The 288,358-nt window shown below is 50.9% G+C and overlaps 2 protein-coding genes across 3 annotated transcripts in view; one reads left to right on the forward strand and one right to left on the reverse strand.

Moving 5' to 3' along the window:
• Positions 1-446: 446 nt before the first annotated feature.
• On the forward strand, positions 447-154,234 carry ACP2 (acid phosphatase 2, lysosomal). Of its 2 annotated transcripts, none has more exons than XM_078684468.1 (11): positions 447-689; positions 20,483-20,578; positions 23,054-23,140; positions 45,133-45,285; positions 49,158-49,256; positions 71,053-71,142; positions 71,275-71,407; positions 92,341-92,429; positions 105,116-105,222; positions 105,325-105,500; positions 151,870-154,234. In XM_078684468.1, the coding sequence occupies exons 1-11, from the start codon at positions 552-554 to the stop codon at positions 151,998-152,000; spliced, it is 1,299 nt and encodes a 432-aa protein (XP_078540594.1). In that variant the 5' UTR covers positions 447-551; the 3' UTR covers positions 152,001-154,234. The 2 variants fall into 2 exon arrangements, with proteins under 2 accessions (XP_078540594.1, XP_078540595.1); XM_078684469.1 differs by having other exon boundaries at positions 456-689; positions 151,873-154,234.
• Positions 154,235-202,708: 48,474 nt separating this feature from the next.
• The window catches only part of DDB2 (damage specific DNA binding protein 2), a 137,268-nt gene continuing 51,618 nt past the window's right edge, over positions 202,709-288,358 (reverse strand). The window contains exons 6-11 of the mRNA XM_078684470.1: positions 278,289-278,388; positions 255,509-255,686; positions 255,145-255,290; positions 237,015-237,179; positions 232,589-232,634; positions 202,709-203,281 (exon numbers count right to left, since the gene is read on the reverse strand). Coding sequence (XP_078540596.1) covers positions 203,019-203,281; positions 232,589-232,634; positions 237,015-237,179; positions 255,145-255,290; positions 255,509-255,686; positions 278,289-278,388 — 898 coding nt within the window. The 3' untranslated portion in view covers positions 202,709-203,018. The remainder of the gene's footprint in view (positions 203,282-232,588; positions 232,635-237,014; positions 237,180-255,144; positions 255,291-255,508; positions 255,687-278,288; positions 278,389-288,358) is intronic.

Genomic DNA, 288,358 nt, shown 5'->3' on the forward strand with positions numbered 1-288,358 from the left:
GGCCCCTGTGCTCTGGGGCCCTCTGTCCCCTGCTGGGGCCCCTGTGCTCTGGGGCCCTCTGTCCCCTGTGCTCCGGGGCCCTCGGTCCCCTGCTGGGGCCCCTGTGCTCTGGGGCCCTCTGTCCCCCTGCTGGGGCCCCTGTGCTCTGGGGCCCTCTGTCCCCTGTGCTCCGGGGCCCTCGGTCCCCTGCTGGGGCCCCTGTGCTCTGGGGCCCTCTGTCCCCTGCTGGGGCCCCTGTGCTCTGGGGCCTGGGCCTCTGCTTCCTTCCGGTCCCACCGACGCCGCGGTCTCGCGCTGGTTCCGGTTCCTCCAGCTGACCCCGCACGCGACACCGCCCACTTCCGGTCCAGTGAGAGGTTTATTAGCCTTTACTTCCGCCTGTGACGCGCGCAGGACTCCCGTGGTTCTCCGTCACTTCCGGTCTGTGTGACGCCGCTAGTCGTCCCCATGACTTCCGCCCCACTTCCGGTGTGCGTCAGAGCCTCGGTCCCCCGGGCGCCGCTCCCTCGCGCGCTGGTTCCGGGCTCTGGTGGTTCCGGGGCCGGCGCAGGATGACAGCGGCCGACGCGGACGGAGCCTCCGGGCCGGAGCGGGGCCTCCCCGGGCTCCGAGGCCTCCTGCTCCGGGCGCTGCTGCTGCTGAGCCTCGCGGGGGCCGGGGGGGCCCGGGAGCTGCGAAGGGTGACGCTGGTGAGGAGGAGAGGGGGGGGTGAGGGGCTGGGGGGGCCGAGGGGGGGGTGAGGACTGGAGGAGTGACCCCTAAAGGGAGAGGAGGGGAACCACAGACAGAGGGAGGGAGGGGGAGCAGACCCCACAGACAGAGGGAGAGGGCAACAGACCCCACAGACAGAGGGAGGGGGCAACAGACCCCACAGACAGAGGGAGGGGGCAACAGACCCCACAGACAGAGGGAGGGGGCAACAGACCCCACAGACAGAGGGAGGGGGCAACAGACCCCACAGACAGAGGGAGGGGGCAACAGACCCCACAGACAGAGGGAGGGGGCAACAGACCCCACAGACAGAGGGAGGGGGCAGCAGACCCCACAGACAGAGGGAGGGAGGGGGAGCAGACCCCACAGACAGAGGGAGGGGGCAGCAGACCCCACAGACAGAGGGAGGGAGGGGACAACAGACCCCACAGACAGAGGGATGGAGGGGACAACAGACCCCACAGACAGAGGGAGGGGGCAGCAGACCCCACAGACAGAGGGAGGGAGGGGGAGCAGACCCCACAGACAGAGGGAGGGGGCAGCAGACCCCACAGACAGAGGGAGGGAGGGGGAGCAGACCCCACAGACAGAGGGAGGGGGCAGCAGACCCCACAGACAGAGGGAGGGGGCAACAGATCCCACAGACAGAGGGAGGGGACAGCAGACCCCACATACAGAGGGAGGGGGCAACAGACCCCACATACAGAGGGAGGGGACAGCAGACCCCACATACAGAGGGAGGGGGCAACAGACCCCACAGACAGAGGGAGGGGACATCAGACCCCACAGACAGAGGGAGGGGACATCAGACCCCACAGAGGGAGGGGACATCAGACCCCACAGAGGGAGGGAGGGGACATCAGACCCCACAGAGGGAGGGAGGGGACAACAGACCCCACAGACAGAGGGAGGGGACATCAGACCCCACAGACAGACAGAGGGAGGGGACATCAGACCCCACAGACAGAGGGAGGGAGGGGACAGCAGACCCCACATACAGAGGGAGGGAGGGGGCAGCAGTCCCCACAGACAGAGGGAGGGGGTAGCAGACCCCACAGACAGAGGGAGGGGACATCAGACCCCACAGACAGAGGGAGGGGGCAGCAGACCCCACAGACAGAGGGAGGGGGAGCAGACCCCACAGACAGAGGGAGGGGGCAGCAGACCCCACAGACAGAGGGAGGGAGGGGGAGCAGACCCCACAGACAGAGGGAGGGGGCAGCAGACCCCACAGACAGAGGGAGGGGGCAGCAGACCCCACAGACAGAGGGAGGGGGCAGCAGACCCCACAGACAGAGGGAGGGGGCAACAGACCCCCCAGACAGAGGGAGGGGGCAACAGACCCCACAGACAGAGGGAGGGAGGGGGAGCAGACCCCACAGACAGAGGGAGGGGGCAACAGACCCCACAGACAGAGGGAGGGGGCAACAGACCCCACAGACAGAGGGAGGGGGCAGCAGACCCCACAGACAGAGGGAGGGAGGGGGAGCAGACCCCACAGACAGAGGGAGGGGGCAGCAGACCCCACAGACAGAGGGAGGGGGCAGCAGACCCCACAGACAGAGGGAGGGGGCAACAGACCCCCCAGACAGAGGGAGGGGGCAACAGACCCCACAGACAGAGGGAGGGAGGGGGAGCAGACCCCACAGACAGAGGGAGGGGGCAGCAGACCCCACAGACAGAGGGAGGGAGGGGGAGCAGACCCCACAGACAGAGGGAGGGAGGGGGAGCAGACCCCACAGACAGAGGGAGGGGGCAGCAGACCCCACAGACAGAGGGAGGGAGGGGGAGCAGACCCCACAGACAGAGGGAGGGGGCAACAGACCCCACAGACAGAGGGAGGGGGCAACAGACCCCACAGACAGAGGGAGGGGGCAACAGACCCCACAGACAGAGGGAGGGGGCAGCAGACCCCACAGACAGAGGGAGGGGGCAACAGACCCCACAGACAGAGTGAGGGGGCAACAGACCCCACAGACAGAGGGAGGGGGCAGCAGACCCCACAGACAGAGGGAGGGAGGGGGAGCAGACCCCACAGACAGAGGGAGGGGGCAGCAGACCCCACAGACAGAGGGAGGGGGCAGCAGACCCCACAGACAGAGGGAGGGGGCAACAGACCCCCCAGACAGAGGGAGGGGGCAACAGACCCCACAGACAGAGGGAGGGAGGGGGAGCAGACCCCACAGACAGAGGGAGGGGGCAGCAGACCCCACAGACAGAGGGAGGGAGGGGGAGCAGACCCCACAGACAGAGGGAGGGAGGGGGAGCAGACCCCACAGACAGAGGGAGGGGGCAGCAGACCCCACAGACAGAGGGAGGGAGGGGGAGCAGACCCCACAGACAGAGGGAGGGGGCAGCAGACCCCACAGACAGAGGGAGGGGGCAACAGACCCCCCAGACAGAGGGAGGGGGCAACATACCCCACAGACAGAGGGAGGGGGAGCAGACCCCACAGACAGAGGGAGGGGGCCGCAGACCCCACAGACAGAGGGAGGGAGGGGGAGCAGACCCCACAGACAGAGGGAGGGAGGGGGAGCAGACCCCACAGACAGAGGGAGGGGGCAGCAGACCCCACAGACAGAGGGAAGGAGGGGGCAACAGACCCCCCAGACAGAGGGAGTGGGCAGCAGACCCCACAGACAGAGGGAGGGGGCAGCAGACCCCACAGACAGAGGGAGGGAGGGGGAGCAGACCCCACAGACAGAGGGAGGGGGCAGCAGACCCCACAGACAGAGGGAGGGGGCAGCAGACCCCACAGACAGAGGGAGGGAGGGGGAGCAGACCCCACAGACAGAGGGAGGGGGCAGCAGACCCCACAGACAGAGGGAGGGGGCAGCAGACCCCACAGACAGAGGGAGGGGGCAACAGACCCCCCAGACAGAGGGAGGGGGCAACAGACCCCACAGACAGAGGGAGGGAGGGGGAGCAGACCCCACAGACAGAGGGAGGGGGCAGCAGACCCCACAGACAGAGGGAGGGAGGGGGAGCAGACCCCACAGACAGAGGGAGGGGGCAGCAGACCCCACAGACAGAGGGAAGGAGGGGGCAACAGACCCCCCAGACAGAGGGAGGGGGCAGCAGACCCCACAGACAGAGGGAGGGGGCAGCAGACCCCACAGACAGAGGGAGGGAGGGGGAGCAGACCCCACAGACAGAGGGAGGGGGCAACAGACCCCACAGACAGAGGGAGGGAGGGGGAGCAGACCCCACAGACAGAGGGAGGGGGCAGCAGACCCCACAGACAGAGGGAGGGAGGGGGAGCAGACCCCACAGACAGAGGGAGGGGGCAGCAGACCCCACAGACAGAGGGAGGGAGGGGGAGCAGACCCCACAGACAGAGGGAGGGGGCAGCAGACCCCACAGACAGAGGGAAGGAGGGGGCAACAGACCCCCCAGACAGAGGGAGGGGGCAGCAGACCCCACAGACAGAGGGAGGGGGCAGCAGACCCCACAGACAGAGGGAGGGAGGGGGAGCAGACCCCACAGACAGAGGGAGGGGGCAGCAGACCCCACAGACAGAGGGAGGGGGCAACAGATCCCACAGACAGAGGGAGGGGACAGCAGACCCCACATACAGAGGGAGGGGGCAACAGACCCCACAGACAGAGGGAGGGGACAGCAGACCCCACATACAGAGGGAGGGGGCAACAGACCCCACAGACAGAGGGAGGGGACATCAGACCCCACAGACAGAGGGAGGGGACATCAGACCCCACAGAGGGAGGGGACATCAGACCCCACAGAGGGAGGGAGGGGACATCAGACCCCACAGAGGGAGGGAGGGGACATCAGACCCCACAGACAGAGGGAGGGGGCAACAGACCCCACAGACAGAGGGAGGGAGGGGGAGCAGACCCCACAGACAGAGGGAGGGGGCAGCAGACCCCACAGACAGAGGGAGGGGGCAGCAGACCCCACAGACAGAGGGAGGGAGGGGGAGCAGACCCCACAGACAGAGGGAGGGGGCAGCAGACCCCACAGACAGAGGGAGGGGGCAACAGATCCCACAGACAGAGGGAGGGGACAGCAGACCCCACATACAGAGGGAGGGGGCAACAGACCCCACATACAGAGGGAGGGGACAGCAGACCCCACATACAGAGGGAGGGGGCAACAGACCCCACAGACAGAGGGAGGGGACATCAGACCCCACAGACAGAGGGAGGGGACATCAGACCCCACAGAGGGAGGGGACATCAGACCCCACAGAGGGAGGGAGGGGACATCAGACCCCACAGAGGGAGGGAGGGGACATCAGACCCCACAGACAGAGGGAGGGGACATCAGACCCCACAGACAGACAGAGGGAGGGGACATCAGACCCCACAGACAGAGGGAGGGAGGGGACAGCAGACCCCACATACAGAGGGAGGGAGGGGGCAGCAGTCCCCACAGACAGAGGGAGGGGGTAGCAGACCCCACAGACAGAGGGAGGGGACAAAATACCCCACAGACAGAGGGAGGAGACAACAGACCCCACAGACAGAGGGAGGGGACACAGACCCCACAGACCGAGGGAGCGAGGGGGCAGCAGACCCCACAGAGGGAGGGGGCAACAGACCTCACAGGCAGAGGGAGAGAGGGGGAGCAGACCCCACAGACAGAGGGAGGGGGCAACAGACCCCACAGACAGAAGGAGGAAGGGGCAACAGACCCCACAGACCGAGGGAGGGGGCAACAGACCCCACAGAAAGAGGGAGGGGACAACAGATCCCACAGACAGAGGGAGGGGACAGCAGACCCCACAGACAGAGGGAGGGGGCAACAGACCCCACAGACAGAGGGAGGGGGCAACAGACCCCACAGACAGAGGGAGGGAGGGGACATCAGACCCCACAGACAGAGGGAGGGAGGGGACAACAGACCCCACAGACAGAGGGATGGAGGGGACAACAGACCCCACAGACAGAGGGAGGGGGCAGCAGACCCCACAGACAGAGGGAGGGGGCAGCAGACCCCACAGACAGAGGGAGGGGGCAGCAGACCCCACAGACAGAGGGAGGGGGCAGCAGACCCCACAGACAGAGGGAGGAGGCAGCAGACCCCACAGACAGAGGGAGGGGGCAGCGGACCCCACAGACAGAGGGAGGGGCCAGCGGACCCCACAGACAGAGGGAGGGGGCAGCGGACCCCACAGACAGAGGGAGGGGGCAGCAGACCCCACAGACAGAGGGAGGGGGTAGCGGACCCCACAGACAGACAGAGGGGCAGCAGACCCCACAGACAGAGGGAGTGGGCAGCAGACCCTACAGAGAGAGGGGCAGCAGACCCCACAGACAAAGGGAGGGGGCAGCAGACCCCACAGACAGAGGGAGGGGGTAGCGGACCCCACAGACAGACAGAGGGGCAGCAGACCCCACAGACAGAGGGAGGGGGCAGCAGACCCCACAGAGAGAGGGGCAGCAGACCCCACAGACAAAGGGAGGGAGCAGCAGACCCCACAGACTGAGGGAGGGGGCAGCAGACCCCACAGACTGAGGGAGGGGGCAGCAGACCCCACAGACAGAGGGAGGGAGCAGCAGACCCCACAGACAGAGGGAGTGGCAGCAGACCCCACAGACAGAGGGAGAGGGCAACAGACCCCACAGACAGAGGGAGGGGGCAACAGACCCCACAGACAGAGGGAGGGGGCAACAGACCCCACAGACAGAGGGAGGGGGCAGCAGACCCCACAGACTGAGGGGCAGCAGACCCCACAGACAAAGGGAGGGGGCAGCAGACCCCACAGACAGAGAGAGGGGGTAGCAGACCCCACAGACAGAGGGAGGGACGGGGCTGCAGAACCCACAGACAGAGGGAGGCGGAGCCAGACCCCACAGGCAGGGGGAGGGAGGGGGCAACAGACCCCACTGACTGAGGGAAGGGGCAACAGACCCCACAGACAGAGGGAGGGGGCAACAGACCCCACAGACAGAGGGAGGGGGCAACAGACCCCACTGACAGAGGGAGGGGCAGCAGACCCCACAGACAGAGGGAAGGAGGGGGCAACAGACCCCCCAGACAGAGGGAGGGGGCAGCAGACCCCACAGACAGAGGGAGGGGGCAGCAGACCCCACAGACAGAGGGAGGGAGGGGGAGCAGACCCCACAGACAGAGGGAGGGAGGGGGAGCAGACCCCACAGACAGAGGGAGGGGGCAATAGACCCCACAGACAGAGGGAGGGGACAGCAGACCCCACAGACAGAGGGAGGGGCAGCAGACCCCACAGACAGAGGGAAGGAGGGGGCAACAGACCCCACAGACAGAGGGAGGGGGCAGCAGACCCCACAGACAGAGGGAGGGGGCAACAGACCCCCCAGACAGAGGGAGGGGCAGCAGACCCCACAGACAGAGGGAAGGAGGGGGCAACAGACCCCCCAGACAGAAGGAGGGGGCAGCAGACCCCACAGACAGAGGGAGGGGGCAATAGACCCCACAGACAGATGGAGGGAGGGGGAGCAGACCCCACAGACAGAGGGAGGGGGAACAGACCCCACAGACAGAGGGAGGGGGCAACAGACCCCACAGACAGAGGGAGGGGGCAACAGACCCCACTGACAGAGGGAGGGAGGGGGAACAGACCCCACAGACAGAGGGAGGGAGGGGGAGCAGACCCCACAGACAGAGGGAGGGGACAGCAGACCCCACAGACAGAGGGAGGGAGGGGACAGCAGACCCCACAGACAGAGGGAGGGAGGGGGAGCAGACCCCACAGACAGAGGGAGGGGGCAATAGACCCCACAGACAGAGGGAGGGGACAGCAGACCCCACAGACAGAGGGAGGGGACAGCAGACCCCACAGACAGAAGGAGGGAGGGGGAGAAGACCCCACAGACAGAAGGAGGGAGGGGGAGCAGACCCCACAGACAGAGGGAGGGAGGGGGAGCAGACCCCACAGACAGAGGGAGGGAGGGGGAGCAGACCCCACAGACAGAGGGAGGGGGCAATAGACCCCACAGACAGAGGGAGGGGACAGCAGACCCCACAGACAGAGGGAGGGGCAGCAGACCCCACAGACAGAGGGAAGGAGGGGGCAACAGACCCCCCAGACAGAGGGAGGGGGCAGCAGACCCCACAGACAGAGGGAGGGGGCAACAGACCCCCAGACAGAGGGAGGGGACAGCAGACCCCACAGACAGAAGGAGGGGGCAGCAGACCCCACAGACAGAGGGAGGGAGGGGGAGCAGACCCCACAGACAGAGGGAGGGGGCAGCAGACCTCACAGACAGAGGGAGGGGACAACAGACCCCACAGACAGAGGGAGGGAGGGGGCAACAGACCCCACAGACAGAGGGAGGGGGCAGCAGACCTCACAGACAGAGGGAGGGGACAACAGACCCCACAGACAGAGGGAGGGGGCAACAGACCCCACAGACAGAGGGAGGGGGCAACAGACCCCACTGACAGAGGGAGGGGCAGCAGACCCCACAGACAGAGGGAGGGAGGGGGAGCAGACCCCACAGACAGAGGGAGGGGGAACAGACCCCACAGACAGAGGGAGGGGGCAACAGACCCCACTGACAGAGGGAGGGGCAGCAGACCCCACAGACAGAGGGAAGGAGGGGGCAACAGACCCCCCAGACAGAGGGAGGGGGCAGCAGACCCCACAGACAGAGGGAGGGGGCAGCAGACCCCACAGACAGAGGGAGGGAGGGGGAGCAGACCCCACAGACAGAGGGAGGGGGAACAGACCCCACAGACAGAGGGAGGGGGCAACAGACCCCACAGACAGAGGGAGGGGGCAACAGACCCCACTGACAGAGGGAGGGGCAGCAGACCCCACAGACAGAGGGAAGGAGGGGGCAGCAGACCCCCCAGACAGAGGGAGGGGGCAGCAGACCCCACAGACAGAGGGAGGGGGCAGCAGACCCCACAGACAGAGGGAGGGAGGGGGAGCAGACCCCACAGACAGAGGGAGGGAGGGGGAGCAGACCCCACAGACAGAGGGAGGGGGCAATAGATCCCACAGACAGAGGGAGGGGACAGCAGACCCCACAGACAGAGGGAGGGGCAGCAGACCCCACAGACAGAGGGAAGGAGGGGGCAACAGACCCCATAGACAGAGGGAGGGGGCAGCAGACCCCACAGACAGAGGGAGGGGGCAACAGACCCCCCAGACAGGAGGGGGCAGCAGACCCCACAGACAGAGGGAGGGGGCAATAGACCCCACAGACAGATGGAGGGAGGGGGAGCAGACCCCACAGACAGAGGGAGGGGGCAACAGACCCCACAGACAGAGGGAGGGGGCAACAGACCCCACAGACAGAGGGAGGGGGCAACAGACCCCACTGACAGAGGGAGGGAGGGGGAGCAGACCCCACAGACAGAGGGAGGGAGGGGGAGCAGACCCCACAGACAGAGGGAGGGGACAGCAGACCCCACAGACAGAGGGAGGGGACAGCAGACCCCACAGACAGAGGGAGGGAGGGGGAGCAGACCCCACAGACAGAGGGAGGGGGCAATAGACCCCGCAGACAGAGGGAGGGAGGGGGAGCAGACCCCACAGACAGAGGGAGGGGGCAATAGACCCCACAGACAGAGGGAGGGGACAGCAGACCCCACAGACAGAGGGAGGGGACAGCAGACCCCACAGACAGAAGGAGGGAGGGGGAGCAGACCCCACAGACAGAAGGAGGGAGGGGGAGCAGACCCCACAGACAGAGGGAGGGAGGGGGAGCAGACCCCACAGACAGAGGGAGGGGGCAATAGACCCCACAGACAGAGGGAGGGGACAGCAGACCCCACAGACAGAGGGAGGGGCAGCAGACCCCACAGACAGAGGGAAGGAGGGGGCAACAGACCCCCCAGACAGAGGGAGGGGGCAGCAGACCCCCCAGACAGAGGGAGGGGGCAGCAGACCCCCCAGACAGAGGGAGGGGGCAGCAGACCCCACAGACAGAGGGAGGGGGCAATAGACCCCACAGACAGATGGAGGGAGGGGGAGCAGACCCCACAGACAGATGGAGGGAGGGGGAGCAGACCCCACAGACAGAGGGAGGGGGCAACAGACCCCACAGACAGAGGGAGGGGGCAACAGACCCCACTGACAGAGGGAGGGGCAGCAGACCCCACAGACAGAGGGAAGGAGGGGGCAACAGACCCCCCCAGACAGAGGGAGGGGGCAGCAGACCCCACAGACAGAGGGAGGGGGCAACAGACCCCCCAGACAGAGGGAGGGGACATCAGACCCCACAGACAGAGGGAGGGAGGGGGGAGCAGACCCCACAGACAGAGGGAGGGAGGGGGAGCAGACCCCACAGACAGAGGGAGGGAGGGGGAGCAGACCCCACAGACAGAGGGAGGGGACAGCAGACCCCACAGACAGAGGGAGGGGGCAGCAGACCCCACAGACAGAGGGAGGGAGGGGTAGCAGACCCCACAGACAGAGGGAGGGGGCAATAGACCCCACAGACAGAGGGAGGGAGGGGGAGCAGACCCCACAGACAGAGGGAGGGGGCAATAGACCCCACAGACAGAGGGAGGGGACAGCAGACCCCACAGACAGAAGGAGGGGACAGCAGACCCCAGAGACAGAAGGAGGGAGGGGGAGCAGACCCCACAGACAGAGGGAGGGAGAGGGAGCAGACCCCACAGACAGAGGGAGGGAGGGGGAGCAGACCCCACAGACAGAGGGAGGGGGCAATAGACCCCACAGACAGAGGGAGGGGACAGCAGACCCCACAGACAGAGGGAGGGGCAGCAGACCCCACAGACAGAGGGAAGGAGGGGGCAACAGACCCCCCAGACAGAGGGAGGGGGCAGCAGACCCCACAGACAGAGGGAGGGGGCAACAGACCCCCCAGACAGAGGGAGGGGACAGCAGACCCCACAGACAGAAGGAGGGGGCAGCAGACCCCACAGACAGAGGGAGGGGGCAATAGACCCCACAGACAGATGGAGGGAGGGGGAGCAGACCCCACAGACAGAGGGAGGGGGAACAGACCCCACAGACAGAGGGAGGGGGCAACAGACCCCACAGACAGAGGGAGGGGGCAACAGACCCCACTGACAGAGGGAGGGGCAGCAGATCCCACTGACAGAGGGAAGGAGGGGGCAACAGACCCCCCAGACAGAGGGAGGGGGCAGCAGACCCCCCAGACAGAGGGAGGGGGCAACAGACCCCCCAGACAGAGGGAGGGGACATCAGACCCCACAGACAGAGGGAGGGAGGGGGGAGCAGACCCCACAGACAGAGGGAGGGGGCAGCAGACCCCACAGAGGGAGGGGACAACAGATCCCACAGACAGAGGGAGGGGACAGCATACCCCACATACAGAGGGAGGGGGCAACAGACCCCACAGACAGAGGGAGGGGACATCAGACCCCACAGAGGGAGGGAGGGGACATCAGACCCCACAGAGGGAGGGAGGGGACATCAGACCCCACAGAGGGAGGGAGGGGACATCAGACCCCACAGACAGGGAGGGGACATCAGACCCCACAGACAGACAGAGGGAGGGGACATCAGACCCCACAGACAGAGGGAGGGAGGGGACAGCAGACCCCACATACAGAGGGAGGGAGGGGGCAGCAGTCCCCACAGACAGAGGGAGGGGGTAGCAGACCCCACAGACAGAGGGAGGGGACAAAATACCCCACAGACAGAGGGAGAGGACAACAGACCCCACAGACAGAGGGAGGGGACACAGACTCCACAGACAGAGGGAGCGAGGGGGCAGCAGACCCCACAGACAGAGGGAGGGGGTAGCGGACCCCACAGACAGAAGGAGGGAGGGGGCAACAGACCCCACAGACCGAGGGAGGGGGCAACAGACCCCACAGACCGAGGGAGGGGGCAACAGACCCCACAGAAAGAGGGAGGGGGCAACAGATCCCACAGACAGAGGGAGGGGACAGCAGACCCCACAGACAGAGGGAGGGGGCAACAGACCCCACAGACAGAGGGAGGGGGCAACAGACCCCACAGACAGAGGGAGGGGACATCAGACCCCACAGACAGAGGGAGGGAGGGGACAACAGACCCCACAGACAGAGGGATGGAGGGGACAACAGACCCCACAGACAGAGGGAGGGGGCAGCAGACCCCACAGACAGAGGGAGGGGGCAGCAGACCCCACAGACAGAGGGAGGGGGCAGCAGACCCCACAGACAGAGGGAGGGGGCAGCAGACCCCACAGACAGAGGGAGGGGGCAGCGGACCCCACAGACAGAGGGAGGGGCCAGCGGACCCCACAGACAGAGGGAGGGGGTAGCGGACCCCACAGACAGAGGGAGGGGGCAGCAGACCCCACAGACATAGGGAGGGGGTAGCGGACCCCACAGACAGACAGAGGGGCAGCAGACCCCACAGACGAAGGGAGGGGGCAGCAGACCCCACAGACAGAGGGAGGGGGTAGCGGACCCCACAGACAGACAGAGGGGCAGCAGACCCCACAGACAGAGGGAGGGGGCAGCAGACCCCACAGAGAGAGGGGCAGCAGACCCCACAGACAAAGGGAGGGAGCAGCAGACCCCACAGACTGAGGGAGGGGGCAGCAGACCCCACAGACAGAGGGAGGGGGCAGTAGACCCCACAGACAGAGGGAGGGTGCAGCAGACCCCACAGACAGAGGGAGTGGCAGCAGACCCCACAGACAGAGGGAGAGGGCAACAGACCCCACAGACAGAGGGAGAGGGCAACAGACCCCACAGACAGAGGGAGGGGGCAACAGACCCCACAGACAGAGGGAGGGGGCAACAGACCCCACAGACAGAGGGAGGGGGCAGCAGACCCCACAGACTGAGGGGCAGCAGACCCCACAGACAAAGGGAGGGGGCAGCAGACCCCACAGACAGAGAGAGGGGGCAGCAGACCCCACAGACAGAGGGAGGGACGGGGCTGCAGAACCCACAGACAGAGGGAGGCGGAGCCAGACCCCACAGGCAGGGGGAGGGAGGGGGCAACAGACCCCACAGACTGAGGGAAGGGGCAACAGACCCCACAGACAGAGGGAGGGGGCAACAGATCCCACAGACAGAGGGAGGGGACAACAGACCCCACTGACAGAGGGAGGGAGGGGGGCAACAGACCCCACAGACAGAGGGAGGGGTGCAGCAGACCCCACAGACAGAGGGAGGGGTGCAGCAGACCCCACAGCCAGAGGGAGGGGTGCAGCAGACCCCACAGCCAGAGGGAGTGGGCAGCAGATCCCACAGACAGAGGGAGGGGCAACAGATCCCACAAACAGGTGGGCAAGGATTCCCAATACATAGAGGGGTAGGAGATCCCAATGAATGATGTCAGAGATCCCACAAACTGAGGGATGAGACCCTAGGAGAGGGTGGAGATGAGACTATCCCAGAAAGATTCATGAGACAAGATGCTCCTGCCTTCACAGAGAAGTCTCCCCAGAGAAATAGACCCCCCCCGCTCCCCTCCACCGAGATAGTGGTGAGCATATCCCACAAACAGATGGCTACAACCCTAACAGATCCCACAAACAGATGGGTACAACCCTAGCAGATCCCACAAACAGATGGGTACAACCCTAACAGATCCCACAAACAGATGGTACAGCGCTAGCAGATCCCACAAACAGATGGGTACAACCCTAGCAGATCCCACAAACTGATGGGTACAACGCTAGCAGATCCCACAAACAGAGGGTACAACCCTAGCAGATCCCACAAACAGATTGGTACAACCCTAGCAGATCCCACAAACAGATGGGTACAACCCTAGCAGATCCCACAAACAGATGGATACAACCCTAGCAGATCCCACAAACAGATGGGTACAACCCTAGCAGATCCCACAAACAGATGGGTACAACCCTAGTAGATCCCACAAACAGATGGGTACAACCCTAACAGATCCCACAAACAGATGGATACTACCCTAGCAGATCCCACAAACAGATGGATACTACCCTAGCATATCCCACAAACAGATGGGTACAACCCTACCAGATCCCACAAACAGATGGGTACAACCCTAGCAGATCCCACAAACAGATGGGTACAACCCAAACAGAACCCACAAACAGATGGTACAGCGCTAGCAGATCCCACAAACAGATGGGTACAACCCTTGCAGATCCCGCAAACAGATTGGTATAACCCTAGCAGATCCCGCAAACGGATGGGTACAACCCTAACAGAACCCACAAACAGATGGTACAGCGCAAGCAGATCCCACAAACAGATGGTACAACGCTAGCAGATCCCGCAAACAGATGGGTACAACCCTAGCAGATCCCGCAAACAGATGGGTACAACCCTAACAGATCCCACAAACAGATGGGTACAACCCTAACAGATCCCACAAACAGATGGGTACAACCCTAGAAGATCCCACAAACAGATGGGTACAACCCTAGAAGGATAGCTTGGAGATGAGACCCCGCCAGAGAAAGCCACGAGACAAGATGCCCCAGTGAGACTAGACCCCCATACCCAAGAGATGGGGAGGAGGAGACCCTAGAAGGAGAGTGAGAAGAAGAGATAGCCAGAGAGAGTGGCAAGAGGAGACTCTGGGATCAGGGATGTAGCTGGCTAGTTTTCAGATTGCTTGGGTGTGACGTATCACTGGCCTCAATGTATGTACGAGTGACATTCTACTGCCAAATGCATGCGACATCACAGTGAGTGACACTTCAACACGAGTAAGCCCGAGTTATAAAGTCCATGTTAAGAGATAAATATCCGAAATGACTTCCTTTGGAGAATGATAAGCTCTAAAACGCCCTCCCAACTCCTGCAAAACCACACCAATAAAAGGTCACTAACATAATGTATTATTTAGAACTCCCCAATTCTCTAAAACTCTATAAAGGTTTAGGGTCCGTTGGTACATTTTCCCCTATCAAAACGTGTACCGGGACTGCTGTATTATTCTGAACTGCCAAGCAGAATCTATGGCTGTGAGTCCAACAAGAACCGCATATCCCCATAAGATAGTTCGTTCTATGGAAATAGGATATATTATACATATTAATGTTTGATATGACACTGCATCAATCCACTGATAACTTGTCTATATCTAACAGCTGTCCAGAGATGTCGTTTGAGTTCTTGGATTCTTTGCTCAGTTAAACAATGCATAAATGGACAACTGCACGAGCCAATGGGACAGACCAGATCGAATGTCTTGTAATCCTGCAGAGCTGCTCTGCTGCTTGAGGAGGAACATGCAAGTCAAAAATGGAAATGAACAGAAAGTGGATGATATATATATGAAATCAGTATGATTATATATGTTATGGGTTCATAGAGCAGGCCTCTTTGAGTCGTAGACCTAAAGCTGTTGAAGACCTGATGTGGGTGACCTTTAGATCATCCTATACAAGTTTGACGTGTATTCTCTTCAGAGTTGAGGTTCAGGCTCATGATGCCTATTTTTTGGTACTTTGTGATGTGGGTTAGGCTGGATCTTCTGTTGCTTAGAGGGCAAAGGTGAGAGATGGACGTAATAAAGAATGTAGGGAGAAATTAACTTACCTGGCACTATTTGCTTCAAATAATTTTGATTCAATACAGCAGAGAACAGTTTGGATAATCTAGGTTATGTTAGCGATTCCAACTCTTCAGGTGGTTAAAGACTTCAGTTGTCTGTTTTCTCCAGTAGAACATTTAAGGGGGCAAATCCATGGGAATGGAGGTAAGGATTGCCTCTTGCCATGCAGGGGGAGCCCTTGCAGGCATGGTTGGAAGTAAGAAGGCTAGAAATGTTTGTACACTAGGTTAATCAAATGAAAATTAAGAACTTTATTTAGTATATAAAAACAACTGTCTCAGGAACGCTATTAGTGGCAGTGGTAAGAACTACCAGAAGTGGCACTGATAAGGTGTTTTTGTTGTAAATTTGAGCTATGCTTGGAAATTGCTGTTTCGCATGATTAGCGGAGTTGTTGTCTCTGCCGTATGAAGCTCTGCATTTAGTGGTGTCTAATGAAAGTGACCAATGTCCTTGATCTGAACATGTCCGAGCCAGTATTGGTAAAGCTTTCAGCTAAGGGTAAGACCGGATTAGTGGGCGTCACTAGTACTAAAATAAGAATGACTGGTGACTTCGGAAGTTGGTGTTGCTTCTTCTTGCAGCTATTGACGCTGCAATTATTCAATATATTCGGAAAGTTGCCATCATATTTCCAATCTGTTACCAGCATTGGCAATATCCGTTAGTCTTGACTATAACTGAAAGAGACTCTTTAGTCATTGATGAATTCAGGTACTCAGCACATCATCAAACATGCACTTTGTTAAATTTACAACAGCTGTGGACGAGCACACCGCAACTCGCACAGGCTTTTAAGAAATATATTTCGAAAGCATGATGTGGTCGTGGACTGTCATTTGCAGATTGAACGTTTCCATTGAAATGGATACAAACTCTCCCACTGACCTGCAGTTTTACTGCTAAAACAATATACTATGCAAACATAATGGGTGGAAATCAGGCTACAGCAAATAATAACATTTTACACAATCACCAAGTAAAGTGTTCTGATTTGTTTTGATCCTATTAAAATTGGTTTCCTAACTACTGATATCTGTTTTAAATATGTGTATAGTTCATTTAAAGCTTCTTAAATGTTGTGTGTTCCAAAAAACGGACATCCTACAGTCTTTCATATGACACTGCCTGTACCCCAGCACAATTGTCTGAAAGTTCACTTTCTTTTCTTTGACTGCAAATTTAGAAAGACATCAAGGGAAGAACATTCCGTGTCAGGGGAAGATCGAAGTCAACAGAATACTCACTGGGAGGGCCCACAAATAATTGGACAAATATTAGCGAAGACCCAAGATGAGGCAGTTCGGCAGCGCACACTACATGAGGCCCCAGCATCCAATTTAGGGCCTTTAGCTCTCCGGGCCGGGAGCCCCAACACAGGATGGTGAACTATCCTCAAAGATATCAGGACGAGCAGCAAGAAGAACAAATAGAGGCGGGATCGCCAAAAGGGGCGATAGGCAGACACCAGGCAGGAGATGTCCATAACAACTCACCAAACCTGAATTTTCAGAGGCACACCCCCTGGGGCAATGGACAGACACGGCGCACCTCCAAGCATAATAGTCAATCAGTAATCCATGCGGTGATGCTCACGCCCAGATATACAGCCAACGACTCCTTCGACATTCTGAACAGATCCAACATCGTCCGCCTCTTTGGCCATATTGAATCCTTGTTTCAAAAGACAATGGTCCCTCGGCAGTAGGGGATTCTGAGAAGCAATAAACATAGATCAAGAATCGGTTCTATATTGTATGTCCAGCCAGACAGTGTTTTATAACCTACAGTTGTGTAGTCAGTAATCTATGCAGTATCAAGTGGGACACAGCCTGTGTCCTACTACCACATATAGACAAGTGTGACATACATAAAGGGTGGGGATTAGGCAAGAGGAAGCAGTCTGCCTACAATTCACATTTAGCAGACTAATAATTCATGAATACACTATTGTGACTTTTTATATAATATAGTCTAAACCATATGGTAAGTCACAATAGTGTATTCAGACTTCTTTGGGGTTGGTAGCTGGCCACAGACAGACCAGATGGAGCCCTAAAACCCCAAACACCAGCACCTCCATTTTGTTTGCATGTAGCTTTAAGAAATAATCTTTCATCCAGATGCTAATGCTGGACATACAGTGTTTGAATTTGTCAGCCTCAAAAGGCAGATTGCCTGAGATAGACACACGTAAGTTTGTGCGTCATCCACATAAGATACAACTTGGAAGGCGAAGGATCTCACTAACTCCGCAAGAAGGGAGACATACAGATCAGAAAACAAAATACGACTAAAGGGCTGATCCCTGTGGCACCCCACACAGAAGGCTAAATGCTCTACCCTTGAATCCCCAACCGCGGACAGTTTGCACCCTATCTATAAGAAAGGAGTGAAGAAGATTAAGGGCGGAACCACTCTCGCCAGCATACTGTAATTATTGGGCCATGCCCAAGGGCGAGGCAGTCTCAAATGCTCATGATGAGTCAAACACCACAAGGATAGCTGTCCTGCCGGGATCTACTTGGCGCCTGATATTATCTGCTGCCACAATGAGCGCAGTCTCTGTACTGTGTCCACTCCTAGACCCATTCTGTGAAGGATCCAGGAGGTCATGAGTGTTGATCAATTTAACCAATTCCTGGTTCAAGTATTTCTCAAATATTTTGGCCGGTGAGGGCAGCAAAGAGATGGGTCAAAAACATTCAAATCTTCAGGTTCAGCACTGGTTTTCTTTTGTAAATGGATCTCTTCCATCATTTAGTAAAGATTCCAATTTCCAGAATGTAATTGAGAACTCTGTAGATATTCTGTAGTACGGTCTGAAGCCAGTTGCAAAATTTTGGGTGGACAGGGGTCAGCAGGGGATCCTGATTTAAATGCGCATCAACAATTCCTTTGTTCACTAAGAAGAAGGAGGAGGAAATGCAGAAGGCAAGGAGAAACAGGAAGAGGTAGTTAAAAACAGCCAGAATTTCCTTAAAAGGTGAGGAATTAAATTCAGAATACATAGTAAGAATTTTATCTTGGAAGTGAGCTGCTAATTTGTCACAAAACGGTTGTAAAGTGTCAATGGTAATTGAACAGAAGGATTGGAAAGCTCCTTAACCACTTTAAAAATGTCCCTTGGCTTGCTGACACACCTCCAACTGTGTTTCCACCTGGACTCTCTAGAACTACTGGCCTCCAGTGGGCTTTAAAAGCTTTCTTCTGCCACCTACAACACAATGTAATCCTCATCAGAACAGACAATATGATAGACGAGCTGGATCTGCAAGTCCTAGTCCTGTACTTCTGTTGGGGTTTGCCTACTTCGAACTCCTCATCACCTGGTTCCCACATCCACAGTCCATGGGCAAAGCACTAAATATGAATTGGTCAGGGATTTTTCCCTACGCTTTTCATCCTCTCCCACTCCTTCCATTCATGGTCTGGAAGCTTCAGCAAATGACCCTCACTTTCATCCTGGAGGCTCTCGCATGAGCCAAGCAACCCTGGTGCACCACACTTCCCGACTTGTCCCTAATTCTTCATGAGTTGCTGCCCTAATGGCCAGATCTTCTAACCCAGAACCAGGGCACCATCAGGCACCCCAGACAGCTCAATCTTGGGATTTGGCTCCTGAAGTCTAAGAGTTGGACTACCTGAATCTGTCTCCGGAGTTTGTGTCCACCCTTAACCTGTGCGGGCGTTCTACGGAGTGGGAGGGGCTGCGTCGGCCAACGGTTGTGCGCAGCACCCAGAAAGTAGTGACGCGAGCACGGAAGGGGTTAAAGAGACCTGCAGACCCACCAGGCAGGCCTATTACACTACCAATTGCTGTCTTTTCTACATCCATTGACCCATTGAAGCCTACAGTCCAAGACCTAGTTTATTACCAGCTTCATCTGCAAACGTCAGGCCATGTCTACACATCTATCCATCTCCACTTAGCTGCACTTGCATCATACCTTCTAAATTGGATTTTTTTTTCCATTTTTCAGGGTCTCAATCATTAAATCCTTTAACCCCTTCCGTGCGGCCGCGATTCCCCCCGTGTGCGGCAAACGCACGAACAGGGCGGGGCCGTGACGAACCCCAGCCGTCATCAGCACACGAGTACCGTGGAGCGTGACGGCTGGGGTACGTCACCAGCATGGAAGGGGTTAAAGAGAGGCTTAAATCGGTTATTCCACCTAGGGTACCCCTATCCCCTATCTGTAACCTAAACATTGTCCTAACTCGTCTCATGGTCCCTCCTTTCAAGGGCCTTCATTTGTGCCTTCTCCAGTTTCTCTCTTAAAAGGTGGCCTTCCTAGTTGCCATAACATATCTCAGGAGAGTGAGTGGGCTTCAAGCTCTTACTCTCCAGCAACCTTTTTCCAGATGCCCAAAGAGTTATCCTTAGGACTAATTCAAAGTTTCTAATCTAAGCTGAAATCTTCATCCCACCATAATCAATATATATCTGTGGTAACATTCCCATAGCTAATTTACGTAAAGCAGCTACTTGGGGTACTCCCCACACACTCACTATGCACTGCTGTGTGGATATTGTAGCACGCCAACAAGGGACAGTTGGCCAGGCTGTCTTACATACACTTCTCCAAGCCTCTCTAACATCCTCCACCGAGCTACAGCTTGGGTGGCGGCACTGCTTTACAGTCTATGCGGAGCACGTGTATCTACAGCTAGACATCCCATGAACTGAGAATGTTACTTACCTGTAAGCATGTGTATGCGGTATGTGGTGCCGTAGAATCACATGCAGCCACCCTCCTCCCTGGAAGCTAGGGGCTGTTGAAGATGCCTTTTTCTTATTCCTTTGGCATGGTTATCCTGTCATGCTTTTCTATGATCCATCGTCATCCTTACCTGCCATGTTAAAAATAATGGAGCCGATGCGCATGAACATTACCAGTCATAGGAGGAGTCACTATACCTTCTTCAAAGAACAAAACGTGCTCACGTCCGAGCCAAACACTAGATGGCAGGAGTATGCAGAGCATGTGAATCTACAGCGCAGCATACCACAAACAGAGGATTACAGGGTAAGCAACAATTTTCGTTTCTATCTAGTTGGAAAGTTTTCCTTGCTCCTATGACTACTTAGCCTACTTGAAGTTTTCAGGTAGCTAAGCACATGTTCTTGGTTTTCATCAAGTGCTTTAAACAAAATGCAATAATTGATTAGCTACTTCTAAGTGATTTGTTTTTTCTTCATTTTCGGTCTAGACCCCCATAACCTCCTCCGGTTGTGTCTTTGCTCCCAACAAATTCAGTCCAGAACAGTTATTCTCTTCTTCTTAAGTGCAGAAGTTCTTCTAACGTTGCATCTCTGATTTGCTTTGCTTTTAGTTGTATCGCCATGGAGACCGGTCACCTATCAAAGGATACCCTACAGATCCCTATAATGAGGACACGTGGCCGCAGGGCTTTGGACAGCTGACCCAGGTGAGTGCAAGATCTGCACTATGGTGTTGGTTGTTGGTTCAGCAGCTGTTTGTGAAAAAGAGGTGTGTACTCAGTCCCCTATCCGTGTGCTCTGTCCTTTTGTGTGTAGGACAACCACAGTCCAGTTGGCGTTGATGGTCTTTGATGCTCTGTTGTAAATGACGACCTGTACATATTCACTCAATGTCGCTGGTGCTCTGGTGGCTTCTGAAAAGCGTACACAGGTTCACTCTGTCCTTGGTGCTTTGGTGGCCTCTGAAAGCCCTGTGTATGTGGGTGCTCTGGCAAGGCATGAAAGAGCTGCCTATGTGTACTTGGTGTGCCATTGGGACCTGAAAGGCCTGTACACGGTGCAGCTCTGGTAGATCATGAAAGGCCTGTACATGTCGTAGCTCTGGTAGAGCATGAAAGGCCTGTACACGTTGGAGCTCTGGTAGATCATGAAAGGCCTGTACACGTTGGTGGTCTGATAAGGCTTGTACACGTTGTAGCTCTGGTAGCGCATGAAAGGCCTGTACACGTTGGTGTTCTGATAAGGCCTGTACACGTTGGAGCTCTGGTGGAGCATGAAAAGCCTGTACACGTTGGAGCTCTGGTAAAGCATGAAAGGCCTGTGCACGTTGGAGCTCTGGTGGAGCATGAAGGCCTGTGCACGTTGGAGCTCTGGTAAAGCATGAAAGGCCTGTGCACGTTGGAGCTCTGGTAAAGCATGAAAGGCCTGTACACGTTGGAGCTCTGGTGGAGCATGAAGGCCTGTGCACGTTGGAGCCCTGGTAAAGCATGAAAGGCCTGTGCACGTTGGAGCTCTGGTGGAGCATGAAGGCCTGTGCACGTTGGAGCTCTGGTAAAGCATGAAAGGCCTGTACACGTTGGAGCTCTGGTAGAGCCTGAAAGGCCTGTACACGTTGGAGCTCCGGTGGAGCATGAAAGGCCTGTACACATTGGAGCTATGGTAGAGCATGAAAGGCCTGTGCACATTGGAGCTCTGATATAGCATGAGGCCTGTACACGTTGGTGGTCTTATAGAGCATGAAGGGCCTGTAGACATTGGGTGTCTGGTAGAGCATGTAATGCCTGTACACGTTGGTTGTCTGATAAAGCCTGTACACATTCGTGGTCTGATAAGGCCTGTACACGTTGGTGGTCTGATGGTGCCTGAAAGGCCTGTACACGTTGGTGGTCTGATGAAGCCTGTACACGTTGGTGGTCTTGCAGAGCATGAAAGGTCTGTACACATTGGTGGTCTGATAGTGCTTGAAAGACCTATACACGTTGATGGTCTGATGAAGCCTGTACACATTGGTGGTCTTGTAGAGCATGAAAGGTCTGTACACATTCGTGGTCTGATAAGGCCTGTACACGTTGGTGGTCTGATAGTGCCTGAAAGGCCTGTACACGTTGGAGCTCTGGTGAAGCATGAAAGGCGTGTTCACGTTGGAGGTCTGATAAGGCCTGTAGACGTTGGTGTTCTGGTAGAGCATGAAGGGCCTGTAGACATTGGGTGTCAGGTAGAGCAAGAAAGGCCTGTACACGTTGGTGGTCTGATAAGGCCTGTACACGTTGGTGGTTTGATAGTGCCTGAAAGGCCTGTACACGTTGGTGGTCTGATAGTGCCTGAAAGGCCTGTACATGTTGGTGGTCTGATAGTGCCTGAAAGGCCTGTACAGGTTGATGGTCTGATAAGGCCTGTACACGTTGGTGGTCTGATAGTGCCTGAAAGGCCTGTACACGTTGGTGGTCTGATAGTGCCTGAAAGACCTATACACGTTGATGGTCTGATAAGGCCTGTACACGTTGGTGGTCTGATAGTGCCTGAAAGGCCTGTACACGTTGGTGGTCTGATAGTGCCTGAAACGCCTGTACAGGTTGAGGGTCTGATAAGGCCTGTACACGTTGGTGGTCTGATAGTGCCTGAAAGGCCTGTACACGTTGGTGGTCTGATAGTGCCTGAAAGGCCTGTACACGTTGGTGGTCTGATAGTGCCTGAAAGGCCTGTACACGTTGGTGGTCTGATAAGGCCTGTACAAGTTGGTGGTCTTGCAGAGCATGAAAGGTCTGTACACGTTGGTGGTCTGATAGTGCCTGAAAGGCCTGTAAAGGTTGGTGGTCTGATGAAGCCTGTACACGTTGGTCTTGCAGAGCATGAAAGGTCTGTACACGTTGGTGGTCTGATAGTGCCTGAAAGGCCTGTACAGGTTGGTGGCCTGTTGAAGCCTGTACACGTTGGTGGTCTTGCAGAGCATGAAAGGTCTGTACATGTTGGTGGTCTGATAGTGCGTGAAAGGCCTGTACACGTTGGTGGTCCTGTATTGCATGAAGGGCCTGTACATGTTCGCTCTGTGTACTTGATACATGATGGTGGTCTGATTGGGCCTGACCAGCCTGTACGCACCGCCCCCCCCCCCCCCCCCTCCCCCTCGTTTTGTTTGCTGTTGTTGCTCCAGCCTCCACTCATCTCGTTCACACTGTTCACAGGTGGGCATGAAGCAGCACTGGGATTTGGGTCAAGCGCTACGGAGCCGGTATCGTGGATTCCTGAATGATTCCTATGACAGAAGAGAGGTGAGGCTGCCATTTTACCTGCTCTAAATGCTCTGCCTAGACATCGAGCCTGTGGTTACTGACCCGGACATTGTTTTACAGCTCTTCACTCCCCTGCGTCTCTGTCCCTCCACTTTCTTCTTCTTATCTTAAGCTTTCTTTTCTCCAGTTTCCTGCTCTCCTCTTCTTTCTATTGAGAGATTTAAAACTATACAGGACGGCTTTAGTGCGAATAATGTAGAAAGAACTGCTTCTATTGGCTATACAGACGGCACTCTGGTGAAGAATGGCCTTTATTGCTTCCAGTTTGTTAAGTCTGTCCTGACTCTACCTCTGGGCCATCCTGGTGGCACTCTGGGGAAGACTGGCCTCTATTGCTTCCAGTTTGTTGACAGTCTGTCCTGACCCTACCTCTCAATCAATTAATCAATCATAGCATTTGTAAAGCGCACTACCTACCCGTGAGGGTCTCAAGGCGCTAGGGGGGGAATGCTGCTACTGTTCGAAGAGCCAGGTCTTGAGGAGTCTCCTGAAGGATAGAAGATCTTCGGTCTGCCGTAGGCAGATGAATGAATGAATGAATGGCAGATGGGGAGGGTGTTCCACGTCTTGGCGGCGAGGTGGGAGAATGATCTGCCGGCGGCGGTCACTCTTCGGATGCGGGAGATGGTGGCGAGGGCGTGATCTGCGGAGCGGAGCTGGCGGGCTGGGATGTAGAGGCTGAGTCGTCTGTTGAGGTTTGCTGGTCCGGTGCAGTGGAGTGCCATGTGTGAAGATCCTGTGAAGCATGCGGAGGGTGTTGAAGCAGGGGGAGGAGATGGCGTTAACCTGCTTTGTCATGAAGAGTGTGGAGTCGAGGATGACCCCTAGGTTTCGTGCTTGGTTGGTGGGTGTAGGAGGTGCTCCTAGTGCCGTCGGCCACCAGGAGTTGTTCCAGGCCGAGGGGGTGGAGCCGAGGATGAGGACCTCCGTCTTGTCCGAGTTCAGCTTCAGTCGGCTGTTCCTCATCCAGTCGGCGACAGCCTTCATTCCTTCGTGGAGGTTGGTTTTGGCAGTGTGGGGGTCCTTGGTGAGCGAGAGGATCAGGTGGGTGTAGTCGGCGTAGGAGATGATGTGAGGTTGTGCTGTCGAGCGACATGGGCGAGTGGTGCCATGTAGACGTTGAACAACGTTGGGCTGAGAGATGAGCCTGGGGGAATGCCTCAGATGATCTCTGTGGCTTCGAAGCGGAAGGGGGGGGAGGCGGACGCTCTGGGTTCTCCCAGAGAAGAAGGAGGTGGTCCAGTCCAGGGCCTTCTCTTGGATTCTGGCGTCGTGCTCTTAGTGTGCAGTGGCAGACTGTGTCAAAAGCGGCTGACAGGTGCAGGAGGATGAGGGCCGCTATTTCTCCGTTGTCGAGCATGATCCTGATGTCGTCGGTGGCGGCGATGAGGGAAGTTTCGGTGCTGTGGTTGCTGCGGAACCCTGACTGGGATGGGTTCAGGATGTTGTTCTCTTCGAGGAAGCTGGTCAGTTGTTTGTTGACGGCCTTTTCGATGACCTTTGCCGAGAACAGGAGCAGGGAGATGGGTTGGAAGTTCTTGATGTACTTGGGATCCGCCTTGGGTTTCTTTAGTAAGGCGTTGATCTCTGCGTGCTTCCAGCTCTCCGGGAAGGTCGCTGTCTCGAAGGAGATGTTGATGGTTTTCCGGAGGTAGGGTGCGTTGGTGCAGCTGGCTTTGTTGAAAATGTGGTGTGGGCAGGGGTCTTCCGGGGATCCGGAGTGGACGGTGTTCATGATCTTGATGGTGTCGTCGTCATTGATGTTGGTCCAGGCGAGCAGGCGGTTGGTGCGGGTGGTGGTCGTGGTAGCGGCGGTGTCGGTTGTTGCCGAGGTGGTGACGGCAATGAAGCTGTCGTGGATGTCTGCAATCTTGCGATGGAAGAAAGTGGCCAACGAGTCGCACAGGTCTTGTGATGGTGGGATGTCATTGGTGTTGGAGCTGGGGTTTGAGAGTTCTTTCACGATGCTGAAGAGCTCTTTGCTGTTGTGTGCGTTGTTGTCTAGGCGGTCTCTCAAGGCGGTCCTTTTGGCGGATCTGATGAGTTGGTGGTGTCGGCGGGTGGCGTTCCTGTGGACTGTGTAGCTGTCCGGTGTTCTTTCGCGGGTCCAGTTTTTTTCTAGTTTTCTGCAGGTTTGCTTGGAGGCCTGGAGGTCTTCGGTGAACCAGCTGGCTCTCTTTCTGGTGTAAGTGTTGGGTGGTTTCTTGAGCGGGGCGAGGGTGTTGGTGCAGTCGTTGATCCATTGTTTGAGGTTGCGGGCTGCGGCGTCGGGGTTGGTTGGGTCTGCGGGTGGGCTCTGGGCGAGGGCGGTGGTTAGATGGTCCTTGGTGATCTTGCCCCAGCTGCGGCGAGGCGGTGTATGGTGGGTTTCCGGAAGGTGAAGTGGATGCAGCGGTGGTCGGTCCAGTGGAGTTAGGTGGTGCGGTCTAAGAAGACATGGGTGCTCGCTGAGAAGATGGGGTCAATCGTGTGGCCGGCGGAGTGTGTGGGTGCTGTGACGAGTTGTCTAAGTCTGAGGTTGTTGATCAGGGTGGAAGAGTTGGTGTTGTTGTTGTTCTCGAGGTGGAAGTTCAGGTCCCCGAGGAGGATGTATTCCGTGGAGGCGAGGGCGTGTGTGCTGGCGAGGTCGGTGATGGAGTCGCTGAACTGCGGTCGGGGTCCGGGGGGGTCTGTAGATGAGGGTGCCTCTGAGGGTGGTGTTGGGGTTGGTGTGGATCTGGAAGTGCAGGTCTTCGGCGGTGCAGAGGGTGTCGTTGGCGTGTGTCGAGATTTTGAGAGTGTTTCTGTGGACGATGGCAATTCCTCCTCCTATTCCGTTGGTGCGGTCCTTGCGGGTGATCTTGTAGCCTTCCGGGATGGCTATAGCGATGTCTGGTGCCGAGGAGGGAGTCAGCCAGTTCTCCGTCAGAAGGTGACGTCGGGGGCTTGGTGTCGAGTAGGTCTCAGAGTTCTACGGCGTGTTTGTGGGCAGAGAGGGTGTTGAGCAGGATACATCTGAAGCAGTTGGTTTCCATGTTGGGCGGGTTGGCGGGCCGGATGCTGGTGAAGTTGCAGTTCCGGCAGGAGAAGGGTCCTTGTGTGCGTTTCGGGGTGGCCTGGCAGCAGGTGCGAGATCGTTCAGCGTTGAGTGCGTGGGGTTGTAGCGAAGGCGGGCATCGTGGTGTTTGCGAGGGCCAGGGTTCCTGGCGCTGGGCGCGGTCCAGGCACGGATGGGTGCAGACGGACTTGCCTTAGGCGCGCCCGCTGGGCGCGTCCAGCATATATGGGGAGGTGGGAGAGAGGAGCAGCTGGGAGGCGGGAGCAGCGAATGGGCAGTGGGCAGTCGGGGGCACAGCAGCTGGGGAAATGAGTGGTACAGAAAGCAAAATGGGGCACAAAAGAGGGGAAAACAGTGGCACAGAAGCGAAAACGGGGCATTAAAGAGGGGGAAAACAGTGGCACAGAAGCAATAACTGGGCACAAAAGAGTGGGGAAACTCTGGCAAAGGCTGGCCTTTATTGCTTCCAGTTTAAGTCTGTCCTGACTCTGCCTCTGGCCATCCTGGTGGCAGTCTGGAAAAGACTGTCCTTTATTGCTTCCATTTGTTAACAGTTTGTCCTGACTCTACCTCTGGGCTGTCCTGGTGGCACTCTGGCGAAGACTGGCCTTTTTAGGTCTCGGCTTAGAGACGTGCGAAGCGCGTTCTCGCCAGAGAACTATGGCAATCGTTTCAGCCAACAAAGGGAGACAAGAGCTGGCCACGCGCCCAGCATTGTGAATGGGAGAGGGAGCGACAAGAGCTGGCCACGCGCGGATTTGGTCGCGCGCACGCGTCTCCGCCGCACGCCGATGACTGCTCTCTTCCTCCGCAGCCTTTGTCTGGCTACATCTCCCGCACCTGATGTGCCGCACCGGGACGGAGGCACGAGGCAGCGCTTCAAGCGCCCCCTAATTGGATACGGTATATTTGAAGATACATCCTCCCCTATAAATGTATTTATTTATGCGATTTTATATAGCGCGGACTTTACCCGAAGGTGTCAGAGCGCTTCACAATACAACAACACAGCCCTCTCCCTCTGGCCGAAAGAACACGCCTCCCTGACTCTTTTACTTACCCCATGCCAAAAAATGCACTAAATAAATAAAATAAAAAATAAATTAATAATAATAATTCTCATCCCAGGGACACCCAGCCCACCACGCCCCACACCCCCTGCTCCTCCCCGGCACAGGGCACTGCAATGGTCAGAGCGCAGCCCATTGTATACATCCTACGCCCGCCCCTCTAACCATTACAACCAGTTAGGTGGGGGAGATCCGTTCAGAGCTCCACCCCGGGGAGGGTCCGAGGGCGGTCCCTACCCCCAGGCGCCCCCAGCCTCCACCACCTCTGACTGTCTGCCTGTGCTGCACGTCCCACCGCTACATACCGTTGAGTACTGAGAGGGCAGTACTGCATGGGGGGCTATTCATACACAGAATGTAAAGCGGCGGCTACAACAGCACCTGCTGCTTGTTCCTCACCCCCGGCCAAAACCTTCATGTGCCCCTTGCTCTCTGCGCGCAGTGACACAGGCGCCCATCCAAGGGCAAACACTGCAATCTGACCAGCAGAGCCTCGGGTCGTCGCATTCAGTGAGCCCCCACTGACAGCTGACGCCTGAGAGCTGCCCCCACTGTCCAAACACCAGCTGACACTCTGAACCACTGCTGACACCTCCACACCTTTCAACATTACAAACCCTGACTTCGCCATCACACCTACTATCAGATGACACTTCTAAACCACCCCTGACTCCTTTTAATATCCCAAATCTTGACTTCTCCATTACCCATGACATCCGACCACTAGTGACGCATTTGCGTTTCTCCACAGAAGGTAGCTGTATCTCTGTAGTCCTGGACGGCTCCCCCACTACTTGTTGTCTCTAGGGTTGTTGGCCACTCATCAGATGACTTTGCTGACCTACCACTTACTTCCCTTCCTCTCTAGCTTTGTTATTTTTTATTTTTGCAGATTTATATAGCGCGAACTCGACCCGAAGGTATTGGAGCGCTTTACATGAGCACCAGTCACGTTACACAAGGACACATTTGTTGTCAGTGAAGAGGCGTTCATGTATGAATCGGATTGAATTTGTTTTTCTGCAGGAATGCTGCAGCACAAAGCAATAGTAGTGGTTTGTGTTTTTGAGGTGGTGAATGTGTTCTTGTTTACGAATGAGCAAGCGTTGTTACTTTTCCCCTTAAACAAGTATTAGTTGGTGGTGGGGGTCTCTCCACGGCAGTGTTGGTTTATGATTTTCTTGCTCTTTCAGTTCCTTAACCAGGGGTATATAAGCTGGGGAGTTCCACCATTTTACATGAACACACTGACATAGGAGGAAGTCTCACAATTTTTTATTTATTTTTTATTTTTTAATTGCAGTTTTTATTTTTATAGTACAGTCTTGTCCCAAAGGCATTAGAGCACTTTACAATAGAGCATGGAGTGAGTACTGGTTAAAAATATCATAAAAGCAACCAATTAGGACCAGCAAAACAAGTGTGGTAAATAAATAAATAATACCTCTATTTTTGACTAGATATACAATAACAGATAGCTCAATAAATAAGAGTCAAGATTCGAGGTAGCTGGAGTTTGCAGGTTTAATACAGCATAAAGGACAGGAACAGGACAACCTGCACGGGGATAGGATGGCAGGGCCCGGCAGCTGCCGGGGCAGGATCTGGGATGAGCGCGCTAACTTTTAATAACAGTGCACAAGTATATATAGTTAAACAAAATACATAGCATTCAGTACAGTAGGCGTAGCAGTGGGCGGGGTTTGTAGCAGTCGCGAAAGATAAGGCATAAAGTAGGTGTAACAAGAGGCGTATACAGGGCGTATACATAGACATGTGATGTAAACGTAACAGAATATGTCATAAATGAGGCGGAAACATGGAGGGGGCTACCTAAGGAGCCGGGACCTCTAACCTAGTGGTGCGCGCAAGCTGGCAATGACGTGTTACTAGGGAGAAGCTGGGGGCTATGACTTCTGCGCTAGAAGGAGAGACTAAAGTCTGGAGAGTCAAAGCGACATGTACCTAAACACTATCTAGTATCTGATGTTTAGAGAACATGTTGATAGAATCCAAAAGTTATCAGGGTAAAGGCTAACAGACACTAAGACTGGTGCATGCATTATTCTACATGTAGTGCGTGTTGAGGAATATTAAATGATCATTAATACAGTATTTCTCTTACATGGAGACGTAAAGGCTAGACCATGACGGAAACTATTGATGCGATTCAGTAGCTTAGGAATGCAGGGAAGGAGAGCTGGACTGATAACTAGAATCATAACATACTCTTGGCAGACTGGCAGGCAGAGCCAGGCCGAGCCGGGCATTGTGAGGCAGGAAGTAAGTGAAGGGTCAGGGATACAGGTGGGGGCTGTATCGCTCCTCAGCGAGGGTTCAGGAGACAGGAGCTGAATCTGAGTCCGGGCCCTTTTGAGGCCTAGAAATGGGGACTTTACAATGAAATAACGTGCACACTGTGAAACGTGGCAACATAACTTTACATAGGCCTAATACTCGTAGCTTTCACGAGAACTAGAAACTGGCATACTAGAGTTGGACACAACTGTAATTGCGTCTTCAATCAATCATAAGGGAATACATATGCATATTAATCATGCACATACAACATAGGATGGGGAACACGTAGGGACACAGAACATGGCAAAATTTACTTTTCCACATTCCCTCCTTGTCACTACGTTTTCCATCAGGAAACATCAATATTCATGATACCATCTATCATTTCATACAGTATCATTTGCTCGTCTCGAATTGTCTTGGAACGGGCCTTGGGACTAGGAATACAAGAGGTAGCACAAATGCCGCAAATCGCAGGGCCACATTGTATACAGAGGCAGCAACTGAATATGATCGCTACTGCAATACCTAGAAATGACAATACTTTCCATCCCCAGGCAGATAAGATACTCCAGAGCCAACCGGACCATGTCCAGGTGCCTGGATTCTGGTGTAACTGATGGGCAATTTTATGTAGTCTGGTTATAGCTGAATAAACAGACGGCGCGTTATTAGGAATGAAAATGCAGCAACTAGATCCGATGACTCTACATGCTCCTCCTCTATCGGCCAGTATGACGTCAAGAACGAGACGATTTTGGAGCACGACAAATCTCATAGCAGATTGCTCTTCCGTTAAGTTACCTAGGGCAGAGGCAGTCTCATTCACTACTGCTTCAAGGGTTCTAGTCAATCTACGTATTAACTTACTATTCTGGATAGGGCCTATAAAGAAGAAGAAACCTTTATTGAAATCTGTATACTGTTCTAGAGCAGTTTCAGTTTGATCGACAATCGGGGACTCGATCTCCCTTCTATGTCTAATGTGTACTAGATGTGTGTTTCTATGATAATCGGATGGGGCTAGGAAAACTGGTGGCAGTAGGAAGGCAATGTAACATGTTCCATCCCAATCGAGGGGCAGACGAACATATGCGGTCTGACCACAAACAAAATAAGAATGACGTGAAGCTTTAAAAATAGATTTCCCACTGTCACTATACTTGACAATAGTAGTACAATCACTATGTCCTACATGTGCGGAACCATTCTTTCTGACACATAATTCGCCTTTGACTGGTAGTACTGAAATAGCAGGTAAGTCTGGAGTAGGATCAGACTGAACATTCAGGACCATAAAATTCGAAGAATAATTACCCAAATTATAAACTTCATTTTCTAGATCTAACCCTGTTCTGTGGGGAAGACCTTGCTTGTCTGGAAAACATGTACTGTTCAGAAGGGACATATCATTTGAAGATGACGTTAACATGGACCATGCTCCACATGAACCATTATGTGAAAATGGATAAGGAAACAGTGGCAGAACTCCCTTCGGTGTCTGGAAAGGGAGGAGTCTACCACACACCCAACAATTAGTGGCATTGCTGGTCTGGTGTGAATAATGTAACATACGGATAAATGTATTGTTGCGCATAGCAAGACGATAGGATAGTTCATGAGGAGGCAGATCACTAAACGTGTGCTCTACTGTAGCATTAGAAAACTTATTTACATGAGAAATTGGAAAACATAAATAAAATGCATAACTTGTGCAGGTAATAATTAAACTCAAAAACAATATAAAACTTAGAAAAACGATACATCGGATTGAGTTTTGACTAACTCTCTCACTATGGGGGTCTATCTCATACATGTCAGAAACCTGTCTAACCGTTTCACCCGAGGGGGACTTAGACAATTAAACTGGCTGACTTATTTTACTAGACCGGAGCTTCTTTTTATACTCCTGCTGCGGAGTTTTCTCTAACAGGGGAGGATTTGAGGCAAAGTCATTAGCGGGACAGTCCTTGATAATAGGGCAATGTTCAGATTTGGAAGTGTCTATAGAAGTGTCATTGAGCTGTTTAGGGCTTAGTCCGTGAAATTTCTTAACATGAGACAGATGCACCCATCCTTTTCTGCCTTCCAACTTCACGGCCGTGCGGGTGGTCAGAAGGACTAACTTCGGCTCCTTCCAGCGAGGCTCCAGCGGACTTGAACGATCAAAATTCCGGACAAGCACTAGACTTCCTGGAACGATTTCATGCGGTTTCACCTCGGTATTGTCTGGAAATGCGGCGGCAACCTGTGAACGACAAGAGTGGAGGGCAGACATCAAGGAAGCTAGGTAATCTGTCAGCATATTACTGGAAACATCTGTAATACTTCGGGGTCTGGGTGTACCCCACATGTTCGGGGGGCGGCCGAATACGACCTCATAAGGGGACAGACCTGATCTGGAATGTGCGACCATGCGCATATAAAACAAAGCAACTGGCAGGGCAACTAACCAGTCTACACCTTTCTCTTGACAGACTTTGGCAATACGGGTTTTCAAGGTCTGGTTATGTCTCTCTACGAGACCGGCTGCTTCTGGATGGCGTACACAATGGAACTTCCACTGGTACCCTAACAACAGGGAAACGTGCTTCATTAGTTCAGATGAGAATGGCTGGCCGTTATCAGAATACACGACCCTAGGGAGTCCAAAGCGGGGGAAGAATTCACGAACCAACTGCTTGGCAGTGGTCGCGGCTGTATAATCTGGGACTGGATATGCCTCTGTCCACCTGGACAAAGCGCATACAACTACAAGGACATACTTGAAACCTCGACATCGCTCCATCTGAATATAATCCATCTGGAGGACTTCAAAAGGGTGGTCAGGGGGCTGGAATCCACCTTGTTCCACCGGGACACTTTTACCTGGATTGAACTGGCAACATATCATACAGGTACGGACTTTCTGCTTGGCTGCAGCTCGTAAATGCTTGTTAAACCAAATGTTCTGGATACTGTCTAACATGGCTTTTTCTCCTAAGTGTGCTGGACTATGTGCGGTATTGATAATGACTTGAACCATTGAGTCGGGGAGAAACCATGTGGCTTTTCCCTTCGTCAACCATCCCTGATCTGTCTGGACCCCTCCTTGTTCGGACCATTTCTTGATTTCTTCAGGAGTAGCATGTAACTGGATATCTATGACATCTTGAGTAGGGTCCTTAACTGTCATACAAGTAGTCTGTTCTAGAGTGGATGTCGGTGTCTTGTTAACTGGTATGTCTGGTGTCTGAGCTGTAAGCTTGGCTCTTCGATCTGCTAGATCATTACCTTGGGAAATAATGTCAGTAACTTTCGTGTGTGCTTTGCACTTCATGATAGCGATAGCTGTCGGTAAATGTATTGCATCTAACAGAGCTTGAATAAGGAAACCATGCTGAATCTTGGTTCCATGAGAAGTCATGAAACCTCTCTCCTGCCAGAGCACTCCAAAGTCGTGTACAACTCCGAATGCGTAGCGTGCATCTGTGTAAATATTAACTTTCAGGTTCTTGGCGTGTATGCAGGCTTGGGTCAGAGCGACTAGCTCTGCTGCTTGAGCAGACAGGGTGTCAATACGGTGTGTTTCAATAACTTCAGTGTCAGTAGTCACTGCATACGCGGCTACTAAACCGAAAAGGTACTGGCTATCTGGATGAATTGGAACACTGAAAAATGCGTTCTTGAGGTCGATTACAGTAAAAAATACAGCTTCAGAATCAATGGCTGTCAATAGAGATGAGATATCTGGAACTACTGGATACTGGGGAATGATACATTTATTGAGTTCTCGAAGGTCAATCACTAATCGATATACTGGGGGTGCATTTGGATCAGTACGTTTCATGACTGGAATGATAGGAGAATTACATACATTGGAGTCAGTTTCTACAACTACTCCTTGAGCCATAAGCTCGTCAATAATTTTGGATAAGGCTGCTACAGCCTCAGGTGGCAATCTGTACTGTCTAATGCGTGGTAACACTATACCTTGCTTGAGAGTCACACGATGGGGTGTGATTTTCATAAAACCAACATCAGTTGGACCTTGCGCCCATAGATGCTGCGGAACATTAGACAATCTTGGATCAAAATCTCGTCAAACATAGTGACCCTTGAAGTCACGTAAAAACAAACGTATTCCCTCTGGGGAGCAGCAAATAACTGCACCTAATTCTTTCAGTGTCTTAATACCTAACAAATTTTCTGGACATGACTTCGTAAGTAATAGCTCAGTAGTTCGGGACAATGGACCTACTTCTAGAGTAACTGGTTTGGAAATCTCGTTTACAATAGGCTTTCCTGAAAATCCAAGGGAAACATTTCTAGAGCCTGAGAGCGGAGCCCCTGGAACCTCGTCATGACTGATAGTAGTCCTACTTGCCCCTGTATCAATCAAAAACTTTCTGTCTTTCCCTAATACTTGACTATGTACATAAGGACCTTCTTGATCTACAGGAATCTCGATGAGAGGCAAACCTACCTCCCTCTCTAGGCTGTTTCATGAATACGCTTGATACTCTGGATACTCGGACTGTGCATACTGGTACATCTGCTGTGTAACATGCTGTGTTGCAGCGATAGGCTGCGGTGCTGTAACTGTCTGTTGTGCATTCTGTGGCTGAGAAGTCTGTGAAACTTGTTCTTGTCTAGGCGGACGTGGTCTTTCTTTAGTTTTACCAGTGGCTATATTGTGTTTCAGAACTGCACACTCGTTTATAAAATGACCTGGCTGTTTACAATAATTGCATGTCCCTTTAACGGGAGCTGCAGGATGACTGGCTTGATTCGGACCCCTCTTCTGACTGTCTTGAGGAACAGATTGTGCAACTAGTACTTTCATTTTCGTGTCTTTCATACGTCTTCTCTCGTGTTCTTGCTCTTCTCTGATTCTATTCTGGTGATACTGGAGCATCTGGAGCATCTGGGACGGGGTACTAGCTTGCCATGTACTTTCGACTTTCAAAACTCGATTTTTAACTTGTGGACTTGAATTCTCTACTAATTTAGTAACAAAAAGATGAGGGTATGACTCGCTACTCGTCTTCAAACCACTGTTAATTATAAAACATTTCTCAAATCTAGAATAAAAATCACTAGTGTCTTCGTCTTGTTTCTGTTTACAGGCTGAGATTGCATCCCAGTCTTCCTTTTTAGTGGCTAATAATCTAGGCAAAACTTGTATTAATAATTCTGGTAATTCTTTACATTTGTCTCCAAGACCGGTACCTGGTACTCGTATCTTATCTTCAGCTTCTAGAGCTGTCCAATCAATCTTTTTCTCTCCCACCTCCCAATCCTTTTCCTTGAGTTTTTCATATACCCCTGCGGGCAACAGGACTTTTAACATTTTAATAATATCTGGATACGTGTATTCTCCCATACGGAGCATGTCTTTTAATTCTCGGTGGAACCCTGCTGGATCTTTGTCGTGACAGGGAATTAATTTCTTCATCTCTAAGAGTTCCATCTTGGTAACTGGGGTGTAAACAAATACTCGTTGCATTTCACCACCCGCTGTCCTAACTGGGTGTACTTCTCGTAACGGATGCTGTCTGTCTATGTAAAACGGTTTACTTTCCGGGGGTGAGACATGAACAAAATGCGGGTTCAGAAACGTTCTATATTTGTGGCGCTGTTCTAGAATGACACTAATTAAATCGGTACCTAAACCTTTCCATCTATACTGGAGTAACTCGTTCAGGACATCATGTAACGGACCTGGATCAGAATGTTGACCCTCATACAGAGTAATGAGGTGCTGGATCATATACATACCCACCAGTCGCTGCTCGGCTGGGGGCAGTTTCAGAAACATTTGTGCCACTATTTCGTCTGGAAAAGTGGTAGAATCAGTAATCCATCGGACTGCTGATCGGGCTAGTTCTTGTTCATGCATGGTACTTAATTCACTATAACCGATTCGTGATTTCAGAATTTGATCGGTAGCTTGAAATACTTGTTCTAGAGAACCTTGTTTTGGTGCTGGAAGATGAAAAGCTTTCTTGTGTTCTAGGCGTAAATGTCGGTCTGGAAATCTAGATTTACCTACATACGCTATTCTGGCGGGATTCTCGTCGTCTACCTCTTCAGTAGAAGAGTCGTTTTCCTTCTCGCTTACTTGTGCTGCTTTGCGTTTCTCGTGTAACCTTATTATTTCCTTACGAATTTTCTTGTACATACTTTCTATACAACTGAGTGTCCTATGTCTTCCCTCGGCTATATTATCACTCCACCTTGTCAGGACTTTCATTTCGGTCGGATCTTTAGTCGGGGAATCTTGTTCCCTAATTAAACAATTGATCAGAAACTTTAATAACATGAACTGGATTTCAGCTTTCCTGAGAGACATGACTTCAGCAATACTTTCTGGATCTTGTCCTGTACGAATGAAACGATACATTCTGTCTAGATCTTCTTTCATATTCGGTAGGGTGACCAAATACTCGGTCACCCGTCTTACACGCAATGAATATATAACCATATTATCATCGCCTGGGACTGGATCATAACGGCATTCGGTAAGAGCTCGCTTGATATCTGCAACGGACTGATATTTGGGCGTACGCTGTAACGCACGTTCATGTAACTCGACTAATGTTACACGTTTGTGTGGCGGCGGGGTACCAGGAGGACCTCCCCCCGCGGCCCCTAAACTGGAATCGTCGACGGATACTCTTTGTGCTGGCAGAGTGACTGATGTAGCGGGAACTTGTACTACGGGCTGGACCGGGGGTACCGTAACAGGTGCTGTAACAGGTGCCCCGGTGGCTGGAGGACCATGAATTACATTATTTACAGGAGCTGGTGGAACAGGATTTGCATATTCTGGGACTGTGTCGTCCAAATAGGACGAGAGAAAAATATCAGCTGCGGTCGGTTTGTGACGTAGCTTGGTCGGAACTAATGGCGGCGGGAAATTACTGGATGCCTCCGGGGTTGCTTTTGGCAAGCCCTCAGCAAGAAGAGGATACATACCCTTAATGAGGGCATTTCTCTGTCTGTCTGACTGTTCGGTTTTAACTCGTTCACCTATTTCGATCAATTCCCTTTCTTGGGCTCTTTCTAAGGATTCTCTACTTAATTCTGACTTTCTGATTTCTTTTTCGGTTCTTTTATGAGATTCTTTGCGCCATAACTCGATGGCATCTTTTTGTGACTGTCTGGCTTTCTTTTTCCATAATACTTCTTCTACTCGCATGATGCACTCGGCATCCCATGTACCCGATACGGGCCATCTATACTTTTCTTCTAACTGTTTGGTGTACTCCACCCATAAATCTAGATACAATATGGCACTTATGCCATGCTTTTGATACATAAAATGACCTGGACTGTCCCTAGGCGGGACAGGAACTGCTTCTTCTAACAGACCTTTTCTAGTTCTTAACTGACGTAACTTTGAGAACAGAGGCATGACTGAACTGGAGTCTAGACACAATACAATACACAATGAACACAATAATTACTGAAGAACACCACTTTCATACCACGACATTGAAATACATGAATGACATTTAAGATAACTGTTCGGACAAAATACTACCTGGAATACTGAAAACAGAATACATGAATTTCTCGAGAACAGAACAGACTAGAACAGAAACTAGATGCACTGCTAAAACAGTACGAAACTTACCGGTCTCATAAAGAGACACGTCAGGACCCGCATCCACCTAAGTGGACACTTCGTGTTGGATCTGTGTACCCAAACCCACGGACCAGAGACAATGCAATTGACCCTGTCTAGATACTACCCCAGCAACGGTACTCACCGGGCAGCAAGAACGGAAGGCCTCGGACTGGACTGGACTGTTACGACGACGGACGGACGAACTTCGGACTTCTGTTACGGGTGGGCCTCCGGATACCTCGGACCTTGGACTCTCGGCTTGGGCTCTGGTCGGGACTCGCCGCGTTCCTCCACCGCCTCGTCTGGATGCTGGACCGCAACCTCCGTCTCCTCCGTGGGCCTGAGGGATACTTGAAGCAGAAATATCTGCACGTGCACGGTATGGTTCCGTCACGGCTGCAGAGGATCAGGGGCTTGCGTGGCTTCACCGGCGCGTGGGGAAAGGGCAAGTCCCTATTCGGGCGCCATTATGTGGTAAATAAATAAATAATACCTCTATTTTTGACTAGATATACAATAACAGATAGCTCAATAAATAAGAGTCAAGATTCGAGGTAGCTGGAGTTTGCAGGTTTAATACAGCATAAAGGACAGGAACAGGACAACCTGCACGGGGATAGGATGGCAGGGCCCGGCAGCTGCCGGGGCAGGATCTGGGATGAGCGCGCTAACTTTTAATAACAGTGCACAAGTATATATAGTTAAACAAAATACATAGCATTCAGTACAGTAGGCGTAGCAGTGGGCGGGGTTTGTAGCAGTCGCGAAAGATAAGGCATAAAGTAGGTGTAACAAGAGGCGTATACAGGGCGTATACATAGACATGTGATGTAAACGTAACAGAATATGTCATAAATGAGGCGGAAACATGGAGGGGGCTACCTAAGGAGCCGGGACCTCTAACCTAGTGGTGCGCGCAAGCTGGCAATGACGTGTTACTAGGGAGAAGCTGGGGGCTATGACTTCTGCGCTAGAAGGAGAGACTAAAGTCTGGAGAGTCAAAGCGACATGTACCTAAACACTATCTAGTATCTGATGTTTAGAGAACATGTTGATAGAATCCAAAAGTTATCAGGGTAAAGGCTAACAGACTCTAAGACTGGTGCATGCATTATTCTACATGTAGTGCGTGTTGAGGAATATTAAATGATCATTAATACAGTATTTCTCTTACATGGAGACGTAAAGGCTAGACCATGACGGAAACTATTGATGCGATTCAGTAGCTTAGGAATGCAGGGAAGGAGAGCTGGACTGATAACTAGAATCATAACATACTCTTGGCAGACTGGCAGGCAGAGCCAGGCCGAGCCGGGCATTGTGAGGCAGGAAGTAAGTGAAGGGTCAGGGATACAGGTGGGGGCTGTATCGCTCCTCAGCGAGGGTTCAGGAGACAGGAGCTGAATCTGAGTCCGGGCCCTTTTGAGGCCTAGAAACGGGGACTTTACAATGAAATAACGTGCACACTGTGAAACGTGGCAACATAACTTTACATAGGCCTAATACTCGTAGCTTTCACGAGAACTAGAAACTGGCATACTAGAGTTGGACACAACTGTAATTGCGTCTTCAATCAATCATAAGGGAATACATATGCATATTAATCATGCACATACAACATAGGATGGGGAACACGTAGGGACACAGAACATGGCAAAATTTACTTTTCCACACAAGGAACAAACAATTCATGCATCAGGTACGTTACAGGGCAAGAAGTAGTTACTAAACCATCATAGTAAATCAGCAGTAAGTAACCACGAGTGCGGCGAGAGCACATATTTCGTAACTGAAAAGGCAAGTAAACTCAACATTGGAGCAGCGAGTAACAAGCCCCACTTTAATCAAAAGGACTTTCAAATAGGAGGATTTCGAGTTCTCTTTTAAATGTGAGTAAAAAAGAGAATGTGCTAAGGGTTGGTGGGAGAGAGTTCCAAAGCTTTGTCCCATCATTAGATATTGCCTGTCTCACATAGTGTTCTTGCCTTAAAAGTCAGTAGTTCGAACAGGAGGAACTCTGGTATTCCCTGATCCTCGTTGAGTGCCACAGATTTTCAATTTTTGATCCAGGTGGAAGTGGGTGGAGTTATGGAGTATATTAAGAGTAATGCATGCAGTCTTAAGTTGGGCTCTTGCATCAGTGGGGAGCCGTGGCATGAAAACGAGGAGCCTGCATCTATGATTTTTGTCCCTCAGTACTGTTAAGCACAAACCACTCTGCTTGATTGAACTCTTTTCTGATTTTCCTTTGATCATGCTTCAGTTTTCCAGCTACTTGTCTCGTTGTCCATTTGTTGCGCTTGTGTTCAACTTATGTAAGACTTAGGATTTCCCTGGGCAGTTGTTAATTCGTGGGAGGTTGAATGATTTCTTCACTGACCACACAGAGACAAAGCAACCTACGTTTGCATAAAAAGATAATTGAGGCCACACTCTCAGCCCATGTTAGCAGTTTTAAAAATATTTTTTGCTCAATTCATGATTCTGTGTTGTCTTCTAGATATCCACAATACATACTGGATGGGAGTATGGAGTTGCCTGTCTCATGGTGATGGTTGATCTCTCATCAGTGTTTGGTGTGGTCAACCATGGGGTCCTACCATTTATTCCATTCAAAAGGGGGCAATGGCTTGGATTAGTTCAGAGACTTCCTTTTAGAATTTATAGAACATGAAACCTTCTGATTGCTCCTCTGTATTTTGAGGGGATCTCAGGGTCTGATGCTTTCTTTTTGGACGCTCACTGACAACAACTTTAAAGATGATTACACATGCTTAAAGCTGGAGCATGTGCTGTCAGTGGCTAAAGCATGGTGTGAAGACCTCCCATCAGTGCACCAGTCACTTTCGATCACTTCTTTTGTGGATGTGTTCTAAGCATATCTCAGAAAGGGGCATGTGCAGAAGTTACAGGACAAAGTCACATGATCTCACCTTGGCTTGTAATGTTGTTCTTCATGGTGGTGATGGTTATAGGCTGTAGGTATTATAGGAATATGTCATCAGATGACATATCCCTGAATAGTAATTGGCATAGCTTTACAATGGTAATCCCAACTGCTGCTCATCTGTCAGTGAATCTTTTATGTGTTCAGCTCGTATGTTTTTACTTCCATAATAGTTAGGAAGGCAGGACAACATAGCTTCCAAGCCCTGCTATGTTGGTGGTATTTACAAATGCAAGTGCTTGTGGGCTGTCCAGGCTGCAGCAATGTTTTGGGTTGTGTTTGATGAGTGCGTAGAGAATCTGGGACATGTGAAGGTGTTTTGGGAAACACTTCCAGTTGTCTTAAAAAACCCTGTGTTGTTTTAATGTAGATCTTAACACCCATGGAGATAAGCAAGCAAGGTATGCAGTTGCAAGTGAAGGTGAATAAGCGGGTGCCTGTTGATAATTGAGAATGGCACAGTGGTGGTGTAAGTGTGCTGTTGATTGCAACACGTTGCCAGTGGGATGTTCTGTGATGGATCTTCTGTCTAACAGAATGTAAGGTAGGTGTCTGAGCCTGCTGGGCCTGAAGAAGAGTGCCTCTTTTCAGAGATCTCAGAGTAGTTCCCTTCCACTTCTCCGGCACTCTTTTTCCAGGGTGATAATTAGATTGAACAGAGCCTGCTGCAAGACAGAATAGGTGGATGGTCCAGTTAGGCACCTGTGTGCTAGCTTTCGGAGATTGCTATACTACCCAGAGAGGACATACTCCGATTGAGAAACCTCTCAAACCCCTGAGGTGCGGGGATACTTCCCAATACCTTTTTGTGTCGATACTAGCTTTCGGAGACCCATGTGCTAGCTGGCAGAGACCCACTGGGTGATTTTGCTGCTTTTTGGAGAGGCTCTCCCCATCGCCTCAGCTGATTTTGTACCAAGGTTGATTTTGCACCTAAATGTTTTTTTTGCTGCTAAATGTTTTCCCCACTAAAAAGTCTCTGAACTCCTTTTCACAATGCATATAAATGTGTTTTTGCGCAGGGAAGTGTTTTCACATTCCTGCCGTTTTTGCAACGCAATGTTCTTTGTACCTAAATGTGATTTTGCTCCTAAGTGTAATCCCACAAAGCTGCTTACTTTGCAAGAAGGCTGAGTTGTAAGCCCAATTGCACTTCGTGATCCTACTCCTAAAAGTTTTTAGGTCTCGGCTTAGAGACGCTCGAAGCGCGTTCTCACCAGAGAACTATAGCAATCGTTTCAGCCGACAAAGGGAGACAAGAGCTGGCCACGCGCCCAGCATTGTGAATGGGAGAGGGAGCGACAAGAGCTGGCCACGCAGGGATTTGGTCGCGCGCACGCTCACGGCGACGGCGTATCCGCCGCGCCGATAACTGCTCTTTTCCTCAGCAGCCTTTGCCTGGCTACATCTCCTGCACCTGATGTGCCGCACCGGGACGGCGGCGCGAGGCAGCGCTTCAAAACCGCTGCCGAGCGCGTTACCCTATTGTCAAGGATGGTGTAATGAGCCGAGAGTGCCAGAAGTCGAAGCATCCTGGCATTTCAGCTCAGTGAAGTCCTGCTAATGATGTCTGCGCCGGGGGCAAGCGGAGCTTTAATGATGCATCCTGAGGGCGACTCAACGACCTGATTAAATAAACATCTCGTCTGCGATCCTCGGTTTCATAACATAAACTGTTTGTCATTTGGAAAAATCAATATATCCACTGTGCTCTAATTGGCACGATGCATGCTAACTGCTCAAGACGTGGTCGTGCAAATGAATACACGTGATGAAATACCTTCATTTATTAAAGATATGATTATACACTGTGGGGTTTGTTAATTTAGTGTGTGCTTCTTTAATAACATAATGTTTTTAATAATGCTTATTTCAACAATGTTGCAAGTTCAGGGACTTGTACGATCACTCACATAGACAAACGCACGGGCTGCAGGCTCATTTTCTTTCGTTGTGCACCATGCGAAAAGTATTTTTATTTTACCGATGTTAAAATGTAGCTCTTCTCCCAGATGGGCGAGCGGCGCTCTCTTGGTGTGAAAACGAAAGCAGTTTGCGAAGGCAGCACAAGCCTACAAAGTACTTTTAATTGCTATATTTTAGTGAAAAAAGCAGACGTAGCGTGTCACCATGAAACCGCTATTACGGGTGTCTTGGGTCACCGTCATGGAGACACGGTAGTTAGCTAAAAACAGCAGAGCAGCGCTGCTGGCCCTTTAAAAAGGCAGCCATGAAGCAGAAGGCTGTCGGTGCAGCGTGGATGTAGTTCCTCTCGTCACTCTGTGGAGAAGTGTGGCTCAATGGTTAGAGCAGGCAGACCTTGATGCAGAGCTCTGGCCAGGAACCAGGGTTCAATTCCCGCCTCGGCGGGTCTCCGACTCATTAATTCCCCTGACTGGATATTCTCGCCTCAGTACCTGTTCTGATCATGGGTCCCACGCTGCAACTCTGGGCAATATCTTGCTTAGTCTGCACAACGGCCCCAAAAGCGCTGGGATGCCTGGCTGCACCTGGGGGGTGCCCAGGAGTGGACATTTCCCAGGAAAGCCAGGAAGGGTTCCTAAGCGGTATACGGACAGCGCCGGGACACCTCCGGTGGAGGTAGCTGTGCGCTTTACAAATTCCGACATTTACATTTACTCTGGCAACCACACACACACACAGCCACACACACAGCCACACACAAACAGCCACACACACACACACAGCCACACACACACAGCCACACACACACACAGCCACACACACACAGCCACACACACACAGCCACACACACACAGCCACACACAGCCACACACACACAGTCACACACACACAGCCACACACAGACAGGCACACACACACATAGCCACACACGCACAAACAACCACACACACACATACACACAGCCACAACCACACACAGCCACATACACACAGCCACATACACACAGCCACACACACACACCCAGCCACACACACACCCAGCCACACACACACACAACCACACACACACACAGCCACACACACACACCCAGCCACACACACACCCAGCCACACACACACACAACCACACACACACACAACCACACACACACACAACCACACACACAACCAACCACACACACACACACAACCACACACACAACCAACCACACACACAACCTCACCGTCAGTGCACGCTTTCATCAGACACACACCACCAGCCGTCAGTGCACACTTTACCCAGGTACACACACCACCAACCGTCAGTACACGCTTCCACCAGGCACACACACCACCAGCCGGCAGTGCACACTTCCACCAGGCACACACACCACCAGCCATCAGTGCACAATTTCTACAGGCACACACACCACCAGCCATCAGTGCACACATCAATTGTTAATGCATCCACAAATAACTATTGTAGCAATCGCAGTATGGCGCACTTTACTTTCAAACATATTCATCTAAAGCGCAGCATGCCACCACTGCTACAAAAATAAATAAATAAATTTTTGGCCTACAATTTATAGACTTTTGGTGCAATTGGTGTTGCAATATTAAGGAATGCCAATAGCTCAAACTTAATTAACCCGAGACCTATTGCATTGTAAATGCTTGTTGCTTCCAGTTTAACAGTCGGTTTTGACTGTACCTCTTCGCCGTCTCGCATTAGATTGCTCACTGTTCACCCAGATCACCCTATCTACAGATGTTTTAGGATGATATCAGCATTTTTGCCAGAGTTTGCCATATTTTATAATTATTATGGTCATCAGGCTTTTTACAAGCTCACGAACAAGTGAAGTCTTTCTAGATGAAAAACACTACAAGTAGATATTTCTCTCCCCCCTCGCTCTCTTACCCCATCTCTCTCCCCCTCTCTCTTTCACTTTCTCTTTCCCTCTCTCTCTTACCCTCTCTCTCTTTTCCTTCTCCTTCCCTCTCTTTCTCTCTCCCCCTCTCTCTTTCACCATCTCTCTCCCTCTCTGTCTCTCTTTCCTTCTCTCTCTTTCCCTTCTCCTTCCCTTTCTCCCCTGCTCTTTCCCTCTCTCCCCCTATCGTTCTTTCTTCTATTTCTTTTTCTCTTGTTCTTATTTTTTTTAGCTCTTGCAGTCCCATGCTACAGTAATCCATGTCTTGCCCATCAAAAGCTTTGTCTGTACATATGTGCAAAAGTGAGGTTCGATCAAGTATAGTTTACATTCTTGCTTTGGGGCGGGGCAGTTTGGCACTATTTAGAGAAATCAGAATTAGCTTACACAAAAGTACTAAACATACATAGTGAAGACAATATGTATCTGCGCTTCCACAGGAGGTTCACATTCTGGGGTTTCTGGTAAGCTCACATTCTAGGAGTTTAAGCAAGGGATAGTAGAATGATTCTAAAGTAGTGTTTAAATAGTAGGTTTTTCAGTCTGTTCTCTTTTTAAAGATGCTTGCTGGAATAGTTTTGATGTCTTGGTATGAGGAGAAACGAAATCTTGGGGTGCTTCCTAAGACAATTGTGTCAGTGTTTTTGATTTCGAGGCGAATGTTTGAGCTCTGCAGTCAGCGATGATTACCGGATATCTAAGCTTTCTGATGGTGGAAGGCGGGGTGCTCTCATGTAGTTATGAGTGATGCATGCCAGTTGGAACAGGCTCGTTGCTGCAGTGGAAGCAACTCCACGGAATAAGAATAGGCGAGATGTGGTCAAAGCTTTTGCTGTGGGTTCGGTGCAAGACTATATGGGGCCTAATCCAACTGGTGGCTCATTGCTGGCCCCCAAGTGTCTTTGTTTAGGGAGTTGAGCTGGAAAAAGAAGCAACTTACCAAATATGTGACTTGGGCGTCCTGAGCCATATCTGCATTAAAAAAAGTCTCTTGATTGTTTACTTGGGTATCTGGGGTAAAAGTCACTGCTGATAGCTGTAAGTTAATGCCATTTCTACCTTCTACTCTCTTTCACCACTATCTCTCCTGCATCAGTAACTCAATCTTTCTCCTTGCTGCTCTACCTGTCTCAATCATTGTTTGCCTTTTTATCCTCCATTAGATCCATGTGCGGAGTACAGACTCGGACCGCACTCTCATGAGTGCTGAGTGTAACCTGGCCGGACTGTACCCACCAGGAGAGAGCCAGACCTTCAGTGTGAACATGTCGTGGCAGCCGATCCCTGTTCACACAGTGCCTGAAGATGAAGACCGGGTGAGCCTGACATAGTGTCCACCAGGGCTGCCATAAGCTTTTAGTGGGGGCGAGGGGCATAACATTTGCTGTGACTCCCTCCGACCTTTTGGCACATCAAAATGCCAAGAAATCTGAATTGTTTTCCAATATAATTTGTAACCCCATCCTTTGCTATCCCTGTAGCTTTCCTCTCTTATGATTGTTTCTTTCTTGGTGCACGGTCACTTCTCCCTGCCCTCCTCTGTCTACACTCTCTAGATTCCCTGCTCTTGCACAACTCCCATTCACGTTACTCTGTATTGCTGTCAAGTACACCAGTGTTGTACTTTACCACTTCAGCCATGCCTTGCTAGTCTGGAGCTTGCAGTTCGCCAGTATCCTCCTTGACCTCTTCAGGCACGCCTTGCTAGTCTGGAGCTTGCAATTGGATCGTGCCCTCCTTGGCTCCTTCAGCCATGCCTTGCTTGCTAGTCTAGAGCTTGCAGTTGGCTCCTGTCCCCGTTGGCCCCTTCAGCCATGCCTTGCTTGTCTGGAGCTTGCAGTTGGCTCCTGTCCCCGTTGGCCTCTTCAGTCATGCCTTGCTAGCCTGGAGCTTGCAGTTGGCTCCTGTCCTCCTTTGCCCCTTCAGCCATGCCTGGCTTGTCTGGAGCTTGCAGTTGGCTTGTGTCCCCGTTGGCCCCTTCAGCCATGCCTTGCTTGTCTGGAGCTTGCAGTTGGCTTGTTTCCTCCTTGGCCCCTTCAGCCATGCCTTGCTTGCTAGTCTAGAGCTTGCAGTTGGCTCCTGTCCCCGTTGGCCCCTTCAGCCATGCCTTGCTTGTCTGGAGCTTGCAGTTGGCTCCTGTCCCCGTTGGCCCCTTCAGTCATGCCTTGCTAGCCTGGAGCTTGCAGTTGGCTCCTTTCCTCCTTTGCCCCTTCAGCCATGCCTGGCTTGTCTGGAGCTTGCAGTTGGCTTGTGTCCCCGTTGGCCCCTTCAGCCATGCCTTGCTTGTCTGGAGCTTGCAGTTGGCTCCTGTCCCCGTTGGCCCCTTCAGCCATGCCTTGCTTGTCTGGAGCTTGCAGTTGGCTTGTGTCCCCGTTGGCCCCTTCAGCCATGCCTGGCTTGTCTGGAGCTTGCAGTTGGCTTGTGTCCCCGTTGGCCCCTTCAGCCAGGCCTTGCTTGTCTGGAGCTTGCAGTTGGCTACTGTCCCCGTTGGCCCCTTCAGCCATGCCTTGCTTGTCTGGAGCTTGCAGTTGGCTCCTGTCCCCGTTGGCCCCTTCAGTCATGCCTTGCTAGCCTGGAGCTTGCAGTTGGCTCCTGTCCTCCTTTGCCCCTTCAGCCATGCCTGGCTTGTCTGGAGCTTGCAGTTGGCTTGTGTCCCCGTTGGCCCCTTCAGCCATGCCTTGCTTGTCTGGAGCTTGCAGTTGGCTTGTTTCCTCCTTGGCCCCTTCAGCCATGCCTTGCTTGCTAGTCTAGAGCTTGCAGTTGGCTCCTGTCCCCGTTGGCCCCTTCAGCCATGCCTTGCTTGTCTGGAGCTTGCAGTTGGCTCCTGTCCCCGTTGGCCCCTTCAGTCATGCCTTGCTAGCCTGGAGCTTGCAGTTGGCTCCTTTCCTCCTTTGCCCCTTCAGCCATGCCTGGCTTGTCTGGAGCTTGCAGTTGGCCTGTGTCCCCGTTGGCCCCTTCAGCCATGCCTTGCTTGTCTGGAGCTTGCAGTTGGCTCCTGTCCCCGTTGGCCCCTTCAGCCATGCCTTGCTTGTCTGGAGCTTGCAGTTGGCTTGTGTCCCCGTTGGCCCCTTCAGCCATGCCTGGCTTGTCTGGAGCTTGCAGTTGGCTTGTGTCCCCGTTGGCCCCTTCAGCCAGGCCTTGCTTGTCTGGAGCTTGCAGTTGGCTCCTGTCCCCGTTGGCCCCTTCAGTCATGCCTTGCTAGCCTGGAGCTTGCAGTTGGCTCCTGTCCTCCTTTGCCCCTTCAGCCATGCCTGGCTTGTCTGGAGCTTGCAGTTGGCTTGTGTCCCCGTTGGCCCCTTCAGCCATGCCTTGCTTGTCTGGAGCTTGCAGTTGGCTCCTGTCCCCGTTGGCCCCTTCAGCCATGCCTTGCTTGTCTGGAGCTTGCAGTTGGCTTGTGTCCCCGTTGGCCCCTTCAGTCATGCCTTGCTAGCCTGGAGCTTGCAGTTGGCTCCTGTCCCCGTTGGCCCCTCCAGCCATGCCTTGCTTGCTAGTCTAGAGCTTGCAGTTGGCTTGTGTCCCCGTTGGCCCCTTCAGCCATGCCTTGCTTGTCTGGAGCTTGCAGTTGGCTCCTGTCCCCGTTGGCCCCTTCAGCCATGCCTTGCTTGTCTGGAGCTTGCAGTTGGCTTGTGTCCCCGTTGTCCCCTTCAGCCATGCCTGGCTTGTCTGGAGCTTGCAGTTGGCTTGTGTCCCCGTTGGCCCCTTCAGCCATGCCTTGCTTGTCTGGAGCTTGCAGTTGGCTCCTGTCCCCGTTGGCCCCTTCAGCCATGCCTTGCTTGTCTGGAGCTTGCAGTTCGATCTGCTCACAATTAAGGGCTTAAGTTTCCCTATAATTCAATGGATTGTTGGCTAAAAAGTTAGGAGGGTGTCAATACGTAGATGGGAGACACTTGCACCATCTTCTCACCTCTTGGGCACACCATGTCTTCCTTCATGTTTTTACCCATTCCCTGGTCCACACCCTACCACCTGATGATGGCATCCCTTAAACACGCGCCTCAGTTGAGGTCAGATTTATAATCGAGACACATGAATTTTTACAGTCTTGACTTTATAAAATATTCTTTGATTTTTCTCTGCACTCTCAACATTCATACCCATATTCCCCTCACCTCCCCCTCCCCCACCCCCCCAGCTCTTGGACCACATGCAAGAAAAAAAACTCTGTCCTCACTTGGATACTTCTGTTTAGTTTTTTTAATTTCAAAGTATTCATATATTCAAATGTAATACGCTTAACTCGCTGAGCTCCAAACCAAAACCTATCTATTTCACACTGAAAGAATACGTTTGCAGACAGACCTTGTTGTCTTTTTTCATTTATTTATTGTGCATGAGCGATTCCTCTTTTACTGCATAGTTGCCCAGAATCTAAGTGCAAGTAAAGCTCAGTCACGCACATCATCTCCGCTCACAAGGTGCGGGTGAACTTGAGGGTAGCGATGGAGCTGCTTGCAGCCTTACACGGGCTCACACCTGGTGTTAGCTGAGACTGCCACCCACGGGGGCACCCGCGTCCAGAAGCGTCAGTATGATTGTCACAGAGATGCACAACACCTCCCAGCCATGTACGGTGGCTGGAGCATCAGGTGCAAGAGAGATGGAATCAGAGCGACATTCACTCACCCGCTGGTGCATTATTGCAGTGCCACCGATGCCCGTTAGTGGATGACTCGCAGACCTGTCTCCTATTCACCTCTGTCGCTGGCACGCAACTGTCACGTTTCTCTCTCTGCTCCTACGACTGAACAGTCTTTCTCCTTGCAGCATGGTTCTTCAGTGGTTTCTCCAACTTGCTGCAGCACTGCTCTGCTCTGCTCCCTCGTTCCAACATTGCTCGTATCCTTGGTGTCTCCTTCCCCCTGCACCGGTGGTCACTTCTTTCTGTACTAGGACTGCTCTTAGTCACGTGCCCCTGTTTCTTCACCACTGATTCATTCCAGTGCCACTGGCACTGCTTTTTCACAGACCCCTTCTCCTTCAGCACTGCTTCCTTCCTCGTCCAGCAGCCCTGCTCTTGGTTACACGCTTCCTACCAGCTGTTACCAGAGGCATAGCTTTGTCACATGCCTCCTCCCTTACTACAACCTTTCTAGCACTGCTCACTGCCTTGCGCTGCAGCACTCCCACCCTTTAACCTACGCTGGTTGCCTTTACTTTCTGGTCAGTAACATTTCTTCTTTTTCTGCAGCTGCTGAAGTTTCCCTTACTTCCCTGTCCACGATATGAGGAGTTACAGAAGGAAACTCGTCAATCAGCTGAATACGTGAACAAAACGAAAGAGAACCTGGTAAGATTACTGGTGGGGTGAGGAAGGGTCTGTGGAGGACGCAAGAATGGATAGGAATGTCTGTTGGAGGATGCAAGAGGAACTCATGAAGATCAGAGAGGTGGATGTGAGAAAGAGGCCTCTAAGAATATAGAGTAGCTAACAGGGTGTCGAAGGAGCAGGGGAGCGGAGGAAGAACGCAGCTGAAGATCTGTAGAAGGAAGGCGGGAGTTGTGTAGGTGGACATAAGACACTGGTAAGAAGAAGGGGAGGATTGCAGGAAAGTAGTGGGGCTGAAGGATGGGAGTTTGAGGTCTCATGGAAAGCAGAACAAGCTTTGCCATCATCTTTTGGCTTTCCTAGTGCTGAAAAAACCAACTCACCCTGGAGGGTGTCCTGGTACTGAAACAGCAGCTAGGTGAAGAGCCAGACCTTCAGCCTCTTGCGCAGTTCACTCACTGTCACTCTCCCTCACACACTGGCATGCACGCGCTCTTTCATGCACACGCTCTTTCATGCACACGCTCTTTCATGCACACGCTCTTTCATGCACACGCTCTTTCATGCCAGCTCATCCGCAATCAGGCACACAACTTCTATTTAAAAGCTCAGTTGCTAGTGAAAGTCAAGTTCCAGTTTCTGGTGCTCCTTTAGGGTCACGCCTGGGAGAGCATGCGTTGGCACGTGAGCTCTCGATTGCGTGACGCTGCTGTTTACAAAAAAGGCTTGGGGCCTGCTCGTTTCTTACCAGTTGTTGGCTCCTGTGTCACTCTTCTTTGCATTCTCCTTAATTGGCCAGTTCTGGCTAAACGTAACTTCCGATACATTCTGTGGAGCAGGGACCAAGCACCGATTCATTCAAGTTAATCAGTGCCCGTCCGCTGCTCCCTAATGTGATTGAGGTGCTATTCCCCGCCCCCACTCTCCCTGTCTGCTGCTCCCTCCAAATCGCTTTTTTTACCTGTTTATTTTCCTTGTTTCACTCCATGAGAGTGCTTGTGTTTGAAATCACTCTCCTCCACTCCGGATTCTTGCTTGTCCCGTCCCCTATTCACCCTCGTTCCTCTGTTGCTTGCTCCCTCCTGCACCCCCGGGACCGCTTGCCCCGACCCTCTCCCACCGTCATGGGGTGTTGCTTGCTCCTTCCCTCACTTCCCTTGCTACTCGTTGCTGTGCTTGCCTTCTCCTCTATCCCTCGTGTTTCTTCTTTAGTCTTTCTTCTGTTAATTGTTGCACAGACCACCCACCATCCATGTTACTCCTTACCTTCTACAGTGTGTACTTACCGTTTTGTTATCAAAAATTAAAAACCTTACCCCTGGGCTTTTTCCATTATGTGTTCATACACTATTTGCACCCAACCCTCTAACACTTTATTTCAGTTCAGTGTAATACGGCCAGCAGCAACTGTTTTGACTTCTGTACACTACCTGTGTCGGTTTATAGTGCCTGTCCGTTATGTGTCCACTCTTCTATTGAGCTACTCTTATGTGTTCTTTTCTGGACTATGTCCTTTTTATCACCTATATTTCTTTGTGTGCGCCAAGTTCCCTGGACTACTTTATTATTCTAGCGGAAACAGCACATTATATTCAAGCTTCTATGTACAGTTCTAGCGCCTCCTCTTAACCCAGATAACAAAGCACTCCTTTTCCAATCTCTGAAAGATCACAAACAATGGCACTGATTTATTTCATGAACAACTCGAAGGTACAACTGGTTCTGTAGTAGGGAATCTCTGTGTATAGTCATAATCTAGTGAATAGTCCCGCCCATGTGCGTGGACCCCGGCAATCAAAAATAATCTCTAAAGTTGTCAGAAAATTGCAGAACTGCAAAGACACTTAAGAGAAAATTTAAAGACAAATAATGCAGCCTATATTCACAGGCTACACTGTCCAGTACTTCAACTAGAAAATTCCACCAAAAATCCACAAACAGCAAAGCCTGTCCAGATTCCCCTTGCTTTAACAGCAAACACCCTCAGAAATGATAGAGAGGAAGGCATGGACAGACAAGCCCCATAGGCTGCCATTATGTGGCTTAAATAGGATACTGTGCCTTTAAGAGAACCTTCCAGAACTTTCTCCCAGTATCCCAGAATGCATAGCAGGTCCAACTTACTTTCAGTTCTTTTTTCCGGCTCCTGCTTACAGGACCCTGTGCATTGAGCTCTCCCTTTTTCAAGGGTTTATTGGATTTTTTTGCACTTTTTGGATTTAAAAGTGTTCTCATTTGATTCTTGGTGTTTCCTTTTCACTTCTGTGTGTTTGTTCAGGCTTTTAGGGATCTAAAATGCCTGCTTTATTCGACAAGTGCCCAGCATGTGGAAGGAAGAAGGCCAAGACTGATCCACACGACGTCTGCATTCTTTGCCTTCCTGATGAACATGTCCCAGAAGATTGTGACATCTGCCAGGCCTTTTCTACAAGGACCCTGAGGGAAAGGCAGACGATTAGGCTCCAAGGCCTGGAAGAGAGGCGACTGCAGGCTGCAGGTGGGCCTGGGCAGGCTGGGAAGGCTCCCTCTGCCCCTGCTGAGGCCTCTGGGGGGCTCCCCAGAGGCAGGAAGATCAGCAAAAGGTCCCAGTCTCCGTCGACGTCGATTAGCATCGACGACGACGTCGAGAGGGATGACGACGGTGTGTTCCCCTTCTCCCCGGGGCTCCGGGTAGAGACAGCGTGGGAGATCGACGTCGAGAGGCCTGGCTAGGCCGCCGTCAAAGTCAGCGCCGACGGCATCGTCGACGTCGTCAAAGTCGAGGCATCGCCGTCGACGAAGACACCGGCGCTCGCCGTCGAAGCGACACCGCCGGTCGCCGTCGACCAGTTCGACGTCGAGGGGATCCTCGGCGTCGAGGACCGTGAGGAAGCGGTCATCGAGGAGGAAGAGTCGACGCTCGCCGTCGAGGTCGGACCGCTCGTCGTCGAGGGGGCGACGATCGTCGATGAGGAAGAAACACTCGACGTCGAGGAGACGGCGTTCGACGCCAGAGTCGAGGGATCGCCGTTCCACGCCTGAAAAACGACGCTCGACGTCGAGCAGGAAGAGATCAGCGTCACCGAGGATCTCAACCTCCTCTAAGAGGCGCAGGAGGGATTCTGGCGCCAAAAGTCACGCTGGATCTGGTGAAGGGCGTCGGAGACGTCGCTCACGCTCTGGAGGGTCTGGATCACGGGCCCCTCCCTCGAAGAAGTCATCGGTCCCTCCTCATAGGCCACCGAGGTCGGTGTCGCTGCCTCTGCTTCCGACACCTCCTAAGGGTACGCCGACCCCGAAGCCCCAGGATAGGCCACGGAAGACGCCTCCACGGAAACCGGTGGAGCGCCCACATGCTGGGAGGTCGCGCTCCCGCTCCAGGAGAAGGGAACGTTCGCGTCACAGGTCTTCTACACGATCTAGACAGCGCCACAGGAGACACAGGTCTCGTTCACGGACCCGGTCGTCTGGGACCAGGGACTACTCCCCGACCTTGTCAGATTCGCCGGACACGAGGGTTTCACCGGTCGACGATCTGGTGTCCTTCCAGGACGTGCTGTTACGGGGTGCGGCGAAATTGGGCATTACTTTGACGGTGCCCACTCCAAAGACTTCGGTCATCTTCGAGACGCTCCATCAGAAGCATCTGTCTCGGCCGTTGCTACCACTGGTGCCGGGCCTGGAAGAACCGGCCCTGGATCTTTTCCTCACTCCAGCGGTGACTAAGGCGGCACCTTCCAGACTGCAGAAGAAGTACCGGGCTCCGGATTCGGACCCGGCCTTTCTAAGGCTGGAGCCCCCTCCAGACTCGGTGATTGTGACGGCGGCGCGCAAACAGCATGCCACCACGTCTTCCTCCACAGTTCCACCAGATAAGGAATCTAGGTGGTTGGATTCATCTGGGAGGAGAGTTTGTGGGACCTCGGCGACCTCCATGAAGGCAGCTAGTGCCACTGCCTTGTTGGGTCGGTATGACAGAGCCCTCTGGGAATCCCTTCAACAATTCGTGGAGCTCCTTCCGCGGGACAAGCGGGAGGACTTCCAGGAGGTGCTTAACGAAGGAATGTTGGTGGCGAATCAGGTCATCAGCGCTGCAGCCGACTCTTCTCTTCTGGCGGCGCATGGTTTCTGCCGCGGAATAAACCAGCGACGACATGCATGGCTCCGCCTTACGTCTCTGAAACCGGACGCTCAGCAAAGGGTTGCCAATCTACCATTCTCTGGCGAAACCCTGTTCGGGAAGCACGCTGATGATGAAATGGCCCGCATGAAGGCGGAAGCTGAAATGCTCACAGCGGTGGGTTTGGAGAAACCCAAGGAGACCAAGAAGACGTACCGTCCGTTCCAACGCCGGTTCGGTGGTCAAGGCAGAGGCGTGGCCAGTCTTCTGGACAACAGCAGCAACAACAACAGCAGCAGTTCAGAAGGCCTTTCCAGAAACGCCAGAGGGGCAGAGGCGGCCATCAGTCGGCACCAGCGACTAAGGGCCAGGCCGGGTCTAGGCCCTGAGCACTTACTTCCCCGACAACTGTTACCCGCTCCGGTGGGGGGAAGCATTCAATCTTTTCTGGCAGAGTGGAGAAAAATTACTCAGGACAAGTGGGTGCTGAATATTGTTTGCAATGGATACAGTCTTCGGTTCATCAGCCCTCCTCCATCGATTCCTCCGGTCGGCTCGCAGTATCAGCTGCGCGAGCTCCAGGCGGAGGCCGATATCCTGTTAAGGAAAAGGGCGATCGAAGTCGTACCTCTGTCTCAAAGAGGAAGAGGTCCGTACTCCCGGTTCTTTCTGGTTCGAAAAAAGGACAAGAACGAGTTCAGGCCCATTCTGGATTTGCGACAGGCAAACAAGTGGATTCGCAGAGAAAAGTTTCGCATGCTGTCGTTGCATCAGATTTATCCTCAGCTGCAACGGGGAGACTGGCTGTGTGCCATCGACCTCCAGGATGCTTACTTCCATGTGCCCATTGCACACAAACACAGGAAGTTCCTGCGGTTCCAAATCGGCGCCAATCACTATCAATACACAGTACTGCCTTTCGGACTGAAGTCTGCGCCGAGAACATTCTCAAAGTGCATGGCGGTAGTGGCGGCACACCTAAGGAAGAACAAGGTGTTTGTCTACCCGTACCTGGACGACTGGTTGATCACGGCCTCCTCCTTCACGGAAGCGCAAGCACACTTCCAGAAGACGTGCGTTCTCTTGAACAAGCTGGGGTTGCACATCAACATGTCCAAGTCGGTTTCGACTCCAGTCCAGTGCATTCAGTACTTGGGAGCCTCCATCGATACGCTGTCAGCAAGCGTGTCTCCTTCGGAGGAGCGACGATTATCACTGCTTCGGAAGGCTCGGGCTCTCATGGCCGCTCCATCCACGACGGTGAGGACGGTGTCTTCTCTACTGGGATCGATGGCCTCCTGTATCTTCCTGACGCCACATGCACGGCTGCACATGAGACCGTTGCAAGAGTGCTTGGAGGATCAGTGGGATCAGAGGAGAGGATCTTGGGATGACAAGATATGTCTATCTCTGCATGCTCTTCAGTCTCTGAAGTGGTGGTGTTCAGCGGAGAACCTCCTCAGAGGGGTTCCCTTCCACAAGGACATTCCCACTCAGGTTGTCGTGACGGATGCTTCTCTCCAGGGCTGGGGAGCGCATTCCGGAGACCTACAGTTTCAAGGGATGTGGTCCCCGACGGAGTCCACGTACCACATCAATTTCCTGGAACTCAGAGCTGTTCACTTGGCGCTGAAGGCTTTTCACCCGTCCTTCCAGACCGACTCTCTACTTGTGCAAACGGACAATACGACCACGATGTATTACCTCAACAAGCAGGGAGGATCGAGGTCACGCACCCTGTCGCAGGAGGCGCAGGCGATCTGGCGTTGACTTCTGGCTCGAGGACTGACGATAACGGCTACCCATCTGCCAGGTGTGCAGAATGTTCAGGCAGACGCACTGAGCAGACTGATTCAGGAAAACCACGAATGGGTCATAAACGGCGAAGTGCTAGGAGAAGTCTTCGCAAGATCTGTTCGCCACCGCCGAAAACAGCAAATGCCGAGGCTTCGCCTCCAGGTACTACCAGCCGGGGACGCTGGGGAACGCGTTATGGATCGACTGGTCGAACAGCTTTCTGTACGCTTTTCCACCCATTCCCCTGATTCCGACGGTTCTCATCAAGCTGTCCCAGTCCAGGGCGCGGATGATACTGATTGCCCCGGAATGGCCCAGACAGTGGTGGGTCACGGACCTGCTTCACCGGTCTCTCCTTCCTCACATTCGGCTGCCGTGCAGGCCGGACCTTCTCACGAAGTTCGGGGGGCTGATGTTGCACCCCAACCTCTCGTCTTTGAGTTTGGCAGCATGGCTCCTGAGTTAGTGCAATATGGTCATCTGAATCTCCCTGCAGATTGTATGGACATACTGAAGGAGTCTAAGAGACCTTCCACTAGGACTTCCTATGCTTATAAGTGGAAGAGATTTTGTATCTGGTGCAGGTCTAAGAACTATGATCCTACGACTTGTAAGGAAGATGTCATCCTTCCGTATCTTCTACATTTGGCGCAGTCTGGCCTTAATGTCCATTATATTATGGTTCATCTTGCTGCATTGACTGCCTACAGGAAATGCCCTTCGCAGACTTCCTTCTTCCAGATCCCTGTGATCAAAGATTTCTTGGAAGGCTTGAAGAAAGTGTTCCCTCCTGTCAGGCTTCCTTCGCCTTCATGGGAATTGAATGTGGTGCTATCCAGGTTGATGAAGGAGCCTTTTGAACCTATTCATAAGGCTTCGTTACAGCACCTGTCCTGGAAGGTGGCGTTCCTCGTGGCCATTACATCGGCCCGCAGGGTGAGTGAAATTCAGGCGTTGTGTTGCCAAGAACCTTATACTGTATTTCATGCTGCTAAGGTTGTGATGCGTACTCACCCTAAGTTTCTTCCCAAGGTTATTTCTGATTTTCATGTCAATCAGACCATAACTTTGCCTACGTTTTTTCAGAATCCTTCATCTCCAGCGGAAAGGTAGTTACATTCCCTGGATGTTAGGAGGGTCTTGAAATTTTATCTGGATAAGACCAAAGATATTCGTAGGTCTGACCAATTGTTTATCAATTATGGATCTGTCAGGACGGGTCTTGCGACCTCTAAGCAGTCTATCTCTAGGTGGATTGTGTCCTGCATACAGTTATGTTACCAAAAAGCTAATAAGACCTTAGGAGGTAAGCCTAAGGCTCATTCCACCAGGGGCAAAGCTGCCACGACAGCTTTGCTCCGTAATGTTCCGATTGCAGAAATCTGCAAGGCGGCCACTTGGAAGTCGGTTCATACCTTTGCTAAGCATTACTGCCTGGACACGGATGCCAGGGCAGACGCTCAGGTTGGGCAGGCTTCGCTGCGGAATCTGTTCGCACAATAGTGGCGTTAACTCTTCTTTCTCCACCGCCGCTTTGGTGTGGGGATGGGCTTGCCATTCTATTCACTAGATTATGACTATACACAGAGATCCCCTACTACAGAAGGAGTAGTTTCTGTCCTGTAACTCCAGTTCTGTAGTAGGGGTATCTCTGTTATAGTCATAAGCGCCCTCCCGCCTCCCCGGTGGCGAGAAATGTTCATTTAAGGAATGCGACAGGTCTGGCGTGTTACGCCTTCAAAAAGAACTGAAAGTAAGTTGGACCTGCTATGCATTCTGGGATACTGGGAGAAAGTTCTGGAAGGTTCTCTTAAAGGCACAGTATCCTATTTAAGCCACATAATGGCAGCCTATGGGGCTTGTCTGTCCAGGCCTTCCTCTCTATCATTTCTGAGGGTGTTTGCTGTTAAAGCAAGGGAAATCTGGACAGGCTTTGCTGTTTGTGGATTTTTGGTGGAATTTTCTAGTTGAAGTACTGGACAGTGTAGCCTGTGGATATAGGCTGCATTATTTGTCTTTAAATTTTCTGTTGAGTGTCTTTGCAGTTCTGCAATTTTCTGACAACTTAAGAGATTATTTTTGATTGCCGGGGTCCACGCACATGGGCGGGACTATTCACTAGATTATGACTATACACAGAGATACCCCTACTACAGAACTGGAGTTACAGGACAGAAACTACTACTTCACACTTATTGGGAGCTTTTCAGGTATCACGTGCGCTTTAAAGGCTAACAGTATTTTTCGAAATGCTCGCTTCTGTCATTATTTTTAAATATTTTGCACATCACTGCCAAGTGAAACGTGTCCAAATGGCCATCTGTGCTTGTTCTCGATGTCTATAAGTCTTGTAATGAGCTCTCTTCAGTGAGGTACAGACAGTTTCACTGCTCTGCCTTGAAGTCTAAAGCGCCAGACAATGGCCCTGGCACTCCATTCAGCAGACACTTGACATTCAGCGCCTCTAGGCACCTTTTTGACACATTTGACAAAGTCACGCGCTCTTCAAGTAATCCCTATGTTCTCTCAGATCGATGACTTACCTGAAATTAGCAGAAGATGTTACCTGCTCCATCTGTTACTGTGGCAAATGTGTGTACATAAATATTATGTGAAAGATGATTCTCTTTGCAAAGCCTGTTGCCCTCCACCCCTTCCCCGTATTAGTGGGTCATTCCTGTGACTCCCCCTCCAAGCCGCCCACCCAGCCCAACCAACCGCCTCCTTCCATTCTTCTCTACAGTCTGCGCTACATACCTGTCTCGCTCGTTGCGCGTGACTTTTCTGCTAGTTGTCCCCACAAGATTGTAACAGAAATGTTGAAACCTTGTGCGTAGATGAAAAAGTACATTTAAACCACTACTGAATGCGCTGTTAAAAAAAAATACTAGAATTTAACACGTTTATTTGCAGATACATTTAAACATTGGATTTCTAACATTTTGTGAGTTTAAAAAAAATGCATTTTTATTTTCAAAGTAAGTTTGCTTTTTGCAGTCTGTATCCATCAACGCAATGACTTTAACATTCTGTACTGCACACATTACCTAATACATGTTTAGTTCTTCCATGCCTAATTAAAAAGATGGGAAAAAAACCATTATCTTAATGCTAATGGTAAATTGTAAAAATTACACACACTATGAAAAATGACATAAAACACTTTATAACATTTACTGAAGCAAGACCTATTTGCTTTGCCAATGCTTGGTTTTATTACACTAGTATTGAATAACAGGATAGTATTTACTATTAGTAAAATGAAAAATGGGCAGATGATGATGGTGGAGCCCCTAGCCTGTGTGGTCTTGGGACTGATGTTGCTACCTCTGAGGCCAGGAGTCGCAAAGGCAGTGCCAGGGGGTTTAAAAGCCGAGCTAGTGGTCGCAGCTGCAGCCCCGCAGTGTCTTCTATGGAGAACACTGTCCATAATCCAACCACTTCGGATGTGAATCAGGGGTTATAAAGATGAGTTTGTACAAATACAGATTGCCTGGGTTCTTACTGCTACCAAAATGAGCTTTTTTTTATCCTGCTGAGAAACTCTTTGCTGTTCTCAATGCAGATCTAGTGCTGATCAAAATTAGGGAGCTGCTGTTCTACGAATATTCGATATTGTTTAGCAATGTTTTTTTCAAATAGAACTTGGAAATTCATGAGCTCTGGCGGAACCAAGTCCTAGGGAGGCTTTAGCCACGTATAGAGTGCCCGGACCGAAAGATCCCGCGCGTGCGCTGGAAGGATCCTGAGTAAAAGGAAACAAATAGAACCTGGAAATTCATGAGCTTTGGCAAAACCAAGTCCTAGGGAGGCTTTAGCCACGTATAGAGTGCCCGGACTGAAACATCCTGCGCATGCACTGGAAGGAGCCTGAGTAAAAGGAAACAACGAGTAAATATACACATCCTTCTGATTCACGGCCTTATGAGACCTTTCAGTCTATCGAGATGCCTCCTCGTTCTTCCAGGTTAAGCGGGTAAATCTAAGGGAACAACATTCCTCTGTCCTGTTGTTTGACATCGCCAGCGGCAGTACCTGGAATGATTCAGCAGGAAGCCTGGGCTTCCATTCCCATCTGCACAGATGTGTGGGAACAGGAGGTTTATGAACACATCATCCTCAACAGGGCAGCCTTGAGTGGATGCGTGGCTGAAAGGAATTGGATCATTTTTTAGGATGGGTGACGACCCACCTCAAGGGATACAATGCTGTCAGGCTGATGCCTCAAGGTAGCTTAATTACCCTGACCTCAAACCCTGGTAGCTATAGTACAGAGCAGACCGGCGTACCTTAAGGCAATGAGTACATTATTTATGCAGTCACAAAAGAATAATAAGGTCAGAATGCAAAACAATAGAATTCCTAAACCGAATTAGCAGAGTACCGTAACATTTTATTAACAAAATGACACCAAAATGACAAATTAAATACGGGGATTTAAATATTAGAATTTTGAAAGTTTTTAGTAGAAATGGTGCTAAAATATTAAAGTGCCATTGGTAGTCAATGGTCGCGGTAGACTGAGATCCTGACGCAATCTGAGGCTGACTGCAATGGAGCACAGGTCTGATACACCAACCATTTATGTCCTGGTGACAGATTTTACCTTCTAGCTTAGTCTTTAAGTCTCAAACCACTGGAGTACACTTCCAAGGACCTCAGAAGAGCCACTTAGAGGCTCACAAGGGGTCAGGGAGAGGCCACCAGCATTGTCCGGTCCATGTGCAGATGCCCCTGGTCAGCTGGGTACTTCCAGGTAAAGCAGCTTGTTGTCTCTCTGTGGCCACACAGGAGGTCAGCCAACTGATTTTCAGCAGTTCCATAAACTTTCCCAAACTTGGTGGCTAGAGGTACCACTTTCATTCCTGGCAGTAGCTGGTGAGTGGGAATGACTCCTTGGCACACCAATGGGATAAAAGTTCCCATGGGTAGCCCTAACCACCTCTTCAGCAGTTTTTGTTTGCCTTACTGCAAATAGGGTCGACAATCCATATGTCACTGCATTTTCAAGATGGCTGATGTCTTCAGTCACACTAAACTTTGGTCACGGAAGTCTGTTGTGGGGGGTAAGCGCATTACTGTGGTAATTGTAATGTCACCAGCGCTTCTCGCATTGACTGGGGTAGCCGCCCCGTCAACTTCGCTACCCTATAAACTTCCTGAAGTTTCGGTGCTAGCAGATCAACATACTTCCCATAGAATTCTATGGGCAACCCATCGAGCCCTGGGGTTTTGTTGCAGGCCATCTGTTTAATGGCCCACCGGATCTCACCTATCTCTGTCTCTGCCTATTTCTTTCGCCTGTTCCTGCTCTAGTTGCGGTGAGCCCATTCCTTCCAGGAAACCCTCAATGGCAGGGTCGCCGGCCACCAGTCTACTCTTGTATAGGTCTGCATAGTAGCTCGTGAAACACTGCAGGATCTCATTTTGGGTGTGCACCTCTTCTCCGTCTTCCGTTTTGAGAGTCAGAATGGGGGAGCCCCTTTTCAGGGGGTTGGCGAGCCAGGCCAGCAAAGTATCCGTCTTGTCTCCTTCCGCGTGGGCCCTCACCGCGTAAGCCTTGTAGTCAAAGCTACGCAAGCGCTCCGCTTCCGTAGCCACCGCTTCTTTCGTCGTGCTAACCTCCGTTTGTAGCTCGGGAAGCCCCGGCCGCAATAACTCCACCTGGCGCAGCTTATCCTCAGCGGTGGTCAAATCACTTAATAGAACCTTCCGCACTCCCGCATGTTTCCCTATACAGAGTCCCCGCACAACAACCTTAAAGGCGTCCCACTCCGTAGCCCTCGAGCCAGCATTTTCTGTGAAGTAATGGGTAATCCCCTCCTCGAGTGCCGCGTGAAAGAGCGTGTCGTGTAACATTTCGGGGCGCAATCTCCACGTGGGGACGGAGGAAACTCCGACCATCCATTGCATAGTAGCCAGTAGCGGGTTATGATCGGATAGCGTTCTAGCTAGATACTCAGTCCGCACGATAGCTGGCAGTAACGCTGGTGCGCACAGTATCGCATCCAACCTCACGTGCAGCTCATGCATGCCAGAGAAAAATGAGTAATCCCTGTCTCTTGGGTGGTGCGCTCGCCAAACGTCCACCAGTCCCCAGCCCGTCTGCCAGTCGAGCCTACACTTGGTCAAGCGATGTGTCAGAGAATCGGGCAAGGGGGGTGTGATCTATCCAGTGGCACGTCCGCTACAGAGTTGAAGTCTCCCCCCATCAGCAATGGACCCGTGAGATAGTGAGCCAGCGACCCAGACACCCTCGCCAGAAAGCCCAACTGATCGGCGTTCGGTGCATAGATACTACAAAGCGCAATATCCCTGCCCCTCAACCGACCCTCTATAGCCACAAAGCGGCCCTCAGGGTCTATCATTTGCCTAGTCAACTGGAAGGGGATACCCGCCCTAATCCAAATCAGCGCCCCTGTAGCAAAAGCTGAGTATGTGGTACTGTATATCTGACCCCTCCATCTGTGTTGTAGCGCTACACTTTCCTCTTTCGTTAAATATTTTTCCTGGAGTAGTGCAATGTGTACCCCCCGACAAACTAAATATGCGTGAATCTTGTGGCGTCGTGTCATTGTGTGGAGCCCTCTCACATTCCAGGTCATACATCGTAGATTGGTTGAATCACCCATTCTCCCATTGCTCCGCGCACAAATGTAATCTCCGCTCCGCGCTTGCATCGGTGATTGCTCCTCCCCAACTTCCCCCCGCACACTCACCCCCCCCACCCTCCCAAGAACAGGACCTAGCATCTCCCATCTAGTCCCCATCCAAACCTGAACTACTAACAAAATACTACGAAATCCTACAGCAGTTACTGTAGGCATGCCTTAAGGGCATTGAGGGGGGACTACGCACCAATGTGGATCCGCCTTTTTCTATCAGATCCCCCAGCGCAACCTGGCTCTCTATGATTAGGACCTTCAGGCACCCTCCTATCCTCCAAACCCCGCACCACCACAATCCCCAAACAGGCTACATCCAGGAGTGCATACCAGCCCCAAGTTCTCCCCCTGAGCCTCCCCCAGGTCTGTTCATCCCTCTTTCAGCATTCCCTCCTCTGTTTCCGGAGTCACCTTCGGCAGGCGTTCGCTGTTCGTTTCGGAATGTTCTGAATCATATCGGTTACCTTCCTTCTCCGAGTCCGTGCCCTCCAGTGAAGGGGGCCCTTGCGCCCCCGACAGTGTGGACACCACCTCCAGCACATCTCTCCTCTCGGCCGCCGTCTGGGACGATGAAGGCTTCCTCAGCCCTCTTCGCCTGCTCCTATGTCGTCGCAATTTCCGCGGCGGGAGTCCCTCTGAAGCCATCAGCGCGTCATTCCCAGCACCATCCTTCTCCGCCTTATTCAATTCCAGCCAGGCAGCGGCATCTTCCGGGGTATCAAAGAACCACGTTTTACCGTCCACTATGACTCTAAGCTTTGCCGAGAACAAGAGGGAGTACTGGATGCCCTCACTGCGTAATTCCCTCTTGATGGCCAGAAAGGAGGTCCGCTGTCGCTGGGTCTCATAGGTGTAGTCTGGGAAGATGTTAACCCTGCTGTTGTTCACATGGAATGGGCCGTCCGCGCGCGCCATCTGTAATAGAAAATCCCGGTCACGGAAGTGCAATAGCCGGGCCACCACCGGCCACGGCGGTCTCCCCTGCTGAGGCGGCCGTGCCGGCACCCGGTTGGCCCTTTCCAAGGTGTAGAAGGTGGACAGGCCCTCCGGCGCTACCACTGTCTTTAGCCAATCTTCGAGGTACTGTACCATGTCCGATCCTTCAATTTTTTCCGGCAAACCTACCACCCGGATGTTGTTCCGCCGATTGCGTCCCTCAGCATCTTCCGCTCTTCTTTCCAGGGCGTTGATCCGTTCCATCACGTTTGCCATAGTAGCCCCGAGGTCTTTCTGCGCCGGTTCAACGGTTAGGAGTGTGCTTTCCACCAGTTTGACCCTATCCACCAATTTGCCATGGTCAGTTTTCAACAGCAAAGAGAGGTACCTCTCTGACAATGAGCTTAAGTGCTCTGGTCAGCACATTTTGCCCCAACCTGTTACTGGATAATGAATATCCTTGTAGAAGACCCCTCACTCACCAACCTAGTTGGTGACATGCTTCATCATCGGGGTCCCACCCCATAGGCCGAGTGCCTATAGGGTGTGCTGCGACACCTGATTACAGTGGAGCTGGTTTTATTTCTCAACACCTGGATGTCACGATTGTGGTGTTGACCACTAACGCTTGTGTTAAATGTGGTATAGTCATTTTGTCTACCCCAGTATGTGACCCCTTCCTGTTCTTTGTCTTCCTGTCTTTCCACAGGTTTTTTCAAAAAAGAAAAACGCACCTTTTTTCACGAGATCGCAATTTGCGGTCTCCTACTTGAACTAGGGCAGGACGCTCCTTAGCGTGGGCGGACCACCCAGTTCAAATCACCACGGTCCTGACGAAAACCCTTGAATTTATGTATGGGTTGAAACATGTAGACCTCCTTAAACAATAGTTTGTATAGATTCACATTCACATAGCACACTTTAGCTATTTTTATATATTTTAATACTACTTATGACACCAAAGCCTACCTAATTAGGCAAAGGTGCCACACTTTAATTTTAATGAGGGTTCAAGCACTCAAGAATAAAATACTTGCAGTGAGTAGTGTTGGCCCTTTTTAATACAGATTTGTTGATAGTCTTGAACACATAAAAGAAATAAAACCAGCTCCACTGTAATCAGGTGTCGCAGCACACCCTATAGGCACTCGGCCTATGGGGTGGGACCCCGATGATGAAGCATGTCACCAACTAGGTTGGTGAGTGAGGGGTCTTCTACAAGGATATTCATTATCCAGTAACAGGTTGGGGCAAAATGTGCTGACCAGAGCACTTAAGCTCATTGTCAGAGAGGTACCTCTCTCTGCCTACGAGGGGTTACTCCTCCTTTGTTTTTGCAAATTAATTGGGGGACCAGGAGTTCCCACCTCACATAGTGCCTGTAATTATTTTCCCTCTCTCTCTCTTTTGTTATGAACAGTTTTCAACAGCCCCAGTCCAGTGGCCACCTGCGATATGTCCTGCTGGAGCGCCGTGCGTGAATCAGCGATGTCCGCCAGGATTTTGTCCAGCTGCTGCTGTAGTCCGTGGTCACGCACCGAATCGGGCGCCGCTCCTTCTTCATGGTCAGTAGGTTCCCCTTTCGTGGATGACTGCGCTCCGCCTCTGCCTCCTTTCAGTTTCCCCATGATCCAGCGTTACCAAAGCACTCGATTCCAGCGTCGCCCCAATGGGTGGTTCCAGGACACGTCGCGCGGGTCAGCAACCAGCGTCCGCAGGCCTCTGGCTCCCTCGGTCCTCCCCGGAATAGGAGTCCACCGTAGGTGTGGCAGGGCTCGCACAGGCTCCGCACAACCCCACATGAAAGCTCGGGCTCAGTGATAGAGTGCAGCGCCAGTGGTGGCCGGGGCCGCACTCGTTATCCGCCACCGCTTTTAATCACTGGCGGCGGTCCCGGGAGGTATGCCCAGCAGCAGCTACCCCGTTCTCCACCTTGATGGGCCCATCTGATGGTTCTCCAAGTGTCCAGGCAACTGAGGCAAGGTCTGTCGCAGGTCCAGGGCCCAGGGTCTCAACCTCCGCACACAGTCAATGCGTTGGTCCCCCGCCGGCCATCCCACAGAACAACAACAACCTCCTCGCTTGGCGTCTTTCCTATTATGTCGCAACCTTTCCAGCCTTCACAGTAGACCGGTTCGGGCCGCTCCGCAGTTCGCCCCCGGCAGATCTTCGTAGTACTCTCAGGCGGGCGCTCTCAGCTCCCTGTGAGGCCGCTCCGCAGTACCCGAGGGGTGGCAGCCCATCGTTCCGGCCCCAGCAGGGGGTACCAAGGTTGTGCGGAGCTTGGGTACGTGGTTGCTATCCGCTGTTGGCCGCCCCACTCGCCGCTCTCCTCGGGCCCTAGCCGCAGTAGACCATGTACCAGTGGTATATTACACTCCTCAGGGTACCAGAGCGTCCCCAAAGCTGCGCCTGTTCCTCCGCCGGTCCCAGGACATCAACCCAAGTACGCCTCGCGTTGTCAGACCTCAAGCGCCTTATCTGCGTTACAGTTCTGTGGGCGCGGTGGGTCCCAAGGCAGCCTCTCCAGCAGCTCTGTGTCCTTCCATATAATGCAGCGGGGCCTCTCCAGGGGACAGCCTTTATTCCACCATCGGGGGGAGGGTCACGACATCAACTGGCAACAGGCGCGGCCGCCGCCCTTGTTCCCGCACGGCGATCTCCGTTCCCTAGCTCCTCCACTCGAGTTCCTCACATCCAGAGCAGTCCTCGTATCCCCGCCGCACTGCGATTAGGCAGCGCCACTCTGAGCTGGGTCAGTGCTCCACCTCCGGGTATCCGCGCTCAGCGCTCTCCCTCTGTCGTGCGATCGTTGTGTTTCAGGCCACCATGTCACCAGGAGGGGGGGGTGTAAAAAGCGGGGCACCAGCAGCTCCGCCCGCACACCGCAGGGCAGCCCGCCACAGCGGGTCTCCGGCCGCGCCCCTGGATCTCCACTCAATATGGGGAAGTCTTCCAACGCCGTTCTCGGCGCTCACCTTCTCCGCCGCTCCCGGCCGCCTAGCAGCGCTGTTTCTTCACCGGGTCGCCGCGGGCGCCATCTTAGGTGCGCCCCTCGCGGCGCCCCGGCCGTCTGTAATCGGGTCTTGGCAGGTCCGCAGGCCGGAATCGCCCTCCGGTTTTCGGGCTAAAGTGAGGGTCGCCCCTTCCTCCACCGCTATGCGGGAGGTGGGGGCCCAAGCTCCGGTGAAATCAGGATAAATGGGGGCTCGGTTGCAGAGCTCCCCTTTTAGGCAGCCACCATCGCCGGCTGCAAGCCACGCCCCTCCTTGTTTGATACTGCCTTATTGCACTGTTCTTGATATTAATTAGGGGAAGAGACCGTATTCTGAATAAAACTTTCTCTTTTCTTTGTCTTTTAACTCTATTTTATCTCACCACTTTTTTCCGTTCTTGCACTGCACTGATTCCCATATGATTCTATCTCACTCATGGTCAGCACAGTGATTGTGGGCTGGACCCATTGAATATCTTACAGATTGGGTGCGGAAATGGTCTCAATGATCAAGAGACAGACCGCCCCAAAAACTTTGGATGACCAAATGAGATTATTGATCATTGCATGACATTTGATGGGAATCCAAGAATCACATAGATACCTCTTTTGAGTCTCACCAACAATCACTTGTGGCTCTGTTTGTTGTTCACTGTTATGTTCTCAGTTTACAGGCTTTATAGGAATTTTGTATCTTTGACTTATTCGGTAACAGTTTTGCCTGTTCTATAGTCTAACAATTTGGCTTTTGCATTAGTCCCCTGGTTTTCTATAAGTGTTGTGATTTGATGTTTGGGGATACGAACTTGGGCAGGTCTTAAAATATCCCTTGGACCCTATTCTTCTCGGTGGTGTTATGGTACCCCCACTTTTTGCCTGGTGTTTTGCTGGTTTTCGACTTAGTTGGATTGGGACCCAGCTATTCAGGGCCCCAGTCTATCTGCTTTCTCTATAAAATGGATTCCCTGTACATTAGGTACACTCCAGATTGGTTACTGGGTTACCCTTGTGAGTCCCTAGTATATGATACCTTAGGAACCAAGGGCATAGGTACCCCAGAGGCCTACCAGGGGCTGAAGCATGTATTATGCCACCCCTGGGCAGCCTTGCAAAATGACACCACAGGTCTGCACTTGCAGCCTGGGTAAGGTGGTGTAAGCACCCCTTACTGGGATATAGTATACCTATATCCACCATGTAAAACAGACACATATTAACCTATAAGTTACTCCTATGGCAGGCCTTGACAATCCTGAAGGCAGAGTGTTTGGTTTTGTGTGAGAGGGTGCCCTAGCACGAGCTGAGCCCCACTGCAGCTTTCGGAATCCCTTCCTTATAGCTGTTCTGAGATATGACCATACCATATACTCTTAAGTGCATTATAATCCTCGCGGTTAATGCTAACTTTGGTTTGGCTTTATCAAAACATGTCGTGTTTGGTGTCAAACACTTTGGAATTCTAACCCCCCCCTCACCCTCCCGCCACTTCTGGCGTCTAGAGTAGAATTCCACCCTTCTAGAGAGAGAAGACATGTACACACTGGTACACCCAGTAAATGTTTTAAAGAGCCTCAGCATCACAAAATGGATGCTGCTGCCACAGACACGAGTCTGACCTCCTGCTGCTGGACGAAACTCCGGCAGGGGAGGCTTGGACAATAGGTTTCCTGTCCAGGGAGGTGCCAGCACCTGTCCAGGGAGGTGCCAGCACCTCCCCAGACAGCCTCTTTGTGTATTGGGGAAGGGAGGGCTGCATTCAGTGAATGCTTTTCAGACACTGCCTGGGGCACACAAGGTGCTCCATGCATTTCCCAGTTCATACCGGTTGCTGGGGCACTCAGCCCCAGCTCTGGCGCGAAACTGGACAAAGGGGAAGGGGTGTAACCACCCCCTCCCCAGGTCCTCCAATTGGTGGGGCCATAGAGTTAGTCCATCCCCTAAACTTTGTATAAGTATAGGAACCCAGTCCATAGGACTTTGAATTACCCTGGACGAAACTCTGAAGACGAAATCTTGGACCTCCGACATTCCATATCGACTGGAATACGGAAGACATCTCCCTTGGGGTCAAGGAGTGACCTCCCTGTTCAAACAGGCACCAAAGAAGCATCTTGTCGGTCTGCATTTTCGAAGCTCCCGCCAGATCCCGAAGAATCTGCGACACAGGACACGGACTTCCAGATATCTCCGAGGCTGACACGAGTCCCCAGCAAAGCTGAGACCTGTAACTATCACGAGAGAGTTGGGACCGGAACTCCTGGACATCTTGCAAGTTTGCAAGTGCACCTACTTCCCGAAGTTGTGCATTGGACTATTTGTTGCCCTTGCCCCGAGCACCTTTTGCACCGAAGCTGAGAGGCCTACACTCTGAGTGTTCCGTGGGCCTGTTTTCTTCACCGCAGCTCAAGGCTCCTTCGCGATCTCTAGTCTGTTGGCTAGTGGGTCACCACAAAGGACAATTCTTTGTTTCTTGACCTTCCCTGGTTGCTCCAGACGTGCTCTGACTCCCCTCCAAAGGGTGAGTCCCTCAGACCTTGCTGATCTGCACCGAAGCCAATCTTGTCATCTTGCGTGGGTTGTTGTTGCCAAGGCTTGTTGGGTCCAATCCGGATTCCGACGCTGCAGCACTCGACATCCTTCGTGGGACAGCTCGAATCCAGTTCCTGGTCGTCGTCGACGCCTCCTGGTCCTCGTGGCTGAAGAGACACGCTTCACCTACTTCACCTTAAAGCACCCGACATCCGCTGGCATCTTCCTGTCGCCATCCTGGTCACTGGCTAGTGACACAGGCTCTGTCCCCTCTGCTTTCAGGTCCTTCAGATCTCCGATCCACCCTTGGATCCATCCGGACCCTTTTCCTCTGGTCGCCTGCAGCACTTCTTCGCAGCTCTCCATTGGAATCGACGGCGAAACCCAACACGAAAAGACACCAATGCACCCGGCTTCCCTGGGTGAGGTAACACAAGTGCTCCTGTGGGTCTTGACTCTCGACGTGCCCAAGTCTAAAGGGGTTTCACCGCAGTCCACTCCTAAGTGTCCTTAACCTTTAAAATTGTAACTTAAACTTTCTCCATAGAAGTCAATGGTGATTCGCGGTTGTGTTTAGACACTGCATGCGCCCCGTGGGCCTCCTGCGTCTTTACCTTGGGTGGTTCCTGGTTGCCCCACCGGTTCTACAGGCCCTAGGCCTCACTTCTATCCCTCACGTGGTTCTTGTACCATTTTTTTTGTACATGGTTTGTGAGGCCCCACGGGCAAAACAATTACTGTGCTAGTTTACTGTGTGCTATTTAAGTTCTGGTATTATACTTTTGCCTCTAGCCTCATAAAGAGACTAGAGGGGTTGTGTTTGGAATAAATACATATATATTTGATATATACCTTGTGTGGTGTACTTTCATTTGATCATTCATGAGATTATAGGCTGGTAAAACAAGCTGCTTTACATTCCTTCTAGACTTAGCCTGAAGGCTGCTCTCCACAGCTACCACTAGGGTAGCTTTCAATAAAGGTTGTCTTAAACCTACCATCAGTAAGGGTCGTTTGGACTGGTGCAAGGTGCCCACTAGAATAGTGGACATCATATGCCAGGCCAACTTCTCACAGCCGGGTCCTACGGGCCCTCTGTGTGCTGCTGTGGGAAGTGATGGCAGTGCGCAGCAGGTTTAGGAGAAGGCCGGGTCCTACGGGCCCGCACTGCTCTGCTGTGAGAAGCGATGGCAGTGCGCAGCTGAGTTAGGAGAAGGCCGGGTCCTTCGGGCCCTCTGTGCGCTGCTGTGGGTAACGATGTCAGTGCGCAGCAGGGTTAGGAGAAGGCCGGGTCCTACGGGCCCGCACTGCTCTGCTGTGAGAAGCGATGGCAGTGCGCAGCGGGGTTAGGAGAAGGCCATGTCCTACGGGCCCTCACTGCGCTGCCATGGGTAACGATGTCAGTGCGCAGCGGGGTTAGGAGAAGGCCGTGACCTACGGGGCATCTGCGTACCGCTGTGAGAGGCGATGGCAGTGCGCAGCGGGGTTAGGAGAAGGCCATGTCCTACGGCCCTCACTGCGCTGCTGTAAGAAGCGATGGCAGTGTTCAGGGGATTAGGAGAAGGCCGGGCCCTCACTGCTCTGCTGTGAGAAGCGATGGCTGTGCGCAGTGGGGTTCGGAGAAAGCTATGTCCTATGGGCCCTCACTGCGCTGCTGTGAGAAGAGATGGCAGTGTTCAGCGGGGTTAGGAGAAGGCTGGGTCCTACGGGCCCTCACTGCGCTGCTGTGAGAAGCGATGGCAGTGTTCAGGGGGGGTTAGGAGAAGGCCGGGTCCTACGGGCCCTCTGTGCACTGCTGTGGGTAACGAAGGCAGCATGCAGTGGGATTAGGAGAAGGCCATGTCCTACAGGCCCTCACTGCGCTGCTGTTGGTAACGATGGCAGCGCTCAGCAGGAGTTGGTCATCCACAGTGGATTGGGTGCACAGTCTGTCCGCTGGCCAGAATTTCAAGCCAACACCTGCTTAACACAGCCAACATCCTACGTAGTTTAGGTTCACTCCTCACTGAGAGAAGTACGATTTTTGCATCCTTAATAACCATTGCCCCCTTTGATCAATCTACATCAACTGGAAGGCTGGATATTTTTGGAGATGTTAGAAGGTAGTCCCAAAATCTCTTAAAAAAATGTAATACTCTCCTTTAAAATAGGATTCCCCATAGATGTTCTTGGTTTGTTGTGAATCCATTAAACACCATTCTCGCAATGTAAGGCAACATATGAACGCCTTGTGGGAGAGGGGTTTGTATTTGTATTTAGGGAGTATGGGCAAAGCAATAATACAATATCTTTACATCTTATAGTATGTTCTTTTGTCCTGTCCGCGTTTTCTGTTTTTTCAATAGTCTTGCCATGTCCGATGTCTGTCTCTGCAGCAACTGGTATCTGTTAGTGCACTAGCAACGTGCAAACTTCACCTCCCTTCTCCCCCCTTTAATTAACAAGGTACTGAAAGCCCAGAGTAAGAAAGTGTTTCTGGGCACTGAGGAACCTTCGCTTTGTGAACAGAAAGTGAGTTCTCAGGGACAGCATCTGAAAGAGTTGGAACTTAGCCTCCGAAAGTGTCCACTCATCACAGGCCCACAGACTACAGATCCTTCCATTCGGAGTGCCTTTTTGGTCCTTGCTGTCGTTCTTTTCTTCTCTGTAGTGGTCACTCTGCCAATCATGTACCTTCTTTCTTCAATCAGAAGTCAAAACCCCCACAACCCTTCCAACAAACACAAAATGAAGTAATCGCTCCTTTCAAGAATGTCGGACTCTAGCTCCCTTTGACCATTTCCCTTTTTCTGGCAGAGCTTCTTGGCGATGGTGGCGAACAAGACTGGGATCAAGGAGATATCATTGGAATCGGTCTGGTCCGTTTACGATACTCTCTTCTGCGAGGTCAGTGATCCCTCCCGTAGTGAAAGTGTCTCTTCTCCCACTGTCATTCTGTGCTCCTGCTTAAAACCATGCGCACCCACATGGCACTCCACAGAGTAATCACATTTGTTGGGGATTTGAATCTCGTTTTAGAGTCGCCATAACCTGAGCCTGCCCTCCTGGGCCACCACCGAAGTCATGAAACGCCTGGAGGACCTGAAGAACTTCAGCTTCAGGTTTCTTTTTGGGATTCACAAGACTGTGGAGAAATCTCGTCTGCAAGGGGGTGAGTCAGGCATTCCAACAGGGAAACCAGCACTTGCAGCGTGTGGAATGTGGGCATGGACATGGGATGGGAGGGGAAGCATAGATACCTGGAGTGAGAGTCAGGCACACCTGCAGGAAGCATGTCAGATAGAGAGCTGCCTGGCACGGCTGAAGGATGTGAGTGAGTGAGTGATGTGTGCGGGGTGAGGCCATGCTGACAGAGACACAGCTTCAGTAGACTTCTCTAGATAGAGCGCTGCCTGGCACGGCTGAGATGGGAGTGAGTGAGTGAGTGAGTGTTGTGTGCGGGATGAGGCCATGCCTACAGAGAGGCACCTTCAGCAGACATCTCTAGATAGAGAGCTGTCTGGCACGGCTGAGGGATGTGAGTGAGTGATGTGTGCGGGGTGCGGCCATGCCTACAGAGAGGCACCTTCAGTAGACCTCTGCCACACTGATGTGTGCGGGGTGAGGCCATGGATAGAGAGAGAGGGAGAGAGAGAGTGAGAGTGAGAGTGAGAGAGAGAGAGAGAGAGAGAGAGAGAGAGAGAGAGAAAGAAAGAGAGAAAGAAAGAGAGAAAGAGAAATAAAAAGAAAGACAGAAAATACCTGCAGGGATAGAGTTCGGGACATCTGCATGGAGGCTGGATTAGGTTAACCTACACGATCTTTAGTTAGTTGGGCCAGGAGGACAAGGTTCGAACAACAGGACCAAAGACTGTGAAATTGAGTTAAGGGCTATAATTGGGGTGAAAGTATACGTGGCTTGGGTGATGGATGGATGAGAGGTTGGGGCTGATAGACTAAAGGGTTACATGGACGTAGGAGGTTGTCAGAAATAGAAGAGAGGGGTGGGAGATCGAGGGGGCTCGTAGGTGAGCACTGTTAAACCACCTCTTACAACTACCCCCTACAGAGGAGGTATGGAGATGCAGAAGGTTAATGGAGGCAAACTGTGAGCGATTGGAGGCAGTAAGTGGAAGGAGAAGGATAGGTGGCCAAGGATAAGGGCATGCAGTGGGTGCACAATTCTATTTCAATGCCTAATTGAGTCCGTGGAATGTTTGATCCGTAGATGAGGACAGGCGCCTCTTGTCTGGGATAGAACTGCTAGCTGATGGAGAGAGTCTAGAATAGCCTGGCATGCACCTCCCTAATGTGTGTCATTTGTATGCCAGGCAGTTCCTTGGCTGTAAGGTTCACCTTCTGATTGCTGCGCGGGTTGTAGATGTTGAATAACACGCTGTGCTTTACGTGTTCCATTGTGTTAGTGCCATATCATGTAAGTGATATTACTTCCTGCAGAATGATCTGCGTGATTATGAACTGCGTAGAACATAAAGACTACATTGAGTAAATACAAAAGAATACATTCTGTGACGAGGTTGCCAAACATGCAGAAAGTTTTTGTGATCAGGTGTTTGAGCCAATAAAATCACTCTCGTGTGGGCGATGAATCGCCCAGTGATTCAGCTGAGGCCAGTGGTTTCAGTGGTTGCATGGTTGGATTCAGAGCTTGGGAAAGCAGGGAACAGCCACTAATAATAAAAGCTTTATTTGCCTGATTACTTCAAACCATTGCAACTATAAAACAGCAGAATTAGAATTTTCCAAGTTAAAACCATGAATTTGTACCAAAGTTTACAGTTGGTTTTGCACCAAGGCTTCAGATACCTCGTTCAGACCATGCATAACAAAGAGCATTTAAAAACAGTTTAACGTTGTTAAAAGGTTTCATTAAGTCTGAGGCTGCGGGAATAAGAGGTCCATAGTCAATGGCAATGTGCAGAACCCGCAGTGTGTGAAATATCTCCCTGAGGAGCACGTGCGGGCAATGTGCACAGTCAGTTGTGTGCAAAAATAGTGCTCTCGTTGTCAACATCGAAGGACGCTAATGGTCATTGCCCAGCTGGGTTGTGCCAAGCCAGCAGCTTATGGAATGGATCTCCAAACAGCCGAAGCGGGCAATGTGCAAAGTCAGCAGCGGGTGAAGTAGTCCTCTGGGCAACAAAAGCGGTGGTGGCTGATGATTGCTTGTCGAAGGTGGGGGCCAGGTTGGGCAGTTAAATACTGGTCTTTAATATGTTTCCCACTTTGCCCATAAATTGTAGGAGGCGGCAGGCTAACTGAATGTCTCCCCCTTTGAAGCATGCTTTCACTGCCTGCCTATATGTTCTTTTTCCCTTGATCTTTAGGGTGGGTTTTAACAGAAGTCTGCGTTCGTTCTTTAGTCTCCCGCATATGTACAATAAATGTAGCACATCCTCTTCTCCTTACCCACACAGTCGTCAGTTAGTTGTTGTCTGTGGTCATTTCCATGCATGCAAGTGGAGCAGTGATGGAAGAATACCTAGTCGAAGGTGAAACTTGCTCCTAAGTAAGATTGATGGGAGGCCTTAAAGTGACTCAGCAGAACGAACCAACTGTGTGTCCTTTCTTTTAGTACAGCTTTTTCCCTCCACTACAGACACCATTTTCTTAAACTGTTTTATTGACAATTTGCTTGAAGCTCTAATAGTTCCCAGCTGCCTCCCAAAGTTCCCATAGAGCCAGTCGTTCTATTGAGGCTTGCAAATAGATCTTGTCCTTCCAAAGAGGGGCATTCGGAGTCCCAGGCCCGCCTCCCTTGATTTTGTACCAGCATTTGACGAAGAAGCCTTTCTATGCTATTTGTTGCATCTGCAGGCCAAATGTAGTCTTATTTGCACCAGCGTGGTATATTTAGGTAAACTGAATATTATTCTCTGGGCACTTGCTTCCGTACCGTCCAGTGTACGTCCATCCCGTTGGTGATAGTTTGAACGAGCTTCGCTTGGATCACCTGGAGCAGAGGCGAGAGGCTTGGGCCGGTAGTTTTGAGTTTTATGTTTTTTTATGCAACTGCCATTGTGTTACCTCTTCTTGCAATCACCTTTTTTGTGTGCCACAAACATTTGCTATCCATTATAATGCCCAGATATTTATATTTTTTGGCCACTTCTAGCGGGAGACCTCCCAGATGCCAACCGCGTCACTTTGGATTTGTCTAGGTTAATGTGTAGTTCGTTGTCACCAGAGAAGTTTTGCGTGGCGTCTAATAAGTGTTGGAGGCCAATGCGGTGAATCGTGCTCTTCCATCACTCAATTTACCATGCCAGATTTACTGAGTCCTTCACACTTCCTTTTCCTTTTGTTGGTCATTGTTGTAGCCGTTTGCCTTTCCTTCCCATATCTCGTGTTGCCCCTGTAGGCTTGAGTTAATTGTCCCTCCTAAGAATCAGCCAGACATCTGGTCATTTCGTTCCTGACTCTGTGCAAGGTGCGGGATGTGTTTAACAGGCTCAGCAGGCTGGCGAGTCAGTATATCTCTGTTAGCTGGAGTCAGTAGTGGCTTGTTGGTCCTGCAAGTCTGGGTGAGTGGGCCCCCAGTGGGACAAGTCGCACTGGCCTATCACCTGCCGCCTCCGCCCAACAGGATTGCCCCCTCCCAGCTTTAGCCTTCCCCACGTGCCTCTGCTGCTTCTATAAGAGCTGTGGACGGCAGACCGTATCAGAGAGGTGAGGGGGCAACTCAACCTTTGGGTGAGCTGTGAACCTAGTGCTGCGGGCTGTGGCTGAGTGCTGGCGGTACAAGACCAGCAGAAGAGGTGAGGCACGTTTGCTGGCCGCTGGCTCTTGGTTCCGACCAGAGCGGAGCTGTGCAGGGCAGGAAGTGTAATGGGGTGTGGTAACAGGCGGGCCACCGTCTGGGCTCCCAACCACTCACCTCCTCCAGAGGTCCAGTTTCGCGCCAGAGCGGGAGCCAACGGGACTATACACAGGGGCACCAAATGTGCCCCTCATGCAGACTGAGTGTTGCTGGCAAGTGCACTCACCCTGCCCCAATACACTAAATCCTGTATCAGAGGTGGTCACACCTCTCTGTGACAGGACGCCTATTATTCTGCCTTCCCCTGCTTGAGCTTGGCTCAGCAGCAGGAGGGCAGAATCATGTCTCTGGTTGGCAGCAACCAGTTTGTGCTGTCCGGGACAAGAAGGCTGGTACCGGGAACACTGAGAGCCTAACAGGGGGCTCTTTCAGTGCTTGGAATCATACCTCCCACACCGCTTACAGTGTGGGGGCATGATTCCAACATGTTTGATACCACGCATGATAGGATTCGTTGCAGCCGGTTTCGAGATGGTCATCGTGTAATTACGCGGTGCCCCTCTATATGCTATATGGCGGCTTCACTGACAACCCGGGAGAATGGACTCTGTGGGCTGCAGGGGTGTCCTGCTCATGCAGTGGCACCCTCTCACTTAGAACAGAGAAACCTGCCTTCAGGAATGCAAAGGCCTGCTATAGGGGTGACTTACAGGTTTTAAGTGCAGTGACCCTAGATATAGGAAACCTATATCTTTAGTAAGTGGTGCATGCACCATCTTACACAGGCTGCAATGACAGGCCTGTATATCCATTTTGAATGGTCTCTCATGGATGGCATAAAGCATGCTTCAGCCCATGGGAGACCTCTGGGGTACCTATGCCCTGGGTACATGGGTACCATATACTAGGGGCTTATATGGATACCCCAGTATCCAATCTGGCATGTACCTAAGTGCTTAACACAACACTTTAGGGAGAAAGCAGATAGACTGGGGCCCTGATTAGCAGGATACCAGTCAGACTAGTCAAGGACAGCTTAGCACCAGGCAAAAAGTGGGGGTAACCATAGAAGCAGATCCTACTTTTCTATGAGCCGGCAGTCCAAAAAAACAGACTGCCAGACCACCGCTGCCTACAAACTATGGTCGGCACTGATGAAAGCCTTTAAGCTGACTACTCTTCCTTCTTCGGCCGCAAAGATCCTGCACATGCCTCGGCCCCCTCCAAAGTTGGCAAGGTCCTCGACACTGACACTGAAGTCTTCTTGGCACCAAAGCCTATGTCTGTGCAGAAACCGACATAGGTGCGACCATCATCTGCGTCATTGAAGGCTACCCAAACACCAAGAGTGCATTCAAAGGCAGACGCACCGTTGGCAGCCAGCTCCGAGGATTCAGCGCAACCTGTCCAACATCAGCAGGAGGAGTTAGATGGTCGCCAAAAGTGTCTGATCCTTTACCTACAGTGCCACCAAAGCCACAGAAGACTTGCCCAAGGAAGAGGAAATTGACTTTCGATGAGCAGGTTGCTTTGGAGCCTCCCCACCATCACCCAAGCAGAAGAGACAGTAGTCCCCTCCCTGCTCATCTTCATCCTCCTCCTTCACCCCTCCTTGATATTCACCAGAGGGACACCGCACTGGTCGTGAGAAGAAGGCAGCCCAGTCCACTCGGCTGATTGCACAAAAGCACCCCGTGACCCAGAGCCTAGGGATGACTCCTGGAACGTTTATCCTCTGGGTGATACGGACCTGGACATCAATCAATCAAGGATTTATAGAGCGCACTACATACCTGTGTGGGTCTCAAGGCGCTGGGGAGGGTGCCTGCAACTAGCGGTCGAAGAGCCAGGTCTTGAGTAGTCTCCTGAAGGTCTGTGGGTCGTCTGTCTCCCGAAGGTGTACAGGGAGGGCGTTCCAGGTCTTGGCGGCTAGGTGGGAGAAGGATATTCCCCCGAAGGAAGTTCTGTGGATGCGTGGGACGGTGGCCAGTGAGAGGTCGGCTGAGCGAAGTTCTCTGTTGGGTACGCAGAATGCCAGTCGGCTGTTGAGGTATTCAGGGCCGGTGTTGTGGAGTGCTTTGTGTGCATGGGTCAGGAGTTTGAAGGTGATTCTTTTGTTGACGGGGAGCCAGTGCAGGTCACTCAGGTGGGGGGTGATGGGGTCTCGGTGTGGGACGTCGAGGACCAAGCGTGCCGAGGCGATATGGATTCTTTGAAGTCTGCTGATGAGCTTGGCTGGGGCTCCGGCGTAGAGGGCGTTGCCGTAGTCGAGTCTGCTGCTGATGAGGGCGTGGGTGACGGTTTTCCGTGTGCCTGTAGGGATCCATCTGAAGATCTTTCGGAGCATGCGGAGGGTGTAGAAGCAGGTTGAGGAGACTGCGTTGATTTGGTTGGCCATGGTGAGTTTCGAGTCGAGGATGCCTCCCAGGTTGCGTGCGTGGTTGGTTGGTGTTGGGACGGCGCCCAGGGAAGTGTGCCACCAGGAGTCGTCCCAGGCGGAGGGGTTGGGTCCGAGGAGGAGGATCTCTGTCTTGTCCGTGTTCAGTTTGAGCCAGCTGTTTTCCATCCAGTTGGCGACGGCCCTCATACCCTGGTGGAGGTTGGCTTAGGCGGTGAGGGGGTTTTTGGTGAGGGAGAGGATCAGCTGGGTGTCGTCGGCATACGAGATCAAGTTGAGGTCGTGGAGTCTGCGATGCGTGCGAGTGGAGCCATGTAGATGTTGAAAAGTGTCAGGCTGAGGGATGGAACGGGGGAGGCGGACTCGTTGGGATCTGTCGGAGAGGAAGGAGGTGATCCATTCCAGGGTCTTGTCGCGGATCCCTCCGCCGTGGAGGCGTGTGCGTAGTGTGCGATGACAGACCGTGTCGAAGGCAGCGGAGAGGTCCAGGAGGATGAGGGCTGCTGTCTCGCCGTTGTCGAGTAGGACTCTGACGTCGTCTGTGGTGGCGATGAGGGCGGTCTCGGTGCTGTGGTTCTTGCGGAAGCCTGACTGGGAAGGGTCGAGGATCTTGTTCTCTTCCAGGTACCGGGTGAGCTGGGTGTTGACGATCCTTTCGATGACCTTCGCCGGGAACGGGAGCAGGGAGATGGGCCGGAAGTTCTTGAGGTCGCTCGGTCCGCCTTGGGTTTCTTCAGTAGGGCGTTGATATCGGCGTGTTTCCAGCACGCAGGGAAGATTGCGGTCTCGAATGAGAAGTTGATGATGTAATGGAGCTGTCGGCCTTGTTGGCGATTTGGTGGGGCAGAGGGTCGAATGGTGCGCCGGAGTGGACATCCAGCTAAGACTAACCCAACCTGCCCCCCCGCCCGCCCCGTCTCACACCCCTCTACTACCTGGCTATGGAACTCTTCACCCTCTTACCCTCTCATATGCGCTTGATGGAATCTCAACTCGAGTTCAGGAGGATCTTGAGGACCTGGCTTTTTAGTCCAGGCTGGCCCCTCTGTTGGGTTTGAACCTCACCTGCATCTACTGCTAAGCGCCGGGACCCCTCTGTATGAGGTAGCTGTTGCACTCTACAAAAATGCCACTATTAATATATTACCTACCACAAAGTCGTACACTGGACCGCCAAATATCAAAGCTGATCTGCAAATTTTCCAGGAAGACTGAGTCGCTGAGTCGAAACATTATCCAAGACCCAACGCACCCTTCAGTTCCTTTCCATGATTACGGGGGTGTTCAAGGCCACCTCTGAGACCTTTAAACATCCGCCCCCCCAAAGGCAAGGGTGGTTGTGCCTAGGTTTGATTAAGAAAAAATATATACCCTCTGACCCTCCCTACATCCGTGGCTCTGGACTCTCTAGTAGTCCACACTGCACATAAACGCATGAATTCCTAGGCTACAGAAGACACTCTGCATCCTGACAAGGAGAGTAAGAAGCTGCAAGCAGTGGGCAAGAGGGACGCTGTACATGCAGCCCAACATTGGAGGATTGCCAACTCAGTTGGCCTACTCTCTCAGCCCAACATTGGAGGATTGCCAGCTCCGTTGGCCTACTCTCTCAGCCCAACATTGGAGGATTGCCAGCTCCGTTGGCCTACTTTCTCAGCCCAACGTTGGAGGATTGCCAGCTCCGTTGGCCTACTCTCTCAGCCCAACATTGGAGGATTGCCAGCTCCGTTGGCCTACTCTCTCAGCCCAACATTGGAGGATTGCCAGCTCCGTTGGCCTACTCCCTCAGCCCAACATTGGAGGATTGCCAGCTCCGTTGGCCTACTCTCTCAGCCCAACATTGGAGGATTGCCAACTCAGTTGGCCTACTCTCTCAGCCCAACATTGGAGGATTGCCAGCTCCGTTGGCCTACTTTCTCAGCCCAACATTGGAGGATTGCCAGCTCCGTTGGCCTACTCTCTCAGCCCAACATTGGAGGATTGCCAGCTCCGTTGGCCTACTCTCTCAGCCCAACATTGGAGGATTGCCAGCTCCGTTGGCCTACTCCCTCAGCCCAACATTGGAGGATTGCCAGCTCCGTTGGCCTACTCTCTCAGCCCAACATTGGAGGATTGCCAGCTCCGTTGGCCTACTCTCCCTGTATGACAGGGCGCATCCGGGTGGGATTGAGATCTTCCTTATAACCCTTCCTGAGAAGTAAAGGCAGTGTGGACAAGAGTAGGCAACATGGGGAAAATCCTATCGAATGTTACTACCCACCGTGCCCTAGGCGCCACTGATGCTGTGCTCAGAGGGCACATCAGTATCTTGGTCAGACGTCGTTCCTGGGTCTCTGTCTCTGGCTTTAAACCAGATAGATGTACAGCAGCATCTGCTAAACCTGCTGTTTGATGGTGAACATCACTTCAGACCGCAGGTGTACCAGATGCTGGAAAAACTTAAAGACATGGACAGAGCCAAGGTTATGGGGCCGTTCAGACCTCTATGCAATGGGAGTCCATTCGGAGGTTACAGCAGTAAGACCACCTCCTCAGATCAGAGGCAACAACTACCTTACCACCTTACCACCAGCAGTCAGTGCTGTGGTCCCACAGAGGCAACAACACCACAGGTAGGTGCAAAAGGGGCCCAGGCAATCGTGTCCCCTCTTTAAAGCACAATACGTGTCCGAGGAAGACTCTCAACGATGGCCTTGCGGTTGCTGAGGTCCCACATCGGTAGGTCTGTCTTGGCGGTGTTGTTGTCTGGGCTGGACACTGAACAAGCCTTCGCTGCTGCAAGGGCTCTGGCACCCCAGGTATTGGTGTAGGGAGACTACTGGGGGGCCCTGGCGTCTCCACATGTGGTGGAGAGACAGCTGTGACCTATTCCTGGATGGCTGCTGGGTACCGGGTCGAGGCAGGCGGTGCCCGCAGGCTACAAGGAAGTCGCTCCACCGCCAACCAACCAGCATCTCCCTTGAAGTGAATTACTGGCAGCCCTCTGAGGCCTTTGGAGGATGCATAGCTGCAGGACAAGTCAGGTCTTTGCAATTGTCTGGGCAGGAGCAGGCAGCCAGGGTTTGGTGGCAAGTGCACAGCTAGACCACAGTTTCTTGTGTTCTTTAGCTCTTCTTTGTCCTTCTTCTTTAGTCAGGTGAATCTGTGTTCGTGGTGTCAGGGGACCACCTAAATACTGATTTTAGGGGTGTTAAGAGGAGTAATGGTAGTAGTCAATGGGCTACTTTCCCCTGGGTTCACTACCCCCACTATATGACCACTGTGGGAAGTGAGCGTAACCCTGTCCCAGAGTTCTCAATATCATCAAAATCCGGATGGTGGAACCCTTCTTTCCTGGCGCACATTCAGGCAGCCCACCTTAGGGGTGTGACTAGCCTGGTGGTGCAACACACCTAATTGCATAGCTAAGTTCCCACCTGTCCTGGTGACAAATCGGCCTCAGGGCAGGGGGTGGCATCTCTTAGGTCTGAGGGAAGCCGGAGTCGCTTATCATAGGTGGCAAGGCTTGAAGCCCCTGCCTTGATATGCTAAATCACCATCCATCCTTCTGTTCAGGCCGTGCCAACACTGCAACACAGGGGTCTCCACATCAACTTCCTGGACCTCCTGGCCATCCAGCTAGCTCTCAAGGCCTTGTTTCAAGAGAGTCAGCACCAAGTATTCCTCATAAAGACCGATCGCATGACCGCTATGTTCTATCTCCAAAAGCAGGGTGGCACCCACCCACCACATTTGTCATCACTGGCGCCGAGCGCTTGGCATTGGGGAGTTCCCCATTGAATACACCTCCGGGCAGAGTCCCTTCTGGGAGGTAATAACACCTTTGCAGGCCTTCTCAGCAGGATGTAGCAACAAGGCCGCAAGTTGGAACGCTACCCACAAGTCCTACTCCAGTGCTTCTGCTGTTGGTGAGGAGGGTCCTGGATCCTCAAGCCCAATCTCTTTGCCACCTCCCAAAACGCAAAATGCCGAGACCTCCGCTCCAGATTTCCACACCCAGTATCCATGGGTCCTTGGATTGGTCAGGGATCTTTGCATAAGCTTTTCCTCCTCTCTCACTCCCTCTGTGTGGTCTGGAAGCTTCAGCAAATATCCTTTACTCTCACCCTGTTGGCTCCTACTTGGGCCTGACAATCTAGTTTCTCAACCATCCTGGAGATATTCCTTGTTCTCCACGAGAAGCTCCCCAAGAAGCCGATCCTTCTCACGCAGAACCAAGGCAGAATCAGAAACTCCAATCCCAGGCAGATCAATCTAGCAATCTGGCTCATGGAGTCCTAGAGTTTGCTCATCCTAATCCTCCTCAAGGATGCACAGCCATCCTGAAGAAAGCACGTAGGCCCACTATGCGAACCTGTTATGCTTTGTCAGTTGCTGCATTTTTAAGCACCTGGACGATCTAAAACCTGCAGCTCAAGATACTATCTGTCACCTTTTCCACTTGCAAAAATCAAGCCTAGCTTACATTTCCATACAACTTCATTTAGCTGCCATTGCAGCCTGCATGCAGAACAGGGAACACTCCTTATTCAAAATCCATATCATTTGGCTTTCATGGAAGCACTCAAACGGGCTATCCCTCCCAGAGTTCACCTGGCTCCTGTCTGGAACCTTAAAGTTGTCCATACCAGGCTCATGGGCCCTCCTATTATTATTATTTTTTTTTTTTAAAACCTTTATGTATAACATTTTTCAATTATACAAGCGGAAAACAAAACATATAAGCACGAAATGAGGTGGTGAGGGGCATATAGAAGGGAAAGGACCAGGGTGATCGCAGCGCCAGAGGCGAGCAAAACAAAAAGCATGGGCGCAAAGAGCAACCGCTCTACAAAAGAGGCTAGAACGATGCATTGCAGCCAAAACCTCTAACATGTAGAGAACTGACATACAATGGGTCATCGATACACAGATCAATCAAGTCCGGGGGAATTCCAACAACGAATTCACTAAAGGGTAACTGTTCCTATGGAGGGATGCTGGCCTAATAGGCTGCAGAAGGTGTTGATAGAGGAACATATGGAAAGTAACTTATCTCAAGTAGATAAGTGTCAGGTTGGATGGAATGGCTAGCGGTGACATTCGTCAAATTTGAAGAGTTGCCCTCACACACCCGTTAAGGTGTCATGCTTCATCATAGGGCGTTTTTGCTCCTTGTGGGGTTGGCGCTGCAGCCCCCCATGGGCCCTGCGAGAGGGCTCTTTAACAGAGATATTTTAAGAGGAACGCCGTAGTGGTGAGAGCGCGTGCCTGGGGTTAGTGTGATAGTGAGTTAAAACTATCGTAATGGTACCCCTAATAGTATTTATTCTTGGATCCGTTCGGTATGGTTAAATACAAGAAAGAACTGTCAGACCTTCCACCAATGAGGAGAGTAAGTTCAATTAACGAAAAGTGGAGTGTAAAAAGTCATGGGGTTGACATGTTTCATGCCCTAGTGGTCCTTACCGGATCTTTGGTGACCGACAAAGTGTAAAATGTGAATAGGAAAATGGGGTCAAAGAAAAATATACACCCTGTTGCATGAACCTTAGTCAAGTTTGTGGTTGTGTTGTCTAGGAACAGTTGTTCAAAACCACTTCAGAGTATTGATCAAACCTAAAGAAGCAGATAAAAATACATAAAATAGAAAAAACGATAACCGGTGAACACATTAAAAAATAAAAACCAGAGAGGCAGTAGAACTGCTCACAGCTGGATGTGTTATGGCAAAATGAGGAAGCTTAGAATGTTAATGCTCCTAATTCCTTCAGTTAATCGACCTGGCAGAGTATCAAAGTTACTTAGCATGGCTAGCAGTTAACATTGCCTCTCGTGTGGTTGAAGGTGCCATGGCTTGGCATAAATATGGAAAAAGTTAGAAAAATGTATTGCTTACCCCAATAAGTGCACGGGATACCTCAACGGGGGAAGCAAGCGTCTCTATTGATTACCTTAAGTAAGGAACAAAGCTGCAACCTCGACAACATAAGGGAAATCATCTCTCCAGGATAAACACTGGAGACATCGTCTCACTCATAGATAAGTGTTGCGGGGCAAGGATTCCATACTTATCTTGACCCTTGGAGGTGTGTGGCATTCATACCTACCCTCGTCTTCTGGCTGCCGGAGAATGAACAGTGGCCATGGCCGATCTAAAAGGGGAAGCTGGGTAGTAGAAACAAATAGTGGCACCCGACCCGGAGCGAAAGGCGGAATTGATATGAATGAAGATGTCGCGGGGGGCGACTGTGGAATGTTCCTACAAACTTACGCGGCCATCTTAAGAGGGTAACCTTGTAGCTCAGGGTAACGAAAGTAAGTATGTAGATTGGGATGTTCCACTGATGTTTCAAAGAAGTAACAATAGTACTACTTTAGTTACTATGCAGGGCTGAGAAAGTTCATCAACCAACTCATTCATTTGGTCAAGAGGCAAGATCCTATGGGTTTGAGGTATTGTCGTATGCTGACGACAGACAAATCATGGTCTCCCTAACTCAATCGGTGAATGATTCTGCCCTCAAGTTTAGATCCTGTATGGAGGCAGTTTCTCGCTGGATGGTCAAAAACATCCTTAAACTCAACAGAGAAAAGACCGAGGTTCTGATCTTCGGGTGTGGTCAGGACATCTGGTCAAAAGACTGGTGGCCGGACTCCCTCGGAGACTGCCCTCTCCCTTCCCACTTCGCCAGGAACCTGGGGGTCCTGATTGATACCACTCTCTCCTTTGACCGGCAGGTCAGTAGGACTGTGTCCACCTGCTGTGGTGTCATCAGGATCCTCGGAAAGATTGGATCCTATCTTTCTCCTGATGCGAGGAAGCAGGCCACTGTGGCTCTAATCTCTTCGAGATTAGATTACTGTAACGCGCTGTATGGGGCCATGAACAAGAGTCTTGTTCACCGCCTACAGATGGTCCAGAACGCTGCAGCCAGATTGGTTCTCAATCTCCCTAGGCTCTCCTCAGCTTCCCTGGCCAGGAAAGTCCTACACTGGCTGCCCGTTCAGTCTAGAATCTCCTTTAAGCTTCTTTGCTTAGCCCATGGGGCTTTTTATTGTTCGGGATCAGAGGGCATCAGGTCTCTCCTAGTTCCCTTCCTCCCCAGTAGAGCCCTTCGGTCATCTACAAAAAATCTTCTTTTAGTTCCTAGATTTGCCAAAGCAAGATGGGGAGGCAGGGCCTTTTCCACCTTGGTACCTAAGCTCTGGAATTCCCTTCCTTCCGACCTGATAGGACAACCATCTTTGGCATGCTTCCGTAAGGATTTTAAAACCTGGCTTTTCCGAGAGGCCTACTCATAGTTATGTACCCGGTGATCTGAGACCTGTTACTTGATATCTGCCTTGTCTGGCGCCTTAATGCCCTTGGGCTAAGTTGCACGTTATAAATCCCCATTCATTCATTCAAGAGGTAGATGTTCGAAAGCAAATACTCTACGGGGATGAAAAACAAAAAACGGAAGAGGGTGTGTTCAGGAGGCCGGACACCTGGTATGTCCTGTTATGCGATGTGGTGAACAAAGATTCTTGGGTATCTAAACTGATAAGTATCTAGGTCAATTTATGGTACATATGAAGTGTGATCTCTCGATCGCCGATACCTGTGGGGCAAAATGTATGAGAAACTCGATGAGGATCAGGACATCAGTTGAAATCATGTTGGTCCACTGATTGGCTAGTGCTCACGTAAACAGACCCTACAGACAGCATCATATCTTGAGAGGTGTATATTCCTCCAGCCTAATGTGAGGGCTGTCATGGGGGACTAAACGCTGGTCTACCCGTAAGGGTAGGGGGGAAGCTGGGGTCAGGTTACATGACAACCTGGGACCACGATATGTCGTCATTGAGGCCTTGTGTGTGTGTGTCCTCAATCGAAACACCCACTGTTGTTCATGTGCAAAGAGGGTGCTGACTTTCCAAGCGTTGGTTTCTATTGCAGTCCAACGAAGACTGTTGGTCTTGTGATTGAAGTCAAGAGAATGAGAGCACATCTTGGTGTTGGTTTTTCTGCAGCATATCATGCTGCGGTGTTCACTGATCCGCATCTTTACTGGCCTCGTAGTCATCTAAATGTGTATATTGTTGTACCATTTTTAGCAAAATGTATTTTTTAAAGGTTTTCATATGAATAAATGTAATAATAAATAGGTATTTTTCCCATGGAAAGCAACTTTTGTGTAATTATCGATTTTCTGGTGTTGTTGGCACTGACCCAATGAGTGTGTTGGAGTGTTGTTGAATACTGAGGCATGATTGGACTTATCGTATGATTAAGAGAATACGCCAAAGGGAGTTTTTCTCAGACTTAAGCGTCTCTTTGGTGTCCTGTCCCTTTGGGTTGTTGGACCCCTCTCGTTTTTATTGAGTTCTCGTAGTCATCCCTACATAGCGCAGGTGACAAGGACATGTAATCAAGTAAACGCCATTGTTTGGGTCACAGTTGGTGTGTTGTCTTTACTCCCATGGTTTTTGTAGACCCATGTCTGCCCCCATGTCTGCCCTCTTCGTGGTTTCTGTTAGGAGACACACGGTACACGATCCACACAGGTAATGTCCCTCTATTAGTGGAAGGCCCCAAAGGGGGGGTCTGAGCTTTTTGTGGTGCAGATGGACGTGTATGTACAAGAAAATCCTTCAAGTTTTGTGTGCATTTGTATGCGAAAAGGGGGGCTGGCCCGGCCTTAAGGACCCTGTGTTGAGGATGGCCCAGTGTTTATTGACAATTTTCTGTATTTTATTTGAGGTTGAGGTGAAAGTGGTCACACATGTAAGTTTGTCAGTAGGTGGACTGTTTCTACTCTCTAGAAGACTGCCTCCATGGTTGTTTTTGGCTCTCTTGGGTGCCTGTTGTATAACTCTGTGTGGATAATGATGATCCCTAAGATTGGATCTGAGAGTAGATACCTGCTTCAAGTATTCTCTAATGGTGTTACAGTTCCGGCGGAGGAACTAGCCAAGTGGTAAATTGTCCCTAAGGGATTTGGTATAGTGGCTCTCCTAGAGTAACAAGCTGTTCCTATCGGTGGGTTTCTTGTAGTTGGTGGTGCGTAAATGCCCATCCTTTATGGAGATGAAGAGGTCGAGGAATGCCACAAATTCACCAGAAATGGTTCTGGTGAAGTTTAGATAGGGATTCAATGTGTTCATCCAATTGCAGAAGTCCCTGCTGGTCTAAAGGTCCCCATGCCAGAAGAGCAAGATGTCGTCTTTCTCAACGCCAGATGAACATATTGCTGTTGAAAGGGTTGTCATAGTTCTGAATGCAAGTGCTTTCAAAAGCTGACATTTAGAGACATGCCAGACTGGGCACAAAAGTGCTTCCCATGGAAGTGCTGTGCATTTGATGGAAGAGTTGTCCTTTAAATTTGAAGAAATTCTCTTTAAGGGCCAAGGTGGCCCACTCGATAATAAAGGATATACAAACAAAGAAAGGGGTCAGAGCTTAAAAATCCAGCACCAGACATCACTACTCTTAATGGCCTAATAATTCCTCACTATGCCTCGGTGCATCGGGTCTAGGATGTGACCCATATACTTCACAAAAGGGTGGTATAAAACCACCACTACCAAAAGCACAAAATTAACCCTGCACCCGAGAAGAACAAGTACTTTATGTGTGAATATAATAGTGAAAATGTTCAGTCGATACAGAATTCCTTTGAGCCCTGAAGAAGTCCCATGAGGGATGAAACGCATTGGCAAGCAATTTTGTTGTGCATTTTAAGGAATGAAGTGTTTCAATAAAAGGGTAATATTTGCTACAATCAAAAAATACGACCGTCTGTTGTTTTCATTTGGGAAGCTGTATACTGTTGTGTTGTTCTGTTGTAGAAATATGATGCACTATTATATTCACACATAAAGTACTCGTTCCTCTCGGGTGCAGGGTTAATTTTGTGCTTTTGATAATAAAGGAGGTGGGAGTATTGGATGTCCATGGGTTCTCGGTCATGAGGATAGTTTTCAGGACTTCCACGGTTGCGTCTTGGGGAATGTTTGTATACATGGCTTCGACATCCAAAGTCACTAAAAGGTCGATTTTTTCAAGTTCTGGGAAAGCCTGTATAAGATTCAACACATCGGTGGTATCCTTCAAGTACGTAGGAGTTTCATTACGATCGGTCCTAAGAAATAATCACAGATCATGCTGAGCGGTTCCAGGTGCAAGTTGACGCCAGAGACAATAGATCGTCCTGGTGGAGGGTTGACACCCTTGTGGATTCTTGGGAGGGTGTAAAAGTAAGGAACTCGAGGTTGATCATTGTACAGGACCGTTGTCTCATGTTTGGTAATCCATCCTTTGGTCTCTGCCTCAGTGACAAGTCCCTTGATTTTGATGCTTTAACGTCCTGTGGGATCCATGTCAATAGGGAGGTAGTAGCGGGTATTTGAGAGTTGACGTAGACATTAGTTGTCTTAAGTACAGACTTCCTGGAGGACTATAGTGCCACCCTTGTCCGCTGGTTTTATAACAATGGTATGGTCCTATGGGATCCCCTTCTGTAGATCTTTTTCAAGTTTGAACATGTTGGAAGGGGGAACCCTCTCGTGAGTTCCACTTCCCTGGCATTGTAGATGATGTAGAAAAAATACTAGGCCATCCTCAACACAAGATCCCTTACGGCCGGGCCAACCCCCCCCCCCCCCCCCCGCCCCCCCCCCCTTCGCATACAAATGCACACAAAACCTGAAGGATTTTCTTGTACATACACATCCATCTGCACCACAAGAAACCCAGGCCACCCTTTGGGGCCTTCCATGTGTAGAGGGACAATACCCGTGTGGATCGTGTATTGCGTGTCCCCTAACGAAGAGCACAGACATGGGTCTTCAAAAACCAAAGGAGCAAAGACGACACACCAACTGTGACACGAAAAATGGTGTTTACATGATAACATGTCCTTGCCATTTCCGCTATGTAGGGATGACTAGACCAGTAAAGATACGGATCAGTGAACACCGCAGCATGATACGCTGCAGAAAAACCAACACCAAGATGTGGTCTCATTTTCTTGACTTAAATCACACACCCAACAGTCTTCATTGGACCGTAATAGAAACCAACAGCACTTTGAAACTCAGCACCCTCTATGCACGTGAACAACGGTATGTGTCTCGATTGAGGACACACACACACAAGTCCTCAATGACGACATACTGTGGTCCAAAGTTGTCATGTAACCGGACACCAGCTTCCCCCCCCTTACGGGTAGATCAGCATTTGGTCCCCCACGACACTCCTCACATTAGGCTGGAGATTATATACCTCTCAACATATTAGGCTGTCTTTAGGGTCTGTTTACGTGAGCACTAGCCAATCAGTGGGCCAACATGATTTCAACTGGGGTCCTGATCCTCATTGAGTTCCTTATACATTTTGTCACACAGGTATCGGCGATCGAGGGATCACACTTCATACGTCCCGTCCATTCACCTAGATACTTAGATACCCAAGAACCTTTGTTCACCACATCCCATAACAGGACATACCAGTCGTCCGGCCTCCTTAATATACCCTCTTCCGTTTTTTGTTTTTCAGCCCCCTAGAGTATTTGCTTTTAAACATCTACCTCTTGACCAAATGAACGAGTTTGTTGATGAACTTTAAATGGTACATTTATGTTTTTTTTCTCAGCCCGCGAAGTAACAAACATAGTACTTCTGAGAAACGTCAGAGCTAACATCCCAAACTACATACTTACTTTCCTTACCCTGAGCTATGCGGCTACCCTCTTAAGAATGGCCGCGTCAGTTTGCAGGATCTTTCCACAGTTGTTCTACTTCTTCATTCACATCACTTCTGCCTTTCGCTCCGGGTCGGGTGCAGCATTTGTTTCTACTACCCAGCATCCCCTTTTAGACCAGCCACGGCCACTGTTCATTCTCCGCGCTTCCACAAGGGTAGGTACTACTGCCACACACCTCTATGGGTCAATGTACTGAATCCTTGCCCCGCAACACTTTCCTATGAGTGAGACACTGTCTTCAGTGTTTCTCCTAGAGCGATGATTTCCCTTGTGTTGCCAAGGTCATAGTTTTGTTCCCTTGGCGACTCCTGCTCGTTTTTTCTATTATATGTATTTCTATCTGCTTCTTTAGGTTGGATCAATACTTTGAAATGGTTTTGAACAACTGTTCCTAGATAACACAACCACAAACCAGACTACGGTTCATGTAACAGGCTGTATATGTTTCTTTGAACCCTGTTTATCTATTCACATTCTACACTTTCTGTCGGTCCTGATGGAACACCAAAGATCCAGTAAGGACCACTAGGGCGGAAACATGTCAACCCCATGACTTTTTACACTCCTCACTTTTCGTGAATTGAACTTACCCTCCTCATTGGTGGAAGGTCTGACAGTTCTTTCCTGTATTTAACCATACCGAACGGATCCAAGAATGAATACTATTAGGGGTACCATTACGATAGTTTTAACTCACCATCACACTAACCCCAGGCACGCGCTCTCACCACTACAGCGTTCTTCTTAAAAGATCTCTGCTAAAGAGCCCTCTCGCAGGGCCCATGGGGGCTGCAGCGCCAACCCCACAAGGAGCAGAAACGCCCTACGATGAAGCATGACACCTTAACGGGTGTGTGAGGGCAACTCTTCAAATTACTTATCTACTTGAGATAAATTACTTTCCATGTTTCCCTTTATCAATACCTTCCGCAGCCTTTTAGGCCAGCATCCCTCCATAGAAACAGTTACCTTTTAGTGGATTCTTGAGCTAATTTGAAACTGGCCCCTCGGAGGAAAAGGTGAGTAACTTGCCCCTGGGGGTAGTATACAGATGAGCACAGTCTTCTCCCAACAAAAGCACCAAAGGATCCCTTGGAAGGGTTACTGAACATATCCGGTAATCAACATAAGCTCCTCTGCCTAAAAATGCCTAGCATGTACGCATTCCCACCACATGTGCAAGTAAGTACACCTAGAGCCACAGCCCCACCAGCAAAGATTGGAGGTGCCAACCATAGCGTGCAGCCTGACCGGGGCAAAGTACCATCTTGTGAGTGGTTTATAAGAATTATTCTTGTGTTGTAGGCAAAGAGAGGTTTTGGCTGCTCGCCCAACAGCTTTTTTTATTTATATGTATAGAGTTTTATACATGACCCAAGAGGGTGTCCCAGCGCTTTACAAATGATCAGGGACAAAAGCAAGGGAGACGAGTAATACCTGCTGCATACTTTCAGCAGGGAGGGATGTTCCCTTAGTCCTCTTTCCACCATGACGGTTATGAAAGTTTGTAGAGAGCCCGTACAGGCGGGTAATGCCTTTCTTAGTAGACCCTTGTACAGAAAGGTGCTCCAAGGTAGTCTCTGGTCTACTATCTTTTGTGTTTTACAAGGGGTGAGTTAACCTAGCGTAATAATAGTTTGAGGCGGAATTCCTCGGAGGAAGTCAATTAGAAACGCTGTCTCCAGGTTTTTCTATCTAAGGCGACTCCATCATTATATAGGTCGTCCAGTACGGCGGACACCCCCCTTCCACAAAGCAGGCATTAATAGTGCGTGGTACAAAATATCTGAATTATGTACTATGGGAAATGGTTCGAAGGGATAAGTAGTGGCCGCTGGACTGCCGTTGACCCTATCCCTGTTCCGTAGAAGGGTTGCGGTAGCATATAGAGGTGATTGGTACAATGGAGAACGATCACGAGGTCTCAGCCACAGGATGTGTTGTAGGAGAAGGGCCGAGCCTTTCTGCTCCAGGAGCACCAAAGGCTTTGTGTAAGGGGGTTGGGGGCTATGCCTTTCCAGGGCATATTGCATTGGGCTGCGTGTATGTAGTTTTCCATGTCATGGAAGCCTACATGAGCCCTACTTCTGAATCACTACATTTATGCCCTTTACAATTCCTCTCCTGGAAGGTTGTTTTCTTTGTCAATATTACATCCTTAAGGCATGTTAGCGAGTTACAGGTCCTCATCCTGGAGGGAGGAGCCTTTCTTTCAATTTCATAATGACAGAATACCCTCAGAACTAACCCTAGGTTTTATCCATAGGTGGTATCTGCCTTTCACCTCAACCAGACCATAGAGCTGCCGGTCTTCTTCCCTCAGCCAGACATGGCTACCCACCCCTGGTGTTCAGTGTGTCCTCATTTGCTACCGTACCTTTGACGATGAATTGACAAATGCGTCCAAACCCACAAAATTAAGACTAGAAGAACTTTGCCTTCCTCGCCTAGGCCACTTTCCACACTTAAGGAGCCACTGTGGCTTTCCTAGGAAGTGTCCCCAAAGCTGATACTTAGTCTGCCTCGCGGTGCACTCCAAACACGTTTACCAAGCATTCATGTGTGGATGTCTTAGTTGGCAAGACTGTTCTAAGTACTTAGTTTAGATCTTCTACAACATCCACTGCCTAACCTCAGGTTTGGGAAACACTGCCTTCCAGTCTCTGCAGAGCACGTGTATCCACAGCCACACATGCAGTGTAAGTAGGGTACTTACACGGTAAGCCTCTTTTCGTAGCCTGTAATGCTGTTGATTCAGATATGCCCACCCACCGCCCGGGAGCCTTTGGTTGTTGTGGTTGATCACTTAAATTCCTTACTTAAACTCTTTGTATGTACATTGATGCATGGTTACCAGTGTCCGATCATCTGCTCCGTTTCTGTGCTTACCTCCTGTGTGAACAACAATCTAATATAGCCTGTACCCATGTGCATCGGCAGCTAAGGGAGAAGTCACTACACCTCGTGACTCGAAAGACTTCGTTGAAGATAAACAGCTTGCAAACATTTGGACCCAACAGTAGATGGCAGGAGTATGCAGAGCATGTGAATCTACAGCACTGCACGCTAAAAACAGATGTGTACAGGCTAAGTAACATGCCGTCTTCATGTAATTATTCTCCATGCTTCATCCTGAGGTCACTGGGTCATCGTAGTGCTGTAAATGAAAAATAAAAATTGTGTTCTTTCAATAGGCCTTCTGCTGGATCAAATACTGAAGAATTTCACTGAGGTGGCCAAAAGCACGAAAGAGGAGCATTTGAAAGTCATCATGTATTCTGCAGTAAGTACCTGCACGTCATTCATTTTATGGATACATTTTCTTTTATTGTTATTGTAGAGAAAATGGGGGCAGTCGTTGGTGCCTACAACCTTGAGGTCAGCAGATATAATCAAACCACGTTAAGCAATGCTTCCATCTCAACACCCCCCACCACCACCCAACTCCCTACCAACCACATACATTCAATCAACAAGATGACCGCTGAACAGTGATCTGTGTCTGACTGGTAACTGCCTTTTGATTACTAGTCTAAACCCAGCCATGAGGTTCATTGGATAGTCCATGTAACCCTAGCCGCCAGGGAGACTGAAACCCCTAGTAGTCCCAAAGTGCTACAAAGAGATGGTTGCCGACGGACACTTCAAGATATGCAATACTTGCAAATTTCAAGGGCCGGTGAGCTCTCTGAACTCAGAGGTAAGTAGTTCAAGGAACTGGCCGCCACCTTTGAAAGCTCCTTTGCCAGAGGGTTTCATCGACATGGTCAGTTTTTCCATGCACATCAGTCCCCAGACCCCGTGTGCCCAGGCCGTATGTTCTCAGAGCTTCTCTACCCATCAATGATAGAATTGTTTGGGTTGATGTGCATAATTCTAGCACTATTTGTTGCCCTCTGAATGCAGCGGGTACGTTAACCAGTAAAACCTACGCTCTGAAACTTTGGATCTTATTGTCCACGATCTTTTCCCGATCATCCAACACCTCCTTTCAATATTGTGTCAATCTGGGTCAATGCCAGAGAAGCCGAACTGATCTTCCCATGTCCCTACATCCCCTCCAACATTGATCTGACCAGTGTGTAGTTATTTTTGTCGTAATTTCTTGGCTGGCTGTGGAGCACGCCATTGTGCATGTTTTGTGAAATATATACACACATTCTTTATCGTACAGCGTACAGCCTAAGTCTTTGTCCGATCTTAAATGTCCATGGTATGTAGGCTGTACGGGAGCTGCGTTTAAGTGTCGGCATAATTCTGATAAAATACGCTTCTCACTGTTTTTGAAGAGCACCCACCTCTAGCTGCTGTTTTTATTGCTCTGTTTGATACCCAGTGTAGAGTAGGGGTCTGTCTTGGGCAGGGTCCAATCTATTTTTTGAGATGCTCAAAGGTACGCCTTACCTTTTGGCTCATCATATCTCCTATGCATTCACAGCGTGCTTGTCGCTAAGCACATTACTAGTTGCCTTAAGGGGCCAGTGTAAACTCTGGATGGGAAATAAATGGGTCAATTGGAAGGGAAACGTGAAACCGGATTTCTCAGATCCTGAATCTCATACTGATGTTGTGGTTTTGTTCACAGGGAAGGAGTAAAAGTGCCAGAGTCTATGTACGCTGCTCAGCCATTGTACCTTCCAGATGTGTCCCTGCGATCTGCTCTTCCATGAAGCACCAGTGTTCTTCTATTACTTCCTCAGGCCACTCAACCCTAGGACATAGTTGGGCTTGGTGGTATCGTGATGCATTAGGAGCTTCCAGTGCCCAGTCTCTTGAGTATGTCGATATGAAAGTGCAAGCGACATGAACGGCTTCTTACCTTCCCACACCGCGGAGTCTATTTATTTTTGTTGTGTTGGCATTAGAGCTTGGGGGAGGGCTGCAGTGGGAGTTATTAAAACACCTCGTTTTCCAGGGAGATGAGTCCTTTTAATGACTGCTCTTCTACCTAGCATAGGGCAGACCGCACCCCAAGATCCTCGTGCACCTCTTGTTTGTTTATTTTTATTTTATTTTTATTTTAGCGATTTATAGAGCGCCTGGTGACCCGGAGGCATCCCCGCGCTATGAAATCAAAGGAGACCTGAGGGGAGGGTAGGGGGAACTATTTAGGAAAAAGGAGGGTCTTCAGTCTTTTACGAAAGAGGAGGTGACAGGATTCCAGACGCAGGCTACGGGGAAGTGAATTCCATCCTGAGGATGCTTTGACAGCAAAGCGTCGCCCGCCGGAGCGTACCTTCCTGAATCTAGGGACGGTGGCCAAGCGTTCATTGTCCGAGCGCAGGAGTCTAGGAGCTTTATAGGGGGTGACCATGTCTTTCAGGACATCTGGGCCTGTACCGTTGATGAGTTTGTGGGCAGTGCACAAGGCCTTGAATTCTACCCTCTGGCGCACGGGGAGCCAGTGTAAGGCCTTAAGGGCAGGCCTAGCCGAAGCTCTGGGGGGGAGATTCATAATGAGCCGCGCCGCCGCATTTTGGGTCCGCTGGAGTTTCGCCAAGGTGGATTCGGGGGCACCGAGGTAGACGGCGTTACTATAGTCCAGACGGGCCAAAATGAGACCTTGAACCAATAGTTTCCTGGATGGCGGAGGAAGAAGAGGGAGGATCTTGCGGATGGATCGCATAAGTCCAAAGCAGATTCCAGATGTTTTGGCTGCCTGGGTCTTCATGGTTAGTTCAGGTTCAAGCCAGACTCCTAGTGTCTTAATTTCATTTTTCGGGGTAGGCGCCTCCCCGAAAACGTCTGGCCAGACCGACGGGGGAATGGTTGTCCCTTTCTTGTCCATGAGCATGATTTCGGTTTTTGCTCCATTGAGCTTAAGAGAGGACTCGCTCATCCAGATGTAAATGTCCTGGAGACAATTCAGAAGGTTGTCTGGATGGTTGGCAAGGTGAGATAGTGAGATGACCAGTTGCGTGTCATCCGCGTAGCTCACTATTTTTATCCCGTAAGGGGTAACGACGTCCTCGAGGGGGGCCATGTAAACGTTAAACAGGGTGGGACTAAGCGAAGACCCCTGGGGGACTCCGCTAGAAAGTGGTAGCGGGGTAGAATGTGAGTTGCCGTCCCAAACCTGGAAAGAGCGGCCTGATAGAAAAGAGTCTATCCAAGCGAGTGCTGTGCCCGCGATTCCACCATGGAGGCGAGAGCGGTTCCTAGTTGGATCCATAATTACGTACTTTGCTTGGCGGACCAGAGTATTGCAAATGGTGCCTGAAGTGTTTCTGGTTATGATTTTGGGATCGAGAGATTAGGAATTTGGGACTTCTGCAGGGTCAAGTTGAATCTGGAGACTTCACCAGAATTATGCATCTCCTGAGACTGTGGGGACTCCATCAGGATCTGCTTTCGAGGCCTGGGTGATCGATTCAGTCCCCTCTTTCTACAGCGCTGGCGTCATGGGAACTCCCACTCTGTTTGTGTTTCCTGTGGAGGATCCTCAATGTCTCGAGGCCCAGGATAACGCACACCTCTGTGGGCGACCGTATTTGGGGCACGATTTTGCCATTTAAAAATATTTGATGTCCCACCCACGCTGAAAACCTGTGACTGGTTTAAAATCCCTACCTCGTTGCAAGGTAATTGATAAGAGGTCTTGAAATAGAGAGATCTAATTTCCTTGGTATTCAGTGAGTCCCTTTTCACATTTGACTTGGAGAATGTCTTCCTCGGTGGTGAAGTGATGTTTACATGCAAGGATGCCTAAGCTCTGAAGCTTGTAGCATCAGTGTGTCTGACTATTGTATTCAAACAATTAGAGCCTCACCTAAATGCAACTGCATCCGTATAAAAGACCAACAAGATAGGAATACTTATTATTAATACTCCCCGGAATATGTCCAATAACATAAGTTCTTAGGTCTGGATGCGTTCTTCACCAATATAAAATCACACAGGACTACATACAATTCACCCAGGAAAAAGTGTGAAGAATAGAGAGAGTACCTCACTGTAGAACAACCCGAGGGGGTTCCCGGTTAACAATTGCCGGTATACCCACTTCTCATCATTGGCCACTCTCTCTATGTGAAAAGACAAACATGCACTAAAAAGGAAAATAGTGCGGACGTGAGAATAGTGATGGAAAACACATATAGTGACAAACGTATCAACACTGACACCCACTTGTAGTGTACAGAAACATATAAATACACCCCTAACCAACCACAAAAAGTAAATTGTGTGGTAGGGCTTTGCTTGCTTTACCGTTTTATTCTGACGCAGCAAACCCCACTAGTTAAAAAATGGTTACTTGTATACCATCATGATTTATGTCCTCAAGCCGACATGTTTCATCGCTCCTAGTTTTAGCGATTTCATCAGGGCATAAGAGGGGCTGTCTATTCTCAGTCTTTTCAGAAAAGTGTGGACCTTGAGTGCGCTATGTCAGCACGTACCAGCACCACTCATTAGGACACAGTGCCAAATGTTCACGTGTCCAAAAAGTGACCAGAGATAGTCGCAGCCACTGTTGCCGAGTCCCTCCGGCGCTTCCGACGGTCTGACTATTGTACCCTGTAGATTTTTAGGCCACTGGTTCTGTGTTCAGTGAGTTTAAAAAAAATATATCGGAGCAATTTATAATGTCCTCTGTGTGCGTCCATAGATCCATTTGTTCTTCCTTGGTTCCTGTTTTAGCGTTTCTGTTTCCTCTTTTTACATCCCCGACATCCTCCAGAGTTGTGACCCAGTTACTGATTTCTGTAAGATCCTCTGTGACATTTTTTTGTCTGAAGGTCTCGCTACACTGCTTGTATGTCCACTCTGAGCGTGCCAATCAGGGCTTCTTGTTAATATATCCATGATATTTGTGTCTCTTTTTTTTACTTTCCCCGATGCCATTACAGCAACAAGCATGGCAATTCACCACCAGCAGGATGGGATTTCCGATTTCTGGGCCTGCACACTCCTCTCCATCTCACTTATATGTCGCGTGGGGGAACGACTAATCCCTGTTGACTGCCCCTCAGCGGGTTTATTTCGTGCCGAGATTTCTGCAGGGACTCCGCAGCATTGCCTCTCGGGCATAAAATCCCTGTGGGCTGGATCACGCTCTTCTCAGCGTAAAGTAAAGTAAAGTCCACATTTGTAAAGCGCACAATCACCCGTAAGGGTCTCTAGGCGCTGGGGGGCCGTCGGGAAGATTAAGCGAGCTATTGCCCAGAGTCACATGGTGCTGGGCTGACCTGCCGCCGGAGCCGGGGATCGAACCGTGGTCCCCAGATTCCAGCGTCAGTCGCCCTGGCCGCGGCGCCACACCTCTTCCACTGCGTGAGGCAACTGCTTCTAATTCGATAGCAAGGGAGGTAATTAACCATCCTTTCGCTGTCTGATAGCAGCGTGGGCTATTTCAGGTATACTTCCTTGCCACATGCTACATATCTGACACCCTTTTGCTGGACTCCTGCGCTTTGAGCTGCTTTTACAGCTGCTTGTGACTTCTGGGACCCTACCCCAGCAGTCGCCAAGGAAACACAGTGTAGCGCTTCTCTTTGCTTATATTGAGCTTGTGCCACCTCCCAAAAGTCCTACCTTTCCAGGCCTCCTCGTCGAGGCCCAGGTCACCAACTCCCCTGTGTCCCAGTTTGGTGTCCAACTGCAGTGAGATGCAGATGTTCCGTTCTTCAATCCACCAGGTATGCAGGGCCGTCTGGATCCGTCGTCCACTCTCGGGACTTTAGATGCCCAAGCTGCCGTCAAGGAGACCCTGCTTGGTCGCCTCTTCAGCACTGCTGGCCGGCTGCTACCTCTTCGGGCCTTTTCTTTGAGTGCCAATCTTTGATATGGTGTATCAGATCCTGATGAGACAGGCCTGCTCGGCTGCCTGTTCCTCTGCACCTCGGGTTGGGAGTAAAGTTGTCCAACAGTGGCTTCACTCAGATGGCGCAGCTCGGCTCTGCTCTCCATAGTCTCCACAGGACCCCGTCCGGAGACCTGTGAGTCTCCCCACTGCTCAAAAGACCCCCGTCAGCAGCAGATAGCCATTTTGCAGTCCGGCTGCCTTGCAATCTGCCAGGTATGCGGTGCCTAGGGCTCTGCCTTACCCCTACTAGACGTAAGATGCCTGCCAATGCAGTCTTCGCAGTGCGCATCGGGCATTGGGGCACACCCCACCCCCGCAGATGGTTTTAGATAGCCTTGTTGGCTGGTGGTGAGAGGGAGGACTCGAAAAGAGTCTTACCAATGCGCCATCTTGGCCGCGTCCCACTCTTCATCTATTTTACACACAGTTCTAAGTCGCTGCACGTCATAGTTCTTTCAAGATCCAGATCAAGCCCCTGTGCTTCAGCCACTTCACTCTCCGTGTTAAGTAATTGCACAAGGGGCCTATGAAACCCAAAAGAGGCAGGGCAGCACATAATGTGTTGGAACTCAACAGTTTTCCTAACCCTGAAGGCGTTCTAAAAACACGTAAAGGAAAGGACAGTATTAATCCAAATAGACAATACACAACTATGTCCTACTTTAACAAGCAAAGGAGAACAAGGTTGCCCAAGGTATGCAGACTAGCCCAAGACGTATGGAAATGGGTTACGAGAAAGGGATCTTAGTAGTGCCAATACACTTACCAAGAAAGCTCAGCACAGAAGTAGACAGGAAAGCACCATACATGAGTGGGAGTTGAAAGAAGTAATAGTAAAGGGCAACTTCCACCTGTAGGGCATGCCACGCGTGCACCTGTCCTCCACTCACAAAAAGCAAAATTCCAAAGCTTCGCATCCAAGTTTCATCACCCAAGATCTCTAGTCTAGGGTATAAAGGTCACAGAGGTTTCCCAACTCTTTTCTCCAAAATACGCTTGACCTCTTAACGACACAGAGGGGACAAGCGGGCCACCCAATCCCAGCCCCCTGAACCCGCCAGACTGGCTCCAGAAGACTTTGTGTTTGGACACCTATACCTACCAGCGAAGTCTGTTCAAATATTAAAGGAAGCTAGGTGACCGTTGACAAGATGACGTTACACTAACAAGTGGAACAGGTTCAAACACTGTGGCAAAGGAGGAACAAGGTTTTTCAATGCAATAGGTCTCGCTTTTGCGACAGTTTAAGCTATTGTCATTGTAAATGACAATGCGTTTTATTTGTGTATTTTTAAATCAACACATATATAAACGGCATTGTCATTTCTAATGCTAATAGCTCAAACTTTTTCAAATGCAAGACCACTTTAATGGGAGCCGCGCCTCTTTATTTAGACGCTACTCGCCGTATTCAGGTTATAGTGAGCAGCGTCTAAAGAAAGAGTGTGGCAAACATTAAAGTGAACGCTCGGTATGGGGCGCTTTCACCCAAAAAGAAAAAATAAATAATTAAAGAAAGGGTCTGTAGAGCGGACCGCACTGTAAATTAAATAAGCACGGCGCTAAAGAGAAAGTGGCCCGGGCTGTAAATTAAATAAATAAGTGCAGCCGCTAAAATGAAAGCGAACCGTACGTAAATTAAATAAATAAACACGGCCAGTATAGTTCAAGCCCACCGTGCTGTAAATTAAATACATCACTAATAACATTTTAAAAGCGGGCGGTATGTTGTGATGTGGGTAAAATAGTCAAAGATATTTAGAGAAAATAGTGCTCACAAACTACATGAAGCAAACCGTGTAACAACACAAGTAAAAAGTCCTGTCCTCTTGGGAGGTTACAAATGCAGTCAAGGCGGTACCAAGGAGGGGCTACTAAGCCTATTCATGAATCCAATGCAATGATTTCGAAGGACAGTAACAGGAGCCAATTGAAAAGATGGGCGGGAAATGGGTGGAGCTTCTATTCCATATCTCAATACAGCTTGTGACTCCAGAAAAGATTCATGCTTCAAAACGGAAAGGCTACTTACTGCTAGGAGGTGTTTTGCAGCTTGAAAAAGTTTCTAGATTTGAATACGATCCCCTCATCTCCACCAGGTGAGGGGTTTGTGCAAAGACTTTCAAGACAGCAGAAACGAAGAAAGTAATGAACACACTTAGGTCACCAAGGGATAAAACAAAAGACTATGGGATGGCGACTACGTCGAAGGAATGGGAGGGCTTGCATCTGATCTCGTACACGGAGGGACATCGCAGGGTCGGTAGCACCAGTAGGTCTGGCTTTAAAGGACGGCTGCATGGTAATGTGAAGCAATACTAGTAGGTAGCCAGGGGATAGATATGTGTAGAGTAACATTGCTGTAGGTTGAATAGTCAGGTGACAGTAGCACGTTCCCGTCAGGTCTAAAAAAGGATGCAGGTTAATGACTGCCCTCTTTGCACCTGTGACGCTGCCAGAGAAAAACACCATAAAATATCTACTTACCGAAGACCGTCTAATAGCTTTACAATATAATGTGTGTGTGTCACAGAAAGTTCAAGCTCAGCAGCTGGATAAATGAACAATTTATCCCGGATGCGTGGAGGGCAGGCCATTTTTGGTAGTAGCACACAACGTCGGCCCAAACAAAACGTACTCCTGCGCCCAAGATGTGGGTGGAGACAGAGCCCCTCTCTAGTGATGTCATATTATTGTCTGGTGACCCCCACGCTGTCAAGCCAGACCATAATGAGACTACAGATGGTCAGTTGCAGACCCAAGCAATAGATTGCGGAATAATGCACAGCGTGTGAACACAGAAAATGATTCAAGCTGCAAAACTACTCCTATGGGCGAGTAACCTTTTTGTTGCTTTTGGCATTTTTATGTTTGCCAAACCAGCCGCTCTTGTGCAAATCACTTGCGATGTTTACAACATAGGTTTCCTCCAAAAACCTTTGTGATGCGACAGTGGGACTTAGATTTGCTTCTCACTTCCCTAATGTGTAGTCCTTTCGAGACATTGCACACTTCTTCATTACACCTCTTGACCTTAAAAACTGTCTTTATGGTCACAATAACGTCAGCTCGTGGTGTGAGTGAGCTTCATGCTCTCTTGGTCCTGCCGCCTCATACTTCCTTCTTCTGGACAAACTGGTGTTGAGGACCTGAGCTGCATTCCTGCCAAAGGAAGTTTCCTTCCCAGTGTAAGAATTGGCTTTTGTAGTTTGGTTTGCCCTGTTCCCATCATGCACTGGGACAGGAACAGACTAATTTGCATACAGCCAGGTTCTGAAACTGGGATGGTGCAATGAGCTAAAAAACGGTGTTGGATCTAGCCCTGATCTTTTGACTGGGTGAGAGTATTCTGCTTAATTCAGAGACTCTGTCCCTCACCACCCCTTGTTGTAAATATTTTTGTCCACCCTAAGCGTGGAAGGGTATACTCAGACATGAGTCCCTTGCTCATTGCACCATCAGGATTCAAGCAAGCCGGGCCGAAGACGGCTGTAATGCCAGAAACCGGTCCCCGGAAGCTTGTTTCCTTCCCAGTGTAAGAATTGGCTTTTGTAGTTTGGTTTGCCCTGTTCCCATCATGCACTGGGACAGGAACAGACTAATTTGCATACAGCCAGGTTCTGAAACTGGGATGGTGCAATGAGCTAAAAAACGGTGTTGGATCTAGCCCTGATCTTTTGACTGGGTGAGAGTATTCTGCTTAATTCAGAGACTCTGTCCCTCACCACCCCTTGTTGTAAATATTTTTGTCCACCCTAAGCGTGGAAGGGTATACTCAGACATGAGTCCCTTGCTCATTGCACCATCAGGATTCAAGCAAGCCGGGCCGAAGACGGCTGTAATGCCAGAAACCGGTCCCCGGAAGCTTGTTTCCTTCCCAGTGTAAGAATTGGCTTTTGTAGTTTGGTTTGCCCTGTTCCCATCATGCACTGGGACAGGAACAGACTAATTTGCATACAGCCAGGTTCTGAAACTGGGATGGTGCAATGAGCTAAAAAACGGTGTTGGATCTAGCCCTGATCTTTTGACTGGGTGAGAGTATTCTGCTTAATTCAGAGACTCTGTCCCTCACCACCCCTTGTTGTAAATATTTTTGTCCACCCTAAGCGTGGAAGGGTATACTCAGACATGAGTCCCTTGCTCATTGCACCATCAGGATTCAAGCAAGCCGGGCCGAAGACGGCTGTAATGCCAGAAACCGGTCCCCGGAAGCTTGTTTCCTTCCCAGTGTAAGAATTGGCTTTTGTAGTTTGGTTTGCCCTGTTCCCATCATGCACTGGGACAGGAACAGACTAATTTGCATACAGCCAGGTTCTGAAACTGGGATGGTGCAATGAGCTAAAAAACGGTGTTGGATCTAGCCCTGATCTTTTGACTGGGTGAGAGTATTCTGCTTAATTCAGAGACTCTGTCCCTCACCACCCCTTGTTGTAAATATTTTTGTCCACCCTAAGCGTGGAAGGGTATACTCAGACATGAGTCCCTTGCTCATTGCACCATCAGGATTCAAGCAAGCCCGGCCGAAGATGGCTGTAATGCCAGAAACCGGTCCCCGGAAGCTTGTTTCCTTCCCAGTGTAAGAATTGGCTTTTGTAGTTTGGTTTGCCCTGTTCCCATCATGCACTGGGACAGGAACAGACTAATTTGCATACAGCCAGGTTCTGAAACTGGGATGGTGCAATGAGCTAAAAAACGGTGTTGGATCTAGCCCTGATCTTTTGACTGGGTGAGAGTATTCTGCTTAATTCAGAGACTCTGTCCCTCACCACCCCTTGTTGTAAATATTTTTGTCCACCCTAAGCGTGGAAGGGTATACTCAGACATGAGTCCCTTGCTCATTGCACCATCAGGATTCAAGCAAGCCCGGCCGAAGATGGCTGTAATGCCAGAAACCGGTCCCCGGAAGCTTGTTTCCTTCCCAGTGTAAGAATTGGCTTTTGTAGTTTGGTTTGCCCTGTTCCCATCATGCACTGGGACAGGAACAGACTAATTTGCATACAGCCAGGTTCTGAAACTGGGATGGTGCAATGAGCTAAAAAACGGTGTTGGATCTAGCCCTGATCTTTTGACTGGGTGAGAGTATTCTGCTTAATTCAGAGACTCTGTCCCTCACCATCCCTTGTTGTAAATATCATTATCCTTCTGGCATTCTTTGCTCTGTCTCACCGCTCGAAACAAGAGCGACTTCATGGAATAGATCAGTTTCTACATTTATGGTACCTGAGATCACCGTCGTTGATGATCAGGTTATTCTAGGATTCCCGGGAGCAAAGATAGGTCGGCCACCTCAGGAAGGATAGTCCTCTATCAAGAGCCGATACGCTTTGGGTAGGAAGCAGCCCCCAGAAGGTCTGAGGGCTCGTTCCTCCCATACCAAGGCTGCTACTACTGCGCTTGCATGTGAAGTTCCTGTATTGGATATCTGCCAGCCTGCTCCATGGGCACCAGTGCACCCATTGGCACTGCCACCAGTGCACCCATTGGCACTGCATGGCTGCCTTAAAAGTCTGGTCCATTGGATGGAAGGGGTCGACTTTTTCCACCTGAAAAGTTCCCAACTGCACATTCAAGTTTGTCAAGGGTGCGGACAAGCCTGTGAAAGAAATGGTGTTAGCGTGCCCCAGCAGTCGCCTAGGAGACACAGTGTAGCGCTTCTCTTTGCTTATATCGAGCAGGTGCCACATCCCACTGAGAGGCGCGTCTGTTCATTACTACTACCTGCCAGCAAGCAGGAGCGCTGTATTTTTTTTGCAAAGTGATGACTCTGCGGTTAGACGAAGTGTACACCAGAAAGTAACTTGTTTTTCACTGCCATCCTGAAATCCACAATTCGTGCTCACTGTGAAATGACTGTGACGTAGGGTTCGGGTGGAGTAAAGTCATGTACTTCATAGCCTCCTTTCAGGAAGTTACAGCTGTGTCTCATGATGTCTGCACTTCACAGGTGTCTCACTAGAGCCCTCAAACGTCGGCTGGAGCAGTCCCTGTAGGGGCGATGTGACCCCTGTCAGTAGTGAGAGGCTCTGTGCCCCGCACTCCACGTTACTGGGCGTAAGAATACTGGGTCCACTTAACAGACACTGAAGCACAGCCACTAAATTTAAGGCACTGTCTCTTGCCTTTAGAGCCTCAAGAGATAGAGGTCCAGGATACTTGAAACAGAGACTTCAGAAATACCATCAGAACAGGACCCTGCGATCTGACGCTCAGATGCTTCTCCACACTCCTCGCTCTTCTAAAGCCAGGGTTTGCGGGCGAGCCTTCGCAGTAAGAACAGCTGCTCTCTGGCATGTTAGGCCTCATCACCGGCATAAAGCAGAATCGGAATCCACTTTTAGGAAGGCTTTGAAAACAGGGCTGTTTGACTTGCCCTAGCCGTCCCTCTTTCCCCTGTCTGACATTTAGCGCCGGGACATCGCCGTTGGTGGTAGCGGAGCGCTCTGTAAATGTTTTGGTGTGGTGTGGTGTGGGAAAAGCGTTTGACAGAGGCCCTGAGCTAGGGATGGGCTCGACATGGCTGCCCCCTGGTACCATTCAGAGGCTCAGGGGGGCCTGCGACGATCCCCCGAGCAAGGCTTGAAGCTTGTCTTGATGTTGAATCCCCTCCCAACCCCTCCTCGTCACACAGTGACCCCCCCGTAGCCTCCTGAATACATATACCACTTCCTCGGTGCAGGTGGTAAACCTGAGTGGAAACACCCGCAGAATTAGGCAAACCTGTGGGAATGGCCCGATAATTCCGGGTCCTTCAGGTTTATTCCCTAGTCCATGTATCTAAATTTGTTATGAATGGATTTAGAAATGAAAATACTTTGGAATCCGTAATTCTAACCCTGGTGTCTCACTGCCACCAATCTGGCTCGCTGTTAATCAGAGGCATTTTATACTTCGTATAATTGGTAATAAATCAGCATTTCACATTTGCATAGTAGGTCTCTGTACTTCTCAGCTATTTCATAATATGCCCCGAGTGACTGCACTTTAGAGCCGTCTCACATTAAATGCCGTGTGTGTTCTGATTGGTCCTGTGAAAGTCTGTGTGAAAAGCTGGTTTCGGTTTGAGCCAGTTAGGTTTGTAAATATTTGTATATGTTGTATTGTTTTTGCCTACGCCTCGTGGCGTGTGCTTCGGTACCTCTAAGATCTCTTCACCCTTTTCCTAGCACGACACCACCGTGGTTGCACTGCAGGCGGCTCTGAATGTCTACAATGGGATCCAGACACCCTACGCTGCCTGCCACATCATGGAGCTTTACCAGGAGGATTCTGGGTAAGTCATGAGGACCTGTGCATGGGATAGATCTAGGGATGTGCCCGGATGGGTTATCCGTTCATACCAGGCTCTTATACGCAGTCTCTCCTTTGTACGCAGTAACTTCTCTGTGGAGATGTACTTCAGAAACGACAGTGCAAAGGACCCCTTCCCACTCGTGTTGCCAGGTTGCTCTCTCTCCTGTCCCTTGCACGAATTTCTTCGTCTCACAACAGCAGTTATCTCAGAGGACCGGGAACGAGAATGTCGAACCCCGAGTAGCCCTTCAGATACTGGTGAGAAGGTTTACATTATTTCAGTTTATTTTATTACAAGAATGCAAGTTCCACTGCAGAGAACTGTAATCTAAAACACATTATTAAGTCAAAGAAGTAAAAATATATATAGATAGAAAGCTAAAAATACAGTCTGTGTACGAGCAAATGGAGTAGGTTAAAGAAAATGATCTGACATTGTGGATCAGCACTGCAAATGCTAATAGGCATCCACTTATCACCCATCTGACTAATTCTTGCTGGACATATCCATCCACAAAAATATGCACAAAGTCAAAAAGCATGGGCAAGATAAGTCAGAAAAATTAACAGCTGCCTAAATTCGTTGGGCATATGCATGGAATAAAAACACTATCTTGCTGTGGTAGTGTACATTTGAAGTTTCAGCTGTCGCCATGTTTAAAAGCAATGTGCAGGCCATCTTGGGATTTTAGAGAGTAGACATCAGGTTTTTCAAAGAGTTGGCGTAGGGAAAATAGTCTAAATTGTAAGGTTGCTGCCTTTTTCTAAGTTAGCAGAACATTTTCCTTTGGGGGATGGATTACTCAGACGAGGGAAGACACCCAAAGCACAGAAAACTAGGGTCGAACACAAACTCCCAAAGGGAATTACGCCGCCCTCGAAGACAGAGGCAAGTGCGAACAAGAAGAGAAAATCTCCAGTCTCCAACACCGAGAGATCCCTTGAGGTCAAAAAGAAAAAGAAACGGCTCGAAGCCGAAATGGTGCACTCCTCCAGAAACTTCACTCACAAGCCCCAGCCAACAAGACACAATACCTACCAATACTACTAAGCATCCTTGATTAGGGCAAGGAAGCCTTCAAAGAACCGGCCTCAAGCTAGGGGGTGACACCAAGGGTCGAAAAGAAGTACAAACCCCAAGTATATCCAGGCAAATACAGTGCTTGACTCCATTATTGTGCCCAGGGCCAGGAGAAAAGCAAATGCCCTCTCTAACAGTCGACCAGCTCCAGAGAAGGAAAACCAACAGATGGATATGGGAAGCAAGAAATGGAGAAGGAGGCAGCAATGTAATGGCGCATCGCAAACTCAGATGCCCTGTTGAACAGGTACGGACACCAGCAATGGAATTACATCGAAGAGCTCATCAACAAGCTCCCGGAAGAGGACAAGAAAAGGGCAAAAATTATTGTCCTAGAAGCCAAACACATAGCAAACACGTGCTTTAAATTAGCACTCGATGCAGCAGACACTGCTAGCAGACAAAAGTGCACAGACACCACACTAAGAAGGCATGCCTGGCTTAGAATATCCGGCTTTAAACTAGAGGTGCAAACCTCCCTCATTAACAGACCGTTTACAGGAAATGCACTGTTTGGAAAGGAAGTAGATGAATCTCTTCAGCAGATTAAAAGAGACAACAAAACTCCAAGAGCCGTGGAGGCCCTGCAACAAAGAGGTACCTTAAGAAGAGGAGGGTTTAACGGAAGGAAGCCCACAGGAAGTGGAGCCTTTGTTCTGGGGCAGCTGGTGTCTCATCAACATCAGGGCCAAGAGAATTGTCAACAAGCAAATTAACAAGCAGGAAACCAAAACCGGCAACAACAGCCAAAGCAGTCCTTTCGAGGAAGAGGGAATGGCTCACATTGACACCTGCACAGAAAAAGACCCCCACACAACACCTGTGGGAGGCAGGATATCACAATACCTACAACAGTGATGAAAGATCACCACAGACTATTGAATATTACATTTGGTAAAATACGTGTATTGTATAGACTTGACAGAAACGTTACCAGCAAACCTCCCAAGGATAAAAAAGTTCCTCTAATCAGAGCTCATACAGTTACATTCAGAAATCAAGGAGCTTCTTCAAAACAACCAATAGAAATTGTACCAAGGCAAGACCTTTTCAAGGTAAAGGACTCTCCGTGTTCCTAATTCTCGCTACGGCCAATACTGGACCTAAGGTTCATAAACAAATTCATTCCGACGCAGCACTTTAAAATGGCTACACTCCAAGATATAATACCGCAAATTCAAAGGGGAGATTACATGGCAACAATAGATCTCCAGGATGCCTATTTACACATCCCCATGAACAAAATCACAGAAAATATCTCCGGTTCCTACACAAGGGAACACACTACAAGTCCAAAGTACTCCCTTTCGGAATAAAATCAGCACCACATGTCTTCACCTTCGCAGACACAAAACCAAAATGTCTCAGCCAGGTTCAGACAGCAATGCACATGCTCCAATCATTAGTATTCTCAATAAATCACAAGTAATCCTCCACAAAGCCGGAAAAAGAAAAAACATTCTTAGGTGCAAGACTAGACTCAAGAGTATACAAGCCATCAAACAAGAAACTTTCCTCCACCAGAAGGGTCAGTCTCTGACAGTGAGGAGAGTCATTAAGCTCATGGGCATGATGGCGTCATACATCTCACTCATACCTCATGCCCACCTCCATACGCGCCCCTTCAAGGAATGGCTTACCAACAACTGGTCTCAAGCCACAGGGAGTTGGGAGGATCTAGTGTTTTTTTTTTTTTAGAGTTTTATATAGCGCGAACTAGACCCGAACCGAATCAGGTATCCGAGCACTTAACATATTTTTCCAGTTACGTTACATGAGGACACACTTTCATTTTAGGCACGGGGAGATTAAGTGATTTGCCCAGAATCACAGGAGATTTTGGCGTTGTTACCGAAACTCGAACCCAGATCCCCAGGTCCGAGGTCGAGCGCCTTAGCCGTTAGGCCAACTCCTCTCTCCGACAGAGGCCAACTCCTCTCCCTCACAGACTGCAAGCAGAGATACAATGGTGGGCATCCAGCAACATAACACAGGGCAGACCTTTCAAGAACACAACTCCTTCTGTGACAATCACTACAGACGCATTCAACGGATGGGGAGCGCACTTCCAAGATATGAGGCCAGTGGAACGACCTCAATTCCATAAAACGCATCAATTACCTGGAAATGAAAACAGTATTCTTAGCATTGAAAGCGTTCCAGAAACACATTCGCGCAAAGACTGTCTTGATTCAAACGGACAACACCACCACAATGTTTTACCTCAACAAACAGGGAGGTACAAAATGATTACCGCTAAACAAACTAGCACAACAGATCTGGCAATGGGCAATTTCTCAAGGAATCAATCTGCAAACAATGCACCTACCGGGAATGTACAACACAAAAGCAGATCTACTGAGCAGGCAGAACAACTCCTCCCACGAGTGGTAATCCGCACTCAAACTATACCCATGAAAACAGATACTACGATTACCATGATAATCAATATAGGGTTCCTTTTTTTAATCGATTTAACGCCTTCCACTCTCAGGGAGACCTTGAGGCAGTGGATTGACTCTGTGCAAAGACCCCGCTCCCCGTTAGTTAAAATTCCTCTGAATCACGAAGTGGGATAGCATACAGGGAACAGATGAAGGTAGCTCCGGTTTTTTTAACTGCTGCATGGGACTTATCTAATCCATTTATAGATGATATAGCCAGGACAACTGATGTGGCTGAGCCTTATCCAGGGCAACTAGTGGCAGATAACGTTCCCCTGAATCGAAGTGGCCCAGATATAGTATACCCCGTAATAACCTGCGAACCTATTCAAGTGTCAAAAATTATCCAGAGAGATGACACTAAAATAATTACAATCGCAGGGGATAGCACTGAAGCCAGTCCTGTGGCTCCCCCAGAAAAAGCCTTAGCTGCATGTGTGATGTCCCCTACCGAATCGCTGTCCTCTAGATTCAATGTAATCTCTTGGAACATCGCTGGGTTGGTAGGCAAAATTAGCGACCCGACCTGGGTAGCCTTCATAAGATCTTTTGCAGTGGTATGTCTTCAAGAGACATGGCTGGTTGGGAATAATGCATCCATAGAAGGGTATAAAAGCTTCTTTGTATCTGCGGAGCCGTCACGTAGCGGTAGAGCCAAAGGGGGATTGGCTGTGTTCATTGATCTAGCACTAATATGCACAGTCAAAAGGTACTCCTTCTGTAACACTGATATCCAAGTGCTGCTGGTCAAGAAAGGGAAAGACTCACTGACCCTGATTAACTTTTATAGCGCTGTAAATTACAATGGCGAGTGTAGACTTGCGGATTTGGGTAATTTCCTTAGTAACAATATGGAGAGCCTCCCACATCATATACTTATTGTAGGGGATTTCAACGCACACCCCTGTGGGAACCCAGGGGATACTGTAACAGGTTCACTGGGTTGCCACAGACAGAGAGGTTTTCATTTTGATCACACACGGCGGGGTAACCTGTTGAATGACCTCCTGAATGAATTCAATTTAACCCCGGCCATGTCCGTGGTGGCTGACCTCACCCTCCATATTGTACCCACCTATAAAGGCAACTCAGGGGGATCCTACATTGACCATATACTTCTTTCTGGTGACCTTGGTACCTCTATCTTGGACTTTAAAATTCAGGAGAACCAACACAGCGATCACAATCCAGTCTGTATCCAACTGGGTGGTGTGATATTTGAATCGCGTAAGAAGAGGTTAGATGGTGGCGTCTTAAAATGTATTGATGGCAAACGACGTTTAAAGTGGGCAATGGTAAACTCGAGCCACTTGTACGAATTAATTAACAACATGTGTGGCCCTGAGTTGTCTCTCTGTGTGTCTTCGGCACCACCACCCCAGGAGATCCTGTCTGCTTTTGATGGTATCGTTTCTAAAGTTGGGGCAATGTTAACCGTGCCCTCTACGGGGCCGGCTCGCAGTGGCCCGAAATGGTTTGATCACTCTTGCTCTAAGGCAAGTCGTGACTTAAAGGCGGCCCTAAAGGCCAGGCCCAGAGACGTGGCAGTAATTAGGGCATCACACACATTATAATAAGGCCCTAGTTAAACGCAAATCAGAAGTAAAGGCCTCCATCTGGGAAAACCTGTTAGATCCCAAAATCCTTGGAAACAGTGCAAAGTTTTGGGAAATCATAAATAAACCTATATTTGAATTAACAGGTAACTCCGCTGTAGGCACTAACATACCAGAAGAAGAGTGGGTCTCTCATTTTAGCTCTATTTTTAACAGCAATTTACCACAAGTAGAATTTAAAAATGTTTTTTTAGAAGATAATCCCCTGTGCTTTTCCATTAGCGAGGTTGAAAAGGGAATCAAGGGCTTAAGAAGTAATAAAGCTCCAGGGCCCGACAGCTTGCCCCCGGACCTTTTTAAATCACATGTATCACTATGGGCGCCTGTTCTTACTGCTGTGCTCAATGCAGCCGCTGCATCTGGATGTCCTAGGTCGTGGGGGGTCTCCACGATAGTTCCCGTGTTCAAGAAAGGGGACCGTAATAGCACGTCCCTTTAATTGATTCCGTGGTCAAAGTAGCGGGGAGGGGGTAATCTTGAACAGATTAACAACTTGGGCGGAAGAGCATAATATAATTTCCCCGATCCAATACGGCTTTAGGCCAGGCCACTCCACGATCTCAGTGTCTGAATTTGTATATGGTCCTGGGAAAATATACTTTGGCACGTCAGGGCACAATACACATGGCTTTTATGGACCTCTCATCAGCCTTCGACTGCGTCAACCGGGCTAAGCTTTGGGAGGCCATGGGTCACATGGGCGTGGAGCAAAATCTAGTTAACTTGATGGCAGATCTACACCAGGACACGAGAGCCAATGTACATTACTCCCAAGAGCTAAAGGTAACAAGGGATTTTGGGGTGCACCGGGGAGTCCGACAGGGCTGTATTTTAGCTCCGTTTCTTTTTAATTTATACATTAACAATTTGGAGGAGATTACCCTTATGTTGGGCGCAAAGGCCTACCCGTTTTACTCTATGGGGACGATGCCGTTTTGTTGGCAAGGACCGCAAAAGGGCTTCAATCGTTACTTGACACCTTTTACAGCCTCATGAAATCCCGAGATCTTGCCATTAACAACACAAAATCCTTTGTAATGAACGTAGGGAAGGGCCACAAAAAGATGTTCTCATTTCATGTTAATGGGGAGAAGATCCCAACCACAAAAACCTTTTCATACCTGGGTGTCCTGTTTGATAACCAGTTGAATTGGGGCCCTGCAGTACAGAGGAAAAGGGGGGAGTTAACTCGGGCTAACGCGGCCATCTTTAGCTTTGCTAGGAAAATGGGCAACCGCCCAATTGCTGCATTGCTAAAAATTTACCAGGCAAAGAGTGTGGCGTTAGCCTGTTATGGGAGCGAGCTCTGGGGTCACACGGCAATTAATGACCTGGCGGTAGTAGAAAATAATTTCCTGAAACAGCTGCTGGGGTCTCAAGGGGAACGGCCAGTTTTATAGTGCATGAAGAACTAGGCGTTCCCTTCATAAGTGATACTATAGCCCTACGACCTCTAATCTGCTGGCTAAATTGTTGGCTAAACAAAGACCTGCCACTTAATCACCAACTTCTGAGAGAAGCCTTATCTTGGGACAATATGCACAAAATCCCGTGGCTCAAATACTTGAAAGACTGCTTCTCAGAATTGGGGCGACCTGAGCTTTTTACAAGACCTGATTCTATCAGCAGATCTGATGTCACATATGTGAGGAAAACTTTTTCCCTTTCTCGGTATCTGCATTGAGAGGAGGTGGAACTGAACAAAAGCAGTGTTCGTAAATATGTTGTAATAAAATCTACACCCAGTATGGAACCGTACTTGTCTTGGCCAATGTCCGGCTTCGACAGATTCTTGCTAACAAGGTTCCGTTTGGACTTTTTTCATTTACTGCTTGCCGTCCCCAAAGGGAGCCACCAAGGACAAGTGTTACCGTCCTGCGGCTGCGACAACGTGTCTCCGCAGGACTTGGTGCACTTTCTATTCATTTGTCCTTACTATGACACAACTCGGAGGCTTTACTTAAAGCCCCTGCTCAAAAATATGAACTTTACACTGGTTAGACCCGCACTTTATTTACAGCTTCTAACCCACGATTGCACTTTATTTGTAACTGTTTTTTTAAAACTAGCACTAAAATTTAGAAACAGCATGGAGGGATAAATGTTTTAAATTGTTTTTACACTGTATTGTACTTGATGAATTGTGTTTTTTTAATTCTGGAAGAGGCTTTTAGATCGATTTAACCTTTTTCTTTTTAAATTCTGTCTATTGAACTGTGCTTTTATGGTTATTTGTATGAATAACCGAATAAAGATCTTTTGAATTTGAATTTGAATTTGAACTCCTCCCACGAGTGGGAATTGAAGCACAATACATCTTCAAACTCTGGGGGACCCAGAGATAGTCCTGTTTGCTACAATACAGAACAGAAAATGCCAGTTCTTTACCTTGAAGATTCTTAACCACCTGTCGAGGGAATGTCCAGTCACTGGATTGGTCAGGGACATTTGCATAAACTTTTCCACCAGTACCCCTAGTTAAAAAAGTACTGGAAAAGGCAAGAAACCCGGGGACAAACCTAATTATCATTGCCCCACAATGGCCAAAACAGACATGGTACTCAAGTACTGTCGAAAGGACGAATAATCAAACTCAGAGCCGACAAGGACCTACTAACAATGCAGCAGGGCCAAATCTCCCCCCCCGGAGCCAGGGGCGCTAGGCCTAGCGGCCGGCCACCAGAGTACGTAGAGTTTGGTCACCTAAACTTGCCTTAAAACAATGAAAATCGTAAAGGAAGCAAGAAAACAAATGGCAATACAATGCTATGCTGCAAAATGGAATCTGTACTCCACTTAGTGCACCGCAAACAATCAAAATAACTCAATCAACACACAAGAAACAGTGATCATATACCTAGGAAACAGTGATCACATACCTAACTCACCTCCTAGACAGTCACATCAACTACTCAAGCATAAAGGTACACTCCCAGCCATCGTAGCTTACACCAGGGGAAAGTCATGCAAAGGTTTCTTTAGAAGACCTGTCATTAAAAGGTTCCTAGAGGGGTCTAAAAGAATTGTTCCCCCTAAGACAGCTCCAGCCCCCATGTGGAGTTTAAATACAGTCCTCAAAAAACTTATGACTGAACCATTTGAGCCCATGATTAAGGCAGACCTCAAGCATATCACTTTAAAGACAGCATTTCTAATTGCCATTACATCCTTAAGAAGAGTGAGCTACAAGCGTTAACCATACGAGAACCATACATGAAAATCCATAAAGACAAAGTTATCCTGAAAAACGAACCCATAATTCTTACCAAAAGTTGTGTCCAAATATCACTTGAATCAAAGTATTCTCCTACCAGTCTTCTTCAAAGACTGGTAAGCGAAAGGGGGAAAGGAGTCTCTATACCTTGGATGTAAGGAGGGCTCTACTGTACTAGCTACAGAGAACAGAACAAGTTTGCAAGAGCAAGCAGCTGTTTGTTGCCTGCTCACATACTAACACGGGGGCGCCCGTCACAAAAGCAACAATTTCATGATGGATAGTCCAAACCATCCAACTATGCTATGCCACTGCAGGGAAAAGCCAAAATGTACAACCGAGAGCTCACTCAACTAGAAGGAATGGATCAACTCTTGCGTTCATGGCCAATGTGCCCATAGACTCTATATGTGCAGCAGCAACATGGGCCTCCCCACACACCTTCACCAAACATTATTGTGTGGACATACAGTTGAATAAGGAAGCACAAATAGGACAAAAAGTTGTTTGACACCTGTTCGCAAAGTCTTCCTCTTACCACAGCCTCCCCAAGACGGGAGAAACCGCTACTTAATCTGAAGCACAGCATGTGAATCCAGAAAAGGATTCATGCTGAAAAATAAAAACGTTACTTACCAGTAGGAGTAGTTTTGCAGCTTGAAGAGTTTGTGGAATTCACATGCGACCCACCCACCTCCCCTATAAAGAATACAAATAGGTGGGGACACATATATAACAATTCTCTAAAGTACCATCTAAAGAACTAAATTACTAAAACACAGAAAAAAAGAATCCACAGATGGCTACCACGCACAACAACCTCCAGGACGCCCTCTGACGTCAAGCAGGGGACATACCTGGCACCAAATGGTGGTCGACGACGCCCAGAAGAGAAAAAAAACTGAACAAAAACAAAGACTATTCCAATCCCAACCACTAGATGGCGGAATAATGCACAGCATGTGAATCCAGGAACCTCTTCAAGCTGCAAAACTACTGCTACTGGTAAGTAACCATTTCATTGCTAAACACTAACTTCCCTTTCTGTAGTAGGGGATCTCTGTGTATAGTCATAATCTAGTGAATAGTCCCGCCCATGTGTGTGGGCCCCGGAGCAATCAAAAACAATCTCTTAAGTTGTCCTCAGTGCAGTCCTGCATAGACACTTAAGAGAAAATTAAAGACAATAATGCAGCCTATACCTGCAAGGCTACACTGTCCAGTACTTCAACTAGAAATGCAAAGGATATTCCACCAACATCACATTTAACACAGTTTGCTAAGTTTCACCCATAGGGAGACTTCCCCTTCACAAAATCCTTGCAATGATAGAGAGGAAGGGATGGACAGACATGCCCCCATAGGCTGCCATTATGTGTCTGGAAAAGGGATACCGTGCCTTTAAGGAACTCTCCAGAGACCCTCGGTATCCCATGATGCACAGCAAACTCCTTTTACTTTCAGTTCTTTTTTCCGGCTCCTGCTAGCGGGACCCTGGAGCATTGAGCTCTCCCTTTTTGGGTGTTTTTCAATTTTTTGGCACTTTTAAAGTGTTTGGAGTGTTTCACTCGACTTCTGACTGCTTCTTCTACCTGTTTCCGGGGTTTTGGCTAGTTTTCCCTACTCTTTTGTCCAATATGCCAGCCTTGTTCAACAAGTGCCCTGAGTGTGCCAGGAAGAAGGCAAAGTCAGACCCTCACAGGGTGTGTATCCTCTGTCTCCCATCCTCTCATGTCCCTGAAGACTGTGAGATTTGCCGACAATTCTCCAGGAGGACCCTGAAGGACAGAGAAAAGATCCGGCTCCAAGGACTGGAGTTCAGAAGACAGCAGGACCAAGGTGGGTCTGGGCATGGAGGGACTTCGTCCTCTGCCCGTGCTTCGGCCTCTGGGGCTCCCCAGTCAAGACCAGGCCAGGAAACGGCACAGATCTCCATCAACGTCGATAGCCTCGGCGTCGAGGGGGTTAACCACCATCTGCTCCCCGTCGTCCCAGGGCTCTGGGTCGAAGTGACGTCGCCGTTTGACGTCGAGGGGACCGATGTCGAGACCTCGGACGAGGTCGATGTCGAGGACTGCGTCGACACACCATCGACGTCGCGAACAACGGCGCTCGCCGTCGAGGCGACACCGCCGTTCGTCGTCAACGTCGAGGAGGAGAGACTCGACGTCGAGGGATGTGTCGACGTCGAGACGTTAGACTTTGAAAAAGAGGTCAACGTCGAGGAAAGAGAAGTCGAGGTCCAGGGGGCGTTCAAGGGGCAGGACTGTGTCCCAGGACTCGGTAGTCACCCTGTCCTCTGCATCCACGAGCCCACGGTCGCGGCGGCACCCACGCTCGTCTAAGAAGAGATCGGCCTCTAGAACATCAGGGCCTGCACAGAGGAAGAAGAGAAGAGTGGTGCGGTCTTCGGACTCTGATTACTCTCAGACCTACTCGCCTTTTAGGCACAGGACGCCTACGCCTCCTCCGTTGCCTAAGGATCCTCCTCCGTTGCCTAAGGATCCTCCTCCTCGTAATCCTACTCCTCCTCCTCCACCGCCTCATCTTCCTCCTCCTCCTCCTCCACGGTCTGTATCATTGCCGCGCCTTCCATCGCCGCCTACGGGGCCTCCACAACCTAGGCTTCCGGTTCGGCCTCCGTGGCTTACCCCTCCAGTACGGCCAGTGGATAGCCCTAGGCGGTCACGGTCCAGGAGGAGACACCGTACAAGGAGTGACCGTCGCTCTTCAACATGGTCCAGACACCGTCACCGGAGGGACAGGTCCAGGTCCCGTCACACAGACTCTTCCAGTGCCCGCGACTACTCACCCACCTTATCGCATTCACAACTTACGAGGGTGTCACCGGTGGATGACATCGGGTCATTCCAAGAGGTGTTGTTGAGAGGGGCGGCGAAGCTGGGAATTACGCTGACGGTCCCCACACCTTCTACGTCAGTGCTTTTCGAGACCCTGCACAAGAGGCAGTTGTCTCGGCCCTTGTTGCCCTTGGTGCCAGGGCTGGAGGAGCCGGCTATGGAGCTGGCTATGGAGCTCTTCCTGACTCCGGCGTCGAGAAAATCTGCTCCTTCCCGGCTGCAGAAAAAATACAGACCCCCAGACTCCGATCCGGCGTTCCTTTGATCGGACCCGGTGCCGGATTCGGTGATTGTCACGGCGGCTAGAAAGCAGCACGCTACTGCCCCGTCCTCTACGGTGCCTCCGGACAAGGAGAGCCGTATGATGGATTCAGCGGGAAGAAAGTTGTGTGATACGACAGCGACGTCAATGAAAGCCGCTAGTTTCACGGCTCTCCTGGGTCGGTATGACCGGTCTTTATGGGACTCCCTACAACAGTTTCTGGAGCACCTTCCTAGGGACAAGAGGGAGGACTTTCAGGAAATCATCAATGAGGGCATGATGGTATCCAACCAGGTGATCAGCTCGGCTGCAGATTCCTCTCCTGGCGGCTCATGGATACTGCCACTGGATTAATCTGAGACGTCATGCCTGGTTGCGCCTGACTTCGCTAAACCTGGAGGCACAGCAGAGCGTCGCCAACCTGCCGTTCTCTGGTGCTATGCTATTTGGAAAGCATGCGGATGAGGAGATGGCCCGCAAGAAGGCGGAGGCTGAAACCCTGACGGCCGTCGGGTTAGAAAAGCCGCGAGAGAAGAAGACGACCTTCCGCCCCTTCCAGAGAAGTTTTGTTGCGCAGGGAAGAGGGCAAGGTCGTCAAGCTGGGCAGCAGCAACACCAGCAGCAGCAGCATGTTGCGAAGTCCTGAGAGCACTCCTGTTGTTTCCTTCAAAGCTGCAAACTCCCAACTCCCTCAGGATCAAGTCAAAACAGTCAGGAAATTTACACTGACTGAATTAACTTTCCCCGAAGGGAAAGGGGAAGTGGACCGAGAAAACAAACATACAACAAATAAAGAAATGTTGTCTTCAGTAATTGTTTTCTCTTGATTGTGCTCCAGGCCGTCAGCAGTTTACTTGACACATGCTACTGGTTCCACGTAGTCTTTTCTGAGGTTTAAAAATGTACCATCAATAACTCTCCAAATTCACTCCGTTATACAGTGATGATTAAAGAACACAATTACTGACCATAAACTCTTGCGGCCTTTGTTCACACACTTTTTAGCTCAGAAAGCTCAGAATTACTCAGCGTCATTCTCTAGACCCTTTAAAAATAAGATTAAAGTCAAAACATAGACTCTCTTAAATAATGCGTTAGTTTTTAAACCGGTTAGTGAACTTAACGAAATTCCTCATGCAAACACTCGTACCTGAAGTCTTCTGCAATCTCTTCTACACATGGGTATCTGCAGTGGACGATAAGAAGGAAAAAACAGCTCTCCCCCACTGCTACTTTACTGATTGCCCAACGTTATCATCAAGCAATCAATTTAACAGTTTGCTATTGTTCATAGATTAAACACTCTCTATTTGCATTAAAACTTCTTATATCCTATTAAACAATTGTTTCCTTGGTCTTACCAAGGTTTACTTCTTAAATAAGAAACAAGTCTCAATGTCTCTTAATTTTCCTATTAATTCCTAGTGCTCAACTTTAATTCACAAAAGTCTTGCCTTGCCAAGGTTTGTTGTCCTGACAAGACTGTGTGTCTTTAAATCCTCTAACTTTAGACTTCTGCCCTTATAAAAGTCAATTACTTGCAGAGAAGTTATTTTAAATAGTTCTAGACCTAAATAACTAAATTGAAGAACGAGTAAATCTTACTGTCCCTTTTCAAATTTCAGTGAGGTCTGCAGTCTCGAACTGCCAGCAGGCACCAAGGAAGAGAAACGTGTTTTCCCCGCTAATGAGACGGTGAAGGAGCGGAGCTTCGTTTCCAAGAAGCCTCCGCGCTGACTCACGTTGACGGGACCGCCTCGTACTGCCTGCCGGTGCCGGGAAAAGGAAATGCGCAAACCCAGCTGGATTGCCGGAATAGAGAACGGAGCTTCGTTTCAAGAGAAGCCTCCGCGTCGTTTCACGTTGACAGGGGCTTGAAGCGCCCGCAGACGCACAAGAAGGAAATGCGAAGGCACAGCCAGTCGGGTCCGCTGAGGGAAGAACGGGGCTTCCTTGTTAGGAAATAAAAGGCAGCATAAACAATGAAGAGCGGGAAGTAACTGGCTGATGGGTCAAAAGTTCAGGGGCTAATCAGAATTCAGACAGGACTTCTAGGAATCTATGACAGCTGAGCGCAGTCAGAAGCGCTCGTCAGGGAAAGACAACTCGAGACGAAGCATTGACGGTTGGAAAATGCTTCTATTTATAGATGATCTCCCGTCACGAGAGACAGCCACGCGGAGTTGCGCGAGCCCTGCCCTCAAGGGGCTTACAATCTAACCTCTCAACACTGAAGCCTATGAACTACCTTAATAATCATCAAGCATTGTCAAAACCAATTCCAACCCTCTTACTGAAATAACATGAAGGTATTAACCTAAATTTGAAACTAAATATTAAATACCTTTTAATCAGTTTTCACAATGCTTAGACTGCCCATAAACAACCTGATTTATGCAAGACGACCTGTAACACCCCTAACAGTTCCTCCCCCCAAAGGTCGTCTTACAGGACGAGGTTTATCAGGATGTAAAGCATGAAAAGACCTGACAATTCTAGGAGCATGAACATTCCTTTCAGGCTCCCAAGATCGTTCAGAAGGATCATACCCCTTCCAATCGACCAAGTAAAACAAGGTACCCCGAATTCTCTTTGAATCTAAAATTGCTTTAACCTCATACTCAACGTGATCCCCTATAACCACAGGTGGGGGTGGATTATCAGGTCGAGTAGATGGTTCAAAAGGTTTCAAAAGAGATACATGAAATACAGGATGAATAGTATATTCATCAGGCAAAATCAACCTTAAAGACACGGGATTCAGAATTTTTTCAATTTGAAAAGGCCCAATAAATCTAGGTTTCAACTTTCTGGGACCCTCCAACTGAATATTCCTCGTAGACAGCCAAACCCACTGACCTTCTTTGTAAATAGGTGAAGACCTGCGATGAGAATCAGCAGTTCTTTTCATAGTTATTTTACTTTTAATCCACTGTTTCCTAGCCTTTTCCTGAATACTCAACAATGCTGTCAATCTATCAGACACAGCAGGCATGAATTGCTGATCCTCAGGTAAAAGAATAGGAAGAGATCTGGGATGCTGACCAGTGAGAAAATAAAAAGGAGAACAACCCAAAGCAGAATGAGTGGTATTATTATAGGAAAATTCAGCCCAGGGCAAAACTTCATCCCAATGACCAGAGGAATTAGCTAATAAACATCGTAAACCCTGTTCAACATGCTGATTAACTCTTTCAGTTTGACCATCAGTTTGTGGGTGAAAGGAAGAAGACAAGGCCAACTCAATTCCCAGTTGTTTGCACAATTGCGACCAGAATTTTGATATAAACTGAGGGCCTCTGTCAGAAATTATCTTAGATGGAAGACCATGAAGCTTAACAATGTTTGATAAAAACACAGTACTAAATTCAACAGCTGTGGGAATTTTATGTAATGGAATAAAATGTCCTATTATTGACAACAAATCAACTACCACCAAAACAGTAGTAAAACCATTAGATTTAGGTAGATCAGTAATAAAATCTAAACTGATAGTATGCCAAGGCTGAGGAGGAATAGTCATTGGACGAAGTAAACCCATAGGAACTGCATGTGAAGATTTTTGTCTTGAACAAACTGGACAGGTTTTAACAAATAATTGAATTGCAAGAATCATTTTTTCCCACCAAAAATGACGCTGACATAGATCTAACGTCTTATTAATGCCAGGATGAGCAGAAATTGCCAAGTCATGGTTCCAATGCATAACTTCATCTTGTAATTTTTTAGTGGGAACAAATATTTTATTATCATGAAAAAACAGTTCTTCTCTGACTGAATTACCTTTGTGAGATAACCATTCTTGAATATTAAATTTCTTTAATTCTACTTTAACAGACTCTAAAAAACCTTCAGAATGAATTTCCGCAGCTATTTTTTCTTTAGGTAAAATACTTGGTGGTTCATTTACAAAATTTGAATCTTTTTCACAAACTAATCGTGACAGAGTATCAGACAGCAACTGTTTATTTCCTGACCGATAGGTTATCAAAAAATCAAATTCACTAAAAAACTGTAACCACCTCATCTGTCTAGGAGTGAAAGCCTTCACAGTGGAGTAAAACTGTAAGTTTTTGTGATCAGAAAATACTGTGATAGTATGTTTAGCACCTAAAAGATGATGTCGCCATTCCTGAAACACATCTTTAATAGCTAAAAGTTCCCGTTCAGCGATAGTATAATTCTGCTCAGCTAATAGCAGCTTCCTAGAAAAGAAAGCAATTGGGTGTAAATGACCAGAATTCGAATCCTTTTGAAGCAACACTCCACCAATAGCAGTCTGGGAAGCATCTGCCTCAACGAAAAAAGGCCTATCTGGATCAGGATGAACCAATATTGGAGCTGAAGTAAAAGCCTTTTTCAATAAAGAAAAGGCTTGATCTGCTTCTTCAGTCCAAGAAAATGTCCTCCCTTTTTTCAATAACTGAGTAATAGGAGTAACGATTTCAGAAAATTTAGAAATAAATCGTCTATAAAAATTAGCAAAACTCAAAATTCTCTGTGTATCCTTAATAGAAACTGGAATTGGCCAGGTTATAATTGCTTCAACTTTTTTAGGGTCCATATGGATACCTTCTGGAGATAAACAATAGCCCAGAAATTCCACCTTGGAAGCATTAAATACACATTTTTCGAATTTAGCAAACAGGGAATGATCTCTCAACCTCTGTAAAACAGCTTGAACGTGTTGCACATGTTCCTCAGAATTTTTTGAATAAATTAAGATGTCATCAATATAAACTATACAACAGACATCCAATAAATCATGTAAAACCTCATTAATAAAATATTGAAAGGCTGCAGGGGCGTTGCAGAGACCAAATGGCATGACAGTATATTCAAAAAGACCAAATTTCGTACGAAAAGCGGTCTTCCACTCATCACCCTCCTTAACTCTAATCAGGTGATAAGCACCTCTAAGATCGAGTTTGGTGTAAATGCTGGAGCCCTTGATTTGATTAAGAAGTACAGGAATTAATGGTAACGGATATCTGTTTTTAATTGTTGCCTTGTTAACAGCTCTGTAATCGATACAAGCTCTCAAATCTCCCGACTTCTTGGCTACAAAGAAGAGTGGAGACGAGACGGGAGAAGTGGAGTGCCGAATAAAACCTAACTCTAAGAGCTCATCTAAATATTTTCTCAAATAATCATTTTCAGGCTCCGTTAAAGCATATATCCTGCTGCAAGGTAGAACAGCTCCTGGAACCAGATCTATTCTACAATCATAGACTCTATGAGGTGGGAGTTTAGTTGCTTCAACTGGATCAAAAACCTTAGCAAAATTCTTATACTCAATAGGGACACTACTAATTTCCGCATTAAGAGTAGCACAAAAAAGCGGCATCACCGGATCTCTAGTTTCCTGATAGCAGTGTAATTTGCAAAATGAAGACTCAAGAGTAACAGTTCTTTTAATCCAATCTATCCTGGGATTATGTAATTCCAACCAAGGAATGCCCAAAATGACTCCAAAGGTCGGCGCATCAATTAGATCAAAAACTACCTTTTCCGTATGACCATTGTCTGCCACTAAAGTCAATGGTTCGGTGTTAAATCTAATCATTCCAGAAGATAAAACCGAACCATCAACAGCCCTCACGGGCTCTGGTTCTTTCTTGGCAATGAATTTTAAATTCAATTTCTCAGCAAAACCAATATCAAAGAAATTTCCAGTGGCCCCAGAATCCAATAAAACAGGAATACTATGTCTCTGAAGTGTAGTTAGAATAAAAACCATTCGAATAGTGAAATGTTTAGGAATATGTGTAGTAATATTAGTAACAAACTGAGAGATCTTAGACAAAGAATTTCTCAAGGAAACGACCTCGGCTTTCCTCGAGAATTTTAGTTTTCCGACGGTTTTACCACAGAAGTTTCAATTGCTAAGACTTTTTTCTTAGTAGGTTTAACAGTACAATCTTTAGCAAAATGTCCAGACTTGCCACAATACAAACACAAATTACCCTTTCGCCTACGTTCTTTTTCTTCAGGAGTTAGTGGCCCCTTAAACCCACCCGATAGAACAGGTTCAGCTAAAGTACTCTTCACTTCTAATTCTTTTTTCTCCACTCTAAAAGAACTTCTAAACTCACTTCTAGACTTTTCGTTTTTACGCTCACCCAACCTGTGATCGAGCTTAACCACCAGATCCTGAAATTCTTTAAAATCCTCAGGTAAATTAACTATATGTGCCAGAGAATCCTTCAATTCATCTCTTAAACCTCTATAAAATAAAGAAATTCTTTTTTCTTCTGGCCAATGAGTTTCAGTCAGAAGCCTATTGAAAGTAGTTATATAGGAAATGAGATCCTTTGTTCCTTGACGAAGACTCAACAATTCATTATCAGATGCCTGAACCAAGGTATGTTTTGCAAATAAATTGGACATGGCTATCTTAAAATTTTGCAAATTATGAAGTAACGGATCATTATTATCTACCAAAGGCATTGCCCAATTTGCAGCTACCCCTCCAAGATAGGAAATGATAAATGCTACCTTGGAAGTATCTGAAGAAAAAATTTGGGGTTTACACATGAAATGCAATTGACACTGACTAAAGAAGGTTGCAAACCTACTGTTATCTCCAGTGAACCTTTCTGGATTTGCCAATGGAACAGGTGTAGGCGTAACTACAGTGACCTGAACTGGTTGCCCTTCTAACTGATCTCCCGAAGAATGCGGCTGACGAACGTCAGCTCCAAATCTAGTCGGCGCTAGTACTGGTCTTTTCTCCTTAGAAGGATCCCTCCAGACTGAAAATTCTGCTTTAGTTTTTTCCAATTCCTGACGAAGCGATTGATTCTCCAATCGCAAATTCTCCATCTCCCCAGTCAATTTTTGCACTAATTGCGACAACTGTGAAACTTCCATGAGGGTGAGTTTGCAGGCTCAGAAGGAAACGTTTTAAAATAATAGGCTTCGTCTTCTGTTGCGAAGTCCTGAGAGCACTCCTGTTGTTTCCTTCAAAGCTGCAAACTCCCAACTCCCTCAGGATCAAGTCAACACAGTCAGGAAATTTACACTGACTGAATTAACTTTCCCCGAAGGGAAAGGGGAAGTGGACCGAGAAAACAAACATACAACAAATAAAGAAATGTTGTCTTCAGTAATTGTTTTCTCTTGATTGTGCTCCAGGCCGTCAGCAGTTTACTTGACACATGCTACTGGTTCCACGTAGTCTTTTCTGAGGTTTAAAAATGTACCATCAATAACTCTCCAAATTCACTCCGTTATACAGTGATGATTAAAGAACACAATTACTGACCATAAACTCTTGCGGCCTTTGTTCACACACTTTTTAGCTCAGAAAGCTCAGAATTACTCAGCGTCATTCTCTAGACCCTTTAAAAATAAGATTAAAGTCAAAACATAGACTCTCTTAAATAATGCGTTAGTTTTTAAACCGGTTAGTGAACTTAACGAAATTCCTCATGCAAACACTCGTACCTGAAGTCTTCTGCAATCTCTTCTACACATGGGTATCTGCAGTGGACGATAAGAAGGAAAAAACAGCTCTCCCCCACTGCTACTTTACTGATTGCCCAACGTTATCATCAAGCAATCAATTTAACAGTTTGCTATTGTTCATAGATTAAACACTCTCTATTTGCATTAAAACTTCTTATATCCTATTAAACAATTGTTTCCTTGGTCTTACCAAGGTTTACTTCTTAAATAAGAAACAAGTCTCAATGTCTCTTAATTTTCCTATTAATTCCTAGTGCTCAACTTTAATTCACAAAAGTCTTGCCTTGCCAAGGTTTGTTGTCCTGACAAGACTGTGTGTCTTTAAATCCTCTAACTTTAGACTTCTGCCCTTATAAAAGTCAATTACTTGCAGAGAAGTTATTTTAAATAGTTCTAGACCTAAATAACTAAATTGAAGAACGAGTAAATCTTACTGTCCCTTTTCAAATGTCAGTGAGGTCTGTAGTCTCGAACTGCCAGCAGGCACCAAGGAAGAGAAACGTGTTTTCCCCGCTAATGAGACGGTGAAGGAGCGGAGCTTCGTTTCCAAGAAGCCTCCGCGCTGACTCACGTTGACGGGACCGCCTCGTACTGCCTGCCGGTGCCGGGAAAAGGAAATGCGCAAACCCAGCTGGATTGCCGGAATAGAGAACGGAGCTTCGTTTCAAGAGAAGCCTCCGCGTCGTTTCACGTTGACAGGGGCTTGAAGCGCCCGCAGACGCACAAGAAGGAAATGCGAAGGCACAGCCAGTCGGGTCCGCTGAGGGAAGAACGGGGCTTCCTTGTTAGGAAATAAAAGGCAGCATAAACAATGAAGAGCGGGAAGTAACTGGCTGATGGGTCAAAAGTTCAGGGGCTAATCAGAATTCAGACAGGACTTCTAGGAATCTATGACTGCTGAGCGCAGTCAGAAGCGCTCGTCAGGGAAAGACAACTCGAGACGAAGCATTGACGGTTGGAAAATGCTTCTATTTATAGATGATCTCCCGTCACGAGAGACAGCCACGCGGAGTTGCGCGAGCCCTGCCCTCAAGGGGCTTACAATCTAACCTCTCAACACTGAAGCCTATGAACTACCTTAATAATCATCAAGCATTGTCAAAACCAATTCCAACCCTCTTACTGAAATAACATGAAGGTATTAACCTAAATTTGAAACTAAATATTAAATACCTTTTAATCAGTTTTCACAATGCTTAGACTGCCCATAAACAACCTGATTTATGCAAGACGACCTGTAACACCCCTAACACAGCATCAGCGGCGGCCATTCCAGAAATGCCAGAGGGGTACAGGCGGCCAGCAGTCCTCCTCGACGCCTAAAGGCTCGGCCGGGTCTAGGCCCGGAGGTGCTACTTCCCCCACGTCCGTTCTCCCGCTCCGGTGGGGGGAAGCATACAAAATTACTTGGCAGAGTGAAGAAAAATTACTCAGGACAAGTGGGTGCTCAATATTGTTTACAAGGATAGTCTAAGTTCCATCAGTCCGCCTCCAGCGATTCCACCTGTTTGCTCACAGTTCCAACTGCGCAAGCTTCAGGTGGAGGCGGATACCCTGTTATAAAAAAGGGTGATAGAAGAGGTCCCTTTGTCTCAAAGGGGAAATGGTCTTTACTCTCGGTTCTTCCTCGTGCGCAAGAAGGACAAGAACGAGTTCAGGCCCATTCTGGATTTGGGACAAGCAAACAAATGGATTCGCAGGGAAAAGTTTTGCATGCTGTCTTTGCACCAGATTTATCCTCAGCTGCAAAGAGGAGACTGGCTTTGCGCAATAGATCTGAAGGATGCGTACTTCCATGTGCCCATTGCACGGAAACATCGGAAGTTCCTGCAATTTCTAGTCGCACCAATCACTATCAGTACACCGTACTACTGTTTGGACTGAAGTTTGCACCCAGGACGTTTTCAAAATGCATGGCAGTGGTGGCAGCGCACCTGAGAAAGAACAAGTGTTTGTCTACCCGTACCTGGACGACTGGTTGATCAAAGCCTCCACCTTCCAGGAAGCGCAACTGCACTTCAACAGGACGGTTGTTCTATTGAGCCAGCTGGGGTTACACATAAACATGTCCAAGTCTGTTCCGACGCCTGTCCAGTGCCTTCAGTACTTGGGAGCCTCCATCGATACTCTTTCAGCAAGTGTGTCTCCTTCGGAGGAGAGACCCTTATCGATCCTTCGGAAGGCTCAGACTCTAACAGCTGTTCCATCTACAACAGCCAGGACAGTGTCTTCTCTACTGGGGTCGATGGCCTCTTACATCTTCCTCAGGCCACACGCAAGCCTACATATGAGGCCGTTGCAGGAATGTCTGGAGGATCAGTGTGACCAGAAGCGGGGGAGCTGGGACGACAGGATCAAGCTGTCCCTCCACACTCAACAGTCCCTGAGATGGTGGTGCTCCGCAGAGAATCTTCTCAAGGGGGTTCCATTCCACAAGGACATTCCCATTCAGACTGTCGTCAAGGATGCTTCTCTCCACGGCTGGGGAGCGCATTCAGACCATCTACAGATCCAGGGAACGTGGTCCCCGGCGGAATCCACGTATCACATCAATTTCCTTGAACTCAGAGCTGTTCACTTGGCACTGAAGGCCTTTCATCCGTCCTTCCAGACCAACTCCTTGCTTGTGCAGACGGACAATACGACCGAAATGTATTACCTCAACAAGCAGGGGGGCTCGAGATCGCGCACTCTGTCACAGGAAGCACAGGCGATCTGGCACTGGCTACTAGCCAGAGGACTGACGATAACTGCTACCCACCTGCAGAATGCTCAGGCGGATGCACTCAGCAGGCTGGTGCAAGAAAACCACAAGTGGGTTCTAAACAACGAAGAGACATCTGCGACAGGTGGGGCACTCTTGACGTAGATCTGTTCGCCACCGCCGAAAACAGAAAATGCCGAGACTTCGCCTCCAGGTACTACCAGCCGGGGACGCTGGGGAATGCGCTATGGATCAACTGGTCGAACAGCTTTCTGTACGCTTTTCCACCCATTCTCCTGATTGCGGCGGTGCTCATCAAGCTGTCTCAGTCCAGAGCACGAATGATCCTCATTGCTCCGGAGTGGCCCTGACAGTGGTGGTTCACGGACATGCTTCACCGGTCTCTCCTACCCCACATGCGGCTGCCGTGTCGGCCGGACCTTCTCACGAAGTTCGGGGGGCAGATGGTGTACCCCAACCTCTCATCGTTGAGTTTGGTGGCATGGCTCCTGAGATAGTGCAATATGGACACCTGAATCTGCCTGAGGATTGCATGAACATTCTCAAGGAGGCTAAGCGGCCTTCCACTAGGACGTCATATGCATACAAGTGGAAGAGGTTCTGCATCTGGTGCACGTCTAAGAACTATGATCCGACGACCTGCAAGGAAGATGTTGTCCTTCCATATCTCTTGCATTTGGCTCAGTCCGGCCTTAATTTTCAATCTATTAAGGTTCACCTTGCAGCGTTAACTGCGTACAGGAAATGTCCTTCACAGACTTCCTTCTTCCAGGTCCCTGTGATTAAGGATTTTTTGGAAGGATTGAAGAAAGTGTTTCCTCCTGTTCGGAGTCCTTCACCTTCCTGGGAGTTGAATGTGGTGCTGTCCAGATTGTTGAAGGAGCCTTTTGAACCCATTCATAAGGCTTCACTGCAGCACTTATCGTGGAAGGTGGCCTTCCTCGTGGCCATTACATCGGCCCGAAGGATGAGTGAGATTCAGGCATTATGTTGGCATGAACCTTATACTGTTTTTCATGCTGCTAAGGTTGTGATGCGTACTCACCCTAAGTTCCTTCCTAAGGTGATCTCTGATTTTCATGTTAATCAGACTTTACCTACGTTTTTCCAGAATCCTTTCACTCCAGCGGAAAGATCTCTTCATTCCCTGGATGTGAGAAGGGTATTGAAATGCTATCTGGATGAGACCAAGGACATTCGTAGGTCAGACCAACTGTTTGTCAACTATGGGTCGGTCAGGACTGGTCTTGCTACCTCGAAGCAATCCATCTCTAGGTGGATTGTGTCCTGTATCCAGTTATGTTACCAGAAGGCTAATAAGACCTTAGGAGGTTCATTCCACCAGGGGCAAAGCGGCTACCACAGCTTTGCTACGTAATGTTCCCATTGCAGAGATCTGCAGGGCTGCCACATGGAAGTCGGTCCATACCTTTGCTAAGCATTACTGTCTGGACACTGATGCCAGAGCAGATGCTCAGGTGTGGGGCAGGCTTCGTTAAGAAATCTGTTTGCACAGTAGTGGTGTTGTCTTTTTCTCCACCGCCGTTTAGATTGTTGGATGGGCTTGCCATTCTATTCACTAGATTATGACTATACACAGAGATCCCCTACTACAGAAGGAGTAGTTTCTGTCCTGGTACTCCCGTTCTGTAGTAGGGGTGTGTCTGTTATAGTCATAAGCGCCCGCCCTCCTCCCCGGTGGAGAAAATGGTACTGTACTGTATGCTACAGGCCTTTCTTTATACACCTTCAAAAAGAACTGAAAGAATAATGAGTTTGCTGTGCATCATGGGATACTGAGGGTCTCTGGAGAGTTCCTTAAAGGCACGGTATCCCTTTTCCAGACACATAATGGCAGCCTATGGGGGCTTGTCTGTCCATCCCTTCCTCTCTATCATTCCAAGGATTTTGTGAAGGGGAAGTTTCCCTATGGGTGAAACTTAGCAGACTGTGTTAAATGTGATGTTGGTGGAATATCCTTTGCATTTCTAGTCGAAGTACTGGACAGTGTAGCCTTGCAGCTACAGGCTGCATTATTGTCTTTAATTTTCTCTTAAGTGTCTATGCAGGACTGCACTGAGGACAATTTAAGAGATTATTTTTGCTCCGGGGTCCACGCACATGGGCGGGACTATTCACTAGATTATGACTATAACAGAGATACCCCTACTACAGAACTGGAGTTACAGGTAAGGAACTACTCCTTACATTTGGTGAATTAGTCCATCTCATTTTCAATGCTTCCAAAACAGCCGGTCTTGCTCACTTTTTTTTAAGTTATATGTTCCGGCTTAGTCATTTCCTTATAGACAATCTTTGGAGTAATACCAGCTTTTATTCATTCCCTTTTTTTCCAGTGTGGTAAGAGGTTTCCCGCTGCTGTTATTCCTCATTTGAAGTATTCTGATGCTCTTTTTGTTTCTTCGCAAAGGATGTTGTCTTTGCCAGCCCACTGGAAATACCAGCTCTCCAGCTGTGCTATGCTCACATGCTTTGAATCTTTTGAATCCTCTTGCTTTCAAGAATTGGACCTTGATTGGTCAGTGTAATTCTGACCAGTCTGGTTTACCCTTGTGCCACCGGTGTTTCACCACCTCTGGTGCCCCTTGGAATAGGCACTAGATATTTGCTTGGCTCTGCCGGCTCTGGCTTCCGTGGACATAGACCAGTTGATGAGTCCATTAGTGGCCCATTTTCAAAGTTGTCCCTTGGGCCTGTAGCTGCTTCACAGTGACCACTATGAGCCACTCGTTCCAAGGGAAACAAGTGCATCACCACATGCAGTTAGCACACCTGGCTCAAATGACACGGATGCAGGTTACCTGGTTACTTTCTCTGGATCGGCTGAGACAGAGGATCATGCCTGTCCTTAGGAGTTGGTGAATTTGGGGCGTTGAACAAACACCGTCTGCAGAGATAGTATCTGTTCTGGATTCTGTGGCTTTTGAACTTCCAAAGGACATCATTACCCTGTTACCCCTCTTTTAAAAATTGCAATTTGCCGCTAGCACACGCTGACTGTTTTAGTCTGTCACTTGTAACTGTGGAGCTGTGTTCAATGCTCCAGGGGAAGTGAGTGAATACAAGGGATTAGGGATCATGCGGAGTTTGGTGCCGGGTCACCGTTCTAGTACCTGAACCTGACGCTCAGCTAAGTGCTCAGTTACGCCAGATGGCGCGACCAAGCTTAGGTCATTAGAAAGGTACGACCTGAGCAGGATCGCGCTAAGAGGCTTGCTGCCTCCCTCATTCCGCTTTTAAAAACTGTATTGCAGCTACTACGAGTTTTTACTGTTTCTTACTCTGTTACCCCGCTTTTAAAAATTACAATTTGCTGCTAGCACACGCTGACTGTTACATTCTGTCACTTGCAACTGTGGAGCTGTGTTCAGTGCTCCAGGGGAAGTGAGGGAATCCAAGGGATTAGGGATCACTCTGAGTTTGGCCCCGGGTCAGCGTTCTAGTTGCTGAACCCGACACTCAGCTGACAGCTCAAATAAGCCAGATGGCGAGCCAAAGGCAAGCCAGTCTGCGCCCGTCCGGGACCAGGGGCCAGAACCCCTGCATCTGAGCCCCCAGAAATTTTCCGTTATTCTAGCTCTGTGCTGAAGCAGCTAAGTAAAACTCCTGGTCCCAGCTGTATGCATACCATGTCCCTGGACGAGTATCAGGACAGGTGCCGATTCTGCGGTTTCAGATTTATCCCACGGGTCTCCCATGCGGCTACAAGGGGCCCCGCCTATCAGCTCCTTTTGCATAGTGGCAGATCCCTGCCTAAACGCACGGCCGAGATTTTCACACTGCTAAAAGATCTGGGGCCGGAGGTTTTGTTCCTCAAGGAGACTTGGTTAAACCCCTGCTCAGAACCTGACACGGTCCAGGTACTTACCCCGAGATACTTAATTCCCAACATTCTGTCTTTTCAGAGAAAAGACAGAATGTTTGGGATGGGCGGGATTGCCATAATATATAAAGATCACCTGGTCTGTAGACTACTAGATAGTCCTATTTTAGATTGTAAGAATGTTCATTTTACAATTGAATTTACCCCCTTACTGTCATTCTCAGGCATTCTTATCTACCGCCCCCCCGGGCCGTTGGGCCAATTTGATAAATCCCTGATGGAGACGGTTATAACCTTGGCTAGCTCCTCGGCTAACTTTACTCTGCTGGGAGACTTCGATTTGCACTTTGATTTTTTATTTTATTTATTATTTTTTCTTTTTTTTTTAAGACCTTTATTGTACAGATGGTAAATATCTTACATGTTACATTCAGCGGCTCTCAGGGGCCAGCCTGGCAGAAAACAATCAGGTAAGCCGATGACTAGATGACACAGCCATTTAGCCGACAACCCGGGGGTCCGGCGGCGAGTCTCATGTGAATGTATGGGCAGCCATCCAATGTGCAGTTATTTTAGCATTAGATCTTGTATTTTTGTCTTACTTTGTAGAGATTTGGTTTGCAGTGATCACCCAGCATTAGTGCCATGATAGCAATCCCCCAATTCCCGGCATATAGCCTGATAATCAGTTGTAGGCAACCAATAGCGGGGGGGATCTGTAACAGATGGCTTACCAGATCCGTGACCATAATGCTGACTATGAAACGGCAAGGTGTATAATGGTATAGCTCACTGAGGCATACTAGCAGGTGCTTATGTGCGGCAGGGTTAGTCTGCAGCCGTTTCAGGCAGGTCTCAAGTGTCTGGTGGTATGGTGTCTGCGTGATCTCCCAGCGGTGGCGTTGGGAGGTCGCAAAAAACGCAGCGATATCTGGTAGGCTGTGCAGCAGGTCCTTTGCTAACATGGGCGAGGGTGTGTGCAAAGTCGTATCTCTCGCAATGCGTAAGTGTCACCGTGGCTCTGCAGGGTATGTGTAACTGGAGATCAATAAGGTATCGCTCCCTAATAATAATTCGCTGCATCTAGCGTCTTCCTTTGTGTGAAAAAACGGGTCCGGTCAGGGAACACGACCAGCTAACAAACCATTCCCTGTGCCTATAACTTGGCAGGGAAAAACCGGGGGGGGTAGGGCCAGTAAGGAAAGGGTAAGGGGGAGAGTTCCGTCACAGGGCCTCATGCGCGGCGGTGGTTGCGGAGCAGGGCCTAGCAGGGCTGCTTGCCACGTGAAGTGAGAAATGAGGGGGGGAGGGCGATTCGCTTTTGTCAGCGCTGGAGCTAACTGCGCTCTGCCTTTGGGGTGTGGTCAGAATGTTGGGTAGCATAGCGCGGGGCGTCAGTGTCGCCCGTAGATGTGTCGGCTGCTCCCCTATCAGGAGGGGGGAGGTATCTCCCTGTCAGCAACCGCAGTCGGCGCAGGTCAGTCGAGGCAAAGGCAGCGGCTGGCGTGTGGTATTGTGTGAGCGTTCGGTGCAGTGTGTGGTATAGTAAGTGCCTATAGTCATCAGTGTACATCTTAAAGTCCAGTGAGGCGGGAGTGCGGGGGAGAGGGGAGCAGGGCCTTGTCAGCTTCCGTTGCTGATAGGTGATGCAATGCGCCGGTGCAAGTTTGTCTCGGGTAATCCCCCGCTCCTGGCAGGCGCGTCGGAACGCCTTGAGGAAGTCGTCCCAGAGCTGAGCAATAGGGAACTTACGTAGTCCCGCTGTTTCCTCGCGGAGAAGCACCGTGCCTTCCGCTCGCGCCCAGTTGGTAAAGGAGGCGCACCAGTGCTGTGCGTGAGGGGGGGTCGCTGCCTTCCAATGCTTGGTAAGCAGACGTTTGGCTGTTATAAGCCCCATGTCCCAGAAACGCATCCGCACTTTAAGTTTAGTGCGTTTGTATAGCCCCAAGATGCACGTTTCCCACGTGTGCGGTACCTGCTCGCCAGTACTGCACGTGAGTAGCGTTACAACCTCATTCCAGTACATGTGTACGTCAGGACAATGCCACAGCATATGCAAGAGGTCTGCTCCATTCAGAGAGCAGCGCGGACAAGCGGCATCAGTGGTTGTGAAGTACCTGTTTATCTTGTCAGGTGTCAGATAAGCTCGGTGCAAGATGTAGAATTGAATTATTCTAAAACGGGGGTTGCGTGGGATGTATGTCGGTCCGGCTAATATCATCGCCCATTCGTTATCAGTCCATGCCTGTCCCCTGTCCATCGCCCATTTGTCCCACAGCGGCAATGTAGACGGTTGCGAGTGCATTAGGAGGGCCTGCGCTAACCAATGTATGACGTGCGTGCCATTTCCCATGACGTGGAGATACTGCATGAAGCTGTGCATCGGCAGTTCGTCAGTCATGTCGCCCCAAGACTGGGTGAGTGTGCGTAAGAGGGACGCATGCAGTAGGAACTGGCCAGCTGGGATTCCCGTGCTAGCGGCCAGGTCTGCAAAGGTAAGTAGTGTTCCGTCAGCATATAGATCTCCCAGAGTGTCCACCCCCGCCTGTGTCCAGCTAATTAGTCGAGTCACAGTGGGTGCATCCACTGGTCCTGGAGTACCCAGAATAGGTAGTATCGGGGCGTATGGCGTCGTCGCCCGGGTGAGCCGTAAACAACGCAGGAAGCATCTGCGCGCCACCGCTAGGTGTAATTGTAAGGGGCAGGGAGTCCGGGTTATCCGGTGGAACAGCGTGCAGATTTGTGCCTGGGTCCAGGCAGCAGTGTCCGATGCAGTATCTTCGAGGTGCTTGCCGCTGAGCCACCCCGTCACCCATTGCAACTGTGCCCCGAGGTAGTATAGTTCCATGTTAGGGACCGCCACGCCCCCCTGCTCAGTTGGCATGTAGAGCTTGGTCAGCGCTACGCGGGGCCGGCCCGTATTATACCAGATGAGACTGCGTAGCAGTGTTTCCAGGTCACAAAATATTTTATTTGGTACATAAGTGGGTATATTGGCGAAGTAGTACAGCAGTCTGGGCAGCACTATCATTTTAGTAAGTGCTATGCGGCTCGGGACGTTTAGAGGTAGGGTGTTCCAGAATTTGATCTGCGCCCGAATCGAGGCAATGGCCCGTAGGAGATTCCCCTCAAGGATATCCGTCGGATTCCGATATATTCGGATCCCCAGGTAGCGGAATGTGGTGGGATGCCATTGCAATCTACCTCCGCCTAGGCGCACGTCGCATTCGGGCGTGTCTGGACTAAAGGAAAAAAAAAACATTTGGACCAATTAACTCGCAATCCAGACATTTCTTCAAAGGTCCGGAAGACGTCGGCTAGGGAGTCAGGGATGTTAGTTATGTCTCTGACGTACAGCAGCAGGTCGTCTGCGTATAGCGATACTGCGTGTAGGCCATCTATTAGCGGGATCCCCCATTCAAGCCCTTGAGTCCTGAGGATTGTGGCCAGTGGTTCCATGGCCAAGGAGAACAATAGAGGCGACAGGGGGCAACCCTGTCTGGTGCCTCTCCGCACCCGGATAGTGTCCGAAAGCAGCGTGCCTGTGCGAACTCGGACCGTCGGTTTGTCGTATAGCATGCCCACCATGGCTTCATAGCCTCCTCCCAGTTGGTACTTTTCCATAACCGCTCCCAGGTATGGCCACTCAACTGAGTCAAAGGCCTTCTCTAGGTCCAGTATCAGGCAACCTGCTCTGGGCCACTGGTGGATAGCGTATTCCTGTATACGGAAAAGGCGGCGGATATTGTGGGAGGTGTGGCGTGTCGGAACAAAACCGTTTTGATCCTGGTGCACCAGGCGGGGCACATAGGGGGCCAGTCTCCGGGCTAGTGTGGAGGCCAGTATCTTAGCCCATCTGCGTGCAGTCCTTGTCGGGTTTTGGGATAGAGATCAGGTTTGCTTCATTCAACGATGCAGGTAAGAGTGCATCTTCCGCTGCTGCGGCTTACACGCTCAGAAGCCGCGGAATGAGTATATCCGCGCCTGCCTTATAAAAATCGGCCGGAAGCCCATCCGGGCCAGGGGATTTGCCGTTAGATAGATGAAAAATTGCTTCGCGGATCTCGTCAGGGTCAAGCGAGGCTCCTAGTTCGTCCTGTTGTGTGGTAGTCAGTTGTGGCATGGGCAGAGGGGAGAGGTAATCTGCAATGTCCGAGCATGTGCGCAGCAGTCGGGAGCGGTATAATGCATCATAATGATGAGTAAATGCATCATGAATCTGTTGTTGTGAGTACAATAGGCCCCTCCCTTCCGCGTGTATTGCCACCACTGGGGATGAGCGGGATTCCTGTGAGATCAGCCAGGCCAGTAACTTGCCAGGTCTATCACTTAGGTGGTGTGTCCTCGCCGAGTGTGCTGCGTAGTTAATGTCTCGGAGTCGCTCCAGCAGGCTCGCATGCTCTGCGCGCGCCCCCTGCAGCGAATCAGCGCTACCGTCAACTGCCTCCCCTTCCCTATCCAGTAGGCCAGATTCTATCCGGGTCAGTTCACTTTCTAGTTGTCGTCTCATGTGGCCTTGCGTCCTCAGGCAGTGTCCGCGGGCCACTACCTTGAAGGCGTCCCATTCCACCTGGGGGGAGGAAGCCGTGCCCGCGTTGTTTTCAAAGTACTGGGAGGTGTGTGTAAGGAGGGATTCGCGGAAAGCCGCATCAAGCAGGAGCGCTGGTTGCAGTCGCCAGGTGGGAATGGGGGGGCGCGGGCGGTCCCAAGCCATAGATAAAAAGTGTGGGTTATGGTCTGAATGCGTGCGGCCCATGTATAATGTGTCGGTCACTAGGGGTAGGAGTGCAGGAGACGCCATAAATATATCCAGGCGGACATGTAATTCGTGGGCGCCTGAGTAGTACGAGTAGACCCGCTTCCCAGGGTTACGCGATCTTCAAACGTCATGAAGATCCCACCGTTCGGCCCATTCTAGCAGTGCCTTCGTGGCACCACGCGTTGGAGTGCCTGCGGGGGGTGGGAATGAGTGGTCCATTGTTATGTCTAATGTGCAGTTGTAATCTCCCCCCAGTAGCCACGGGACCGCGTGCCCCAGGACGCCATCGTCGCGGAGAGGTGAGTCAGGAATTCTCCCTGGTCAGTGTTCGGGGCATACAGCGATGCCAGCACTATCTGCTGGCCATCCAGTCTTCCTTGCACTGCAACAAACCTGCCCTCCTGGTCTAGTGCAGTGTCAGTGACTGTCCAGGGGATCCCAGGGCGGACCCATATCAGCGCGCCGCGGGCATATGAGGAGTAGGTGGTAGCGTAAAGTTGCCCGCGCCACTTGCGGTGTAGTGCTAGTACCTCTGTCTTATTCAAGTGCGTTTCCTGAAGCAGTGCGATGCCTATCTTGTGTCTTTTTAGGTAGGAGTAGATCTGATAACGCCTAGCGGGTGTGTGCATTCCCCTGATGTTCCAGGTGCATATTCGTATCTCAGACATATCGCTCCTATGTGTAATTTCTTCCAGCCCCCCCGCACGTTAGACTCCCAATCAGTACCTCCCGCCAAGCCCAAAGTCTCGTCCCCAGCACTAGTCCGCTCCAGGGTCTCAGTATGGAGTGTGACGATCTCCAGTGGTATAGAAGGGTAGGCAAAGGGGGGGAACATAAGGCCTCAACATGGCAATATAACCTGAAATGCCAAATGGTCGGCTGCACAACATGTCGCCGTCCAAACTCTCAAGTGAGCTTGTAAACTATACAGTTCTAGGGGTTATCTTATGGCGTATTGTATAACAATTGCAGTGTAGTTCAATGGGAGCGCAGCAACCATCCCGGGTAGAGTAGGGAGGCCATCGCTGTCCGGCAGCTGCCCGGGTTTTGGCTCTCAGGGTGAAGCCGGCAGTACTCTCAAGTGGCAAGTGGTTGGGGCTGCGTCTCCAGGAGGAGATCTCTTTCCCCAGATGGCTCGGGGAGCGCCAGCCGGCGCATGCAGCATCGCAGAAAAGGCGACCCCTACGCAGCAGTGCGCAGTTTGATCGTGCATGTGTGGTGATCACAGTACCTGGTTGAAGTTCGGGGTCTCAAGGAAAGCGGGGTCCAGCAGCCTGCAGCCGTGCAGGTCTTCGCCCGCGAAGGGGGTCCATGGAGCACTCGTGCAGTCCTGGTCGCTCCAGTGCGCAAAGGCGGGAAACCGCTCGGGCCCGCTCAGCCAAACAGGTCGACAGTTTGTGGGGTGACGTCTGGCAGTTCGTCCGTACGTTGGGAGTCTGGTAATCCATAGATCGCTTCATCGTCGCTCTGGAGGGGCGTCGGGCTAGTGTTCGGGACAAGGGATGGAGCCGGAGAGCTGCTGATTTCCGCCACGCTGCGGAGAGCATCTCGTTGTCCTTGTATCTTCTCGTGTGCAGATGGGGAGTGGGCCGGTGATCCTCGCGCTCCGGGAGGAGTGGGAGCTCTGTGTTGGCGGCGTCTCCGAGCCCCTCGTGTGCGTTCCATGGTGGCAGTCCCTTGCGCTCGTCTAGGTACGGCAGGCATGTTCTCGTCAAGCCAGGCCTCAACTTCATCAGGGTGCACAAAGAAGTTCGTCCTATCTTTCGCCACCACCCGTAGTTTGGCAGGGAAGAGCAGCGAGTATTGAAGTCCAGCTTGTCGCAATCTTCTCTTCACCTCTAAGAAAGAGTGTCGCTGTCTCTGCACTTGCACCGTGTAGTCCGGAAAGAACATTACTGTAGTGTTGTCAATTCGGATCTCACCCAGCTTCCTGGCTTCCCTTAATATCGTATCGCGGTCTCTGTAGTTCAGGACTCGTAGGATGATAGGTCTGGGGTTCGAGCCAGCTCAGAGGGGTTTTGTGGGTACTCGGTGTGCACGTTCTACCACGAAGTTGGGCGATAGTGCGCCCTCCGGCAGTAGGTCACGTAGCCAGTCCTCCACTCTCTGTGTAGGGTCCATCCCCTCCCATTTCTCCGGGATGCCCACCAAGCGGATGTTGTTTCTTCTCGCCCGTCCTTCAGCATCCTCTGCTCGTTCTTCCAGGAATTCCACCCGGTTGAGGAGATCCTGTATGTGTCTGTCAGACTGGGTCACCGTAGGCACCAGCGTTGCCACCGTGCCTTCCAGCGTCGTGGTGCGTTCCTGCAGTTTCTTGTGGTCAGCTCTGAGGTGAGTCAGGTCGATTGCCACACTGTCTATTCTTGTTTCTAAGGAGGTGCGTGTCTGCTGGAGGGACTCTTCCATTCTTTCCATAGCTGCCAGGACCGAATCCAGTTTCGACGCCACGTGGTCGGCATCCATCTTGGAAGATGTTTTCGTCGTTTTTCCTTTCACCGATGTGCTCCCCGTTCTGGTGCGTGTCATAACCCCTCCAGACATGGGGCAGGCGGCGTGTACAGGTAGTGCCAGGGGCGCAGGTCGCGTCCTTCTGAGGAAGTACCGGGGAGCAGATGAGCCTCTTGGTCGCGATAGTTCAGGTGTATAGGGCGCTATCTATAGCTCCAGGCCTTCCGTGCAGCAACTGAGGGCCAAGGTGTGTGCCAGTGGTTCTCAGGGGTGGAGGGAGGGGAGAAGCTGCTTCCCACCCAGTCGTCCAGCAGACTCCACGAGCCGTTCCTGTGCGGTCAGCAGCCAGTAAGTGTTTATTGCCGCGTCGGGCGCGGCTGCTAATGAGTGCAGGCCCCGTAATCACTCCAGCGCCCCCAGTGTCCGCCCGGCAATCAGGCGTTCTGGGCCCGTTAACTCCGTCCCTGAGGGTATTCCCAGATACAGCCTGAGTCCCCCCTGGGCCGCCTCCGCAGTTAGGGCAATTTACAGGGCAAAGGTGTTCCAGGCATACAGGGGCTCAGCCGGCAGCTACAATTGTCCGTGCCTCGCCAGTGTCCCTCGCAGCCCTCAGTGTGTGGGTGTCCCCAGCTCAGTAACTCACTGTGTCGAGGTCTCGCGGGCTCCTGGGGTCTCTAGCCACTGATGGCGGCGGGAGGCAGCGTGTAGTCAGGGAGCTGATGAAGGAGGAAGGCTCCATTCATTTCTCGGCGCCACCGCACCAGTCACGCACCTCGGCGCTGGCTGTGTCCAGGGTCGGGCTCTCGCCCCCACGCCTCCGCGCCCTCGCAGGACTGCCTCTGCCAGATGTGATCCGCTGCAGGCCCCGGCCGTCGTCGGCCCGTCGTCGCGTTGTCCAAGGCTCTCCGGGGGCTCGGGGTAGGAAGGCTCCGGTCGCAGCAGGGCTAGGGTCGATGTGCCTGCGCCCGCCGTGTCCCCCAGCAACCGGGTCGTCTCCGGCAGGTCGCAGTGTCGCAGTGTGTGGCCCGGTAGGCCGCAAGGAGCCGCGGCCTCGCGTACTCGTGTTGCCCAGCAGGGTCGCAGGCAGTCCGGGTGAGACAGCGCCGCTGGCCTCGGTGCGGAGCCCCGCGACCGATCTTCTCAAAAGTCGGCCTGGGCGCAGTCAAGGATTGCGGGCAGCTCCGCCAGCAGTCTCAGGCCAAACAGGATGGTCTGGGTCGGAGAAATGTCCCGGGGTAGGGGAGCTCAGGCAGGAGCTCTACCCGGGCACGTCTACCACCATTGCGCACCAAGCCACGCCCCCCTTCGATTTGCACTTTGATGATCCTCCAGCATCATCAGCGAGCGAACTAACGCAAGACCTGACAGCATGTCAACTACACCAGAAGGTCTCCCAAGCGACTCATATCAAGGGTCACCTCCTGGATCCTATCTTCTCTAACCTGATGGACCTTAGTGCTAAAGTGCCCTCGCCCATACCATGGTCTGACCATTCCCTTATTTCCACAATATGGTCCCCATCTGCACTCACACCCAACGCGAACTCTGGTCTGACCTTGGTCCAAACTCCCGTTGGAAGAGTGGGTTCAGGTAATGAAAAATACCGAACCTAATTCGGAACTTAATCCTAGCACAGATTATCTGAAGTTTACACACTGGATAGAGGATTCACTGAACACAGTGCTTCCAAAGAAACTAATCCAGAAAAAAAAAGTCTGCAACAAGACCGCATGGTTCTCCCCTGCACTGCGGGCGCTAAAAACAAAATGCAAACGCCTAGAGACTTAGCGACCAAAAGGTGATGACCTGCTACAGCGGTTCCCTGAAGGGACTACAGTGTTGTGTTCTGGGGTGCCAACTCATTTACTACTCTAGGAAGGTTAGGAGTGCAGGTGAAGGCACTGTGAGCTCGTCTGAATTAGGGTTCAGAGTACTGATGTGGTATGGTGACTCCGATCCTACATACTGATATTCTGTGATCTCAAGCATAGTTCTGTTCCAAAACAGAATTCCTGCAACACAGCTACTACTGCACAAGTTTGTTGCCTTTATGGATAGTTTGAACCTGGCAGTAAATTTCACAAAATCGTATGTTATTGTAGTAGGCCCTCGGTCCACCAGCTGCCAGACATTTAAGGTGGCTATCCACACCGCGGCAAAAGTCTCCACCTTTCCCTGTTTAGTGGTAACATTTGATCTGAACAAAAACTGGAACCTCTGCTTACCGGGAGCAGGTGTGAGCTTGTTATGGCCCAGGGGCAGTGGCCAGCAGGATGGGTTCCTGGTCGCCACGTATTTTACTCAAGATGTATTAGACCATATGTGTTTCGCAGGGCCTGTATAACAGTGAGGTGTGTGGGGTATGCGATCAATGACAATATTCAAACCGCCGAAAACCAATTTTTATTATGACGTGAAATCAAGCTCTGTGGCTACGCTAGTAACTCAAACTTAACTGCAGATCATGGGGTGTGAGACACTAGTATTGCACTGAATGTACCATGACGATGGAAGAGATAGCTTGACCGCATTGTTTGTAACTGTCTATTCTTTGGTGTATTCTTATAAAATAAAATATATAAAAAAATAAAACCAATTTTTAGGACCCCTGGTGCAGGACCCTAAAAGCAACTAGGCCTTTTCTCTCCATGCTCCGCTTGGAACGAGGTATTTAGCGGACATTGTCGCCCTCAGATCAAGAGCTGGACCAGAGAGGGACTTAAGCTGAACAGACAGATTCTTTCAGACTGCTTGTCCCCTGATCACAAAAAGAGAATTTCCTGGATCGTTCACGTGAAGACAGACTTTGCTAAATTAGGGCGAGCGGATATCTTTTTTAATCCCCATTCGTTGTCTCTGTTTGAGGGGTGAAGTACTTGTTCTTAGAACATGCATGGTAGAGGTGATGAAACCCATGGTGAGAAGACATATGCTTCTGAAAACTGTTCAGGGCCTGAAGCCTTACCTATCCCTGGTACCCAATTTGAGAGAGAGTTTTGTTTTGGCTAGGTTTAGGTTTAACCCGTTACATGCGGTTGGATTCATTGTGGCATCATGTTTCCCTGCGACAACAGGTCTCCGTAGGACACTTTACATTTTGTAATGTTCTGTAAATATTTTAGTGTGCCTAGAAAGCAGTTTATTATTCTGTTGTTGAAGCCCATGAACTTTTCGCAAGTACGTCATGCACTACTCTGTTTATTAAGAATTTATTTTTAAAGCGCCTGGTAACACTAAGGCCAGTGTGTCCCCGTGCTATGATACAGCAAGCAATAGTTAAAAGTAACAAGTACCTCTATCTCCGTCCTCACAGAGGCACCACCACCCTAAAGGAAAGAGATAAGTTTTCAGTTGTTTACGAAACACCACTTCTGAGGTCTCCAACCGCAAAGTATGTGGGAGTCTGTTCCAATGTTGGGCTGCCTGAACACAGAAAGAACGCCCTCCCATCCGGGCTCTTCTGATCTTGGGAACCTTAATCAGCCCCATACCACTGGATCTCAGTTGACACAAAGGGATGTACGGGGTCAGCAGATTGAGAAGATAGGTAGGCCCTTTCCCTTGAACAATGCGATGACTGATCGACAGGGTTTTGAACAACACCCGTTCCTTAATCGGAAGCCAGTGCAGGGTTTCTAGAGCTTTCTTGGATGATGCTCTTTTGGGTAACATCAAGACTAGACGGGCCGCTGCGTTCTGTATACGCTGTAGCCGAGTAATACACCTGCTGTTAGCTTCCAGATACAGGGCATTTCCATAGTCCAGCCTAGATGTAATGAGAGCATGGACAAGGGTTTTCCTAGCTGTAGTGGGCAGCAGGTTGAGGGTCTTCCTCATGCTCCTCAGGATACCAAAGCACTGGCCTGCCACTCGCCTTGAGTGGTACTCAAAGGAGATTTTACTATCTAACCAGATTCCCAAATTTCTGACTTGTTCGCTGGGAGTGGAGTGGGTTGAGGTCCCAGCACCTGCGGCCACCACGCAGATGTCCAGACCGAAGGTGCTTTCCCCACAATCAGCACCTCCGTCTTACTACCGTTTAGTTTTAAACAGTTATCCAGTATTTGGGTGTCTTTCATAGATTCACATGCCTGAATCATTCCCCGTCGTCGAGACGGGAGCCTGCGGTATATAAAATAGTAATGTCCTAGAGACATACATAGAAAAGAATAGGCCTAAGGATCCCACCTTAGTGTCCTATCCACGTCCTTTTGTAAAAAGGACCTAAATAGAGTAGGCCCAAAGGTCCCACCTTAGTGGCCTATCTGTGTCCTTTTGTGAAAAGGACCAAAGTCAAGAAGCCAACCAATCAGCTACCACCTCCTTCTAGAACCTTCCTGTCAGGAGCCCAGGTCTCTCAGATTTTCTACCGCACGTTGTGCTAAGGGAGTCTCCTCTGAGCTCTGCTCAGATTCTGTGTTTATTTTCACTTCATTAAATAACTTTGCTTTTCTACTATGGATTATCTTCAAATACATTCTTTAAAGAAGGTCTGGTAAGGTTAGAGCCTGTGCTTCTTGTTCCAAGAAGTTGCTCTGCTCTGTTTCTCACACTGAAGGTATGTCGCACTCTCTCAAGTAAGTTTTTGAGAGGTCGTGAAGGGCGACTTTTAATATGGTTAAGACCAGAAAGGAGGTTTTTTATTTATTCTCCAGTTACTGTGATGAGGCGTTGCCCTCAACGTCTAGGAGACCTCAAAAGAGAAGAGAATCTCCTCAGACTGATTCCTCAGGGGGACGTCCTGAGAAGGCCCTCAAAAAGACCGCTCAAAGGTCTTCTGGGCGCAGTCCTTCAAAATCTCCTCACTCTGTGGTAAAGGAGAGTAAAGGACTTGCTTTTGGAAAAAAATCACATAAAAAAAAAAAAAGACGACTTCTGAGCCGTCAAAATCACCTCCTCTGATTATGGGACCCTTCAGAAAGGGCGTCTTCTTTACCTCCTGAGGTAAAGACTAGCACCATCATTGCCTATTACAGCCTCTTCGTCTACGATGGCTCGTCTACGATGGCCTCATCTACGACGGCTCATCTACGACGGCTCATCTACGACGGCTCATCTACGGCGGCTCGTCTACGACGTCGTCTACGACGGCGTCGACGATGGCCTCGTCTACGATGGCCTCGTCTACGATGGCCTCGTCTACGATGGCCTCATCTACGATGGCCTCGTCTACGATGGCCTCATCTACGACGACGACGAGAGCGTCGACGAAGACGGACAGCGTCGACGAGAGCGTCGACGACGACGGACAGCGTCGACGACGAGAGCGTCGACGACGGACAGCATCGACGACGGACAGCGTCGACGACGCTATGTCTGCTCGTCTATAACTGCTCGTCTACGACGGCCCGTCTACGGAATCGATGAGGGCCTAGTCTACGATGGCCTCGTCTACGATGGCCTCGCCTATGATGGCCTCGTCTACGATGGCCTCGTCTACAATGGCCTCGTCTATGATGGCCTCGTCTATGATGGCCTCGTCTACGATGGCCTCGTCTACGATGGCCTCGCCTACGATGGCCTCGTCTACGATGGCCTCGCCTATGATGGCCTCGTCTATGATGGCCTCGTCTACGATGGCCTCGCCTACGATGGCCTCGTCTATGATGGCCTCGTCTATGATGGCCTCGTCTATGATGGCCTCGTCTATGATGGCCTCGTCTATGATGGCCTCGTCTATGATGGCCTCGTCTACGATGGCCTCGTCTACGATGGCCTCGTCTACAACGGCCTCGTCTAGGACGGCCTCTTCTATGACGGCCTCATCTACAACGGCTAGTCTACGACGGCGTCGGCCACCTTGTCTACGACGGATCGTCTATGGCGTCGTCTATGACGGCCTCATCTGGGACTGCTTGTCTACGACGGCATAGTCTATGATGGCGATCTACGGAGGAAAAATCCGCCAGTTCTAGAATTTCTTATAATGTGGTAGAGAGGGCTGCTCAACGTTTTAAGATCTTAATGACCTCTCAAGGACAGGCCGGCTTCTTGTATGACTTTAAAGAACCTCTCAAGAAGGCTGTAAGGTCAATACAGATTATCAGTTACCTATAGTCAGAAGGGGTAAGGGTCATGCAGAACACCCCCTCTGTATCGCCAGTTGGATAAGAAGTATAGGGCGCCAGATACAGCTCCGGCGTGTTTAACAGGACATCCTGAGCCGGACTCTGTAGTGACACAGACGGCCCAGAAGAACTCCAGGAATCCTTCGGCCCCTTTGTCGCTTCCTCCTGATAAGGACAAAGAGTGGAAAACATTGGGAACAGGTTTTCCTCAATGTCGGCAATCACGGTAAAGGCCGTGAACGCTCTAGCGCTCTTGGGACGCTATCATGGACAATTGTGGGCACACATAGCCCCGTACCTGTCGGCATCGCCAAATTCATCCAAAGAGGAAGTAAAAAGGATTCTGCTAGATGGTGAAGCATCGGCGTCAGACACTATAGTCTGCGCGATGGATATCGCTATGACAGGATTCCTCAAGTTGGCTGGAGCAGCAGTCTGGCAGCTCCAAGGATGGCTAAAGGCAACCTCTTTCAGTCCTGAGGTGCAAACATAGGTTTTGGACATGCCATATGACAGCCAATTACTAATGGGCACAACAAATTGACGAAGCAGACACTGTGAGTGCTTTGGGCACTCTTCAGTATAAGAACCAGTCCTTTAGTAGAAATAGAGGAAGTGGACAGTCTTCCCACAGAGGGAATTATCAATACAAGTCTTCCTACTCTTCAAGCCAGAGTAGACCACAATACCAACAGCACCAACAACAGCAAAACAAGCAATCCTCTTTTGGGAGGTCGTCCTTTCAAGGTAAAGGACAGCGGAAATGACAAAAATCTACGGCTGCTTCTATGACAGATCTAGATTATGCTGCAGATAGGAGCAATAGGGAGCGTACCTCCATCTCGGAAGGGATAAGGGTTTTATTCCCACTTTTTTTGATCCAGAAAAAAGACAAGAAGTGGAGACCAATCTTGGACCTCAGGGCCCTCAACAAATTCCTAAGAAGCAGTCGTTTTGCATGGTAACGGTCCAGGAGGTCTTGCGACTACTGTATAAGCAGGATTTTAGAGCGTCCGTAGACCTACAGGACGCTTACTTCCATATCCCAATTCACGGGAATCACAAAACGGTACTTGAGATTTGCAGTAGTGGGAAGACACTTGCAGTTTTGCGTTTTGCCCTTCGGGCTCAAGTCTGCACCGCACATATTCATGAAATGTCGTGCCATGGTGGCGGCATATCTCAGACACTGCCATCACCAAGTCTTTCTGTATCTAAATGACTGGCTGGTCAAGGCTTCATCCTTAAAAGATGCGTCCAGGTCATCCATCGCCTGTTTAAAGCTTTTCGATTGCTTGGGAATCACCCTCAATCAGGAAAAATCGGTCCTACAACCTTCTCAGTACATCAGTTTCCTAGGTGCAACCCTGGACACATGGTCGGCAAAAGCTTTCCCATCCAGAGAGTGGATGAACAAGCCTTTTGCACTTGCTGCTATAGTAGCCTCGAAGAAAGCCTTGACAGTCCGCCTCTTCAAATCCCTCCTGGGGATGATGTCAGCGTGTATCCTCCTGATTCCTCACTGTCGACTACGAATGAGGAATCTACAGGAGGTGCTCTCAAAGCAGTGGGTCCAATGCACAGGGTCATTCGAAGGCCACATAAAAGTGAATCCTCAGATGGTCGGAGCCCTTCGATGGTGGATGTCATCTCAAAACCTGTCTCAAGGCTTGTCATTCCTGCTTCGGCTACTCCTCATATTGCCACAACAGGCGCCTCCTTGGAAGGCTGGGGAGCATTTCTGCAAGAGCTATAGATAAGCGGATAGTGGTCTCCTATGGAGAAGAAACTACATATCAATCTGCTCGAATTGCGGGCGGTCTTCCTGGCCCTGCATGTTTTCCTGCCAAGAATCAAATATTCCCTGGTGCTAGTCCGGACAGACAACAACACGACTATGCACTACCTCAACAAACAGGGAGGGACACGCTCGCTGACACTCTCTCGCGAGTCGCAAAAAAGTATGGTATTGGCTCATACTCCACAATGTAACCCTAAGGGCGGAATATGTCCCAGGCGCGGACAATGTGCTCGCCGACACGTTGAGCATGCAGAAAACATCGTCACACAAGGGGGAGCTAGATCAACAACTTATCGACCAGATCTTCTCCAGATGGGACACGCCGCATATCGACCTATTTGCGACGAGAATGGACGCCAAATGCCCACACTTCGCAGGTTGGCATCCCCAGTCAGGGTCTCTAGGGAATGCATTTTCCATCGCATGGCGCAAGCGTCTTTGCGTACGCCTTTCCGCCATTCCCGAGGCTTCCTAGAGTCCTCAGGAATATTTCGATGGAGCCTTGTACTCTACTTTTAATAGCCCAAACTTGGCCGAGGCAACATTAGTTCAGAGCGCCACCGTCTATCCCTGGAGGCGCCGATCCACCTTCGGCAGTATCCATCGCTCCTCACAATGTACAACATCCGGATCTGAAGTCTTTCAGGTTAGCTACCGGGCTCCTGAGTTCCGAGAGTTCCACCATCTGAATATTCCACAAGACTGTAGGGACATTCTTGCCAGAGCAAGGGCAGATGAAACGACCAAAACGTATTCCCTGAAATAGAAGCGCTTTTGTGTTTGGTGTGCAGATCAAAACCTTCGTTTTTTTCTCCTCCTCACCGGAGCAAATCTACCTTATCTATTACATCTGGCACACTAGGGCCTAGCCCACTCCTCCATTAAGCTACACTTAGCAGCTATATCTCGTTATAAAAGAACTTCAACGAGTCTATCTCTCTGGTCAAGCAGGCCGATTCAGCAATTTCTAAAACTCAAAGATCGCTGCATGCTAGGGATCTCAACAATGCTTGAAGTTTTCCATTAGCAAAACGAAAACATTCAGGAAATCCAACCAGCTCTTAGTCGCTTACAGTAGACCTAGGAAAGGTCTACCACTTACCAAGCAGAGCATCTCCAGATGGATTTCTGCAGCCATTGCTTTCTGTCATGACCAAGCTGGACAGCCATTGCATTCCAAAGTGAGAGCGCACTCCACGAGAGCTATGTCCACTTCTATGGCCCTCTTCGCAGGGGCGCCAGTCATTGGCATTTACAGGGCGGCAACATGGAAGTCGCCGCATACATTCACTAGGCACTACTGCCTGGATACGGAGCTGAGGAAGGATGCAGTAGTGGGACAAGAAGTGTTCAGCTATACATATATATATTTCAGTAAGGTGAGCCTTCCTCCGTCCCTCCATCCTTCTCTGGTATGCACATTTCTCTACTAATACTTATTGTGGATGTCTAATGATGGTTCATGCTCGCATGATGTGTATTATCTAAGGAATAGTATATGCTGTGCCATCAGAAATGTGCATAATATATTGCTTGCTACTCTGATTCAGGCATGTGAATCTATGAAAGACACCCAAATACTGGATAAGAAATGCGTTACTTACCTGTTACTGCAGTTATCCAGTATTAGTGTCTTTCATAGATTCACATGCACCCTCCTGCCTCCCCTGGCAGGGCTCACCTTTCTCTCTAATGAGTTTACGCCTAACTAGCTTGGTGCGTACGAAAATCTGAGAGACCTGGGCTCCTGACAGGAAGGTTCTAGAAGGAGGTGGTAGCTGATTGGTTGGCTTCTTGACTTTGGTCCTTTTCACAAAAGGACACAGATAGGCCACTAAGGTGGGACCTTTGGGCCTACTCTATTTAGGTCCTTTTTACAAAAGGACGTGGATAGGACACTAAGGTGGGATCCTTAGGCCTATTCTTTTCTATGTATGTCTCTAGGACATTACTTTTTTATATACCGGAGTCTCCCGTCTCGACGACGGGGAATGATTCAGGCATGTGAATCTATGAAAGACACTAATACTGGATAACTGCAGTTACAGGTAAGTAACGCATTTCTTATCGGCCATCCAGGCAGCTACTTCCTGCAAACAAGCAGAAAAATTACTGGCTGCTGTCTCATCTGATTGTGCGAGAGACACAGCAAGTTGAGTGTCGTCAGCGTAAGATACAACTTGCACCCCAAATCTCTCAGTGATCTCTGCTACTGGCGCCACGTAAAGATTAAAGAGAGTAGGGCTCAAGCTGGACCCTTGTGGCACCCCCTGTTTCAGCCTGATGTCTTTGGACCGGTATGGCCCCTGAGCTACTTGAAAACTGCGATTATGTAGAAATGACTCCAACCACTTCAAAGCTTTACCTGCCACGCCACCATTTTTTAGACACTGCAGCAAGGTGTGATGTGCTACAGTGTCAAAAGCAGCACTTAAGTCTAAAAGAATAAGTGCTGCTGTCTGACCTTCATCCACCAACTTCCGTATGATCTCTGTCGACAGAAGCAGGGCAGATTCAGTAGAATAGGACGCCCGAAAACCCGATTGGGTGGGGTGAAGCAGTTTGTAAGTCTCAATATGGTCTGTCAGTTGTATATTGATGACTTTCTCCGCAATTTTAGCGAAGTAGGGGAGAAGTGAAATAGGACGCAAGTTATCAAGTTGCTCTGCGCTAATGTTAGGTTTTCTTTTGAAGAGGGAGCACCACAGCCTCTTTCCAAGCTTTCGGAACCATGCCTGAACCAAAGGAAAGTTGTAGCAGATGACGAATGTGGGGTTCCAAGATCTCCACGCTTTTTCTCAGTATTTTCGCAGGCGCAGGATCATTAGGGGAGCCCGATTTAATTTTGGCCGCTATTTTGACTAGGAGATCCCGAGGGGGAGTGCTAAAGGAAGTAAGATTCTCAGTCCCTTTAAAATGTATAGGTGTTTATCTGTCTCGCATCCCACTCTGGCCGGCGGCGGAAAGGAGGAATAGATTTTCTCCACCTTATCCGAGAAATATTGCGCTACACGATCACAGGATTCGACTGACCCCTTCACAAGAGCGGCAATACTAGATAAGGAGGATATTTCTTTAAAAACAGAAAACAATTATTTAACTGAATTGTCAGCTCGCTCAATTCTGTCCCTATAATATGAAGTACGATGTTTCCTAATTAAGGCATGATAGCCCTTGAGCTTAATTTTGTAGTCCCTCCTATCTGCAGCGGTAAAGCCTCTCCTCCAACGTCTCTCGAGACGCTTACAAGCCGCTTTTTCCTTCATGAGTTTGGGCCCAAACCAAGGTGCAGATTTAGTTTGCCTCACTGGTCCTTTGTTTGACCAGGGGGCCGTGCTATCCAATGCCTGCGTTATGCGTCTGTCGAGAGCCTCACATGCCGACTCTATCTCCAGACCATCCGGGGGCCCACTCTGGCCAAGAACATTATGAAACTTGTCCAGGGAGAAGTCTGCCCATCTCCTATGCTTGTTTTCGCCATCCCCCTTGGCCCGTACCTTCACCAATTGTGCCTTCATCTTGAAGGAAATCTGAAAGTGATCCGACCAGACCACCGGTACTGGGGAATCAATTATCAGCGACTCCCAGTTAGAAAAAACCTGGTCAAGTAGGTGGCCCAGACAGTGGGTAGGCAACTCTGACTTAAGGGTCAATTGCGGCGCGGCAAGCTCATTACGGAGCTCTAGCGCCTCTGTATTGGCGGGATCATCAAAGTGAAAATTTAAATCCCTCAAGAGTATCAATTTCTCGTACCTCATAGCCGGCTGTACCAAGCAGTCAATCAGACTCGCCGCAAACCTTGTCCCTGAGCCCCGAGGCCTGTAAACTAGGAATCCTTTTAGGACCTGATTATCGAGTCCAGTGATAGAAAAGAAACCAGCTTCACTGTCCCTGATATCTGCTATCTTCAGCGTGCATTGATTTTCATACTTGAAAATTATAGCAATACCACCTCCCCGCCCAGTGGGTCTATCTACCCTATTGATGTTATATCCCAGCGGAAGTGCATCTATCATGTCCGGAACAGAGTCGTCATTGAGCCATGTCTCTGTCAGAAACAGAAACAGTACAGCTGTCCGTCTATTAGTAGGTCGTGAATTTCTATTTATGCTTCCCCAGGGACCTGCAATTGATGAGAGACAGTCTCATCATCTGTTCACCTTTCGTAAGCTTTGACTGCTGATCCAGAGAGAAGGGGGCAGTAGTTACACCCCCTTCTTCCAGAGTTCAATGCCATACTGTGTGCGCAGTTATCCCCAGCCCTCGGTCGGAGTTCCAACAGTTGTTTCGAGCTGTAATGTACCTTAGTAAGAGGACTGGCAGGGGTTCTGGCCCCTAGCCGCGGACGGGCGCAGACAGGCTTGTCTTTGGCGCGTCTTTGGCGCGCCCGCTGCGCGCGGCCGCTGAGGCATGGGTCTTTTGTCCCCGGACGCTCCCTCCAACTAGAGCGCTAACCGCCGTTAGCGGAAGTGCCTGGCTCTACCTACCCCGCCCTCCGCGCAACGGTACTGGCTACCGCGTCGGACCAGGGCGGGAAGGACAGAACGCCGAGCTCAGGCTTCCAGGTAAGTACAGTCTGCCACAAAGTACTCCCCCAATCCTGCCTTTATTTTAAAGAATTCTAAAAGGAACTTGTGCGCTGAACTAGAGTGCACAAGCCGAGTGCAAAGTGAAATAAAATGTTTTTTTTTTAAAAACAGAGCATATACTTGCAGGGTCAACTATTGCAGCGTAATCACAACAGGTCAGGGGGACACCGCCACCGCCCTCCTTCGCTGTTTGCGGCTGCAACCTAACAAACATGTTTTATATGCGGTTTCCTGTTTTTTACGAGCTGCGCTGAGTTTGAGACTCTCCAGACCCATCTGATTATTGCGAATGGGAGACCTTTAACCTATTTTTATTGTTGTTTGGTCATTAATTTTAACCATTTGTATTTTTCCACACGTTTTAAGTCCGTATGATTGTATGTGCTGTGTTATTTTATTCTTTTATAGTTATTTTTACAACCAAATAAAGATTTTATGATGATGAGTCTCATTGATTTGGATAATAATAAACACCTGTTATGAGCACCAGGATGCCCCAACGTTTGAATTTGTGCTTTTCAAATGCATGTGGTATGGTATGCCAGCCCCCGTAACCATCAAAGATAAGTACGAAGGATGTAGATGGCGGGCATGTAGTGCAGCATTCTATGCGAACGCTTTACGTTCTCAGGAGCCTCACTGTCTCCTCTGCTAAAGATTCAAATATATGTTTGTGGTTCTTAAAGAAATATGTGAACCAAATCTCAAGATAGGGAAAAACTGCACAGCATGTGAATCTAGAAAGCCCTCAAGATGCAACTCGTTACTAGTTAGTAACTTTTTTTTTCACGCATCTGCCCTGAATAGTCCTTCACTTCTTTAATGGTGTTTTGCTACTTGGGATCTGCCCCATTGATTCATGTATGCTGTCATTTCCTGACCACTGCTTGAAATGGCACTTGTTTTTCTTCTGTGTTCATCTATTTGACTATTGTTCTGCTGCTCCAGATGATTGACTGAATGCTGAGTAACATCAACCGAGTGTAGTAGTAGATAGGATCCACAGTGCCCCCTCACCAGATGCAATACTGAACTAGTGTCTTTTTGTAATATATTGCAAAACAGATTAATAATTGTTTTTAAAATCCAATCCTCAAATTGTTGAGAATAAATAATTTGATCCAGTTTCTTCTGTTTTTCTCTCTCTCTCCCCTTGTGCTTCCCCCGTCACCTCTCCTGCTTCCCCCGTCACCTCTCCTTCTTCCCGTCACCTCTCCTGCTTCCTTTGTCACCTCTCCTGCTTCCCCCGTCACCTCTCCTGCTTCCTTTGTCACCTCTCCTGCTTCCCCCGTCACCTCTCCTGCTTCCCCGTCACCTCTCCTGCTTCCCCGTCACCTCTCCTGCTTCCCCCGTCACCTCTCCTGCTTCCCCCGTCACCTCTCCTGCTTCCCCCGTCACCTCTCCTGCTTCCCCCGTCACCTCTCCTGCTTCCTTCTCTCCCACAGAAGTAGTAGTTGGACTGGCTATATGTGGTGTCGTCCTTTTCCTGGTCATTGCCGTTCTTCTGGTGCTGGTCTTCCGCCTGCGGTCCCAACCCGATGGCTACCACCAGGTTTCCCACGAGGGGGAAGCCTAAGCACGACCAACATTCTTGACCCTCCTCTACTGAGTGCCGGCGATCAGTCTCTCGTGGTGAGGATGGTCCACTCCCGGCCCAGCTGCGGTTGAGAGGCCTATCTGCACTGGCTGCTCAGCCCTGGAGGCACCACAACTTTTATTTTTACAAGTTTTATGAGGTTTTAACATGTTTTGGGAGATTTTGTGTCTTAAAAGTAGACCTCCACTATGAACATCTACATCTGTGTGACAGATCCATGCTTCACCATTCCTGAACTTTTATTGTCTTTTTTTTACTGTTGTGAAGCCCTGCAAGCAAGTGGGAAGTGGACGGGAGAGATTATGGGAGTATCAGGAAGGAACTGGCAGACGACTGTCCTGTCCACTGTAGTCGTGCATCCAGGGCGTTACCTTTCCAGTTTTTAAATGATTGGTTTCCTTTAACTTAAATGCACTAAGGAGGATTGGTGTAAGGCATAGGATTGCATCAGAAGTTCAGCGCCGGGTACGGCTGGGCTTTATATCTGCGCCAACTAAGTGCTTCAGAACTCTGTGGAGTAAATTAGGCGCATAGTGAATGGCACAAACCTGGCTCTATGCAGTGTAATACATTGAGAGCTCTGCTCTGTGAGGCACATATTGCGTGTCTCCATCCTGCATGAGGGGTACAAAGCTCTGTGAGGTACGGTGATTATGCATAGGCCTTACTCCAACTCATGGAAAATAGAGGTTTCTGAGGCACACCAGTGTATGAATGAGCTCTGGCTCCATTCCATGGGAGAGGTACAGAGCTCTGCTGAGCAGCGTGAGGCACAGAGTGCTTGGCTGAGCCCTGGCTCCATCCCATAGGTGAGGTACAGAGCTCTGCTGAGCAGCATGAGGCACAGCGTGCATTCCTGAGCCCTGGCTCCATCCCATGGGTGAGGTGCAGAGCTCTGCTGAGCAGCGTGAGGCACACATGCTTGGCTGAGCCCTGGCTCCATCCCATGGGAGAGGTACAGAGCTCTGCTGAGCAGCGTGAGGCGCACAGTGCGTGGCTGAGCTCTGGCTCCATCTCATGGGAGAGGTACAGAGCTCTGCTGAGCAGCGTGAGGCACACAGTGCATTCCTGAGCCCTGGCTCCATCCCATGGGAGAGGTACAGAGCTCTGCTGAGCAGCGTGAGGCACACAGTGCGTGGCTGAATCCTGGCTTCATCCCATGGGAGAGGTACAGAGCTCTGCTGAGCAGCGTGAGGCACACAGTGCGTGGCTGAATCCTGGCTTCATCCCATGGGAGAGGTACAGAGCTCTGCTGAGCAGCGTGAGGCACACATGCTTGGCCGAACCCTGCTTCATGCAAAGTGAGGTACCTAGAGTATATCTGACACAGATCTAAGTGCCTCAAGAGAGACACTTTGATACTGAATGTTACTATGTGGAGGTTGATGTGCACTATAAAAGATACCGTTTTACAGCTTGAAGCATTTATCGACCAATCACTCTTTGTATCACAATCATTTATTTTGTGTTGCTTTTATGTGGGGTTACCTCTTGGCGTCTTTATCTCCAGGAGCAGAGGAGGCAGATTCACCCCAGTGGCTCGAATTTCTGCCATGAAATCTTCCCTACATCTAGATTAGACACCGACAGCAATGATTTTATAGAAAAGCTGCTAGCTAAGGATTCTGAAGGACAAGTCAGTGAACCTGAAGTCAGGATCCTACTATGGGGCATTATAAGGCTACATATCTTTTGTAAAACGTCAGTGGTTCAGAGGTACACTCTGTCAGACGCGCAATATTCCCACACTCAGAGTGAACACTGAGCTGTGCAGCTCAGACCTTCCGAAAGGAACATGGCTTTTGTATTCACTGAGGTAGACTCAAGCTTTACTTGGTAATGCATATGTTTTAATTCATTGGTGTTGATTTCATTGCCTCCTGTGGTCTGTCAGCTGTGGTTCAGCATGTGAAGGTCTGAAAAGCGACAGCACTTCTCGCTCTGTCTGCGACAGATGTAGGCAGCCATGGATCCGTTCAAGGCGGGATGCTGTGATGGCAATCTGCTGTCTTTATAATGTGCATTTCCCTGAGCATTGTAGGTTCCGTTTATTTGCACTCTGAGGCCAGAGAAAGACCACAGATCTTTGTAATAAGCCATGGGCCAATGGTGGTAGGTATGTGGGATGGGTAGAGGTTTCACTTTCTATTGGGAAATCTGTGTTTTTACTTGTAATATTGATGAGAGTTGAGTAAAGAAAATACTTACCAACATTTCTGTCTTTCTTTCTTAGAGACTGTGTGTTGCAGTTGTATTTTTGAGTGTTACAAAGTCAGCAGTGATGGCCTAGAATAGCAGTAAACTAGCAGGCATAGGGCTTGTCTTGGAATAAAACATCCAGCCCCAGACTCTTGTATGAAGCGTGATTTCTGAGCTCCCATCAAGGTTGAGTGCTTCTGCTGGCCTCTGAGGATTCCCACCACAAGGCTCTGGACAGAGAAAGATGAGATCACAGGTAGAGTGGTTGAGTAAGAGCACAGCATAGAAGCTCAATGTCTGAACAAGGGGAGTGGCGTTGGGTACAGTTTTTACCATTGCTGCTTAACAGCTACCTTGGTCTTGGGGTAGGGGCCAGAGTATCACATGCTGGGGGGGGGGGGTTACATTTCCATTTCTGTTGACTTTCCATGTCGGACATGTTACACGTGTGTTGAGTGGCCCCTGAACTCAAGGGTGTCCTGCAGGGGACCTGGGAGCTGTTGTCAGTAATGGTGGCTCTCCACACAGGATTCTCACTGGTATTCATAAACCACATAATATATATGTGCCTGTAACCCCACTTCTAAATAAATATTTTCCTATTTTAAAATAATTTCAAGTAAGAACATACATGTTTGAGGCCTGTGTGGTAGCAGATATACATGCTGTGCATACTCCTGCAAACTAGTGTTGGGTTGGGATGTGTAGAAGTTGTTTTTCTTCGAAGAAGTCTTTTGAGTCATGTGGTGGTGTGACGACTCCTCTTGCTGGGAGTGCACATGATTATCGGCTCCATTGTTGGATTGTTTTTTTCCACCTTGGGAGTTAGGGCGAGTGCTTCTTTGCTCTGAATCGACACCGTCGCAGTGCTCTCTTCGGTCTTCATGGATTCCTACCCTCTATCGATACTGTACTTGGAACACGTTTCCTCTACTCTCTCGCGGGTTGTTTGGCTACTTCACTCACGCGTGTTCTGGGTCGATCCTGGCCTTGCCCTTTGGGGCGTACTCCTGTCTCGTCCGCCTCACTCCAACAGTCCTCGACGGTGATGGAATGGACACTAATTTTATACTATACTTGCTGCCCCACAAAGAATCCATGAAGCAACCTCCATCATGGCTGTAATTCGTGCCTATGTCCCAAGCACAACAGAGCTGCTTGTGAAGAATGTCTCGCTTTCCGTTGTAAAAAAGACTCTGACCGTTGAGCTTGTTGACTCAAGATGTTGCACAGGAGCGGCGATGACACGCAGACCTCTTCGGTCCAAGAACCTCGAGGGAGACCATCCACAACTGTCGTCTGCAGATGAAGAGGCACTCTCCCCCGAAGGAAGCTCCCGTTCCAAGCTAGACATAGATATTCTTCCGCCAGCCCAGCAGCCCGTGAGTACAGCCCTCCCTCCACCAAGCTATCAAGCCAAATCATTCTCCACCAAAGGACAGACAGGCACTCTGGAGCGACAGTCCGTCACTTCACTCGGGCCATGGTAGTCACTGACAAACCACTATGGTCGTTCCGCCTAGCTCTGGCTTGGCACCGAAGAAACCTTAGAAGCCGACTGCTTTGGCACTAGCTACACCGACACCGTGCCGACCCATGGCACGGATCACATCTGATTCTGCTGCGACCAAAATCTCAGTGCCAAAGCCAATGTCAGAGCTGAAATTTCAGCATCGACCAGCAAGTCTGGCACAGGCACAGTCGAACGAATCCTCCACAGACAGCAAGAGGATGTTGACGCAAGGCAGAAACACTTGAATATTCACCTCTATATGGGCCAGATTCTTGCCCTCTCTCTGGGGTCTAATGCTGATGCAGCCTCAAAGCGCCAGCTATGCTCTGAGGAAGCCTTGAACTTTCCTGTTGCACCAGAGCAGCGCAAGCAAACAGATAGGGCGACCAGGCCCTTGAGCCCACACACAACCCTCTCTTCACCATCCCCACCTGTTTCTCCCAGGGATCGCCTTGACATCACACATCAAAGGTCTTCCTACTCTGACATAGAAAACTTTGAGGTAGTCATGACTTACACAAACCTTGCCCGGATTCCGTCTGCTCGAGCATTGCTCCCTCTTTTCCAGCCACGACAATAGGTCACGATCAGAACAGTCATGTACCTTATAGGCACGATGGCCTTCTGCATCGCCATAGTACCTGAGGCCAGGCTACACATGTGCTGTTGCAGGAGTGGCTAATGCAACAGTGGTCTGAAGCAGAAGTCATTTGAACTATCTTGTTTTGATCAGATGCCGCACTTGTAGCTCTTTGCAGTAGTGAAATACCAACAGCCTGTTACAGGGGAGACCTTTTCTCAACCCTGTTCTACAGAATACGTTACAATGGACCCTTCCCTTACGGGATGGGGATGCACTTACAGGATCTGACCAGGGCCTCCATATCAACCACTTGGAACCTCTAGTCATCTGTCTAGCTTTGAAGACTTTCCTACCTCACCTGATAGATAAGGTTGGTTCGAGGCATGTGGGCTGCTGAATTCATATCTGTGCATAGATCGCCGCCTAGTGTTGGATCCGGATGATTGCACATTGTTTTCCTGGAAGAGTCTTCGAAGTATCACGAGATAGGTGGCTCCTCCCTCGGTCTACAGTGCGCATGGGCATCCTCTCCATCCTTAGATTGTTTTTTTCCGCCATTGGGTTCGGATGTACCTTCCAGCACTCCAAGTTCGGAATCGAAATAAACTTTTCTAAAAGGCCAAAAGGCCTTCGGTTTCGTCGGTATTGTTTTCGATCGGTACCGAAAAACTTTCTTCAACATTTGTTTTCAATCCGGTCGTCGAAACGGGCCGTTAGGCCTTCTTGACGCCACGTGGGCGGACGGTCGATGGAACGAAGTCCATTCAAATACTGCCCGCAGTGCAACTCAAAGTTCCCGCACACAGATAAGCATCCCGTATGCAACAAATGTTTATCTCCAGATCATAATGAAGATAATTGTCTAGCTTGTGCCCAGTGCCGGTCCAAAAAGACAATCCGGAATCGGCGGGCGGCGAGGCAAGAAATGCAGAGACTCAGGTCGAGGCATCGCCAACAGGCCTTAGCCAAGATCTAAAAACTGGTTCTATAGCCCCGCCATACCGCTCGGCTAAGAACGTACAAAAAGAGCCTTCTGAGACATGTAATCCAAGGCCGGTTCCATCGAAACCGAAACTCATCGACACGACACTCTTCGGACCGGACCGAACGTCGTCGAACCGAAGGTGATAAAGCCAAAGAGCGCCGACCCGAAGGCCACCATTCCAGAAAAACCTTCGAAGCCAAAGGCCGTTGAATCGACCAAATCGAGTTCGACTGTCGAAAAAGGAAAGAAGCCTGTCGACGAAGGGAAAAGGGCTACGCCCAAGGCGGTCGTCAAACCGAAACCTAAGGTAGACCAGACCAAACCGGTCGAGCCGAAGCCCATCGATCCGAAGAAGGGCATCGAGCCAAAGCCGCAGGCTCCCTGGACACCGCTGAAGCCGAAAGAAGTTACCGAACCGACGAAACCGCTCGGTCCGAAAAAAGTGGCGAAACCTGTAAAAGACATCGGACCGATAAAACCTGTCGGAAAGCCTCAAAAACCGATACAGGCACCAAAAGCGGTCGAACCAATTAAAGGCATCAAACCGAAGAAGGTCAAACCTAAAACAACGGCGCCAAGGCAAAACACTGTGGAAGAGGAGATCATCCATCCAGACCCCTCCACAGAAGATCAGTCCAAGCTATATATTTACCCAAATACTGGGAAAGTGACTGTTTATACAAAGAAGAAAAGACCAGTGCCTGTTGAAGACTTTTCTAGAATTCCTCTCAAAAAGAAAAGGGACTGTGCAACCTCTCCTATTCTTTTCCAACCTATCTCTCCAGCTACGCCTACTACTCCATATGCCCCATACTCACCTGCACGCTCTGACCACAACCCAGATGAAGATCAGGATGCAAATGTGGGTTTCGGATATCCACAAAACCCATATATAGACCCCAATTCACAACCATGCGGTGGGGGGGGGGCAGACACTGAGGGGGCTCTACCCATTACAGACCCTACTGTATACCCAGCTAAGCCATCACCCACAGAAGCTACCATAATGTAGACATGCATTCAGATGGTATAGAAGAAGATTTTCTATTTGATACGCTGGCTACATTAAAAAAAAGTGTCAAAACACTCCCCATGTTAAAGGGCATCCTAAAGCACGCAAATGACATATTCAAGGACACTGCTAGGGCACGTGTCATCAACCCAAGAATAGAAAAGAAGTATAGGGCTGCACCAGTAGACCCTACTTACATCAGGGGACAACTGCCTTTAGACTAATTGGTAGTATCCAACGATCGAAAGCGTGCTAATTCACAAACTACTGGAGAGGCTCCTCCTCCTCCTGACAAGGAGTCCAAGATTTTAGAAGCATCAGGCAAGAGAGTAGCAGCTCAAGCAGCAAACTCATGGAGAATAGCCAATACTCAGGCTTTGCTGGCCAGATATGACGGGGCGCACTATGATAGTTTAGAGGGACTTCTCCACCACTTAACCGAGCCTTACAAGGAGCAGGCAGATGAACTTATACAGGAGGGAAAGCTCATCACCAATGCCTCCATTAAGTGTGCTCTAGACGCGGCAGATACAGCTGTCAGATCTATCAACACAAGTGTACTGCTTAGGAGGCACGCATGGCTTCGCATATCTGGAGTATTTAAGAATGAAGTACAGGCCACAATTCTTAACCAGCCTATAAATCCAGATTTTTTGTTTGGTCCAGCAGTTGACTCAATTCTGGACAAAATGAAAAAGGACACTGAGACTGCAAAGTCCATGGGAGCTCTTCAGTCCCAACAACACCGGTGCTCCTTTTGTCGCTCCACTTATAGAGGAGGAGCGCGAGGAAACACATCGCAGCAGTCCTCCACATACAAAACTAATACGCAATCCACATACAATAAGAACACAAACAGGGGTGGACACAGAGGATATAATAACAAGGGGAGAGTTCGTGGAGGCAATGCCAATAGATCCTCCGCTAACACCAAACAGTGACTTCTTGGCACTACCGCCAGACCATATAACACCGGTCGGGGGAAGACTACAATAATTCCTGCCAGTCTGGTTAAACATCACTACAGAAAAGTGGGTCAGGCATATTATCCAACATGGCTATTGCCTAGAACGCACATCAACACCACCCAACATACCACCCGTACACCGTCCAATGTCACAGGAACATATAACATTACTGCAGCAAGAGGTCATCAGTATGCTGCAAAAGGGGGCCATAGAACCAGTCCCACTCCAACATCAAGGAACGGGAGTATACTCACTATACTTCCTCATTCCAAAAAAGGATGGTTCTCTCAGACCAATATTGGACCTCAGGCCCCTCAACCTGTACATTTTATCAGAGCATTTCCACATGCTCACTCTGCAACAAGTCTTACCATTGCTGCGTCATGGAGACTTCCTAGCAAATCTAGACCTCAAAGTTCTCCACCCAGTACCATGTAAATATGCTCTTTATTTTCAATAAAAAATTACAGAAATTAAAAAAAAAAAAAAAAAAAAAAAAGACGCATACTTCCATATACCAATACACCCAGCTCACAGAAAGTATCTGAGGTGTACTATTCAATGACAACACTACCAGTTCAAAGTCCTACCATTCGGTGTTACAACAGCTCCACGGGTGTTCACCAAATGCCTAGCAACAGTGGCGGCACATCTCAGGAGACAACACATTCATGTGTACCCATATCTGGACGATTGGCTAATACACGTGCCATCAGCCCAGCAATGTGCCAGCCACATGTCAAAAACCATTCATCTCCTGCACAGTCTAGGCTTCTCGCTAAACTACCCAAAGTCACACCTGCAACCCTCCTACGTCCAACAGTACCTGGGAGTGACAATAGATACACTAGCAGCAAAGGCATATCCCAACGCAGCACGGATCAACTGTATGCAAATGTTAATCCAAAGGTTCAGACCACAACACTCATTGCCAGCTCGAGTGTTTATGCAACTAATAGGCATGATGGCCTCGTGCATATTCATAGTCCCTCATGCCAGACTACACATGCGTCTGCTCCAAGAATGCCTAGCAAGGCAGTGGAACCAGGCTCAGGGACAATTAAAGGACCTAGTGTTGGTGACCAGTCGGGCATACAACTCTCTGCATTGGTGGAATCCACAAAACCTTTGCAAAGGACGACTGTTCCAGGAGCCTATCCCACAAATAGTGTTAACAGCGGACTCATCCCTGCTAGGCTGGGGAGCCCATGTCCTGCATTACACAGTCCAGGGACTATGGACTATACAACAGAAAAAAATGCACATCAACCTTCTAGAGTTGATGGCGATCTTTCTAGCCCTAAAAGCGTTCAAGAAACACTTATGCAACAAGACTGTGTTGATCCGGACGGACAACATGACAGCTATGTATTATATTCAAAAGCAGGGAGGGACACACTCCCCACAGCTGTCGCACCAGGCTCAAAGCGTGTGGAAATGGGCCATTCAGAAGAACATGTTTCTCATGGCAGAACACCTCCCAGGCAAGGACAATCAAATAGCCGACCTGCTCAGCAGGCACAGTCAACAGATGCACGAATGGGAGATTCACCCCAATGTGCTCCAACCATTCTTCCGGCAGTGGGGACATCCGGAGAAAGAACTGTTTACCACAAACGAAAACGCAAAATGTCAGTACTTTGCCGCCTGGTTCCCACATCCGCAGTCGCAGGGCAATGCGATATGGATGAACTGGTCAGGCAAATTTGCGTACACTTTTCCCCCAGCTCCATTAATACCGTTAGTGGCACGCAAAATGCGCCAACATTCGCTGACGCTAATCCTAGTTGCTCCCACGTGGGCGAGGCAACCATGGTACACAACGTTCCTAGAACTGTCAGTGGTGCCTCATCAAAGACTGCGACTCACACCCAGTCTTCTAACGCAGAACCATGGCGAAATCCAACACCCAGACCCGCAACAGCTGAACCTGGCGATGTAGCTCCTGAGATCCTAGAGTTTGGATACCTCAACTTGCCTCCAGACTGCATGAATATTATCAAAGAGGCAAGAAGACCCACTACCAGGGCATGTTATGCAGCAAAGTGGAAACGTTTCGTCATTTACTGCAGTAACAACAACATAAACCCATTAGGTGCTTCTACCCAAAACATCATTTGCTATCTCTTGACCCTACAACGTTGCAATTTAGCCTACTCATCCATCAGGATACATTTAGCTGCGTTAGCAGCATATCTCCAAAACAGGCAACACCTTGCACAGTTTAGAATGCCAGCAATTAAAGCATTTATGGAAGGACTCAAACGAGTAATTCCACCAAAGCACCCACCTTCACCAGTCTGGAATCTAAACATCGTTTTAACCAGACTTATGGGACCACCTTTTGAACCACTACACTCATGCGAACTACAATTTCTTACTTGGAAGGTGGATTTCCTTATTGCCATTACTTCACTCAGAAGAGTTAGTGAGCTGCAAGCCCTAAATATACAAGAGCCATTCATTCAAGTACATGCAAATAGAGTATTTCTCAGAACAAACCCTAAATTCATGCCAAAAGTGATATCCCATTTTCATATAAATCAAACAATAGAACTGCCAGTGTTCTTTCAAAATCCACAGACAGTAGCTGAAAGGGCCTTGCATACTCTAGATGTCTAGAGAGCTCTGCTATACTATATAGATAGAACTAAGGCATTTCGAAAGACAAAACAGTTGTTTGTTGCTTTCTCACCGCAACACAAAGGCAACCCTATTTCAAAATCAGTTATAGCCAGATGGATCGTTAAGTGCATTCAGATATGTTATTTAAAGGCAAAACGCACCTTAACAGTTCCCCCTAGAGCGCATTCTACACACAAACTAGGGGCATCCATGGCTTTTCTAGGAAATATTCCTTTACACGAAATTTGTACAGCAGCCACATGGTCAACCACACATACATTCACCAAACACTACTGTGTAGATGTACATTCCAAACAGCAAGCTGCTGTAGGACAGGCTGTTCTCAAGACTCTTTTTCAAACTGCTGCAGCTGGCACAGGCGACCACCGCTATGGGAGATACTCCTATACATTCTATGCACAGATATGAATTCAGCAGCCCACATGCCTCGAACGGAATATGCTACTTACCAGTATGCATCTGCTCTTGGCATGGAGGCCTGCTGACATTCATATCGCCCGCCCGCCTCCCCGGTGCCTGTCGCAGATGCAGCATTCACTCTTTGCATGGACATCTCTTACTGTACTATACTCCATCTCTGCCACAATGACGAAAAACAATCTAAGGATGGAGAGGATGCCCATGCGCACTGTAGTTCGAGGGAGGAGCCACCTATCTCGTGATACTTCGAAGACTCTTCCAGGAAAACAATATGCAATCATCCGGACCCAACACTAGGCGGCGATCTATGCACAGATATGAATGTCAGCAGCCCTACATGGCAAGAACAGATGCATACTGGTATGTAGCATATTCCTACTTGTCCAGATGGAAAATTGGACAGCTGTGTATTATCTTTAGAAACCGGGGAGGAGCACACACTCTCCACAACTCTCACGGTTATCCCAGATCATTTGGCAGTGGGATCTCTGGCACAAAATTCATGTGCTTTTGGAGTACCTTCCAGGGATGGACAACGACTTAGCCGACCCCCTCAGCAGGATGCAGCAACAAATTCAAAGAGTGGGAACTCCATCCTTAACCCCTTCGACGCTCATGACGAGCTGGGCTCGTCATGAGGTAGCCTCCTCGCACGCTCATGACGAGCCCAGCTCGTCATGAAACATGGGAATGAGAAAATTTCAGCGTACGGGCGGAATTCCGCCCGCACGCATGCGGTTAAGTCCTCTTCTACTCCTACCAGAGGTGGTGCTACCATGAAATAGACTTGTTTGCAACTGCAGAAAATGTCAAATGCCCAGACTTCTTCTCCAGGTTCCCTCACTCACAGTCCAGCAGCAATGCACTATGGATGAACTGGTCAGCCATTTTTGCCTACGCTTTTCAGCTTCTCTCTCTCTCTTTCCATTTGTAGTTTGGAGGCTTTGACAGACCACTCTCACATGTGCTTGCCTACCCTGGTTCACACCCTGTACAAACTCTCTGGTTCTGCATGAGAGGCTCCCCAACAGAACCATGGAGAAATCAAACACCCCTACCTGGGTCGCTCAACAATGTGATCTGGCTTCTGAATTCCTAGAATTTGGGTACCTTAACCTTCCACATGAATGCATGAGCATTCTTAAGCACGCAAGCTGACCACCTGAGCCTGCTTTGTGGCAAAATTGAAATGATTTGTGTGCTACTGTCACTCAAAACATTGAGCTCTTTGCGGCCACAGTGCAGGACATTGTTTGTTACCTACTATACCTGCAGGTTTCTTATCTAGCCTTCACCACCATACAACTACACTTGGTTGCTGTGGCTGCCTACCTTCAGAATAGACAACACATCTCTCTTCATGATTACAGTCATTAAAGCTTTCATGGAGAGGCTCAAAAGAGTAACTCCTCGAGTTCCACCAGCCCCAGCATTGAATCTTAACATTGTACTTACATGAGTCATTGGCTCTCAGTTTGAGCCCCTCCACTCCTGCCCCAGTCAATTCCTCTCTTGGAATGTAGCATTCCTTTTTGCTGTCACTTCACTCCAGTGTGTCAATGAGCAACAGGCGTTAACCCTGGAAGAACTCTTCTAAGTTTATAGGGATAGGGTTGTCCTTCGCACCAGTCCCAAATTTCTCCCTAAGGTGGTCTCTCCCTTCCACCTTAACCAATCGTTTGAACTTCCTGTGTTTTCCCCACAACCTGCTTCTGATGCAGAACTAGCTCTCCATACTTTGGACGTAAAGCAATCCTTCATGTATTACGTTGACAGAACAAAACCATTTAGAAAGACATCACCTCTTTGTGGCTTTCTCCAGACTCCACAGAGGGAAGACTCTATCCAAGTCTGGCACTGCTAGATGGATCGTCAAATAAATCCAGACATGCTATGCTAAAGCGACTCTGCCCATTCTTCCTAGAGCTCATTCCACTCAGAAGAAAGGAGACTGTGGCCTTCCTGGGGAATGTCCCAATAGTTGACATATGCTAATCAGCTACTTGGTCCACACCACACAGTTTCACAAAGCATTATTGTGTGGATGTGCTAACCCACCTACTATCTAATGTTGGTCAGGAAGTACTCTGTGCACTTTTTCAATCTACTGCAACACTCAAAGGCTAGCCATGGGCTTTTTGGAAAGGAACTGCTTTATAGTCTGTGCACACTGCTGTTGATACACGTGCACAGCATGTGTATCAACAGCCACACATGCCTCGAACATAAAAAGTTACCCCGTAAGCATCTGTGGGTGGCATGTAGTACTGTAGATTCACATGTGCCCACCCTCCTCCCCGGACACCTGTGGCTGTTGTAGTATCCCTTGCTATCTGCTTTTCCTCTTTTGCTTGGGCATCTTTCTATTCGCTTCAAATTCCATTCTCCCCTGCCATTTGAGAAAACAATGGAGCAGATGACCATGCGCATTACCAGCAAGAGGAAGAATCGCACTACCTCGTGACTCGAAAGACTTGTTTGAAGAAAACAACAGTAGACGGCAGGAGTATGCAGAGCATATGAATCTGCGGCACTACATGCCACAAACGGATGCTTACGGGGTAAGTGACATTTTGCTTATTCTTTGTTTCATTTTTAAATAAAGCTAATTTTAAATCAGTCATGGCAAAGTGTGTTAGAATTGAAAACAAACTCACCGGAAAATAGTATGTTGAACGCATGTGAGCTGTAGAACAAATTCTTTGCATAGCCCACCATCTAGTGTTGGTCCGAATGTTTGCACTTTGTTTGTGTTCGCAGAATTCTTTTCCAGTCACAAGGTAGGTGACTCCTCCTTTCGGTGATAGTGTGCATGGGCATCGGCTCCATTATTTATTTTTATTTTTATTTTGAAAGTTTTATATAGCGCGAACAAGATCTTTGCAGATATCAGAGCGCTTTACAAAGCAGGAAATACCAGACAGGAGAATGAAAAACGTGAGGGAGCATAATAGTACAGGTAAATCAATAATGTAAGTAAATAGTCAGGTAAGTTAAACAATAATACAGGTACAGCATATATTCGTAAGGATCTAGCAGAATAATACAGGAAAAACACAGTCGTCGGGATCGAGCTGGGTAATATAGATCGGTGCAGATACTTTACAGATCCAAGTTAAAAGCTCAATTGTATTTGGCCATGAGAAGAGCTTTTACTTCTTTCTTAAAAAGTGTGACTGAGGAGATGAGCCTTGTTTCAGGAGGGAGTTCCAGATCCTGGGTGCCATTCCTGAGAAAGAGCGCTTATACGTTTTTTCCTTCCTGAATCTTCGAGGTTTTAGCAGTAGATTGTTTGTGCCTCTAGTGTATCTAGAGCCGCCAGAGATTTACAGCTTTTGAGTGAGGTATCCGGGAGAGCTCAGGTGTACAGCCTTGTGTGTCATGCAGGCGATTTTCAAATGTATTCTGGCTTCAAAAGGCAGCCAGTTCAGGGCTTTCAAGTCAGGGGAGATATGCGAGTGATTTTTTGACCCAGTGATGAGTCTCGCTGCAGCTTTTAGAGAGGCTCTTAGGGGTGCAGTAGTGGTTAACGGGAGACCGCAGAGGGCGATGCTGCCGTATTCAATTCGCGGGATTACTAGAGCTTGTACTGCAGTTTGGAAGTCTTTGGGTGGTAGGAAGGGTTTGAGTTTCCTCAGGGTATTAATTTGGAAGTTCGCACCCTTAGTAGCCTTGCTGATATGATGCTGCATGTTGAGATTGGAGTCGAGAGTTATGCCTAGTGATTTTGCTGAGTCCACGATGGTGGGTAGGACATTGAGTGCAGTTAGCTGTTTAAGCCACGTTTGAGTGGTAGAGATCTTCGCGGGAGGTGAGATCAAAAGGAACTCTGTTTTCAGAGCATTGAGTTTGAGATGATTATTTGCAAGCCAAGATTGGGTGCTTCTGATCGTTGAGTTCAGGAGTAAAATGTCATTGGGAGATTGTAGTTTGAGATATAATTGGGTATCATCTGCGTACATGTGAAAAAGTACATTGGATGCTTGTAGCAAGGTGGTGAGGGGTTCCATAACTAGGTTGAACAAAGTTGGTGATAGGGAGGATCCTTGGGGGACACCTAACGAAACAGGTATTGGCGAGGACATCAAGTTGTTACTCTTGAATTTCTGCGACCTGTTGTGTAAGAAGGAGGTGAACCACTTGAGAACAGTCCCAGATAGACCCATTCTTGTGTTCAAAAGTTCGAGTAAGTTCTCATGTTTAACAGTGTCGAATGCTGATGAGAGATCAAGAAGGATGAGGAGGCAGGTATCATTTTGATCTAGCATTTGAAGAGCGTCATCAATTATGTGGGTCATAGCAGTTTCAGTGCTGTGTCCTGCTCGGAAGCCTGATTGATGAGCGTTGAGGAGATCAAACTGATCAATGTGTTTAGTCAGCTGTAGTTGTGCGCATTTTTCCAATAGTTTGGCGAGAGTGGGAATATTGGTAATGGGCCGGTAGTTGTTTAGGTCGGATGGGTCGGCAGTAGGTTTCTTTAGTAAAGGTGTGACTTGTCCAACTTTGAGGGAGTCAGGGATGAATCCTTGTTGGAGCGAGCTGTTGATAATTTTAGTCCACAGTGGAAGGAGCCATGGGGTGAAGTCTTTGACAGCGTTGGCCGGGAGGGGATCCGTGAGGTGATTGGACGGTTTCAAGGTGCTGAGCAGTTTGCCTATTTCTTCTTCGGAGTAGGTGTCAAAGGATGACCATGTAGCATTGTTTTTTAGTTCGGTGGGTGTTATGCTGTTGGAAGTGGTGTAGAGGCTTGCGTCAATGCTGAGATCACTCTTTATGTTGTCAGGTTTTTTGGTAAAGAAAGCGGCGAAGTCTTCACAGGAGGGTGCTTTGTCCAAAGTGCTGATAGGTTGGGGTTGTTCCTTGGCTTGTGTTCTGATTAGCTCAAACAGTTTTCTTGGTCGGTTTTTTGCTTGGTCGAGCTGGAGGCTGAAGAAGTTTGCTTTTGAGCGCTTTATTTTCCTGAAATAGGCGTTTCTCTTTTTCTTCAGGGTTTTCAGGTGCAGTGCAGAGGGAGCTGTTCTCCAAGTGCGCTCTGCCATTCGCATGGCTCGTCTATCTTCATTGAGACTCCCGTCGTACCATGGATTGGATATTTTAGCGGAGACTCTTTTTAGCTGCATGGGAGCAGCCTCATTAATTATTGACGTCATGGCGTTGAGATAGTGGTCAGTCAAGGATTGGACATCTGTAGCGCCTGTAGGAGGGAGCAGTAGGTCGCGGCTGTTCGGAGGTAGGGAGTCTGGGTTGAGTTTTTTCAGGTCTCTTTTCCAAATTTTAGGTCTGGAGGATTGAGTCGTGTTGAGTTTGATTTTTTCATTGATAAAGAATGTGACGATGTGATGGTCTGACCAGTCACAGGGTTCGATAGATTCAAGTTGAATAGCGTTCTCTTTGGCGATGATGAGGTCGAGTATAGAACCTTTCTCATGGGTCGGGCTGTTGCATAGTTGTGTGAGGTCCAGGGCTTTGAGGAAATTTTTGAGACTATTTACCACCGCATCATTGTGATCGTTCCAGTGGAGGTTGAAGTCACCAAGGTATATTTGGGTGAGCTGTCGTCCAGCGTTAGTTGAAATCATGTCCATGATTTGTTGGGCGAATGTGAGGTTGTCTCTGGGTGGGTGGTAAATGCCATGAAGAGAGCATATCGGTTTGCCTTCACTGATAATGTCGAGGCAAATGTATTCGAAGGACGTTGAGGAGGGTAGGGAAGGTGCGGAGATTTTTAGAACAGAGAGGTTGTTCCTGTATATGCATGCAATTCCACCACCTATCTTGCCAGACCTGTCAAGCCTAACGATGTGGTAGTTGGGGGGTACCAGAATGTCCATTATAGGTGTAGAAGATTCAGTTAGCCAGGTTTCAGTCAAGATGATTAGGTCAAGGTCTAATGATAGGATGAGATCGGCGATGGCGTGTCTAGAAGCCGATCTACAGTTGAGGAGAGTGCATTTGAGACGGGGTGTGTCAGAGGAGGTAGAGGGTACTAGTGAGAGGGGGACTTTTCTAAGGTTATTCGGGTCGGAGCTTCTGTTGTTTAGTGTGGGGGGTCTATGGTGTTTTAAGTGTATCGTGGGAATGGGGAGGTGCGTGGCGGTTGTGTGGTTTAGGGGAGCTGGGTCGTAGGAGCGGAGGAGAGTGAGAATGTCGAGATCCGAAAGAGGGGTGCGTGTGCGACGGGGGTGGTTGCGGTTGTGGGCGAGATCGCCGTCCAATGTGGGCGGCGGGTGCGGTTGTTGCAATTGTGGGCATGGATCGCGGTCCTGTGGGAAAGTTGTAGCTTCGGTGCGTCATCGGGACGGGTGGGGAGCCAGTTGAGAGGGCGGGTGTTGGTGAGTGGGGTGTGTCTGGGGGGTGTGATGAGTAGCTCTTTGATGGTGTGAATGTCTTCTTTGATGGTGTGAAAGTCTTCTTTGAGCTGGAGGAGGGAGGACATAATCTTGTCCAGCGTAGGATAGGTGTTAGTGCTGGGGGAGGAAGTCATGGGTGAGTGGCTGACCTGTGCATTAGCATGCGGGTGGGGGGGTGGGTTGGTGTTCATGCAGGGCTCCATGGTGCCGGCGTACGTGTTGGTGTTAGGGAGGAGAGAGGGTATGGGGGCGATGGGAGTGGATGAAGAGTGGAGGAGGTTGGTAGCGTAGAGGAGGGCTTTGGTGGCAGGCGGTGAGAGCGGGGTGGAGGTGGAGTGTATGTTGGTGGTGATGGGGGAGCCTGAGGGCTGAGAGTGGGGGGAAGGCGGGAAATGGTGTTGGAGAAGGTCCTGTCGTGGGGAGGGGGAGTTCTAATGGTAGATGTGGAGTGCTCTGTATGATTAATTAGCGTGTGGTAGAGGGGACTCAAGAGTAGGGAGGGACAGAGGGTGTGAATTGTCATTATGCGTGTCATTCTGGTGCTGGTCTAGGTTAGCGGGATTTTGGGTGGGAGCTGTGTTGTCAGGGGAGTGAGTAGAGGGAGTAGCATGTGTGGGGGTCCAGGTGTTGAAATTAGGGGGGCGATTAGTGTGTGAGGGGGAGAGATTTGTGACTGTGATTGAGGGATGTGTGGTGGTAGCAGTAGGTGAGTGGTTGACTGGGGAGGTAGAGGTGAGGTGTGTGTCGTTCTGATGTTGAGCGAGGTTAGGGGGGCTGTGGGTGAGGGCTGAGATGTCAGGAGTGATAGTGCTGGAGGAGATATGGGTGGAGGTCCTGGGCTTGGCAAGGTGCTCTTTGAATTTGGGGAAAAGGTTGTCTAGTAGTTCTAGGTTCTTGTCTGTGGATTGAATTAGGACTATCCCATTATTGTAGATAGTAATGGTAGTCCTGCCAGGGAAGAGTTGGGATGGAGTGATGGAGAGAGTTAGGCCATGAGCCGTTTTCCTGGTGGTGGAGACGGTGAGTAGGGTGAGGAACGCTTTTCTCCATTGAGCTCTACGTGAGGTGTGGAAGATGATATCGATGTTCAGGGATCCATTGACCGGTGAGAAGTAGGTGTCGGCAAAGGGGGTTTCAGGGTTGGACCTCAGGAAGTTGTGTTTAAAGTGTTTAGCGGCTTTTTTGGTGAGTGTGGATGGGTAATTTATTCTATATGTGTGCTTGCCGATGAGATCCATGTTGGGATGGCTGTAGAGGTGGGTATGGGGGGGCGAACGATAATAATACAAATGTGCAAAAGATAACTGTCAACCGTGGGTTGCCTAGCACAAATGTGACACAAGTGAGTGGCCAAAGATACCCAAAATATAAGGGGTAGTACTCGGTGCAGTCCAGAAGTAGCGGTGAGTGGATGCAGTTTACAAATTTAAGTGGCAGCCACTTAAATGGAGGCCAAGTGACATTAGTGAATAACCAAAGATAACCAAAATGTAGGAGGTAGCATCGGTGTAATCCAGTAATAAAAGTGGAAGTGTGCAGCTTACAGGAATGAGCAAAATATATGAGGTAGCGATCAGTGTGCAGCTTACAAGAATGAGCAAAATATATAAGGTAGCGATCAGTGCATAATAGGGATAGCAGTGAGCTGGGTGATCTATATGAGGTAGAGATCAGTGCACTACAGGTGAGGAAGGAGTGACATAGTTATAGGATACAGAAACAGTACAAAATACAGGTAGCAGTACAATACTGCAATAAAAGGCAGACACTTAATCACACATATGAGGTAGCGATCGGTGCATTACAGGTGAGGAAAAAGTGACATGTGTGCAGGGTACGAAAATGCAAAGCGTACAGGTAGAAGTACACAAATGTATAAAATACAAGTAGGCCTATTATACTGCAATAAAAGGCAGATACTTAATCCAATGAAAAGTTGATGAATGAAAGGATACTTTACAATTGAAAAGTGCCGAAGGGCAAGTTACACATGTTTACAAACTAATATAATAAATAAGTATACTGCTGCACTAAGAGGTAGTTGTGCCGTGGGTTGCTATAGGTGTACAAATTGACAGAATATAATACTGCACTAATAGCCACACATTAAGTTAGAGGAAGGAGTGTTTATAGGGCTATGCAAAGTGCGCGGTAAATGAGCTTAGTCTGCAATGGCAAGTTTGCATAATATGAACAGATAGTCAAACTAGTCAAGGTGACTAGTTTGTAAAATGTTTTCTTCTGCCATCGGGTACGGATGTGAATTGCTGCGCCCTGGATCGGTACCGTTTCTCGGGTTCCCTTCGATGCGCAATCCACTACCCTCGACGGTAATGTCTCTTTTGCGTGTCCCATTCTCGCTGTATTGTTTCGACTCGAAGATCTTTGATCAGAAAACCTGTGGAGTACCGTTGCGCCTACCCACGGCAGGCTCGCTAGCAGTCGATGGAACGGACTCCATTTAAGCTCTGTCCCGGGTGTCGCACTAAGTTTCCGTGCACCAACATGCACGAAGTGTGCAACCTCTGTCCCTGGAACACGACGAAAAAGACTGTGATGCGTGTCGATAGTTTAGATCAAAGAAGAAGCTTTGTGACCATCTAGCTCGAAGTCACAAGATACAACACCAAGGCGCTCCGTACTGGACATCTTCGGCGGAAGATTCCGACCGAGATGAAACACAAGCTCAAGTAGCCGAGGAAGAAGAACGAATCTTCGTGTCCGAAGCCGACTCCGACATGGAAGACGAGGAGCAAGTTACAACGGGTCAGCGTACCGTGACTACAGAAACCCCCTTGCCCCAACAACACAAGAAAAAAAAAATGCTTCTTTCTTTTCTCTGCCTGTGAGCTAATGTCGGCACCGAGAAAAAGTTTCGAGCACCCTGCCCACGGACCCGGTGCTGAAACACAAAGAGAAGCCTTCCCGCTCTGGACTGAGTCGGCTCCATATCGGAGCCGAACCGAAATCCTCGGTGCCGAAATCCAAGCATGTCCTGGTCCACGTTCCATCTTTGTCGAAGACTAAATCTTCGGTATCGAAGAGTTTGGATACGAAACTTTCAACCCTGAAAACAACAAGTAAAGATAAAAAGACTCTGCCAAACGAGCCTCGGTCCGAAATTCCACCTTCGGATCTGAAACTGAAAGAACTGGTTATTAACTCGCATACTGGACATATTCATGCTAAACTGCCTGAAAAAAGGAAACTGGGCCAACAGGATGAGCACCACATGCCCCTGAAAAAAAGGAATGTTGGTACTAACCCTTTGCCACCTTATGTTCCACCTACTAATCCTCAATTACTTACAACACCCACTAATTCACCACCACCACCACTATCACCTGACCCACAGGATGATGGGGATGAGGATAGGCCACAAGATGTTGACCCATGGAAGGATTATGATACTGACCCACACACAGATACTGACCAGGACTTATACCATCACCACCTGGCGACAATATTGGCGACATTGAGCTTCTTAACAGGGCTGCTCATTACAGTGGGGTGGAACTACATAAGGAGGCTTTAGAGGAGGACTTCTTGTTTGAGACCCTAAGTTCCTCTAAAAAAAACTACACATACACTGCCAATGCTTAAGGAGATACTTAAACATGCAGTTGAGGTTTTCAAAGATCCTGTAAGGGCAAGAATCATCACGCCCAGGGTTCAAAAGAAATATGAACCAGCACCTACTTACCTGGCCTACATCAAGGGTCAGCTTCCCTTAGACTCTATTGTGGTTTCTAATGCTCACAAGAGAGCTAACTCAAGGACCGCAGGTGAGGCCCCCCACCTCCTGACAAGGAGTCCAAATTAATTGATGACTGGCAAAAGGGTAGCCTCAAAAGCAGCTAATCACTGGCGCATTGCCAATGCTCAGGCTTTGTTGGCCAGATATTGTTCTGTGGCATTTTAGGTTCCGACTGAATTTTCCCAATTCATGCCCTTATATAGGTACAATTCACTTTGCCCTCATATAGGCATAGAAATCAAGCCCTTATTTAGGCATAGCCCATGCTACCCAAATACAGGCATGGCTACTTCATCCTTTCACCAAACGTCACAACGATTTCTTGGAAAACCAGCTTAAGCCGCCAGGGACTTCCCCTTGCTTGAATATTGATTTCTCCAAGAACTCAGTTTTACAATGGACAACTATTCCCCAGGGGTTCATTTATGACGTTCCTATGCCCGACTTTACGTCAAACATGGCATTCCTAAACACCTTCAAGGTATGAATATACCTTCACATATGGCAAAGCACGGTGGTTCTGAGCAGATCGACAGCCTACTTGTCCGACGCAGCTCGCTACAGCAAGTGCCGAAGGAAGCCGACTCTCTATTTGACGCACTGTTCAGGAAGCTGCCCTCTGCTGAGAAATCCAGCTCCAGTGTTTCTGACTCCTCTTGCAGGGTGTTGGGAAATCGAGTCCAGAGAAAGAGATACCAACCTCATTCATTCTGAAGGTATGGAGCTACGACAGTGTCATTATTAAAACAGAGATACTGGTGGCTGCGCATGAGGAAACAGACCAGAAACTATGTTTTGGAATGTGAAATATGCCAAAAGATAAAAGTCTCTACTGTGAAACGTCCTGCGCAGTCGCCCTTGTTAATTTCCGATAAACCAGTAGCTTGCGTATACCTAGATCACTGCGGTCCCTAACAGAGGGATGGTAACTACAAATATATCATGGTCACAGTGGATTCGTGCTCAAGATTCATTTGGATGTGGCCTCAGCGCTCGGCTGACGCTCAAACTGTTATAAAAGATTTGCGAGTCTTTATCGGCACATACGCAGTTGGCACGCTACATTCTGACCAGGGTCCTGCGTTTAGCTCTCGAGTTTACAAGGAGGCCATGGCCAATCTGGGCGTTGCATTGTGGTACTCTAGTCCATTCCATCCGGAGGGAAATTCGGTAGTGGAGAGAAAAAACCAGGACATAAAGCAATCTATAACAGCTAGGGTATTATGCTCGGGTGACGGGTGGGTCAAACATCTAATAAGTGTCCAACGTAGTCTTAATAATCTGCCAAGAAGTTCTCTAGGAGGTATCACTCCTTATGAAGTCCTTTTTGGGACCAGAATGTTAATATCGGATCTCGATTGTCAGACTTTAGTGGTAGAACGAAATCCCTTTGATATCAAAGACCGTATGGTTGTTTTGCAAAACTTAAATGAATTAACAACAAAACAAAGTAACTTGTTCCTGAAGAAAACGACCACTGAAGAGAAACCGACCGTCCCAGCAAGGCCTGTCTGGATTCCTAAGCTTGGGGATGTAGTCAGAGAAAAGATCACGGACAAGAAGGAATTTGGGCCGTCTTACAGACAACCAGTCCCTGTCCTAGCCATCCACGGATCAAGAACAGTGGGCCATATGCATGAACACATTTTCCCATAGACACAGAATGGGCAAAACCCTTTGATGCATGTTGCCTAGTATTACTGCCGCCGCTTGCTGGAAAAAAAAGGAGAACAGGTTCGTGTCAATCGACCTGGTCAAACCCCATCACGTGGCCGATCATAAGCAGTAGGCCAAGTGGACTCCGCCAATGTAGCAGATGCCTGAATCTGGCTACTATCCAAGAGGTTCAAACTGAGAGACTCACCACCTTTGAAGAATCTGCAGTGCAAAATGAAGGACTAAGCAACAAAGCTATGGAACTTGTACCTCTTGAAACCCAAATAACCGTTCGTCAAGAAACGCCTGTCTACAATGAAATAGCATCTGACTATACAAATGTAACTAGTGGTTCCAGCGATTTCCATGAATCCTGATGCAATCCCTACAATTGACAGAACTGCTTCTGGCTATTTCATTAACTTTGAAATGTTTTCCGAGGATCCCAGCGAACCTGAAACGACGCCGGTAAAAAGAACTTTAAAAGAACAAGCAACAGAACTTTTTCATCACCTGGAAAAGACTTACCTGGTTTCACCATGGATTGAACTTTGGATTGTGTTGGGTGTGCTTTTTCTTCTACTTTGGTTGACTCTGGTAATAACATTGGGAATGCTGATAAATGAAAGATATGTTAAAAAGGACACAGCATGTAAGAACATCAACTTACTCCTCAAGACACACAAATCATCTCATCGTGAACAAAGAAACTTGTCATCAGTGAACATCACAGCCGTTCCTATACCTGGGGGTATAGCTTGGGACAGAAGTGATTATGACATTTTTGGCCCGTCTGAGCTGTTTAAGATTCCACACCAGTACAAGATTTCCTTGAATTACTTTGTTTCATCTAGTACCTTTTCTGATGATTGGGACTAAGACTATTAATAATATGATGTCAGACTTAGAAATGTCTGCAATGTTTACAAATCATGAATACTTAGAAGGTTCATCAGATTATGAACAAATGTATTGTTCTAATCACTATGGTCCTCATTTCTTGCACAAATCTGCAAATCCCAGAAGTGTATTACTGCATAATCAATAGGAACAATGTCCTACGCTACCAAAGGGTAGCTCAAAAACATTTTATGGCAAATTTCCATACTTTTCAGGTTGTAATACTTCCAATCCAGAATCATTTTACTTTAGAAATGTTAATAAGACAGGAATGAAAAGTATGTTGACAAATACCAAGCAAATTTACTCTTTTATGCTCAGCTGTCTACATTAGGTTTTGACTTTTGGAAAGACAACATTGAGACGAAAACTGTCTGGGGAACAAAAGACTGGCAAGTGCAGGGGATAGAAGCTTTATTTAGAGCCTGCATCATCCCAGAGCAAATTATGTTTTTGAATGACACTGTCCAACAGACATCTTGTCTTGGGTTAGCCAAGATAAAAGATTTAAACAAGCTGTCCATACCTACACCTACACCTGTTAGTGAAGACACTTTAGAGGGAGAGGTCGACATACATACTATTTTGCATCACAACAGAACAGATCCAGATTGGAAAAAATGGTTAATCTGGCCCACAAACACCTGTCAAGATAGATTCCTGAATAAAACACAGGGGTTCACATTTACTAGGCCGGATTCAAGATATGTTCAGAGACAGCATCCAGGAATAGTAACAACATATAATGTAGGGAAACTATGCCTTGAATGGCTACAAAAATCTACACTTAGGGATGTTAAACAACACTTATCTTTACTTAAAGATGGCGCTGATCTTAGGGAATTCTTGCTAGGACCAAGAACACCGCGTCATAAACGTTTTATATATGCCGGTATCTATTCTATGTATAATGAAGCATGGAAGATTACGCAAGCAGAGACTGCAGAACGAATACGAGAAATTGATCGTATTAACTTAGAGAAAACTCTCTCTGTAGTTGACAATGGGTTAACGACTGTCGTCCAGGATATATTCTTTGGACAGCATAGTATCCTCTGCCATAGACATCATGGAACACGTCTTGGTCATGTTGCAACATGGTCAGTCGCAATTACGTTCTATCATGCTATTAGGCTGGACGTTACAAAACCTTTGTTCAGGCTATGTGCCTTGGCGTTTAATCAATACTACGTCCCTGTTTTCAGAATTCAATCTCACTGATAAACAGATCAAACTGGCACAGAGGGGAACAGACTATACGGTGCTGAGCATTGAAAAACTGGAAATATTGCCATTAACTGTCGCTGAAAAGCCAGCAACAGAATGGATTATACATGGAAAATCACTCTGCCTGTTACAATTTTCCATTTTCAGTATTGCTTAAAACATATACCAGCAGGCAGAGAAATCCAACTCCAGTGTTTCTGACTCCAGCTTTCTTGGGGTGTGGAAAACATGGCGGCCGCGACTTAGAGCGGCTCGCACGCAGGTGATGGTCTCTACCCCTGCAGACTGATTGAGACGCAATATTACCTGCATTTGGAATCTTTTCGTGTTTTGGTGCCCTGGCGCAACCGGCAACTCTGCCTATCCCTTTTCGCTCTCATTTTCATTGGGGGCCGATAAGCGCTCATTTTTCGACCGATTTTCACTCGAAGGCGGCAGGGGAGGACAGGACGCGGATGTGTGGGATCGCGGCTCCAGCTCCAGCCCCGGCGTCATCCGCCCCTCCCACCACCTTGCAGCAGTGGTTCCGTGCAGCCGTGGAGCTGCGGCGAGGACGCCGGGTGGCGGCCCAAGGTTTCTTTAGATTTGGAGGGGGCACAGAAGGTTGTGAGAAAGCTCTCCCGCCGACGGTGACCACAGTAACCACACGTTCACACGCCCAGCCAGGAAAGGGAGAGCTCGAAGCCGTGAAGACGGCTGCCAGAAAGCTGAAACTGAAAGCGGCTGCACTACATGAGGAGTCTGCCCTCGGGGTTAAAACAGCAGGCAAGGACAAAGATAAAGGCAACTCCTACGGTGAAAGTAAGGAGGAGGGTTGGACTGCTAACTTAGAGGGTGGCGGTGGGTTAAAAGCAGCACCGATTTTTGACAGTAAACAGGGTCCGAAATCATCAAAAACCACTAGTTACAGCAAGAAGAAAGAAGCCTTGAAGAAAAAGGGTGGTAAAGGAAAGAGGAAGGGAGCTAGTCCAGGGTGTAAAGATCATTGTGTGAGGGGTCCCCTAGAGCTGAATGACCCGAGTGACAAAAGTGGTGACAAAAGTGGTGGTTTTAGAGAAGGGGCAGCCAAAGATATCATTGGGGAGACAAGCGGCTATATAGGGAAACTTGGGGTACCTGGACAGGGAGATAACCAAGACCCTGTTTCTTACACACAGGCAAGGGGGGAAGACAAAAAGGCATCTGTCTCGAGAATAACTCCCTCGCTCCGTGCCTTTTTTAAGGTGTTGCCTCAGGTTCTAAAGGTCACCCACAGTCCAGACAGCCCTGTTAGACAAGCCCCTGAAATATCCACACGGAAGATGGCAGAGCAGAGGGGTCCAGAGGGAGTCACGCTAGAAGTACCTGCACAAGTACATGCTCCTGAGGTAACCTTGTCACCAATAGAGGCCTCTGGTGAGGTGGTGGAGAGGGATACTAGTGGCGGAGAAGAGGGAAGAATAAGGTATGTGGAAAAGGAGAAAGAGAAGGAGTCGGGGAGGAGCAAGGAGAGCAAGGAGGGGCTACCCTAGAGGATTTGTTAACTGTCATGAGAAGAGAGATAAAGTTGGGTTTTGCAGAATCCAAACAAAATCAGAGCGAGATCAGATCAGCCTGTGACACCCTGGAGCGAAAGGTAGACGGGCTCTCGGAGAGAACAGAGACACTAGAGGGATCGGTAGGGGAGCTAAAAGCTAATTTGGAGACAGCACAAGTTAGGATCCAGTCCCTAAGGAAAGAGGGGGACGAGTTGAGGGAAAGGGTCGAATCTTTAGAGAACTTCTCTAGAAGAAACAACTTACGAATCTTAAAGGTTCCGGAGGCAAAGGGAGGGGGGACCTTAAGACTTACGTAGTATCTCTATTAAAAGGCGCCCTCAACTTAGAAGAAACTGAGGAAGAGTTGGCCAAAGATATTCAGAGAATCCACAGGGACCCATTTCGCCTCAACTCTGGGAGAGTGAAGCCAAGGAAAATTCTTATGAATTTCCTGACATACTCCCTGAAAGAGAAGATTCTCAATCTTGCCCTGAAGGCCAAGCCATTAAAAGCTCCGGACTTTTCATTTGAGGTGCGGTCAGATTTATCAAAGGTCACCTTAGAAAGGCAGTGGGAGTTAGGGCAAAGAATGGACAAGTTCAGGGCAGTGGGGGCATCGGTACAAATGAGGTTCCCTCCCTTTCTAAAAATAATGTACAACAATAAGATGTACAACATTCGCTCCCCTAGGGAAGCAGATGAGTTAATTCTCTCCATCTCTGAACACGCGGGGAGAACGAAGCTCTAGGGACAGGAAATATAACTTATAGTCATTCGGTGGGGGTGAAGTACTAGCCTCTAAAGGAAAATAGTGGAAATAAGGAGTAAAATCCTAAAACATAAAATGTAGCACAAATGTAAGGGAAAATAGTAAAAAAGATAAAAATAAAAAAAATAAAAAACAAAAAGATTAAAAGGGAAGGTATAAGGTATAAGGTTATAGAGAAAAACACAAACCATAATCTAAAAACACATTATACATTAAAAAAAAAAAAAGATACAAAATTAATAAAAACCCCCTTCCTTTCTCTTATTTACTCTTATTTAAAGGGGGATATGGAAGATACCACTTCTAAAATTAAACATAAATAATATGAAAAAGAAGCAGGTAATCAGTCTCACCGTTAGAGGGTAGATGGGGTTAGAGACCAACACACCTACGTAAACCTGGCAAAGTAACACGCCAGGAGAAGTGAGGGGGGGTTTTCTAAGGGTGGGGGGTGGGCAGGCGGGGGTAATGAAAAAACTTCAGATGCCTGTACTCAGTTTCTTCTTTATAAACACAACCTTAAGTTCGTTTACAAACAATATCAATTGACATCAACTAATATCACAATGCCACCTCGAGAGAGATTAAAAACTGTACTAAAGGAAGGGGGATATAAAGAGTCGTGCAGGCTCAGAAGAGGAGAAAAGATATGACAGAAATACACTTTCTATCCTGGAACATCAATGGGCTGCGAGTGAAGGGGAGGAGACATAGAATTTTACAATACTTCAGGGATTCCCCGGCCCAGATAATAGTGTTACAGGAGACACACCTGCTCAAACAGGAAGTAGAAACAATATTGAAAACACAGAAGTGGGTTGATTTGTTTATTTGTACAAATCAGTCCGCCAATATCCGTGGGATTCTCATTCTGTTTAAAAAATCAGCGAAAGCACAAATTTTGGCTTATGAGGAAGATCTTAGTGGTAGGTGGCTGGTTTGTAAAATAACGTTAGATGGTCAACATTATACACTTGTAGGGTATTATGGTCCGAACCAGGACGACCCATCCTATCTCCAAAAAATCCAAGGGGCATTAGTCACATCGAATCATCCTATCATATGGGTGGGGGACTTCAACATCGTCCTAAACCCCAAGCTTGATAAGTCCCCAAACTCCAGAGCGCTGGTACCATCTAAATCAAGACAGGTCATGCTGTCCATAATGTCGTCCCTGGGGTTGGCAGATGTATGGAGAGATAGGGCTGGGAATGCTCTCGGGGTTTCGTATAGGAACCTTAAGTACAAACATGGGTCAAGGATCGATTATGCTCTCTTTAGTTACAGTATTCAAGAGACGGTGAAGGGGCTACGGTATTTACCCCCACACCTCTCAGACCACTCAGAAATAATGTTCTCTTTGACACTCACGCGACAAAATTGTTTTTCGTCATGGTCTTTTGATCGGACGATACTTTTAGATCAGGTGGAGACCGACCTGTTGGCAGAAGAAGTGTCAAACTTCCTGGAAATAAACCTAGACTCTGTGGAAATGAGTATAGTGTGGGAATCCCTTAAAGCTTTTTTAAGAGGGCATATTACAAATCGTGCATCATTTAGAGGCAAAGTTTACAGGGAAAAAATCAGGAACCTAGAAAGGTATCTGGTTAGTCTAGATAGGATCTGTGGGTCCTCTGGGGGTACCTCTGCAGAGCAGGAAGAACGAAATAAATTGAAGCAGGAACTGAATAAAATTCTACAGGAAAGAGTAGAGAAGAGGTGGGAGGCAAGCAAGATTTCGAACTTTGAATATGGAGAGGCGGCGGGTAAGGTTTTAGCTTTGAAAGTCAAAATAGATAAATCTAAAAAGTTTATAAAGGGCATCCGTAAGGAGGGAGACACTACTGTTAGGAACACCAATACCGAGATCGGTAGGGCTTTTCAGGAGTTCTTCCAAAACATATATACTGAAGATATTGAAGACGATCCTCAGGCAAGAAATCTATGGTTAGATAGGGTTCAACTACCTACCCTCTCTGGAGATCAGATCGACCGCCTTGATAGGGAGATATCAGAGGAGGAAGTGAGTAAGGCGATAGGTCAATTAAAGCAGGGGAAGGCGGCAGGGCCAGATGGCCTCCCAGGGGAATTGTACCGGGTTTTGTGTTCAGAGTTAGTAACAACATTGACTCATTTATTTAATAACATCTTTACAAAAGGGTTAGTGCCTCCTGCATCATGGAGCGAAGCAACTATAGTCCTTATACCAAAACCAGGTAAAGATCCAACTGACTGCGGGTCCTATAGCCCGATCTCGCTGCTGAATATAGATTATAAGATCTTCGCTGCAGTTTTATCAGCACCTTTGGCAAGCGAGATCGGCTCTATAATCCATGAGGATCAAAAGGGCTTTATCAGGGGACGTCAGATGGCGGACCTAACCAGGGACTTGGTTGCGGCAATAGACATCGCCACAACTTTTTCCTTACCCTTGGCCACCCTAACATTAGATGCCACAAAGGCCTTTGATAGGGTCAATTGGCTCTATCTGACAGCTGTATTAAGAAAATTCCAACTAGGTGAGAAATTCTGCCGTACTATCCAGCTTCTATACAGAGCTCCTACCGCTAAGTTACTAGTAAATGATACACTCACTGAGCCATTTAAGATTTCACGAGGAACTAGGCAGGGCTGTCCCCTTTCCCCGCTTCTGTTCGATCTTTATATAGAGCCCTTTGCGCAGATAATAAGAGAAGAACAGAGTATTATCCCCTTTGAGTTCAGTGGGTGGGTGAAACACCTGGGCATGTATGCAGACGACATGCTGATATATACGTCAGATCCCATTCAGGCATTTCCAACAGTTGTCAGGAGAGCAGAAGAATTCGGGGAAATCTCGGGGTACCAGATAAACGCGGGGAAAACCGAAATAATGGAGTGGAATATTAACAATTCACAATTGGACACAACCTCCTCAATGCGCTATCTGGGAATTACGATCACCCAGGAAGTTAAGAATATAGCTCAAGTAAATCTGAATCGGATATCCCGAGAATGACGGGCGCTTCTTAAAGCATGGACATTCCTCCCACTGACGATCTATGGGAGGATAAGCCTTATAAAAATGTCAATTATACCGAAGCTTACATTTATATTTAACAGCATCCCATTAGCTTTTGATTCAAAACAAATTAAGAAGTGCCAACAGGATATTAACTCGTTTGTGTGGAATTACAAAGCAACTCGGATAGCATGGAAGAAATTGAGGAGGAGGAGGGAAAAGGGTGGGCTCTCCCTTCCAGACATACAATACTACGCCTGGGCCTTTCAGCTATCATTCTCAAGAATGCTACTGAAGACCCCAACGGACTCAACAGTAGGGAGAATGTTTAAGGCCATGTTAACTGGAACGGGTCTGCCAATGGACGGGTTTTTATTCAAATTTGGAGAACAGAAATTTTTCAAGAAGGTGAGGTTGAAGGTCTTGCAATCGTTGGCCAGAGCCTGGACATTGATTAAGAGGTCAACAAGGCTGGCCTACTATTCAAACTGGGCTCCAATGTGGGGTTCCCCGGGGCTCCCACCGTGTTTGGGTGACAACCTCTCGACGCCATTAAGAGAAGGGGGAATCACGAGATGGGGGGACTTGTTAGCTGGTGGGGCATTAATATCATGGGATAATTTGCTTGAAAAGGTAGGCCCAGGACTATCAAGGTTCAAATACATGCAACTAGTAAGCTGGTCTAGAGAGCTCCTCAAAAAGAACGCCTTGGTGGGGAGGTGTAGCATGTTAGAACAACAACTGGTGGAGAAACCACAGGGAAGCAAAGAGGTGGCACATTGGTACTGGGCAATCTTGGAGGAGGTGGACGGAGACTTCGACCTTCCTGCCGAAAAATGGGCGGAGGATATGCTCCCTCAAGGAGAAGACTGGTGGATAAGATCATTCACACTTTTATATAAAACTGTCAAACCGGCATGGTTAAGGCGAAACCACCTCTTCACACTACACCGAGCCTATTGGTCACCACAAAAGCTGGCAAAATTCCAAGCTGGTAAAGGTTGTAATAAGTGCGGTCTTCAGGGCGCATCGGACGTTCACATGTTTATGGACTGCCCACCAATCAAGACTTTCTGGGCGGAAGTCCTGGATACACTGGGCTCGATACTTAAAGTATCCTTAACCTGTTCATTAACACTGATAATTTCTGGAATGGCTGATAATGTGACTGGTACAGCAAGGCCGTTACTGTTCTATGCAATTTTACTTGCCAGACGTCAGATATGTAAATTTTGGGTGGACTCAAAGGCGCCAATACATGCCAGCTGGCTATCATCTTTAATTGAAACATCAAAAGTAGACCTGGCTAGATCTTGCAGTAGACAAAACCTCTCTTTTTGGAATTTGTTATCTTCTTGGTGTTAGAGTACCGGGGTTTTTTTTTTTGGGGGGGTTTTTTCCCCGGTCCTATGATTATGCCTCCAAACTTCAGAGTCCACTGTGGCGGTTCCGTTAGACGAGAAAAGGACCTCGTGGTAGTCCCTACTTTGATGGAGTCTGTGTCGGGTATGGCTGGTCGCCACTCTTCACAAAATACCTCAGCAAACCCAGATTGGGTCTCCCGCCAGAATATTCTCCAAAGAGGTGGAGACTGTGAGTGCGTGCTATCCCGAGTCGCACGAATAGGTGGTTGGCTATAAAGTCTGTGGGTATGAGGTACAGGCAAATGAGGACAAAAAAAACCAAAAAACCATGGTCAGTCGCAATTACGTTCTATCATGCTATTAGGCTGGACGTTACAAAACCTTTGTTCAGGCTATGTGCCTTGGCGTTTAATCAATACTACGTCCCTGTTTTCAGAATTCAATCTCACTGATAAACAGATCAAACTGGCACAGAGGGGAACAGACTATACGGTGCTGAGCATTGAAAAACTGGAAATATTGCCATTAACTGTTGCTGAAAAGCCAGCAACAGAATGGATTATACATGGAAAATCACTCTGCCTGTTACAATTTTCCATTTTCAGTATTGCTTAAAACATATACCAGCAGGCAGAGAAATCCAACTCCAGTGTTTCTGACTCCCCTTGCGGGGTGTTGGGAAATCGAGTCCAGAGAAAGAGATACCAACCTCCTTCCTTCTAAAGGTAAGGAGCTGATTAGAACCTAGAGAAACCTTTGGTAGATTCTTGGCAAAGAACTAAAACCTATGCTAAACAATACTTACTTCTTCCCTCGTACTAGACCAGTTGAGTATTTTAGTCTATATTATTTATGTATGTATTTTATGGCTTAGAAACCATACCATGCTGTTACAGTATTATTTCAGAATACTATTCTCGCTGTACGCATTATACTTTGCATTTTAACGATTGTAGCAGTTCATATCTCTTGCATGAGAAAGAAGACTGTTCAATAAACCTTTTATTGAAAACGCCCGTCTCTCTATTTCTCTTCTCACTCAGTAAAAACGAAGCATGCACGATTGACTGAGTGAAATACTTATCTATTGTTTCCGCGACTCAGAGATATATTCTTATTCTTGGAAAACAAAGTTGTCATGTTTATGCAGTTGTCAGAAACGAATCCCTTTGTGTGAATTCGAGAAAGTTTCTAACAACCTCTGAGCTAGCTGGCACACACAATCTGAAAGAGACACGTTAGTGATAGATTCCTTACCTTAGAATATACCCAGGGGTCAGACTGGATCCGGAAATTTTTGCGTAGCAATACCCCTGCGCGTCGGTAGGCGTCGTCCGCAGCTCCGCGTCCGTCGTCGGCGTCGTTAGCACCGGAATGACGTCATCGGAGTACTTAGACGCCGCCCACGTGCGCCGACGTCAGTTCTTCTTTTTTCCGCGCCAGCTAGTGCAGATCCGGAGAAGCTCTACCCCTAGTCACTTTTTTGACTAAACTTTTTGATCCTTTCTTTCTTGAGTCTTCGACTCTATTGGTGCCGGTAGGGATGCCCGGGTTCAAGCCCTGTTCGAAATGCGACCGACTGATGTCGGTCACGGACCCTCATCGCCGGTGCCTAAAGTGCTTAGGCCTCGACCACGACGACCGCACCTGCCCCGACTGCCGGGCCCTGACGTTGAAGGCTAGGCGGGAGCGGTCCCGCAAGCGGCTCGAGCTCCAGCAGTCGGCCCCGCGCCATTCCAGGTCCCGGTCCCACGGGAGGTCGAGGGACCGGTCGCGGGGTCGGAGTCCCCGCAGCTCCGGGAGTGGACATCGGTCGTCGGGCTCCAAGTCCTCAGGTAAGAGGCATGAGAGGTTGGAGCGGCATCATCGCTCCTCCGACCCACCCCGACGCTCGAACGATGCGGCCGGGGGTTCGGGCGACACCGCCCACGCGGCTCCAAGAGAGTCACAAGCGTCGCTGCCTGCCCCACACCTTCGGGTCCCTGGGCACGGCGCGACGCCGGAGGAGGTCGAGCGGTACCTCATGGCCATGAGGTCCCTCCCTCCTCAGCCGGGTTCCGCGGCGCCTCCGGGCCCAGCGGTCCCGGCTGGAGGCCCTAGCAGGTCGGGCGCTTCGGCCCCGACGCCGCCGGGTGCTTCGGCCCCGACGCCGCCGGGTGCTTCGGCCCCGGCGCCGCCGGCGACTTCGGTCCCGGCGCCGCAGGACCTCACCGGATCCGGGTCGTCGCCGGTCGACCTCACGACCTCACCGGCGCCGAGAGTGTCGCCCCCGGCGTCCATTGTGGACGCCGTCCCCAATCTTCCCTTCGGTCCGACTCTGGCACCGGAATGGCGCCGTTGGGCGCCGCTTCAGACGGCCTTTGGAGATTTCTATTTCCATGAGGAGGTCCAGTCTGTTGACTTTGAGTTACAGGAGACTGGTGACGGAGGTGATTGGGAGGGGTCTGAGGACCCTCTGACACAGGAGTGTCAGTCTCAAGAGGACTGGACATATGAGCTTGGGGAGGCCAGTGGTATCGACACCTCGCCAGACACTGGATTTGTCTCCCCTCCCACCGTGGCTACGGAGGAGGGGGCTGCTTACAGCGTAGTGTTGACGAGGGCAGCCAAGGCCTTGGGCCTTGAGCTCCCCGTCGCGGCCATGAGGACTAACCTCCTCACTGAGGTTCTTAAACCGCAGGCAAGCTCCAGTGAGCCTCTGCTGCCGTTTAATGAAGCCTTATGTGACGTTCTGGTGGGCACTTGGTCCAAGCCCGCCACAGGTCCGCCTGTGGATAGGAACGTGGCCAGACGCTACCGCCCGGCTCCGGGCGACCCTTGCTTTTTGTCCACCCATCCCACCCCGAGAGCCTGGTTATCCAGGCCTCCACTTCCCAGACCGCATTCCCGACGGCCCCGCCCGATCGGGAATCCAAGAGATATGAACAGTTCGGAAAGAAGGTGTTCTCGTCCCTGAGTTTGGGTCTGCGGTCTGTCAATACCGCGTGTCTCTTGGGCCGCTACACCCACACCCTGTGGGACACGGTTGCGGACGTGCTGCCACAATGCCCAGAGGAGGTCCGGGCTAAACTCGCCCAAGCCCTTGTGGAGGGTCGAGATGCGGCACGATACTCTATCCGGTGTGGGCTGGATACCACGGACTCACTGGGCAGGGCGATGGCAACGACGGTGGCGGTTAGACGCCACGCCTGGTTGAGGTCCGCCAATTTTTTGGCCGATGTCCAGGCCACTCTTCTGGACATGCCGTTCGATGGCCGTCGCCTTTTTGGCGACAAGGCAGACCATGCGCTGGAGCGCTTTAAGGACTCCAGGGCTACGGCCAAGTCCTTAGGCTTCTCGGCCACGCGCCAGCAATCTGGTGCCTTTCGCTCCTTTCGTGGCCACGGAAGGGGTGTCCCCACACGTGCTGCTAGCCACGCACCGCAGAATGTCCAGCAGCGCGGTGGCGGTCGTGGAAACTGCCGTGGCGGCGGTCGGGGTCAGCGGCGAGGTCAGTCCACACCTCCCTCCGCAGCACCTGCCTCAAAACCTTCCTAGTCAGAGTTTTCGGGCCCATGTGACGCCTGTGGGAGGCAGGGTTCGCCATCACCACTCCCACTGGCGCACTGTCACATCGGACAGGTGGGTGCTGCAAATCGTCCGAAGGGGCTACTCCCTCCCCTTCGAGGCGGCCCCTCCAGCCATGCCACCGCAATTCCACCGCGTGTCGGGGGATCACTTGCAACTTCTGCAAGGGGAAGTCACGGCCCTCTTGGCCAAGGGGGCCATCGAGCGTGTTCCTGGGCCAGAAGTAGGGTGTGGATGTTACTCCCACTACTTTCTGGTGCCCAAGAAGGGCAAAGGGGGCCTGCGCCCTATCTTGGACCTGCGGAACGTCAACGGCTTCCTCCGACAAGAGAAGTTCAAGATGCTGACTTTGGCTCAGGTCTTAGCTGCCCTGGACCCCGGAGACTGGATGGTAGCGTTGGACTTGCAGGACGCTTATTTTCACATCCCCTTCCTGCCGGCCCACTGGCGTTACCTGCGGTTCACAGTAGGCCACGAGCACTTTCAGTTTACCATGCTCCCCTTCGGCCTTACCAGCGCCCCACGGGTGTTCACGAAAGTGATGTCGGTGGTCGCAGCTCATCTGCGCAGGTTAGGGGTGTCAGTCTTCCCCTACCTCGACGACTGGTTGTTGAAGGCGGGCTCGCCCCAGACAGTCGTCAGCCACCTCCAGACTACGGCCGACCTCCTGCACTTGCTGGGGTTCTCCATCAATGTGCCGAAGTCACACCTGTGTCCCTCTCAGAAGCTCCTCTTCATCGGAGCGGTTCTAGACTCGGCGCAGTTTCGGGTTTACCCTCCCGAACAGCGGGTTCGGGATATTCAGGCTCTGATTCCAATCTTCCGGCCTTTATCCCGAGTCTTGGTCAGGTTGACGCTGCGGCTTCTGGGACTGATGGCCTCCTGCATCCTTCTGGTGCGTCGCGCCCGGTGGCGGATGCGGGCTCTGCAGTGGGACCTGAAATTTCAGTGGGCCCAGCATCAGGGCAACTTGTCCGATCACGTCTTGATCTCGGAAGGCACTGCGAGACAGTTGCAGTGGTGGCTCACGGACCACGATTGGGTCAGTGGCAGATCCCTCTCCCTACCCCACCCGGAGCACGTAGTTGTGACGGACGCGTCCCTCCAGGGCTGGGGTGGCCACATGGGAGAGGCGGAGATCAGAGGACTCTGGTCTCCGGCGGAGGCCCGGCTCCACATCAACCTGTTGGAGTTTCGGGCGATTCGTCTAGCACTGAAGGCATTCCTCCCCTCTGTCCGGGGGAGTGTAGTGCAGGTATTCACGGACAACACCACCGCCATGTGGTACTGCAACAAACAGGGCGGGGTGGGGTCGTGGACCCTATGCCAGGAGGCTCTGCGCCTCTGGCAGTGGCTGGAACGTCAGAGCGTGACCCTGGTGGTTGAACACCTGGCAGGTTCTCTGAATGCCAGGGCGGACGAACTCAGCCGTCGGTGCATGATGGATCACGAATGGCGTCTGAGCTCGGACGTGGCGCAAGGCCTCTTTCAGCAGTGGGGAGAGCCTTGGTTAGATCTATTCGCCACCGAAGAGAACGCGCAATGTCATCAGTTCTGCGCGTTGGAATTTCCAAGGCGGCACTCGTTCGGAGACGCTTTTCGTCGCGAGTTGAGTTGCGGTCTGTTGTACGCCTTTCCGCCTATACCACTTCTGCCCAGAGTGCTGAAGAAGATCAGGCGCGACCGGGCCCAGGTTATCCTTGTGGCTCTGGACTGGGCACGAAGATACTGGTATCCCGAGCTACTCAGCATGTCAGTCGATTCCCCCGATTCGTCTGCCTCTTCGGGAGGACCTTCTGTTGCAGCAGCAGGGGACGGTCCTCCACCCGAACCTGTCCAGTCTTCACCTACAAGCTTGGAGATTGAGCGGCGACAGTTGAGGCCATTTGACTTGCCTCCCGAAGTCTGTAATGTCATTCTGGCAGCCAGGCGTCCCTCCACAAAGTCGGTATACGCCTGCAGGTGGAACAGATTTGTGGCATGGTGCACAGCAAAGGCTGTGGATCCACTCTCTGCCCCCCTTTCTGAGGTTCTCCTCTTTCTTCTTTCTCTTGCCCAGCAGGGCTCTGCTCTGGGCACTGTCAAGGGCTACCTTTCTGCCCTTTCTGCCTTCTTAAGGCTACCTGATCAGCCTTCTCAGTTCAAGTCCCCTATTGTAAATAGATTTCTTAAAGGCATCACACACATGTTCCCTTAGTGATGCCCCAGTGGGACTTGAACCTTGTGCTTACTTTCCTGATGTGCGCTCCCTTTGAGCCACTTCACAACTGTCCTCTTCGCCTTCTGACTCTGAAGACTGCTTTCCTGGTTGCCATCACCTCTGCCAGGAGAGTGAGTGAGCTCCAGGCCCTTTCTTGTACTCCACCTTTCCTTTCTGTCCATCCGGACAAAGTGGTGTTGCGTACTAAGCCATCTTTCCTGCCCAAGGTTGTCTCAGCCTTCCACATCGGGCAGTCCATCACGTTGCCTACCTTCTTTCCGCCTCCGCATCCCTCTAAAGAGGAAGAGCGGCTCCACCGTCTGGACCCAAAACGTGCGCTCTCATTTTACTTGGATCGCACACGCCAGTTCCGGGTGGATGACCAACTCTTTGTTGGTTACGTGGTCGCTAAGAAGGGGAAAGCGGTGCACAAGCGGACCATCTCCCGGTGGATCATCCTGTGTATCCAGGCATGTTACTCCATGGCTAAGAAGGAGCCCTCTGTTGGATTGAGGGCTCATTCCACTCGGGCCACGGCGACTACTACTGCCCTGGGCCGGGGAGTGCCCTTGCAGGACATTTGCCAGGCAGCTACGTGGGCCTCGCTGCACATGTTTGCAAGACACTACTGCCTGGACAGTCAAGTCCGGAGGGATGGCTTCTTTGGCCGTTCCGTCCTCCAGGACTTTCTGGTGTGATTATTGGTTCGCAGACCCACCACCGGGGTTGGTATTGCTAGGGTATCTATTCTAAGGTAAGGAATCTATCACTAACGTGTCTCTTTCAGATGCACAAGTTACTACTTGTGTAACAATATATCTGTAAGAGACATTAGTTAGTGATAGATTCCTTACCAACCCACCCATCCTCCCCGTTCTGCGAACCGATATCTAGGGTTAAGGTCATCCCCTTTCAGGGCCCTAGTTTCTTGGCACCAGTGTTGGTTCTATCATGGCTCTGCGTATCTGGCGCGGAAAAGGTGTGTATCAGAACTGACGTCAGCGCGCAATGGCGGCGTCTAAGTACTCCGACGACGTCATCCCGGCGCTAACGACGCCGACGACTGACGCGGAGCCGCGGACGACGCCTACCGACGCACAGGGGTATTGCTACGCAAAAATTTCCGGATCCAGTCTGACGCCTGGGGATATTCTAAGGTAAGGAATCTATCACTAACTAATGTCTCTTACAGATATATCGTTGCACAAGTAGTAACTTGTGCATTAAGTTTAGTATATTCAATAGAAACCTACTGACCTAAGTCCTACGTCAAATCTATAGGATATATTATTCCAATGCGCAGAGCCTATTGGGAATATAGGAACTACACTACAATATGATAGAGCTTGTTACGATGAGTTACAAAAACGTATGCAATTTCTGCCTGATGAGCATAAATCTAAGGCAGATGATCTTTTCCATGAGGGCAAACTTATCACCATTACCTCCATCAAGTGCGCCCTAGACCCAGCAGCGCGCAATAAACACCGCTGTACTGCTACGCAGACATGCATGGTTGAGAATTTCAGGGTTCAAACCTGAGGTATAGGCCGCCATTCTGAACCAGCCATTTGACAAGGAACAACTCTTTGGTCCAGCAGTTGACATCTCGCTGGAAAAGATGAAGAAAGACACTGAGGTCGCAAAGTCCATGGGGGTGTTGCAGTTACCTGCAAATAGGGGTTCCTTTTGGTGCTCCTTTTACAGGGGTTGCTTCATAAACATTTTCACAGAAAATCTCTCCTCTTACAAGGGCAAAAACCAATCGCCCCCATCAAGAGGTTATTTATGAGGAGGTTTTAGAGGAAACAATGGTAAGGGAAGAGGCAGAGACAACTCCACACACACTTCCCCCGCAAACAACAAGCAGTGACTTCCTTCTGCTACCACCCGATAATTCCACTTCTATCGGGGGACGTTTCTCTCAATTTCGCCCTGTCTGGAACACAATCACCTCAGATAATGGGTTTTACAAATTATCGAATATGGTTACTGCCTGGAACTTACAGACATACCCCCAAACATTCCTCCAAGAACACGCACAATGTCACAGGAACACCTTACCCTTCTAAAGCAAGAAGTTCTCTCTGTTAGAGAAAGCGGCTAAAGAATCAGTTCCATTAAAATATCAAGGGGCCGGGGTATACTCCCTGTACTTCTTGATTCCCAAGAAGGACGGCTCTCTCAGGCCTATACTAAACCTCGGGGAACTAAATCTATACATTCAGTCTGACCACTTTCACATGGTCACACTTCAGCAAGTGCTCCCGCTCCTTCACAAGGCGAATTTCTGTCCACTCTGGACTTAAAGGACACCTATTTCCATAACCCAATACATCCTGCCCACCGCAGGTACCTCAGGTTCGTAGTAGAAGGACAGCACTACCAGTTCAAAGTGCTCCCATTCGGAATGACTAGCGCACCCAGAGTTTTCACCAAGTGCCTGGCAGTAGTCACAGCTCATCTTCGAAGACAACACATTCACGTCTTCCCATATTTGGACGACTTGCTCATAAAAGCCAGCTCGCAAGAAAGCTGTCTATCTCACACTCACAAAACACTTCAGTCGTTTCACAATCTTGGATTCAAAGTAAACCTGTCCAAGTCCCATCTACAGCCATCCAACACACAGGCGTACCTGGGAACCACAATAGATACACAAAAGGCTTTGGCTTACCCCAATCCGGCCAGAATCCGCAACAGGCAGACTCTACTCAGTCAGTTTCAGCCTCAACACTCATTGCCATCTCGAGTTTTCATGCAGTTACTGTGGATGATGGCGTCTTGCGTTCAAATAGTCCCTTATGCAAGACTACAAACGTGTCACCTTCAGGAGTGGAACCAGGCTCAGGGTCTCTTATCAGATCTAGTGTTGGTGGTTGGCCGCACCCATCGCTCTCTGCAGTGGTGGAACACACAAACCCTTTTAAAAGGGTGGCCCTTGAGAGACCCGGTTCCACAGATAGTGCTAACAGTAGCACATCACTGACAGGTTGGGAAGCTCATCTCCAAACCCACACAATTCAGGGCATGTGGAGCTTACAGCATACAATCATCTAGAGCTGCTAGCAATTTTCTGGCGCTGAAAACGTTTCAAGTTAATCTAGTAGGCAAAACGGTCTTAATTCATACAAACAACATGACAGTAATGTACTATATACAAGAACAGGGTGGTACACACACTCTCTCCAGCTGTCACAGTTAGCACAGACCATCTGGAAATGGGCTATACATCACAAAATGTACCTCCTAGCATAACACCTTCCAGGAGTAAACAAACAGATGGCAGATCTGCTAAGTCGTCAAACACAGCAAATCCACGAATGGGAAATACACCCTCAAGTTCTCCTCTCATTCTTTCAAATGTGGGGCTTCTCACACATAGATCTGTTCGCCACACACTTAAACACAAAATGCCCAAGCTTCACATCCTGGTACCCATACCCGCTCTCAAAAGGCAATGCAATATGGATGAATTGGTCAGGGATATTTGCTTATGCCTTTCCGCCTCTCCCACTCATTTCATGAGTGGTTTGGAAACTTAAACAATCGTCCCTCGCACGAATCTTAGTTGCTTCCACATGGGCTCCTCAACCTTGGTTCACAACCCTATTGGAACTCTCAGTAGTTCCTCATCAAAAACGACATCTTACACCCAATCTCCTCACACAGAGCCATGGAGACCGAAGACATCCAGACCCCAGTCAACGCGATCTGGCGCCTGAAGTCCTCGAGTTTGGCTATCTTAATCTACCGCCAGACTGCATGAATATAATCAAAGAGGCTAAACGTCCTAAGAAGAGCCTGCTATGCAGCAAAGTGGAAGCGGTTTGTAATATACTGTACTAACAATCACATCAACACGCGTGATGCTTCTGTTCAGGACATATGTTATTTATTACATCTGCAGCGTTCAAATTTTGCATACACGTCCATACGCTTACATCTTGCTGCATACCGCCAGAATAGACAACATCTATCTCTCTTTAGAGTGCCTGTTATCAAAGCCTTTATGGAGGGTCTCAAGAGTCATTCCCTCGAGACGTCCACCTGCTCCATTGTGGAATCTCAATATTGTTCTCACCAGACTATTGAGTCCGCCCTTTGAGCCATTGCACAGATGTGAACTGCAATTTCTCGCATGGAAGGTAGCCTTCCTCATAGCTATCACATCACTGAGTGGGTGAGTTTCAGGCACTAACTATAGAAGAACAATTTTTACAAGTACACCAAAACAAAGTGGTTCTTTGTACCCAGGGCTGACAAGGCAGCAAGTTCTGTTATTGATACAGTTCTATACAGCACTGACACGTCACCAAGGTCACTTCACAGCAATGAACAAATACAAACCCTGAAGAATAAAAGTGAGTCGGATCTATCCAGAATCAGTGCGGGTCCCTGAAGCCAGCACTCGTCAGCTCCTCTCCTGGTACAGATGGTTCTAGCTGAATGATGAAGGGAGGAAGTCTCTTTCCAACAGTTTTCTGGCTATAGCAGTTCCCTTCCACTCAGAGCTGAAGGATTTCCATGGCTTCAGTCATGGAAAAAGGCAGGATCGTCTACGTTGGGGGCATAAATATTCAACAAGGATACCCTGAAGAAGCAAGGTACCAGGCCTCTGAAGCTAAATGTCTGGATTGGATGGTGAAAGGGACGCTTTATGTATAAGGATGCAGGTGTCCCGGGAGTAGGAGTTATAGAGGGAGAAGTAGTGGTGTGTGCCCCAAGGGCTAGCGAAAGTGCAGTATGCCATGAGATGTAGGTGCGTCTCCTGCAGAAAGACAATTTTAATTCGATGCCTGTTCAAGTAGGACAGGACCTGTATTCCCTTCCAGGGGTTGTTGATTCCCCGAATGTTCCTGGTAATGAAAGTAAGGTCAAGGGACCCGTTACCTTACTTGGGGGTCATGACCGTGATGAAGGGGTGTCTTAGCGGTACATGTAAGGGCAGCACATGCGATGTCGCAGCAGAGAGTAAGTGGAGAACAAAGAGACAAAACCTTAAATCGAAACATGGAACCCCATCCTCCAGCCACACTGGAACATACGGTACCCAGCGAGACCCATCAAGATGAACCAAAAAAAACAACACAAACCCAACAACCATTAAGTGGTGGTCACCACGAGGGTACAGCAACAGCACGACAGGCAGTGGCCCCAGTATGAAGCCATTAACATGCAACAACAGTGATTATTCAACTGCAATTGTACCTGTACATCATTACAGAGAACACAAATGATGCCTGGTCAGTAAATGACACCGGGGGCCCTGCAGAGATACAGCCAACTTACGATGAACAGGCTGGAGTGGAGCAGTCACACTGGGGAGGAGCGGTCAAGAGTGACAGACTGCGAAAACCCAGCAGATCCAGACTTGTCCGTAGTGGAATGTCTGGGTGAGGGAGACAGCCTGCAGAGATTTGCAGAATGTAGAGAAGTCTGAAGGTGGATTGAAGATGTTGGTTTTCCCCTCATATTCCACATGAAGGCATGCTGGGTAGAGCATTGCATATTGGATGCCTTGCTTTCAGAGTGAGTTCTTGACGTCACTTAATTTACGGCAAGCATCCTGAACCATGGGGGTGAAATCAGGGTCAAGGGAGATGTCAGCGCCCTGGTAGCGAAGTGGTCCCTTCTCGCGGGCTAGGCAGAGGGCAGTATCTCTGTCCCTATAGTGCAATAAGGAATCGAGACGGAGCTCCCTTCCAGGGTGGAGGGCCGAGAGATCAGTGAGCGCGCTCCACCACAAAAGTATGAGAGAAGCTGGAGTGATGAAATAATTCTGCAAGGAATTGCTCAACCGAGGTGTCCAGCCCTCCCATGTTGGTGGTTTCAGCAATGCCAGATATGCAGATATTATTTATCTTGGACCTGGCCTGCAGGTCTACGTTTTGATCTCCACCTACTTCAGGATACGTTCCATCTTATCCAGCCATATCTGCACAGTAGAGCTGCTGTCCTCGAGCCCTGATATTCACTCCTCAGCACCAACTATTCTCGGCAACTGATGGCCTAGGCGCTCCTCCAACCAAATCCATGCAACCAGTAAGAGAGCCCGAATGGGCATCCATTGCCCAGAAGTCAGCTTTAAGCTCTGCCAAGATGGCGGTCATGTCACCAGGAGAAGTGTGGCTCAATGGTTAGAGCGGCAGACCCTGATGCAGAGGTTTGGCCCGGGACCAGGGTTCAATTCCAGCCTCGGCGGATCTTGTGCTCAATTTCCTTTGACCTGATAATTCTCGCCTCGGTGCCTATTCTAATCATGGGTCCCACTCTGCAACTCTAGGCAATAGCTTGCTTAATCTCCACAACGGTCCCAACAGCGCTGGGATGCCTGGCTTCACCTTGGGGGTGCCCAGGGGTGGACATTTCACAGGGAAAAGCCAGGAAGGGTTCCACAGCGGTATGCGTACAGCGCCAAGACACCTCAGGGTATAAGTGCGCTATACAAGTACGAATTAATTTCATTTAATTTCACTTGACATAGAGCCATGTCCTGATCCGCAGTCTCCTCCGCGGAATGAGAAGCGGGGTCCTTGGTAGGTTTCGTGTGGCCGAAGGTCAGCGTGCTTAGGATCCGCGTGGCCCATTGTTAGGAGGAAATAGGCACAGTGGACATGTGCAGACGGGTTGCAGAGTAAGATACAGCGTGACCAGAGGGGGCCTCTGCCGAGCCACCATGCCAGACGCCAACAGCAAAGGGAGGCGGGGGTGGGGGGGCACTGACCCAGCGGCAGGAGTAAAAGAGGGGGTGCCAGAAAGTCAGCCACTGCGGCACCCACCAGCAAATGTCCATGTGAGCTTCACACGAAGGGGGTCAGGTACTGCAGCAAGCTATCGGTGGGCCCCCAGCAGTAAAACTGACTGTCCTGCTGGTCCACAAGTATGGTTGGAGGTCGAAATCAATCCAGGGAGATGGGCCGTAGGACCCAGGTGAATGGGAGCAGCAGGAGATGGCAGGTGAGGGCCTCCGTGGGAAAGGAGGGTAGTGGGACCCAACAGGTGAGGGACACACCATGCGCCAGAACCCAGTATCCTGTAGGGGCACGCATCATATCAATCGGCACGCCACGTGAGGCGAGGCAAGACCAGCATCTTGGCCTAGGTCCCTCCAGGCAGCCACCGTCCCTGCTGACCGCACATCCAGAAGGGCCGGTGGGAGGCCACGGGCATGGTCCTCACAGCTGTAGCAGTCCAGGTGGGTACACCTTCTGGGAAGCGCAGGTCCACCAAAGTCCCTCAAGGCACATCTGCAGCCCACCTGGCTGCCGAGCAGGGATACCGCCCAAGACAGAGGCAGGCCACGACAGGCCGATCACCAGTGCCAAGGCAGGCAAGAACACAGAGGCCAGTGCCAGGCCTCAGCCTCCCGGCCGGCACAAAGCAGAGCAGGCCCAGGGAAGAGGGCGCGGACCCAGTGAGTCGGAGTGAGCTCAGGCTCACCAGCCTCACCAGCCTCACCAGCAGCCCACTGTGCTGCACCATCCCCTGATGAACAGCAACAGCAGCTGGGGCCCCGGGCCCCCAGCGCCGCAGTCAGTAGCAGTATGCACTACAAGAGGTGATGATGGTGGCGATTAATAAACGATGAAGGGCCATTGCCACAGGAGTCTCAAGGATGCGGTCATCTTGGTGTTGGTCATGGCCACTGAGTTCTACCCAATCCACAGGAACCATATGACCAATTCTGGACACACAGCAGCCCTCAGACTACCCTGCGGAGCACTCTCTACCTTGTTCATGAAAAACGTGTAATTGGAACAAAGTGTGGTGATTTCGATGAAAAGTTTGTACCAATCTTCCAGGCAGGGGAAGTGTATTCACTGTGAGGTTTTAGAACTAGTCTGCTTTAGTTCTTTTTCAAATGTCATTTTCAGGATACTCTCTAAACACATTCTTTGTGTACAACAGCAAGTTTCCCAGCAGATAGCAGTGGACCTGGCCCTGGGCAGCAAAATTGAAAGCATGGGCACAATGCAGCGTGGGTTCTCTGCAGCGGTCATCTGACTTTCTGATGCAGCAGTCACAAAAACAGGACAGGTCTTGCCAAGAAACGTCTTAACTTTGAACCACGGAACCTACAGTCCCTCCCCTAACCTCTGTGACGAATGACAGGGCTCAAAAAGAGCCTGTTGAACTAGGATCTCATGGAACTTCGAAAGGGACCCCAGCCCCCCTCCACCCCGCCACTGAGATGCAGCAGTACACTTGAACTATTTGGGAGACTGTCCTCACCCTTCATCTGGGGCCATGCTGTGCCACAGGCATCCAAAATGGATTCCACTGGCCCCAGTACTCGGACTCACATAGCAAACAAACATACTACCATACATGCGCTACACATTGACTGCTACACAAACCCACTTGGCATACACACAGGATGTCAATGCAAGGTTCTGGGCTTTACATCAGAGTAGAACTTTACATAACTTGGGTAAGCAGACCAAACGTACACGTGCTCAGTACCAATCAAGTCCTCCTCGAAGCCCGCACTATTTTTGAATGGCCACCCAGTTGTATTCCCTGAGAAGTGACTGATAAAGGCCACTGGCTGCTTCTACGGTTGTAATCAAGGTGACCCACTTCCGCTCCAACTCCTTCTTTAAACGCATCAGTTCATCCTGGACTCATCGCTCTCAATGACCGAGCAAGTCAACACCGTCTCCTCCTCCTCCAACACCCTCCGCAAGGTCTACAGGTGGATCCCTACTTAAACCAGAAGGACGGTCACCCAGGCACTCGTCAGCAGCAGACTGGACTATGGCAACACCCTCTAGGCAGGAACCACAGCCAAACTCCAGAAAAGACTCCAGAGCATACAGTACGCCTCATCCTCGACATCTCCCGCTACACCCACATCTCTGCCCACCTGAAAGACCTGCACTGGCTCCCAGTCAACAAAAGGATCACCTTTAAGCTCCTCACCCACGCACACAAAGCACTCCACACGCCGGACCAACATACCTCAACAAACGTCTCGCCTTCTACACTCGAACCGCCAGCTTTGCTCCGCCGACCTTGCCCTCTTCCCTCACATCCACAGGACCTCCACCGGCGGTAGATCCTTCTCCTACCTCGCCATCAATACATGGAACACCCTCTCCATCCACCTGCACCAGACCCAGGACCTGCCGACCTTGAGGAGACTCCTCAAAACCTGGCTATTTGAGCGGTAGCTGCACCCCTTTTCCCCCAGCGCCTTGAGACCCTTGCGGGTGATTAGTGCGCTCTACAAATCAATCAATCAATCATGACATTTGTATAGCGCGCTACTCACCCGGTAGGGTCTGAAGGCGCTGGGGGGAGGGGTCCGCTACTGCTCGAAGAGCCAGGTCTTGAGTTGCTTCCTGAAGGAAAGGTGATCCTGGGTCAGTCGAAGGTGGATTGGGAGGGAGTTCCATGTCTTGGCTGCCAAGTAGGAGAAGGATCTTCCCCGGCGGTGGCTTTGCGGATGCGTGGTACGGCGGCGAGTGCGAGACAGGTCGATCGTAGCTGGCGGGTGGGCGTGTAGAAGGTCAGGCGGTTGTTGAGGTACTTAGGGCCTAGGTCGTGGAGGGCCTTGTGTGCGTGGGTGAGGAGCCTGAACGTGATCCTCTTGCTGACGGGGAGCCAGTGCAGGTCACTTAGGTGGCCGGAGATGTGGCTGTGTCGGGGGATGCCCAGGACGAGTCGTGCGGAGGCATTCTGGATGCCCTGGAGTCTTTTCTGAAGTTTGGCTGTGGTTCCGGCGTAGAGGGCGTTTCCGTAGTCCAGTCGGCTGGTGACGAGTGCCTGGGTGACCGTCTTCCTGGTTTCAGTGGGGATCCAACGGAAGATCTTACGGAGCATGCGCAGGGTGTTGAAGCATGAAGATGAGACGGCGTTGACTTGTCTGGTCATCGAGAGGGAGGGGTCCAGGACGAAGCCCAGGTTGCGTGCGTGGTCCGTTGGTTTGGGAGTGGTGCCCAGGGCAGGGGGCCACCAGGAGTCGTCCCAGGCGGAGGGCGATGATCCCAGGATGAGGACTTCCGTCTTGTCTGAGTTCAGTTTCAGGCGGCTGTTCTTCATCCACTCGGCGACGTCTTTCATCCCTTCGTGTAGGCTGGTTCTGGCGGTGGCGGGGTCGTTGGTGAGGGAGAGGATCAGCTGGGTGTCGTCGGCGTAGGAGATGATGTTGAGGTTGTGTTTGCATGCGATGGCTGCGAGAGGGCTCATGCAGACGTTGAAGAGGGTTGGGCTGAGTGATGATCCTTGTGGTACGCCGCAGATGACTTCGGTGGCCTCGGATCTGAACGGGGGGAGGCGGACTTTCTGGGTTCTTCCGGCGAGGAACGAGATGATCCACTCCAGTGCCTTCTCTTGGACTCCGATGTTGCTGAGGCGCTGCACTAGGGTGCGGTGGCAGCCAGTGTCGAACGCTGCAGAGAGGTCCAAGAGGATGAGGGCCGCTGTTTCTCCGTTGTCGAGCAGGGATCTGATGTCGTCAGTGGCTGCGATGAGGGTGGTCTCGGTGCTGTGGTTGGCTTGGAAACCGGACTGTGAGGGGTCGAGGGATCCGTTTGTCTCGAGGAAGGCGGCAGGCTGTCTGTTGGCGGTCTTCTCGATGACTTTGGCAGGAAAAGGGAGGAGCGAGATGGGCCGGTAGTTCTTGAGGTCGGTGGGGTCTGCAGTTGGTTTCTTCAGGAGGGCGCTGAGCTCGGCGTACTTCCAGGTCTCCGGAAGGTGGCGGTGTTGAAGGAGGTGTTGATGACGTCCCGGAGTTGGGGTGCGATGATGGAGTCAGCCTTGTTGAAGAAGTGTTGGGGGCAGGGTTCGGTTGGTGATCCGGAGTGGATGGTGTTCATCGTGCGGGTGGTGTCTTCGGTGCTGACCGGGGTCCAGGCGCGGAGGGTGGTGGTGGTGGGGGGCGTTGGTTCGGTGGTTGGGTGCGTGGTAGGTGCGCCGAAGCTGTTGTGTATATTGGCGATCTTGCGGTGGAAGAACGAGGCGAGTGAGTCGCAGAGGTCTTGCGAGGGGGTGATGTCGTTGTTTCCGGCGCTGGGGCCGGAGAACTCTTTGACGATGGTGAAGAGTTCCTTGCTGTTGTGGGCGTTGTTGTCCAGACGTTCTGTGAATGCTGTCTTCTTGGTGGTGCGGATCAGCTGGTGGTGTTTGCGGGTGGCGTGCTTGAGGGCAGTCATGTTGTCTGTGGTCTGGTCGTGGCGCCAGGCTTTCTCGAGGGTGCGGCAGGTCTTCTTGGAGTTCGTCGGTGAACCAGGAGGCTGTCCTGCTGCTGGGTCTGCTGGGAGGGTTCTTCAGTGGTGCGAGGTCATTTGCGCAGATGACTGATTGATTGATCAGTCCGTCCAAGGAAGGACTGAGCACAGTCCGGTGCTTTCAACTCAGATGCATTACAGAGAGGCGGCTTGAGATCCTCAAAGGTGTCAGGAGATCTCCCAGCCCAGTCACTCTCTCGTGTGGTTTCTCGGATGTTAGGGGCCGTCAAGGGCACACCAATGGCCCCATAGTTGGGCACAAAATTCCTGTTCCTTATCTGATGCTCAAGGCAAATACAGGGAACAGCCTCACCTGGCACTTGCCCATCTTGATGGTCAAGTTTGAAAGGACCCACAGCTTCCCAAGCACTGTCGACCCAGGGGACAGTGGTCTGTTTGTTTGCATCGGGCCCTTGGCACCCTCGTTACAGCACCGTGCGAGGGAGGCTGCATATGTATGGGTGGCCAGGGTTAAGATATGGGGCCTTCCTTAGTAAGGGGTTTCTTTATTCGTGGAGTGACAGGCGCCTGTCTTAGTGCTGCCTGTTGGTGTGGAAAGTCTCATGTATAGGACTGGGGGATCTCTGAAGCACAGATGCTTCACTAGCCCTCAAGAAGCGCAGGATTCAGAGCTTTGCCCCGGTATGGGCGATATGACAACGATCTTCATTCATGGAAATCCTAGTGGTGCATTAAGAGGTCACTGGGTAGCAAGGAAGCACAAACATGATGGCTGAAAAGGCTTGAATCGATCTGAAGTCGTGGGTGTTACTTTGGGCGCATTCCATTCCAGCTCAGTTCTGCTCATGCCCCCGAATGGGAAGTCCAGCGTGAACTGCTGGGCTTTGGCATTTCTGACAGAAACATCGAACCCCAGCAATCGTTGTGTCTCATCAGTGAGGTAAGTACTCTTGGTGCATTCTATTCCATCGTTTTCAGCTTGCGCAAGCCATTTGACAGAGCCAACCACGTGCACCTGTTATAACGAAAGAAGCTTGACTGACAGGAGACGCGGCTACACAAATGTCAACAGCAGTATGAGAATCCGTGTTGCCTAGCCCCAAGGACGGCTAAACTCAACCTGCTTGACCACCTCCACTGTGAAGAGAAGGCCAAGCTACAAGGGCAGCGGGGGTATGCAGTGAGCTCATGACTCATGTCTGGGGATCCCACCGACACCGGGGGAGACTCCCTTACAAGCAGCCCTTGGCAGCTGGGTCGGGCCTCAGCAGTTCAGCAGCAAGACAAGCCCACAGAGGCAGGTCCACTGGGATTGGACGGACAAGGAGGCTCTAGAATAGGTGGTCGAAACTAAGAAAAATGGGAAATCTGAAATCTAGACACTAACTCAAACAAGCATTGGCAAAGCCAATAGGTCTTGCCTTTGTTAGGGGCCTATTTGGTTTTGGCAATGCTTGCTGTTGATACAGTCGCCTCTGCATTGCAAAGCCATTCAATGATGCATCCCCCACACCCTGGAATATTTGTGCAGAGGACAGTGCGGCCCCTTTTTCACTGCCAGGACAGTAAAATGTATACGCCAGGCGGGCATCAGACACATGAGCCGAGGAGGAGGCAGTGGGGGTGACACAGAGGCATAAGCGGCTGGCAGACGGCCCCATTATACTCACAGTAGGGGCAGAACAGCCAGATGGGCAAGGGTGGAAGGTCTCTGCTTCAACTGTCTAAACCAGACCTGTGCACGATGGTTGCATAGCGCAAGGCAATGCCCCAGTGTGAATTTGAGGGTATGGATGCCCCATTAGAATCGGTATTACAGAAAAGGTCAACGTGTGATTGCGGCAACTTCTGAAATGAGGAAATACTCCTCATGTATAAACACCCCGACTGAGGCTGTTTTATAACACACCTCCACGTTTATGCATCATTTGCTCAGGGACGTTCTTGCAAGAGCCTCAGGCTGAGGGCTTTTCTTTTACAACTTAAAAGGAAATGCAAAATATGTGGTTCAACAGAAGCAATTTAAATTAAATCAGAGGAATGGAAACACGATGCCCTTCCACCATCAAGCAAAGTGGACATGGCTGAGTGAAGGGTTTACCGACCCTCCTGGGAGAGGAGACTAAACTGCACACCATTAATGTTACAGCATATTCAGGTTTCCAGGGTGTGCCCACGCTTCGGTCAATTGAATACTACCTTCTTTCCAACACAACAAAAGCGACTTTGGTCTTCAAAAAGTTGAACAACTAGGATCGCTTTACAAAGGCATTTTATGGGTACAAAATAAACAAAAAGGGGTCATTAATACGGAAATGACGTAATTGCGTGTATGTATACAATCATCTCAAACGTAATGTCTAACAAGATTTACAGTGTTGCCGAAAACATGAACAACACATGATAACACACGAAACGAATAAAAGCTTCACCGACAAAGCAGAAAACAAAAAGGGAAGCTTCATGAAACCTGAACAGAAACACCCAAAAAATAAAAAAGTGCACAAATACAGAAAGCCTACAAGTGATAAGGGAAAACTCTGTGGGTCATAGCACCACACGAAGAGGAGGGACATATAAGAACAACTAACGACTTAGAATAAAGGCTTTACAAAGGACATTTGAAGTTACCAATTAAAAGCAATGGGCGGGCAGTAATCCCACAGAGTGAATACAGTATGACTCAAACAGAGCAGATGTGCTGTTCAGGCGAGGAAACTAACAATTCTCACCCAGAGGCGATGGAAGCTAGGCCAGTAAAATGCCTGACCCCCCCCCCCCGCCCCGGTACAGAACACCATTTGTGCTGCACAACTGCAGGCCCACCATGTTTTCAATGACTAAGACTACTCCGGACAAAAACTTGTGTAGAAAACTTTATTTTAAATTGAAAAACATATAAAAACAAGGTAGGATTGGGGGAAAAAAGTCTAAAACTGCAGTACAGCTTCAACCTGTCAGAAAGGACACCAAACAGCGCAGAAGACAGTATGTAGTCCAGTACAGCGCAGAAGACAGTATGTAGTCCAGTACAGCGCAGAAGACAGTACGTAGTCCAGTACAGCGCAGAGGACAGTATGTAGTCCAGTACAGTGCAGAGGACAGTATATAGTCCAGTACAGTGCACAGTAAGTAGGACTGTCTAATGTCCACAGTACAGACACTCTGCTAGTCCTCAGGGTCAGGCTTCTTGTGCTTCTTTCGCTGTTTCGGAGTTTGCTCCTTCGTCTGGGTCTCTGTCGTCTCCTCTAAGCTAGATAGCTTTTTCTTCAGTTTGTCCAACGGCAGGTTCGTGGTTGGCTGGGACCTCCTCTGGCCACCTCTCCTTGCTGGGGGAGTCCTTCCGATCCCCTGCTCTGCCATGGCCTTCATCAACTCCTCCTGTTTCTTTTCGACTGCATCTTCCCGGCTCCAGATCAGGATGTTAACACCTGGGTGCAAGAGGAAAGATATCAGTGGGACTGAGTCACCAAACACCACAACCACAGGCAGCGAAACATCCACGTGCCCCCACATACTACACACACAGGAACTGCGTACATTGGAACCAGAGAAGTTTTCAAGTTTGAATATTTTAAGAATGCATACTCTAGGAGTAATTCTGCCATCAAGCACCTGGGCTCAGACTAGAATCCCCATTTTCAATAGAAATCTGTAATGGCACACTATGGTGTCAACCTGATGCGGGGAGAGGATGTGGTCTAACGGCTGATGCGGACAACCTCAAAACTGGGGAACCGGGATCGCGTCTCAGCAGGGACGCTCAAGATCCTGTGATTCTGGGCAAATCACGTAATCTCCCTGTGCCTAACAAAATGAATGTGTCCGTCTAACGCAACTGGTTCCCATGTAATGCGCTCTGATTCCCGATACCTTGGGGTCGAGTTTGCGCTACATAAAACAAAAAAATAAAAAAACCTGACACCCACAAATTGCCCCACCATAGACAACATATTCAGATTGTATTTACCCTAGCATTTTGTAGCCTTTTGTAGTGTAATTTCTTTGCCTACTAACCATCCACCCCAAAAGGGAGCTAGGATGGGCTGCATGTGAATTTATAACCGAATCAAATTACAAAACTACTTCAGTTCAGACATGTCTTTTGTGGCATGAATCTGTTATAATTTCATGTGTTGTGAATCAGTTTCAAAGCTGATTAGCTGACCAACACCTCCCCATGGAATGACTCCTGGCGGCCTGCAGAACTGGGACCCTCCCCCACCCTCAGAGACCACGCCGTGCGGCCAAGCTCAGAGATCTAAGGTCTTGGTGGATCACTTGACTCAGTTCATAGGTAGTAACCACGGTAAAGCCACTGGAGCAGATGTCCTCTGTGTGGAATTGCAAAGCTGTGCCCTCCTGCCGAGTTAGCTTTTCTCTGACCTGCTCTATGTCTTCTCCCCTAGTGGGCACGACCATCTGCAGCTCCCTTGGAGTCACTACCCCGTTAACAAGTGAATTCACACAAAGCACTGCTCTGTTGAAAAGAGGCAGCCCCAAGTTGTGTGGCTACTCTCAACGAGGGCGGCTTCTGTGACCGTGGAATTGGGGAAGAGGACTGGTTAACCTAAACATTTGTGGACAATTTGTGGCTCACTTAAGGTCTGTCTGGGTTCCTGGGGGTGCTAGAGAACCCGCAGCAAGATGGCTGCACTTTAGTGCAGCTCTGCTGGTAGAGGTCACAGTCCGACATTTATCCGGCACACGACCCAGCATCATGCATGATATCCAGGCGTGAAGGATCGCCCACAGCCTGGCCAGTGAGGTGCCGCAATTCTGGCACGAACAGCGGTGCATTAACGTGGAAAATGACTGGCGAAACCGAGCACAGCGAGTGAGTCTTAGAGGCAATATGGCGGCCGTTGTGCTTCGCTAAAGGGTGGAAGAGAGAGTGCTCTGCCTGACTGGTGAGATGTGTGAAGACACTGAGGACACTGCCACGTGTGTTGTGCCAGTGGACAAGATTGTTATCAACTGGAGGGAAAGATAGTTGGGCTTTTACTAGGTCCAGCGTACCTGCCCTAGACGCAGTGAAACAAAGAAGAGTACGCAGTCCCTAGGTGAAATATTGGTCGCCAAAAGAAACCAAGACTAGTATGTCTGGTAAAGTATATAAAACAGGGGTCAAATAAAGGAGGAGGGGAAATCCTCCTCTCAGAACTAGGGCTCTCACACACCCAGCAAGTTAGGTGACATGCTTCATCAGTGGAGCCTGCTCCTCGTTGGGCCGGCGCTGCAATGCCCAACGGGCACTCTTAAAGGGGCTCTTTATCGGAGATCTTTTGTTCCTTGCCGTATGGGTGCAGTGGGGGTGAGGGGCCTAGTCAGGTGTAGATGTGTGTGATGTGATTTAAAATAGGTTAAGGATTCCTCTGGAAGACTTTATTCTGTTGGGTACCTTACCTAAATAAAATACTGTGGGAGGGGTGGTGTGTTCTGTTATCTATACGGCAGAATACCCACTCTACTCCCAGATGGTCGACATGTTTCTCGCCCAGTAATCGTCAGTATAAGATCGGTGGCGATTCATCAGGACCGTGCATAAAACAAGTTGTGAAAAAATATAAACGCTCTACATAAAAGTGTGGTAAGTGTGCCATGCTACCTGCCACTGTCATTCGCCTAGGGGAAGTCCTCCTAGGGAAGGGAGACCACCTGTAATATAAACAAACAGGGAAAAGTAACGAAAGCACAGCCGTCCTGAGTACCTGTATCACTGCTCATGAGATGTTGTGCATGTTTCATACATGAGAAAATTAAAAAGCACTGTGTACCAGGGGGGTAACCCATCAATCAGTGACCACCTGATGAGCACAACGCTGTTACAAGAAATGAAATGAAAATAATTTTTGCAGAGCGCACGTAGTTGCCCTGAGGCGTCCAAGCGCTAAGAATGAGAGCGGGGGTACAGATGCCAAGAATGATGTGACCAGAGAGAAATCTATTTATTAAACAAAAACGTTTTTAATTGCTTTCGAAAGGAAGTGAGTTCTGGGTTGGACCTTAGATATTGGGGGAGGGCATTCCACATCTTGGCCACATTAAAAGAGAAGGAGTGGCCTCCCGCTCTAGTTCTCTTTATTTTGGGTACAGTGGCCAGAGTGGCATGGGTTGAGCGCAGCTGTCTGGCCGGGTGATAAGGGGTGATCAAGGAGAGATTGATTGCTGGACCCGTGGCCCAGAAGGCCTGGTGAGCGATACATAGGGATTTGAAACTAATTCTCTCCCGGACGGGGAGCCAATGTAGACTTTTTAGCCCGGACTTAATAGACGACCTGCGAGGAATTTGCAGTAACGTCCGGGCAGCACAATTTTGTATTATTTGTAATTTGCGCAGGACAAAGTCAGGTGCTCCCAGATACAGGGCATTCCCGAAGTCCAGACGTGATTGAATCAAGCCCTGTATCACAGTCTGTTTTGCTTTAAACGGTAGCAGGGGGAGAATCTTCCTGATAACTCTAAGGATACTGAAGCAAATGGCAGATAGTCTAGTTGCCTGATGGTCAAATGACAAAGACTTATCTAACCAGATGCCAAGGCTCTTGATGGTATCCTTAGGTACCGGTGGAGGGCCCAGACAAGATGGCCAGACCGCATCGATAGAAACTGGTGCGAGCCGACCCAATAACATGAGCTCAGTCTTGTCCCCATTGAGTTTGAGACAAGACTTGGTCATCCAGTTTTTGACCATCTCCAGAAATCCCGCTAGATCCACCCCATCTGAGGGAACACCCTCCTGAGCCAGAGAGACCACCAGCTGAGTATCGTCCGCATAGGTAATGATCTTAATCCCATATGGACGGACGATCTCAGCCAGTGGTCTCATGTAGACGTTAAATAACGTTGGGCTCAGCGATGAACCCTGCGGGACTCCACAGCCCAGAGATTTACTGGAGGAAGTGGTATTACCTTCATAAATCTGGAAGGCTCTGTTGCTCAGATAAGATTTAAGCCAGTCCAGAGCTCCGCCAGAAACTCCAGTATCCAGGAGACGTTGCAGGAGAATACCGTGGTTAACGGTATCAAATGCAGCGCTCAGATCGAGGAGGATGACTGCCACCGATCCTCCTCGATCTAAGAGTTTCCTGGATTCCTCCGTGACCGCCAGCAGAGCGGTCTCTGTCCCGTGTCTGGGTCAGAAACCCGTTTGTGAAGGGTCAAGCAGCTGATTATTTTCCAGGAAAGCTGTTAAATGGCCATTTATATACTTCTCTAGGATTTTTACAGCCCAGGGAAGCAGGGAGATCGGGCGAAAATTATTGAAGTTTTTTGTATCCAAGTTAGGTTTTTTAACAAGGGCCCGTACCATGGCCTGTTTCCAAGCCACTGGGACAGTGCTTGTAGAAATAGAGGTGTTGAGGACTTTTAGTAAAATAGGGAGAATGGTGTGTATGGCGGAGACCAAGATACGGGGAGGAGCAGGGTCACTGGGTGAACCCGATTTCACCTGCAGCATTAGGGAGGTAAGTAGGTCCGCACTCAACAGTGGGAATTCAACCAATGAGGGTGAGCAGTTGTAATTAACTTCCTGAAGAAGGGGAAGAGATGTCTCCTCCAAAGTGGTCGGGTCTGTGGGCGGAAAAGAGGAATATATAAGGTCAATTTTACAGTAGAAAAAATCCGCCAGGCCCTCACAGCGGAGCTGAGGATTAGGATCAGTAAGTGGCGGCGATGGAAGCTTAGTCAGGCTTTTTACAATCTGATAGATCTCTTTGGCGCTAGAGCCGGCCTCAGCGATTTTATGGGAGTAATATATCGATTGAGCAGTCTTTATATCATTTTTATAGGCTCTAATAGCCTCTCTGTAGATGGTTTTATCCAGCTCAGCATATCCCAAACGCCACTTCCGTTCCAGTCTTTTGCAGTAACACTTTTCCGCCCGGAGCTCAGCCGAGTACCAGGGAGCGGAGACCCTAGATCGTTTTAGGACCGTTTTCTTAACAGGAAGGATGGTATTAAGGGAATTTGTTATCCATTTATTGAATGTATCATTGGCTAATGATGGATCCTGATCAATCTATGGTATTGAGCTTTCAAGCTCAAGTGTCCAATGTTCCAGCGAGAGTTTTGACCAGTTACGTGCTTCACGCACTGCCGGAGGAAGGGCCGAAGTTTTACCAGTCTCCCATATTAAGGGAATTAACGAATGATCTGTCCAGGGAAGAACTATTGAGGAACAGACCTTCAAATTAGGGCAGTTGCTGAACACCGGGTCTAACAGGTGACCCTTAGAATGTGTGGGGGATAAAACAAGCTGAGTCATCTGAAGAGCAGAAAGGTCTCCGAATAATTGTTTTTGCAGTAATATCCGTCATATCATCCAAGTGGATATTCAAGTCGCCCAGTAGCGTATAATTGGAAGGGGAGAAGGCAAGATCTGCTAGTGTCGGGGGCAATGAATCGCAAAACTGTTTGGCTGGACCCGGAGGGCGATAAATGAGCGCTCCAGTAAAAGTCATGTTAGGAGAGAATTCAAGACAGAAAGACAAACTTTCACATTCAGTGAAGGGGTTGGGGAGGCACCGACAGGCATAGCAATCCCTGAAGATGATAGCTAATCCGCCTCACTTTCCATTGGAACGATCATGTCTTGTAATTTGATAGCCATGCCCCAAGGTTTGTACCAACTCCGGTTCCGAATATGGTGTCGGCCACGTTTCTGTGAGAAAGAGTGCGTCTGGCCTGAGCTCCTCAAGTAACAGTGACAGTTCTGTGCAGTGCCTTGGCAGGGACCTACAGTTTAGGAGATACATTTTGAATAGGTGTCGTTTATCTAAAAGGGGCATTGGCTTGAGCTGTGCATGACAATACCCACACTGTGTTGGTATGTCTAGGGGAAAATAGCGATGTGAGCAGGCCATATTCACTTGTGGTCTTAACCCTCTTAAGTCAGAGGAGGTATAGCTCTTACCAGTCCCTGTAGCAAATGCAGGGATTGTGGCCCCTGGCCCCGGCCGGACGCGGACGGGCGCAGACGGGCTCGCAAGAAAAACAGGGAAGCAAATACAACACCATAGATTACAGTAAACTGCACCCGAATGTGTGGGTGTGGGTAAGACTCACCTAAAGCAGTGTGTAGTCTGGCCTCATCTTGTGCAGCGGTTATAACGACACCCAATCAGTGGTGTCACTAAAAATGGAGAAAAGTCGAGTTCATTAAATAAAGGAGGCAGGCAGATACGGCCGTGTAAGGTCTGCAACGATTAGAAGAACACGTGCCTCAGGAGTGGATGCTGTTTCTCACACAAATGAGCCAAAGAGATCATGAAAATGTAGGATATAAAACCTGAGTGGCTGATTGCAAATTTACCCTTGCCGCCATTGGGAGTCGGAGTTCCTCAGGGCTCAGTATTGAGCCCTACTTTATTTAACATCCTCATGACCCCTCTGGCGATTTTGGTGGAGTCCTACGGGGCCCAGATCGTCTCATACGCTGACGACACCCAGCTTCTCTTCACCTGCCGTAAGAGCGATGAATTCGATGGGGAAAGTATCCGTGAGTGCCTTGGGGCTGTTTTTAATTGGTTCCATCTGAACAGCCTCAAGTGCAACTCGGATAAATCAGAGATACTTTTCTTTGGATGTCCTGTGGAACCGGACTGGCATGGTTGGTGGCCTGCCGACAAGTTCCCTCCTGCTCAGGCTTCTAAATGGGCTAAGAACCTGGGAATCAAAATCGACAATGGGCTTACGCTCAAATCCCAGGTGGCAACCCTTACAGGGACTTGCTTCGGCATCCTTCGGATGCTTCGAAAGTTTTTCCCTTTGTTGTCTCAGGAACACCGGAGAATAATTGTACAGGCCCTCATTGGATCCAGATTGGATCATGCCAACATTCTGTATCTGGGTCTCCCAGAATACCTTTTACAGCGTATGCAGGTGACCCAGAATGCTGCAGCACGAGCTATTTTTGGCCTGCATCGTCCAGCCAGTGCCTCAAACCTGCTGCAATCCCTCCATTGGCTTCCAATACGGAAGAGGATAATGTTCAAGGCCTTGACATTAGCCCACAAAGCACTGCACGCCACGGGTGCAAAATACTTACAGAAGAGGCTGGATTTTTACCGGCCGACGCGATCCTTAAGATCGGAGTCCCTAGCACTTGCCGTAGTTCCACGTATTAAGAAGGCACGTCTGGGAGGTCGGTCCTTCAGCTTCCTGGCCCCTCAGTTGTGGAATTCCTTACCCTTGTCCTTACGGTCCACATCCAATCTGCTTGCCTTTAGGAAGGGTCTTAAGACTTGGTTATTCTCTGATTAGAGCTCTGCTATCCTTATCCTCTGTTTTAGCTGCCTTTGTTGTTATGTTTTTCAGTCTCTTTTCTGGGTCGGGAGCACAAAGCGCCGGGACACTCCTTTGGAGTAGCCGTTGCGCTATACAAGACCCATAAATAACATAACATAACATAACATAACATAACATAAATAACATTGAGGTGCCCACTCATAGCCCATTAAGAGGTCCGAAGGGAACGGGAGGCATCAAAACTGCCCGGGGTAAACACGACACAAGCGGTTCACAGGCAGAGCTGAAACCCCGCTAACTGAGCGGGCTCTAAAGGGGGTGTGGAACGGAGACCGCAGTGACGGCGGTTGCACGGGTGAAAAGCTGCATATCAAGGCTCTCCCTGTTTCCGAGTTCATTAACCAATAGTGGCAAAGTGAAGGGAAGTCAGCAGCCACTAAACCATGTTACACGAGCGCCCCCGGCAATGAAGACAATACACATTCAAGCAGAAGTGCTTACCTGTTCCCGGTTGGAACCAGTCTCTCGACCTACCCCTACCGCGGCTCCTCAGGAGGGTTAGGTCAACTCCGTAAGGAGAGTTTAAGTACTGTGAATGCTCGTCGACAAGGCGGTAGTGAAGGAGTGGCCTCGATAAGTGACAGCAAAGAGGGCTGTAAGACATGCCTGAAAAGCTAGAAACGCGGCGGCCATCTTGGAGTGTAGTATAGGCCCCAGCTGCATGATGGTTGGCTATACCAAGGTATACACGTCTGGTGTATCTTAGCCATGTTAAGTCTCCAAAATAATATGTAATGTCTTCTCAACGAAGCGGTGCCAGATAAACATTATTAGTGCAAACATCGGTGGCTAAGTTACTGCAATAATATGTAATGTCTTCGCAACGGAACGGTGGAAGATAAACATTATTAGTTCAAACGTCGGTTGTCAAGTAACTGCACACGGCGGTAACATAGCGGTGGTCAAACACCCTTGAAATAGGTTAATGTAAGGAGTATATATGTATCTACTACCAGCTGTTGTTTACCAAGAGGGCACCCGGTTTATTGTGGGGTTACAATGGTTTTAGGTTGATGCTCAATTCATTAATTTATTCAAAATAGCAATGTGCGGGTGGTACTAATCGTGTGCCAGGCACTCGGTTATAGGGCTCCCAACTTGAATCTGGGACTGGGACAAGTTGAATATGGCAGTCAAAATGTTACTCACAAACGACTTGGTGCCGCTATCGTTCTAGTATAGCACAAAAGTGTGTTACTACGTGTTTAGTCCAGCTAATTGTCTCATAATGTTTATATTAGGCACGATGTAATGCAGCAAAAAGATGTTGTAAAATGTGGATGATTCAGGGGTACAACGAAACCCAAGGGATATCGTCATTGAGACCAATATGTGCAGCATTGAGACGATGGACCCACCTCTGTTCAAGCCTGAACAGAGCGGTTTGTGTAATGGTGGGGTGTGCTTCTAGGATGAGCCACTTGATGCTCTCTGGCGTATGTTTCTTCTCGCTGTAGTGTGTATAAAGTTTGGTTGTGGTTCTCCCACATCTGATGTTACTCTTGTGCTCAGTTATTTTTTTTTTTTAAAGACCAACGGTCTCAAACTTTATATAATTTCACAGATAAGCCAGTAGTTATTCATACAGTGTCATAACAACGGATTATTGCCACAAACAGTACCCAGCAGATAGCACAGGTCGACATATCAGTTATACATGAGTGAAAATAAACAGTTGCTGGTGGAAGTGCATTAGTTCATAAGTGACTGTGCCAGGAAGTGACTCATGGTGCAGTGCCCGCAGTTCGCAGCACTGCGGAAAGGGACCAGCGTGTTCAAAAAGAAAAGTCAACAGTCATTGTGTGAAATGGAGTCCCCTAAGCAATGTAGCAGAGGATAGAGGCAACAGTATACCCTCCGATGTCGCATGGATCGCTGGGTGTCCGCTCCCTAGTCCTGGGCGCATCGAAGCAGCCTCACGTGAGATGCAGACGAGGAGGTGTGGTCGGGCATGATCAAGGGCACAGTATGAACGGCCTCTGTGTCAACCAAAAGAGTTAACTGGGTAGCCTAATACAGGGGGGGGGGGAGAAACATTTCAATAACTGTTGGACTAGCATTCGTGCGTGTGGCAGTGCACCTAGGACCCTAACTGTGTGTGGTGCATCCGATGTGGGTCATGCAGGGGCGGGGACAAGTGAGGAGGCGGCGTCGCCGCGGCTGTAAGGCAAGGGAGGGGGGGGGAGCGAGCGGCAGGGAGGCGAATGTGGCAGGGGACGTCTCCGTCGTGTAAGGCCTCAGTCCTCGGGGGAGGAGGGGGGGAGCGCGCGGAGCGGGGGGAGGACAGGAGGGGGGGAGGGGGGGGGGAAGGGGGGGGGCGACGGCGGGGAGAGGGGCGGCGGAGTCCGTGCCAGGTGTGGACAGCTATCAAGTGGGCCCCCTCTGTGCCGTGTCGAGACGGTACTCTATGCCGGCTTGTGTGCATGCGCGGTGATATGCAATCAGGGCCGTGTCCCAGTCCTGGGCGATCGGGTATTTACGTAGGCCAGCGGTTTCCTCCCTGTGGAGTGACACACTCTCCGCACAGGCCCAGTTGGCAAAAGAGCGACGCCAGTCTGCAGGGCGCGGTGGGTCGGCGCTTTTCCAACGTCGTGTGATAAGACGCTTGGCCGTAATGAGGCCTAAATCCCAAAAGCGCGCCCGTAGCTTGGTTAGCTTGGTCCTCCTGTAGAGTCCCAGTAGGCATACTTCCCACGTCTTGGGAAGGATTTCGCCTGTGGCCGCCGTCAACATGTCCGCGACCGCAGACCAGTACGAGGTAAGATGAGCGCAGCTCCAGAGTGCATGCAGGAAGTCCGAGTCCTGGAGGCCGCATCTGGGACACGCCGACGAAGTGAGTCCGAAGTAGCGATTCAGTTTGTCCGGAGACAGATATGCACGGTGGATGATGTAGTATTGGATAATCTTGAATCGTGCGTTGCGGGGGATGACCCTGGCGCCTGCTAAAATAGCGTTCCATTGGTTGTCCGTCCAGTCTGTGCCACGGTCGGTCATCCACTTTTCCCTCAGTCTCTGAGAGGAAAATTGCGTGTGGCTGTGTAAGGCTTGCGCAAGCCAATGCACAAGGTGGGACCCATCTCCCATCACATGCAGATATTGGATGAGTAGATGAGTGGACGGTTCGCGGCTGAGGTCACCCCACGCTTTCATCAACTCATGGAGGAGCCTGGCGTGTGTCAGAAATTGACCCACCGGCAGTTCTGTGTTCGTGGTCAAGGTCTCGAAGGGCAACAGCTCCCCGTCGCTGTACAGGTCGCCTAGGTCGTCCAAGTCTGCCGCAGTCCAGCTGCGCAGCTCGGTCGAGGACAGTGTGCCTGCGCCCAGGGGTGTCCCCAGCAGAGGTAGGTTCGGGGCATAGGGCACCGAATGTTTGGTGAGCCGGAGGCTCCGCACGAGGCATCGCTTTGCCACCGCTACATGGACCTGCGTGGGGGGCCGGCCCTGTGTCAGTGGGTGGAAGAGTGTGAGCGCCTGTACGGGAGAGAGGATGGTATCGGCTGTGGCCGTGTCCATTAGGTTCTTACCGCTCAGCCAGTAGGCAACCCACTGTAGCTGCGCTGCCAAGTAATAGAGCTCCTGATTGGGAACCGCCAGGCCTCCAGCGTCTGTGGGTGCATACAGGGTCTTCAGTGCTACCCGGGGTCTCCCCTTATTCCAGATGAGGCGTCTGGTAAGGGTGTCCAGTCCTCTAAATATGCGTGCCGGCACATACACTGGCAGATTGGTATAATAATAGAGAAGCCGAGGGAACATTATCATCTTGGTTAGTGCCACTCTGGCTGGTACATTCAGCGGGAGGGAGTTCCAGAACGTGACCTGGGCCGTGAGCGAGGAAATGGCTCTCACCAGATTTCCCTCCAGGAGGTCTATAGGGTCTCGGTATATTAAGATCCCTAGGTACCTAAATACCGTCGGGTGCCATCGGAGCGTCTCCCCCATCATGCGCACCTCACACTGTGGCATCTCGCTATCGAACGCATAGGCCCCTGATTTGGCCCAGTTGACGTGGAGCCCCGACATGTCTCCAAACATCCGAAAGATGTCCGTGATCGCCGCTGGTATGTGCGTGAGGTCTCTGACATATAATAACAAATCGTCGGCATACAGAGACACCGAGTGAATGCCATCCGCCAGCGGGATGCCCCAGGTGCCTCCGGAGGTGCGGAGCATCTCCGCCAACGGCTCCATCGCCAAGGCGAATAAGATGGGGGAGAGGGGGCAGCCCTGTCTGGTACCTCTCCCGATGCGAATCCTGTCCGAGAACAACCGTCCAGTCCGGACCCGGACCTCGGGTGCCTGATAGAGAAGTCCCACCGTCTGGACGTAAGCATCCCCCAGCTCGTACTTCTCGAGGACTCGGAGGAGATATGGCCACTCCACCGAGTCGAACGCCTTTTCCAAATCAAGTACAATGCATCCCGAGCGTGGCCAGGTTAGGGTCGCATAACGTTGGACCCTGAAGAAACGGCGTAGATTGTAGGACGTGCTCCGTGTGGGTACGAAGCCATTCTGATCAGAGTGTACCAGAGTGGGGACCAGTGGTGCAAGCCGCCGGGCCAGGGCCGCTGCAAGAATTTTGTAATCGGTATTGAGGAGCGCCAACGGCCTGTATGAGCCGAGGTCGCTCGCTTCTCTACCTGGTTTCAGCAGGGAGACCACGTTAGCTTCGTTCAGGGACGCCGGGAGTTCAGCGTCTTCCAGCGCCGCCTTGTACACCTTCAGCAGTTCCGGTATTAACACCAGGGAGTAGGCCTTGTAAAACTCCGCCGGGAGCCCGTCGGGGCCCGGCGCCTTGCAGTTGGAGAGGGAGAAAATCACCTCACGTAGCTCCTCAGCAGTGAGCGTGGCTCCCAGTTCTGCCTGTTGGGCAGCGGTAGCGGTCGGGAGTCGCAATGTCGCCAGGTAGTCTGTGATCTCCACCACCGTGGCTCGTAGTCGTGAGCTGTACAGGGATCTGTAATGCGATGTGAACGCATCATGGATCTGTTTCTGGGTATAGACCTCAACACCCTGGGCAGTGCGGATAGATAGGATCGATGCGGATTGCGTGTCCTGCCGTACCAACCATGACAGTAGCCTGCCAGGCTTATCGCCTGCGTTGTGGGTGCGTGCGGAATGTGCTGTGAAGTTGATATTCTTTAGGCGCTCCAGCAAAGCAGCGTGATCTGCCCTGGCCGAGACGAGGTGGGCATCATCGCCCCCCGTTGTCCCCTGTTCTTTATCCAGTAGTGTCTCCTCCGCCTGAATCAGATCTCTCTCCACTTGCCTACGCAAGCCCGCTTGGACATCGAGGCAGCTACCCCGGGTCACCGCCTTAAAGGCGTCCCACTCGGTTCTCGGGGAGGAAGTCGAGTCAATATTGTCCTCGAAGTACTGTAAGATCTTCCCGGAGATTTCCTCTCGGAATGGGGTGTCAAGCAGGAGATCCGGTTGCAGGCGCCACGTTGGTACGGGCGGGCGTGGGCGTTTCCATCCATATACCAGCGTATGCGGGTTATGGTCCGAGTGCGTCCGGCCTAGGTAGTCAGTGTCAGACTGAGGGGGGTGTTCGGTAGCAAAGCACAGACCCCGGAGAAGGTGACGTTTATGGCTGCCAGGGCCTCCAGTAGCGCCAATGTGGGCCCCTGATCGGGCCATCCGTGGGGGTGTGCTGACTGGTCATTATGTGAGACATGTCGGTCCAGCCAGGGCTGGGTTGGGGAGGATTGCTTACGATATCAGATCTGACGTTTGGGGCGTGACGTCAGGTAGGCCCTCTGGGTTCGAGACATCTGGCAGACCGAACATGTATTCGTCGTTTTCGCTCCCGCGTGAGTGCGGGCTGGTGTTGGAAAGCAGGATAGGTGATTGTGACCCGCTGATCGCAGCTCTTATGCGGACGGCTTCCAGTTGTTCATTCTGAATTTGCTCCGGGGTTGGGCCGATTTCCGTTGCCATGGTCGGTGACTCGGCCCTCGAGGTGTGTCGTTGTCTCCGCCTGCGAGCGCCACGATTCCGGCGCTGTTCCCTCGGCACGGGCCCAGGGTTCGTGTCTACTCACGAAACCAGCCATGCCACCGCCGCCTCTGGGGTGTCGAAGAAATGGGTCTTGTCCAGTGCCACCACTCTGAGGCGAGCCGGAAACAACAGCGAGTATTTGAGAGCCAAGCGTCTAAGTCGTTGCTTCACCGCGAGGAAGGATTGACGTCTTCGTTGAACTTGTATGGTATAATCGGGGAAGAACATCACCTTGGCGTTGTCCACTTGTATATTTGACAGTTTCCGCGTTTCGCGAAGGATGGCATCTCGGTCGCGGTAGTTCAACACCCGCATGAGCATCGGCCTCGGGTTGGAGCCTTCCGGGGGTGGGCGGGATGGCACTCTGTGTGCCCGTTCCACTACAAAGTGCGGCGACAGCGTGCCTTCTGGTAGGAGCTCTCTGAGCCAGGTCTCCATGTGTTCCCCCGTCTCTCTCCGTTCCCAACGTTCCGGCAGGCCCACTATGCGCACGTTGTTCCTTCTGGCCCGTCCTTCCGCGTCCTCTGCCCTATCCTCAAGGAACTCCACCCGGTTGAGTAAGTCCTGGACGTGTCTGTCCGTCTGCGCCAGTTTGGGTGTGGTCTCCGCCATCGTGTGTTCCAGGGTCGCGGTGCGGTCGGTCAGTTTCTTGTGGTCTGCCCGAAGAAGTGTCAGATCCACGGCCACCTTGTCGATCCTGTTCTCCAGCGACGTACGGGTCAGCTGCATGGATTCCTCCAGGCGCTCCATGGCTGCCAGCATAGTGTCCAGTTTGGATGCAGTTTGGTCCGCCTCTACGGTTTTCACCATTTTCCCTTTGCCAAGAGACCCTCCTGTGCCAGTCTTTGCCCTGGTCCCCCCTGACATGTGGGAGGTCTTTGCGGCTGGTCAGTCGGGTGGGTACGTCCCCGCAATGCGTGGCGGAGGGACCGGTGTGTGCGAGTCTCCCGGTCAGGTCCACTGTCGTTCTTGTGGCGAATGGTGTGCGGCCGTAGGCGGGGGGGGGGAAGGCCACCCCACCGCAGGGCTCTAGGGTTCCGCGTTATGCAGCCGACTGGGGAGGACGAGGTGGTTGCGCAGTAACTGTCATATGAACTCCCAGGTGTGGCGGTCAGCGCCGTGTCAGACCTGATTGCTGGTCGCCTCCTGTCTGCGCCACGTGGCGGCCCGGCGGGCCGGAACGGTAGGCCTCTCCTGGTGAGTCCGTCCACTGGGTCCGGGAAGATGCACCCCGCCGGCCGATGCCAGGCGCCACCCAGCGTCGCCTGGGGGTCTACGGCGTCTGGCCCAAGCCCGGCAGGGGTGGGGGGTGCGAATTGTAAAACCTTTGTGTCTGCACCGGGCCAGGAGAGCCTCTCAGGGCTGGGCCGACTATCAGTGAGGGCCGATGTGGTGCGGCCTCAGTGTGCGTGTGGCGCGGTCCAGGCCTCTCGGCACCAGGCGGGTCCGGTGATGATCCGTGACGTCTTCTGTGAGGTGGACATGTGCAGAGGCCCGAGAGACAGGGCCGCGCAGTCTCCGGCGGTGGTCTGCCGGGCCCAGGGGTGACGGTGTCTGTGTGGGCCTCGTGGCGGCCCGGCTCGGTGATCCACCGGTGTCTGTCCAGCCGGGGTGGGCGGTTCTGGTGCCAGTAGGTAGGATGGGGCGGTGATACAGACCGCCACGGGCTGTCGCTGTGTGGGTGTTCGCAGCGCCTGGGGTCCCCGTGCGGTTGGGCCGTTGGAAGTGTTCGGTATCGTGTCGCAGGTTCCTTTCCTGGGCCGGGCCGATGTCAGGGCGGCAGGCGGGTCAGGGGGGGTCCAGCGGATTGTGCTGGGCAGCGTATGTGTTAGGCCGGCAGGGCCTTGGGTCGATGGTGCCAAGGTGGGTCTCTAGTCAGTTTCGCGCACTCACCCCCTGGCAGTCACGGAGCTCGGCGGGGCATCCCCAGTGTTGGCAGACGGGGCAGGCTGATCTCGTGGCCCTCCGTGAGCTCAGGCGGCGAGCCTCTCGCTGGTGTCCGAGGCCCCTGCAGAGCTTAGTCGCTGTGGAGTTTCCGATTCATGGGACGTGGTCCGGGTTCCACACTGGATTGCGCACTGTAGGCCACTCGCTGTGCGGCCTACTCCGCAGGGCCGGATCCCCGGCCTCAGGTAGTAGGGGTCGCCGGCCGGAAGTGCGCCTTGGGCGGCCAGCCGTCAGGGTCGTCGCCGGTCGGAGGGTCAGGTGCTCCGATTCGCCTGGAATTCGCACTGGAGGTGGGCCGGGTACCCGGGTACACTCGGTCCGAGTTTGGGCCCGGTTCCGCCAGAAAATGCAGGATAAATGGCCCGTGGTAGGGGAGCTTCACTTGGAGCTCAGCCCGAGCACGTCCTCTCACATCGCGTGCTCGGCCACGCCCCCCTTGTGCTCAGTTATCCTAGTTTTAGCTGGTCTCATGGTCATTCCCACATAGAGTTTCTCACATGGACATATCAGTAGATCGATAGAGCGACTAGAGTTGCAGTTGGTATGCCTTGTCATAACCCATGTGATGGTGTCTGTTAATTTTATTTCCTTCGTTGGTTTAGTTTGTGGGCAGATTGTACAAGATCCACAGGGGTAGTGTCCGGTTACCGGAGGGAGGCCCCACAGATATCTTTGTGTGGTAGTGGTTTTAGTATCAGGTCTGGTGTGTATTAATAGATCTTTTAGGTTGTTGGACCTCCTGAAAGCAACTCGTGGTTGCGCAATTGTCAGTTCCCCTGTCCTAAGGATGCCCCAGTGCTTGTTTATGACTTTCTTAATTATGTTTGACCTGGGTGAAAAAGTAGTTACGCAGGTGATGGTATTGTCAGGAGCATTTTCAAGACATTGCGAGAGAATCTACCGTTCAGCCATTTCCTACGCCTGGGAAGAAATTGCACCTCAGTACAGGACTATAAAAAAGAAGCCAATCTGCTGGCTACTAATCTCAAAAAAAGACAATACCCTGAGAAGACAGTCATGAAATGCATGTAGCGAGCTTGTAACAATAATGGAGATGGGCTCCTTGAAACTAAAGAAAAAGCTCCTGACAATACCATCACCTGCGTAACTACTTTTTCACCCAGGTCAAACCGAATTAAGAAAGTCATAAACAACCACTGGGGCATCCTTAGGACAGGGGAACTGACAATTGCGCAACCACGAGTTGCTTTCAGGAGGTCCAACAACCTAAAAGATCAATTAATACACACCAGACCTGACACTAAAACCACTACCACACAAAGATGTCTGTGGGGCCTCCCTCCGGTAACCGGACACTACCCCTGTGGATCTTGTACAATCTGCCCACAAACTAAACCAACGAAGGAAATAAAATTAACAGACACCATCACATGGGTTATGACAAGGCATACCAACTGCAACTCTAGTCGCTCTATTGATCTACTGATATGTCCATGTGAGAAACTCTATGTGGGAATGACCATGAGACCAGCTAAAACTAGGATAACTGAGCACAAGAGTAACATCAGATGTGGGAGAACCACAACCAAACTTTATACACACTACAGCGAGAAGAAACATACGCCAGAGAGCATCAAGTGGCTCATCCTAGAAGCACACCCCACCATTACACAAACCGCTCTGTTCAGGCTTGAACAGAGGTGGGTCCATCGTCTCAATGCTGCACATATTGGTCTCAATGACGATATCCCTTGGGTTTCGTTGAACCCCTGAATCATCCACATTTTACAACATCTTTTTGCTGCATAAAATCGTGCCTAATATAAACATTATGAGACAATTAGCTGGACTAAACACGTAGTAACACACTTTTGTACTATACTAGAACGATAGCGACACCAAGTCGTTTGTGAGTAACATTTTGACTGCCATATTCAACTTGTCCCAGTCCCAGATTCAAGTTGGGAGCCCTATAACCGAGTGTCTGGCACACGATTAGTACCACCCGCACATTGCTATTTTGAATACATTAATGAATTGAGCATCAACCTAAAGCCATTGTAACCCCACAATAAACCAGGTGCCCTCTTGGTAAACAACAGCTGGTAGTAGACACATATATACTCCTTACATTAACCTATTTCAAGGGTGTTTGACCACCTGTTGGACAGGCCACATGAAGGGCTCGCTCCCTCCCCGCAGGACAGGGCCCGGGCCACCGTCAGCACCATTGCCCGGCCCAGCCGCCATCTTGGACACGGCACCACGCGGCCGTGCGGCCTCAGCCCGACCCCAACCCTGGGCCTGACCAGGCCCCGACATCCCGGCACCACCCTCCACCCAGGAGGTGAACGGCCCACTTGGCAGGTCAATGGGAGTACGAAGTGTCGATGGCTCTCCCCCGCCAGGTGCCGAGCACCCCCAGCCTCCTCGGGCGCTGGCTCCACCCCCCTGCTGGGTGTCTGGACTCCCTCATCCCAGACCTCCCGACCTCCAAGAGCGAGGGTCCGGACATCAAAGAGTGCCAGACCTATAACTGAGGCAGCCCCAGGACAGGAAGGCAGTTGTATCCTGGAGTCGAGAGACCCGAGAAGAACTCATCCGTGACTTGGCCTGCTGGCGCTGCCGCGGCCCTCTGCCTCGTGAAACCATCGTCTTGGCCTGCTGGCGCTGCCGCGGCCCTCTGCCTCGTGAAACCATCGTCTTGGCCTGCTGGCGCTGCCGCGGCCCTCTGCCTCGTGAAACCATCGTCTTGGCCTGCTGGCGCTGCCGCGGCCCTCTGCCTCGTGAAACCATCGTCTTGGCCTGCTGGCGCTGCCGCGGCCCTCTGCCTCGTGAAACCATCGACTTGGCCTGCTGGCGCTGCCGCGGCCCTCTGCTTTATGAGACTATCACCTTGGCCTGCTGGCGCTGCCGCGGCCCGATCCACAGACCCTCCAGCTCGAGGATTGTGAGCTCGCCTTTTACCACTACCTGTACCGATCCGGTACCAAGACTGTCCCGCTACCCCCTTTCCCTACAGAGACTAGAAGTGAGAGGACCCCCGGGTCCAAGTTATCCTGTATCGCTGATATCCTTGCCTTAAGAACCTTATATAAAGCCTTGAACTCGACTTGGTGTGGTGCCTGTTTGTGGGGAGGGAGGGTACTTGTCTGTACGATCGCCGGAGACGGTCCCCCTCGGGGATCTCTCCCTCGGTATCCGGCCGACCCTCAGGGTCCCCGTCTAACATTGGTGGCCAGCGACGGGATCCGAACCTACGCATAATCGTACAGAAAGTCACTCGCCCCACCACACACAACAACCATGTCAATAGAGAGCGGAACAACGGAAAAATTTCAGATGGAAAAATTGGAAGACTACAACCACCGGGAACTGAAGCAATATTGCATAGAACTTGGACTTCCAACCACAGGTCTTAGCACAAAGGAAGACTTCAAACGAGCCCTAGAAGCTTGGGCAGAAACGGGTACGGCCGTACCCCGAACACAAACAACCGAAACGAGCCCCGCACCAACTAAAGAAAGAGCGGATCTCTCCCTGGAAGAGATCCGAGAAAGAGAAAAAACCAGACTCCACGAATTAGAACTTGCCCGACTTCGCTTGGATGGGGAACTCAAGCTGGCAGAACAAAAAATAACCCTGGAACACTTACGGCTCAGGGAAGAGCGGGAAGACAAGCAAAGACAGAGGGAGCTAGAGGAAAAGAGACTAGAGTACGAACATGAGCGCAATCTCAAAGCACTGGCGATTCAGAAACAGAATAAAGACCTCGGGCTCCCCGAACGACCGACCCCGTCTGCCTCGACCGAGCCCAAGGTTCACATCCCCAAAGATGTCATCCGGGAATACCACAAGAACGATGATATCCAGCAGTGGTTTAAAGCCTATGAGGTGGCAATGACCTCCCACCGGATTCCCCGAAGCGATTGGGGAGCCGGATTATGGGGGAGGTTTGTCAACGAAGGGCGGGACGCCCTGCTGCAACTCCCGGACCAGCTAATGACCTCCTACGACCACATGAAGGCCGCCCTCCTCACTCGATACGGGCTCACACCTGAGATGTACCGCCAACGGTTCCGCGACTGCAAACGGATTCCGGGTACAACTTGGGTGGAGTACGTGAACTTTTTTAGCCGAGCCTTCGAGGGGTGGATCAGGGGCAACAAAGTAACCACCTACGAACAACTCTTTGACCTTATCGTATGGGAACACCTGTCGAACAACTGCTTCGTGGAGCTCCGGCAACACCTCCTGGACAGCAAGCTAACCGACCCTCGACAACTCGCCGCCGAAGCCGACCGGTGGGAAAGCACCCGAGTTGGCCGGAGCGCACCCAGCGAAGTATCCAGATCGTATCGCCCCCGAGGGGGAGGAGGAAGTCAGGGTCGGGGGAGAGACCCCGGCCCCTCGTCACCCCCCAGAAACCCCTCGACCCCGGTTGGCCGGGGAAGCCCTGCCGTCCGGGCCGGTTTCCGGGCCAACATTACGTGCCACAGGTGCCAGCGACCCGGCCACTACGCCAGTGATCCCAACTGCCCAAAGAATCCGAACACGACTCCCCGCCAAGTTGCAGCGGCGGCCCTAGGGGAAGAAATAATCCCGGAAGACCAAGAGGAGTACGAGACCGATCCCTCGGAATGGGCACCCGCCGCCATGGCACTGGTCTGCTTAGGGGAGAGAGACATGATTCCGCGGGCCCCCCTTCCCGCCAACACACAGAAGTACGGTCAATGGGTTAACATCAATGGTCGCCGGGCGGAAGCCCTCCGCGACACCGGGGCCAGTGTAACGGCGGTCCGACGCCACCTCGTCACTCCAGACCAAATCTTGCCGAACATTCTTTGCCCTGTTCGATCAGCCGACAACTCCGAAAGCCTATGCCACATGGCCTGCGTCCCCTTCGAGTGGGGAGGAGTAACAGGGATGTTAAAAGTAACTGTCCGCGATGATGCCCCCGTGGACTGCCTCCTAGGAAACGACCTTGAAAGCTCTCCATGGGCAGCTGTCGAACGGAGGGAGCACCTGGGGATGCTTGGCCTCCCCGAATGGGTCTGCGTCACGACCCGGTCCATGACCGCCCGCGCGGTCCCCAGCCCAGAAGAGCCCGAGTGGCCAGAACCTCCTCCCGCGCTCATCCCAGAGGAGGCCGCCCCAGAAGCCATTCCCTTGACCCAAACCGAAGAAGGACCCGACCAGCTTCGGGACGTCCCTGACCTGGCACAATGGCGGCAGGAGGGAGGCCCCACGCAGGAACAATTCCGGGCCGAGCAAAAAACCTGTCCTTCTCTCGAAGGACTCCGGCAGCAAGCCCTGGCCCAGAGCACCGGGGATACCTCGGGGGCCCACTGGATCTACTGGGACCAAGACCTGCTCTACAGCGAGCAGAAAATTGCAGAACTAGGGGCCAGTCGGGTGCTGGTGGTGCCCCTTCGCTTCCGAGACTTCCTCCTGAACTTAGCCCACGATGTCCCCCTTGCCGGACACCTGGGGCAGGATAAAACCTACGACCGCCTGGTGACCCATTTTTTCTGGCCCCACATGCGGAAGGATGTCACCAACCACTGCAAGGCCTGCCCCACCTGCCAGGCCAGCGGAAAAAGTGGCCGAAAAATCAAAGCACCATTACAACCCTTTCCTGTCGTCACCACCCCGTTTGAACGAGTGGGAATAGACATTGTGGGGCCCCTCGACCCTCGAACAGCCCAAGGACACCGGTTCATCCTGGTCCTTGTAGACCACGCCACCCGCTATCCCGAGGCCATCCCTCTTCGGACTGTGACGGCCCCCGTGGTGGGCCGGGCCCTGATGGGGATCTTCTCCCGGGTGGGGTTCCCCCGGGAGGTCGTCAGTGACAGGGGCACGAACTTTATCTCCAGATATATGAAGTCCCTCTGGCAGCAATGCGGGGTCACCTACAAATTCACGACCCCCTATCACCCGCAAGGAAACGGACTGGTCGAGAGATTCAACCGCACCCTCAAGGGGATGATTATGGGTCTAGAAGAACCCCTTCGACGCCAGTGGGACATACTGCTTCCATGCCTCCTGTTTGCCTATCGGGAGGTCCCGCAGAAGTCCCTCGGCTTCAGCCCTTTTGAACTACTGTACGGGCACCCCGTCCGGGGCCCCCTCAGCCTAGTCAAGGAAGGTTGGGAGCAGCCTCCCCAGAAAACTCCAACGGACATCTACCGGTATCTCCTGGCTCTCCGCAACCAGACCCGGCGGTTCCGAGACACCGCCAAAGCCAACCTCGAGGCCAGCCAGGAGGACATGAAGAGGTGGTACGATCAGCACACGTCCTCCATTGAGTTCGAACCTGGACAACAGGTCTGGGTGATGTCCCCGGTTGAGCCCTGTGCCCTCCAAGACAGATGGTCCGGGCCCTTCAAGGTAATCGAACGCAAGGGGCCCGTCACCTATTTAATCGACATGGAGACTGCCCGGAACCCCCTACGGGTCCTCCATGCCAACAGGCTCAAACCCCATTTTGTGCGATCCGAACTCAGCCTCCTGATGGCTACCGATACTGGGACAGAAGAAGACTCCGAACCCCTTCCGGACTTACTGAGGGCCCTCGAGCAGGATGGCTCAGTGGAAGGGGTCCAGCTCTCCGAGGCCCTGTCCCCGGAGCAACGCCAAGACTGCCAAACGCTCCTGAGGCAGTTCGCCTCCCTGTTCTCCCTCACCCCCGGAGTCACCCCCTGGTGCCTCCACGATGTGGACACCGGGGACAGCCCTCCTATTCGACACCGAGCATACCGCGTACCAGACCGGGTACGAGCCTGCATCCAGACCGAGGTGTCCAAGATGCTGACCCTAGGAGTGATCGAACCCTCAGACAGTCCCTGGGCGAGCCCGGTCGTCCTGGTTCCCAAGGCAGCTGCCCCGGGCGTTGCCCCTGAGCTCCGGTTCTGCGTGGACTATCGAGGGCTGAATGCAGTTACCCGGACCGACGCTCATCCCATCCCCCGGGCAGACGAGCTAATTGACCGGATGGGGGCCGCCCGCTACCTGAGCATCTTCGACCTAACAGCGGGTTACTGGCAGATCGGCCTCACCCCTAGGGCCCAAGAACGATCCGCCTTCTCTACCCCAGACGGGCACTACCACTTTAAAGTCATGCCCTTCGGCATGAAAAACGCCCCGGCAACGTTCCAACGGCTGGTAAACCAGGTACTGGCGGGCCTGGAAGACTTCAGCGCCGCCTACCTGGACGACATTGCTGTGTACAGCCACCAGTGGACCGACCACCTCCGCCACCTGCGGGAGGTTCTACACGCCCTCCAGCAAGCCGGGCTCACCATCAAGGCCAGCAAGTGCCAAGTTGGCCAAGGGTCCGTGACCTACCTGGGACACCAAGTGGGAAGCGGGCTGGTGGCCCCTCTCCAACTCAAGATCGCTGCCATCCAGGCCTGGCAACCCCCTACGATCCAAACGGAGGTCCGAGCCTTCCTGGGGCTCACCGGATACTACCGGCGGTTCGTGAAGGACTATGGCAGCATCGTGGGGCCCCTCACGGAGCTCACCTCCAAAAAGAGCCCCAAAACCGTCAACTGGACCCCGGCCTGCCAATCGGCCTTCGAAAAGCTAAAGACCGCCATGTGCACGGCCCCCGTGCTCCAGGCTCCCGACTACAGCCGGGAGTTCATTGTGCAGACGGACGCCTCCGATCATGGTGTGGGGGCCGTCCTCTCCCAACTCAACGCCGAAGGGGTCGACCATCCGGTGGTCTTCATCAGCCGACGCCTCTTGCCCCGAGAACAGCGCTGGAGCACCATTGAGAGAGAGGCCTTCGCCGTTGTCTGGGCACTCAAGAAGCTCCGGCCCTACCTCTTCGGCACCCACTTCCGGGTGCAAACAGACCACCGACCCCTGCAATGGCTGATGCAAATGCGGGGGGAGAACCCGAAGCTGCTACGTTGGTCCATCTCCCTGCAGGGGATGGACTTCACTGTGGAACATCGACCCGGCCAAGACCACGCCAACGCGGATGGCCTGTCCCGCTTTTTCCGCCTCGACGAGGAAAGTCCCCAAGAAGATGGGTGACTCTCCCCGTCTTCAGCTGGGGGGGACGCATGTTGGACAGGCCACATGAAGGGCTCGCTCCCTCCCCGCAGGACAGGGCCCGGGCCACCGTCAGCACCATTGCCCGGCCCAGCCGCCATCTTGGACACGGCACCACGCGGCCGTGCGGCCTCAGCCCGACCCCAACCCTGGGCCTGACCAGGCCCCGACATCCCGGCACCACCCTCCACCCAGGAGGTGAACGGCCCACTTGGCAGGTCAATGGGAGTACGAAGTGTCGATGGCTCTCCCCCGCCAGGTGCCGAGCACCCCCAGCCTCCTCGGGCGCTGGCTCCACCCCCCTGCTGGGTGTCTGGACTCCCTCATCCCAGACCTCCCGACCTCCAAGAGCGAGGGTTCGGACATCAAAGAGTGCCAGACCTATAACTGAGGCAGCCCCAGGACAGGAAGGCAGTTGTATCCTGGAGTCGAGAGACCCGAGAAGAACTCATCCGTGACTTGGCCTGCTGGCGCTGCCGCGGCCCTCTGCCTCGTGAAACCATCGTCTTGGCCTGCTGGCGCTGCCGCGGCCCTCTGCCTCGTGAAACCATCGTCTTGGCCTGCTGGCGCTGCCGCGGCCCTCTGCCTCGTGAAACCATCGTCTTGGCCTGCTGGCGCTGCCGCGGCCCTCTGCCTCGTGAAACCATCGTCTTGGCCTGCTGGCGCTGCCGCGGCCCTCTGCCTCGTGAAACCATCGTCTTGGCCTGCTGGCGCTGCCCCGGCCCTCTGCCTCGTGAAACCATCGACTTGGCCTGCTGGCGCTGCCGCGGCCCTCTGCTTTATGAGACTATCACCTTGGCCTGCTGGCGCTGCCGCGGCCCGATCCACAGACCCTCCAGCTCGAGGATTGTGAGCTCGCCTTTTACCACTACCTGTACCGATCCGGTACCAAGACTGTCCCGCTACCCCCTTTCCCTACAGAGACTAGAAGTGAGAGGACCCCCGGGTCCAAGTTATCCTGTATCGCTGATATCCTTGCCTTAAGAACCTTATATAAAGCCTTGAACTCGACTTGGTGTGGTGCCTGTTTGTGGGGAGGGAGGGTACTTGTCTGTACGATCGCCGGAGACGGTCCCCCTCGGGGATCTCTCCCTCGGTATCCGGCCGACCCTCAGGGTCCCCGTCTAACACCACCGCTATGTTACCGGTGTGCAGTTATTTGACAACCGACGTTTGAACTAATAATGTTTATCTTCCACCGTTCCGTTGCGAAGACATTACATATTATTGCAGTAACTTAGCCACCGATGTTTGCACTAATAATGTTTATCTGGCACCGCTTCGTTGAGAAGACATTACATATTATTTTGGAGACTTAACATGGCTAAGATACACCAGACGTGTATACCTTGGTATAGCCAACCATCATGCAGCTGGGGCCTATACTACACTCCAAGATGGCCGCCACATATTTAGCTATTCACGCATGTCTTACAGCCCTCTTTTCTGTCACTTATCGAGGCCACTCCTCCACTTCCGCCTTGTCGACGAGCATTCACAGTACTTAAGCTCTCCTTACGGAGTTGACCGTACCCTCCTGAGGAGCCGCGGTAGGGGTAGGTCCAGAGACTGGTTCCAACCGGGAACAGGTAAGCACTTCTGCTTGAATGTGTATTGTCTTCATTGCCGGGGGCGCTCGTGTAACATGGTTTAGTGGCTGCTGACTTCCCCTCACTTTGCCACTATTGGTTAATGAACTCGGAAACAGGGAGAGCCTTGATATGCAGCTTTTCACCCGTGCAACCGCCGTCACTGCGGTCTCCGTTCCACACCCCCTTTGAGCCCGCTCAGTTAGCGGGGTTTCAGCTCTGCCTGTGAACCGCTTGTGTCGTGTTTACCCCGGGCAGTTTAGATGCCTCCCGTTCCCTTCGGGCCTCTTAATGGGCTATGAGTGAAGCGCCACAAGGGTAAATTTGCAATCAGCCACTCAGGTTTTATATCCTACATTTTCATGATCTCTTTGGCTCATTTGTGTGAGAAACAGCATCCACTCCTGAGGCACGTGTTCTTCTAATCGTTGCAGACCTTACACGGCCGTATCTGCCTGCCTCCTTTATTTAATGAACTCGACTTTTCTCCATTTTTAGTGACACCACTGATTGGGTGTCGTTATAACCGCTGCACAAGATGAGGCCAGACTACACACTGCTTTAGGTGAGTCTTACCCACACCCACACATTCGGGTGCAGTTTACTGTAATCTATGGTGTTGTATTTGCTTCCCTGTTTTTCTTGTAACAGCGTTGTGCTCATCAGGTGGTCACTGATTGATGGGTTACCCCCCTGGTACACAGTGCTTTTTAATTTTCTCATGTATGAAACATGCACAACATCTCATGAGCAGTGATACAGGTACTCAGGACGGCTGTGCTTTCGTTACTTTTCCCTGTTTGTTTATATTACAGGTGGTCTCCCTTCCCTAGGAGGACTTCCCCTAGGCGAATGACAGTGGCAGGTAGCATGGCACACTTACCACACTTTTATGTAGAGAGTTTATATTTTTTCACAACTTGTTTTATGCACGGTCCTGATGAACCGCCACCGATATTATACTGACGATTACTGGGCGAGAAACATGTCGACCATCTGGGAGTAGAGTGGGTATTCTGCCGTATAGATAACGGAACACACCACCCCTCCCACAGTATTTTATTTAGGTAAGGTACCCAACAGAATAAAGTCTTCCAGAGGAATCCTTAACCTATTTTAAATCACATCACACACATCTACACCTGACTAGGCCTCTCACCCCCACTGCACCCATACGGCAAGGAACAAAAGATCTCCGATAAAGAGCCCCTTTAAGAGTGCCCGTTGGGCATTGCAGCGCCGGCCCGACGAGGAGCAGGCTCATATGATGAAGCATGACACCTAGCTTGCTGGGTGTGTGAGAGCCCTACTTCCGAGAGATGGAATTCCCCTCCTCCTTTATTTGACCCCTGTTTTATATACTTTACCAGACATACTAGTCTTGGTTTCTTTTGGCGACCAATATTTCACCTAGGGACTGCGTACTCTTCTTTGTTTCACAGTGGACAAGATTGGCCAGCCGAGGGAAGGAGAGTGCCGGTTGGCGGGAGAGCAGCGGAGTGGCCTTCTTCTGCGCGTCGGATGCTCTGGATGATTGGCTTGGTTGCTCCTCCGGGCAACGTTGCAGCCGATGGGGTGCTTTGAGACAGAGGACTCAGCGTTGTGCAGGCATTACACTTGGCACTCCACACCGACTATCTGCGCAATAGGTGCTGCGGTTAGTTAGCTGCTGAATTGGGAGGCTGGAACTCGGCTTTGCTGGAGGAAGGTGAGGCGGCAAGACGCTACCTGCACTGCGGATACTGCTTCTGCCACGGATGATCAATGAAGCTGGAATCCGGCTCGGTATGGGGAGTGAACAACAGGCCCTATAACGACATCCCTGGGCCTTGCGCAAAAGTGGTGTGCCGACAGGACTTGAGGTGTGGATGGCACTCTGGTGGGGGACCCTTCATCTCCTATCATGGATTGGTGAACTGTATAGTCTGCACTGGGGAGTAATTGAGGAGTTACCGGACAAGACCAATGTGGAGGTACCAGACACAACCATTGTGGGTGCGAGAAATCCCTAACAGGGGTCCCTAATTTCTGCCCCTTCCTGCCACTTACAGACCGCCAAGCGATTCCTGCGGGAAGGAGAATGCGACTGCACATCGTGCCATGGGGAAAACTGATAAACACCAATCGAGGTTGATGTTAGAAGCCCACCGATCCACATAAACTCAACAGCATTCGCTCTCGGACACTGAGCAGGACCCTGCGATCAGTGGTGGGTCCACCTTAGAGAGCACACTATAGGCAAAGCAACAAAGCCTGCTGTCGATTGATGGCAAGATCGACGCATTAAATCTACGGATGGACCGCAAGGCAGCGAAACTGGACAAGAAGAGCACTCTCATCACGGAATCTGAACACCGCATTTCCACTGCTGAGGACGGCCCGAGTTCATTGCAAACTAAATACTTGATTATGGAAAAACCACTAGCCATTATCCAGGCAAAAAATTACTGGCATTCCTGAGTCTATGAATACTGGTAAACTGGAGCAATGAGTCGAAACCATGCTCAAGGAGATGTTTGGTGCAGAGCATTTCTCCACAGTGCTGTGCACGCCCATAGGTCTCTCGCTAAGTTGCTAAATTACCGAGACCGTGATACAGCACTTTGCCTTGCGTGAGAGGCGGGCGTCACAACATATCAAGGGAACGAGGTGGCACTGGATCCGGATTTCCCAATGCCAGTGCAGACGGCACAGAGGGAGTTTTTACCAGGAAAGAAAAAGTTGCAGACAATGAATGTGCATTATGCAATGATATACCCTGCCAGCATAAGAGCAATCGTGACTCCCAAGGAAGCAATGTCCTTACTCAAAAAGATGGAACGCCCAGACAAGGATCATCAAGTCACTGACAATGATGATACAACAGTATAGAACTATATCTGGAGAACTCTGTTGCTACCTGGAGATCTGAGGACTGCTGGACTGTGAGGTAACAAGGACAAGTGATGTGACAGTTAATTGTTGCTGATCGATTGCACTGTTTTAACCCAACATAGGTTCTCTGGGACTAATACTATGCGATATTTGCTTTAAGCTTTGCTTCACTGGTTTGTTAAAGATGGTTTAATAAGGTTGATATGATTAACACAGCATATTAGAAGGGTGGGGATACTACTTCAAACATCACTTGAACGTTGGGGTAAGCAGAGGTCAGTGTGCTGTTGCCCCGATCGCCGCTGACCTCTTGGGGAGCATTGGCCACTAGCGATTCCTTCGCGGAAGCACCCCGGACATATGTGATTTATCTGGCATGCATTTGCATGCAGTCCCTACATCTTAATTGGAGTATTATTCATGTGTTCAACTGTTTGCATGGGGAATCCTATGCCTGAGTGGGATGCTCAGGTGAGTGGGTTTTGAGTTTGGGGTAAGAAATTATTCTGCCAGAAACATGCTGACTATTGTAAATGTTTCATTGTCACAGTAACACTAATACACTATCTCCTGATTGATAGTGGCTGAAGGTACAACCAACGCCTCATCGATGTCATCGCTATGCCACATGTCACAGATCACATGGAATGTGCAGGGCCTTAATAATCAGAAAAAAACTAGGCAAGTGTTGGCGTATCTAAACCGACATTGTGTCCAGGTGGCACTATTACAAGAGACACATCTCAGACACAGCACAGAATGTGCTGTAGCCACACAATGGCCTGGGGTGAGAGTGGCGTTCTCGTACTCAAGGGGTGTAATGGTTCTAATTTAAAAAAGTTCCTTTCACACTCACCCATTCGGAGATGGATGATCAGGGGCGATAAATCATTATACAGGGATGACTGTATTGCACTTTGGTCAAAATCGTTAATGTGTCCGGGCTTAATATAGACGACCCAGAATTTTACACCACTATATGGGACCGACTACGTAAGCTGCAGTCCTCCACAATCATTTGGGGGGGGAGATTTTAACACCGAGTTAGACCCACATATGGATCGTTTGGCAACAGTGAGAGGGGAGGGTAGTCATCCACAGAAGTACTGAAGGCTGGTATGTGGGTGGGCTACATCATAGATATTTGGAGGGTTCAGACCCTGAGAACAGGGAAGGCACCTACCAGTCATTGGTTCGTAGCTCATGGTCCCGACTGGACTATGAGAGAGGAGAGTGCGTCGACAGTCGATGTCCAGCACCTACTCAAGACACTGTCGGATCATGCGCCGGTTCTGCTGGCTGCAACTATCCCTACACACGACCCACCACAGTTCCAGTGGAGATTACAGGCGTCCCGATTATTGGACCAGGTCTTCAAGGAGGTTGTGAGAGCGGCAATTGTGGACTACTTTCATGCCAACATTGGATCTGTACATAGTGATGGCACAATATGGGAGGCCTTGAAAGTGACAATTAGAGGTGTATGTATAGGTTTACAGGCAGGAGTCCTCAAGTATATCCTTATCCGTCTAAAGAACACAGTATCAGTAATATTGGAACTAGAGAGGACGTATGAAACCGATACAAAACAGGACATACTGGCCAAGATATGGGAAAGAGTCCTAAGGTACAATGAGACAGCAGAACAGGAAGCTCAGCAAAGGTTGCGACGATTGACAACTAGAGCTTATGGCGGAAGGGGAAGGCCAGCCGCAACCTCGCTGGTAAAATTAAGGAACCTTGCGCATGGCTGCATGTAGTCGAGGTGACTACTGAAGAGAAGCAACAGGATGTGACGTGAGAGTACCACGTCGATAGGGGTGCCCAGTTCAAAGGGCCACCCCTAGAGGGCTGAGAACCTGTTTCTCACAGGCCACATGACATCACACTTGCATTGCATAAACCGAGTATCTGTGAGAAAGCCTCTAGCCCATTAGTGATGCTGGTGTGGGGTAAGACATTAAAAGAAACAGTTTAGGGGCAGCAGCTACTCACCCATGCCCGATGCCAGTGTATCTCCCATGGGGTTAAACTGATTCAGCTGTGAAGAGACAGACAGACTGCAGTGAGACTCCAGCGGGAAAAACACATCCACACACATGCTTCAAACAACAGGTGCAGTCAGTAAGCTTCCCTGGCACTGAGAAGAGGTGTAGCAGAGGCAATGCACATGGTTTCCTCGCACACAACATGGGCGGTAATGTAAAAATCTGCTCTACAAACACAAAGCAGGTGCAGTATGGGTAGCAGTGGAAGCAAGAGACACTGACAGCACTGGCAGGGTAGTTGAAGTGTTCCTAGCACACAGTCCAGAGTCAGGAGAAATGTTAGGTCTGGACAACCCGGGCCAGAAGCAAAACAGGAACACAACGGAAAGCACTTCATTTGTATATATATTCTCGCTCATTCATTCATTCATTCACTCACCCCTCACCTAGAGGAGGAATTTAAATGGATTGATAAGCGCACTAAAAACCCTGTCCTTTCCTCACGCATACACTTTCCACACACTTTCCTCACAAACACACATGCTTTCCACACACACGCTTTCCACACACATGCACGCTTTCCTCAAACACTTTCCTCACACACACACGCTATCCGCACACACACACACGCTTTCCGCACAAATGCACGCTTTCCTCACACACACGCTTTTCACACACACACGCACACGCTTTTCTCACACACACACACACACACTTTTCTCACACACACGCTTTTTTCACACACACACGCTTTTTTCACACACACACACACACACTTTTCTCACACACACACACACTTTCCTCACACACACACGCTTTCCACACACCCGCTTTCCTCACACCCGCTTTCCACACACCCGCTTTCCACACACACACACATACATGCTCTCCACACACACATCACACACACGCTCTCCTCACACACACACACCCGCTCTCCTCACACACACACCGCTCTCCTCACACACACACCCGCTCTCCTCACACACACACCCGCTCTCCTCACACACACACCCGCTCTCCTCACACACACACCCGCTCTCCTTACACACACACCCGCTCTCCTCACACACACCCGCTCTCCTCACACACGCTTTCCACACAACGCTTTCCACACACACACACACACATACATGCTCTCCACACACACACACACACACACCCGCTCTCCTCACACACACACCCGCTCACACACACACCCGCTCTCCTCACACACACACCCGCTCTCCTCACACACACACCCGCTCACACACACACCCGCTCTCCTCACACACACACCTGCTCTCCTCACACACACACCCGCTCTCCTCACACACACACCTGCTCTCCTCACACACACACCCGCTCTCCTCACACACACACCCGCTCTCCTCACACACACACCCGCTCTCCTCACACACACACCCGCTCTCCTCACACACGCTTTCCAAACAACGCTTTCCACACACACACACACACACACACATACATGCTCTCCACACACACACACACACACACCCGCTCACACACACACCCGCTCTCCTCACACACACACCCGCTCTCCTCACACACACCCGCTCTCCTCACACACACACCCGCTCTCCTCACGCACAGACCCGCTCTCCTCACGCACACACCCGCTCTCCTCACACACACACCCGCTCTCCTCACACACACACCCGCTCTCCTCACACACACACCCGCTCTCCTCACACACACACCTGCTCTCCTCACACACACCCGCTCTCCTCACACACACACCCGCTCTCCTCACACACACACCCGCTCTCCTCACACACACACCCGCTCTCCTCACACACACACCTGCTCTCCTCACACACACACCCGCTCTCCTCACACACACACCTGCTCTCCTCACACACACACCCGCTCTCCTCACACACACACCTGCTCTCCTCACACACACACCCGCTCTCCTCACACACACACCTGCTCTCCTCACACACACACCCGCTCTCCTCACACACACACCCGCTCTCCTCACGCACACGCTCCCCTCACACACACACCCGCTCTCCTCACACACACACCTGCTCTCCTCACACACACACCCGCTCTCCTCACACACACACCTGCTCTCCTCACACACACACCCGCTCTCCTCACACACACACCCGCTCTCCTCACACACACACCCGCTCTCCTCACGCACACGCTCCCCTCACACACACACCCGCTCTCCTCACACACACACCCGCTCTCCTCACACACGCACCCGCTCTCCTCACACACACACCCGCTCTCCTCACACACACACCTGCTCTCCTCACACACACCCGCTCTCCTCACACACACACCTGCTCTCCTCACACACACACCCGCTCTCCTCACACACACACCTGCTCTCCTCACACACACACCCGCTCTCCTCACACACACACCTGCTCTCCTCACACACACACCTGCTCTCCTCACACACACACCCGCTCTCCTCACACACACACCTGCTCTCCTCACACACACACCTGCTCTCCTCACACACACACCCGCTCTCCTCACACACACACCTGCTCTCCTCACACACACACCCGCTCTCCTCACACACACACCCGCTCTCCTCACACACACACCTGCTCTCCTCACACACACACCCGCTCTCCTCACACACACACCCGCTCTCCTCACGCACACGCTCCCCTCACACACACACACGCTCTCCTCACACACACACCTGCTCTCCTCACACACACACCCGCTCTCCTCACACACACACCCGCTCTCCTCACACACACACCTGCTCTCCTCACACACACACCCGCTCTCCTCACACACACACCCGCTCTCCTCACACACACACCCGCTCTCCTCACACACACACCCGCTCTCCTCACACACGCTTTCCACACAACGCTTTCCACACACACACACACATACATGCTCTCCACACACACACACACACACACCCGCTCACACACACACCCGCTCTCCTCACACACACACCCGCTCTCCTCACACACACACCCGCTCTCCTCACACACACACCCGCTCTCCTCACGCACAGACCCGCTCTCCTCACGCACACACCCGCTCTCCTCACACACACACCCGCTCTCCTCACACACACACCCGCTCTCCTCACACACACACCTGCTCTCCTCACACACACACCCGCTCTCCTCACACACACACCCGCTCTCCTCACGCACACACGCTCCCCTCACACACACACCCGCTCTCCTCACACACGCCACACACACACGCTTTCCACACACACACACACACACACATACATGCTCTCCACACACACACACACACACACCCGCTCACACACACACCCGCTCTCCTCACACACACACCCGCTCTCCTCACACACACACCCGCTCTCCTCACACACACACCCGCTCTCCTCACGCACACACCCGCTCTCCTCACGCACACACCCGCTCTCCTCACACACACACCCGCTCTCCTCACACACACACCTGCTCTCCTCACACACACACCCGCTCTCCTCACACACACACCTGCTCTCCTCACACACACACCCGCTCTCCTCACACACACACCTGCTCTCCTCACACACACACCCGCTCTCCTCACACACACACCTGCTCTCCTCACACACACACCCGCTCACCTCACACACACACCCGCTCTCCTCACACACACACCCGCTCTCCTCACACACACACCCGCTCTCCTCACACACACACCCGCTCTCCTCACGCACAGACCCGCTCTCCTCACGCACACACCCGCTCTCCTCACACACACACCCGCTCTCCTCACACACACACCTGCTCTCCTCACACACACACCCGCTCTCCTCACACACACACCTGCTCTCCTCACACACACACCCGCTCTCCTCACACACACACCTGCTCTCCTCACACACACACCCGCTCTCCTCACACACACACCCGCTCTCCTCACACACGCACCCGCTCTCCTCACACACACACCCGCTCTCCTCACACACACACCCGCTCTCCTTACACACACACCCGCTCTCCTCACACACACCCGCTCTCCTCACACACACACCCGCTCTCCTCACACACACACCCGCTCTCCTCACACACACACCTGCTCTCCTCACACACACACCCGCTCTCCTCACACACACACCCGCTCTCCTCACACACACACCCGCTCTCCTCACACACACACCCGCTCTCCTCACACACACACCCGCTCTCCTCACACACACACCCGCTCTCCTCACACACACACCCGCTCTCCTCACACACACACCTGCTCTCCTCACACACACACCCGCTCTCCTCACGCACACACGCTCCCCTCACACACACACCCGCTCTCCTCACACACGCCACACACACACGCTCTCCTCACACACGCCACACACACACACTTTCCTCCCTCACAGGCAACAGTGGTGTCATCACACACACCATGTACAGTATCTGCAGGGACAGTACCATCCCCCCGTACTCCAAGCAGCACCCCACATCCACCGCAGAGCTCACCGAGATGATGCCGTTCGTGTTGGAATCATGCAGCTGAGACACCATCTCGCCGCTGTTTCCATCAAACACGTCAATAGTTCTTAATTCGCCATCGATGTAGCCAGGAAACTTTGGATCAGGGTAGCGTCCAGCCAAGATCAGCTCATAGCGTGGGTGCCAAGTAGCCTGGAAACAAAGGAAAGACAAGACTTTGGGTGCCATGGACTTCAGCTGACCAAACATGGCCCCCTGTGTCATGCATGCCGTCGGGTATCTGATAAAAGGGACTAGAGCAGCAAGCCACACACCCACTGCCCCCTCTGACGACCGCCAAAGTGAAAGTAAAAGTAAAGGGATGGGCTGCATGTGCTGGGCTTCAACTTACCAGGGGGCGGGGGGGGGGAGCGTGAACTTAGATGTTGGACCAGGATTCAGATGACAAAACAAGATAACAGCAAACAGATTCATGGGGTCAGAGGAAGGAGCATTTTGCACCAGCCCAGCTGGCTGAGGCCTGGTGTATTTTTTGTCACGATGGAGTGTAGGGTGATGGGGCAGGTCTTAGAATTAGAAGCAGGTGAAGGGGTCAGAGGTCGGCATGAGGAGTACATTTTGTAAAGAGAGGCCCTCCTGAAGAGTAAAGTTCAGGAGATAATGGAGGCGACTGGAGTGACAGGTGAGACACCCACATGTGCCAAGCGAGACAATCGCTGACCGTGAGGTAGACTTTTATCCTAGCGATGCCTGGTAACAAAGAGTGCAACCAGTCAGCAATGGCGGAGGAACATTAGTGATCAGCGCATCCACCTGGTCAGCTGTCCCATGAGGTTGAAGTTCACAAGTCTACGAGAGGCTATATACGCACACCGAAGAGTAGCATCCATGAGCAGAGAGCAGCCCAGGGGTGACACCATACTGGCACCATGGCACGGAGTCCTGCCAAGGCGGCTAGTGATGGCAGGCATCAGACTGTACAGATGATGTGAGAGGAGCTTCTAGGATGGCCCTTTAACAGCAGCGCTGCTGGGCTGAGTCGACTCAGTGTGAATGAAGAGACAAGTACACATGGAATAAAATCACCAATCCCAGTGAAGTATATTCCAGGGTATGTGCCATACATGGACACACACTTATATCCTTCTGCCTTTGCAATGTGCATTATCGCTGTGGACAGTGAACCCTACAGGACACAGACTGTTCTGCACAAGAGAGATCTCTTGGGGTGCCATACAGTTCAGACACCCTGGTGATTTTATCGAAATCCTCAGTCTCTTCCTGAATTTCCAGCCAGATAGAAAGCAGGTATCAGATAGGAAGGGAAAATACCTGCGGCCAGGAGCACAGCGGCTAATGCCAACACAGGCTACCAAAACATACCATTGACTAGATACTGAGGCATTGTAACAGCATCTCACCTGGGATGCAGGCTGGCCTGGCACCTGCACAGTGTTTGCAAAGAAGTCGACCATCTGGAATCACTCAGTGACCGAGTGCAAAGTGTCTGATCCGAAACCAGAATTCCAAAGGGACTTAACTTCCGTTGTTCCTCCTGTAATCGATGCTTCCACCCTCATGGATATGGTTTGATGTGCGCTTGTAGGTAACCCTTTCGGACAAGTTCCTAAAAGCTTTCACTTATTTTCAATGCCTAGAGAGGACCTGGGCCCTGAGAAGGCTGGCGGAGATCTTCCAGCTACACTGATCTTAGCAACAGACCCTTGCCCTTGATGTAGGATTGTACAGCTTGGCTCTCTGCGCTCCAGCACTGACATCTTACTGTTGAAATGGGCCACATATCCTGGGAAAAGGGAGGCAGGAGAATGGTAAATTGGGGGTAAAGATGGGGAGTGCACAAGATAAGTAAAGGGTCTCTGTCTTGGCTGGGTAAACATTTGGGCACACAAGCAACAAAGACGCAGAAGAAGCTGAAGTCTTGCATGTGTTGACAGTAAAAACTTTCAATTGTCATGCTTACCGTAGTAAGGCTTGTAGCACCATTGGCTAACATGGGGTTTCACTAGCCCACGTGCTAAGTGCCAACTTCCATATGGGACCACCGAACATGGTACTTCAAGGTATCCCTGCTTTAAACCCAAACTATTGCTGAAGTCGGATTTAAGGTAACTTTTAAGGTAAAGGTGACTTTAGAACGTCCCCACTCTTTTGCCCAAACCTCTGGTAGCCAACAGGTGTCTCCGGCAAAAACAGGCTGCCCCTTTTTAGAATTGTGAAGTGCTCCCAGGAACAGGGAAGAAAGAGAACTGTTGGGGAGAGGAGGCGTGACCTCTTCCAGCAAGATAACTACTGGACAGGGACTACAAATGGCCCAGGTTCAAAGAGGCTACTGTCTAAGTGAAACAGAAAAGGTGATCACACCTTCGCCTGCCCACTCCATTGCGTAGCCAGACACGCTGGCATCTCCTCCTGAGATCTAAAACCCTTTGTAGACCCTTTTTCCAGGAGGAGTGGTCATCATGCTGGATACACTTTCAGGATAGACCCAAAACTTAGTGTTTTTAGTTCTGAATGCAATACTAGGCCCTTCTGTAGGGTGAGTATGACTGTTTGCAGTGAAAGTGGCATGACCTTGCCCTGTGTTAGCTCCACTAGGTTGGAAAGCCATTCTTGCATGACTCACTGTGGTGCGACGAGGATGAGAGTTATGGGTACTTGCTTGAATTTCTTCATCTGTAGGGGGATAAGGGGTGGAAGCAAATGCAAATGTCCCAAACCATTCTATCGATAGGGCATTTCCCAGTTACTCATGGCCTGGGTAGCGGGGTGCAAAGTTTTGCATTATGTCGTCAGACCCATCAGCCTTCCTGCCGTCCTCACTATCCAGGGGCTGCCCCTCATGGTAGAGGCACATTTCTTCTGTTAGTGCCAGAATCCTCGTCTCGACAGGGAGGCTGTCAGTCTGGCCCTGAGGAATGTCTGCATTCAGAGATGTGTTTTCCCCGTTGCTGGAGAACTCCTGGTCCTATAGGGCTTCCGTTACTATCCTTATGCCGTCCTTGCATTGTTAGAATGACTTTGCCTTTACTCGCTCACTGCTCCATCAGCATATGGATTCCTTTTCTCCTTAGATTTACAGCCACTGCGACTAGGCATTTTGTGAACACCCTGGGTGTTTACTGTTTCCCAAAGGTGAACACCCTGAACTGGTACTGTACCTCATCTACACCATCTTGCACTATTGTTCATTGTGCATGGAGGAATGAGTCTTTGAAGTTCACTGTTGCCATATAAGCCCCTCTTTGCAGGCTTGGAATAACTTCCTGCAGGGTTGTCATCTGAAACCTTTGATTTTGAAGCATCTGTTGAGGACCCTGAGTCTAAGTTGGGCTACAGGGACTGGTCTAGCTTTGGGACTTAGTAGACTCCCCGTCCCCTTTGTCTTTCTGGCACTTTTTCTGCTGCCTTTTTCTGACGCAAACTTGTCACCTCTTATCCTAAGTGCAAGAGATCCAAGGCGCGGTGTGTTCTTGGCTTTGGTTTGTTGTTGAGTGGTAGTTTCAAGAGTTCCATCCAGTATCCATACTGGATGGTGCAGGTATCCATTTGCTGGAGGTGATGTTGCTCCATCCTTCGAGGATGCCTTGTCCATGATAGTGATGTTAAATGCAGAAGGCTCCCCTCTCTTAAATCACTTGCCGGTGTGTTCAGCACCTCCAGGTGCTGCACCTCTGCCCGAGCCCTCCCTTGGACGGGCCGATTTTGGGCGCTGGGTACTGCCAGGGTGGAGGAGCTCTGGCCTGTTTGTTGTTCTGTAAAATGAGAATGGGCGTAACCAGGGGGGATCCTTCTCTTAAGGAGATTCCGTGGCATATTCACCTCTGCCGCCTCTACCTCCTGCTTGAAGCGGTACGCCCGTGGCCAGGCATGCCTTCGGAGCGTGGTACCTGTGCAGAGCGGTCTGCTGGCAGCAGTACCCACTGCATCCAGGGATGATTCAGGCAAGGACCACTGACCTTACCCTCCTGCATGAGGGGTTTGGTCCTTTTGTGATACTGCACCGGGAGGTGTCGCAAAAGACTCTCCCATCTCTGTACCTGTTAAGGAAGACACTGGAGTCTGCGACCCTCCATGGGACAGGTCCCACTGCGGCTGGGGCGTTTGCTCTCTTTCATGCTGTTGACGCCATAATGCTATACCTGATGCCAAGAAGGGAAAAGAGAATGGATCCTTTAAACACAGGAGGTTGGACCACTGAAAACAAGAACCAAAGCAAAAGAGCTCGGCCAATGACGCGCTGGCGCCCCCATCACATGGGAGAGGTCGGGTTCGGCTTCCGAGACCCGTGCAGGCCTCTCCTAATACAGCGCTGTGCCGCGGAGGTGATTCCGATACCTGAATGAGGGGTAGGCTCCCTCCAATGTCACGGTGCAAATGTGGGGTAGGCACCCGCTTGTCTTGTCTCTGAAGGAAGGCGGGACGCGGCTTACTCCTGGCTCGCACCCAAGGCGGCGGTGGGGATTCCTCCTTCGGCGGCACTAGGGCCGCGGCGGTGAGTTGGGGAGCAGGGCTTCTGATGCAGGCAACACAGCACTAGACAGCAGGACTACAAGGGGAGCGCAGATAATACCTGGGCTGCGGCAGTGAGTCTGATATATATAAATAGCGCTTCACAGGGGCACAGCGGTTGAGTCCATAACACGTGGTGGGGCACAGAAGCAGCCTCTTCCAGCTGCGCAGCGCTTGGGAATTATAGCGTTTCGAGAATAGACAGCCCCAACAGCAAGCCCCAGGGTAACGCTTCTCACCTCCTGGGGGGGTCCAGTCCCAATACAGCGCTCTTCTCTGCTTCAGGGCCTTTTTAGGTGCAGCCCTCGCCTGGCGCAAGGTCCCACCAGCCTCAGGGACCGAGGCTGGCCCTCCTTCCTCAGAGGCCAGGGGACAGAGCAGCAGGCACTACTGGGCCAGGTCAGTAGTTAGTGGGTACTCATCAAAACAGGGCGGTAGGCTTTCACCATCCTCCTCTGTAGCGTGGCCCTCCTCCTACACAGCAGCCTGAACTCCTGCAGTGGGGCTTCCATTAGCCCTGGGGACAGTAGAGGGGATCTAGATGGGTGCAGGGTCCAGCACACAGGCCCAAGTGGCGGTATCCCCTGGCAGCAGGTCCCCTCACGTTCCTCTCCCAGCTCTGTCTCAGCACACGGTGGCACAGCCCCCTTATTTATATGCCCCTCACCCCACCTACCAGTCAATGCCAGATGCTTCTGGAATTCTCAGGGGATCTAGTTCTAACTGGCTCAAGGGGAGGAGTAGAGCACCCTGGGTGCCAGGCTTTCCCTCCAAATGCTTGGATTGCTGGGTACCGAACATCTAGACCACTAACCTACTGCAGTCAGGTGGCACAACACATAGCCATGGCATCCATTTTAAATGCAGCATTCCATCAGGGTGCATTTCCACAATAGGGGTATTACCGGTGCGCACACCATTGAATTACATTTTCATATTAAACAGGGCATCTCATACCACACATGGCCTATACAGTTTTCCTACCATGGGGGAGACATCCTAAACAGGGGGGTGAAAAGCGAAAAGTTTTGGGGGGAAATGGATCAAGTACAACAGTAGCAGTTTGGTGATCATTTTCAAAAGTGTCTAAAAGAACCATTCAACAAAGATAATCACACAATTTCAAAGGGAAGTGCACGCAGCTCCATTTTAAGAAGATCGCACTCTATATGTTTAATCTATTCATATCAGTCTCCGGGGCTACGTTTAAGGTGCCGCTATCCCACAGTATGTGTTGTTGAGGCGTTTCGACCTCTAGTAATTAATGGGTCTCTTCTGGGACAAGGAACCAGAGAACCTGGCTAGACAAAGTGAGGGGTACAAACAGGGATGGATCCCCAAGTAAATAAAATCTACACGATGATGCACCAGCGGTGACACCACCCCATATCTACATGGGGTTCTTTTCAACGCTTGAAGTTACGAACTTTGCTGTTGCACATTCGCTAAAGCTTCTGTCCCCGGACTCTGCTTCTTCTTTCTCTAGTTTGAAAGTGTAGGTGTCATCAGCCCTCTTATCCGCTGCATTGTAGATGCTGATGTCAGGCGGTGAGGGTCTCAAGGGGCAGGTGTTGACTCCCTCTCCTGGCAAATCAATGTCCAGCTGTTGGGGTGTCTTTTTGTGCCTCGTTGTAGCTGTAAGCCTCTAGACTCTTTACAAAGCGTATGCTTCTGTGTCTCTACCATGGCGTAATATTTCCACCTTTGTCTCTCTCTACCCTTTAGAGCCTTCTACAGGAGTTCAGCGCAGGCATCACAGCGCTCCCAGACATTGTCCATTGAAGACACAAGTTGCAGACCTGGTGGTGGTTGTTCTGCTGAACTTGTGATGGCATTTAGGGCAGAAGATGAATGATGTGGGCTCCATGCACCAAATGTGTTCTCCGGTGCACGCGGTTGATGACCTCATGAGCTATCAGGGTTGATAACCCAAGGGTTTCTGTATAAAACCGTGATTTTACATTGTGTAACTTGGTGCTCAATGTTGGGCGTTCAAGAAAATGTATGCTCTTCAGCCCATCTGGGAGCCATCTCCTGTGCACCCAGACCCTATGGCCAAAAATATAATCGAACAATGGTGACCATGCTGCGGGACTTCCGGAGAGTATGGTCAGTAAGGAGAGATGTAGCAACAAATGGTCAATAATGGCCATGCCCAGTTACCAAAACAAACAAAAAAACTAAGAAAGAGACTATTCTAGACCCAACCACTAGATCGCAGAGTAATGCACAGCATATAAATCCAGAAATATTCACACTGCAAAATCATACGCTCTGCCTGGCCCGATCGTAGGGCATAGTACCAAACTAGTAGTATGCGCCCCAAGGTATTCCACTGACGTCACAACCATTCGTCTCATTTATGCGTGAATGTATTAATGTGAAAAAGCAAGGCCTAAAAGACTTCATGCTCAACACAAACCAACATATGCAAGTCATAAACACAACTCATCTGAATGAAACCAACAGGGCCGTAATTATGAATATGCTACTTACCAGTATGCATCTGTTCTTGGCATGTAGGGCTGCTAACATTCATATCTTAGCATTAGATCGCCGCCTAGTGTTGGGCTCGGATGATCGCACATTGTTGTCCTGGAAGAGTCTTCGAAGTATCCTGAGATAGGTGGCTCCTCCCCTGGACTACAGTGCGCATGGGCATCGGCTCCATCCCCAGATTGTTTTTCGCCATTGTGGCAGAAGATGGAGTGAAAAGTGTAAAGGATGTCCATGCTAATGAATAAATACAATAGTATATCTGCAGCTGCGACAGGCACCGGGGAGGAGGGCGGGCGATATGAATGTTAGCAGCCCTACATGCCAAGAACAGATGCATACTGGTAAGTAGCATATTCAGTTCGAGGCATGTGGGCTGCTAAATTCATATCTTAGCATAGAATACATAGCAGTCCCTCCATCAGCGGCGGTTGCCCGTGCCAGCTGCAGAAACCTGAAAAAGTGTCTTCAGAACAGCCTGTCCTACAGCAGCTTGCTGCTTGGAATGCACATCAACACAGTAGTGTTTTGTAAAGGTATGTGGTGTAACCCACGTGGCTGCTCTGCAAATATCCTCTAAAGGAATGTTCCCTAGGAAAGCCATGGATGCCCCCAGTTTGCGTGTGGAGTGCGCTCTGGGGGGTATTGTTAAGGTGCGCTTGGCTTTTTGATAACATATCTGGATGCACTTAACAATCCATCTGGCTATCCCTGATTTGGAAATCGGGTTGCCTTTGTGTTGTGGTGCGAAGGCAACAAAGAGTTGTTTTGTTTTTCTAAAGGGTTGTGTTCTGTCTATGTAGTACATCAACGCCCTCCGTACATCTAAGGTATGGAGCATTCTTTCCGCCACCGTTTGCGGGTTTTGAAAGAATGCTGGTAAGTCAATAGTTTGGTTTAGATGAAACTGTGACACCACCTTCGGAAGGAATTTGGGGTTAGTGCGTAGCACTACCCTATTTGGATGAATCTGAATGAAAGGCTCTTGGATTGTGAGCGCTTGTAGCTCACTAACACGCCTCAGTGACGTAATAGCTACAAGGAAAGCTACTTTCCACGTAAGGAACTGGAGTTCACACGAGTGCAGTGGCTCAAATGGCGGTCCCATCAGTCTGGTGAGAACGACATTGAGGTTCCACACCGGAGCTGGCGGTGTTCTTGGGGGAATGACTCGTTTCAGACCTTCAAGGAAGGCTTTAATGGCAGGCACTCTGAAGACAGAGAGGTGCTGCCTGTTCTGGAGATAAGCCGCTATGGCGGATAGATGTATCCGAATGGAAGTGTACGCCAGATTGCACTTGTAAAGATGCAACAGATAGCAGATGATGTTGGGGATAGATGCATCTAGCGGGTTGATGTCATTGGCTGTACAGTAAATGACAAAACGCTTCCACTTTGCAGCATAGCATGCTCTAGTAGTTGGTTTCCTCGCCTCCTTGATGATGTTCATGCACTCCGGAGGTAGGTTAAGGTATCCAAACTCTAGGACTTCAGGAGCCAGATCGCCAGGTTGAGCTGTTGCGGATCTGGATGCTGAATGTCTCCATGGTTCTGCATCAAAAGACTGGGCGTGAGGCGCAGTCTTTGATGCGGCACCACTGAGAGTTCGAGGAACGTGGTGTACCAAGCCTGGCGCGCCCACGTTGGAGCAACTAGGATGAGAGTCATCTCGTGCTGCCTTAGCTTTCTTGCGACCAGCGGTATTAGAGGGGCTGGCGGAAAAGCGTACGCAAATTTGCCTGACCAGTTCATCCATATCGCATTCCCCTGCGACTGTGGGTGAGGGAACCTGGCGGCAAAGAGTTGGCATTTTGCGTTCTCTTTTGTGGCAAACAGGTCTATCTCCGGATGACCCCACTGCTGGAAGTACGGGTGGAGAACAGATGGGTGTATCTCCCACTCGTGCATTTGATGGCTGTATCTGCTGAGCAGATCCGCCATCTGATTGTCCTTTCCTGGGAGGTGTTCTGCCATGAGGAAAATGTTCCTCTGAATGGCCCACTTCCACATGCTCTGAGCCAGATGAGACAGCTGTGGCGAGTGGGTGCCTCCCTGCTTTTGAATGTAGTACATCGCGGTCATGTTGTCCGTCCGGACTAGCACGACTTTGTTGCACAGATGTACAATGAAGGACTTGAGCGCCATGAAGATTGCCATCAGTTCCAGATAGTTGATGTGCATCGTCTGTTGCTGCGTTGACCATAGTCCCTGCACTGTGTAAGTAAGCACATGAGCTCCCCATCCCTGGAGAGATGCGTCCGTTGTCAGGATAATCTGCGGCACAGGCTCTTGGAACAGTCGGCCCTTGCAAAGGTTGTGTGGAGTCCACCAATGCAGAGAGTCGTATGCCCGACTGGTAACCAACACTAGGTCTGTCAATTGCCCACGAGCCTGTGTCCACTGATTCGCTAAGCACTCCTGGAGCGGGCGCATATGTAGCCGTGCGTGAGGGACTATGAAGATGCAGGAGGCCATCATGCCTATCAACTGCATGAACACTCTCGCTGGAAGAGAGTGTTGTGGCCTGAACTTTTGGATCAGAGCCTGCATGCTGTCTATCCTGACTTGGTTTGGCTGAGCCTCGGCCGTCAGGGTGTTGATCGTCGCACCTAGGAACTGCCGGACATGCGCCGGCTGAAGATGCGATTTTGGGTAGTTCAGGGAGAAACCCAGATCGTGAAGAAGGTGAATTGTAGTCGACATGTCTGCGGCGCACTGTTGCTCTGACTTGGCTTGCACGAGCCAGTCGTCTAGGTAGGGGTAGACATGGATGTTCTGCCTCCTGAGGTGCGCCGCTACTGTCGCCAGACACTTGGTGAACACCCTCGGGGCTGTTGTGACTCCGAAGGGTAGGACTTTGAACTGGTAGTGCCTGCCTTGAATAGTGAACCTGAGGTATTTCCTGTGTGACGGGTGTAGTGGAATGTGGAAATAAGCATCCTTGAGATCTAAGGTTGCTAAGAAGTCTCCCTGGTTTAGCAAGGGAAGAATCTGTTGCAGTGTAAGCATGTGGAAATGTTCTGATAGTATGTACAGGTTAAGGGGACGTAGATCTAGAATGGGCCTGAGAGATCCGTCCTTCTTTGGAATAAGGAAGTACAGGGAATATACCCCCGTGCCTTCCTCCCCCACCGGCACGAGCTCGATTGCTCCCTTTTGCAGCATCACCACTACTTCCTGCTGCAATAAGAGCAAGTGCTCTGCGGACATAGGCCGTTGCCTTGGCGGGATGTTGGGTGGAGTGGACTTCAACTCTAGGCAATAACCATACTGGACTAGTTGTCGCACCCACCTGTCTGTGGTGATGTTTCTCCAGACGGGCAGGAACTGCTGCAGTCTCCCCCCGACAGGTGTTAGGTGGTCGGGGGGCAGTGACAGAGAGTCACTGTTTGCTTGGAGTAGAGGTGCGGGAGCTGTTGTTTCCTCTGCCGCGACCTCTGTTGCTGTTATTCCTGTAACCTCCCTTGTTCTGTTTAGTGAACGAGGATTGTGCCCCACCTTTTGAGAACTGGGATTGCTGACCCATTTGTCCTCTGGTGACTCCACGTGCACCTGAGCGACGAAAATTGCTGCCACGAAACTGTTGTGACTGTAGGGCCCCCATAGACTTAGCAGTTTCTGTGTCTTTCTTTATTTTCTCTAGGGTGGTGTCAACATCCGGACCAAACAGACTATCAGGATTGACTGGCTGATTAAGAATTGTTGTCTGAATATCCGGTTTAAACCCTGAGATGCGGAGCCACGCTTGTCGTCTCAGCATAACGCTAGTGTTGATAGCTCTAGCAGCTGTGTCCGCAGCGTCAAGTGCACACTTGATGGCTGCGTTTGAGATTAGCTTTCCTTCCTCAATAAGCAGTTTGGTGCCCTCTTGGAACTGTGGAGGCAGGTGTTGTACAATCTGTTCTAGGGTGTCGTAGTGCGCCCTATCGTAACGCGCCAAGAGCGCCTGTGTATTGGCGATGCGCCAAAAGTTTGATGCCTGTGCAGCTACTCTTTTGCCCCCTGCCTCTAGCACTTTGGATTCCTTATCCGGGGGAGGAGCTTCACCCGTAGTCTGGGAGTTGGCACGTTTCCTGGCATTGGCGACCACAAGAGAGTCCAGTGGCAATTGTCCCCGAATGTATGCGGGGTCTGCAGGTGCAGGTCTGTACTTTTTTTCAATGCGAGGGTTGACCACTCTCGCTCTTGTAGGCTCCTTAAATATGTCCCCAGCATGCTTGAGGACTCCTTTAAGCATAGGCAGTGTCTTTACTGTCCTTTCAGAGACTGAAAAAGTGTCGAAAAGGAAGTCTTCCTCAACCGGGTCGGCATGCATGTCCACATCATGATTGGCTGCCGCCCTTTCGAGTAGTGCATGAAAACCTGCTGAATCCTCAGTCGGGGATGCCCGTGCATTAAAAAGCTGCGGGTCCTGCCCCGCACCTTGGGTGTTCTGGTCACCAGTGTCATCATATGAATCCGGTTGTGCATCAGGTTCATTGATTGGGAAATTGTACTGCTCGTCCTCATCATACCCCTCACCCGCAGAGTGTTCTGGGGAGGGAGTAGGGCTCCGTCTCGGAGGAGGCTGGATTGGTTCCGTGAGGCCTGAGGCGTCAAGGGGCACCCTCTTCTTCTTTAGTGGGATGACATAGGGGTCCACTGGCTCCGAAGTGATTTTCCTCTTATAGAGGGTCAGTTTGCCTGTGTCAGCGTCGATGAAATGCTCTGAATCGTCCTCGGATTCGAGTACCTGACGTGGAAGTGGGCCAGTCGGTGAAGAAATCCCCTGTTTCGGTGCCGATTTGGTTGAAAATGCTTTTGGCGCCTCCTTCGGCGGCAAAATAAAGAGAAGTTTCCCAGATGGCTTCGCTGGAGTGTCCTTTCGCGGCTGCGGCGATGGTATCGGAGCCGACGGGGCAAAGGCCTTCTCCCTGATTCTTTTCAGTGATTCGGCTATGGGGGACGCCTCACTCACAGTTTGTGTCGGCGCTGACGAGGATGGTCTGATTTTCCCCTCGGATCCGACGTCCTTGTGGGCCTTGTGCGCTTTGGGCGCGGATCCTGTCTTTACCGCCTCCGATTCCTGTGTTCGGGGCACAGACTTCTTTCCGTGTGCCTGCGTAGCCTCCTTGGAGCCGACTTTGGCGGGTTTGGACGGCGTCGTAGCCGCTGACCCGTGCCGACCATCTTTCTTGGAGGACCCCTCCTCTGGCGTCGGTTTCGATTTCGCAGCATCGGAATCGACGGACTTCTTCGACTTTTGCGGACCGGAGGTCGACGGAGTCGATGGGGTAGCGGGCACCGTCGTTTTCACCGGCACGGTAGCCATCTTAGGGACACTCGAGTCCTTAACTTTCGGTTTCGTTTTCGGGTCGGCCATTTTAGGTGTCGTCGATCCCGATGGTTTCGGTTTCGGTTTCGAAACAGTCTGCCCAGCAAGTAAGTCCGTGGCCGGGCCCGAAGGCTGGGCTGTGGCTTGCGGCAACGGGTCTTGGGTAAGGCCGACAGGCGATCCCGTGTCCCGGTCGGTATCCTCGTAACCTTCGGGGCAGAGCTCGTCCCCTGAGCTATCCGCCGCGGCCCCATAAATCTCATCGTCGTCTCCTACCTCGTCGACGTATTCAAGGCCTTGACCCGCGACTCCGTCGTCGTCTCCCGGATCCGCCTCGACCTCCGTCTCGGGTGGGGAGATTTGGAGATGATGACCCTGGTCCTCTTCGTCTTGGTCGCCGAAGATGTTCTCCGGATCCGGGGCCGCTTGTATAGCTTCCATGCGCATCGCGCGCCGAAGCTTGAGAGTCTTCTTTGAGCGGAACTGTGCACACAACTTGCACTTGCCGTCGTCGTGGTCAGGCGAAAGGCATTTGTTACACACGGGGTGTAGATCGATGTGTGGGTACTTGGACCCACAGAGCGGGCAGTACTTAAACGGGCTCCGCTCCATGTCCGAAAAGGTTTGCAGTCGTGTCGCGATGAGAAGGCCTCAAAGTTCCGAGAGCGAAGAAAACTCCGCTTATTCCGGCTCCAAGAGACGGAAGACTCGAGACCGTGCGCAGACAATACCGACGCAAGAAAATCGAGGCCTTTTGGCCGCTAAAAGTTAGTGTTTCTTGGTTCCGACAGTAAGACGTCAAGACCACATCCGAACCCAATGGCGGAAAAAAACAATCTGGGGATGGAGCCGATGCCCATGCGCACTGTAGTCCAGGGGAGGAGCCACCTATCTCAGGATACTTCGAAGACTCTTCCAGGACAACAATGTGCGATCATCCGAGCCCAACACTAGGCGGCGATCTAATGCTAAGATATGAATTTAGCAGCCCACATGCCTCGAACACACAGTTTTGGTTCTCGGCATCAGAGCTACGTGCTACAAACAGATGCTTATAGAGTAAATAACATTTTCAGTTCGCCTCACGAGTGGCTGTAGACACACATGCTTTGCATGGACTGTAAAGCGGTTTCCTCCCTGCGGTGCTAGCGGGCGGATGAGGCTAATAATTGAAACAAAGTTCTTAGCACCGTAGGGACAAACATAACTTGTTGATGACCTCACATGTCTACATATTCATGCTTGTGAAGGTACCTGAACTAATGGTTCCTGAATATCGCTACGTTAAACTTGCCAATGAGCCTGGGCAGAGTTATAGCTGCATGAAAAGATACTTTCCATGAAAGAAACTGTAACTGACATGAACGGAGAGGCTCTGAAGGTCCCACAAGCCTGGCGAGGACTATATTAAGGTTTCAGGTGGACGCTGGGGATATACTTGGGGGTATCGCCCTTTTTAAACCCTACATGAATGCCCGGACTACAGAAAACCTTGAAAGGGATGAGCGTTCCCTATTCCGAATGCATGGGTCCCCTTCGCTGTGTAGCATGGACATGTGGTAGGGCTAGGCGCCTCTCACAAGATTGCCATACACTCCTCTGGGAGGTGTAGGTATCTGAACTCTACAGCCTCAGGTGCCAGATGCGTGATTGAGCTGCTTGGGGAGTTGGTACCGGATTATGCCTTGCTGTCGAGTGAGAAGATCCAAGCTTCTCGTGGGGAGAGATAGTTATTTCCAGTAGCATTGAATACCAAGTTTGCCTGGCCCTGTGGGTGCCACTGGAATGAGGGTCCTGGAGATTTGCCTCATCTTATTAATCACGTGTGGAATCAGTGGGAGACGTGGAAAATGATAGGTAACTGACCAGTTCATCCACAGTGCATTGCCAAGGACTTTGGGTGTCGATATCTGCAGGAGAAGTTTTGGCATCTTGCGTTTTCTTGAGGGGTGAAAAGGTTGTGGGTTGGGCTCCCCCGATCGGTGGAAGTGCTGATATAGGACTTGTGGGTGGAGTTCCCACACATGCACTTCTTGATGCACTCTGCTTAGCTGGTCCACAAAGTTGTGGTTGACCAGCCGGAATGTGTTCCACAAGAGCTGAATGTTGTGGCGGATTGCCCAGTGCAGATCTGATGTACCACAGCAGACCGCGGCGGGGATGGGTGTCCCCTTGCTTTTGTATGAAATCCATCGCTATCATGGTGGCCATCTTTACCAAGACTACCTTGTCAAGGGCAAGTGGATAGAAAGCGGAGAGTGCAAGGGGCAGCTAGTACCTCCAGGCAGTGGATGCGCCAGCCCCACTGAAGAGGAGGCCATGTGCCTTCGGCAGTCATGCTGTCAAGATGTGCTGCCTACTCATAAGTGAATCTTTGCGGTAATTGTCACCTGTAGAAGAGGGTCTCAGGCCGGCCTGCCAAGCAGCAGATTGTTGCTGTTCTCACACTGCAGAGGGCTACGAATGCTGGCCTTTATCAACATTAGATCTTCCCACTGACCCTCCACGTCTGACCACTACCGGGTGAGGCACTGTTGCAAGGAGTGCATGAGTAATCTGGTGTGCAGTACGATTGCTATGCAAGAAACCTTGATACCGAGGAACTTCATTACAGTGCTTGCAGTTTATGAAAAAAAAGGCAACAGACTTCACACCCAACCCCCAAACGAACAACACTGACTGCAGGCACCCTTCACACCCAACCTCCACACTAACAAGAGCCCTTCATACCCACCCACCACACGGTGGAGACTGAGTGCAGGCCCCCTTCTTATTCTATCCCATAAGGACGACATTGAGCACAGGCCCCCTTCACACCCAACCCACACACCAACAGCACAGAGAGCAAGTACAATACACACACCAAACCTCCACACGAACAACACTGAGAGCAAGCACCCTTCACACCCAACCCCCACACTAACAAGAGCCCTTCATACCCAACCACCACACGGTGGAGACTGAGTGCAGGCCCCCTTCATATTCATTCCCACAAAGACAAAACAAGCACAGAGCGCCTTCACACCCAACCTCCACACGAACAGCACAGACAGCAAGCACCCAACCTCCACACGAACAACACATAACTGCAGGCACCCTTCTCACCCAACCTCCACAAGAACAACACTGAGAGCAAGCACCCTTCACACCCAACCCCCACACTAACAAGAGCCCTTCATACCCAACCACCGCATGGATGACACTGAGTGCAGGCCCCCTTCATATTCATTCCCACAAAGACAAAACGAGCACAGACCCCCTTCACACCCAACCTCCACACGAACAGCACAGACAGCAAGCTCCCAACCTCCACACGAACAACACATAACTGCAGGCACCCTTCTCACCCAACCTCCACAAGAACACTGAGCGCAAGCACCCTTCACACCCAACCCCCACACTAACAAGAACCCTTCATACCCAACCACCGCATGGAGGACACTGAGCGCAAGCCCCCTTAATATTCTACCCCGTAAAGACAACAAAGAGCGCAGGCCTCCTTCACACCTAACCCCCACATGTACAACATGGAAAGCAGCCACCCTTCACACCCAACCCCCACATGTACAACATGGAAAGCAGCCACCATTCACACCCATCCCCCACATGTACAACATGGAAAGCAGCCACCCTTCACACCCAACCCCCACATGTACAACATGGAAAGCAGCCACCATTCACACCCATCCCCCACATGTACAACATGGAAAGCAGCCACCCTTCACACCCAACCCCCACATGTACAACAAATGCCCTACATACCCAAACACCACATGGAGGACACGAAGCGCAGGCCCCCTTCATACCCAACCCCCACACGAACAGCATTGAGTGCAAGCACCCTTCACACCCAACACCCACACAAACAACAGCGATCGTAAGCACTCTTCCTACCCAACCTCCACACGAAAAACACTGAGTGCAGGCACCCTTTACACCCAACCCCCACACTAACAAGAAACGCCCTTTATACCCAACCACCACACTGTGGACACCGAGTGCAAGCCCCCTTCATATTCCACACCATAAGGACAACACTGAGCGCAGGCCCCCTTCACACCCAACCCACACACCAGAACAACACTGTGTGCAGGAACCCTTCATACCGAACCCCCTCAAGAACAACACTGAGAGCAAGCACCCTTACCACTCAACCCTGGCACATACAACATTGTGCGCAGGCACCCTTTACACACAACCCCCACACAAACAGCTCTGAAGCGCAAGCACCCTTCACACACAACCCCCACACATACAACATTGAGTGCAAGCATCTTTCACACCCAACCCCCACACGAACACTGAGTGCAAGCACCCTTCACACTCAACCCCCACACAAACAACGAGTGCAGGCACCCTTCACTCCTTATCCCCCACACGAACACTGAGTGCAAGCACCCTTCTCACCCATCCCCCCACACAAACAACACTGAGAGCAAGCACCCGTCACACACAACACACACAAATACAACACTGAGTGCCAGCACCCTTCACGCACAACCCCCAGAAGTACAACACTGAGTGCAAAAAACCTTCACTCCCAACCCCCACAAGAACACTGACTGCAAGCACCCTTAACACTCATTCCACGCACGAACAACACTGTAGCGGAAGGGGAAGCACCCTTCACACCCAACCCCCACAAGTACAACTGAGCACAAGCACCCTTCATACTTAACCCCCACACGAAGAGCACTAAGTGTAAACACCTTTCATCCCCAACCCTCACACGAACATGTAGGGCAAACATCCTTAATAACCCAACCCCCACACAATACATTGAGTGCCAGCACCCTTCATACCCAACTCCCACCCGAACAGCACTGAGCGCAAGCACCATTCACACCTCAACCCAAACGAACACTGAGTGCAAGCACCCTTCGCACTCAACCCCCACAGGTCACACAGAGTTTCCATGGGGGACAAAAGGGTAGTGGTGGCTTGCACTTATGGGGAATGGTGATGCAAGCAAATGGGTGGTGAGTAAAAAAATAAATAAACATTTACGTACCTGTGACACATAGATTTTGACCACTTCCTCATGGGACATCTTCCTCCTGCAGCGTGAGCCCTTGAGAAGTGCCTTAACCAATCCTGGCTCTGCTCTCATATTGTGAAAGCCGCACCCTGATTGTAGGGAGCAGCCTCACTCGCCGCTCCCAAGGACAATCTAGGCATGCACTTACTCTAGCCCAGTTTTCTTAAGGCCGCTGGGATAGAAGTTTCAAAGTGCGCATGACTGGCTGGCCGTAACAAGATGGCCAAAAAGACACATGAACTTTGAAAGGGGCGGAGGCAGCCCACACTACTCCCTGCTGCTGTCACTCAGCAGCAGCCCTGCCCCCGTCCTGATACGAGTGTCAGGGCAGGGTTATATAAAAAAAAATGGTAATAAACCAACTTTATTACCATTTTATTTTTCAATTCTGGGGTGTTTTAACTGGTGGGGTGACGCTCGTCCGCTCAAACCAAGGAGCTGCCCCTGCATCTCCACAAAGGTGTACAAGTAAAAGGCCTTCGCTCGCGACAACACAACTCGCTGCCATCACTCTCAGGAACAGGAAGGGCACTTAGGTGCTCTCCTGACATCAGGGGGCACAGTCCCATGTCAGTAAGAGCACGAGACTCGCCAGCAGGCTTGACTGGTTGTCAGGTTCACTGTGGGTAAAAACAGGGCGCTTCACAACATGCAATGGCAGCGCGGCACAGATCACAGAGTCAAGCACAACCCTTCCACACCTCTAAGTGCTGCAGGCCTCAAGTACTGAGAGCATGCACGCCACAGACTTACGTCCTCCCAGCAAAGCGCCTACATACCTTTATGGAGGTGAGATGCTGGAAGTGGCGGTGTGGGTGGGCGATGACATGCTGCGGTTTGCTCCAATCACTGCTCGAGTACACGCGGATCTCATTATGCTGGTCGGTGGTGAGAAGTTTAGCTCCATCCACAGGGCTGAAGTAAGCTGGAAAAAAAACATCTGTTATTAAGAGGAAGAGAGAATGAAAGGGTCAAATAAGCAAGAGGTTGGAAAGAGTAAAAGGAGATGGCTGCTGCAGAAGAGAGAGAAAGAGAGAGGAGGAATATAGAGAACAAAGGGAAGTGGAGAATAAAATAAGTGAGAGAAGAGGAAGGGTAGGACGAAGGAGTGAGGAGAATGGTGCTCGAAATGACCTTCACTACCTGAATTCACTGGTTTCTCGTGCGGCAAGTCGTACAAAAAAGACTTTTTGTCTTTCATATTTCTCAAGTCCCAGATTTTGACGGTTTGGTCCACAGACGCTGTGGCCAGCAGCCAATCACAGCGAGGGTTGAACTCTACGTGCGTCACTTTCTTCTTGTGTAACTTTATGTCCCAGATCTGCAGTGTCGTAAGTCAAGAAATGGACATTATAGTTGCATGTGCAGAACCAATGAATAACACGAGTGCAGGAAAAACAAGCAAAATCACAGAACAGGATCAACTCTGTACGTCCAAATTCACTAAAGCATCCCCGATAAAAGACAGTGGTGCGCACACAGATAGAAGGAAAGACCCCACAGCCCATGCAGTGGCTCCTCACTTCCTTTTACGTCAATGATATTTGTATGGTGCACATCTGACACCGTCGTGGGCTGTTTTGAACGTGTCACAGCTCTGGGCAGAACAGGAACGTCCACCCGAAGCCCTGAGTGCACATGTCAGGTTAGTGTGTGGTGCACTAGTGTCCATTTATGCTACCTGCTTAAGCTCTGTAGTGTTTGAGCACTAGTACTGAGTGTTATGTTATGTTATTTGGATTTATAGTGTGCATGGCTACTCATGAGTGTCCCGGCACAATGTCTTTAGGGGAGCAGGAAGCTAGCAGATGAAAACATAAGTTTTAAGATTTTTCCTGAATGCCGACAGGTCTTCAATACTGTGTAAAGCCTGGGGAAGTGCATTCTCCGCTACCGCAGCTCTCAGAGTCAGAGACCTGCCTCCCAACCTCTGGAACTGAAATCGGGGAACCATTGCGAGTCGGAGGGAAGCCGATCGCAACAGTCTTGAGGGCACGTAGAAGGTAAAACGCTTTTACAGACAAGATGGGCCAATGCCGTGAAGGGCACGGTGGGCTAGGACCAGCGATTCGAACTTTACCCATTCTGCAACAGGAAGCAAGTGACGGGAGCGCAAGTGGTGCTGCACACTATGTCTGGTGGAGATGCCCAGCAGAAGTCTGGTTGCTGAATTCTGGACTACCTGCAGCTTTTTAACCAGGTAGCCAGGGATGCCAGTGTAAAGTGCATTGGCATAGTCCAGCTGTGACAGGATGAGGGCACAAGTGACCGTTTCTCTAGCTGCTTGAGGCAGGAGAGGAAAGAATTTTCTTCAAGTCTTGAGAAGGCCAAAGCAGGTACCGGCAAGCTTCGTGATGTGAGAAGAGAAGGAAAGACTCTTGTCGAAACAAACCCCCAAGTTCTTCGCCGGCTTCCCTTCAGAGGAGGGCAGGGGAAACTCATGTGGCGACAGAGCTTCCGGGAATCTCGGAGGGAATTTTCCAAATAACAAAATCTCTGATTTCTCCCTGTTGCATTTTAGTTGAACACCCGCGAGCCACCTGAAAACGGAAGAGAGAGAGTGATGGACTGCGGCGACAGAATTGTCATCACTGTCCCAGGTAAAGAGCAGCTGTGCGTCATTGGCGTAGGCCATCACCTTAGCTCCCGAACTCTCAGCCAGTTAGACCAGGGGGTCACATAAATGTTAAAAGGAAGGGGACTGAGGGAGGATCCCTGCGGGACTCCCGTCATCACATCCTGCTGAAGAGAGGCAGATGGAGGCAGCCAGATCTGCGGGGCCCGACCCTCAAGAAAGGACCTGAGCCGTCCCCGACACACCTATCCTGACCAGACGTGAGAGGAGAAGAGAGTGAGGGACCGTGTCAAACGCCGCCGAGAGGTCAGGCAAAATCAATGCTGCCCTCCTGCCCGCGTCCAAGCACTCCCGAATGGTCTCCACCACCTCCACCAGCACAGATTCTGTCCTATGAGCTGCTCGGAACCCTGACTGAGCGGGATGCAGCAGAAACTCTCTTTCGACAAACTCAGTGAGTTGTTTGGTGACAAACTTCTCACACACCTTGGCCAGTGATATATATTTGGAGTGTGATGGTTGTGTGAGCAGGTTTCATGAACGCAGAAGAACAAGTTACTTAGCTTTGGTAACTATGTATCTGTAAGATACATAGGTTAGTTATAGATTCCTTTTAGTAGAATTACCTCCAGGTGTCAGACTGGACGTGAAAATGATTTATTAGCAGTACCCCTGCACGCCGGTAGATGGCATCGGTTGACTCCACGTCCGTCGTCGTGTTTGCCGGGATGATGTTGCGGTGCCTACTTAGATGCCGCAGCTGCGCGCGGACGTCAGTTCTGACACGAGTTTCCACGCCAGAAGCGCAGGGCCATGCAAGACACTGACCACTGGTGCGCAAACTAGGGCCCTGAAAAAAAGTCCTTAACCCTAAAAGTCAGTTCGCAGAATGGGGAGGATGGGTGGCGCGGTAAGGAATCTACAACTAATATACGTCTCTTACAGATATGTCTTTACCGAAGGTAAGTAACTTGTTCATCTAAAAGAGACTATTAGGTATAGATTCCTTACCTTTAGAATAGATACCCCAGCAATACTGACCCCGGAGGAAGGTCTGTGAACCACCAAGTTCACACCAGAAAGTCCTGGAGGACAGAAAGGGCAAAATATCCGGCACGTCGGACTTGGCTGTCCAGACAGTGTGTTGGTCTCTACTTTTAAAGGTAGAACTTGGTGAATCAAGGGATACTATCTGGAGACCGGGACAGGATGGCCAGCTAAGGCTTTGTTGGGGAGCGTATAGGAAACAGAGAAGACGAGGCAATGCTGGTGTTAGGTGGTGGCTTCCAGGCACTGGACCTTGCAATATTGAGTGCAGACAAATGTGTTCAAACATTACCAAGCTTAAACACTTTAGGATGTGAGACACTGGCAAACTCTTACAGGAAATGTTTATTTCATGGTATAGCTGCCAGGGGGTGAGGGGGGCACCTACCCTTTCACACACCCCTTCTGAATGGTGGCTGATTTTCTGGTTTAATAAATGATTTATGTCAAAGTAAAATGTGTGTGTTATTTGCCACATAAGGTTAGCTGGATCTACTGCTTAGGAGCTGGCGAGTACTGGATGAGGGTCATCGATGCACACACACATGCACACAAATTGTAGCTTTGTCGACTGGTGGGGTATGGAGACACCAGACAACGAAGGGTGTAACCGTGGAGGAAGTTGTTTGATATAATAGGGTAACAATGATGAAATCTATTTGAAAGGAAAGCTCTTTTCTGAGCACCATGGAAACCACTGATTTTTAAAGGCATGTACATTACTGAAAGGTGTGCCCCATTAACAGTCGATTCTTCTCCCCTTTATCACCTAGTTTCAGAGAGTGACCAGGGAAGAGGATAGAAAGCGGGGCTGGTGACAGTCAGGGCTCTCCAAGACCGACGCACATTTAGCTTCACCAGCGGCGTAGCAGTGTTGCATATCGATTGCCTGAAGATGGTCACCTCTAGATTGGCTGCTGTGCAGTGCTCTTAGGATCGGCTTACGTAAAGCCTCTAGGGAGTTACTGCAGTATTACAGAGTAACTGGTTGAAGCTGCCCATGATGAGATGGGAATGGTTTACAGTTTAGTTTTTTGCCCCGAATGCCTGGCTACAAGTATCAGGTAGCCTAGTTTTAAATGTTTTGCCCTGACGTCACACTAATCTAGCTTGTGCACCGAGGCCTAGGCCTGTTCCCTAGACATGCAAAAGGTCCTGGACTTGAGATGGTGCGCCAAACATGCAGTCATTGACAGACAGTGGACCACTGCCCGTGTGTGGGTTTAAAACACAGAGCAGTGGTGGCCGTGTACCGTTGCAAAGGATGTAAGTCCTTCACAAGTAATAAGACAGGAACTTCCCCTTTACTGGCAACCAGGCACCCCATTTTAGCACTTGACTCTCTTGGGGTAGTGGAGCAGAGCAGCTCAAAGCCGACTCCTTGTAGATGGTGTGGGCTAGTAACCCAGCTCTCTGGTACACAAGAACATCACTAGAATTATTGACCAGTCAGAGCTTTTTCTTTTAAAAAGGGAACAGATTTTATTACACATACACACAAACTAAATACTACGTGTTAAATTACAAATACGTTCAGGTACATGGAAATACCTTTGTTGACACCATCATAACATGTTACACCCCTAATGGGCCCCGAATCCTATAATCACAATATCCCCTACATATAGCAGATACTATATCTGCACATAGGTAGGTAGAACTATCATTACCAATAATCCAGACCTACTTACTTTGTCAGGGGGGTCATCACATCAGTAAAAAGTAGCAGACATGTTAGAATTTACCACTGCGGCAACAGTGAACCCAATAAGGATAGAACGAACACTGAATACCACTCATTATAGTACAATACGCTGCACTGTCAGGCACCAACATGATTCATTAAACAGAGTGTCATGGAGTCTTACTTCTACTTTTAGAGGCTGCTACTGCAGCCCCAGGGCCCACTAACAGAGACCTTTGCTCTCCCAAGCCTATGTGCAAAGCACTGAGACAGAGATAGCAATGAAAACCAGCAAATCCATAATGCAACTTCCTTCGAGAATTATGGCAGCTTTTCTCGGGGGGACTTCAGGGGAGCTGCTGCAATCTCTGAGGCCTCCAAAAATATTTGAAAAGTCATTGGTGCCACCACTGGCCATTGTGAGGCACTGGAGGGCAGTCATATGTACATTTGGAACTTTTATAGAGGCGGATAGGGCCCTCTAAAGCCCTGGAGCAGAGAAGGTTGAACGAGAGGCTTCCTACTTACTGGAGGCATGAAGCTGAATTGCTTTTTCTCTTGTTAGGTCTTGCCTGCGTTGCAGCACATGCGCTACTCGCTTGCGAGATCGAATATGCTACTTACCAGTATGCATCTGTTCTTGGCATGTAGGGCTGCTGACATTTCATATCTATAGCATTGATCGCCGCCTAGTGTTGGGTCCGGATGATTGCACATTGTTGTCCTGGAAGAGTCTTCGAAGTATCACGAGATAGGTGGCTCCTCCCCTGGACTACAGTGCGCATGGGCATCGACTCCATCCCCAGATTGTTTTTAGCCATTGTGGCAGAGATGGAGTGTAACACCGTGAGTGATGACCATGCTAAGAGTAAGTGTAAGTGCTGCAGCCGCTACAGGCGCCGGGGAGGAGGGCGGGCGATATGAATGTCAGCAGCCCTACATGCCAAGAACAGATGCATACTGGTAAGTAGCATATTCGGTTCGAGGCGTGTGGGCTGCTGAATTCATATCTATAGCATAGAATATATAGCAGTCCCTCCATTAGCGGCGGCCGCCTGTGCCAGCTGCAGCAGTTTGAAAAAGTGTTTTTAGAACAGCCTGCCCTACAGCTGCCTGCTGTTTGGAGTGCACATCTACACAGTAGTGTTTAGTAAATGTATGTGGTGTACACCATGCGGCTGCTCTACAAATGTCTTCTAAAGGGATATTTCCAAGGAAAGCCATGGAGGCCCCCAACTTGCGGGTCGAGTGCGCCCTTGGGGGGATTGTTAAAGTGCGCTTTGCTTTTTGATAGCAAATTTGAATACACTTAACGATCCACCTGGCTATACCTGCTTTGGAAATGGGGTTGCCTTTGTGTTGCGCGGAAAAGGCAACAAAGAATTTTCGTCTTCCTAAAATCTTTGGTTCTATCAATGTAATACATTAAAGCTCTTTTGACGTCAAGAGTGTGGAGCATTCTTTCTGCCACTGTCTCTGGATTTTGGAAGAACACAGGCAGTTCAATAGTCTGATTGATATGGAACTGTGAAACCACCTTTGGAAGAAAGTTAGGGTTAGTGCGCAGCACCACCCGGTTGGAGTGAATTTGTATGAATGGCTCCTGGATAGTTAGTGCCTGGAGTTCACTAACACGTCGCAGTGACGTAATCGCTATTAGGAAAGCCACTTTCCATGTTAAGAACTGAATCTCGCATGAATGCAGAGGCTCAAAAGGTGGACCCATTAGTCGGGTGAGGACCACATTAAGATTCCATTCAGGAGCAGGTGGGGTCCTGGGAGGAATGACTTGTGAGAGTCCCTCCAGAAAGACTTTAATGGCAGGCACTCTAAAAAGTGAGAGATGCTGCCTGTTTTGGAGATAAGCCGCTAAGGCGGATAAATGTATTCGAATGGAAGCATATGCTAGATTGCATTTGTAAAGATGTAACAGATAACAAATGATGTGCGTGGATGCGTCAAGCGGGTCTATGTTGTGGTCCACGCAATAGATGACAAACCGCTTCCATTTTGCTGCGTAGCATGCTCTGGTGGTGGGCTTTCTTGCCTCCCGGATGATGTCCATGCAGTCTGGAGGCAAGTTGAGGTAGCCAAACTCTAAGACCTCAGGAGCCAGATCGCCAGGTTGAGCTGTTGCGGATCTGGGTACTGAATGTCTCCATGGCTCTGCGTCAAAAGTCTGGGTGTGAGGTGCAGCCTTTGATGCGGTACCACGGAAAGTTCTAGAAACGTGGTGTACCATGGTTGGCGTGCCCACGTTGGAGCAACCAGGATGAGCGTCATCGAGTGTTGCTTTAGCTTTCGTGCCACCAGCGGTATGTATGTATGTATGTATGTATAGGCATTTATATAGCGCACTACTTACCCGTAGGGTCCCAAGGCGCTTCGACCGCTGCGAAACCCTTCCTGGCTTCCCTGAGAGATGATCCCTTAATGGGTATCTCCAGGGTGAGACCAGGCATCCCCGGCGGTCTGGTGGGGCCGTTAGTGAAGATGAGGCAAGCTAATGCCCAGAGTTGCCGAGTGTGATCGCTGATCAGAGTGGGCACCGAGGCGAGAGAATTATCGAGTCCGCTGACCCTGGTCCAGAAACCTGCCGCGCCGGGAATCGAACCCTGGTCCCGGGCCCTCCTCTGCTCTCGGGTCTGCCGCCTCTAACCAGTGAGCCACACTACTTCATAGAGGTGCTGGGGGAAAAGCGTACACAAATTTGCCTGACCAGTTCATCCATATCGCATTGCCTTGCGACTGTGGGTGCGGGAACCTGGCGGCAAAGCTTTGGCTTTTGGCGTTTTCCCTTGTGGCGAACAGGTCTATCTCTGGATGACCCCACTGCTGGAAGTACGGGCGGAGTACTGATGGATGTAGCTCCCACTCGTGCATTTGGTGGCTGTACCTGCTGAGCAGATCCGCCATCTGATTGTCCCTGCCCGGGAAGTGTTCCACCATGAGGAAGATGTTCCTTTGAATGGCCCACTTCCACATGCTCTGAGCCAGATGAGACAACTGTGGAGAGTGTGTACTTCCCTGCTTCTGAATGTAGTACATGGCCGTCATGTTGTCCGTCCGGATCAACACGACCTTGTTGCACAGATGTACTTTGAATGCCTTCATTGCCATGAAGATTGCCATCAGCTCTAGGTGGTTAATGTGCATTTTCTTTTGCTGCGTTGTCCATAGTCCCTGCACTGTGTAGTGGAGCAGATGAGCTCCCCAACCCTGTTGAGATGAGTCTGTCGTTAGGATGATCTGTGGTACAGGCTCTTGCAACGGTCGTCCCTTGCAAAGGTTGTGTGGATTCCACCAATGCAGAGAGTTGTATGCACAACCGGTCACCAACAATAGGTCTTTTAACTGTCCGTGAGCCTGATTCCACTGACGTGCCAAGCACTCCTCAAGCGGACGCATATGTAGTCTCGCGTGCGGTACTATGAAGATGCAGGAGGCCATCATGCCTATCAACTGCATGAACACACGTGCTGGAAGCAAGTGTTGCGGTCTGAATTTCTGTATCAGCAATTGAATGATGTTGATCCTCACTGAATTTGGCTGTGCTGTGGCTGCCAGAGTGTTTATTGTCGCGCCCAGATACTGCCGTACATGGGCGGGCTGAAGGTGTGACTTCGGGTAATTCAGTGAGAATCCCAGATCGTGAAGAAGGTGAATGGTGTGGGACATGCTGGCAGCGCACTGCTGGGCCGACTTTGCCAGTCGTCCAAATAAGGGTAGACGTGAACGTTTTGTCTCCTGAGGTGCGCAGCCACTGCCGCCAGGCACTTCGTGAACACCCTGGGCGCTGTAGTTACTCCGAAAGGGAGGACTTTGAATTGGTAATGCTGATTCTGAATGGTGAACCTGAGGTATTTTCTGTGTGACGGATGTAGCGGAATGTGAAAATATGCATCCTTTAGATCTAATGTTGCGAGGAAATCCCCCTGATTGAGCAACGGAAGAACCTGCTGCAGTGTGAGCACATGAAAGTGTTCTGATAGAATGTACTGATTCAGGGGTCTGAGGTCCAGTATGGGTCTGAGGGACCCGTCCTTCTTTGGGATTAAGAAGTACAGGGAGTACACTCCTGTGCCTCTTTATTCCACTGGTACGAGCTCGATTGCCCCTTTTTGCAGCATGACGAGTACCTCTTGCTGCAATAAGTGCAAATGCTCTGTGGACATAGGACGGTGTTTTGCTGGTATGTTGGGTGGAGTGGATGTTAACTCCAGACAATAACCGTACTGGATAAGCTTTCTGACCCACCTGTCTGTGGTGATGGATTTCCAGACTGGCAGGAACTGTTGGAGTCTCCCCCCGACCGGTGTTGTATGGTCGGGGGGCAGTAACAAGGCGTCACTGTTTGTTGGCGGCGGAGGATCGGGAGCTGTTGTTTCCACGACCTCTGCCTTTAGCGCTGTTTCCGCGATAGCCACCTCTACTTTGTTTGTTGTACGAGGTTTGTGCGCCACTCTTATTGTACTGTGTTTGCTGGGACAGCTGGCCTCTAGAAACACCTCTATTGCTTGAGCGACGAAAAGAACCACCCCTGAACTGCTGGGACTGGAGAGCCCCCATAGACTTTGCAGTCTCGGTGTCCTTTTTGATTTTTTCTAGGGTGGTGTCCACCTCAGGTCCAAATAAGTGATCAGGGTTTACAGGTTGATTTAGGATGGTGGTTTGTATCTCCGGCTTGAACCCGGAGATTCTCAGCCAGGCCTGTCGCCGCAACATTACACTGGTGTTAATGGCCCTGGCCGCGGTGTCCGGTGCACACTTAATAGACGCATTTGAGATGAGTTTCCCTTCTTGAATGAGCATCTCTGCTGCCTCCTTATATTCATCTGGCAAGTGTTGTAACAGGGTCTCTAGTGTGTCATAGTGTGCCCTGTCATATCTGGCCAAGAGTGCCCGAGTGTTAGAAATGCGCCAGATATTGGCCGCTTGAGCCGCCACCCTCTTCCCTGATGCTTCTAGCACTTTAGATTCCTTGTCAGGGGGAGGAGCATCACCAGTAGTTTGTGAGTTTGCCCTCTTCCGGGCATTAGAAACAACTAGAGAGTCCAACGGCAACTGGCCCTTGATGTAGGTAGGGTCCCCAGGCGCCGGTTTGTACTTTTTTTTCCAATTCTGGGGTTTATAACCCTGGCCCGTGTGGGCTCCTTAAAAATGTCTGCAGCATGTTTTAAGACACCCTTTAGCATTGGCAGAGTCTTTACGGACTTTTCAGAGGTGGAAAAGGTGTCAAACAAAAAATCCACCTCAATAGGGTCAGCATGGAGCTGGACGTCATGATTTTTGGCTGCCCTTTCAATAAGCGCATTAAATGCCGCTGAGTCCTCAGTAGGCGATGTTTTCACACTATACACTTGAGTTTCTGGGGCAGTTTGTGGATCCCCTGGGTCAGCAGCATCTGGCCGTGTGTCATGTTGATCCTCAGGATCAGTGTCTGCAGGGTAGTTGTACTCATCATAGTCACCATCCCCAGCCTCCACCTCTGAGTAAGTGGGCGAGATAGGAGCAGTGTCCTGTCCTTGTGGAGCTATCAGTGCGACAAGAACGGGTGAATCCGTGGAATCCTTCTTTTTCTTTAAAGGGATTGTGTAGGACTCCATAGGCTGTGCTGGGGTGATCTTTCGTTTGTAGATAGAAAGTTGACCGGTGTCGGCGTCAATGAATTGTTCCGACTGCTCCTCCAGCAGGGGTTGTCGATGCTTTGTGCCCACAACCGCAGGTGTAGGCTTCGGCCCCGTGGACACCTTCATGGACGCCTCGACGACCGTCTTCGGCGCGAATGCCTTCGGCACCACTTTCGGCGGCAGCGTAAACTGAATGGGCGCTGTCGACTTGTGCGGTTTGGTGGCAGGCTTCGGCGTGGAAGCATCCTTCGGATCGGCAGCGGAAGCTTTGTCCTTAATGCGTTTTAGCGCTTCCGACACCTGCTTCGTGAAGGAGGCGGACGGCTGCGTCGACTCAACAGGTGCCTTTGAGCCACCACCAGGTGCGGACCCGAGGGTTGTAGTACTCTTGGCCTTGTCCGGCCGACGCGCAGTATCGACAACTTTTGTAGCTCCGAGTCCTTTGTCTGTGTCGATGGCCCTCGGCTCGACACCCTTGAGCGACTTCACCGGGTCGATAACCTTTTTTGGCTTTGTCTGCACCGACAGGTCTGAAGACTTGGAGCCGACCAAGGTGACACGCACTTTCTGTTTCGACGGCGCCTCTAGCAATTTCGGTTGTGTAGACACCGAAGCTTTCTCTTTCGGTTTCGATTTTACCAGTTGTGGCTCTTTAGAAGTGTCCGTAGCAGGGCCAGGAGGCGAGACTGTGGAACTCGGTGCAAGATCTTGGGTAAGGCCATGTGGCGATCCCTCGACCTGAGCCGTACATATTGTTTTAACGGGGCATAGCTCCTCGCTTGAGCTATCTTCCGTGGCCCCATAGGCCTCATAGTCGTCTCCTACCTCGTCGACGATTTCTTCAGCATCGAGCATTTCTACGACTGCGTCGTAGTTGGAGTCGATCTCCGCCACTGGATTGGAAAGCGGCTCCTGATCTTCCTGCTCGTCTGCCTCTTCTCCCTCGGTATCGAAAATGGTCACCGGGTCAGGTGCCGTCTGCTGGGCCTCCTGGCGCGCTGCGCGCCGAAGTCGAAGAGTCTTCTTGGAGCGGAAACGAGAACAAGCCATACAGTTGGCTTCATCGTGATCCGGCGACAGGCACTTGTTGCACACCGGGTGGACGTCGATGTGAGGATACTTCGAGTCGCATACAGGGCACCTTTTGAACGGGCTCCGTTCCATGATGGTTCGTCGAAGAAGGCCTGTAGCGTCGACCGGGCCTCGAGCACTGAAGAGCCACGCGGCTCCTCCGGATGTCCGACTCGAGAACTGAGCTGGAACAGAACTGGGCACGATCGCAAGACAATACCCACGATAGGAAAGGCCTTCGGGCCAAAAAGAAAGTTTCTATTGATTCCGAACTTGAGTGATCAAATATGTATCCGAACCCAATGGCGGAAAAAAAACAATCTGGGGATGGAGTCGATGCCCATGCGCACTGTAGTCCAGGGGAGGAGCCACCTATCTCGTGATACTTCCAAGACTCTTCCAGGACAACAATGTGCAATCATCCGGACCCAACACTAGGCGGCGATCTATGCTATAGATATGAATTCAGCAGCCCACATGCCTCGAACCTATAGTTTTGGGTTTCTGTTGGTCTTCTTTGGAAGTGGGGTTGGTGCACGCCCGGTCTCCCTTAGGCCCCTTTTAAATTGGATTCTGGGTGCACTTGTCTTACCCGGGACACCCGCAGGCCTATGGTCACATTGGGCGACTGTGGGGGGCCCCAATGCTCCCATGGCCTCTACTGGATCCTGTGCCTTGGCAGGACAGATGCGGGTAAACTTGCACAGTTGAGGTCCAGTAGCCCCGGGGGTCTGGCAAGACGCATCCGACCTGGCTGCAGTGCGATGGGCTGTAAAAAGAGCTTTATTTGTAACACAATAAGTGCCAGGGGGCTCCCCAGGAGGCTAACATAGGAAGAGGTGTGGCGCAGCGGCCAGGGTGCCTGAGTCCGGACCACAGGGTTCACGGTTCGATCCCCGGCTCCAGCGGCAGGTTAAGCCCAGCACCATGTGACTCAGGGCAATAGCTCGCTTAATCTTCCTGACGGCCCCCAGTGCCGGGACACCTCCGTCGGAGGTAGCTGTGCGCTTTACAAATGCTGGTATTTACATTTACCCTACCCAGTAACCCGGCCAGTGCTACCTATGGCAGCACCAACACTACTACTAACCAGCACCCTCCTACAGGTGTGACATGTCAGACTATCCCAGCCCCCATAATATAAGAATGACTGGGGCGACAGTCATTGGTCATTTTTTTGTTGTTTTATAAATCTTTTTATTGATGATAGTTTATTAGCATTACACATATCAGCATTGGGCATAAGGATTATACAATTATCTTCTCTTGAAATGCATGGGTTCCCACCCTTGTTACAAACAGCAAGCAGATTATTCACTATAGTTTTCAACAGATTCAGGGTCGTCAGGGGAGGGAAGGGGGGTGGGGGGGGAGAAGGGGCAGAGCACAAATATTCCCTATACATGTATTCCATTTGCTCCATATTTGTGTCCATTTTCTTGGGCACCCCCTGGAGACATACACCGTTTTTTCCCCTAAACATGCACCAATCCATAACTTTCTTCCATACATTTATATTTGGAACCTTCTGCGCCCCTCACATTCTAGCGATATTGCATTTGCCGACCATCTGGCCCAAAGTTGCCCATATTTTCTCTTTGCTACTCAAGTCCGCTGGTTCCCAAATATTTAACAGGCACCTTTTAGCCCCAAGGCACAAACTCTGTCCCAAAGTTTCTTCCATACAGTGGAGTACGTCTGTCCAATATTTTCAAACATAGGTGCACTCCCAAAGTATGTGCAGGAAAGTGCCTCCACGTCCGCACTGGCGCCTACATCGAGAGTCCTACCCATAGCCCACTTTGACCAACGCTGGTCCCGAGAAATATATTCTATGAAGTATTTTATTTATTTTTTTACAGAGATTTATATAGTGCGAACTTGCCCCGAATCAGGTATCGGAGCGCTTTACATAGCACCAGTTGCATTACATAAATTTTTGTTAGGCACGGGGAGATTAAGTGATTTGCCCAGAATCACAGGATGTACAGCGTTAAACATTCCAAGATCAATTAACAAAACTCACCTAAATATGCACAGCCTGATCATTGACAATTGCCAGAGTATCACTGAAGCCTGGCTACGAAATGTGGCAGGCCCACATCTTGACAACGCCAAAACGCTGGATCAAATCCTGAGACAAAACTATCAAAGAAAGAGCAGCAGAGGCGCAGCGGTAGTCCTCAAATTCCTCATCAATCACCTCTTTTCAAGATTTTTCAGCTTCGGAACAAAAAGTTACCCACTACTCACCTTGTCCAATCTTCGGGTTCTCCCCTCCACTGATCTACAGTCTTTCAAAGTACGCAGATTTCTCAGATGGCCAGCACAACACCATCCTTACATTTCAATCAGTGACAGCAACCGTTTAAATGTGGGTAATTAGCTAGATCAAACACCCAGGTCGGGTTTAAGCTGTATACTCCTTTTTGGATCTAGAAGCACTGAACTGTACAAGTTTAAGCCTAGACGAGATTGTAGCTTCCTTGGATGAAGCCAATGCCTTCCACCAGTCCTCATCTTCTAGTTCTGTTGGGTCAGTTTCCCATTTCCTGCAAAGCTGTATGAGAGGGTCAGGAGTTTGATTAATCCACTTCCGATAGGTCTGTGATATTGCTTTTTTAGGTATATACTCGTCGAGGAATCTGTCCTCCAACGGCGATACCTCAGGGAGTGTCTACCTTGTCGGGATATTTGTTTGTAAGCATGTCGCACCTGCAGGCATCTAAACCTTTCTGTGGCTGCTAGCTCATACTCCTGTTGCAGTAGTGGAAATAGTATCACCTCCCCCCTCCATAGGTCACCCACTCGAGACAGTCCTGTTATATACCATTTGTCGAATCCTTTACTCTTCCTTAACCCCTTGGGTGCTCATGACTAGTTCAGCTCGTCATGAGCTACAGCGCTCCGGAGCTCAGGACGAGCTGAGCTCGTCATGACCTCGTCCGCTCCATGGAACGCTCGCACGATTGGCTGGTTCCCCTGCTGTGCTGTACGTTCCATGGGAACGGGTGTGACCATGACGAGCTCAGCTTGTCATGAGCACGGGAGCGCCGTAGCTCATGACGAGCTGACCTCGCCATGAGCACCGGGGCGCTGTACGCACCCCCCCACCCCCAGCACAGCGGGGAAATGTGCCCCGCAGCCAAGGGGTTAAGGTTCCCAATTGTTGCGAGTCCCACAGAGGGGTGGCCCGTGTGATTTTCTATGCTCAACCCAAACTCTTGTGAGCAGTATGCCATATCTGGACAGTGCGACGTGCATCCCTATAGCTGCAGTTTAGCCGGCCTAGAATAGAGTGCCCTGACGTAGGATCCTCCTGGCAAAAGCCATCTATCCATTTGATACCCAAGATCATCGTGGGCCCGGTACATGCACTGGTTGATGGCTGCCAGCTGAGCAGCCCAATAGTATTTCTTAATATCTGGGAGCCCTTTTCCTCCGTCGTACCACCCTCTCACCAATTTTGAAAATGATATTCAGGGTGATCCCTTTACCCAAAGCAGCACCCTCTGCTCACTTTATAAGGCCCAAAGGAGGTCGCAGGGATGGGATTGGGCGAGTTGTGCAAGCCATATAAAAAGCGGGGTAGGGACATCCTTTTAAAAAGCGCTTCTTCACCCAATAAGGATAGCGGGAGAACCTTCCAGTGTTCTACATCATTGTTTAGCCTCTGTAGCGGTGGTAGGAGATTGTGGACATAATACAGCCTAGGATCCCTGGTGATGTAGTTTTCAAGGTATATAAAACCATCTACGGCTTCTGCCACCCTGCAATCTTAAGGCAGGAGTGGAAACCTCCCTCTGAGCATGATGATCAGTGATTTGGTCCAATTGATAGTGGACCCAGAGTATTTACCGAAGTTAGAAAATATATTAAGGACCCTGAGTATCGAGGTCTGAGGTGACACCAAATACAGCAGTATGTCATCGGCATAGAGGGAGATACGGTCCTTCCAGTCCTCCGACCACCTCAAACCCCTAATGATGGGGTCCTTACGGATCCATGCCGCTCGGGACTCCAGTGTCAGCGCAAAAAGCAATGGGGACAGAGGACATCCTGTCCTTGTTCTCCTTCTAAGGGCGAAGATTTCTGACTTTTTGTAATTTACGACAACCTGCGCCAACGGGTCGGTGTATAAGAGCCTTATCCAGCTGGTAAAACTGTGGCCAACCCCCAGCCTGCCCAGCACAGCGAAAAGGTAGGGCCACTCGATTGTATCAAACGCCATGGTGCATCCAAGGACACAACTACCGCATCTACTCTCAACTACTCTCACTACTCTCAACTACTCTGAATACCCTGTGAAGTCGGCAAAGATTTAATGATGTATTTCTGGACGGCATGAAGCTGATTGATCCGGATGGACCAGTCTGGAGATAATCCCAACCAGACGTGAGGCCAGAAATTTTTCTAAAATCTTGGCCTCTGCGTTCAACAACGAAATGGGTCTGTAGAAGGAGCACTGGTTCCTGGGTCTGCCTTCTTTGTGTATAACCACCAACGTGGCAAGTCTTTGACCTTGGGGAAGCCGACCCAAATCCCGGCACTCCTCATACATGGTTTTGAGATACGGGGCAAATTTATCAGGTTTTAATTTGTAGAGCTCTATTGGAAGGCCATTGGGACCCATTGCCTTCCCGGACAGAAGACCCCTAATGGCTTGTGCCACCTCATCATGTGAAGTCGCTTTCCAGTAGAGTCCTATCTTCCTCCGATAGTGTCGGAAGTGCCATGTCTGACAATATGGCTCTCGATTCTTCCTCTGGAAGAATAGTGTACGAGTCATATATTTGCTTAAAGTGTAATGGCAAACTCGTCTCCTGTTAATTGTGTGTCAGAAAGTGGCTCCCCCGTGTGTTTGCTGTAAGCTCCGTGACTAGGCGATTTGTATGGTCCCTTTTGTCAAGCCATGCCAACAATTTACCTGCTCTGTCCCCTGGCTTGTATATTCTCCCAAGTTTGTCTCTGTTTAGCCATGTCTGATCCCACACTTCTATATTCCTCTCTTTTTAACTTGAGTCTATGTGCCATGTCGTGGTTACCAAAACCTAACAGTTCCCCCACCATTTGTAGAATCTCTTCTTCTAACTTGACCATTTCGAAATTCCTCTCTTTCTTTGCCCCGGCTACCTGAGAGATTGCTTGCCCTCGAAAAACCGTCTTAAAGGCTTCCCAAAGTGTTAGTGCTGACCCCACCAATCCCTCGTTGTCCTAAAAATAATGCTCTATTGCTTGTGTGATGTTATTTCTAATAGTGGGGTTACGTAGGTGCCAGGGATTTATCGGTGTAATTCTTCCCACCGTACCCTATCCCATCCCCACCTGCACCCAAATCAGAGAGTGGTTGATTATACCTGTGCCAGTTGTCTCACTTCCGTAATATTTCCCACCTGATCCACTGATGTGAGGATATAGTCGATACGGAGAGACTATTGTGGGCCCCAGAGTGGAACGTGAACTGGGTCTCCGAGGGGTGATGGATCCGCCATGCGTCCACCAGCCCAATCACGTCCAGAAAAGTGGGGAGGACTGCCTGTGTGGAACCCAAGTCTCGAGGGGGATACCGGTCAAGGCAACGAACATAACTGAGTTAAAGTCACCACCCAGTACTAGCCTCCCTTTGGGAAATTCCACAAAATGTTGTTTCCCAGGTCCTTGAATTCAAGCGTCTGGAGTCCCGGGGGTACGTAAACAGATACCAGGGTGAGTGACATACCCTTCCATCTCCCCAGACACTGCCGCGTACCTCCCCAATGTGTCGGTCCAGGTGTGTTCAATTGTCATTGGAAAGGATCGTCGTGTCATGGTGCCCACTCCCAGGGACCCAGAAGTGAACCCCGAGTGCGCCACCAGTGGGTAGCCCCACCTTCCCAGTGCCTTACATGTGTTGCCAACTAAGTGTATCCCCTGAAGTAGAACTATATTGGGGGAATGCCGTTTAATAAACTGCTACACTATTCCACTTTTCAACTTATCCCCTAATCCATTCACATTCCAGGACAGGAGCCTGGATCTCTTATCTCCTGACGAACCCATAGTGACACCTCTTGAGTCTGCCTACTTCGATGTCCTGTGCCTCAGTGTTTGGGCGGATCATGCAAACTGTGGCTCTCGCCCGTAACTTCAGGGGACCACTAAGCGTCATCCCATTCAGTATGTCCCTCCCAGTCCCAGTGGTGTGAAGTGTTATGCTGTCATCTAACTTATAAAGTACAACTCTTAAGCCCCAATACACTCTCACCCTGCTCCCCCGCACTCTGGGCTTGAAACTGCCCATGACCCCCCTGTGCAGAGTGCCAGTCGCCCTAACTCTAAACTAATATGAAAGTTGGGGGGAGGGGTGGAACATCCCCCCCAGTGTCCACCAGCTTTGCGTCTTTATAGATCACCAATCCATTTATTAAACACTAATAGCATTGATAAAGTCTCTTACAGCCTGATTCATCAACGGGCCGTTTTGCGAGCCCCTAATAGCGATTCATAGCGAATCGCTATTAAGGACTCGCAAAACGGTATTCATGTAGGAATTGCTAAATAAATAGCGATTCCTACACATTCCTTATTTGCGAGTAGCAAATTGCTAATCGCAAATAAGGAAAAACTCCCCATTCATTCCTATGGGCCAAAAGGCCCATAAGAATGAATGGGGAGTATTCCTTATTTGCGATTAGCAATTAGCTAATCGCAAATAAGATAGCGATTTAAAGGGTGCCAGGGGTGTCCAAAGGACACCCTGTAGCACCCCTTAAATGCAAATTGAAACAGGTGTTGCGCACACACATGTCCAAAGGACATGTGTGTGTGCAACATGCAACTTAGAAAAATGCTTTTAAAAGCATTTTTTTAAGTTTTTGCTATTTACCGAGAGGTCTGACCTCTCGGTAAATAGCGGCCCAAAATTGCATTTTCGCAATTTAAGAATGGTTGATGAATTGCATTTAAGGAATCTCAAATAGAGATTCCTTAAATGTAATTCCTCGCAATTTAGCGAATTAGCAATTACCGATTTTTGCATTTGGGATGATGAATCCCAAATGCAAAAATTGCGCTCGCAAAGGGCCAGATTCTCTGATTCTGGCCCTTTGCAAGCGCAATTCGGCTTGATGAATCAGGCTGTTCGTGTTCTTCGTTTGTCTTGGTCAAGCGGCCGCAAGGCACCGAGGCGGCCTCCAATCGTCCACATTACTCCCCGGGTCAGTCCTCACCGGCAAATCTCAATGATCTACCACTTGAGGATGTATGCTTTATTGGGGGTTGGTCCTTTCCTCTTCGAGCATTATGGTCTCTTGCCGGTCCCCAGCCATCAAGCCATTCCAGTGCCGACTGCGGGGTATCAAAGAACCAAGCATTTCCTTCCGCTTCGACATGAAGCTTTGCAGGGAACAACATAGAATACCAGATAACTTTTTCTCGGAGTTGCTTCTTGATGTTCAGAAAGGAACGCCTTTATCCTTGCACAGTTATCGTGAAGTCCGGAAAGAAGGATAATGCACTGTTTTCGTACTTGACTGGGGGATTCGAGCGAGCGGTTTGTAATAAAATTTCTGGGTCTTCGAAGTTTAAAAGTCTCGCCAAGAGCGGGTGTGGGGGTGCTCCAGGTTTTGGCCTACCTCCTGTGACCCTATGCGCTCTCTCCACCGTAAAGAATTTAGACAGATTCTTTGCCCAAAGGTGGTTAATGATTAAATCTTCGATGAAAAGGTCCACGGCCGGACCTTCCGCTTTTTTGGGAACTCCTATAATTCTAGCCTTTTCCGTCTCGATTGACCTTCGTAGTCATCCGGCTTGCTTGCCACCATTTTGCTGGTTATTTGGAGCTCTTTGATTTCCAGTCACATTTGTTTATCTCACTGCTGAGCTCTGTGGTGGTCACTTCAATGGCCTTATACTTACTTACTCGTCTTTTGCAGGTCAGCTCTCATCAGTTTCATCTCGATTGTGATTGAGTCCATTCAGTGTTCTAGCAATGTGCGCACTCCCGCTATGGCGTCCACGACATCCTTTAATGTTGGATCCCCATGGTCCGAGCCCATCGTAGTAGTTGCGTTTCCCTTATGTATTGAGTCGGAGTCAGCCGGTTTCTGGGTCGCAAATTTGTCCAATTGAATTTGGAGCGTGATTTTGAGTCCCTTGACGCCAGACAGACCTACCGGCGTCTCGACTAAGTGAAAGCCCTCGTGGATACAGCCCGCCGTCTGCTCTTGGGATATGCCTCCCCAACAAGCCTGTCGGGGTTCTCCCTGATAGCTCTTGTATTGCACCAGTGTCTAGTATCAGGGCACTGCACTCCACCACTCTTTCCGCTTGTCAGTTGGGTCGCCGGTGTCTGACACTCTCTCAACACTCGTGGTGGAGGAACCGCCTTATCCTGGTGCTCAAGTTTCAGGAGTCAGGCCTCGTCTTTATGAGCTGCCCAGGTGTTCTTCCATGCACCGTGTGCACGTTTGGTGTTGGGGCATTTGGTCAGGTTTCCAGGTCCGTGCAGGTAGAAGGCCAATGCAAGCCATGTCACGTGGAGTTACCTCTGGGCCCGTCTATCTCCCAACTGCTGGGGAGGTGCCTGCCCTTCCCCAGCTCGAGGCTCTTGGGTTATATCATTAGTCACTCGACCAAGCCATCCGCCGCCTTTTTCAAACTTGGGCAGGCCGTTGTCTAGCTCCCACCACTTTTGTGCATTTCTCTCTCATTAGCCGCGCTCACCGTTATGTCTGTTGTGTGGCATGGCGGTGGTCCCACAGTATTCGCCCACTGCTATTTTTCTTTGTCCTCCGTTTTGCTGCGGACCTCTGCTAGTCTCACGGTGCTCCCAAGTTTTGCCCCAGTGTTGGGCCCTGGCGAGTGCGGTCGCTGTACCCCGTAGGTCCCCCTGTCGGAATGTAACTTGGGGGTAACAGGTCAGTGGGACTTAGGTGCTGGGCCTCACCGAGTCGTGACCGCCGTTTGGCCCCTCCAACGATGCTGTGATCTCAGGGCCAGCTGCTGTTGGAAGTCCGTCACAGTGTGATCCTTAACTCAAGTCCGTGGCTTTCAGGCCACGTTAGGCCGTGGTCCGTTCTTTCCTTGTGCTTCGCCCTTGACCTCCGTAGGAGCCCTGAATCCACGCCACTGACGACAATGGGTCCTCCATTAAGTTTTTTGGAGCAGTGTACGGATAATTATGCCGGATTATGAGCTGGCAGAGCCAAAGGAATCACGGAGCTTCACCGATGTGCGGCCATCACGATCGGCGCTCAAGCCACGCCCCTCTTATTGGTCTTCTTAATGTGTTTTGAATGACTATACAACTCTTGTGCTCCCCTCCAAATCAGACAAACTGTGTGCAGGAAAGTGCCCCTTGTTGACATGATCGCCCCCACTTTTTGCCTGATAAATGATGTGATTTCCACTGAAAGTTCACTTGATTCCTGCTAACCAGGTCCCCAGTGCCAAACTGTACAATTGTTCCCCTAATTGGCAAAATCTTTTGTACCCTCTGCAATCTGTAAATGGTACTCTGGTACATAGGGCCTGAGGTACTAAAGAGGGCCCCTAAGGGCTGCAGCAAGAATTGCGCCAGCACCCTCACCAACCACATGCAAGACCGCCATTGCAGGCTGCGGGTCCTTTGTGCAGACAAAAGTGAAAACAGAACTGGTCACATGTCCCTGTGTGGCATGTCCCCTACCACTACATGTCATATTTGTAAGTCACCCCCACAGCAAGCCTGACAGCCCTAAGGCAGGGTGCCGAATATTACATGTGAGGTCATACCTGCATGAGCAGATCTGCCCCAGTTCTAATAGTGCCAGTACCAGTGACCAGGGAAGCCATTTTAAAACATGTGCTGGACACTGGTGAAAATGAGTTCCCCAGCTACATGATGGATTCACTAAAGATAGGGATGTTTGGTATCAAACGTCTCATACTGATAAACCAACACTGATGCCAGTGACAGATTTAACAATACATGCACCCAGAGGGCACCTTAGAGGTGCCCCCTGAAAACCCACCAGCTTCTGGTGTGCTTGCGGACTGGTTCCTGCCAGCCTGCCACCTGAGACGCTCTTCTGGCCTCCTAGGGTGAGAGCCTTTGCTCTCAGGAGACCAAGAACAAAATCCTGCCAAGAGGGGGGGGGGGGGGGGGCAACACCCCTCCCACAGGATGACCTGCTGATTAGCCCCCTAGGGCCGGCGAGAGTCAAAAACAGCTGCAGCCTTTGGGATGCAAATCTGGTTCCCCTCAAAGGAGAGGAAGCTAACCCCCACCCCCCTGTCCAGACCCCCTTAGCACCGAGACAGGCAAGAAAATTAGCTCCACGGGTAGGTCTATCACCTTCAAGCTAGTACCACCCCCAAGGTGGGCTACTGTGAGGACACGATTTTTCAGAAGTCTGTGTGATGGAATACTTAGGAACTCTGGGACATGGTTCTGCCCACTTCCCACAGGAAGTGTTCATATATGGGGTGTGGTGACCACAAGGGTCCGTGGCCCATTGGTTGCTACCCTCCACTCCCCGAACAACCCTAAATGAGGTATTTACGGGAGTCCCTGGCACCAGAAAAGCAGATCCTGATGACCCACGAAGAAGGACGACACACGGAGCTGCAAAAGCAGAAGACTGAAGAGATCACCGGACTTGGCCTCAGCCCTGCTGTCCTTTCTGCCGTTCTCTGTCAAACCTGCGACAAAGACAACTGGTCCTGCAGCTGTGAGCTTCCAAAAGCTGGGAGGACTGCCTGCCTTCAAAACAGACCAAGACCTCCCAAGGAACAGCAGAACTGTTCCCTGCATCCTGCAGGAACTCCAAAAGAGAAGACTCGGAGGCCTCTGGAACCGTCAAAACCAGATAACCGAAGCCACCACTACACCGTCACCTCCGGCCAGAGCTGGAGTGGGCCACCTGTGTCAACAAGGTTCCCCAGCCCTCCAGCGTTCGATTCCACAGTATTTACACCCCTCACGGACTCCCCGATGTGGCCTGCAGTCTCTGCATGCAGGCCCCCTTAACTGCGACTGCTCCCAGTAAGAAAAACCCGACGCCTAAAGACACCTCTGCATCCGTCAACCCTGGACCGTGGAAAAGAGGATCCCAGGCGTCCTTACGTGCCCGAGCATCGCAAGCTTTGAACCCTCTTGTTGGTTCACCCGGATTGGCTTCCTAGCCCGAACCTGCAGCTTTTTTTACAGTGACCGATCTCCATTGAATCGCATCGGGCTCCTGATGCAGATTTGCGTCCTGTACCTGGCCGCCCTTGTGCCGCTGGTGACGTACTGTTGGTGCTGTCGTGCACCTTGACCCCCACTCACCTTCACTCCGGGAGATTGGTCCTCTAAGTCGCTGTACTCTACCTGTTTGCAGAACTTGTTCTTCCTCCCAAGGAATAACATTGCAAAACTCAGAAATTGCACTGTGTCCACTATTTAAAGTTAAATTAATATATATTTAAAAATACACTTATCCGAATGATTGGTCTCTGATGCCTAAACATATATAGTGATACTTAATATTTTTATAAATTGGTGTGGATCTCCTTCTTGAATCGTGTCATTTATTGATCATTGTGTGTATTTGCAAATGTCTAGCACTCCTGTGTTAAGCCTAAGGCTGCGCGACCACACTACCCTTACCAGAGCACCTTGGGACTACGTAGCAAGCCCCTGTCCACTCATAAGAAACCCCTGGACTCTACAGGGTATATCAGATTTCTGATATATCACGAAGAGCCAGCTTCCTACACAGCGCCACCATGTGGCAGACTGCCATAAATCCGGGTGTAGGCAATTAAGTGCCAGTGCTGAGCCCCGGTAACCACCGGCACAAATTAAGCAGTGGCCCGCAGCCAGATTAACTGCAGTGATATGCTCTCTGTGGAAGAAGGTAGAATCCAACAACCTGCTGCACTTCCCACCCCCGTTACACACACGACTCTTACCTTGGAACCGTCTGTGCTGAGCAGGAGCACGTTCCCCACGTTATCTCCCGTGACCAGGGTGTGACTGCTTCCAGACACGTCTACGCTGCAGTACCAAAAGCTGGAGGGAGACAATTGGAGAGAGTCACGAAGCAGAAAATACTCTCATCCAGTAAAACACAGATGCCTACGAAAAGAAAGTATCAGAAACCAAGTGACAAGGCACACCCCACAGAGAGAGTCCAGCAGAGTCACTCAGTAATGTCTTTGAGAGAACTGGAGAGACTGGCAGGAGAGAGAGGCAGCAAGCTGAGCGGGGCTGGCAGCAGAGGGAGGCTGGCAGCAGAGGGGGGCTGGCAGCAGAGGGGGGCTGGCAGCAGAGGGGGGCTGGCAGCAGAGGGGGGATGGCAGCAGAGCGGGGCTGGCAGCAGAGCGGGGCTGGCAGCAGAGGGGGGCTGGCAGCAGAGGGGGGCTGGCAGAAGAGGGGGGCTGGCTGGCAGCAGAGGGGGGCTGGCAGCAGACCGAGGCTGGCAGCAGAGCGGGGCTGGCAGAAGAGGGGGGCTGGCAGAAGAGGGGGGCTGGCAGAAGAGGGGGGCTGGCAGCAGAGAGGGGCTGACAGCAGAGCGGGGCTGGCAGCAGAGCGGGGCTGGCAGCAGAGGGAGGCTGGCAGCAGAGGCGGGCTGGCAGCAGAGGCTGGCTGGCAGCAGAGGGAGGCGGGCAGCAGAGGGAGGCGGGCAGCAGAGCGGAGCTGGCAGCAGAGGGGGGCTGGCAGAAGAGGGAGGCTGGCAGCAGAGGGAGGCTGGCTGGCAGCAGAGGGAGGCTGGCAGCAGAGCGGAGCTGGCAGCAGAGGGGGGCTGGCAGCAGAGGGGGGCTGGCAGCAGAGCGGTGCTGGCAGCAGAGGGGGGCTGGCAGCAGAGGGGGGCTGGCAGCAGAGGGGGGCTGGCAGCAGAGGGAGGCTGGCAGTAGAGGGGGGCTGGCAGCAGAGGGAGGCTGGCAGCAGAGGGGGGCTGGCAGAAGAGGGGGGCTGGCAGCAGAGCGGGGCTGGCAGCAGAGCGGTGCTGGCAGCAGAGGGAGGCTGGCAGCAGAGGGGGGCTGGCAGAAGTGGGGGGCTGGCAGCAGAGGGGGGCAGGCAGCAGAGCGGGGCTGGCAGCAGAGCAGGGCTGGCAGCAGAGGGGGGCTGGCAGAAGAGGGGGGCTGGCAGCAGAGGGGGGCAGGCAGCGGGGCTGGCAGCAGAGCGGGGCTGGCAGCAGAGGGAGGCGGGCAGCAGAGGGAGGCTGGCAGCAGAGGGGGGCTGGCAGCAGAGGGGGGCTGGCAGCAGAGGGGGGCTGGCAGCAGAGGGGGGCTGGCAGCAGAGGGGGGCTGGCAGCAGAGGGAGGCTGGCACCAGAGGGGGGCTGGCAGCAGAGGGGGGCTGGCAGCAGAGGGGGGCTGGCAGCAGAGGGGGGCTGGCAGCAGAGGGGGGCTGGCAGCAGAGGGAGGCTGGCAGCAGAGGGAGGCTTGCAGCAGAGGGAGGCTATCAGCAGAGGGAGGCTGTCAGCAGAGGGAGGCTGTCAGCAGAGGGAGGCTGTCAGCAGAGGGAGGCTGTCAGCAGAGGGAGGCTGGCAGCAGAGGGAGGCTTGCAGCAGAGGGAGGCTATCAGCAGAGGGAGGCTGTCAGCAGAGGGAGGCTGTCAGCAGAGGGAGGCTGTCAGCAGAGGGAGGCTTGCAGCAGAGGGGGGCAGAGGCAGGACTGCATGGGCAGAGGCAGCACTGCATGGGCAGAGGCAGCACTGCAGGGGCAGAAGCAGCACTGCAGAGGCAGAAGCATCACTGCAGAGGCAGAAGCAGCACTGCAGAGGCAGAAGCAGCACTGCAGAGGCAGAAGCAGCACTGCAGAGGCAGAAGCAGCACTGCAGTGGCAGAAGCAGCACTGCAGAGGCAGAGGCAGCACTGCAGCGGCAGGGGCAGCACTGCAGGGACAGGGGCAGCACTGCAGGGGCAGCACTGCAGGGGCAGCACGGCAGGGGCAGCACTGTAGAGGCAGCATAGGAGCAGTGGAGGGGATGCAAAGGCAGCACTGCATGGGCAGACGCAGCACTGCATGGGCAGACGCAGCACTGCATGGGCAGACGCAGCACTGCATGGGCAGACGCAGCACTGCATGGGCAGACGCAGCACTGCATGGGCAGAGGCAGCATAGGAGCAGTGGTGGGGATGCACAGGCAGCACTGCAGTGACAAAGAGCACTGCAGGGACAGAGGCAGCACTGCAGACGCAGAGGCAGCACTGCAGAGGCAGAGGCAGCACTGCATGGGCAGCACTGCATGGGCAGAGACAGCACTGCATGGGCAGAGGCAACACTGCATGGGAAGAGGCAGCACTGCATGGGAAGAGGCAGTACTGCATGGGAAGAGGCAGCATAGGAGAAGTGGTGGGGATGCAGAGGCAGCTCTGCAGGGATAGAGGCAGCACTGCAGGGGCAGAGGCAGCACTGTAGAGGCAGCATAGGAGCAGTGGTGGGGATGCAGAGGCAGCACTGCAGCGGCAGCACTGCAGCGGCAGAGGCAGCACTGCAGCGGCAGAGGCAGCACTGCAGCGGCAGAGGCAGCACTGCAGAGGCAGCACTACTGTATGGGCAGAGGCAGCACTGCAGAGGCAGAGGCAGCACTGTAGAGGCAGCATAGGAGCAGTGGTGGGGATGCAGAGGCAGCACTGCAGGGACAGAGGCAGCACTGCATGGGCAGAGGCAGCACTGCATGGGCAGAGGCAGCATAGGAGCAGTGGTGGGGATGCACAGGTAGCACTGCAGGGACAGAGGCAGCACTGCAGACGCAGAGGCAGCACTGCAGACGCAGAGGCAGCACTGCAGCGGCAGAGGTAGCACTGCATGGGCAGAGGTAGCACTGCATGGGCAGAGGCAGCACTGCATGGGCAGCACTGCATGGGCAGCACTGCATGGGCAGAGGCAGCGCTGCATGGGCACAGGCAGCGCTGCATGGGCACAGGCAGCGCTGCATGGGCACAGGCAGCGCTGCTTGGGCACAGGCAGCGCTGCTTGGGCACAGGCAGCGCTGCAGAGGCAGCACTGCAGCGGCAGAGGGAGCACGGCAGAGGCAGCACGGCAGCGGCAGAGGCAGCACTGTATGGGCAGAGGCAGCACTGCATGGGCAGAGGCAGCATAGGAGCAGTGGTAGGGATGCAGAGGCAGCACTGCAGAGATACAGGCAGCACTGCTGGGACAGAGGCAGCACTGCATGGGCAGAGGCAGCACGGCAGAGGCAGCACAGCAGAGGCAGAGGCAGCACTGCAGGGACGGGGCAGCGCTGCAGGGACGGGGGCAGCGCTGCAGGGACGGGGGCAGCGCTGCAGGGACGGGGGCAGCGCTGCAGGGACGGGGGCAGCGCTGCAGGGACGGGGGCAGCGCTGCAGGGACGGGGGCAGCGCTGCAGGGACGGGGCAGCACTGCAGGGGCAGAGGCAGCACTGCAGGGGCAGAGGCAGCACTGCAGGGGCAGAGGCAGCACTGCAGGGGCAGAGGCAGCACTGCAGCTGCAGAGGCAGCACTGCAGCTGCAGAGGCAGCACTGCAGCGGCAGAGGCAGCACTGCAGAGGCAGCACTGCAGCGGCAGAGTCAGCAATGCAGCGGCAGAGGCAGCAATGCAGCGGCAGAGGCAGCACTGCATGGGCAGAGGCAGCACTGCAAGGCAGCATAGGAGCAGTGGTAGGGATGCAGAGGCAGCACTGCAGAGATACAGGCAGCACTGCTGGGACAGAGGCAGCACTGCATGGGCAGAGGCAGCACAGCAGAGGCAGAGGCAGCACTGCAGGGACGGGGCAGCGCTGCAGGGACGGGGGCAGCGCTGCAGGGACGGGGGCAGCGCTGCAGGGACGGGGGCAGAGCTGCAGGGACGGGGGAAGCGCTGCAGGGACGGGGGCAGAGCTGCAGGGACGGGGGCAGTGCTGCAGGGACGGGGGCAGCGCTGCAGGGACGGGGGCAGCGCTGCAGGGATGGGGCAGCACTGCAGAGGCAGCACTGCAGGGGCAGAGGCAGCACTGCAGGGGCAGAGGCAGCACTGCAGCTGCAGAGGCAGCACTGCAGAGGCAGCACTGCAGAGGCAGCACTGCAGCGGCTGAGGCAGCACTGCATGGGCAGAGGCAGCACTGCAGCGGCTGAGGCAGCACTGCATGGGCAGAGGCAGCACTGCATGGGCAGAGGCAGCACTGCATGGGCAGAGGCAGCACTGCATGGGCAGGGGCAGCACTGCATGGGCAGAGGCAGCATAGGAGCAGTGGTGGGGATGCAGAGGCAGCACTGCATGGGCAAAGGCAGCACTGCATGGGCAAAGGCAGCACTGCATGGGCAGAGGCAGCACTGCATGGGCAGAGGCAGCACTGCAAGGGCAGAGGCAGCACTGCAAGGGCAGAGGCAGCACTGCAAGGGCAGAGGCAGCACTGCAAGGGCAGAGGCAGCACTGCAAGGGCAGAGGCCGCACTGCATGGGCAGAGGCAGCCTAGGAGCAGTGGTGGGGATGCACAGGCAGCACTGCAGTGACAGAGACAGCACTGCAGGGACAGAGGCAGCACTGCAGCAGCATAGGTAGCACGACAGTCACAGAGGCAGCACTGCAGGACATAGGCAGCACTGCATGGGCAGAGGCAGCACTGCAGGACAGAGGCAGCACTGCAGCGGCTGAGGCAGCACTGCATGGACAGAGGCAGCACTGCAGCGGCTGAGGCAGCACTGCATGGGCAGAGGCAGCACTGCATGGGCAGAGGCAGCACTGCATGGGCAGAGGCAGCACTGCATGGGCAGAGGCAGCATAGGAGCAGTGGTGGGGATGCAGAGGCAGCACTGCATGGGCAAAGGCAGCACTGCATGGGCAGAGGCAGCACTGCAAGGGCAGAGGCAGCACTGCAAGGGCAGAGGCAGCACTGCAGTGACAAAGAGCACTGCAGGGACAGAGGCAGCACTGCAGGGGCAGAGGCAGCACTGCAGAGGCAGCACTGCAGAGGCAGAGGCAGCACGGCAGAGGCAGCACTGCAGCGGCAGAGGCAGCACTGCATGGGCAGCACTGCATGGGCAGAGGCAGCACTGCATGGGCAGAGGCAGCACTGCATGGGCAGAGGCAGAGGCAACACTGCATGGGAAGAGGCAGCACTGCATGGGAAGAGGCAGTACTGCATGGGAAGAGGCAGCATAGGAGCAGTGGTGGGGATGCAGAGGCAGCTCTGCAGGGATAGAGGCAGCACTGCAGGGGCAGAGGCAGCACTGTAGAGGCAGCATAGGAGCAGTGGTGGGGATGCAGAGGCAGCACTGCAGGAGCAGAGGCAGCACTGCAGCGGCAGAGGCAGCACTGCAGCGGCAGAGGCAGCACTGCAGCGGCAGAGGCAGCACTGCAGCGGCAGAGGCAGCACTGCATCGGCAGAGGCAGCACTACTGTATGGGCAGAGGCAGCACTGCAGAGGCAGAGGCAGCACTGTAGAGGCAGCATAGGAGCAGTGGTGGGGATGCAGAGGCAGCACTGCAGGGACAGAGGCAGCACTGCATGGGCAGAGGCAGCACTGCATGGGCAGAGGCAGCATAGGAGCAGTGGTGGGGATGCACAGGTAGCACTGCAGTGACAGAGACAGCACTGCAGGGACAGAGGCAGCACTGCAGACGCAGAGGCAGCACTGCAGACGCAGAGGCAGCACTGCAGACGCAGAGGCAGCACTGCAGCGGCAGAGGTAGCACTGCATGGGCAGAGGCAGCACTGCATGGGCAGCACTGCATGGGCAGCACTGCATGGGCAGAGGCAGCGCTGCATGGGCAGAGGCAGCGCTGCATGGGCACAGGCAGCGCTGCATGGGCACAGGCAGCGCTGCAGAGGCAGCACTGCAGAGGGAGCACGGCAGCGGCAGAGGCAGCACGGCAGCGGCAGAGGCAGCACGGCAGAGGCAGCACGGCAGAGGCAGCACGGCAGAGGCAGCACTGCAGCGGCAGCACTGTATGGGCAGAGGCAGCACTGCATGGGCAGAGGCAGCACTGCAAGGCAGCATAGGAGCAGTGGTAGGGATGCAGAGGCAGCACTGCAGAGATACAGGCAGCACTGCTGGGACAGAGGCAGCACTGCATGGGCAGAGGCAACACGGCAGAGGCAGCACAGCAGAGGCAGAGGCAGCACTGCAGGGACGGGGCAGCGCTGCAGGGACGGGGGCAGAGCTGCAGGGACGGGGGCAGCGCTGCAGGGACGGGGGTAGTGCTGCAGGGACGGGGGCAGCGCTGCAGGGACGGGGGCAGCACTGCAGGGACGGGGCAGCACTGCAGGGGCAGAGGCAGCACTGCAGGGGCAGAGGCAGCACTGCAGGGGCAGAGGCAGCACTGCAGGGGCAGAGGCAGCACTGCAGGGGCAGAGGCAGCACTGCAGCTGCAGAGGCAGCACTGCAGCGGCAGAGGCAGCACTGCAGAGGCAGCACTGCAGCGGCAGAGGCAGCACTGCATGGGCAGAGGCAGCACTGCATGGGCAGAGGCAGCACTGCATGGGCAGAGGCAGCATAGGAGCAGTGGTGGGGATGCAGAGGCAGCACTGCATGGGCAAAGGCAGCACTGCATGGGCAGAGGCAGCACTGCAAGGGCAGAGGCAGCACTGCAAGGGCAGAGGCCGCACTGCATGGGCAGAGGCAGCCTAGGAGTAGTGGTGGGGATGCACAGGCAGCACTGCAGTGACAGAGACAGCACTGCAGGGACAGAGGCAGCACTGCAGCGGCATAGGTAGCACGACAGTCACAGAGGCAGCACTGCAGGACAGAGGCAGCACTGCATGGGCAGAGGCAGCACTGCAGGACAAAGGCAGCACTGCAGGACAGAGGCAGCACTGCATGGGCAGAGGCAGCACTGCAGCGGCTGAGGCAGCACTGCATGGGCAGAGGCAGCACTGCATGGGCAGAGGCAGCACTGCATGGGCAGAGGCAGCACTGCATGGGCAGAGGCAGCATAGGAGCAGTGGTAGGGATGCAGAGGCAGCACTGCATGGGCAAAGGCAGCACTGCATGGGCAGAGGCAGCACTGCAAGGGCAGAGGCAGCACTGCAAGGGCAGAGGCAGCACTGCAAGGGCAGAGGCCGCACTGCATGGGCAGAGGCAGCCTAGGAGCAGTGGTGGGGATGCACAGGCAGCACTGCAGTGACAGAGACAGCACTGCAGGGACAGAGGCAGCACTGCAGCGGCACAGGTAGCACGACATTCCCAGAGGCAGCACTGCAGGACAGAGGCAGCACTGCAGGATCAGAGGCAGCACTGCAGGGACAGAGGCAGCACTGCAGGGACAGAGGCAGCACTGCAGGGACAGAGGCAGCACTGCAGGGACAGAGGCAGCACTGCAGGGACAGAGGCAGCACTGCATGGGCAGAGGCAGCACTGCATGGGCAGAGGCAGAACTGCATGGGAAGAGGCAGCACTGCTAGGCAGCATAGGAGCAGTGGTGGGGATGCAGAGGCAGCTCTGCAGGGATAGAGGCAGCACTGCAGGGGCAGAGGCAGCACTGCAGAGGCAGAGGCAGCACTGCAGAGGCAGAGGCAGCACTGCAGTGGCAGAGGCAGCACTGCAGTGACAGAGGCAGCACTGCAGTGACAGAGGCAGCACTGCAGTGACAGAGGCAGCACTGCAGTGACAGAGGCAGCACTGCAGTGACAGAGGCAGCACTGCAGTGACAGAGGCAGCACTGCAGCGGCATAGGTAGCACGACAGTCACAGAGGCAGCACTGCAGGACAGAGGCAGCACTGCATGGGCAGAGGCAGCACTGCAGCGGCTGAGGCAGCACTGCATGGGCAGAGGCAGCACTGCAGCGGCTGAGGCAGCACTGCATGGGCAGAGGCAGCACTGCATGGGCAGAGGCAGCACTGCATGGGCAGAGGCAGCATAGGAGCAGTGGTGGGGATGCAGAGGCAGCACTGCATGGGCAAAGGCAGCACTGCATGGGCAGAGGCAGCACTGCAAGGGCAGAGGCAGCACTGCAAGGGCAGAGGCAGCACTGCAAGGGCAGAGGCAGCACTGCAAGGGCAGAGGCAGCACTGCAAGGGCAGAGGCAGCACTGCAAGGGCAGAGGCCGCACTGCATGGGCAGAGGCCGCACTGCATGGGCAGAGGCAGCCTAGGAGCAGTGGTGGGGATGCACAGGCAGCACTGCAGTGACAGAGGCAGCACTGCAGCGGCATAGGTAGCACGACAGTCACAGAGGCAGCACTGCAGGACAGAGGCAGCACTGCATGGGCAGAGGCAGCACTGCAGGACAGAGGCAGCACTGCAGGACAGAGGCAGCACTGCAGGATCAGAGGCAGCACTGCAGGGACAGAGGCAGCACTGCAGGGACAGAGGCAGCACTGCAGGGACAGAGGCAGCACTGCATGGGCAGAGGCAGCACTGCATGGGCAGAGGCAGAACTGCATGGGAAGAGGCAGCACTGCTATGCAGCATAGGAGCAGTGGTGGGGATGCAGAGGCAGCTCTGCAGGGATAGAGGCAGCACTGCAGGGGCAGAGGCAGCACTGCAGGGGCAGAGGCAGCACTGCAGAGGCAGAGGCAGCACTGCAAAGCAGAGGCAGCACTGCAGTGGCAGAGGCAGCACTGCAGTGACAGAGGCAGCACTGCAGTGACAGAGGCAGCACTGCAGTGACAGAGGCAGCACTGCAGTGACAGAGGCAGCACTGCAGTGACAGAGGCAGCACTGCAGTGACAGAGGCAGCACTGCATGGGCAGAGGCAGCATAGGAGCAGTGGTGGGGATGCAGAGGCAGCACTGCATGGGCAAAGGCAGCACTGCATGGGCAGAGGCAGCACTGCAAGGGCAGAGGCAGCACTGCAAGGGCAGAGGCAGCACTGCAAGGGCAGAGGCAGCACTGCAAGGGCAGAGGCAGCACTGCAAGGGCAGAGGCAGCACTGCATGGGCAGAGGCAGCCTAGGAGCAGTGGTGGGGATGCACAGGCAGCACTGCAGTGACAGAGGCAGCACTGCAGCGGCATAGGTAGCACGACAGTCACAGAGGCAGCACTGCAGGACAGAGGCAGCACTGCAGGGCAGAGGCAGCACTGCATGGGCAGAGGCAGCACTGCATGGGCAGAGGCAGAACTGCATGGGAAGAGGCAGCACTGCTATGCAGCATAGGAGCAGTGGTGGGGATGCAGAGGCAGCTCTGCAGGGATAGAGGCAGCACTGCAGGGGCAGAGGCAGCACTGCAGGGGCAGAGGCAGCACTGCAGAGGCAGAGGCAGCACTGCAAAGCAGAGGCAGCACTGCAGTGGCAGAGGCAGCACTGCAGTGACAGAGGCAGCACTGCAGTGAGAGAGGCAGCACTGCAGTGACAGAGGCAGCACTGCAGTGACAGAGGCAGCACTGCAGTGACAGAGGCAGCACTGCAGTGACAGAGGCAGCATATGAGCAGTGGTGGGGAGGCAGTGAAAGAGCAAAAGAGGCAACAAGAAAGAGGAAAAGGAGGAAATGAGGTGACACCAGAGGTGAGGAGGCGGCTGCGAAAGGAGTGGAAGGTGGGAATGGAGGACAGAGATGGAACCCATGGATGCAGGGTGAGTGCAGAGGCAGCAAGAGTGCAAAGTGAGGCTGCTACAAGAGACTGGGTGAGATGGAAAAAGCTGGAAACATAGCAGCTAAACAGTCCGTGAACACCACAGCATAAGCATGGGAAAACAGTAAGGGTGAGGGTGAAGAAGTTGGGCAAGGCGGCTTGAGAGTGGAAAAGACCAAGCAAGAGAGCTGCATGTGAGAGCAGGGAAGACAGCCCGAGGGATGGAGAGGCAACGGAGGGCAGCCTGAAAGATGGAGAGGCAACGGAGGGGCAGCCTGAAAGATGGACAGGCAAAGGAGGGGCAGCCTGAGGGATGGAGAGGCAACGGAGGGGCAGCCTGAAAGATGGACAGGCAACGGAGGGCAGCCTGAAAGATGGAGCGGCAACGGAGGGGCAGCCTGAAAGATGGAGAGGCAACGGAGGGGCAGCCTGAAAGATGGAGAGGCAACGGAGGGGCAGCCTGAAAGATGGAGAGGCAACGGAGGGGCAGCCTGAAAGATGGAGAGGCAACGGAGGGGCAGCCTGAAAGATGGAGAGGCAACGCAGGGGCAGCCTGAAAGAT

The sequence above is a fragment of the Lissotriton helveticus genome, chromosome 3_2 (assembly GCF_964261635.1).
Source record: "Lissotriton helveticus chromosome 3_2, aLisHel1.1, whole genome shotgun sequence".
NCBI classification, from domain to species: Eukaryota; Metazoa; Chordata; class Amphibia; order Caudata; family Salamandridae; genus Lissotriton; species Lissotriton helveticus.

What these genes read in the sequence shown, in the direction of transcription:
- ACP2 (XM_078684468.1), top strand. Translation starts at nt 552, where the DNA reads ATGACAGCGGCCGACGCGGACGGAGCCTCCGGGCCGGAGCGGGGCCTC. An exon ending in ACAAAACGAAAGAGAACCTG is followed by an intron (nt 49,257 to 71,052) that starts GTAAGATTACTG and finishes TTTTTCTGGCAG; the next exon opens with AGCTTCTTGGCGATGGTGGC. An exon ending in GAAATCTCGTCTGCAAGGGG is followed by an intron (nt 71,408 to 92,340) that starts GTGAGTCAGGCA and finishes TTCTTTCAATAG; the next exon opens with GCCTTCTGCTGGATCAAATA.